Source organism: Rhineura floridana, chromosome 11 (genome assembly GCF_030035675.1).
Source record: "Rhineura floridana isolate rRhiFlo1 chromosome 11, rRhiFlo1.hap2, whole genome shotgun sequence".
NCBI classification, from domain to species: Eukaryota; Metazoa; Chordata; class Lepidosauria; order Squamata; family Rhineuridae; genus Rhineura; species Rhineura floridana.
The window spans coordinates 2,422,370-2,645,979 of NC_084490.1; the positions used below are offsets into that span (position 1 = coordinate 2,422,370).

The 223,610-nt window shown below is 47.9% G+C and overlaps 3 protein-coding genes and 2 long non-coding RNA genes across 13 annotated transcripts; 2 read left to right on the plus strand and 3 right to left on the minus strand.

The window, feature by feature from the left end:
• Positions 1–22,369: 22,369 nt before the first annotated feature.
• Positions 22,370–28,579, minus strand: KCTD11 (potassium channel tetramerization domain containing 11). The gene is made up of 3 exons (XM_061590535.1): positions 28,465–28,579; positions 25,123–26,282; positions 22,370–23,547 (listed from the first exon to the last, which is right to left on the minus strand). Exon 2 carries the CDS (start codon positions 26,259–26,261, stop codon positions 25,197–25,199), a length of 1,065 nt encoding a protein of 354 aa, XP_061446519.1. The 5' UTR covers positions 26,262–26,282; positions 28,465–28,579; the 3' UTR covers positions 22,370–23,547; positions 25,123–25,196.
• Positions 28,580–36,407: 7,828 nt separating this feature from the next.
• LOC133366704 (asialoglycoprotein receptor 1-like) lies at positions 36,408–55,552 on the minus strand. Of its 2 annotated transcripts, XM_061590103.1 has the most exons (10): positions 55,446–55,552; positions 54,692–54,766; positions 53,394–53,495; positions 51,659–51,784; positions 51,293–51,388; positions 50,768–50,839; positions 47,306–47,398; positions 43,912–44,063; positions 39,496–39,602; positions 36,408–37,611 (listed from the first exon to the last, which is right to left on the minus strand). In XM_061590103.1, exons 3-10 carry the CDS (start codon positions 53,461–53,463, stop codon positions 37,461–37,463), a joined length of 867 nt encoding a protein of 288 aa, XP_061446087.1. In that variant the 5' UTR covers positions 53,464–53,495; positions 54,692–54,766; positions 55,446–55,552; the 3' UTR covers positions 36,408–37,460. The 2 variants fall into 2 exon arrangements, with proteins under 2 accessions (XP_061446087.1, XP_061446088.1); XM_061590104.1 differs by lacking the exon at positions 54,692–54,766 and having other exon boundaries at positions 55,446–55,551.
• Positions 55,553–64,630: 9,078 nt separating this feature from the next.
• Positions 64,631–214,417, minus strand: DLG4 (discs large MAGUK scaffold protein 4). 8 transcript variants are annotated; one of them, XM_061588712.1, is made up of 22 exons: positions 214,387–214,417; positions 213,397–213,459; positions 115,215–115,379; positions 92,500–92,553; positions 92,117–92,167; positions 91,541–91,665; positions 87,308–87,477; positions 85,928–86,064; positions 83,352–83,496; positions 82,707–82,845; positions 82,198–82,354; positions 79,620–79,722; positions 77,173–77,287; positions 75,275–75,451; positions 75,118–75,154; positions 73,858–73,885; positions 73,040–73,087; positions 72,140–72,241; positions 71,650–71,822; positions 70,375–70,484; positions 68,796–68,887; positions 64,631–67,289 (listed from the first exon to the last, which is right to left on the minus strand). In XM_061588712.1, exons 3-22 carry the CDS (start codon positions 115,218–115,220, stop codon positions 67,183–67,185), a joined length of 2,076 nt encoding a protein of 691 aa, XP_061444696.1. In that variant the 5' UTR covers positions 115,221–115,379; positions 213,397–213,459; positions 214,387–214,417; the 3' UTR covers positions 64,631–67,182. The 8 variants fall into 8 exon arrangements, with proteins under 8 accessions (XP_061444696.1, XP_061444694.1, XP_061444695.1 ...); XM_061588710.1 differs by lacking the exon at positions 214,387–214,417 and adding an exon at positions 214,170–214,249; XM_061588711.1 differs by lacking the exon at positions 214,387–214,417 and adding an exon at positions 214,197–214,240.
• Positions 70,382–72,852, plus strand: LOC133366057 (uncharacterized). Its single transcript, XR_009758344.1, has 3 exons — positions 70,382–70,507; positions 71,635–71,837; positions 72,721–72,852. It is a non-coding gene; the product is annotated as an uncharacterized LOC133366057 (long non-coding RNA).
• LOC133367126 (uncharacterized) lies at positions 135,913–138,991 on the plus strand. The gene is made up of 2 exons (XR_009758515.1): positions 135,913–136,198; positions 138,735–138,991. It is a non-coding gene; the product is annotated as an uncharacterized LOC133367126 (long non-coding RNA).
• Positions 214,418–223,610: the final 9,193 nt, after the last annotated feature.

Consider the following 223,610-nt stretch of genomic DNA (forward strand, 5'->3'; position numbering starts at 1 on the left):
AATAGCAGAATACATTATGCAAAATATAAAGCAAACATTTGCTCTATTTGCATAACATATGCAGAGCCCTGAGATCAGCTTTCCCTGGCAAAGAACTTTCATTACCTTGGCAAAGGATTTTTACATTTACTTTTTCTTAGAAAATGCACAATCACCTGTCAACATCCAGATGTGCCAGTTTCATCTAAAGCTTTACATTAGACACCTCCAGGAACAGCTTGAAATCAACCCTTTCAAAAGGTGGGCAGTTGCGGAGGGGGGCGAGTGTGATCCTTGCAAAAGCATTTTCAGGGCTGGGGGCTGGGTTAGAGGATGAGATATCCCAGCATGCTGTGGACACAGATTGCCCCAGGGCAAAGGGGTGGGGGTGGGGAGATGACCAGGATGTGCCCTGGTGGTGCTCAGCGGAAGACCTCCTTCCACACCTTCAGCAGCCTTCCCCAACCTACTGCTCTCCTCCCATCAAACGATTCTGCCGGGAGTCATCATTGAAAATGTCTGGAGGGCACCAGGTTGGGGAAGCCTGTTTTTCCAGAGGGAATGCTACGTTTCAAAAGCATTTCCAAAAAAGCATGGCATGAACACACCCCGAGTGGCGTGCCGAGAACCTCAAAGCCTCCTGTTGCTTCATTAGCTTGGCTAATAAAAAGGCTTTCATTGCAGATTAAAAACAGAGCCCTTCTTAATTAAAACCAGGCACCTGTGCCTTTTCCCATCGAGCCCCTGGGAGACTTTTGAACCGGCTCCCCAGTTGATTAATAAAATGAGGAGGGCCACAAAATGGAGGAGACCCCCGTATAATTGAAAACACCAGCCCCCTCTATGGGCAGGGCTGCAGTTCAGCAGGAGAGCATCTGCCTGCATGCAGAAGGTCGCAGGCTCAGCCCACGATGGCATCTCTAGGTAGGGCTGGGAACGCACTGAGTTTGCAGCCCTGGAGAGCCGCTGCCAGTCAGTGTAGACAGTACTGAGCTAGATGGACCAACGGCCTGACTCAGTATAAGGCACATTCCTAACCCAAAATACGCACGGCCTGAGCAGATTCTTCCTTCCTGCAGCTGCAGAGGTGGGCCTCCGAGTGTTCATCTTTCAAGAGCTACGAGGCCATTTCCTGCCACACACTAACGCAGCTGTGTCCCTCTGGTGAGGGAAAGCCACTCTGCCCATGCTCAGAGGCACTCTTGCCTTTCTAATTTATTCACTCACCTCAGAGCTGAGGGCTGCCACTCAAAACAGGTTCTGGAGCTGAGTCATGGCGAACATGAGACCCCTCTTAGCGACGAAGGGGTGTGCCTTACTTCAGTCAGAAAGATTGTGGCAAAGTTTGGTTCTTAGCATTATTAGAAAAATGAAAGGAAAGGGCTCAGCATATCAAACAACGATTCATTTTATTTAGCTAGATCTGACTTTGTTCAGCCTGTCGACAAGAAGCCGAAGCTCCCAGAAATGCCAGCAAGCTATGCAAACTTGTGGCACTCTTTTCTAAGTAATTTATGCAGCCTTTGAATTTCAAGCTTTGAGTGACTTTGAAACTACATGATGCCTCAGAATGATTTTGTGGAGAAATAAAATGTAAATGACAGTTTTTACAAGACAGAATTTATATTTTTGAGTATTACCATTCCTTCTGCTTCTCTTTTTGTTTTACCAACATGTCCGTTTGATCTTGGGTCTTATTAAGATGCTGAAAGTGTTTTTTGTTTATTTATTTTTTGTTATTGGAAACTCAATAAAAATCTGATTTAAGAAAATTGGAAAGAGCACATTTGGCGGTACAGAGAGAAGTAAGAGGAGGGGATGTGGCAAGGGCAGCAGGTTATTGGGTGCGGAGGCTGAGATGTATTCTCTGAAAGGCACAGAGGAAATCAATTGGCTCATGGACTCATTTTAAAATGTGCCAAAAAAACCCCAACAATCTCAAAATACTAGAGATTTTAAAATTGGTAAATTGAGCGTTTAATTGGTTGAGGCAACACTAATTAACTGTAGCCTGTTATGTAACGCTGCACCCCGCATTGACGGCAATGCCTTTTCCCATGTGCCAACAGCACACACACAGCGCTTCTCTCTCTCTCTGTAGTCTCTCCACAAGCTGCGGCACGAGTCCACAAGTGCTTGCCGCTTCCCAACTCCCACGCAAAATGCTTCAAGGCGCCAACTGGAAACGCATAGCGGTGCTGCGGAGATGCCCAGATGGATTGGAAAAGACGAACAGGGATGGCAAATGAAAAGTGTTGCAAGGGAGCAGTTCACAAATCTAACTGTACGTGGGCATGCCGTTGCACCCATTCATAATGTGCACTTTGCACATTCATGCTAATCAGCCTTTGCTGACCTAGCGCCCTTCAGATGTTTTGGACCACAGCTCTCATCAGTCCCAGCCAGCACATCCACTGTGTCCCAAAACATCTGAAGGGCACCAGGTTGGCGGAGACTGGCTTAAATATTCCATGGCTGCTTGCACACCATACATTTAAAGCACTTTTTTTCCTCCCAAGAAGCCTGGGAACTGTAGTTTACCCTTTACAGAGGTACAATTCCCAGCATCTTAAACAAAGTATAATTACCAGGATTCTTGAGGTGCAGAGAGGGCATGCATTAACTGTGCCTTAAATGCAGAGCTCGGAAAAGTTACTTTTTTTGAACTACAACTCCCATCAGCCCCAGCCAGCATGGCCACTGGATTGGGCTGATGGGAGTTGTAGTTCAAAAAAGTAACTTCTCCAAGCTCTGCTTAAATGCATGGTGTATATGCAGCCCCTGTGAATATGTGCACTTTTTTAAAATGTGCACTTAATTCACTTACCTACACACACACTCCTGGGGGCACAGTCACACTCAGGGCCTCTTGCTCTGCACATTCCTAATGTGTGGGACATTTTACGTAGCCAGCCTCCCTCCTGCAAGCTCACACCTCACATGTTTTCACACTTATACATCCCCCCTCTTCTGTCCAAAGAAGGAAATTACGGGTGGGAGGGAAGTCTCCTATTACTGTTCGGGGACCTCCTCAGTTCCAATCCCTGGACGGAGCCAAAACCTGCAAGGAAGAAAATGAAAGGATTCACCATCAGGAGAACCGGTTTGTGTGACCTGCTTTTGCAAAATGATTAATCGCGAAACTATGTAGAGCGTGCAGTAGTAATGTGGGCCAGATACAATATTTTTGCGCTTTTGTAGTCATGAAATGGGTGTGACAGACACCCACGGCTGTGTCCGGTTTATCACGGCTTGCCGCAAACCACTGCAAAATGAGATTAGCTAGGATGAAAACATACAAATGTTCACCATAACAACATAATTATAGCTCTGCTGGATCAGGCCAGGGGTGCAGTCATCCACGTTTTTGGGAGCAGGGTCCCTGTCTCCAGCATCCTACAACCCAAGCAGCATGAAAGGGGAGCCCCTGAAAAGAGTCTTCTAAAATTCACCCTTGTCCTTTCCTACTGATTGGAGCCAACCAGAGTGAAAGAAAGTGAGTCATTCACTGAGAAGACTCTTTTCAGTAGCTAATACTGCCCCTTTCATGCTGATTGGCTCCTAGGGATGGCTTTTGTTCTGGAAGAAGGCATTAACAAGGATCTCATTCTCAACCCAGCAGCAAAAAAAGTTGGCGACCTTGGAGGTCACTCACTATCTCTCAGCCTGACGTCCCTCACAGGGTTGTTGTGAGGATCCAATAGGGGGTGGCAAGTTCCTTGGAAATGTGGGATACAAATCTAACAGTAAATAACATGAGTATGATCACTTATCATATTAACTGATGCCCAGTTCTCAATCAACAACTCCCTGCTCCCAACAATGTCCCTGTCCCCAAATCCTCCCACTTTGCCTCGTTCAGTTCCTCCTCCCTGCAATGTTGCACTTACTCAAGGGCACATGACACCAGCCCCAGGAACAGGCAGGAACCTGAGATGGAGCAGAGTAACGTGGTGGCTTTTTGTAGGCCTCCGCCTTCTGTGTGGAGAGAGGAAGGGGTGAAATGGGCAGATGAGCCCACTGGGGCGCAGAGAGGAAGGAGGTGCTTTGGACAGGGGCAGAGGGGTGGGCAGAACGATGGAAGAAGGCACCAGGCTGTGAACACACACCCCATGCCATTTCAAGCACACTTCTATAGTATGTTTTTAAATCTGTTGTAAGGTACTTAAAGACCACTGGGTATGAGGTGACCAACAAATAACAATAATATCCAATTGTTGTTGTTATGGCAGCTTCCCCCAAAGTATCCTGGGAACTGTAGTTTGTTAAAGGTGCTGGGCCTTGTAGCTCTGTGAAGGTGAAACATACAGTTCCCAGGATTCTTTGGGGGAGATCATGTGCCTTAAGTGTGCTTTACGTGTATGGTATGTCTGGAGGGGAGAGAAGCTCATAGGAAAAGCCCGATTCTGGTCACAGGGGTGGGGTGGGTGTGTAGAGGCTGGAATAGCCCAGCTGTTGATGGGTGAAGGGAGGAGGGAGGGACAGCACAACAGCCTCCAATTTGGGCAAGGCGGAGGCAGGCTAGCAGGCCTTGGGAAAAGGGCAGAGGGAGGGCAATGGGAAGTGCCAACGCTGGCCAAGTGGAGGAGGGAGGGACATGGGAACAGCCAGGCAGGCCCTGGAGGGCAGGGAGGGGAGGGGAGGAAACAGCCAAGGGCGGCAGAGGGAGGGAAGCTGGAACAGCCGGAATCAGAGCAGAAGGGGGAGGGGGCCTGGACCAGCCCAGCAGCGGGGCAAGGCAGGGGGATCGAGCCGCTCGCCTGGGTAGCAGGTCTTCATGTCCCAGCAGCGCACGTCCGCTCTTCGGCAAGTGGTGCAGTTGAACACCGAGGCTGATCCCTCTGGAAATGGCGAGGGGAGGGGAGGGGGGGTGAGGGTCCAGAGCAGACAGAGAGGCCTCAATGCCCCCCCGCTCAGATGGAAGGAAAGGGCCGTAGGACAGAGAGAGCGGCCTCGTCCCAAGTCAGGCTGCCGGTCCATCTAGCTCAGTATTGCCCACACTGGCTGGCAGCAAGGAGGCGGCTCCCCCAGACCTAGCTGGAGATGCTGCCGGAGACTGAATGTTCTGCATGCCAAGCAGGTGTTCAGCCACTGAGCTGCACAGCCCATTCCCACTTAACTGATGAAAGGCTGAAGGCCCAGTTATTATCAGACTAGTGCTAGGCTCGTTCTTGATGCCATCATTGGGCTTTCACAAATTCCCCACATATAATTGGTATGGGAGTGTGGCATAGTGGTTAGAGTGTTGGACTACAACCTGGGAGACCAATGTTCGAATCCCCACATAGCCATGAAGCTCACTGCCTGTCAGCCTCATGAAAACCCTATTCATAGGGTCGCCATAAGTCAGAATCGACTTGAAGGCAGTCCATTTACATTAACTGGTACGGGTGGTGAGTGATACAGGAGGGGGGGTCCATCTTTACTCTTCCTGCTAATATTGCTCTTTCTGAGGTCCCGACTCCAGAACTTACGGCAGGCCGGAGGGCACAAAACTGGAAAAAAATAAAAACAGCCAAAGCGTTATTGCTAGACATACAATGTGACACAAACAGTTTTACCAGCCTGCCCAGGGCCAGATTTAAACTTGTTGTGGCCCTAAGCAATAACATGAGTGAGGCCCTTCCCTCTTCAACAAATAATAAAAATTTGAAATGCAAAATATGGGTTGTACAATTAAACAGAATTTAATGGTCATGTAATATAGGTATTAAAAATGCAAGTTAAATGTGTGCACATTATTTAGGAGTTTGTCAAACACAAAACACAATTAAACAATATAATGTTATAATATATAAATTAGATAAAATGTGTATATACACGTGAGCTGTTTTCTGCAAGAATCCGAACGGCCGCATGTGTATGACGTTCGATAGAATTGTTTACTGTTGTCGGCAAGCGAGCCGCAACAATGATATTCAACACCTACCAAAAATTATCTTCATTTTGTATGATGTTTATGTTTTCCCGGTGGCAATGCTGTAAACATTTTCTTTCTTTCTTTCTCACGCGAGGCCCCTCATAATGTGAGGCCCTAAGGTGTAGCTTGTTTAGCTTGTACGTAAATCCAGCCCTGAGCCTGCCATTAAAAATTTGGACTCTCCCCTAGGTGAGGGCAGGCCTATGGTATAGCTTGGGAAGGTTCCTAGGGTAAAATTGTGCTTTTACATTTGGGGGGGGGCTGCTGTTCCTAGCCCACCTCACCCAATCTGCAGCCCAGATCAGATGATCCCTCCTTCCCCCCCCCGAATATAACACCCCCTTCCCCACAGTGGTCACATCCTAAGAACAGAAGTCCATTATTTTCTCTAATCCCAGATGAGTGACATTATTCATTTATGAGAGAAATGCACTTTGCATATGCTCAGAGGCATTCTCTGTTTCACCAGCATGTTCCAGGGCTGAGCTATGACTCTGTAGAAAGGTCCCGGGGCTGAGCCCTAGAGCATATATTGCCCTGAACATACTGGTAGCATTTTTGTTTGTTTTTACTAATACAGTACTGTATTACTATTTCATGAGTTGCTGTGAAACATCTCAAAGCAATTGAAAAATAAAAATATTAACGATAAAAACATTTTTTTAAAAAAAAGAAATCATAAATAAAACCAAAACAATTTCAAACCTTTGTCATACCTTCTCTGCTCTGTTCTGGTATCTTAACCTCATGAAGCCAGTTCCAATAGTTTGGGAAGTCAGCAAAGCTCTGGTTTATTTCTGAAAAACAAGAGGCTAATCCCACGGTTGCCACCACCACCACCAGCGGCAGCTTCTCTAGACCAACTCAAAAGCCCATTTTTTCATTCACACTTTCATTTACAACCCTCCCCCGCAAATCATCCCAAGGGAAGGGCCAATGTGTGCCCCCCCTAAAATCTGCAGAATCTAAACTATTCCTTACCAATAACCCGGAAGACTCGGTGCGTTTTTTCCAGTAATAGATCCAGGGACAACTCATCTGCAGACAGGGAGATGGAAGGGAATGAAGGAGAGAATGTGAGAGCCAAGGATATGTAGAGCAGCCTTCCCCAACCTGGCGCCCGCTGAATGTTTCAGACTACAACTCCCATCAGCCCCAGCATGGCTGGGGCTGATGGGTGTTGTAGTCTGAAAATCCAGCGGGCACCAGGTTGGGGATGGCTGTTGTAGAGAACTGTGCACTGAATCTGGACTGGGAAACCCTGAATTTAAGTCTCCACTGAGCCATGAACTTCACTGGATAACTATGAGCCAGCCACACTCCTGCCAGCCTAATCTACCTCACAGGGTTGTTGTGATAATAGAACAGGATAAAACTCAACAAGTTTTCCTGTGTTCCATGGAGGAGGGCAAGATACAAATGTGGAAAAAGAAATAATCCTTTGCCCTTACAGTATTTATCTTCCAAAGTATGGGGGCAGAGACCCAGGTTTTTGCCATGCTAATAACATCGACTTAGATAATATATGTAAAGTGTGTTGAACTAATCTATTACTCTTATTCATGACAATATGGGACCTGCAAAAGTAAAAAAAGTTGTCATCTTGAATGTTCCTATCCCAGTCTGCTTCTGCGTTGGAACTGCTTTTTCTTATGTTCTTAAACCTTTTTAAAAATGTTTTTAATGTTAGAAGATGTTTTGATTGCTTTTTTTAAGAAAAGTTTTTAAAAATGTTTTGTTTTAATGTGTTTTAAAGTTTGTTTGTACAATGTTTTAAAGTTTTTAGTGCTTTTGTTTGCTGCCCTGGGCTCCTGCCAGGAAGAAGGGCAGGATATAAATCAAATAATAAATAAAACAAATGCTTCTTAGGATTCCAGCAAGCTGTGCCCTGTTTCGTCATACTCCATTCCATCCTCCCCATTACCCAGGCACTCACTATTCAATCCTCCTTGGGCTGTTTGGGGTTTTGCTCTCTTTTAGGGATTTTCTCCCTATATTTTTATTTTTTTATTTTATTCCTTAAAACCTTGGGGATTCTCCATGCCTCCTGATACCTCCCCTCTTAAGAAGAGGGATCTGGAAGAGGGCTCATCATAGCCCAGCACATCCTATTCTCACAGTGGCTGACCAGATGCCCCAAAGGGAAGCCCACAAGCAGGACCTGAGTGCAAGAGCAACTCTCCCCACTTGGGATTCCCAGCAACTGGTATTCACAAGCACACTGCCTTCAACAGCGGAGGCAGAACATAATTACCACGGCTAGCCATCCATAGCCTTGCCCTTCATGAGTTGTGGGCTGCCATTAGGTGCCCTTCTCACTCGGAGAATGAGGCTATTATTCGTCTGTAGGATTATAGCGTAATGCAGAGGTGGTGAACCTCAGGCCCGGGGCCCAAACACGCCCTCCGGGCCTCTCTATCAGACTATACCCAGGCGCTGGCGATTAGTGACTCCATGCCAGTGGGGCAGTGGATTCCAGTCAGGGTTTAAGTCCAAACTTTCAATGAGCTGCTCAAGGTGCTTCAGCCTAAGGGAAGGTGCTTCAGCACCTGGGACAGCTCCTTGAAAGTTCACACTAAAACTCAGAGCAGATTCCACTGCCCAACTGGCATAGAGTCACTATCGTCCCAGGCCCGGTGTCCTCACCTGCTCTGCACCCTCTTCCGATATTTTTTTTCCTGGCTGCAATGTCTTCTTGAAGTGTGATATGCCTCTTCCTGGCTTGAATGGAGATAAGAATGTAAGAACAACCCTGCAGCAGCAGCAGCAGCAGCAGCAGCAGCTGGCTCAGGCCAACGGGGGCCCGTCGAGTCCAGCGTCCTCTCCTCACAGTGGCCAACCAGATGCCCCAAAGGGAAGCCCACAAGCAGGACCGAAGCGCAAGAGCACTCTCCCCTCCTGAGGTTTCCAGAAACTTTTATTCGGAAGCATACCCCCTCCGTCTATGGAGGCAGAACATGGACAGCATGGCTAGTCACTACTGATACCCTACACGTTAATGCATTTGTCTAATCCTCTTTCAAAGCCAAGTTGGTGGCCGTCACTGCCTCTTGTGGGAGAAAATTCCTTCGCCCTTAGCTCTGTGCTGTATGAAGAAGCACTTCCTTTTGTCTGTCCTGAACCTTCCAACGACAGGTGTGCGTATGCGTGCGTGCATGCAGAAATGCCCAGATGTGCGTGACTGGAATGTTGCCTATTCTATGTAGCCACATCCATGGCTCCACCCACTTTTTGCTTCTGCTCCCCCCCCATAACTGGCATGTGGCCCTCACAAGATTTCCCAGAAGAGGCAGAGGGAGTGTAACTCTGTTGATTCTCCTTGATCTCTCAGCGGCTTTTGATACCATCGACCATGGTATCCTTCTGGAGAGGCTCGCGGAGTTGGGAGTTGGAGGTACTGCTTGGCAGTGGTTCCGCTCCTACTTGGCGGGTCGTCTCCAGAAGGTAGTGCTTGGGGAACATTGCTTGACACCGCGGGCTCTCCAATATGGGGTCCCGCAGGGGTCAGTTTTGTCCCCCCTGCTTTTTAATATCTACATGAAGCCGTTGGGAGAGGTCATCAGGAGTTTTGGAGTGCGTTGTCATCAGTATGCTGATGACACGCAGCTCTACTTCTCCTTTTCATCTTCTTCAGGTGAGGCTGTCGATTTGCTGAACCGTTGCCTGGCCGCGACAATGGACTGGATGAGAGTTAACAAACTGAAGCTCAATCCAGACAAGACTGAGATGCTGTTGGTGGACGGGTTCTCTGATCGGATGGTGGATATATACCCTGTCCTGGATGGGGTTACACTCCCCCTAAAGGACCGGGTTCGTAGTCTGGGAGTCTTTTTAGACTCTTCCCTCTCACTTGAGGCTCAAGTAGCCTCGGTGGTTAGGAATGCGTTTTACCAACTTCGGTTGGTAGCCCAGCTACGTCCCTATTTGAGTAAAGAGGACCTTACATCAGTGGTACATGCTCTGGTAACCTCATGGTTGGATTACTGTAATGCGCTTTACGTAGGGCTACCTTTGAAGACAGTTCGGAAGCTACAACTAGTGCAAAATGCGGCGGCCAGATTGCTGACAAGGACCAAGCGGTCCGAGCATATAACACCTGTTCTGGCCAGCTTGCACTGGTTGCCAATATGTTTCCGGGCTAGATTCAAAGTGTTGGTATTAACCTATAAAGACTTATACGGCGCGGGACCACGATACCTTGCGGAACGCCTCTTCCGATATGAACCGGCCCGTGCACTACGTTCTGCTACGAAGGCCCTCCTCCGGGTTCCAACTCACAGGGAGGCCCGGAGGGTGATGACAAGATCTAGGGCCTTCTCAGTGGTGGCCCCCGAACTATGGAACAGTCTCCCCGAGGAAGTACGCCTGGCGCCGACTCTGCTCTCCTTCCGGCGCCAGGTCAAAACCTTCCTATTCTCTGAAGCATTTTAAGTTACACTGATTTACTTTTTAAAATGTTTATTGTATTGGATTGATGATTGTATTTTAGTATTATTTTGTTATTCATTGTATTTTTATGCTATTTTATGTTCACCGCCCAGAGAGCTATTGCTAGTCGGGCGGTATATAAATTTAATAAATAAATAAATAAATAAATAAATGCGGCCCTCTGGCTGGAAAAGCGCCCTGGTGCAACTGATGGCAATTAATGACCACATTATTATTATTAATACTACAAATAATATTGATATTAGGAACAATAATGATGTGATGGATACAGAAATAATAACAGTAATGTTCTAATAGTTATTGTCTCTATTATGAGGGGTTTTTCAAAGAAGCACGAGTACAGGGCGAAAGGGACAAATGAGCTAAGCGGAAGGCACATCAAGCAAATCCTCATCGGGACCGTCTTCCATCTGGAAACCAATGTCCTCACTGTGGGAGGCTGTGTGGATCCAGAATTGGCCTCCACAGTCACTTACAGACCCACTGTTAAGGACCTTATCTTGGAAGACAATCTTACTCGGCCGCGAGTGATCGCCAATGAATGGGGATGGTATTCATCAGTATGGGATAACAGCTCTATCCAGTATGGGAAAACAACTCTTCTTTTGCTGCCAATGGCAGGCATTTTGCGCTGTCACCCACGATACCTTACACGGCTTGGGACCACAATACCTGATTGAACGCATCTCCCGATGTAATACCGATACGAACCCACCTGTACACTACGCTCAACATCAAAGGCCCTCCTCTGGGTGCCTACTCCGAGGGAAGCTGGGAGGCTGGCAACAAGGGAGAGGGCCTTCTCAGTGGTGGCCCCCAAATTATGGAATGATCTCTGTGACGAGGCACACATGGCGTCAACACTGTTATCTTTTCAGCGCCAGGTCAAGACTTTCCTCTTCTCCCAGGCATTTTAGCATGTGTTTTTAAATTGTTTTACATTTTTTAATTGTGTTTTAAATTGTTTTTAAAAGATGTGTTTTAAATTTGTATATTTGTTTTAATGTTCTTAGTTACTGTAAACTGCCCAGAGAGCTTCGACTATGGGGCGTTATATAAATAAATAAATAAATAAATAAATAAATATCAGATTATGAGTACTGGCACCTCATATTTTTACCAAAAAAAGGCACTGACTATCATTAAACATAAGTCCTACCAGCCACACACACCCCATTACTTTCCAGACAGCCCCAAAGAGCCCTGACGTCTCTACCTAATGCCAAGCCCAGGGAGGAAGCTCTGCCCCAGGGATATTTGGTACAGTTTGCCTGATGGTAGCGTTCTCGGTATCGGGCACAGAGATGAGCAAAGCGGATCTTCAGGTTCTTGAAAGGCAGCCCGCAGTTGATGCACCCCTTTGTCTGTGGGCTCCCATTGGTCAGGATGAGGAGTAGGAGGGCAGCTGCTGCAGGCGGCCGGGAGGTGGCCCCACGGCCCCCCAGAGCGGGGAATGATGGAGGGGACATCTTTGGGCACCGACTGTTTAGTGCCAGGACGGCTGTGGGAGTGGCCCATGGAACGTTCTGGAACTCTTTCATTATTTGGATCAGGTTTCTAAGCAGCCGCCTTGGCAACCATTTCAAGAATCCCGGGGTTCTGTTCTTAAAGGGTCAAGATAACGGAGCCTAGATGGGGGTGTTATGTACAGCTCTCGGAATGAGGACACTGAACTGAACGTTCAAACATATGTGTGTGGGCGTGGCAGTATTTTATGTTTACTTTTTAATTATATTTTTAGAATGAGAATTCCTTTTAGGCTTTTCAGAAATTTGCTTCCTGGCATGTAAGAATGCCTTGCTGATCACATCCCAGCAAATACATAATAACTGATATATTTTTCTCTTTTGTCAGAAACAAGGGAATGAAAAAGAATGTGCAAATGTACCTCCTGGGGTACCTTTGATATTAAGATGCTGTTTTGTTTTGGGGATTGCTTGGTTTATTTGCTTGCTACTTTAAAAAATATCAAAACACACATTTATTTATTTTTATTTATTAAATTTCTATACCACCCCATAGCCGAAGCTGTCTGGGCGGTGCACAACAGTCAAACATAAAAATACAATAGGTCACATATAAACAAATTTAAAAACTTTTTAAAAACTTTAAAATTATAAAATACCCAGAAGAATCAAGACAGTTTTCAACACATACTAAAATGCTAAAATGCCTGGGAAAAGAGGAAAGTTTTAACCTGGCGCCGAAACGATAGTAATGTTGGCGCCAGGCGTACCTCAACGGGGAGATTGTTCCATAATTCGGGGGCCACCACTGAGAAGGCCCTTTTCCTTGTTGTCACCCTCCGAGCTTCCCTATGGGTAGGTACCCGGAGGAGGGTCTTCGATGTAGAGCGTAGTGTACGGGTGGGTTCATATTGTGGGAGGCGTTCCACCAGGTATTGTGGTCCCGCGCCATATAAGACTTTATAGGTTAAAACCAGCACTTTGAACCTGGCCCGGAAACATATAGGCAGCCAATGCAAGCGAGCCAGGATCGGTGTTATATGATTGGAACGCCTAGTCCCTGTTATCAATCTGGCCGCTGCATTTGGTACAAGCTGCAGTTTCCAGACCGTCTTCAAAGGCAGCCCCACGTAGAGCGCATTGCAGTAATCTAACTTCGAGGTTACCAGAGCATGGACAACCGAAGCAAGATTCTCTCTATCCAGATAGGGGCGTAGCTGGGCCACCAACCGAAGTTGGTAAAAAGCATTCCGTGCCACCGAGGCTACCTGAGCCTCAAGTGACAGGGATGGTTCTAAAAGAACTCCCAAGCTATGAACCTGCTGTTTCAGGGGGAGTGCAACCCCATCCAGAACAGGTTGAACATCCACCATCCGGTCAGGAGAAGCACCCACTAACAGCACCTCAGTCTTGTCTGGATTGAGCCTCAGTTTATTAGCTCTCATCCAGTCCATTGTCGCAGTCAGGCATCGGTTCAGCATATCGACAGCCTCACCTGAGAAAGATGAAAAGGAGAAGTAGAGTTGCGTGTCATCAGCATATTGATGGCAGCGCACCCCAAAACTCCTGATGACCGCACACAGCGGCTTCATATAGATATTAAAAAGCATGGGGGACACAACTGACCCCTGCGGAACCCCATATTGGAGAGCCCAGGGTGCCGAGCAATGTTCCCCAAGCACTACCTTCTGGAGACGGCCCGCCAAGTAGGAGCAGAACCACTGCCAAGCAGTACCGCCAACTCCCAAATCAGTGAGTCTCCCCAAAAGGATACCATGGTCGATGGTATCAAAAGCCGATGAGAGATCAAGGAGAATCAACAGAGTCACACTCCCCCTGTCTCTCTCCCGACAAAGGTCATCATACAGGGCGATCAAGGCTGTCTCCGTGCCAAAACCTGGCCTGAAACCCGACTGAAATGGATCTAGATAATCGGTTTCATCCAAGAGTGTCTGGAGCTGGCCAGCAACCACTCATTCCAGGACGTTGCCCAGGAATGGGACATTTGCTACCGACCTGTAATTATCAAGATTTTCTGGGTCCAGGGACGGTTTCTTCAGAAGTGGTCTTACTACCGCCTCCTTCAGGCAGCCAGGGACCACTCCCTCTCGCAATGAGGCATTAATCACTTCCCTGGCCCAGCCGGCTGTTCCAATCCTACTAGCTGTTATTAGCCGCAAGGGGCAAGGATCCAGCCTAGAAGTGGTTGCACGCACCAGTCCAAGCACCTTGTCAACGTCCTCAAGCTGTACCAACTGAAACTCATCCAAGGAATCAGGACAAGGCCGTGCTCTGGATACCTCATTCGATTCAACTGCTACAACATTGGAGTCCAAGTCCCGGCGGATGCAAAAGATTTTTTCCTGGAAATGCCTAGCAAATTCATTGCAGCGGGCCTCAGATGACTCGACCATGTCTCTAGGGCCAGAGTGTAATAGCCGCCGGACAATTTTAAAAAGCTCCACTGGACGGCAGATAGATGATTTAATAGTGGCAGCAAAATATTGTTTTTTTGCTGCCCTCACTGCCCCTAAGTACAACTTAGTGTAGGCACTTACCAGTGCATGGTTGCATCCATCAGGAGTTCGCCTCCATCTGCACTCAAGCCGTCTCCTATATTGTTTCATCGCTCTCAGCTCCGAAGTATACCATGGGGCTGCATGAGCTCTGCAAAGGAGAGGGCGCGCAGGAGCGATCATGTCAACCGCCCAGGTCATTTCTGTATTCCACAGTTCAACCAGGGTTTCGACAGGAGCGCCAGTCCTATCAGCCGGAAAACTCCCCAGAGCCCTTTGAAAATCACTAGGAACCATTAACCTCTGGGAGCGGACCATCTTAATAGATCCCCCACCCTTGCAGAGGGGAAAAGCCACTGTAAGTCTAAACTTCAGCAAGCGGTGATCTGTCCATGACAAAGGGACTGATGTAAAACTCCCTACATTCAGATCACCATCCCACTGTACAGTTGCAAAAACCAAATCTAGAGTATGTCCTGCTACATGCGTTGGGCCATCATCAAAATTGAACAAGGGTTTGCCAAGTGGAGCACCTCTCACAACCTACAACCTCTTCTGGATAGAGACAGCCTGGCAAGGATCATAGCAGACAGGGCCGGCGCCAAAGGGCAGCCAGGTTGGGCCCTGATTGAGGGCCCCTGCGGCGCAGAGGGGCCCCTCCTTAGGGTGTGGGGGCAGAGCTCCCCTTCCGTGAGCCTCAGCAGGGTTGACTCCTGACCCTGCCGCAGATTGCAGAGACGGAGCTCCCAGCCCCCCCCCAAGCGGGCCTACCCACTCCACCTACCTCTCCTCCCTTTTTGTGAATGCAGACTGTGTGCACAGCTGCCATCAACCAAGATGGCAGCAGAGGCTTCTCTAAGGGGCTGATGCCTCTACTGCCATCTTGACTGATGGCAGGCATGTGCGCACATACAGCGCAACATGCATGCCTGCCATCTACGAAGATGGTGGCGGGGGTATCAACCCCTTAGAGAAGCCTCTGCTGCCATCTTGGTTGATGGCAGCAACCTGTGCACCCAGCACACAGGACATTCACAAAAAGAAAGAAGAGGTAGGTGGAGCGGTCCTGCATAGTCTGTGGGGGGGGGCTGGGAGCAGGGCCCTCGGGACAGGCTAGCCCCCAAGGGTCTAGTCACGCCTGGCGCTGGCCCTGATAGGGGAGGGCCATAGCTCAGTGGCAAAGCTTCTGCTTTGCATGGAGAAGGTCTCAGGTTTAAATCCCAATGGTGTCTCCAAGTAGGGCTGGGAAAAGGTTTCCCATCTGGGGACCCTCCCCCAGCAGGTGTAGACGTTGTAATGATGACATTTTATCCATTGCTGAATCTTGGATTAATTTATTGTTGCTGTATATTATACTTATTTATTTTATACTGGTGCCAGCCGGCTTAGGAAGTATGTCTCTGGATTCTGGGGTTCACCAGAGGGGGAAGCACTGTTGCGTCCGTGGCTCCCCACTGGGGCATCTGTTTCGGCATGGTGACAACTGGGGGCTGGACCAGATGGGGCCCCTTTGGCCTGATCCAGCAGCCAGCCCTCTTAATGTTTTTACAGTTAACCAATAGAGTTGGCTCCCGCAAGATGGAGCAATGGTCACCAACTTGGATGGTTTTAAAAGGGTGTTAGACAAATTCATGGAGGGTAAGGCTATCAATGGCTACTAGCCGCAATGGCTATGTTCTGCCTCCAGCATCAAAGGCAACATGCTTCTGAATACCAGTTGCAGGAAACCTCAAGAGGGGAGAGTCGCTGTTGCGCTCCTGTCCTGCTTGTGGGCTTTCCATTTGGACTAGGGTTGCCAGGTCAGAAGCATCCCAAACCCTGTGATTTTGGGGGCGGGTCCAAGTGATGTCATAGGGCAGGCCCAAGTGATGTAATGGGGCGGACCTGAGTGATGTCATTAAGCATGATACATTAAGCATCAACCACAGTTGCTTGGTGCATACAATTCAACCAAAAACATTTCTCTGATTGGAAATTAAGATAGAAATCTTAGCTAAAAGATGGAGCCTGGGTAGGGAACATTTAATCTAGCCAACTCACTTCTCGCACCAGAAGGCCATTGTAGGAAGAAAGGAGCCTAGTGTTGTGGAGATGTTAGATGTGAGCCCTCAGGAGTAAAGGTGGATGCCCCTGAAGGCTGCAATTCTAAACATACTTACTAAGGGACTAAGCCCCATAGAACTCAATAGGACATTTGTCAGTAGGTATGGTTTGGATTGTGTTGTTGGTAAAGCTTGACCAAGGTTCTTCTGCAAAGTTATCCATATCCAAGTAGAGTTGGCACCCACCCGCCTGGAATGCCCTGTCCCTACTTTGATAATGGCTGCTCCAAACTTCTTTACAGATTTGACCACTTCAGAAAGAGGTCTGAGAAATTAGTAAGAGTAAGAAGATTCTCTATTCTTTTCTGTCTCCCCTGTGGGCTACTATAAAATTTATACACTCACTTTGACAGCCAACCCAATTGCAGTGAATAATAATTGACAGAGAGAAAACTCACATGGTTTGGTCTACCATCACAGGCAGCAGCTAGGGAACAACAACAATTGCAGCCATGCTGCCCAGTATGTGAATTCTCTTTTACCACTATTGGGCAAGAAACAAACAGTCATGCAACCAACAAGGTGCATCATCAGTGGCTTTAAAGGGGTTGAGTGGAGAGCATGGAGCCACTGTTGTTGCTTCTATGGATGCAGGGGAGTGAGGATAAAGGTAAATGAAATGCAAATAGAAAAAGAAAAACAGAAGGCAGTGATGTTTTCCTAAATGCAATACCATACCAACCACAACAAGATTCTTATGAGTAAGGCAGAAAACTCAGTATCCCACAACCAGTCAGAATTCCTAACCAAAAGCCAAAACTAAAAAAATCCTGGCACCCAGTCAGCCAAGGTCACAGAAATGCCCATGCAGCACAATCTGACCCGGGGGATGCAGTTAATGCAGAATGCTGTGGCATGATTGCTGACATGAGTGAAACTCTGGCAGCACATAATACCTCTGCTCTGAAATCTGCACTGGTTGCTGATTTGCTACCAGGCCAAGTCCAAAGTGGGCTTTCCATGTTACGGATGCCACATAGTACTTGTTCTGCTCTTGTAAGAAATCAGCTCTTTAGTGTGGCAGCACCTACGCTTTGGAACTCCCTGCCTGTTGACATTAGCAGATGCCTTCATTGTACCCTTTTTGGCACCTGCTAAAACATTTTTCTTTAGGCAAGCCTACCCAGGCATGCAGAAGGTGATATGTTTTTATCTATTTTATCTAATTGTTGGTTTTATTAATTTTGAATATTTTAAATACCTGTCTTTAACTGTTTTTGCCAATAATTTTATTATCTTAATTCTTTCCGTAACCTGCTTTGAGATTTTTTACAATAAAGTGGTATATAAATGTTGTAATTAAAATACATAAATAAATTTTAGAGTCACTGTGGCCCTTGCGTCTCTTTCCATTTTTAGGAACAAAGGAATCTTCCTTATACTGACTCCGGCCATTTGGTGCCATCTAGCTGAGTACTGATGACATCGACTAGCATTGGCTGTCCAGGATTCCAGGCAATAGTCTTTTAAAGAAATTTAATTTTGGACCTTTGCATACAAAGCATATGCCCTACCACTGAGCTACAACCCTTCCCCTGTTTAGAATTGTTCTTTTCATTTCACTAATGAATGCACATCATTTTAAATTGTTTTTAAATTGTTTTTAATTTTTTTAAATTGTGTTTTTAAATTGTTTTTGTGTTTTAAAATTTGTATATTTGTATTTATTGTTTTTAATTGCTGTAAACCGCCCAGAGAGCTTCGGCTATGGGGCAGTATATAAATGTAATAAATAAATAAATCATACCTAGTGCAGATCCACATCATTCACTTAAAGCACATTCAACACATATTTGAAGCACATGAATTACACCACAGAATCATGGAAACTGTTGTCTGTTAAGGGTGCCGTGCCACCAACTAAGGGACACTCACCCAAGCAAACATTTCCCCCCAAGATGCAAAAAAGTTAAAATACTGCAAATGCAGCACCATAGCCAGAGAGGGTGGTGGAGGCCACTTTGTGTGCCAAGTGCAAACACAGTATTCACACACACATCATCTTTCACCTCCACAGTTCTTTATCTCCATTCTGCTGCTGCCCCCTTCTCTTCTTTTGATTGTTTGATTGATTGATTTTTATTTACGGTCATAGACCAAACTGCTTCTCTTCCTTTATCCATGTTCTTGCTCTCCGGCTCCTTTCTCCCTCCACTCCATTCTTCACCACCACCCTAATTTTTTTAAACAATTGTTTTCTCTGTAACGAATTACTTCCAAGCTCTGACTTATTGGCTACAAACCTGAAAGGGTGGGATTAGAGCAGCCAGCTACAAGCTCATTTAACCGAAGTTGCTCTGGGGGCAGCTGACGTTTTGGTGTATATCTTGTGAACCAGACCACCTAGACACTTAATTTTGTTTAAAATGAAAGCTGAGAATCTGGGGATTAAGATGATTCACCCGGAGACCTGGAGAGCACCCCAAAAACCCAGAGTCTCCGGGCAAAAACCAGACACCTGGCAACCCTAATTTGGACATCTGGTTGACCACTAGAACAGGGTGCTGGACTAGAGGGTGCCCCTTTGGCCGGATCCAGCTTCAGGGCTCTTGCTTAAATTCTTATGCTGAAAGCAGATGAGACCTCCCAACAGCTCCTTAAAACATAGTTCCGGCATTTGGCCAACATCCACCCTTATACACGTTATGTGCATGTATGTAATAGTATGTATACACACACGGCCCTTCTGTCTCACTGGAAGGGCCTCCCTTAGTGGCAGTAGAAAGAAGGAATTACCCTCAAAGGTTAGTGTGCATTATGTGTGTGTGCTGTGAGAGAGGAAAGGAATGAGATCATGTGATTGTGATAAACAGTCTTAGCATGCATGAGCTGCTGCGTCACAGACAGAAACTGAACACTTTAGAGACAGAAGCTTCTCATGCCCAGACTAGAACTTAGCCTGTGATTCTTGTGATACTCAACACCAACCCTCAGCTTTAGGGCATGTGAATAACTAAGAAGGGAGAGCCTCAGAGCATGTACAGATAGCATTTCCCACCCATTTCCAACTTAGGAAACAGAGGCCAGCCCACATGCAGAGAAGCCCGGACTCATGTTACACATTAAACAGTAGTTAACACACACCAGTGTTATAGGTCTGCTTTCAAATGGTTCAATATTTAACCAGTATGTGTTGTGGACTCCTCTTGTATATGCTCTCGAAGACCTTGGCCGCATCAGAGAAGCACACAGTGAGAGATTCAGCTGTCCCCAGTGCACATCTCCGTGGAGGACGGGTGGAGGGAAAGAGATGCGTAGGCGTTGTGAGCAATAACAGGTTCAGCAGGTACATAGCAACGCAGGTCTCTTATACAGACCTGTAAATAATTCTAACGTAATGTCTCTTTTGTGCTGTGGCCTGTTGGAAGTAGAGAGGGTATTTCTCCCTCTGCCGGCCACTTTGCAGAGCTGCAAGCAGCTCTTAAAGAACAGAGCAAAACTGGTGAGGAGAGTCATACTGGAAATGATCTAACCCAGTATTCTGTTCCCAAGAGGGGCCAGCCGCATTCCACAAGGAGGGCTTGAAGGAAACAACATGAAATGACCTTGTAGAAGGGCTGGGCAGACCCAGGTGGAAACTCTAAATAAGCAGAACATTCCTCTGAAGAGTCTGAAATTTTCATATTGGAGACCTTTTTAAAAGATAGAGCCCATGCAATAGGAGCATTTAAAGCAAATGCATTTTTGCATGAGCAGAGTGAAGGGGAAAGAGAAAAATGTGTCCCAGGCTGGCAATCCCCAGAGGATTACAGGCATTTATGGACAAGAAGGACCATCAGTGACTACTAGCCACTCTTGGAGGCAGCATGCCTCTGAATGCCAGTTGCTGGGAATCACAGGTGGGGACCAGATGAGACCCCTTTGGCCTGATCCAGATGATGGGCTTTTATTTCCATTACCACCCCCACCCCCTTTAATCCAAAGGGGGTAGCTGCATTAGCAGTGGCAGCTGGTGGCTTCATGTCAGTGGGGCAGTGGAATCCACCCTGGGTTTTAATTCTAACTTTCAACTCAGAGTAGACCCATTGAAATTAATAGGTCTAAGTTACTCATGTCCATTAACGTAGGCAAAGTTTTAGGACCTATTTCGTGATTTTGGGTTGTTTGGATTTTGGTAGTGGATTATTATCAATAAACATTGATTATAAATATAAAGGCCATAATAGTGGGAAAACCAGAAGGGAGTAGGAAAAGAGGAAGGCCAAACAATAGATGGATTGATTCCACAAAGGAAGCCACAGACCTGATCTTACAAGATCTGACCAGGGTGGTTCATGACAGATGGTTTTGGAGGTCACTGATTCATAGGGTTGCTCTCCGTGGAAGCTCAAGTCTCAGCTGTGAGCCGGGCGGCGCTGTATCAACTCCATCTGATACGGAGGCTGCGCCCCTACCTTCCCAACCATCTGCTCCCATCTGTGGTACATGCCCTGGTCTCCTCTCGCCTAGACTACTGTAATGTGCTCTATGTGGGGTTACCCTTGAAAACAGTCCGGAAGCTGCAACTGATACAGAACGCGGGGGCTCGCCTGATTAAAGGCAGCTGCCGGCCAGATCACATCACTCCAGTGCTGAAGGAGTTGCACTGGTTACCGGTTGTTTTACGGGGCCAGTTCAAGGTGTTGGTTCTGACCTTTAAAACCCTATACGGTTTTGGCCCAGTCTATCTGAAGGAGCGCCTCCAGTATCATCAGGGACGCCGCTCAACAAGATCAGCCTCAAAAGGCCTTCTCTCTATCCCACCAGTTAAAACAGCTAGACTGGTGAGAACTAGGGAGAGGGCTTTTTCTATTGTGGCCCCCACCCTGTGGAATTCCCTCCCGAAAGATCTCCGCCATGCCCCCGCTATGATGAGCTTCCTCCAGGCCTTGAAGACCTGGCTCTTCAGGCAGGCTTTTGGGGTGGGTTAGGTTTTATTATTATTGTTGAGATTTTTAATGTTTTAATGTATTTGTATGTTTTTATTCTGTACGTCGCCCAGAGTGGCTGGACAGCCAGCCAGATGGCGACTAATAAATCTAATAAATAAATAAACAAAATAAATAAGTCATAATTGACTTGAAGGCACATAACAACAACATAATAACAACAGCAGCAACAACTTCATTGGATCTACTCTGAGCTAAACTACCATTGGCTACTGCCCTTAGGCTTCAGGTTGTCACACCAATCATTGATGATTTTAAGCAGCTCAAACCAACGTCATGCCCTTAAGATGAATGGGTTGTTGTTGGCGGGGGGGTGCTTGTGTGTGCTACAGTCCCTTGGATACCAAGACTTGCACTACTGGAGGCAGCATGCCTCCTAATACCAGCGGCTGGTCACCTCTAGCAGGGAGAGTGCTCTTGCCCTCAGGTTTCCCTTTGGGGCATCCGCTTGGCCACTGTGGGAACAGGAGGCTGGACAAGATGGAGGGCTCCCTTTGGCCTCATCTAGCTGCAGGGCTTCTCTTATGTTAGCTTCTGTGCACTCCCCACAAATGAAGGAGTGCATTTTTCTGCCATTCCATCCCACCACCACCACCACGGCAACTCATTTCTTGGGACAATACCTGATGGAACGCCTCTCCCGGCACGAACCCACCCGTACGTTATGCTCAACATCCAAGGCCCTCCTCCGGGTGCCTACTCCAAGGGAAGCTCAGAGGCTGACAACAAGGGAGAGGGCCTTCTCAGTGGTGGCCCCCAAATTATGGAATGATCTTTTTGACAAGGTGCGCCTGGCAGCAACAATGTTATCTTTTTGGCGCCAGGTTAAGACTTTCCTCTTCTCCCAGGCATTTTAGTATGTGTTTTTAAATTTGTATATTTGTTTTTAATGTTTTAATTGTTGTAAACCGCCCAGAGAGCTTCAGCTATGGGGCGGTATACAAATTTAATAAATAAATAAATAAATTTCCTTCCCTCCCATACCCCAGTATTATCAGCCAAGGCTATATATTTTTTATATATATAAAACAAGCTTTATTACATGTAAAACCAAAATTGAACTGCGAGGCTTCCACAGCTTCTCATTAAAAGTTTGCTGGGGATGCGGGCAAGGAGATGCGAGGGACAGAGAGGATAGTGCAGAATCCTCTTCCCACATGCTCTGTGCTTCAGGCCCTGAGAGTAGCACTGTAAGAGGGAAACAGCTCTGGCCAGGTCTTCTCCAGGAGAGCCAAGGACAATCATGCTATAGACAAGGCTCTTTTTCAAACAGGAGCCTCCCATTTCAGAAGGAGAAAAATGCACCACCACCAAAACACAGCTTTAAAAAGCTTCTACATCCCACTGTTCACCCATTGTTCCCATGTGACAAGGAAAGAATACTGAAGCAAAATGTGAAGCTTTCAAGTAGCTCAGGTGTAAGGAAATCTGCTAGGTGAGCCTTTGGCAACTGGGCGCCGTCCAGACATTTTGGACTACAACTCCCATCAGCCCCAGCCAGCACAGGAGTTGTAGTCCAAAACTCATCTAGGCAACCGTCACATTTCCACCCCCCCAAGATGTGTTTGTGTGCCTTTAAAATCTACAGGACAATCAGAAAAGCCCTTATACAGAACAGTGGCTTCTTTAGATTGGGAGGGGGGGAAACCAAACATGCCCCAATGCAGTGAGAGACATAACAATAGGTCTACATTTAAAAAGGCAGTGTGTAGTTTTAAAATTAAACCAGTTTGTACCCAGTTTAACCACAGTCTTCCCCCCCCCCAAGAAATCCTTGAAGTTGCAGTTTTGTGAGCGTGACGCATGTGTTTAGCATCCCCTTTTGAGATTTCCAAAAGGCGCATGGTTGTTAAGCCAGCTTTTGGGATAAAGCCCATTCACTTTAAAGTCAATGTACTGTCCTCAGTCAGGAAGATTACAAAGGCATGCTTGTGGGCCTCTCCAAACAGGTAGCCAACACCTGCAGGGATATCCCTTCACCCCATCCCAGTATATGTGGGATTCCTGCCCATTGCACTTATGTGCTTGGACACCCACCCCCTCTGCAGTCTGTTCCTTCCTTTGCAGGGTTCTTCATTGCTGTGACTCTAGGTAGAAGATTTACGAGGGCGTAAAGGAGGGGAGAATCCCATCACTCAGCCGAGTTGCCGCAGCTTGAAGCCAAAGGCGCAGGAGACTTTAAAAAACCTGGAAGAGAGAGAAGAGTTTGTTTTCAAAAAGGGAGACTGGGCCCCATTGAACCAAGCTGCCCCAGCATTGCCCACATAACAAAGGCAGGCATTCTGGCAGTCCAGGATCCAAAATATAATGGCTCGTTTGTCAGTGCAGGACAGAGACAACCTCCCTGCCGGCCATCTGGCCTCTTGAAGGACCACTCCCCCAAAGATATCCACCACAGATATCCAACAGAGATAGGGCAGCCACAGCAGCTCATGTCTTTCAAAATACTGGACACTCCACCGCTCTGTGTGTGTGTTTTATTTATCGACTGAGAGATAGAAAGAAGATATGGGCTGTGGTGCAGTGACAGAGCATCTCCAGACAGGGCAGGAGGAGACCCCATCCTGAAACGCAGGAGAATGCCTGCAAGTCCGTGAAGACAGTCCTGCACTAGATGGACTAATCGCCTGACTCAGTATAAAGCAGCGCCTTAGGTGACCCTACACACTTAAGGAGGGACTGGTGCTCAGTGGCAGAGCACCTGTTCTGCATGTAGAAGGCCCCAGGTTCAAACCCTGGCATCTAGGGCTGGGAAAAGACTCCCTGCGTGAAACCCCAGAAAGTCACTGCCAAATGCTGTAAACCGCCCAGAGAGCTTCGGCTCTGGGGCGGTATACAAATGTAAATAATAATAATAATAATTAAAAAAACAATAATAATAATTAATAATAGGAAGAAGAAGAAGAACCATGTTAAGCTTTTGGGAGTCTCTTGAAAACTGGTCTTTCCAGACCGGCCCTTTTGAACATGAATTTTCTTTTCTCCAGCCAGTGCAGTATTTATTGATGCTTTTATTGGTTTTCATCTTGTCTCTGCATGTTGTACGCAGCTTTGACGTACTTTTCTGAAAAGCACAGCTTAGAAATATTTCATTAAAAATAAATAAAACAACCACATGGAACAACAATCTGACTCAGTAGAAGGGTGCTTCCTCTTTCCCTTTCCTTAACCCCCTGATGCAAATGTTCTTTCGTGGAAAGGCACTTGGCTTCCTACTCTGACTGTTGGTAGCCAGGCTGTTATATTTGAACCGGCTAGCTTGAACAGATCCTTAAAACGTCTGGAATAAAACCCGGAGCAGATTCACTGCCCCACTGACATCAGAGCCTCCACTGGGCCCAAGTCCTACCTAAAGCTGCAGATTTGTTGTGCGGTCTTTTGGAAAAGGCTCTCTGTTCCCTCCCAAACATAGCTCTGTCCTCCACCCATTTCCAATCATGCACAGTTTGGAAATATCCACAGCATCCGATATTGTTATTATGAAATATTTTTCCCAGCCACGAGAGTACACCGCCTTGTAGAGCCTATGTCTGATTATGGAAAGAAAATATTATATACGGTGTTTCCAAGACCTCTGTAGGAATTACTAATAATTATTAAGTGATAATTGGCTATTTCAGCAGCAACAGCTGAGACACTACTTCTGAGTTCAGAACAAAATCTTAATTCATTGGTTGGGGTGGGGAGGGGAAGGCTGAATGAATGTTGACTAACACTAACAGTTCACCCTCTTCCATGTTAGGCCTCCTATGACTTCCTTACCATCTCCATTTTCCTTTAAGATGGTGTTGATCATCACATGATACCGTTCCACCCCTGGTGTTTGGACAAAAGATTCAGTGCCGGACAAACCGCAAAGAGCGGGCGTTCAGGATATCGGCTGGGTCAGGGAAGACGGAATCTACACGGAAGCCTTGAGCCAACGCCACCTTCAACACCTCTTCCAGAAATTCACTGGCAGTCCTGATCTCCCTCCCACCCACCCTCAGCGACTGCAGCTTCTGTTTGGCGTATTCTGCTGCCGGGAGCTCAGCTGGGCGTGGTGCCCACTCCAAGCAAAGATGGTGGCACATTTTGGTTTCCACAGGTGAGTAGTCCAACATCTCTTCATCTGTTTCTACATCTTCATCTGTGGAATCGCCTGAACAAATTCTCAATTCGCCATTGGTTCTTGAACCGTCCAATTGCCTCTTCTGTCCCCTGTATTGTACACTGGTGGTGATGGAATCCCAAGTTGGATCACTTCTGGTTTCTCTAACCATAGCATCGGAATCATCTGATTGGCTGAGGCAGCCTAGGGATTCTGTCCCTCTCAGGGATTGGTCCACGCTCTTCCCAGAACATCCCTCTTCAAAGCCACCAGTTGTGCAATCTGATTGGCTCAACCGTCTTCGCAGCATGGCAAGGAAATGCCTGTCTGTGCAGAAGACATTGGCGGTGAAAATATGAAGGGAGCATGTATTGAGCTCGTAGTTCTGCGGCCCATGGCGCACATTGAAGTGCATTAAGCGTTTGCGTAAATCCACATCGGCATGAAGCACCGCGTTGGTCCTCTGGCGCCATCGCTCCATCTCTACCCGCCGCAGCTCCTCTAGAAGGGGACGGATCTGATAGAAGTCTGCTTCAGCCCGCAAGAGAGACAATTCAGCGTACCCCTCTGGCAAGTCTAGCCTGCCAAAACGGAGGAAGTTGAGGATGTGGCGGAATGCTTTGCCGTCACGGTCAATGAAGTAGTTCCCACAGCTGTCGGTTAGGGCCGGCTGGGGGCCGCGGAACATGGCGCCCAACATGGAATCTGGAAAGCATGTCAAAGTCTCTAGAGTTGTGCTGTAGAGTTTACCGCCAACGTTCAAGGTCACCAGGCTGCCTGGCCGCCCCACAGTCTCACAGGTGCCTGGCATCGTGTGCAGTAGGAATGTCACCTGATGAAAGAAGCATTTGTTGATGAATTGCATCCTTTTGCAGATGTGTAAACACAATTGTTCTGGAGCATGAAACATGCTGTCAGAGCAGACACGGGGAACCCTGGGGCGTTCCAGATGTTGCTGGATTACAGCTCCCATCACCGCCAGCTGTTAACCACACTGGCTGGGACTGATGGGAACTGCAGCAAAAACTGGAAGGTTTCTTAAAGAAGTTTGGTTGTTAAGATTTTTTAAAAAAAGATGTTTTGAGTGTTTTATCACTGTTGTTTGCCACCCTGGGCTCCCTTTGGACAGGATATAAATTTAGTAAGAAATAAATATTTAAATTATACATTTAATGTCTCCTTGTAAAGTTTTGATTTTATAGGTATTTTCTTATGCATATTTTATATGGTTTTATGTAAACTGCTTAGAGTTTCTTGTTGATTAAGCACTATAGATTCAGATGATGTTTTGTTTGACAGATTAAGATGCTTTGTTTTTAATATGCTGTCAAACCTCCCTGTGGCTGCATGGGGGTGGCATTGCCATTATTTTGTTGTCTGTTTTATTTGTTTTGTTTTAACATTGTGTAAGTCGCTTGGGGATCTTTGGGTATCATGCGACTAACTTTATTAAGAGAACAGAAGGGATCTGCAGCAGAGAAACACCTGCAGGCTGAATTTCAGCAGAAGCAAAGAAATGCCAAAATACCTGCTTTCACTGCTTGGGCAACACCACTCCAGCTTGAACCCAAACCGCATCTTTACAACAGGGAGAGGTTCTCATCACCACCCACAACAAAGAAGTCATGTTTTGTTCAGCAGGTCTCCGGATGTTTTGGACTTCCATTCCCATAAGCCTCCAGGGCATCTGGAGGGTATCAGGTTGGAGAAAGGCTGGAGTAGACAATCCCTTTTTTCTGCTGTCATGTTCTTTAGACTGTAAGCCTGTGGGCAGGGAGTGTCTTCTTTGTTGTTTTTATTAATATTTGTAAGCCACTCTGGGAGCCTTTTTGGCTGAAGAGTGGGGTCGAAATGGCTTTAAATAAATAGACAAACAAATCTTGCTTAAATAACTAAATTTTAATCTTAGTTTTAATTTTAATTTTATAGTTAATTAATTGTAATCTCTATTAATTTTGTCTTAATCTGTTTTTAAAGTGTTTTTATACCTATATGTTGTAATCCACATTCGCTGGTTTTTAATGTGGTTTTATTCTGTTGTACACCGCCCTGAGAGCCTGTTGCTAAAGGGCGGTTTAAAAGTGCAATAAATAAATAAATAAATAAATACATACATAGGAGAGGCAATCCCTCTCTGTGTGGTTCCCTTCTCAGACACCTGCAGTTTAATACTAGCTTGTTCTCAAAGTAAACTGATTTTTTTTTCTTTTTAAAGAGCTGCTCGATTCATAGTTAGACTTAAAAACAATCTAACCAGTTGATTAAACATTGCAGCCGTATACATGAAGAATTTTTTCCAGTGCCCACACCTGGAAGTTTTTCGGCAGGAGGCAGAAAACATAGTGCCAATATCATATACAGGGGTGCCCCACAGCCTGGCATAATCTTTATTTTATTACTCATTTATTTATTAACTTTCTGCCCCACCCGTCCTCCCAGGGCAGCAATCATCAAAAAGTTAATACAAGTTAAATAAAATAAAGACACATGCAAAACACTCAGAACATCTAAACACATTTAAAAATATTAAATAGGAACAGAAACCCAGAATAAATTGGGATTTTTTATAAGGAATTCAGGGTTTCCCTTGAGGGTGAGGAAGGATATTCAAAAGGGTTTTTTTTAGGGAGGGGGTGGGGGAATTCATAGGTCAACTAAGCCCAGATGGAGGGCACTATGTTGGCAAAAACTGAACGAAAACAGGTTTGATGCGTTTATTATCAACACTGCTCTCTTGTCTATGAAAAAAAATCCAAGTTAGCTTAGAAACAGAAGAAAAAAATAAGGCACAACCTCTGAGCAAAGCAACAAGTATAGATAGCATCAAGGCAAACAAAATTAAAAACTGGGTTTTCTTGCAGAAAGAGGCTCGCTGTACCAGGAAGCGACTTCAGGGCTGGTTGGCTAGAGAGGTTTCACCCCCCCCAAGGGCCGGCGGGGCGTGGGCCACTGTGACGGGGGGGGGGCTACGGGAGGAAGGCAGCAGCGCGCGGGGGGGGGGGGGTCCGCTCTACCTGGGAAGCGCGCGCGGCGCCCGTCGGCGAGGTCTCTGGGCGGCTCCCGCTGCCGGCGCAGGAAGTGAAGCGCGGCTCCGCACCGTCCGGCTGATCTCGGCGGCGGGCGGGCGGGCGGCCGCCCTTTATAGGGGAGGGACCGGGCGCCGGGGGCGGGCAGGCGCGGCTCTCCGCCCCGACGCCAGCGGCTGAGCCCTGCCCGCGGAGGCAGGGAGGGACCCAGGCGTCCCGGGCTCGTTTTTCCCCTCCTCTACCCGGAGCGGGTTAGAAGGGCCCCGGAGTCCGGGAGCTAAATGCCCTCTCCCCCCGCAGAATTCTACATTTTCCTTAGGGGTCCCCGAGCCACCCCCCACTCCGTGCCTCTTGCAAAAATGGAGAGGGACCCCCTTCACCAGTCGCCTCTCGCAGCCTTGGAAACGGAATCACCCCCTAGATTTCCCGAGGGGCAATCAACCCCCTTGCCCACAAGATTAATACGTCTCCCCCCTTGCTTTAGCTCATAAGAACATAAGAAGAGCCTGCTGGATCAGGCCAGTGGCCCATCTAGTCCAGCATCCTGTTCTCACAGTGGCCAACCAGGTGCCTGGGGGAAGCCCGCAAGCAGGACCCGAGTGCAAGAACACTCTCCCCTCCTGAGGCTTCCGGCAACTGGTTTTCAGAAGCATGCTGCCTCTGACTAGGGTGGCACAGCACAGCCATCACGGCTAGTAGCCATTGATAGCCCTGTCCTCCATGAATTTGTCTAATCTTCTTTTAAAGCCGTCCAAGCTGGTGGCCATTACTGCATCTTGTGGGAGCAAATTCCATTGTTTAACTATGCGCTGAGTAAAGAAGTACTTCCTTTTGTCTGTCCTGAATCTTCCAACATTCAGCTTCTTTGAATGTCCACGAGTTCCAGTATTATGAGAGAGGGAGAAGAACTTTTCTCTATCCACTTTCTCAATGCCATGCATAATTTTATACACTTCTATCATGTCTCCTCTGACCCGCCTTTTCTCTAAACTAAAAAGCCCCAAATGCTGCAATCTTTCCTCGTAAGGGAGTCGCTCCATCCCCTTGATCGTTCTGGTTGCCCTCTTCTGAACCTTTTCCAACTCTATAATACCCATTTTGAGATGAGGTGACCAGAACTGTACACAGTATTCCAAATGCGGCCGCACCATAAATTTATACAACGTTATGATATCGGCTGTTTTATTTTCAATACCTTTCCTAATTATTCCTAGCATGGAATTTGCCTTTTTCACAGCTGCCGCATACTGGGTCGACATTTTCATCGTGCTGTCCACTACAACCCCGAGGTCTCTCTCCTGGTCGGTCACCGCCAGTTCAGACCCCATGAGCGTATATGTGAAATTAAGATTTTTTGCTCCAATATGCATAATTTTACACTTGTTTATATTGAATTGCATTTGCCATTTTTCCGCCCATTCACTCAGTTTGGAGAGGTCTTTTTGGAGTTCTTCACAATCCCTTTTTGTTTTAACAACCCTGAACAATTTAGTGTCGTCTGCAAACTTGGCCACTTCACTGAACAAGTTGAAAAGTACAGGTCCCAATACTGATCCTTGAGGGACTCCACTTTCTACAGCCCTCCATTGGGAGAACTGTCCGTTTATTCCTACTCTCTGCTTTCTGCTTCTTAACCAATTCCTTATCCACAAGAGGACCTCTCCTCTTATTCCATGACTGCTAAGCTTCCTCAGAAGTCTTTGGTGAGGTACCTTGTCAAAAGCTTTTTGAAAGTCTAAGTACACTGTGTCCACTGGATCACCTCTATCTATATGCCTGTTGACACTCTCAAAGAATTCTAATAGGTTACTGAGACAGGACTTTCCCTTGCAGAAGCCATGCTGGCTCTGCTTCAGCAAGGCTTGTTCTTCTATGTGCTTAGTTAATCTAAGTTTAATAATACTTTCTACCAGTTTTCCAGGGACAGAAGTTAAGCTAACTGGCCTATAATTTCTGGGATCCCCTCTGGATCCCTTTTTGAATATTGGCGTTACATTTGCCACTTTCCAGTCCTCAGGCACAGAGGAGGACCCGAGGGACAAGTTACATATTTTAGTTAGCAGATCAGCAATTTCACATTTGAGTTCTTTGAAAACTCTCGGGTGGATGCCATCTGGGCCTGGTGATTTGTCAGTTTTTATATTGTCCATTAAACCTAGAACTTCCTCTCTCGTTACCACTATTTGTCTCAGTTCCTCAGAATCCCTTCCTGCAAATGTTAGTTCAGGTTCAGAGATCTGCCCTATATCTTCCACTGTGAAGACAGATGCAAAGAATTCATTTAGCTTCTCTGCAATCTCCTTATCATTCTTTAGTACACCTTTGACTCCCTTATCATCCAAGGGTCCAATCACCTCCCTTAGATGGTCTCCTGCTTTGAATGTATTTATAGAATTTTTTGTTGTTGGTTTTTATGTTCTTTGCAATGTGCTCCTCAAATTCTTTTTTAGCATCCCTTATTGTCTTCTTGCATTTCTTTTGCCAGAGTTTGTGTTCTTTTTTATTTTCTTCATTCGGACAAGTCTTCCATTTTCTGAAGGAAGACTTTTTGCCTCTAAGAGCTTCCTTGACTTTGCTCGTTAACCATGCTGGCTCCCCTCACCGGCTCCCCTCCCCGCTTTCCAGCAGGGCTGAAGCCCACCCAGAGCCTTCAGCTTCAGTTATTATGGCAAGGCACTATCTCTGTGCATGTGCACTACTGACTAAGCACTACTGACTAAGCACTACTGACTAAGCGACTACTGACTAAGCATGGGTGGCACAAATGGATGGCGAGGGAAAGGCCAGATGATGTGATTTCCCAAGTAGGATTGAGGCCTAAGGTTGGAAACAAGATGGGGGGGGGAGGTGCAAATATCTCCCACAGCGCCTGCAAGCCCCACTCTTCTGCTGCTGAAGATTAGGAATGATTTTCAAAGGGGCTGAAAGTTCGTGGAGGATAAGGCTGTTGTCAGTGGCTACGAGTAGCCACCATGGCTATCTCAGAGGTAGGATGGCTCTGGAGGGCAGAATTGCTGCTGTTTGTGCTCATTGGGGCATCTGGCTGGCCCCTGTGAGAAGAGGATGCCGACTACTACCAGATGGGCCACTGGCCTGTTCCAGCTGCCAGGCTCTCCTGATATTCCTGTCTAATACAGCCGCCTCCTTTAAGGCAGAAGAGGCTCTGCAGGAGAAGATGTCATAAGATGAAGCCACACCACCCATGCCTGTCGGCTTGCAATCAAAACGATTGCAGCAAATCAGCATTACTGACTCTAATTATATCCTGTCCTACATTCTTTGGATATTTTCTTTCCATTAGTTTGGGAATATAGGGCATTCCCTATTCAGCAGCGCAGCCAGGACAAGCAGGCGTCAGAAATGAGCCAGTCTGCGATTTCTGAAGGTGGGTCCAGCCTGTGCCAGCAAACAAAATATCTGCTCACTTTTGGATACACACCAGAAGTTCCTTTTGGGGGATGGGGAGGAAGGAGGCCGTGAATCAGCTGTGACTAAGGCAGCAACTCCTATACAAACTTAGTAAGGCCCAGTAGACAGAGTGGGACTTACCCCCTGAGTAAACACTCGTCAGATTGCACTCACAGCGTTCCAAATGCAGGCACAGAACAGGTGAAACTAAATTCTTATCAGTGCTTTAGTTGATTTCACTACCAAACTGTTTAAGGCTGCGGCCCTGATTCCAGTTTGTTTATATCAATAAGCCAGAGGGGGGGAAAACCTTTTCAGTCCAAGGGCCACATTCCCTTCTGGGCTCCTGCCAGGAGGAAGGGCGGGATATAAATCAAATAAATAAATAAATAAATAAACCTTCTGGGGGCCACATGCCTGTGGTAGGCGGAGCCACAGGCAAAAGTGGGTGGAGCAATAAATTACACTTCATGCTTGTACACTAAGCTAGCTTCTACACACTCACCCACACCTCTCTATTCTCCATCCAGGCAAGCATGATCAGAGTTCGAGGACACGTCTCCATCCAGGCAGAAGCACTTGAGGATGAGAGGCAGGGCCAGTGAGGGGCGTGGCCTGGGGGAAGGGGTGTGGCTGGGGAGGTGTTGTGTGAGGAGGGTTCTAAGGGCCAGATAGAAAGGCCTGGAGGCCCGCATTTGGCCCCTGGACCACAGAATGCCATTCATCTTGACCCACTGACTTCTTTAAAGCCCTTTCCTTGTATCTGAGTAATGCTGTGTGTCTTCTGCAATCCCAGGTGAATGCAAGGATGTGGCATTGCAGGCAGAATTCAGCCCTCCTTTCCACCACAGAATCTGTTTCCATGTTTTTTAAAAAGTGCATTTCTGGCTCTTTGGGGTACCAAGGTAGACTTGAGAGGGTGTGGCTACTTGTGCTTGGTGAGGATGGGCTGGAGAAGAGGACGGGAGGGGGTGGAGTAGACTCCCCAACCGCCACGGCCTTTGAGTCCTCAGTGGCTCCTCTTGCCTTTCCCCATGTTTATCAGAGGCAGGGCGAATGGGTCAAAAGAAGCACTTTGCAGGCCGCGTTGCTCAGTGATGCAGGACGTGGAATGCAACTAGGATCGTGGGTAGAACATGCAAGTGGAAGAGCAGCTCCTTTCCGTGCAAAAGGGCTCAGGTTCAATCCCCAATGGTAGGGCTGGAAAAGATCCCCTGCCTGAAACCCAGATGGAAGTTGGGACCTTCTGCATGCCAGGCAGGAGCTCTGCCACTGAGCTGCAGCCCTCACTTACTGTGTAATCTGCCAGATATATATTTTATACTGCGGTGGCGTCTGCTGGCCCCATGTCAGTGGGGCCGTGGAATCCGCTCCGGCTTTTAGTCTGGACTTTCAAGGAGCTGTCCCGGGTGCTTGGACAGCTCCTTCAAAGTTCAGACTAAAAGCCGGAGCGGATTCCACGGCCCCACTGACATGGGCCAGCAGCTGCTGCTGTTTATACTCCAAAACAGCCTTCCTCAACTTGGTGTCCTACAGACGTTTTGGATTACAATCCCTCATGGGAAAGGGTTGTCCAAGGGCTCGTATGTGCCCTTTCTGCAAACTCCCATCGAAATCAGGATGTTGGAAAAATTGGAGAGATGCCTCATTCGGTTCCGCCTCCTCCTAAGCCATCATTCCACACTCCAAGTTGTAATTAAACGCAGGCGCTAATTAGTCACCTCGTCTGCCCAGCCTCGTTTCCCAGGAAGGAAGCAAAACAAAGTTGGGTTGGTGGTGAAAACAAATCCAGGTGTGCAGCAAAACACGAGAACGAGTTTCTCTACCAGCACAGATTCGTTTCCCGCGGCACGTACCAAAGGGCTGAAGTCACCCCTACGGTGACTCGCCATGCGCTTGCCCTCACTTGCTACCATCCGAGGTTCATTCTGGGATTCAGTCATCCCAAAGCACACATTGTCATTTTGTGGTTTGGCAACACGAATCCGCAACTGGCACAGTGTTGCTGTGTTGAGATTGTCAGCGTGACACCTGGACCCCACTCAAATTTCCTGATTTGCACACACGTGCACACAAACACGTACACCCTGGGAAGAGGCGGTCCAATGCACGGTCACGAACATACTGCTGAAATTATTGACGTGAACATCTTTCAGCCCACAGGCCCTCAAATGTTGGGGAATTGCTGTAGCTCACTGGTAGAGAAAGGGCATCTCCAGGTTGCCTGCCTGAAACCCTGGACAGCCACTCCCAGTTGGTGCAAATGCAGTCTGACACAGTATAAGGCCACTTCCTCTGTTTCTAAATCTGCCGGGCCCCATGCCTGCCTCTCATGCCACCAGGCCTCACTTTTCTGCCAAATAAGCCAGCGTGCATCAATTGTGCTTCCCTATTTGCCTTGATTTTGCGATCCCTCATTTTCCTGCTCCGGAGTAGGGATGGAAGGATCTGTCAATGTTGGTTCTTTCATTCTGTCATTTTTCCAGTTCTTAAATTCAGTTCTCCACATTTCTGCGGCAATCTGTGATTTTTTTTTTAAAGTTCACGAAAATTCTGTAGCATTTTAAATGCACATTTCTCCCACTAAACACATTTTTGTATGCAGTTTTAAGTTATGGACACATTTTTGCAAGCAATTTCTCCTAATATAATGCATTTTTGTATGTTGTTTTCATGAAAATATTCATTTTTATGCACATTTTCGCCTAAAACATACATTTTTGAAAACAATGTTTGGTTGCTGAACTGCACTGCAAAATTTGATTAAGTGTGGATTTTGAAGGATAGCTTTTTTCATATTGTTTCAGAAAGTGCGACCATGATAGATTCGGCTTTAAATGACTCAAACTTCTCTCCCATCCCTAGTCCAGAAGCAGTCTTATCTTAGGGTGCTGGTTTCCAGGGTGGCAAATTTCCTGGAGCCACCTGAGGGTTGGGCCACTGTGGGAAGCAGAGTGTTGACCTAGACTTAGGTGGGCCTTCTGGTCTGATCTGGCACAAGCCATTTTATATTCTTCTGTAGGTCAGAATTTCTAACCCCTTATTCCGGGTGTGGGTCTGAGGATGAAAGAAGGGTACTTTCCTCCTAAGGCCACCTTGTGAGTTCATGGCAAAGGTAGCGATGGCCACCAACTGAGGTGGCGTTAAAAGAGGATTGTACAAATTCATGGATGATAAGGCCATGATTGTTACGTTCTACCTCCACTGTTGGAGGCAGTATGCCTCTCAATACCAGTTGCTGGGAATTGCAGGTGGGGAGAGTGCTGCTGTTGTGCTCATGACCTGCGTGTAGCTCCCCACTGGGGCATCTGGTTGGCCCCTGTGAGAACAGGATGCTGGACAAGAGTAGCCCCCCCCCTTGGCCTGATCCAGTGGGGCTCTGCTTAGGTTCTTAAAAATGCAGTTCAAACCAGATGCAGCCTTGGTGGTGGTGCCAACACCGAGCATGGCTGATCCATGACAGGGCCTTTTAAGTGGTGGCTTGTCATTTGTGGAATGCCCTCCCTAGTGAGGTGTGTCTTTCTCCATCACTATTACCTTTCAGGAGGAATTTAAGAACAGTCCTGTTTGCCCAGGTATTTGATAGCTGAAGGGGACTGTTCTTGGCAACCTGAAGATCACTGATGATAGAATGTTTTAAAGCTATGTTGGAATATTTAACTGTGTTTTACAATATTTTAAACTGTGCTTTAGAACGTTTTAAATTGTAATTATGCTTTGGAATGTTTTAAAACTGTTTTTAGTATGTTTTTTCTCTTTGTTGAATTGTTTTTTATGTTTACTGCTCTGGGCTCCTTCGGGAAGAAGGGAGATATTTATTATTATTATTATTATTATTATTATTATTATTATTATTATTATTAATATTATTATTATTATTATTAGCAGCAGCAGCAGCAGCAGCAGCAGCAACAACAACAATAATAATGAACCCACTGAATAATCATCTTAACTCACAGCACTGAAAAATACATCCTGGGGCTGAGTGCTGGTTAAAAAAATGAGTCCCTTTCCAAGTATTCCTTGGCAGAGGTTTCTCCCAAGGTTTCCCCTCCACCCCCGCCAGGAACTCTGACATCTCAGCAAACACCCGAGGAGGGTGGGGAGGTTTCGAGAAGCCACTTCCCATCCTGCTGCTCTGGCTGGAGATATGGCAGGTCACCCACTGGGCTATGCCTGAAAGCAGGAGACAGCCAGGGTCGGGGTGAGGGGGGCTTCTTGGGTCAGACAGACCTGCCATTCACCACAGCTCTAATTAGCAACATCCACCCAAGGGCTCCAACCTCTGACCAGGCTGCCAGCTGGGGATCAACACAGCTTAGAAGGCACACACCCTGTTGTGTATTCTGCTCAGTTCTCCTGATTTATTATTGCCAAGAAGCCCTTTGCGCTCTCTGCATGCTCAGAGACACCCATTTCTCCAGCCAGCTTCCAAGCATAAAGAAAAATAGGACACCCCAGGCTGCTTTCCTTTCTTCTTCCTTGTTCCAAGTCCTTTGAAAATGGGGGTCCCAGAGGCAAAATAAATTAATTAAGCATAATTTATTCAGATTCTGAGAACGTGGTTTGAATTTGGTGGGTCACAGAAATTCATCTGTTATAAGTACACTATATATGCAGTCTCAGAGAAGCTTAATTGTAGGTAACTTAACCCCGCCGCTGCCTGTTTTCTTTTAAAGTACAGTTACCTACACAGAAATCATACATTAATTGGTAAAAACCACATAATCTGATATTTTGCCTGCTGTATCCAGAGCTTGGAAAAGTTACTTTTTTTGAACTACAACTCCCATCAGCCCCAGCCAGCATGGCCACTGGATTGGGCTGATGGGAGTTGTAGTTCAAAAAAGTAACTTTTCCAAGCTCTGATATAAACTCATCTTGTCCTGGTGAGCTAAAATATCCTGTACATTCTCAGTGCTTAGAGGAAAATGCCAGCAATAGAATGTTTGCAAACAGCACAGCTTTTGTGAGGGAAGTGAAAGGCTGGAAGAAAAAAACACAGTGCCAAGGAACAAAGACTAAGCCATTGTTAGGAAGAAGGGCTTCAAGGGTGTGAGGGGGACAGGGAGGCAAGGGGCCTAGTGGCTGAGAGGTTGTGGGGGGGGGAAAGGCCCAGAGTTAGGGTGGGTGGGAGAAGGCAAGCAGATTTGGACATCCATGGGTTTAGAGGGGCAGGAAGAGTGGAAATGAGGAGTAATAAAGATGAAAGAGAAGCCGGGAAAATCTCACATAGAGCCAAGGGGCAGCATGATTAATGGTGGATTGTGGCCAGAGTCACACAGGAGTAAGAAGGCTCCACTGTGTGGCTCAGGGTGCCTGTTGACGGTGTAGAAAGTCAGAACTCACAACTCAGTCTGAAAGAAACACCCAAGTATGGAGGACTCTGTATCTCTGGCTACATTTTAGAACAGAACAGGCAAGGAGAATTGTTCAAGGAGGAGGTGGGAAATCTCGCCAGCATACCGTCAAATTCCTCCTGTCACCCCCAACAGCAGGATGCCTGGCTCCCTAACCAAAGGCAGCCGGGGACTCAGTTTCACGAACTGGCAGTCGAAGGGCAGGCTCCCACCCCGTTAATCCCTTGTCTCCATCTCACAAATCCAGCCGTAGTGCCGAGAGCAGTGATCGTCGTTCCAGCGCCCGTCATTGTGGAGGTGGGCACAGTCCTCCCCACCACCAAGGCCGTGGCCGTACCAATTATCCGGTTGCTCCGGTTTCCAGTCCCTGGAAAGGAAAACAAAGGGAAGGCGAAACCACAGGTTGCGACCCTCAAGCACCTCAAAGGTCAGTCACTGAAATTGCGGGGGGGGCATACAGTGAAGGCTGGTCCATTAGGGCAAATGGGCACCAGCCTCTGCTGGTGAAGAAATAAGCTTGCACTTGTTGGAAGTGGGGCAAGAGCAACTCCTGTTTTGGTCTTTTGTCTATGTTCCAGAAGGGAGATAGAGTGAGGGTCCTCCAGATGGATAGCCTGGATTACCTTTATCCGTGACGCTGCGACTGACTTCCTGATAAGTCTTAAGGGAAGCTTACCTGCCCCTCCTCCTTCCACCCTTTCCTTTCTTCTCCGATTGTCCGGGAGAGAGGAGACACCTTTGTCTCTGCTCTCTCTCTCCCAGCCACGAGGGCAATTCCCACGCCTGGGTATTGCGCCTCCACCTCCGTTAGTTAGAACTAGGCATGCCTTTCTATCTACTATGCATTCCTATAAATAAAGTAGCTTTTCTTATTTCACCAACTCTCCAGTCTCAGTGATGCTGATGCAGGGTACAAGCCTGCTTTCTTAGGCAAACGCACGCACACGCTAGCATTTCAACATCCGCTGTTACTCTCTGCTTAACTAATTTAGCACCACAACAGCGCTCTTAGCAAAGGGAGGCAGGGATTGAATTGTAGGCAAGGAGAGGCAGAGGCTCAGGCTAAGATCAAACCACATGCTTTGACGAACACCTCCCCCGCCCCAATCCAGTAAGTGTGATTACTTATTAATTAAGGAAAGAAACTCTACACTGTGCTCAGAGTCACTCCTTCCCATGTTCCAGGGATGAGGACTAGCAACAATCCACAGGCTCTGAGGCTGAGTGATCCCTGATGCAAATTAAGACTTGCACGGGTAGGCATTTTGGGAAACATCCCCATGTATGCCAGGCAGTTTGTGGCCACTGCGTAGACATTGGTCTCATGTCCAAATTGTAAGAAGTGTTGCTCTCTCCAGAGTGCTCACAATTCTGTGACTGCCGCATGAACACTGCCGTTGGGTCCATTGGGTGGCATCAAATTAAGGAGAAATCCCCAAATTAGGCCTGTTAAGGCTGTTGATTAGATAAATCTAGCATCGCTTTCCCCAACCTGGTGCCCTCCAGATGTTTTGGATTACAACTCCCATCAGCCCCGGACAGCATGGCTGTGCTCCCATTGGCCCTTGCAGGATACAGCTGTGCTGGCTGCACCTGATGGGACTTGTAGTTCAAAACAACTGGACGGTGCCAGTTTGGCAAAGGCTGCTCTAGCAAAATTGGTGAATCCGCCTAGTCAAATGTGGGCTGTTCCCTGGAAGTTATTTTTGGAGGGGAGGGAAGGTCAAGACATGTCCCCATCCAGACCTTCTGTCCATCCCAAGGGTTGCCACTTCAAAAGCCAGTCTAGAAGCTTCCACTCTATGGTAAAAGCTTCATGCATGGTCAATGGAATGCAGCTGAGCGGCACTGAGGAAGTGGCCACTCTGGGACTACATACTCTTTGGTAAAACATTCATGCATGGTCACCATAGTCACATACCATCATAGTTGGCACTTCTGGTCCAAAACTGAATTGTTTTGCTACTCCAACTGCCAATGCAAAGTTTTCACTACAGAGATGCCAAGGGATATAAAGATACCATTCTGTCCCTTCCCATAGAGAATCATAGCCAACAACACATAAGTTGAGGCTGTGGGCCACTCTAGCCTTTTTTCTACCTTTATCTGTTCAAAAGAGTGCAGCTGTGCAGCACCGAGAAAACGTCCACTCTAGGACTCCCACGAAGCTCCTACTTAGTGGCAAAAGCTTCAGGCATGCCTTGTGTTGCATTATGGGGGAAGGGGTTGGCACTGCCACCAATGAACTCACTCTTGGCGAACTGTGTAGGGTGTCCCATCTACCCACTTCCAGCTCCCACTGGCGTCGGTCAAGCCAATCCACATAAATTGTGGCTGCACGCGCACCACCACAAATTGCTAGCATGACAAAGACACAAGGAAGACAAAAGACAAAAAGTGAACACAAGGGATGCAGGAATCAGTCCATTCTTCTTTCTCTCACTTTCTTATTTTTCCAATCTTAAATTCACATCTCTGTGTTGCCACATTAATTTGCAATTCAAGAAAAATTCCTCATGAAAGTTCACCATCAGTTTAGTGCAGCCTTTTCCAACCTTTGGGTCCCCAGATATTGCTGGACTACAGTTCCCATAATTCCTGACCATTGGCCATGCTGGCTGGGACTGATGGGAGTTGTAGTCCAGCAACATCTGGGGCCCCAAAGGTTGGGAAAGGCTGATTTAGTGCAACCTCCCTGGTAGACTGTGTGAATGCTGTGGGCATAATATATCTTGACTTCAGCAAAGCTTTTGACAAAGTGCCCCATGATATTGTGATTGGCAAGCTAGCTAAATGTGGGCTGGATGGAACAACTATCAGGTGGACCCACAGTTGGCTACAGAATCATACTCAAAGAGTGCTTCTCAATGGTTCCTTCTCAAACTAGGGGGAGGTAATGAGCAGGGTACTGCAGGGCTTGGTCCTGGGCCCAGTGCTCTTCAACATTTTTTTTTTTTTACAATAATTTTTATTCAAATTTTCATAAAACAAACAAAACAAAATCATAAAACACTCAAAGACAAAAAACAAAACAAAAATGATTAAACAAAAAAATAAAATGTTGACTTCCCATTTGTTGCAGATCAGTTATAGGTCTACAATATATAACAATCCTGTCTCTTAAATTATATTATAAAATCACTTTCCTCCAGTAGTTATCTTAATTAATCATCAAATCTCATAAACATTACTTTATTCTTTCCACAAAAAGTCAAAGAGAGGTTTCAATTCTTTAAGAAATATATCTATCAATTTTTTTCCAAATAAACATGTCGATTAATCCATCTCGTTAATAATAATAATAATCTTATTGTCATAACCATAGTCCAAATAAACATATCGATTAATACATCTCATCAAAATCTGTTAGGTCCAATAATTTCAATAGCCATTATTCCATTATCCATATTAATTCCATCTTCCATCTTCAATAGTCCTGTTAAGTCCAGTAATTTCAGTGTCCAATCTTCCATTATCAGTATTCCATAATAATCTTGCTGTCATAGCCATAGTCATATAATAAGAGTCTGATGGGAATTTCCTCTATCCCAAATATTTTCTTGCCATCGATTCTGAATAAGTTGCTGAAATATTGTTGTAAAGTCATATCTCTGTTCTTTTTTACAAAATGCACTGGCTCATCTCTTGAGAGTTTTTCCATTGTCACATGGCTGCAGTTAATTCCATAGATTTTCTCTATATCAAGCTCCATCACGTCATTCCAGTCCAGAAAATTATCCAAGCCATTGATAACTTTATCTCTAATATCTTCATTAATTTCTTCAGAGATAACGTTAAATTCCAAACAGTAGATTTTATTTCTAATATCCATAAACTCCAGATCTTTTTCCAATTCCACATTTGTTCCAATCTCCAGAGCTTGTATCTTCCCTTTATTTTTTCTTTTCTCATCTCTGATCTCATTCTCCTCTCTCACAGGATCCCCTATTTCTTTAAGCTCCTGCGTCATTTTGCTCAGTTCAATTTTCAGCTCCTTACTGCCCTGTCGCAGGGTTTGTTTCGTTATCTCAATCTCATCCATTATTTTCTGAAACATAATTACTTCCAGATTCTCAGCCACTTTCTTGATTGCCATTTTTAAAACCACGAAAACAAAACAAAACAAAAATAAAGAAGAACCACTTCTTATTTCAGCAACAATTGGGTTAATATTCCAGGCTTGATGACATCACAGTATAAACAGAGCAGCCTGCCTTATCTCTCTATGTTCAAGAATACAAAACAAATTTAGTTCCCAGCGTCAAAACAGTTAGTGGCGTCGTGAAGAAGCAGATTCGTCAAAATAAAATAGACCAAAAAGAGAATAGTCCCAGACAATATAATGTTCCAAAGTTCATATTTTTTATTTTTTTCTCCTCGGAATAGAAATCCCTCTTCTGTTTATATCTTTAGAATGCACTTCCAGGACAGCTTTTTGCAATAGAAACAGAGATAAGCTGTTAATTTCGTGAATAACAGAGAAGAGTTATAGCTCACCCAGAAGTTCTTTAAAGCTGATTCATTTGACAAATCTCTTTTTGCTGTAACAATTTAAACCAAGTAAAAAAAAGAATAGAAAGAAGGGTGCTTGCCTGTTAGTCCGTTTTCTCTTTGAAGAAAAGATAAACGTGTCGCATTAATCAGATAGAGCTTGTTCGGAAGTCCGTCCGGCATTGCTGGCTGGACCTTTTCTCATAAATTAATGAAATCCAGTCCTCCCAACAAAAACAGGCTTTTGAGGTTGATCTCTACGTTTCTCCCTGCCCGGGAGAAATTTCATCAGTCAAAAAAAAAAAATATTCTGACTGATTTATATCTGAATAAGCTTCTTCTGAGGCGGGAGTCCGTCTCAAAAGCAGGCACAAGCGAAGTCACCCTTCCCGGAAGTCTGCTCTTCAACATTTCTATTAATGACTTGGATGAGGAGGTGAAGGGAATGCTTATCAAAGTTGCAGATGATACAAAATTGGGAGGCATAGCTAATGCCGTGGAAGACAGAAACAAAATTCAAAGGGACCTTGATAGGCTGGAACATTGGGCTGAAAACAACAGAATGAAATTTAACAGGGATAAGTGCAAAGTTCTACTCCTAGGAAAAAGAAACCAAATGCACAGTTATAAGATGGGGGATACTTGGCTCAGCAATACATGTGAGAAGGATCTTGGGATTGTTGTTGATCCCAAGCTGAATATGAGCCGACAGTGTGATGTGGCTGCAAAAAAGACTACTTTAGGCTGCATTAACAGAAATATAATTTACAAATCGCATGAAGTATTGGTTCCCTTTTAACCTTTTTTTTAAGATGTCTTGAAAAAAATTTAAAAAAATGTTTTTAAAGATGTTTTGTTTTAATGTATTTTAAAGTCTGTTTTTATGATGTTTTAAAGTGTTTTTAGTGCTTTTGATTGCAGCCCTGGGCTCCTGCTGGGAGGAAGGGCGGGATATAAATCAACTAATAAATAAAATAAATAAATATTTGGCACTGGTTAGGCCTCATATTGAGTACTGCATCCAGTTCTGGATGCCGCACTTTGAGAAGGATGCAGGCAAACTGGAACGGGTTCAGAGAAGGGCAATGAGGATAATCAGGGGACTGGAAACAAAGCCCTGTGAGGAGAGACTGAAAGAACTGGGCATGTTTCGCCTGGGGAAGACTGAGGGGAGATAGGATAGCACTCTTCACATACATGAAAGGTGGTTACACAGAGGAGGGCTGTGATCTCTTCTCGATTGTCGCAGAGCGCAGGACAAGGAATAATGTGCTCAAGTTGCAGGAAGCCAGACTCGACTGGACATCAGCAAAAACTGAAGTGAGAGCGCAATGACAATGGAACCAATGACCTAGGGAGGTGGTGGACTCTCCAACGCTGGGGGCATTCAAGAGGCAGCTGGACAGCCACCTGTCGGGAATGCTTTAATTTGGATTCCTGCATTGAGCAGAGGGTTGGATTCAATGGCCTTGTAAGGCCCCTTCCAACTCTACGATTCTATGATTCTATGGAATTTCTCCTAATAGGCACATTTTTATATGCAATTTTGCCTAATATAATGCATTGTCGCATGGTATTATCACAAATATATTCTTTTTTCATGCACACCTGGCTTTTTCAGCAGGCCTTCGGGGTATCCGGGGAGGGTTAATCGATATAATTGTAATGCCTCCTACCCAGTTTTAATATTGTTGTTGTAGATCTATTGTTTTTATTGTATTACTGTATTTTATTAATTGTATTTTAATAATTTTGTAAGTCGCCTAGAGTGGCCATTGGCCAGATAGGCGACGAAGAAATTAAATTTATTATTATTATTATTATTATTATTATTATTATTATTTATCCTAGTATATGTATTTTTGTACATGTTACTTGGCTGAAGAACTGTGCTGCAAATTCAGAAAAGTGCAAATTTCAAAGTGCTGTTTTTGTTGTGCATATTGTTTTGGAAAGCACGGATTGGGTGGATTCGCCTTTAAATATAAACTGAATCAAATTTCTGCCCCCATCCCTAGTGAACACAAAGGCTCCGAAGGTGTGTTACCCCCACCCCCACCTACCCACAACTCTGCTGGGAGTCAGGCGTGTTCCTCACAAGCATTCCCACCCTGCCCCATCCTGCATCCCTCCCTATCACCAAAGTGGGCAGGCCTGTAACAGTAACAAGACCTACTTGTTCCTCAAGTGAGTTGATGATCACCAGGTGGGAATCTCGGTCTTCACAATCTGCCTTGGCTTCCTCCCATGGCTTCCCTATTCTGGACTCCCAGTAACAGCTTTTCCGAAAGGAGTCCCAACCCTTAGGGCAACAGGTCTCTTGGTTAGCTGGGGAGTAAGACAAGATGATCAAAAATCGATGATGCAATTGCATTTGGAATTCTGTGCACAGTTCTGGTCATCTCACCTCAGAAAGGATATTGTAGAGCTGGGAAAGGTTCAGAAAAGGGCAACCAGAATGATCAAGAGGTTGGAGCGACTCCCCTGTGAGGAAAGGCTGCAGCATTTGAGGCTTTTTAGTTCAGAGAAGAGGCGAGTCAGAGACGACATGATAGACGTGTGTATAAAATTATGCATGGCATGGAGAAAGGGGAGAGAGAAAATCTTTCTCCCTCTCTCATAACCCTAAAACTCAGGGACATCCAATGAAGCCAAATGTTGGAAGAGTCAGGAAGGACAAAAGAAAGTCCTTCTTCACTCAGTGTATAGTTAAACTATAAAATTTACTCCCACAGGAGGCAGTGATGGCCACCAACTCAGATGGCTTTAAAAGAGGATTAGACAAATCCATGGTGGATGAGGCTATGAGTGGCTACTAGTCATGGGGGCTATGCTCTGCCTCCACTGGCTGAGCTACTATGCCCCTAGATACCACTTGCTGGAAACCGCAGGAGGGGAGAGTGCTGTTGCGCTCCGGTCCTACTTGCGGGCTTCCCTGTGGGGCCTCTGGTTGGCCACTGTGAGAAGAGGAGGCTGGACTAGAGGGGCCCCTTTGGCCTGATCCAGTAGGGCTCTTTCTTATGATCTTATGTTCTTAAGGATGATATCCAATGTTAGGCATATTCAGAGTAGACCCAATTAAATAACTGCAGTCCGCTGATTTCAATGGGTCTCCTCAGAGTATGACTGATGTTCAATATCACCCAAAGATGCCCAGGGCAGTGCAAAGAACCAGGTTTGCTCTAGACCAGTGGTTCTTAACCTTTTCCACTGCCAGCACCCCTTGGATTTCCAAAATATGCTCTCACACCCCCTGAAAAAATACCGTTCATTTTTTATTTTAATGTGTGTTTTAGCCTAACTTAGCTACACTTGAACGATCAAGAAAGAAAATTCACCTAAGCCCATGCATCAGTGTTAAAATACTTGGGTACAAGGTTAAGGATTACAAGAAAAATAACGTACTTAGATTTAATGTATTAAATTACATACTATAATCACAGACTCAAAAAACAGAACAACTTCTCAATTCTCACACAATTTAAAAAATCTCTTGAACAACGCCTTGCACCCCTAGGAAAAGTGTCTTGCATCCCCGGTGGTGCGTGCACCCCAGGTTAAGAATAATAGAATCATAGAATAGTAGAGTTGGAAGGGGCCTATAAGGCCATCAAGTCCAACCCCAGAACAGAACCACTGCTCTAGAGCATGGTGGGACGTACTGGTTAACAAAAATAAGTCTTGTTGATTCCATGGGATGTTCTCACTCAGGACAGGCCCCACAGAATGCCCTAGATAGTGAGAAGCTGGAACTGCCCACAAGGAGAAGGTAGGGCGGGGTGGGGTGGGGTGATGAACATAGGAAGCTGCATCAATATGACCATTGGTCCATCTAGCTCAGTATTGTCTACACTGACTGGCAGCAGCTCTCCAGGTTTTGAGGCAGATCTACCTGGAGATGCCAGGGACTGACCCTAGGACCTTCTGCATGCAAAGCAAATGTCTTTCCACTGAGCTATCGCCTTTCCCAAAGTGCTTTGCACAAGTTTTGCTGGATGCAGAAAGATAAGCTTGCTGAGAGATGGATGGGTGTTTTCTCAGATACTAGAATGCAAGGCTCTACCCTAAGAAAATATTATTTTGACAGTTCGTTCAGGGTAGCAAAGAAAAAGAATAACCTCTCTCCACCCTGCATAATTAACTTAAAGAATTTATTCCCATATGATACAGCAGTGGCCAGGAGATTAGATGGCAACCATTGCCTATGAAGAGATTTTCCCATCATGCCACTGTCAGGGATGGTGATTCAGTTCACATGTAAAGGCTAGCTTCCCTAATTCACATCCTCTGAAACAATACTTGAATAACATTCAGACATCCTTTGGAATTTGCACCTCTCTGAATTTTGTAATTCAGTTCTCCAACTGAGTAATGCATGCAAAAATGCATATACTAGGATGGTGTGCATTAAAATGTGTATATTAGTGGAAACAACACACAAAATGCATTATATTGGGGCAATTGTTTTGGAAAAGCATGTGTATTAGGCAAAATTGCATGCAAAAATGTCTATAAGGAGAAATTTGCACCAAAATACTGATGAATTTTCATGAGGCCAAAAAGAAAAAAATAACAAATTGGTGGGGAAATGTGAAGAACTGAATTTAAGATTGGAAAAATGAGAAACTGAGATAAACTGAAATGGTCAGATCCCTCCATCCCTCACCAGGAGGAGACAGGAGACCAGCTGGCCTAACCCTGCAGGCTGTTCTTGTGTCCTCGTAGCAGGACGCTGAGACTTAGGGGGCTCATCCAATAATCTACGTTTGAACCCAAATCCAGGAAAACGTCTCACCCATAAAGCAGGGGTGCAGAAACATTGGAGGTTTTTTAGCCCAAGGGCCACACTTCCTTCTGGGTAACCTTCCAGGGGCCACATGCCCAAAAGTGGGCAGAGCAGCTGATGTAAATTTTACCTTTGCACAGTAGGCTTGTTTACACACACACACACACAACACACACACACACTCTCCTCCACTCAGGTAAGGAAGTGGCACAATCAGAGTTCAAGGGCACATTGCAGCCAGACAGGAACACTCAAGGAGGGTACAAAGCAAGGCCAGTGAGGGGTGTGGCCTGGGAAGAGGATGCGTGGCTGGGGTGTGTGTGACCTGTGCAGTTCTTAGGGCCAGACAGAAAAACCTGGAGGGCCACACTTAGCTGCAGGGCCAGGGGTTCCCCACCCCTGTTATAAAGAATTGACAAGGCAGGTTGAAGGCACAAAAAAGGTATACTCTTTCTAAAATGCTAAAAGCTTGAACCAGGAGGCCTCATCCTTTACACTCGGGTGAGATGACTCGTACAGGGCCTGGTAGTTCTTATTATCTTATCTGCTTTGCATGCAGAAGATCCCATGTTCAATCCCAAATGACAGCATCCCCAGACAGGGCTGGAAATGTCCCCTGCCTGAAACCCTGTACAGCTGCTGCCAGTCAGTGAAGGCAATGCACTGATAAATGGACTCCAATGGTCTGGCTCGGAATAAGGTGGCTTCCTCTGCCCTCCGCATGCTTGGCCATGTGCCTCGCACACTCAGGTGCTGTGTTCTGCTTTCCAGATCTACTCCCAACCTGTTCGGTTGTGTTTAAAATTCTCCAGGTCACAATTCATGGTTCTAAAGTTCCTTTGCAACTCGTGCATCTGGGCTAGGAGTCGTTCCTTGCCTGGTGAAGGTGAAAAGAGAGAGAGAAAACAGTTAGGATACAAACTCACAGTCACGATCAAGAGGGAAATGCACACAAATTGAGGACCTTTTGCAAAACCAGAAAGTCAAAAGTTCTAAGGGGGCAGTAGAAATCTTCATTAAAATTGTTTGTTAAAAACATTTATATTGTTTTAAATTTTTTAATTGTGTTTTAAATTTGTATTGTTTTTAATGTTTGTAGTTACCGTAAACCGCCCAGAGAGCTTCGGCTATGGGGCGGTATATAAATACAATAAATAAATAAATAAATTTGCATCTGACCTGCACCCTAAAAACACTTGGAAACCTACATGCTGTCAAGTTTCGTTGGCAGTCATGTACATGACATGAAGTATTATCAAGAATATGAGCACAGACGCAGCAACTGGTAAACCCACAACCACACGTACGTTCAAACAGAACACAGCTGGAGTTCTAGGGGTTCTTGCTAGCCTTGGGGTTTTGCTGAATTGGGTGTAGGGGGGCGAGGGAAGTTTCAGGACCAGGAAGGAAACAGTACAGCATTTTTTAAAAAAATCCCCCCTCATGTGTTGCTAGTTTGACGGGCTCAAGTTTGGGGTTGGCTGTGTCAGCTCCATATCTCCCCTCAGAACGAGGAAGAAAAATGTTGCCTCTATTCCTTTCCTTCCTCCTGAAACTTCCTCATATAAAAATATGAGGGTATTTTTTTTAACTCCTAGCATGCACTCCCCCCAGTGCAAATCCTCACATCCAGGATAGAAGGCAGCCTTTGCCAACCTGGTGCCCACTTGGTGCCCATTCCTCTCACCCTCAGCCATGGTTGGAGAAGGCTGCAGAAAGGTGCTAAAGGTTCAAGCAGCTCAGCTCCTTCCCCTCATTTCCCCCCTCCCCAGCTGGCTCCCTTTAAAGCTGTGGGAGCCCACACAGGACTGGTCCTGGTTGGGCTCTGGTTTGTTTTGGGGAAGGACTGTGGTCCAGTGGCAGAACACCTGTTTTGCAGGACGAAGGTCTCCCATTCAACCCTGATGGCATCTCCAGGTAAGACTGGGAATGTCCCCTGCCGGAAGCCTTAGGGAGCTGCTGCCAGTCAGTGTAGACAATACTGTGCTACCTTCCTACATTCTCTACAGACTAATATGCATAACTGGGGGCTCCCCCAGGTAGGCTAAAACCTCTGCGCATTCCGCTGCCAAACTGATCGGCACGGGCCACCCGAGTTCAGTATTAGAAGGAATATATCAGCTGTATATACCCTACTATCAATGCCCAGAACTGGAAGCTTTTTAAAGAAGATGGAAACTATTTAAAGCAGAGAAATATAATAATAATTATTATTATTTTCAGTCCAAGTCTGTGAAGGGGGAAGGTAGGTTGAAGCGAGCTGCTGTATCCTTAAACAAAACAAATACACAAACCTGCCCTGTCATGTAGACTTCGAAGTAATAAAGTTAATTATCACTACTAGATTCACTTAGAATGTTGCTTATTTATTTATGGATCATTTCCTCGAGAGTATCTCGAAACAATTTAAGAACAACAACAGTAAACACAATGACTGAAACATCATATGGAAAACCATCACTTATACAAAAGAAATTTAAACGATTTCATGTAAAAATAATTAAAACAAGTGGGTTTTTTTTTTTTTTAATAAAAAAAGAACATTTCTAATCCAGTATTGACACAGGCTGGGATTTTAAAAACCCCACCTTCACTTAAAAGGCTTGTTAAAAAAGGAAGGTCTTCCATAGACACCTAAAAGACAATAGAGACTGTGCCAGGCTGCCCTGTAATTGTGGGGTTTTGCCGAAGGAAGGACGGTGCTCTGCCCTGGATTCTGGTTTTGCTGGTTCCATCAGCTGACAAGAATGCAGGTGCTGATGAGTTGCAGTTACACTTCTGTAAGTATATTTGAGCCGGAATGAGAGAGTTCTGGAGGAGAGGCCTTTCCCCTTTCCGATCAGCCAGCTCACTCGCCAAATGTAAGAAAATATATGCTTTCTTCCAGTTGTCTCTTCTAAGTTTCAAGGCACACACATGTGCACCTCTATTTTCACTCATGCACACACACTCAGGGCTCTTCCACACAGGAGCATTATCTCCACTGATGTCCATGCATCCAGGCTAGATTACTGTTATGTGATCTATGTGGGGCTGCCCTTGCAGTTGGTCCAGAAGCTGCCAGAAGCTGCAAAATCCCAGCAAGATGGACTCGCTGTGGGTTGGTGGTTCCTGAGTTCCGGTCAGTTGCCTGCTTTGGATGGGGTCATACTCCCTCTGAAAGAGCAGGTCCATAGTCTAGGGGTGCTCCTGGATCCATCTTTGTCGCTAGAGGCCCAGGTGATCTCTGTGGCTAGGAGTGCCTTTTACCAGCTTCGGCTGGTAAGACAGCTGCGGCCGTTTCTGGACTGGGATAGCTTGACCACTGTTGTCCACACACTGGTAACCTCTAGGCTCGATTACTGTAATGCGCTGTATGTGGGGCTGCCCTTGAGGTTCGTCCAGAAGTTGCAGCTGGTGCAAAATGCGGCGGCGAGACTGCTCACTGGAGCAGGATATCACCAGCGTGTTACTCCGCTGCTGAAAGAATTGCACTGGTGTCCACTGGCTAAGTTCAAGGTGCTGGTTCTGGCATACAAAGCCCTATACACTTGGGACCAGGACACCTGAAAGACCGTCTTACCCCTTATATAGCCAGTCGATCACTGCGCTCTGCAGGTGAGGGCCTCCTGCAGATACCATCTGATCAGGAGGTTTGTTCTGCACAATGTAGGAAACGGACCTTTTGTGTGGCGGCACCTACCCTGTGGAATTCCCTTAAGTATTAGACAGGCACTGTCTCTGTTATCTTTTCGGCGCTTACTGAACACCTTCCTCTTTCAACAAGCCTTTGAAGTAGAGACCTTCTCCCAGTTTTCGTCTCTGTTGGAATTGTTTCTTAAGGTGTTTCATTGTTAGTTGCTGCCCGCCCTGGACTCCTTTAGGAGGAAAGGCAGGATACAAAATTGATAAACAAACAATATCTCAATTAGAATCCTTTTTTTCCCAGTTTGAATTTGATTATGGTAGTCCACACATATCCCCCTCATCCATCTCATATCCCACTCACTTTCCCAAGTAAATTCAGTCTTCCTGATCCAGTTCAAATCAGGAAAATCTGGATTTACTTGGGGAAATTAGTGGGACAGGAGTGGGACAAGGAGGATTTCATGCAGACTCCAGTAACTAAATGGAGACATGGGTAGATTCAAATCCACATTAGAGTCCAGTGCGGATGCGATCTCCCTCTCTCACAAATTTGGGACCACTTGGAAACTATTGGATGAGCTCTCCAGGAAGATTTTTATACGTGTTGACTGTCCCTTACCTGCTTTGGCTTCCTCAATCACCTGTTTTACCTTCCCCTCCAGTCGCGTCATTTTTGTTTCCGTGTTCACCCCTGAAATGCACAAAGTGGGTCTGGGTGACGCAGGAACTGTGCTGTTGTGCAGCGGCCCATTTTCTCTCCCCCACCCCCAGCCCTCCCCATTGACTGCCTTAGTGCTTGGAAACGGGAAGTGGGTGATTGTCTGTTGTACTGAACAGGAAGCGATAAAAGGAGCAGAAAGGGCAAGGAGGAGGAAGCTACTAATTAATATTGCAGGGGACCTTTGCCGAATGGGGCTTTATGGGGAGCAAACATTGCAGGAGGATGTTGGCGAGGGGAAAAGGTCTTGTAGGATAATGCAGCTCTATCTTCAGTGCTGTTTAGACCTCTGTTAATTCCACATCCAGCTACTTGCAGAAAAGCAGTCCCTCAACCCTACTCTAGAGCTCTGGTGTGAGGAAGCAATCTACTACGAATAGCAGAGTTTCAGTTTCAGTTCAACTCACCAAAGCCCCCTTTACTTACCCCTCTGCAGAAGGGCTTCCATCTCATTGACAACAGTTTGATTGATGCTTATAAGTGTATCCTGCATCCCTGATAGCTGAGATCTGAAGTTGCTGCCTGGGGGTGTCGGAGATGAAGAGAGAGGTGAAAGTGGGCACCCCACACCAGTCTCCCTCCCCCCACTCTCACATTGTCCCTAACTTCATCCATGTATGACCTCCAGTTATGCATTCACTTAACCACTTTCCGCTGTTCATCCTTTGTCTTGGGTCTCTTTTTTTTTAACACACTCACCTCTTTCTTGTACGCTCACCTGCCCCGTTGACTTTCAACATTCTCCTACTGCACACCCCTCTTTTCTGCACTAGCCCTCGATTAAGGACTCACTTTTGGCACCAAATACAATGACTGCGACGGTGAGGATGCTGCTCAGTCCCAGCAGGATCAGAACCAGGCGACGGCTCGGGCAGACTCGTTGCCTCCATGATAGGCCTGAGGAAGGCCCTGGGGGCACTGAGGAGAAGGCATGTCAGTCAGAAAAACCCACCCTAATCATTAGTTTGCCTTCACTCAGTGTGTCTTAGATCTTCTCTAATCATCTGTCATCTTTTATCTAGTCTCTGTCAGTTTCGTATTCCATCTTCTGACACCGCCTGGCTGCAGCGCCATGATGTTTGTGAACACTCCATGCAAACAGGCAGCAAAACTAACTGAACTGTCAGAATGTTAGCAGTTCAGCTTCCTTGAGGGAAGAGAAAATTGTCACCCAGGGAAAAAGCGATCTCATGCAGGCCCTGCAACAGGTGTGGGGAGCCTTTGGCCCTCCCAGTGTTGCTGAACTACAACTCCATCATCCCTGGCCATTGGCGTTCCTTGCTGGGGCTGATGGGAGTTGTAGTTCAGTGACATCTGGCAGGCCAAACGTTCCCCCTGCCCGTGCCCTACAGGAAAAGGGGAGTTTTGTAGGGCAGGCTGAGAACTGAGAAGAGCTCATAGGATGTAGGGAAAGTTCAGAGGCAGCATGACTGAAGGAAGGGTGAAGAGCAGGGCAGAGACTGAGAGGAAAAGTAAGGAGGAGGAGGAGAGACAAAAAAGGAGCTAATGAGAGAAGAGACAAGAAGGTGTGGAACTGCGTTTGTGATACTGATTTGCTGATTTACAATTCCTAGTGTACTCTGGTCTGAAGAAGCCCATATGGGCATAGAGCTGCTTCCACGAGCAATTTAGCTCTGCTGGGGCACAATTATCAATATCTTTGCCACAATTATCTGGAATTAAGTGGAATCAAAACATTGTACATTTTATCCAGCAATGTTTGTCCACCTAGCTAACATCCCTTTGAAATTTTTGATTTCAAATAAGTCTCATTGAGCAGAGCAATCTTAATTAGTAGCTTTCTCCTTACAACTTCTGCCCTCTTTTTACTATTGACTAATTAAACGGCAAGACTAATTCCCCAGCAGCACTGAACAGGGAGCACTCCAAGGCACAGAAGTTGCAATGGGGAGCAGGAAAGCTTTAAACTGAAGGCACAGTAGCCCTGAAAAACTTCAATAGAGCTTTATCAGTGCACACTGGACACATTGGTGCTCCAAATATTTATCGTCCTAAATCACCACAAAGCAGGTCTGGGGGGGAATGCAGTAGAGTAGTGCAGAAAAATGCTGGAATAAAAGAATTTGGCAATAACATTGCCCAGGTTCTCTGCAAGAAAGGAGTGAACCCAGGATGCCAATTCCAGAGGAAAGGGCTAGTGTGGAGTCATCCTAGGTTTTAGAATTATAGTTGCAATAGAGTTGTTATAGAATCATAGAACTGTAGAGTTGGAAGGGTCCTATAAAGCCATCGAGTCCAACCTGCTGCTCAATGCAGGACTCACATCTGACAGTACTGTATGCTTACTCCTTTGCAGTCAGTTCCGAATGAGTCATTGTTCATTTGGAGTGATGGGTGCTGGTCAATAGAGCTGGCGTACCTAACTGCCACAATCCTGGTCCACCTCATTAAGACCCCATGACTAGTCTTGGCTAGCAGTCCAGCAAGGAAGTTCTTTCTTTACCTTTGAGGACCTATTCCTCATGTATCTTCTCACCCATGTCAACATTCCATCTGGCCTACACACCTTTTCGGAGATAAATTTCACCCTCAGCCTCTACGTCCAGGGTTGCAAGATCCTGGTAATCCTGGATCATTTTGACTCAGGATTCGGAAGGTGGTCAGACACCTGGTGAGACAGAGAACACAACGCTTGTGCATGGAGAAGCAAACGAAGAGGCAGATTAAGATGTGAAAAGATTAATTAAGCCAGCCTTTGCCAACCTGGTGCTCTTCAGGTATCTTGAACGACAACTCCCATCAGTCAGCACTGACAGAAGCTGCATGGGGGGAAGCTTTTAACTGAAGGCACAGGAGCTCTGAACAATCTCAATAGCACTTTAACTCGGCCAAACTGCGCAGCTTGCCACTGCAACTCCTAAAACATCTGGAGGCACCAGGTTGGCAAAGGCTGAATAAAACACATACACAGACCAGACCACAGCCATTCCAAGAAACGTTGATCCTGCCCAGTGTGGAATATCTATGTGGCTTCCCTGCCTTTTGCCCCATCCCCATCAGCTCCTGCACAGTGTCAACAAGGCTGGCACTGGGGATCCTTCTAGCGAATTGTGCCCCATGGGTCAGGCCTCTACGCTTCCCACACCCAGCTGCTCTTTATAGGTGTGGTGGCCAGCTCACCTTTTCTCTCAAGGAAAGGGCTCCAAACACATAACCAGCCCCTCTCTTTGCCAGAATCACAATTCGAAGTGTGAAGTTACTTGACCGAACCTCCAAGGTTCCTGTCAACTCACACACAAGCTGGTTAAAACAACAACAGAAGAAGAAATAAATAGTTGTGTTTTGTTAAGTCTGTTGTCCTCTGAAAGGTCAGGAACCTTTTGTCCATGGGACACAGTTCCTTGGGGACTAGCTCTTCTGCGCCTCTTTTCACTATTGACATTCTACCTTTTAACCAGGGACATAGTATAAGCAACTTTTTCTGAATGACACTGTTGGGTCCATCTATCTCAGGACTGTCTGTAACAGGAATGGGAAACTGGACTCGGCCATCTCCTCACTTCTCTGCCCCCCAAACTCCACCCCCTGCAGGGCAACTTTGCCAGGTAAATGGGGCTGTTCACCTGCCAACACCTGGTGTCACAATGACACCAGGTCCCCATTTTCTTTTGCCTGCAAGATTTGAAATCAAACCACACAGGCAAAGGGACCACTTTGCAAGTGCTGTATCAGTGGCACCTGCAAACCCTGCTTTCAACAGGGAGCCGCACCTTTACCTGCCCCACATCAGGTACAGGACAGGTGGACACACAGACACCATCTTCAGAGACCCTGTTATCGTGGATCTGTAGGAGCTGCACCTACCCCACAAAAGAGTGCTGGTCTGTTCAGGTGCCACCGGATTCAGCTGCACCAGGCCCGCCCAACAGGGACACCTTTCTGGAGGCAAAGGGAGAGCAGATCTGATTTTGCAAGCGATTCTCCTGGCCTTTTTCATCCTCTGCCCAAGGGACTTAACGACTCGTTCCAGACTAAGAAGCAGTTTTAGCACCATGCGTGTGTGAAAATGCCCTCAGACTTTGAACTACTTCCCTTTCCCCAAAACCGCTATCAGGCTGCTGGTCAGGGGTGCAGTTGGGTTATTTCAGACTCTTGGGGCTTCAAGGGGAGAGCCTTCTCTTTTAACCTAGGGAAGGGCTATAGGTCAGTGCTAGAGCATCTGTTTTGCATGCAGAAGGCGGCTCCGGGGATTGGGCTGGGAACACCTCCTGTGTGAAACCCCGGACAGCTGCTGCCAGCCAGTTTAGACAATGCTGAGCTAGATGGACCAGTGGTTTGACTCAGTATAAGCCAGCTTCATATGACCCTATTACTTCACTGACCTCAAAATGTGGTCAGCCAGCCCTCTTGTGCTTGGGGACCCTCCTGGTCATTCTGCTGAGTGGAGGCCGTGGAAGTCTGCCTCAAAGTCCTGGCCTGATGGTGCTGTTGGCCTGCCCTTATGAGAGTGCACATCTCCCACCTGCCCCAGTTTCCAGATATGTGGCAGCCAGGCAGCACCTTCCCATCAAGGGAGAGAGAGAGGAGTGGGCGCATGCTGAGCTTGGGAGTCCTTTACCTGTTTCCTCGTCTCCCGGGGGGTCAGGGAGACACTCCACAAACGCCGTCCGTTGAGTCCCTCGTCCTCTTCCGCTCGCTGTTGATCTTTGTACTGTCAATATGCTGCTTTCTCCAGGGCACGGTCAGTTTTAGAATTTTCTAAAACTGCACAGGGAACCCACAGCCTCTAGGGCTTGCCCTCCCCTTTAGAGCTGAACTGATGCCAAATTTAGCCTCATTTGAAAAGTGAAAGTTCAGCTGCAGGCTTCTGTTATAATGGCCTTTCCCCAAAGAGGAGAAGCATAAAGTGTGAGAGGCAAATGTGAGTTGCAAAGTGGGACATGAAGGAGAGTTTGAGGCAGGGCAAACAAACCACATTTTCTCACAAAGGACATTTGGGAAAATGGCAGAGAAGCTGGAACAAATTATTTGCATTGGTCCCTAGGAAATGGGGCATCTGAAGAATCGGGTCCAAGTGAGGTGACACAAGATGCTGCTTGTTCCTGAAATCAGTTTCCTTTCTGGAAGATTGGGAAGTACAATCCAGTGTCTTTTAAATAAAGTAATTGAGTGAGGGTAGAGATAGATGGAAGGGTCAGTTTTGGTTCTCCCCGTTTCTAATTTTTCCAGTCTTAAATTTGGTTGCCTACATTTCTGCAATAATTTGCAATTTTTAACTAAATCCTCATGAAAATTCATGAGCATTTTAGTGTGAATTTCTGCTAATAAACACATTTTTTGGTTGCAGGTTTGACTGATGTTTACATTTTTGCAAGCAATTTCTCCCAATACAAGACATTTTGTTTGTTATTTTCACTAATGTATTCATTTTTATGCATGCTTTCCCCTAATATACACGTTAAAAATTGCTTGGCTAGAGAACAGCATCATAACATTAGAGTAAGTGCAAATTTCATAGAACCATAGAATGGTAGAGTTGGAAGGGGCCTATAAGGCCATCGAGTCCAACCCCCTGCGCAACGCAGAAAAGGGTGCTTTTCAAAGGGTGGGTCTGTTTTGGTCCTCATGTTGTTTCAAAAAGTGTGAATTTGACAAATTTGGCTTCAAATGCAAACTGGTCAAGTTTCTACCCCAGTCCTAGGTGAGAGGGCAGGAGAGCCAGGAAATTATAGGGAAGTTTAACTTAATGAGTTTGTTGTAGACAACATAGTGTCAAAGCAAGTGTTGTCCCCCACTTTCCAGTGCAATTTCCCCTCATTTTCCTTATTGCAAAAAGTCCAGGTTTGGTGGGAAAGAGCTTTTGTTGTGCAAGACCTCTCAATCAACTACAATACTGCAACCAGAATTTGCCTGTATGCAACTGAATCCCGCCCAAAAATAGCAACGGTCCAGAAGCACCATTTTTCATTTAATTTTAGAAACACAAAAAGCTGCTTTGGACGAGGTCAGAGTTCTTGTTTATCACCTAGCCCAGTGCTGTCCACCCTGACTGGCAGCAACAGCTTCTCCAGGGGTTCCCATTACAAGCTACTTTATCCTTTTAAGCAGAGGATGAGACAAATCCATAGAGGACAAGGCTGTCAGTGACCACTAACCCTGATGGCTTTCTTCCTCCACTGTTGGAGGCAGGATGCCTTGAATGTCTGGCTCCTGGGAATCCCAAGTGGAGAGAACACTGCTGTTGTATTCAGACCCTGCTTGGGGGCAGCACAAATAGCCGCAACACAAAATGGGAAACAGGTTGACTGTAACTGGATAGAAGACAGTAACAGATGCTCTTGGAGGTCACTGATTCATAGGGTTGCCATAAGTCATAATCAACTTGAAGGCACATAACAACAACAGACAAATTTGGACAGTTGCCTTAAAGGAGAACTTAATAACAAATAAGATGAAGAAAAGATTACCAAAAAAAAGAGAACACTTTTCATGTTAAATGGTTTTGGTTTACAGCTGATGTGGTCCATCACTGATTCCGGCCTTGTTATAGGAAGAAGTTTTGGATTTACTCTTTGCAAATTTTGCAGATTCACAGAACTCAGCAGCGTCACTAGCGGGAGTGCGAGGGGGTGCGGACCTCCGGTGCGCGCCCTCACAGGGGCATGGACGAGGTGGCTGGGTTTGCGTGTGCGCACATGTGTGCGCACTCGAGGCCAGCCACCCCATCCATCCCCTTGGGAGGGCACACGCCAGAGGGGCACCCAGCCAGAGAAGGCCTGGGAATGCCGGCGCACCTCCCTTGCCCCACCAACGCTGCTCCCGGACTCGCCTGCCTGCCCGCCTCTGAGGAGGAGTTGGAGCAGCCTTACCGGGCAACGGCGCGGGGCGGCTCTGGGTGTCACCCCCCTCATGGTGACACCCGGGTGTGGGCCGCACCCTCCTCACCCCGGTAGTGACGCCCCTGACAGAACTATATTTATCTGTGACTCATGTCCTGTGTGTGACTTAACACTTGAGAATGTAATTTTTTATTTATCATGAAAATACGCTCCTTAGCTTTTTGTATTCTGCATATTGTGTATACATATTTTCTGTATTACCAAATTACAATTACAAATGTATTTTCCAGCAAGAGAGGGCTTTTGTCTTCTTACTCTACAGCGAGCTTTCCAAAAGCATCTCGCCAATGACTAGATGGGTCTCTGGTCTGATCTAGCCGGCCTCTTTCAATGTCCTGAGTTTGCAACTACAGAAGAAATCAAGGTTACACAATTTTCACTGGCCCTGCATGTACAAGGAATGGCATGGGGCTTTCCCATGAGAGTGGGGGCAATGAGGACACACCAAAAAGGAAAAACCTTTGCTCTCAGTTCCTCTTTTTCACTATGCTGGAAGGAGGAAATTGCTCAGAGAGACACAAGCAACTGTGCCCTGTTCCTAGAATTCAGGATCGCTCACCCACAGAATTCAGTTCAGAACATATTGTATTAGCCTCACAATGCAGAATTAACATACAGAATTCATCCCTGCAAGACATGGTGGTGGCCAGTGGTGTAGTGGCACAGTTTGATGTGCAGGAGCCACAGCCCAGTGATAGCAGAGCATTGCCCTTGTATGCAGCAGGTTGCAGGTTCAACCCTGCTGGCATCTCCAGCTAGGACTAGGAAAGACCCATGGAAACCCACCGCCACTCAGCATCGACAGTGCTGAGCTAAATGGCCAGTGCCTAGGAGGAAAGGATGCAGCATTTGGGGCCTTTTAGTTTAGAGAAAAGGCAAGTAAGGGGAGCCCTGATAGAAGTTAATAAAATTGTGCAAGCTGTGGAGAAAGTGAACAGAGACAAAAAATTCCCCCATGACACTAGAACCCATGGACATCCAATAAAATGAAATGTTGGGAGCTTTAGAGCAGACAAAAGAGAGGACTTCTTCAAGCAGTGCAGAATTAAGCTGTGGAACTCACTCCCACAAGAGGCAGTGATGGCTGCCAACTTGGGTAGCTTTAAAAGAGGGTTAGACAAATTCATGGAAGATAAGGCTCTTAATGGCTGCTAGCCACGATGGCTACACTCTGCCTCCACGGGCAGAGGTGGCATTCCTTTGAATACCAGTTGCTGGAAGCCACAGAAGGGGAGACGGCTCTTGCGCTCAGGTCGGGCTTGTGGGCTTCCCTTTGGGGCATCTGGCTGGCCACTGCGAGAAGATGCTGGACTAGGTGGGCCCCCTTTGGCTGATCTTTGTTGTTGTTGTTGTGTGCCTTCAAGTCGATTATGACTTATGGCGACCCTACGAATCAGCGACCTCCAGGAGCATCTGTCATGATCCACCCTGTTCAGAGCTTGTAAGTTTTGGTCTGTGGCTTTATGGAATCAATCCATCTCTTGTTTGGCCTTCCTCTTTTTCTACTCCCTTCTGTTTTCCCCAGCATTATTGTCTTTTCTAGTGAATCATGTCTTCTCATGATATGTCCAAAATATGATAACCTCAGTTTCATCATTTTAGTTTCTAGTGACAGTTCTGGTTTGATTTGTTCTAACACTCAATTATTTGTCTATTCCACAGTCCATGGTATCCGCAAAGCTCTCCTCCAACACCACATTTCAAATGAGTAGATCTTTCTCTTATCTGCTATCCAACTTTCAGATCCATATCATAGCGACTGGGAATACCATGGTCTGAATGATCCTGACTTTAGTGTTCAGTGATACATCTTTGCATTTGAGGACCTTTTCTAGTTCTCTCACAGCTGCCCTCCCCAGTCCTAGCCTTCTTCTGATTTCTTGACTATTGCTTTCATTTTGGTTAACGACTGTGCCGAGGTATTGATAACCCTTGACAAGTTCAAAGTCCTCATTGTCAACTTTAAAGTTGCATAAATCTTCTGTTGCTCTTATATTCTTAGGGCCTTACTTGGTATAAGGGTGTGATCCTATGAGCTCACAATGACAGCTCTGTTCTCAAGAAAAAGCCAAAAATGTGTGGGGAGAGGGGGAAGAGGAGAGATGATTTGTGACTGAGCTGCATCCTGAAAACATCTGTTCTTACTTCTGGCTTCCTGACCATCCTCACTTACCAAAGAAAGTGTGAAACCTCTCCTGAACAACCCCCTATTGTGGGTCTCTCTATTTTCACCAGTGAAACTCTGAGTTGCCAGAGTTGTCATTCTTGAGTTGTGCTCCCTCCCAGGTTCCAGGTCTCTAGATCAGGCATGGGGAACCTGCGGCCTGTGAGCCAATCTTTGCCCACCAGGGAGGTCCAGTTTGGCCTGCAAGGCTATTTCCCCCAAAGCAATGCCCACTTGTCAATCAGCTGAAATCATGCACGGCATTCTCATGTTTTTATGCATGCATTGACCTAAAAGCATAGGGAGAGACCCATCCCCTGTTCAGCTGGTTCCACCTCTCCTGAAAACGGGGGCACAGGATGCTGGTCAAACCCAGCTCCTCTCGACTGTAAAACCTGCAGCAGCTGGAGTGTTTTTTTTTTAAAATTCAGCTTCAAACAGATTTCGCAGCTGATCAGCCCGTTCCCCCTCCAGGTGTGGCCAATGGAAATGCTTTGCTGTAGGCCACTAGTGTGCTCACAGCCTAAGCTCAGCACCATCTGCACTGATTGACAGCAGCTCTCCATGATTTCAGGCAGAGGACATTGCCAGCCCTGCTTGGAGATGTCCTTGGGGATTGAACGCAAGACCTTCTGCATGCAAGGCAGGGGCTCTGCCACTGAGTTACGGCCCTTTCCTCACCCTTCATCTGCCCCCACCCCCGGAGGTCAACTCTGACAGGTAACCCCTGGGGTGGGGTGGGAGAGAGAGAGAAAAACCCAGGACTAATAAGAGGCGTTCATTCTACTTTTATCTCCATTCTGCCTCCTCCCTTAGGGTGCTCCCTTGGGCTGGCTGTTTACGAAGGTAGGCAGGTGGGGGCTGCCTGAGGGCAGAGGAAGGTTGGTGGGGCAGTGCCTCCACCCCCTCAGGGAGCAGCCCCCATCCTGGGGACCATGGGATGATTGCGCTCTGCATGCCCAATGTGAAAGTGTCCAAAACCTGATCCCTTCAGACCAATCCGTTTCTAGAAAGCCTGCAAAAGAGCTGGCCTCTCCAGGCAAGATTTTGCCAGGACATTTCCAGATGTGTGGTAGCACATTGCCCCTGGGGAGGGGTGGGGTGCTACAAGCTAGGCTTTTCCATTTCTTACCTCCTTGTCTCTCTGGAGTGTGTCTGTGTGTGTGATTCCGCAGGCTCCATTTGTTGACTCCCTTCTTCCACCAACATTATGCATCACCATCTCTCTGCAGTGGTCTTTGCACTGTCAACACACCTTTTCTCTCTTCCCCAGGAAATGAACACGTTTTGAGCTACAGTAGGGCCCCACTCATACGGCGGGTTATGTTCTGGACCCCCGCTGAAAAGCAAAACTGCTGAAAAGCGGAACTCATTGAAAAGAATGGTGTGCGAAGCCCGAAAACCGCCATAAAAGTGGAACAAGCGCCGTATGAGTGGGGCTTTAGTCTAATTGCATCTATTTGAGACTGCCACATTCGCGAAGCGCCGTAAAGCGGGGCCCTACTGTACTTGAAAACACAAAGCCGCCTTGGCAGCACTTTTTCCAGTTTCCTTTAAGAAAAGTGAAAGTAATGAAATGGGGAACTGCACAAAAAGTTACTGAGTTTTTAATTCTTAAGTGACAGAAAAGTCAAAGGTGGTTATGATCAACTCATCTGACGCTCCATTTCTGACGATGTCCCTGAGGGTGAGGATCTGTCTGTTTCATCGGAATTCATCTGCGTTGGTGGAACTGGGGGCGGGGGCAGGTACAGAACCAGCTCTTGAAGCCGTCGCTTTTGTTCTGTGTTGACATCAGGAGGTGCGGAAGTGAAAGAGAGCACGGGCATTTTAAGCAACAAAGACCAGCTGTGGCCAGCGACACTACCATTCAGACGGAATACTTACACACCGAGAAGTGGTTATGGGCAGACTGCAAAACTGAAAAGCAGTTGCCAGGGACAGCAATCAAAATCCAAGACAGACGTCAGAGGAACCTAAGTACATTTGATGCGCCTTAAGATTGTGGCAGCCCCGGCAGCGTGCCGAGACTTAGCCACAGAAAACCACATCAAGGTGACTCCTGGTGGACTGTGTCTGTGGGCACCCCAGATCCATCACCTGAGGTGGCCACCTGTGGGGCTGACAGGCATTCTAGGCACACTTGGAGGCGCCCAGGTGGAGGCATGTGCTTCTATGCCCACGAACACCTTTAGGAGGCATTCCTTGGAACACAGCGAACCCCCTTATATCAGGTGGGAATAGTTCTGCAGTAAGCCCAGTATGGCTTCACTCTGTCTGTCTGAGGCTCTCTGGGGTTCCACAGGCAAGGAGAGATCTTTTCTCCATCACTTGCTCCTGGATTCTTTTAACTGGAGATGCCATTGAGGATTGAATCTGGGACTTTTTGCGTGCAAGGCCAGTGCTCTACCCACTGGGCCCTCAGAAACCTGAAAATATATCACTCTTGCATGCATGTTCTATGTGCAAATTGATGCATGGAAGTGTCACCGACATGGCGTGTCTGGCCCTGTGGCACCTGCTGCGATCTGCCTTGCAGCAGTGCTGGGCTTGTTTGGGCCATTCTAGAGAATGCAGGATTGCTTCTTTTCTGAAACTGCAGCTATTCTGAACACAACCCTCCTCGTCTGTGTTTTAACAGAAAACATGCTTTAAAAGAGCGCAGGATCAACACACAGGAGGTGACAGGTTTCCCCACCACCACCAAAAATTTCTCTGTACTTCCACAAACTTTGGGGTTCACCCAAGTAACACAATAACTCCCCCTACAGGCAATGGTTCCTCTGTGGCGCAAGATCCTCCGTGGTGCAGAGTGGTAAGCGGCGGTAACACAGCCGAAGCTCTGCTCACGGCCGGAGTTTGATTCCAACGGAAAGAGGAAGTCGAAGGGGTCGAGGTCCACTCAGCCTTCCATCCATCCGTGGTCGGTAAAATGAGTACCCGGCATATGCTGGGGGGTAAAGAAAGGCCGGGGAAGGAACTGGCAATCCCACCCCATATATACGGTCTGCCTAGTAAACGTCGCAAGACGTCACCCTAAGAGTTGGAAACGACTTGCACTACAAGTGCAGGGACACCTTTACCTTTACAGGCCATGGAGGGAGGTAGAAAATGGAGTCACCCAAGGATTGGTATTGGGACCTGAGTTTTTAAAGTTGCCAGTGTGGCGTAGTGGTTAGACTACAACCTGGGAGACCAGGGTTCGAATCCCCACACAGCCATGAAGCTCACTGGGTGACCTTGGGCCAGTCACTGCCTCTCAGCCTCAGAGGAAGGCAATGGTAAACCCCCTCTGAATTCCACTTACCATGAAAGCCCTATTTGTAGGGTCGCCACAAGTCGGAAACACCTTGAAGGCAGTCCATCATCATCACCAAGGCTATCAAAGGCTACTAGCCACGATGGCTATGCTCTGCCTCCACAGTTGGAGACAGCATGCTTCTGACTAACAGCTGCTGGAAACCGCAGGAGGGGAGAGTGCTGCTCTTGCGCTCAGGTCCTGCTGGTGGGCTTCCCTTTGGGGCATCTGGTCGGCCACTATGAGAACAGGAGGCTGAACGAGATGGGCCCCCTCTGGCCTGATCTAGCAGCCGGGCCCTTCTAATGTTGTTTTTCAGTGGCCCCATGTTGGCCATATGGTGCTGGGCACTTGAATTCGCTATGATATGTGCTTTACCACTGAACGATGCACCCTCCTTGGGACAGTGGCGGCTGGTGGCTCCATGTCAGTGGGGCAGTGGAATCTGCTCCAGGATTTAGCCCGAACTTTTAAGGAGTTGCCCTCAAAAGGTTGCCACATAGAGGAGGACCTGGATCTCTTCTGCATCGTCTCAGAGTGCAGGACACGGAATAATGGGCTCAAGTTGCAGGAAGCCAGATTTTGACTGGACATCAGGAAAAACTTCCTAACTGTTAGAGCCATACGACAATGGAACCAATGACCTAGGGAGGTAGTGGGCTCTCCGACACTGGAGGCCTTCAAGAGGCAGCTGGATGGGCATCTGTCGGGAATGCTTTGATTTGGATCCCTGCATTGAGCAGGGGGTTGGACTTGATGGCCTTATAGGCCCCTTCCAGCTCTACAGTTCTAAGCACAATGATTCTATGAAAAGCACCTTGAAAGTTCAGACTAAAACCCGGAGCGGATTTCACTGCCCCACTGAAATCAGAGCCACCGGCTGCCGTTGCCCTAGGATAAGTAATCCAGGAGAAGATGGAGCAAGGCAAACAGCCACACGTGGACCTGTGTGGCGCACTGCCACTGTGCTCCAGCCATTTTCCGAATACTGTTATTATCATTTGTTTATATAGTGCCATTGATGCACATGGAACTGGACAGAAAAAATAAACGAACAGAAACGAATCAAAAACACGTTCCTACCACCAAGGCATACAACTGAAAAATAAAAGGGAAACACAGAGGGAAGGGTTAAAATAGGGAAGGATCAAGACAAACACTTCAGGCACACATACGCTGGATATGCAGAGATTTAAACCTAAACTGAGATTTAAAAAAGCCAAATAATATTTTTTGGTATGGTAACCCAGGTAGGTGCTGAGCTGAAGCTGACCCAGAGATTCCTTTGTTCCACACGCCTGCAAGCAAATCACACAGCCACACAAGCCAAGTGGGTTTTTCATTGGTTTTTAATTATTCATTGCCGAAGGCGATAATATTTCTATGCAAAATACTCTCTTATATCTCCCCACCCCTGTCCCCGCACCCCCCCACCCCAAAGAAACATCACGCGGCCCCCAGAAAGAAACAACCTCCACATCCTGTTTTGTTTTGAAATAACGCTCCAGGGGAGGGGGGAAGACCCCTTTGTGTCCAACCACACCCTTCCATTGCCAACACACTGTTTCTTGGAGGGGAGGGGGGCGGCCGCAGGGACCCCGTCCCTTGAGAGAAAAGCCCTTAACAAATCAGTGTGACTCAAGGCACCCCTCAAGTTCAGAGTGTTACTGGGAGTTGGGGGGGGGCGCAAGGAAAAAAGATGCTAGGTGTCCGGTCCCTTCGAGCCCTCTCAAAAATCCCAGGGAACCCAGGAGTCCAGGGTCCCTGTTCACACCTTAGAAGGTCCTCAAGGGGGGTGGGGTGGAGAGAGGGTCGGATCCAGATCCACATCCGTCAGCTGCATCTCCCCCTGCCGGAGTAGAGACCCCCCTCTGCAACTTTACCATTGGCCCCTGGGGGAACAGACAAAGATAGGCTTGGGGTGAGCTGGGGTAACTCTGGGGGAGAGGGGGGCAAACACAGCCCCAGGATGATGCCTGCACCCCCACCCCCTGCAAATGTGTCGGTACCTTTGCAATCTATTTCTTCATCTTGCCTGCATCTTTCCTTCATCTCCTCCAGAGGACCTTTTCATTTTGCCTCACTGGGAGCTTTCCTCAGCTCAGAGTGTTTGTTTAAAAAAAGAATAATTTCAGCTGCTTATTTGTTTTTTTTGGGGGGGGGGATCCTTCACTAGCCAGCCTCCTGAGCTTTCTCAATCTCAGACCAAGTCCAACTTGATTATCCAGGGATAATCAAACTGTTTAGATTTAACCCCTTTCCTGTACAGTTTTTTTTTACTCCTATGAACGGTGAGGGCTAGGAACCTGGCTCGCTTTTGGAGAGGGGTGGGGGAAGAACTCCACTTCTATTGAAAGTTTAGTTCAAACATCTGGTGGAGAATCCACGTTGCTTAACTTCACAGCAGCTACAGAAACAACTTCTGCACTGATAAAGAGCAACTCTTTCCTCCTGTTCACCCATGACTTTTCTTCACTCCCACCCCCGACTGACTACATGTTGGGGAGTTTTGTGTCTTGCAGGGGTCCAGCAGTGGCCGGAGCAGAAAGGGTGGGGCAAAATTTCTCCACCCCCCCAAGTCCACTCTCTCTTTTTTTTCTTTATATACAAAAAATAATAATTAATCCATTAGATTTGGAAATTAAAATCTTCAGATGTGAAACTAAAACAGCCCTCCGAAATATATCTCCCCCCAAAACTGTTCTCCTTTGTATTTTTTTCATACATCACACACACCCGCACCAAAATACTTGATATGACCCCAAAAAATAGTCACAGGACATTGAAAAAACTCTATTTCTCTTTTTTTATCTTTCTCTTCTTTTGCCCCCTCTCTCTCCTCTCCCTCCCCCAGAAAGAAAAATATAGATTGCTGGATTAGCAAAATGGTTCCATTAATTATTCTTATCTTCATTATTTTTCTCGTTCTCTGTTAAGTTTTGAAGCCACAAAAGTAACCTTCATGCACTTAAGAGGAAAACAATGAGAGAGAAAATCAAAAAGAAAAATTCAATTGGAAAAAAATATAATATATATATATTATATATCTCAAAGTCATCATTATCGTCATCAGGCCATACTTGCAAGCAAGAATTCTCTTGGATTCATCAGTCCTAGGTCTGTGCTTGTTCAGTCGTAAAATATTCTTCAGCCAAAATGAAAGCAAGAAGGAATGAAATCTTTATCCTTGTTTCCTTCCGAGGGGAAAATAGATTAAATAATTTTTTTAAAAAAGGCAAAAAGCATGATGAATTTGTTCCCCCTTTTGATTCTTTTAACATGTTTCTTTCAAAATTAATTCCCAAATCCCATCCCTTTCCCTGCTCTAATGAGGATCAAACCACAAGTAGGAAACTTAAAACTCCGTGCCAAACTCCTGTTCTGGCCCCCTCCAGAGAAAAAGTAAACTCATCAAGAGTGGCTTCTCTTTGCAGAAAGTTTTTCTTAAAAAATATCTCCCTTTCTCTGCCTAATAAGTTTGCTTCAGTCTTTTCCCTTGAGTTCAGAGTCTCCGGGCGGCCTTCCCTCTGCCTGCAACTCGCTGCTTGTAAAATGAGAGAGATCAGACTCTAAGAAACAAACTCCTCTTTTCTCCCCCAATGCCACCACCGGCCCTCCCCAAATGACAGCATGCATGCGCTAGCGCTGTTGGGGATGGGGGTAAAAAAAACAAAAGCCCCCCATTTGCTGTAGAAATGAAAACGGGACTGTTTCAAACCAGGGTCAGGGTGGCCGGATCACGCAAGAAGAAGAAAAGGAAAAAAATTAAGAAAAAAGGGGGGGGAAATTGAGAATATTAAAGAGTAAAAGGAAGAAACGAAAGAAGCCCGTCCCAAGATGTCCCCACCCATCCTCAAAATATTAACCAAACAGCTAAGTTCACTGGCAAGAGACAGGAGTTGCCCCCTCCCCCTCGCTGGGGACGGCTCCGCTGCAGATTCGGTGGTGGTGGCTGTTTCTGCCATTCCTTCCGGGAAATATCAGTTCATAGCTCCTAAAGTCTCTCGCGAGCTGGGATCCAGATGTAGGGGCCAGAGAGCTCCTCAATGATTCTCTTGATCTTGTGGTAGATCTCTTCGAAACTTTCTCCTTCTACGATGGCTGGGGAAAGAGGCAGAGGGTGGCAAGGGGTGAGAGCGTGTGAAAGGCGGACAGGAAAGAGTTTGGGGTTGCTTTGGAAACCAGAGATCAATCGCTGGACTTCCCAGAAAGAGGGGTGGCAGTGGTATCAGCCATCACCACTGCAATTTCTTACCTGCCCTTCACCACAACGCGGTCCCAGAGTGGGTTACAACAAGTTAAAGACCAGTTGAAAACAAAGTACAGTCACAGGAACAAGGTATGTCCTGAAAACATCGGTCTCAGGTGTCAAAGGCCAGGGGAGTTGTGTGTTACATCTGTCGTAGCGCGTGACCCAAGAGTCTTGCGGCACCTTAAAGATTTATCGGGGCGTGAGCTTTTGTGGGCTATACAGTCCACGTTGCCAGATGCACCCACCCCGCCCATCCACCGAGTCCCACATGGTGTTCCTTGGTTAAGGGAGGAAGTGGGAGTCTGTGAACATCCGGGTTTTCACAGAGCTATCCAAGGTGCTTTCAGCAGATTCCACTGCCCCACTGAGATGCATTGGGCACTGCCACCATGAAAAAATCAGATGCAAAGAGCAAAATGAACACACCATTTGATCGGCTTCCATGTTCCATTCCTGCAACATTTTGTCTGTTTTGGTTCCACTGTATCGGCAACAGTAGTAACTTCTGAGCATGCAGTGAGTGCCTTCCACTCTTGCATTAAGTAAAGGAGGTAAGAGGGATGTTTACAGCCTTCTCTTCACACCAAAAAGCAAAAGTGATGTTAGCCCGCTTCCTCATCTTAGAAACCCCCTCCACGCACACACATAGAGCAGCCTCTGGACCACTGATGAGAATGTCAAATAGACCAAAACATGGAGGCCTTGCCTTAAATTTTGAAAAGGAGAGGGAAAAAACCCTCTGCTCAAAGCCCTCTCCCCACATGCTCCAAGGGCCAATCGGACAGAAACTTCAGCATGTACTACAACATGTGCTTCTGTGGGAAGGAGAATGCTGGCCTAGACTCAGCTCATCTGAGGTTTCTTGAGGCATGGTCCGTGTGCTTTTGAGCTTACCTCCACAGACATATGGACTAGAAACTTGATTTCAGAACAAGACACCAGAACAGAACATTAACAGCTTTGAGAAAGTTGCATTTGGCACACAAAAATTATCTCTCGTTTGTACTCTGCAGACATAGCAGAATGCAAAGAGAGAGTTTTGCACCTGCCTGTTCCTTAAGCCAGGGATGGGGGATGTTTTTAGCCCCGGGGCCAGATTCTGGAGGAGCCGGAGGCAAACGTGGGCAGAGCAATGAATGCAAATAGGCTAGTTTCTATGCACAGTCACATCCCCCCCTCCATCCAGGAAAGCAAGAGGCACAATCAGAGTTCAAAAGACTCAAGGAGGCTATGAAGCAAGGGCAGTGTGGGGATGGTCCCAAGGGCCACGCAGAGAGGCCAGGGGGGTCACTTTTGGCCTCGAGACCTCAGGTCCGTCAGCTCTGCTGGAAGGCAAGGGAGGGTGGGTGACTCACCCGAGAAGCACTCTGTAAATTCCTGCTCCAGCTTCGTAGCTCTTTCGAAGGCTTTCCGTGCCTGCTCCTCCGTTATCCGCTTGTTAATTTCTCTGGGGACAGAAAGGAAGGAGGGAGACAAAACAATATGAAGGCCGTGCAACCCTAAGAATGGTCTCTCCCACCCGCCTGTCTCCTGCTGAGAGGACAGGCCATTTCTGTGCTTTGGAAGCGCGTGTAGAGTGCTGGCCCTTTGCACTGGCAGGCACGGCCACTGCCACTTGGGTCCCCCAGTCAGGCACTGAGGAGCCCAAGGGCCAACCAGATGCTTCTGCAAACCTCACAAAACAAGGCATGACGGGAACAGCCTTCTCTGGTGGCTCTGATATTCAAAAGGATATACTGCCCCTGGATCTGGAGGTTCACTTTAGCCATCACAATTGTTAGCCCTTGTCTGCTTACATCGATTCATCCAACCTTCTCCAACCTGGTGCCCTCCAGCAGTTTTGAACTACAAAAATCACTGTTACTGGTGTCTCCATTTTGAATGAGTGAGAGGTGCTGCAAACACCATTCCTTTTGCTGGAAAAGCAAAATGCAAATGAAAAGCCTCAGCCTCACCAGACTGACCAAATCCACTGTTAGAGGCAGCTTGCTTCTGAATACTGGTTGCTGAAAACTGCAGGAAGGGAGAGTGACTGTTGTGCTCAAGTCCTGCTTGCAGGCTTCCCATAATGGGCATCTGGTTGGCCACTGTGAGAATGGGATGCTGGACCAGTTGGGCCACTGGCCTGATCCAGCAGGCTCTTATGTTCTCAAAGCCCCTTTCAGTGTTGTCTAGCAGAAGCCATCTTGTAGCAGTGAGTTCCACAGTTTAACTACATGCTGCGTGAAGAAAGCCTTCTCCTGTTGTGTGTCTACAACCTTCTGCCAATCATTTTCACTGGGTGACCCCTGGGTTCTTACGCTATGACAGAAAGAGAAAAAACTCCTTTCTCTTCCCCTAACTTTCTCCATGCCATGCATCATTTTGGAAACCTTGATCATGTCCCCCCCCACACACACACTCAGGACATTTCCAGACAACCTGTTCACTGAGCATTCTTCCTGATTTGTTTGCAGGGAGGTTAGACAACAATGTGTCACAGAAAGCATTAATCCCACATTTCCCCCATCACTTTCCTTATTGCAAAAAATTCTGATTTTTTTTGGGGGGGAGGGAAAGTGGGTTTGCTGCATGAGACCTCCCAATAGCTGTGCAGCCTGAACATGCCGGTATGTGATTGAATCCCACCTGAAAATAGCAACTGTTTGGAAGTGCCCTTGGATAACTTTTTTCAAAAACAAACTTAAAGCCGTCGAGATCACAGTCTTTTCACAAAAGAGAAAGCAAGTTGCCTGCTGTACTCTGGTCATCCCCCAGACCAGCTCCTATCCTCTTACACACACAGACCTTTGCCCGCTTTCTCACACCCACCTCCCACGCCTTTGCCTGCTCACACCGGTAAAAAGCCCCGGAGGCAGCCAATCACCGAAAGACTACAACGGGGGTGACTCTCTCTCCCCCCACCCACCCTGGCTGTCCCAGCGGGCCACTCACAGAACATTCTCGAGGGAGCGCGGCCGGATAAAAATGGCGATGGGGTGGAGTTGAGCTGCCTGCAGCCTCCGGACGGCATTTGCTGAAACATCCAAAATGCAGTGCTTGCCCTGGGCAAGAAGACAGAAATTAGGTCAGAAGTTCCTATATCTCTTTGTGTTTGTATTTTTCCATTGGCCACTCAAGGCCACGGCTATTCTGTGGCTTCCCTAATGCCTTTCCCCTCCCAAAAACATCCATTAGTAGGCCAATCTCCACCTCTGATATGTTCAACTGCACATATTCTTGCCCCCCAGACACACACAATTGGGGGCGCATCAGAACATACTGTGGATCAGATGCCAGCCCCACCCCCCCCGGCACTCTCAGTCACCTCCTCTCATAACAAGCAGGCCCCAGAGACCCAGTCAAAAAGAGAAGGGGGGATAATGTGCACCTCAATGGGCTCGGAACATCAGCACTGAGCAAGATCCTGATTGCATGCTGTGCGCCACTGAAGATGGGGAGCAACTAAGGCCACAGCTGCACCATACATTTAAAGAAGTATGATAACACTGTAAACAGTCGTGGCTTCCCCCAAAGGATCCTGGGAAGTGTCGTTTGGGAAGAGTTCTGAAAGGTTTTTGGAGACTGCCCATTCCCCTCACAGAGCTACAATTCCCAGAGTGGTTTAACAGTCAGACCCTTTTCCCAGGGAACTCTGGGAATTTTAGCTCTGTGAGGGGAAGAGGGGGTCTCCTAACAATTCTCAGCACCTTTCACAAACAACCGTGTCTAGGACTCAGAGGGAGCCACAGCTGTTTAAAGGGGCATTACAGTATGTACAGTACAGTATGATAACTGTACCGTTATCCTACTTTGGACACATCATGAGAAGACCTGATTCACTAGCAAAGACCATAATGCTGGGAAAAACAGAAGGGAGTAGAAAAAGAGGAAGGCCAAACAAGAGATGGATTGATTCCATAGAGGAAGCCACAGACCTGAACTTGCAAGATCTGAACAGGGTGGTTCATGACAGATGCTCTTGGAGGTCGCTCATTCATAGGGTCGCCATAAGTCGTAGTCGACTTGGAGGCACATCACAACAACAACACTACTTTAAATGTATGGTGCAGACATGCCCAAAATATCACTGGACTCTGAATTTTGGTCCCGATTACACTCGCTCAGTCCGAACTTTCCTGTTGTCAAATGGCACACTATTTCTGACTCAGCTGCTCCTGCATGTTGCCTGACCACTTGTCCTTCCGTTTTAAGTCGCCTCCAGCGTACCTGCTCAGCCACCTCGCGCACCGACTGGACGCTCGTCCCGTAAAGGTGGCTGTTGTACTGGCCGGCCTCGATGAACTTGTGGCTCTGGATGTCCTTCTCCATCTTCTCCCGAGAGGCAACAAAATGGTAGTCCCGGCCATCCACTTCGTACTCCCGTTTCGGCCGAGTGGTGTCTGTGGAGTGGAAAGGTGCGGAGCCTCCGTCACATATGGGGGCAACAGCATCTCCATGCCAAGCTGCGGTGGAATTCCTCCCCACCAACAGTGGAAACTGGTGTCTCCAATGTCAGCGGGGCAGTGAATCCGCTCCGGGTTTTAGTCCAAACTTTCAAGGAGCTGCCCAGGGCAGCTCCTTGAAAGTTTGAACTAAAACCTGGAGCGGATTCACTGTGCCATTGACATCAGAGACCTGTCTCCATTGCCCACTGCCCATAATTTTACCCCACTCCCCAGGGAGGGGGACAGAGATAGGGTCCCCCTGTTGGACTCACGTGGGACACAGGAGCCAAATTTGTCAGGAAACTCGGAGAGGAGGTCATCGTTGACTCGGTCCTTAGTGGGGCCCAAGATAATGATGGGGCGAGCATAGTGAACTAAGAAAAAACCCAAAGAATTTGGAAAGGTTTTGCGACCATTTGCTAAGGGTGGAAAATACAAGAAATGGGACGTTGAAACAATCACTTGATTACAATCAACCACAAAGCAATAAGCAAGCTTTTGAGCTACACAGATCTCATCCTCATTGCTAAACCAAAAGAGGGGGGAAAGGGGAGGGGTGGGAGAAGATAAGATGCTAATCAGGATCACAGAACTGAAGAATGGGCCGTTGGCACCAACCGGATGTCCCCCCCTAAACCTCGTAGGTGCATGGAGTTGCAGAGGGAGAGCAATTTGTTGAATGGATACGTCGTATTTCCAAGATTTTACTTCATTGATGAGAAAGCGACAAGGGCTATTCACTTCCTAAGAGAGGCCAGGGGTTCTTGTGTCTGAATATTTAAGAGCATTTCAATGGAATGGGTTTGGCTCCCCCATGGGTTAACCAGGGCTTCCCAAATTTCTCCCCCGACAGACCACTTGAAAATTGCTGAGGTTCTTGGCAAACAACATCATGATTTTTCTGCCTCTCGTAGCAATTGTCATTCCACAGAATTCAAACTGCGACACAGTAACAACCAGAAATAAAAGCAGCAGTCATTCAAAACCAACGTGAACGTTCAGTGCGATGGATGTGCCGTCTCCCATCTTCAACCAGAAATCCGCAGACATGCCGTGGACCCCCTGAATGAGGCTAGCAGACCACTGGTGATCCACAGGCCACCGTCTGGCAACCCCTGGCTTAAATCAAGCAAGGGAATTCGGGGCTAGGGAGGGAAGGGACTGCCACTCACCTTCCATTTGCACAACGGTTTCGTAGCTCAAGACAGCATCTTCTCGACCTGGAGTGGAAAGGAGAGGGCTGTGAATGGGAATCCGTCTATCCCACGCCCCAGAGGGCCTCTTGCATCCATCCCCTCTCCTTAACAGAGCAAGCAGCAGGGCAGACCAGCCTTCCCCAATCTGGCACCCCTCCAGATGCTTTGGACTACAATTCCCATCAGCCCCAGCCAGCACAGCCATATGACGATGCAGGGGCTGATGGGAATTGTAGTCCAAATCAGCCAGAGGGCACCAGGTTGGCGAAGGCTGCTCTAGAGCAACGGGGCAGTAGGGGCAACTTGAGAGCCAGTGTGGTGCAGCGGCTGAAGTGTCGGCCTGAGAGACCAGAGTTCAAATCCCCACTCGGCCATGTGGGTGGCTGTGGGGCCAGTCACCGTCTCTCAGCCCAATCTACCTCGCACGGTTGTTGTGGCAATCAAATGAGGGCCTTGAGCTCCTTGGAGGAAAGGTGGGATACACATGCAGGAATGGGTAAAACGAAGTAGGAATGCAGGAAATATTACCAGAGGGAGAAGGGGAAGGGGAAAGGAAAAAGAAACCTTCCACCCTTGTGGATTTCAAGGTGTGGAAATACTGTATATCTCAAAGGACAGTCTTGGAAAAAAAGAGCAAAGAGAAAGGCCTGGAACAGACTTTCCCTAACCTGTGTCCTCTGGCTGTTTTGGACTACAACTTCCATCAGCCCCCCAGCAGGGGCTGATGGGAATTGTAGTCCAAAACTGCTGGAGGGCACAGGTTGGGGAAGGGTGGCCTAGAGGCAAACACCCACCTTGAGAGCCCGATCCTGGCACCCGATCCTAGAGAGAGAAGATAGAAAGGATGAGGAGAAAAAGGGAGAAAGAGAGAGAGAGAGTGAGAGAAACCTTGGCATTGGCTGTGAGGGTCCGGGGGGGGCGTGGAGGCAGCTGCAAGGGCTAGGAAGAGAAGCCCACCCCCTCCCTGTGTTTAAATGCAGGAGTTACCAAATGGGGAAAGGGAGCTGTGACATCCCGGTTACACCAGGGCAGAAATCTGAGGGTCAGAGCCCCGCGTCAGGACTCTGGGGCCTGCCCACATGGTGAACCGGAGCGGGAAAAAAGCCATGCTGATCACTTAATGCAAAAGGAGCCAAATATCACCGAGGTTTGTAAGGTGCCCCGGCAGCTGTTCGTTTTTGTATTTTGGCTGAAGGGCGGGAGGAGAACGCCAGTTCCCTGGCGTAACTCGTACAGGCCAGAGAATCCCCCCATCCTGGGATGCAGATATATTGATGTTATATGGCAAAATGGACAGCAGCTTCAAGACAGACAACAAAAGAAACTGCTTCTTCACCCTACGCCTTAATTTGCCCATGGAATTCACTCCCAAAAGATGGGGTGATGGCCACCAATCTGGACAGCAAATTCATGGAGGATAAGGGTATAACGCTTGTGTACTTCCTACAGGATCACAGAGCTGAAAGGGTTATTAGAGGTCATCTACTCCAACCCCTTGCCAATGGAGGAGACCCTCTCTTCCAGCCTCTGTTTGAAAACCCCCTTAACGAAGGAGAGTCCACCATCTTCTAAGGCTGTCTGCTTTATTGGCATATTGTCAGGAAGTCCTTCCAAAAAACCCCACTTCTAAGCAGTTGAATTGGGTCCTACCTTCTGGAGGAACAGAAGACAAATGGGGAAACCGCCTTATCCTGAGTCAGACCACTGGGGTCCATCTAGCTCAGTATTGTTGACACTGACCGGCAGCAGCTCTCTAGGCTTTCACGCAGGGAATCTTTCCTGGCCCTACTTGGAGATGCTGTCAGGAACTGAACCCAGAGCCTTCTGCATGCAAGGGAAGTGCTCTACCACTGAGCTACGGCCCGTATTTAACCTGCCTACCGTTGAAATGAACAGTGCCCAGTTCATGCGCAAGGAAATGAACTCCATGTGTACCCTGGAGGTGCAAGTGGGACGCTTTTAATCAGGGCAAACCTCTCCTCTTTAAGACACATGCTCACAAGGTGCGGCTTTTGCCGGCTGCCCAAGCAAGAGGTGCAAGGAACGCCAATTACCTTTGCTTTTAGCCGCGCCCACTCCCGCCGCTCGACCCTGCAAGAAAGAGACAGACTGAGGTAGTGGGGGGGGGGGAGAGGTTCAGAGCAGGGGCAGAAGCTGCTCCCCTCTCAGCTCTTCCCCCTACCAATTACCAAGACCCCCCCAGTTCATTACCGTCTTTTGCTGGGGATAAAGCCAATCTCGTCGCTGTCACTGTCCGGATGGACTCGCCGTGCCTGCCACCATTCCTCATCGGAAGCGTCAATCACGTGCAGAACGTCTCCAAAATGGAAGCTCAGCGCTTGACTCAGGAAGCCGCAGTCCTTGGTCTTGTCATAGTCAAAGAGCGCCCTGTTTGGAGGCCGGCGGGGAGGAGGAGGCATCAGTGGGTGACCACGGGACGCAATGGCGGCTGGTGCCCCCTGGGACTGGTGGGGCAGAAGGCAGGCAGGCCCAAGAGTAGGTGGAGCCAGAACCGTTGGCAGGCGGAGCTAACTCATCCTAGTTTTGTCTCCCCCCTTCTCACATCCACACATGGCAGCCTTCTCCAACCTGGTGCCCTCCAGATGTTTTGGACGACCACTCCCGTCAGTCCCAGCCAGCGTTCTGCAAGGGCAACCCTGAGACGAAGGGGGAGGAGGAGGCTGGCAGCGGGGGCCAGCCCCTTGGACGGCTTGTAAGTAAGAAGGCGGGCCGGTGGGGGCTGGCATTCAGGAGTCCTGGCTCTGACTTATCTTCTAAAAATGCTCTTGTATTTTCATGTCATTTTATTTACTTGCAGGTTTAGAAACTGCTTCATGAGCTACCAAAGCAGCGGACAATAAACTAATACAAGCACGGTGACAGGCTGGGGAAGTTTAATGCCACAAAACCACGTCTACAACAGCAGAGTTAATATTCCATAAGGTGACTGGGAAAGCCTTCTCAAAAGTAGCATGTCTTTTAGAGCTGCCTAAATTATCAAGAGGCTGGGTGCCTGTCTAATTTCAGCTGGCATCTGAGCTTGCAAAAACACAAAACGAAATAAAGACTAGGTGCAGAGGGTTGAGCAGGGAGAACAAGACGTGAGATCCCTGGAAATTCTGAATGTCAGTCTGTTCTGCCTGAACAAAACTGCCACACCGGGATGGGGTTACTTCCTCCCTTCAGGGGGTGGCTCATCTGTAGCCCCACAGTTGCTGCTGGACTACAGCTGCCTTCAGCTCCAACAGCCAGGGCCGATCGATGGGAGTTGCAGGCCCACAACCCCTCGAGGACTCTACAGGTTTCCCACCCAGCTTGGTTACATAGAACCATAGAATAGTAGAGTTGGAAGGGGCCTGTAAGGCCATCAAGTCCACCCCCCTGCTCAATGCAGGAATCCAAATCAAAGCATTCCCAACAGATGGCTGTCCAGCTGCCTCTTGAATGCCTCCAGTGTTGGACAGCCCACTGCCTCCCTAGGAAAGTGGTTCCATTGTCATATGGCTTTAACAGTTAGGAAGTTTTTCCTGATGTCCAGTCAAAATCTGGCTCCCTCCAACTTGAGCCCATTATTCCGTGTCCTGCACTCTGGGATGATCGAGAAGAGATCCCGGCCCTCCTCTATGTGACAACCTTCCAAGTACTTGAAGAGTGCTATCCTATCTCCCCTCAGTCTTCTCTTCTGCAGGCTAAACGTGCCCAGTTCTTTCAGTCTCTCCTCATAGGGCTTTGTTTCCAGTCCCCTGATCATCCTTGTTGCCCTCCTCTGAACCTGTTCCAGTTTGTCCATGTTTCAGACTCAGAAACAACAAGCAAAGTTAAAGGAGCTAAACTGCCTCTCTGTTCCAAAGGAAAGAGGTTCTCATAATTAATAATTATCTAAGCAGAACTTCAGCTGAACAAAGTCTTTGTGGGTTCACATCTATCCCCACAACCACCCCTACGCGTTCCCATTTCAGAGACGGGAGAGTGAGTCTGAGGAAGAGAAGGGCTTTTGGACCCAGGTCCCACAGATCTAACTCAAAGGGGCCTGGGGTCATATGGCGCCTGGTGGAGCCTGGATGCTAAATCCACCAGGGATAGGGGGAGGCGGCGGCATGCGATCTCACCGGATGTAGAAGCCCCTCTTCGGGTTGCTCCGCAGTGACGCTGTCCCTGAGCCCAAGCTGTTGTTCATCAGCTGCTCCCGGAGGTCGTGGATCTTGGCCTCAAAGCGGCTGTACTCTGCGGTGGGTGGTTAGAGGAGGAGGAGGAGGCAGGTCAGTGCCACTCAGCTTCCCTCAAAGGATCTTCAGCCAGTTCCGCCACCCGCGTGCACACCCAGCTGCATGACCCCACAGCCCAACCTTCCCAAGCCCATCCTGGCCACTGCCACCACACACGCCGCCGCCATGCACTTTTCCTCTCATTCACCCTCCTGTGTAACACTCACCTGGCTGTGCAGTCTGGAGTTTAGCCATCCCAACCTCAGAGAATCCCACCTGTCTACCAAGAGGCTGCCTCCTCCCTCCCCTGGACACACTTGGTCTTGCCCGGCGTGCGCCCACTTGCCACCCAACCTCACCCAAAGAAGCCCACCTGCCGTTCTATTTGCCCATCCACAGGCCTCAATCAACTCTTCCTTATGTCTCCATCATCTTTCCTTGCGGCCTCTCTCCATCCATCTCTCCATCCTTGAGGAGAAAGGCCACAGCTCAGAGGCAGAGCACCAGACTTGGCATGCAGAAGGGCCCATCTCCTATCTGGACTGAATTTGGGGCCTTCTGCATGTAAAGCAGATGCTCTACCATTGAGCTAAGGCCTTTCCCCAATCGCAACCTTGGTCCATCTAGTTCCGTATTTAGTTTTATTTATTTGATTTATTATTTGATTTATATCCCGCCCTTCCTCCTGGTAGGAGCCCAGGGCGGCAAACAAAAGCACTAAAAAACTTTAAAACATCATAAAAACAAACTTTAAAACACATTAAAACAAAAACATCTTCAAAAATGTTTCTTAAAAAAGCTTTCAAAACATCTTCTAAGATTAAAAACATTTTAAAAAAGAAGGTTTAAGAATATATTTAAAAAAAATCCAGCACAGATGCAGATTGGCATAAGGTCTCTACTGAAAAGGCTTGTTGAAAGAGGAAGGCCTTAGTAGGTGCCAAAAACATAACAGGGATGGCCCATGTCTAATATTTAAGGGGAGGGAATTCCACAGGGTAGGTGCCGCCACACTAAATGTCTGTGTCCTATGTTGTGTGGAACAGACTTCCTGATAAGATGGTATCTGCAGAAGGCCCTCACCTGCAGAGCGCAGCGATCGGCTGGGTATATAAGGGGTAAGACGGTCTTTCAGGTATCCTGGTCCCAAGCTGTATAGGGCTTTGTACACCAAGACTAGAACCTTGAACTTGGCCCAGTAGCAAATGGGCAGCCTACACAATATTGCCTACACTGACTGGCAGCAACTGCCTATTGTTTCAGGCAGAGAACATTCCCAGCCCTACCTGAAGATGCCATCAGGGATTGAATCTGGGAGATTCTGCATTCAAAGCAGGTGCTCTGCCGCTGAGAAACACACTCGGTGCTCCAGTGACCTGCTGCGCACCTTGTTCCGCCTCTCTTTCTCAGGCACACAGCCACCCATTTGAAACATCCCGCCCTCCCCTCCGCCAGCATTTCACCCATCCACCAAGCACTCCCAGCAACACTAGAGACATAAACTCATTTGAAACTGATGTAAAATGCTCATGGATTTCCCAAAGAAAATTGGGAACTTTGACGAGATGAACATTCTGGGAATCCTCCCATACGACATCCTGAAGGGCCACAGATCAGTGGCAGAGCATCTGCCGTGAATGCAAAAGGCCTCAGGCTCAATCCCCCTGCCCAGCCGGCATCTCCAAGCAGGGCTGAGAGAAGCTCCTGCCTGAAATCCAGGAATGCTGCTGCCAGTCACTGTAGACAGTACTGAGCCAGATGGAACAATAGTCTGATTTGGATATATAAGTCAGCTTCCTTTCTAGACACACAGGGCCAGCTCCTAGGTATCCTGAGCAACCCTGTTGGATTCAGGCTCAGACTCCCTGGTGTGTTTTTCTCCATTACATGTGAAATCTCATCTTAGAGCGTTTCACAGATCAGCTTACAGACTATACAGGGCTCTGTGTTTTTACACAGCATAAACTAAGCATGGCTACTCAAGCAAAGACGTTGTTGCAGCAATTAGACACTCCCTGGAGACCCTATAAATAGATTTGGGCAGGCCTTCCATTTGTGTGGGGAAGGTTTCTCTGAACGGGGCTGGGTTTGCAAGCGGGCACTCCTGTGAACAGGTTGAAAAGCTGGCTCTATCTGCTTGTGCCTGGGCATCAGCTGGCACTTCCTTGGCGGCAGCACTTCAGTCAGATCCTCCTCTAACTCTGCCTCTGTCTCTGGAGGAGGCATGAGTGGTGGCTCGGGCAACAAGGCAGGACTAAGGGGTGAGACAGGGACTGGCTCAATGTCAGAAACACACACACATCTCCCCTTCCTCCCACCCACCCATGGGGCCTCTACAAAAAATTACGTACCGTCGGGTTTGTACTGTGCAATGATGGTGACCGTCTGCCCGGCGTTTTTAAGAGCAATGGCTGCTTGTTCGTGTGTGGCGTTCCTGAGATCCACGCCATTGACCTGGGAAGAGAAAGACGATCAAGAGGCTGGAGCAACTCCCCTGTGATGAAAAGGCCACAACATTTGAGGATTTTTAGTTTAGAAAACGAGGCGAGCAAAAGCAGGGGGGAAATGGCAGAGGTGTGTAAAATTATGCATGGTGTAGGAAAAGAGCCCCTCCAGGCTGGAAGTGGGTTTTTTTGGGAGGGTGTATTCTTTGTGCAATAGTAGTGCAGTAGTGGTGGACTTATACTGGACCATCAACACATCTCTCTACGTTATTTGTTGTTCTGTTATTGCATTATTGCTGTCTAGAGGGGCATCCTTGAACTATAGTGCAACAAAAGTGGGGCAAAAAAAATCTGTGGGTATGAAAAGTTACAGGAGTTCAGGAGGAAGCTATGGGACATGCACCATTTGGAAACGAAGTAACTTTTGCAGGCTCAAACAGGACAGAAAATGGGATCGCATGTGAATGCCCTGATGCCATCATGAGCACAAATCATCACAAATACACATTTTAAAAAAGGATGTCTGGAGGGGCCCAAAGGGGATGGAGAAACGTTTTTCTTCCTCCTAATACAAGAACCAAATGTGGTCATCCAATGAAGCTGAATGTTGGAATATTCAAGAAAGGTGGAACGGCCAAGTCACAGACCAACAGAATAATGCGTTAATAAATAAAGAGCTTATACAATTAAAGAAGAAGACTCAAACTGCAAAGTTGACATAGTGTGATCCAAATGCATATGGCAAACAGTCCCAACAGTAAGAAGCCTGTGCGTCAGTAGGGGAAAATGAACACAAAGCAATCCTAAATTGTGTCTCAACAGAGTTAAAACAACCAGTATGAAACTTGCATATAAACAGAAATAATAAACAGTCCAAATTCTGTTTGTCATTTACAACCAATATGTACTTCTGAAGAAGCACTGAGGTAATAACACATTCCAGCGATTTTGTCAACGGATATACAGAATTCTGACAGTTTATTAAATTTCATACTAGTTGTTTTCTGTTCATTTATTCCTATTGGGTAATGGGTTTCTTACTGTTGGGACTGTTTGCCATATGCATTTGTATCTTGTTATGTCATGTCTGTGGTTTGAGTCGTCTTTAATTGCATGTGAGCTTTATTCTTAACTCATTATTCTGTTGGTCCGTGACTTGGTTATTCTGCATGTTTCTTTGAGGGACCCCTTCGTTGGGTTTATTATATTGGATGATTCAGGACAGACAGGAGGAGATCCTGCCTTAACGCAGCACATAGTTAAACGTTGGATTTAATTTAATTTATTTATTTATTGCATTTGAATACTGCCCCATAGCCGAAGCTCTCTGGGCGGTTTACGACAATTAAAAACATTAAAAACAAATATACAAATTTAAAAACACATTTTTAAAAAGCAATTTAAAAACACATGCTTGGGAGAAGAGGAAAGTCTTGACCTGGTGCGGAAAAGATAACAGTGATGGCGCCAGGCTCACCTTGTCAAGGAGGTCATTCCATAAAATCTGTAAGGGGGGGGGATGTATCCACAGTGGTCATTACCACAAATATATAAAAAAGTAGCAGTACAGCAAAATTAAATACGAAATTAAGCAAAAAAATTGGGTCAAAAGATATATCAAATTAGTAGGCAAAAGAGAAAAAAGCAATTGAAATTGATAACAACTGCCAATTTGTTATATGATTATTTTATGATATTTTATTTTGCCACCACAAGCGGTGGAGATGGCATTAAAAGAGGATTAGACAAATTCATGGAAGAAGGCTATCAATGACTAACAGCCATGGTGGCAATGTGCTATCTCCAGGATCAGAGACAATGCACCCCTGAATAACCATTTGCTGGCGTTCATACGCTGGTGAGCACTCATGCCCTGCTGGTGGGGTTCCTTCTGCGGCACCTGGTTGCTCCCTCTGGGAAACTGGACAAGATGGACTTTTGATCTGACCCAGCAGGGCTCTTCCTTTGTCCTTATGAAGGGAGGCGGGGGTTACTCAGGTTCAATCGAAGCACATAGGCTGGTTGCCTTTTCCAACTGGGCACTGGCTATTACGATTATTAATTATATTTATACCCTGCCCTTCCTCCCAGAGGAGCCCAGGGCGGCAAACAAAACAATTTAACAACAGTCAAAAAGGCATTCTAAAAACAGTTGCAAATAAAAACATTCTAAAAAACAGATGGAGATTAAAAAAAATATATGTTCAATGATCTCTGGGTTGCCAGGAACAGTCTCCTTCAGCCATCAAATGCCTGGGTAGGAATGTTTTCAGGTTTCTTCTAAAAGTAATTAAAGTTAGGGGCAGATGCAACTCAATGGGGAGGGCATTTCACAAACAGGGAGCCACCACTGAAAGTCCTTATCATGGTTCAGCACCAACTGGGGAGACCCCAGTAGAGGCACCACCAAAAAGTCCTCGTCTGCCAATCGTAGGGTCCGAGATGGTTGATACTGGCTACAGCAGGAAAAGGAAAACATTCTTACCGAGAGGATCTGGTCCCCTTTCCGGAGCTCCCCGCTGAGGTCGGCTGGTCCCCCGGCCAGGATGAAAGAGATGAAAATTCCCTCACCGTCCTCACCCCCCACGATATTGAAGCCCAGCCCCGTTGAGCCACGGTGAATGACTATACGACGCGGTTCCCTGCAGAGAGGCGGGGGACGAAGGAGAAATTGGGGGGAATCGGAAGTAAGATGGCAGATTCAGGGGCAGGCAGCAAAGAGCCACTGACTCTAAACATCCAACAGGACCGCAGCCTCAATAATCCCCACAGAAGGGAGAGCTGGGGGGCTGACTGCATTGCCATCCCATGCCACAACGAGGTCCTCTTTGACGACTTGAGGAGTCAAGACACAGGATGGATGCAAGACGATATGGGAAGCGGGCAGAGCTTTAAACCGGGCAATGGAGACAAACTATTGAGGACCACCGACAGTGGCACATTGCTATGAGCACAAGAACACAAGAGGGAGGGGCCAGAAAGGGCGGAGCTTACCTGGGTATATCCTCCTCTCCCATCAGCTCCTTAGGGATGGGGGAGTACCTCCGAGGGGAGGTGGGGGTCATGGCTTGTGGATAGTCTGTGCCCAGGTAACTCTGGTGACCAATTTCATTGTCAAGGTGTTGGGAGTAGGCTGCCAAAATGCATAAAAAGGGAGCGAGAGGAAGCTTTAACAGTGCAGCACCATGGAAGGACTGACATGACATCTTGCAGGGATGCAAAGTTTTCATCCAAAATTACAGATGCAATACTGAGAAATGTGCTAGTCAGTAATTATAAAATATATTTATAAATGTATATTTATTTATAAATATAACTATGATATAAATCAAATCAACATCATCATTATGACATGTGCCAGTATGAACAACATTGTACATTTTACACTTTGCAGGCCTTCATATCCACCCCCCACGCAATCTAACAGCATTTCTAACTGTAAATATGGCAATAAAAATGTGATATGAATGGAATACAATAATTCCCAGGTTTACAAGCACTGTTCTGAAATTATCCCACTATCAAATTTATTTTGTGTGCCAGGCAGTACTTGAACTGACCCCCCCCCTTTTTTTTTAAGTGGTTCTCCACAATACAGCTGGAAATATAGACAGCAGGAGGAAGGAGGAAGTCACTCACAGGAGGTGATGTCAGGAGGGGCATAAGAATCATTCAGATAAACATTTGTGGGTTTTGCCACCTTTAAGTAGACGACGTCGTATGTGTTCTTCAGGGCGGCCACTGCATCTTCATGCATGACATCTTCTAGGCTCACATTGTTTACCTGGGGGGTGGGAAAGGATGCATAATAATAAAATACAAAAAAAAATCCCTCCACATAGAAGAGTAGCATTTTAGGGAGACGGAAAGAATGCTTTCTCATTGACAAATGCTAATTGTCTACCTGCAGAGATCTTTGGTTTATAGTTTTGTTTTTTTCTAGGAAGAAGGAGCTCTCAGTCACTTGAGTCCCTATTTGCAGAACTGGGGAAATTCTCTGCTTCCAAGTCTGTCATCAGCCAGACCTTGACCATGTCTTGGGTCAATAGACCAGCCTTTGCCAACCTGGTGCCCTCCAGATGCTCTGGACTACAACTCTCATCAGCCCCAGCCAGCACAACTGTTATAGCCTGGAACATCCAGAGGGCACTAGGTTGGCAAAGGCTGGTCTTTTTGCTGCATCTCTCCGCACCCCAAAATCAACCCACCCACCCAACATCCTGTCTCCAGTTAGTAGTGTGTGGCAGGAATCCATTTAGGCAGAAGGGAAGTAACCCCTTGATGACCCCAATGGGCAAGGGCAGAGCAGCACTGCTTACTTACGTAGATAAAAATAAATTAAAAATAGACATGGCAAGTATGGAATGAAGTAGTTCCGTGAGATGCGAAACTGAGACACTTAAGCGTTCATAGGGCAAAAGTAACCTGATGCACAAGACTGCTGGGAATAATTACAGTATGAGGTCTCTCTCTCACACACACAAGATGATCCATTCAACAGAAGGGTTTGGTCTTCAATGAATTCGGTGGCTTCCCAGAGCTAAGTGAAATCAAATTAGCCAGATTTTTTGGTGGTGGGTGTTTGTTTTGCACTTTGTAGATGTGAACTGTGATTACCATTTTCAACTGTTTACTTAATTATTTCATGTATAGCTTGATGTTTACAAAAATAACAAATACTGTATAATGAACAAAGCAAGTGAAAAACTCCAATGCAACACGACATGACAATACAAAACAATTAAATCCGCCCGGAAAGCAAAATCACACCAGCACATTTTCAAAACATTTCAAGAATCAGAGATTTGCTAGTCAGTCTCACACTTGAGGCCCTTTTGACTGTTTCAGTGCCACATGTCACGTAGGCCTCACCTGCACTGCACATTCAAAGCAGCATCATACCACTTTAAAATGCTATGGCATTTTAAAACATTACATTGTTTTTTAAAAATGTGTTTTTAAATTTGTATATTTATTTATTATTTGATTTATATCCCGCCTTTCCTCCCAGCAGGAGCCCAGGGCGGCAAACATAAACGCTAAAAACACTTTAAAACATCATAAAGACCTTAAAATACATTAAAACAAAACGACGTGGTTTTTAATGATTTTAATTATTGTAAACTGCCCAGAGAGCTTCGGCTATGGGGCGGTATACTAATGTAATAAATAATAATAATAATGGCTCCACCTCCAAGAAACCTGGGAACTGTAGTTTTGTTAAGGGTGCTGAGACTTGTTAGGAGACACACCCTATTCCCTTCCCAGAGCTACAATTCTCAAAGTTCCCTGGGAGGAGAGACTGATTGTTAAACCATTCTGGGAATTGTTTCCCATTCTGTACCCTTAACAAACAAGAGTTCCCAGGATTCTTTGGGGGAAGCCCTGGCTGTTTAAAGTGGTGTCCTGGCCTAACCCGTTGGAATCAGACTCAAACCCACTGGTGCCTTTCTCCAGGTTGTTTAATGAAAAAATCTGGTTTAGTGCGCTTCATGGATTAGCTTACAGGTCACACAAGATTCTGCAACTCTCACACGGCATAAATAGGCATGGCTACTCAAAGTGAAGACGTTCTCACAGCAATTAGACACCCTCCCCTTGCAACCCTTGAGTAGGTTCAGGCAGGGTCTTTCTGCTTGCGTGAGGAAGGTGTCACACAATGGGAGTGTGGGCACATGTGAGCGCTCCTTCGAGGTGGGGAAGTGGGGCCAGCTGCACCAGCAAGGCACTTTACTGAGATCCTCCTCCTCTAGAGGAGGTTTGTGCAGTGGCAACGCCTTAGAAGAGAGGGGGTGGAAGGGAGAAAGGATGGGCTAGGGGGAGGAGCTGTCCCAGTCAAAAGTACTGAAGCCTCCTGTCTCAGAACTTCCTGGTTGCAAGTTGCTAGGACCCTTCCGCGAGTCCCACTCTGTACCTTCGTCCTCTTCTTCTTCATCACTCCAGGACCCCTCCACAGGGCTGCTTTAAATGTATAATGCAGATGGGGCCTTAAATACTTCACTCCACTGGCCACCTCCGTGGTGCGTTTCACCTTTGGGGGGCTTCAGTTCTTTCAGTCCCCCCTTTCTCCTTTCTGGTTTGCTGTTTACAGTAGGATGCGCCCATTCAACCACCCAAACCATATGAACCCTCCCTTCCCTTCTTCACCTCCACCCCACCCACAGCCTGGGCATGGGCCAGGCCAACAGGATCAGGTCTCCTGCACCCAACTTTACCGCCAAGATCTTGTCCCCAATCTGCAGGCGTCCATCCTTGTGGGCTGCGCCACCCTCAATGATTTTGGTGACGTAGATACTGTTGTCGCCTGGGATGTGCTGGTTGCCAACACCACCTGCGATGCTGAAGCCCAGACCTGCGGGACAGGAAGGAGGGAAGTGGAATCTGTAGGGGTGAGGACTCTTTGAAGAGGGAGGAGTCTAGTCCTCAGTAGGAGTGGCCATTTTAGAGCGATGACCATTCTCCCTAGTAGTGGGGTGTGGGAGGGAATAATAGAGGCAAGGTGGAAGTTTCCATGGTAGGTTGTATCCAGTCCTCTTAGAACCGCCTTCCCCAACTGGATTTCACTCCAGACATTTTGGACCCTAATTTCCCTCAGCCCCAATTAGAATGGTCATATGATGCTGGGGCTGATGGGAGCACAGTTGTGTTGGCTAGGGCTCATGGGAGTTGTAGGCCCTGCTGGGAGGAAGGGCGGGATATCTATCAATCAATCGATCAATCAATTGGCCAAACTACCAGGTTGGGAAAGGCTTGAGTAACATGCATCTGCTCCCTTGGGGCAATTCATCTCCAAGCAGGAAAACGCTTGTAAACTGGGAGAATTCATTTCCCCCAGTAGACTTTGTGTTCCTCAAAAATAATGCAAAGAACGCCCAAGCAGTTTGCAGCTTTGCAATGTTGGGGATGCAGCTGCATTTTGAAGTCTGAGGCTTTGACTAGGTGGAAGGAAGGGCTCGCAGTTCAGCTGTGCTTCATTTTGCATGCTTCTGCTGGGTTCACAGAGTTCTTTCTGCCTCTGCACAGTCAGGACTAATCAAAGGTGTTGGATAGGTAGCTGTTTGTTTCCAAAGAAACTTAAGAAAAAAAGAATGGAAAATGGAAAGTGAAACTGGAGTGGAATTACTAAGGGTTGTACCCAACGCTAATCCTACCAAGAACAGACCCGTGGCGATTAATGGACATGACTAACGTAGGCCCATTAATTTCAGTGGGTCTGCTCTGAGTACAACAGGCATTAGATACAACCATAAGAATTAAACATGTGCTTCTGTTTCCATAGGAAATAGCTCTGTATGTGCATGTGTGTGTGAGAGAGAAAGAGACTGCATGGGTCTGGCCCCCACACACTACTGTTTTGCTGATCGCAACAGCTTTCCACAGGAATAGTGTAATATTTAGCCCGGAAAAGGTTCCCCATTCTTGATTTGGGATGATGGTGTTTCCCCCCCTGAATGGGGAGGAAGGATGCTTCTAAGGGGCAGAGCCTCTTTAGAACAGCCCTTTGCGGTCCACTTTCCCTCCCAAATAATTCTGCCTACAGGGCTGGTTTTTCTTCAAGGGGGTGTCTCGTGTGAGACAGAGCCAGCCTCCCTCACCTTTGGGGCCTTTGATCAGCTTGATCTCCATCACCTTCTCAGCGAGGGGCTTCCTGCGCATGACGTACAGCCGCACGATGGAGCCAGCCTCCTTCAGTGCCTCGACAGCCGTGCTGTGCGTAACCTCCCGCACGTCCACGTCGTTCACGAAGAGGATGCTGTCGTTGACCCTGTGCCACGGGCAGATCAGAAAGGCACACTTAATATCAGGGCAGGGCAGAACCTGGGGCGAGTTCCAGTTGATGCCTGCAGACGCAGTAGGCCAGAGATGGGAGACGCAATTCGGCATGGCCTTGCTTTGTCTTGAGCATTTCCACAGCTGTATCACCAAATAGTTCTCCAAAAGGGCCCCATCTGTGATAGCTCTCTGCACTCCTGGCTTAACTGTTAACATAACAGCCTGGCTGCTGCATCAGGCCAAAGGGGCCCATCTAGTCCAGCATCCTATTCTCACAGTGGTCAACCAGATGCTCCAAAGGGAAGCCCACAAGCAGGACCTGAGCACAAGAGCAATGGTCTCCACTTGCGATTCCTAGGAACCAGAGCTTGGAAAAGTTACTTTTTTAAACTACAACTCCCATCAGCCCCAGCCAGCATGGCCACTGGATTGGGCTGATGAGAGTTGTAGTTTTAAAAAAATAACTTTTCCAAGCTCTGCCAGGAACTGGTATTTGGAGGCATAGTTCCTCTGACAATGGGGAGGGAGCATCGCCTCATGGCTAATAGCCATCAACAGCCTTTTCCTCCATCAATTTGTCTAATCCTCTTTTAAAGCCGTCCAAGTTGGTGGCCATCACTGCGTGTTGCGGGAGCCAATTCCAGAGTTTAACTCTGTGCTGTGTGAAGAAGCACTTCCTTTTGTCTGTCCTGAATCTTCCAGCATTCAGCTTCACTGGATGTCAGCAAGTTCTAGTGTTAGGACAGAGGGAAAAAGCTTTTCTCAATCCACTTTTTCCATGCGCCATGCATAATTTTATACTCACCTTTTCTCTAAACTAAAGAGTCCCAAATGCTGCAACCTTTCCTTCCTTATAGGGGAGTCGCTCCAGCCCATTGATCATTTTGGCTGCCCCTTTCTGAACCTGTTCCAGCTCTACAATGTCCTTTTTGAGGTGAGCAGAACTGTACACAGTATTCCAAATGTGGCTGCACCATGGATTTCTAAAACGGCATTTTGATATTGGCAGCATTCCAGCATTCAGCTTCACTGGATGGTCGCTAGCATGGAATTTGCCTTTTTCACAGCCACCACATGCTGGGTCGACATCTTCATCGAGCTATCCAGTATGACCCCAAGGTCTCATTCCTGGTCAGTCACCCCCAGTTCAGTCTCCATCAGCACACATATAAAATTAAGATTTTTCATTTCAATCCTTTGGTGAGGTTTCAGAAGCTTTGGCTAATTATAGTTCCCAGGTATCTTTCTGCAGGAAAGTTGTCGTGGTGAGGCTTCTGCCTAATGAAGGGCCAAAGAACAGCCCTCCCCTTCTCCTCCACCCCCCGTCCAACCAATCATTGCTGCCAGAAATTAGGAGAGGCAGCTTGGGCTGGGGGTCTGAGTTTATTTCTGAGCTCAGCAGAATTCCAAAGAGAATCTGGTTCAGCTCATAAATAAGCTCAATATTCTCAAACTCTCTCTCTCTGTGTGCATCATTTCTGAGCCCCCAGTTCCAGAATGCAGCAACATCATTGCAGGAAGCAGATGAACCATAAGGGCAGCTTTGGGCCAATCCAGAGGCCTCACACAGCCTGCTGAAAATACCAAGACCTAAATCCGTGCTTGGAGAAAGCTCTGTCGCTTACGCAGTCCTAGATAACCCATTACAGCAGGAATGCTGAGCCAGTGACCTTCCGGATGATGTTGGGCTCCAACTCCCATCAGCCTCAGCCAGAGCAGCCAATGGTCAGCAATGATGGGAGCAGCACTCCGGAACACCTGCAAGGCCACATTCTTGCTTGAGAGCAGCCTTCCTCAAAAGTTGGCTGGAGGCTGATGGGAGCTGTAGTCCAAAACATCTCGAGGAAGACACCAGGCTGGGGAAGACTACATTAGAAGCTGGACCGGAGCCTCAAACCATGGGGCGTCACAGTATAAGTGCCAGACTTTATGCTGGGCATGGGGCAGAGCACCATGCTCAAGGACTTGATCTGCACAAGTCCACCCGCTGCCACCTCAAGTTTGAAGAAGCTTAGGAAGTGCAACCTGTGCCCTCAGATCCTTGGGAAAGCAATCTTGAACTAGGCAGGCTAAGGTCCAACTCCATATCAGGCAGTGCCTTAATGCCTCTCCTCCCCAACCAGTGACACTTTACATGGGGCTGCCTTCGAAAACGGTTCAGAAGCTTCAATTAGTGCAGAATGCAGCTGCCCGACAGTTGACAGGTTCAAGGCCAACAGAGCATCTAATCCTGTTCCAGTTGCACTGGCTGCCTGTACGCTTCCAAGCCCAATTCAGAGTGCTGGTTTTGACCTATAAAGCTCTTTACGGGTCAGGGCCCCAATATCTTCCGGAACGTCTCTCCCAATATGAACCTACTGGGACCCTTAGATCTTCTTCTGAGGCCTTTCTCCAGGTCCCACCCCTGAAGGAGGCTTGAACGGGTGTGACAAGGGAGAGGGCCTTTTCAGGGGTGGCTCCCCTTTTGTACAATATGCTCGCCAGTGAGGTCCAGCTGGCACTGAAAAGATGTCAATGAAAGCCTTCATTGACATCTTTTTGGCACCAGGTAAAGACTTACCTTTCCCTCCAGGCATTTGACAGACTCGTCTCTTATTAGCATGCTGCCATCCTGTGACTGCATGGGGGTGTTGCTGTTGTACTGCTGTGTTTATCTAGTATATTTTTATTTTTAACATTGTTGTAAGTCGTTTGGAGAACATCGGGTAGCAAGTGACTACTACTACTACTACTACTACTACTACTAATGATGCTGATGCTGATGATGATGAAGCCAGGTCTGCCATGGAGACATCATCCATATATATGTAAGATTTTTAAAAGGATCATCCTGTCCTTGGAGGACAGAGTAGGCAAGTGTGTGTGTGGAATACAGGCAGATGGTTTCATACCCGATCAGATTCTTGGGCGCCATCTGCACTATACATTTAAACCAATATCGTACCATTTTAGGCAGTCATGGCTTCTCTCCCTACCCCACCCCTGGAACGCTAGGAACTGTCATTTGTTAAGGGTGCTGAGAATTGTTCGGAGACCCTGTGACGCCCTTCCCTGGCTTTCCCTGTCAGGTTCCTACCTGCGCGTGGCTACTGCCTGTCACTAGGCACCACCAGGGACTCCACCAGTCCGGACTGTCCTTTATTTTATTTTTTCTCTCCCCGCTCTAGCACAGATCTCAACAGATCCCCCTGCTAGGCAACCACCAGTCACGTCCCAATACTAGTATTCCCAGAGACTCTGAATACTGGTATTGTTATTCTCTTCACCGCTGCCACCATTTGTTACAGTTTCCCTTCAGCCTTGGTCATTACCTTACCCTCCCTTCTGGTCTGTGAAACCCCAGCCAAGGATCAGGCCTTTGGTAAACCAAATTAAGTATTTATTAAAGATAACAAAGCTAACAAGATTAACAAGATTTCTTCTTAAGGCACATAAGCATATGGTTTTACTCAATACTAATCCAAACTCCACCCCCCTCCTTCTCCACTCTCTCCTGGCAAACCACTCTCTCAACCCCACCAAACAACCCACTCTTTCTCTTCTCCCCCCAGATTCCACTCTCCCTCTTCCTTTTATACGTTCAGCCATTTTAAACACTGAGCCAATCATCTAGCATTCTACTGCCCATTCACTCCCCCTCCTCTTTCACTCCACTTACCATGTATCTTCTAAACAACCAACACTTACCATATATACATTACTATAGGAACATCACAGACCCCCTATTCTTTTCACAGAGCCACAGTTTCCAGCGTTCCCTGGGAAGAGGGACTGATTGTTAAACCACTTGGGGAATTTGCACCTTCCATGTGCAAAGCCGCTCCTCTAACAATCAGCCTTGTATGCATAAGAACTTAACAAGAGCCTGCTGGATCAGGCCAATAACAGCCCATCTCGTCCAGCATCCTAATCAACTTGAATTGTGCAACTTGAATCCCATCCGAAAATAGCAAGAGTCTGAAAGTGCCATGAGGAAACAGAGCCAGCATTTGGCTGATAAGAAAATGACCCACATGCCCAAACCCGGCTAGCATCCCTTATCCAAAAAGCCATACCTTAGTCTGCCATCTTGTGCTGCGGCCCCCCCAGGAATGATCTTAGTAATGAAGATGCTCGGGTCGTCCCCAACATGGGGATTGTCGGTGCCACCGGCGATACTGAACCCCAAACCGGAGTTACCCTGAAGGAGAGAGTCATTCCATTCCCCCCCCCAAAAAGCCAGAGTTTAATTGGAGCATGAACGTAGACCTGAGACACATTTTTAAAAGATGCATATTCTCTTCCCGCTCTGGGGATACTTCTAGATGACCTGTTTATTTTAGCATTCATCCCAAATTTTTTGCAGGGAGATTAGATCATGTTGGCTACTTAATGAACGTTCATTCCGATTTGTTTTTGGGGAGGTCAGGCAGCATTGCATCAATGCAAGCATTAACCCACACTTTCCTTAATAGAAAAAGTCTGATCTTTTGGGGGAGAAGCAGCTTTGCTGTGCAAGACTTCCAAAGCAACTATAATTCTGCAACCTGAATTTGCTGGCATGTGATTGAATCCCACCCCAAAATAGTGGAAGCACCCCAGACTCAGTTAAAATCCCAACCCCCCAAATCAACCATGTCTATAGGAATTACCCGTTCTAGAGTTATTTCTTCATATTCCATTTCACCTTCTGTTCCATTTACCTAGAGAAAAAGAAGGAAGGGAGGGGGGATTTTGTTAATCCAGCACGAGAAACATTTGTGACATTTTGAAATTGTATGATCAGTGGGACAATTGTTTGTTCTGAATCTGAATATGTTTGTGACTTCCCTGTTATCTTACTTGCACCTAACTGTAAATGATCTTCAATGTGTAATCTATCTGCTTTTCAACACAATGAAGTTTAACAAAAATAATGCAGCACTGTGACAATGTGAGGGGAAAAACAAAAGTGGAATATTTTGGAGTATGTTAAGGTTGGGGGCTTGAGGAAGAGGATGCGGCGAGGAGAGAAAGGATTCATCTGGTAACTCACATACGCTGGTGCTTCTAGGGTATCTGTGTTGACAATTACCGGCGGGGAATTGGCCTAAGAATAGAAAGGAAGAGAAAAAAAATGGTGACCAAGGTATCCCAAGGCAATATTCTCTCCAACACTGCTCTGAGCCTGTTTCGCACAGACAGGATAGGCCCGAAGTGGCGGCAGTGAGGGAGAGTTGCTCTCAAGGCAATCAAGGCATCTTTTGCTTGTTTTGTGGACAAGGGGAGCCTTTTCACATCCCTTAATGAGACTTGGGCATCCACACCCCAAAGATCCACATCCCATCTCTGTTACCTTTTCGGCGCCTACTGAAAACCTTCCTCTTTCAACAAGCCTTTTAAGTTGAGACCTTTTCCCAGTCTGTGTTGGAGCTGCTTTTTAATACGTTTTTAAACCTTTTTCAAATATATGTTTTTAAAGCTTTTTAAAAAAATGTTTTTAAATATATTTTAAAGTCTGTTTTTATGACGTTTTAAAGTGTTTTTGTTTGCCGCCCTGAGCTCCTGCTGGGGGGAAGGGTGGGATATAAATCAAATAATAAATAAAATAAATAAAAGATGGCCATTTCTTGTGAAGTTTAAACTGAAAGAGGAACCTTCCTCTGCCCTTAAATTCACACTTCCTTCCACAACACCACCTAGGTTTGGAAAGCTCCTGAGTCATTTCCGTGGAGCTCAGGCAGGACAATGGATTTTGCTGGCAACTGTGAGGCTCTAAAGAACTTGTGCAACTGCATTCAGCTGGAACCACTTAAGAAGATAACAAGAGCCTAGTCCAGCATCCTCTTCTCAGTGTGGCCAACTCAATGTTCATCCTGGGAGCAAGACCTGAGCACAAGAGGACGCTCCCCTCCTGCAGTTTCCAGCAACTCGTATTCAGAAGCACACTGCCTCCGACTATGGACCACAGCATAGCCATCATGGCTATTAGCCATTGTTAGTCTTTTCCTCCATGAATTTGTCTGAATGTGCTGCCCTGAGCTCCTACTGGGAGGAAAGGCGGGATATTAATCTAATTAATAAATAATAAATAAAATAAATAATCCTCTTTTAAAGCTCTCCAAGTTGGCGGCCATCACTGCCTCTTGTGGGAGTAAGTTCCATAGTTTAACTCTGCACTGTGTGAAGATGTCCTTTCTTTTGTCAGCCCTGAATCTTCCAACATCCAGCTTCATTGGAAGCCCACAAGTTCTAGTGTTATGCCGTGAATAGTTTTATACCCTTCTATCAGGTCACCTCTTACTTGTCTTTTCTCTATTGGCCATTCCAAGCCCCAAATTGGGATACATTTATTTTTTTAAATCCCTTTACAAATTCTACCATTCTGTTAGCACATAAAACCTTGTGCCTACTCCCCAAATAAGCCAAGCAGCACTCCAGCATTGTCTGTTATGGATAACCAAATCCACTCGGAATTGCAGGTTGACGATTTGTGTCAACACACACACACACACACACACACACACACACACACTCTCTCTCTCTCTCTCTCTCTCTCTCTCTCTCTCTCTCTCTCTCTCTCTCTCTCTCTCTCTTTTGACCCTCACTCATGCCCATATATTTTAATACACAGATACCAGCAGAAGGAGGCAAGGCCTACAGGCAAGGCTTTCAGCTGGGGTGCAACTGAGGTCAGCAAAGATCAGGCAAAAGGAGATCAGACATTTGCAGGCTGCAGTTCCACATTGTGACATTAGGGGGCAGTGTGCTTCTAGGAGGAGGCTGGCCCAAATTCTTGCCTCTGAAAAGGATATTTTTGGCCCCCAAAATCAGGGGAGTTAAAATACAGTTTCTTGACCAACCTCTCTCTCCCTCCCCCATGGCTCTTTCATTCTCTGTTCTCCCCCCCCCCAAGAATTGTTCCTCCACCTCCACTGTCCGCCACTGACTATGGTAACCACAGCAACGCCATGGAAACAGCACCTGCTTGAGGGGGAGAAAGTTACTGTGGCAACACGGGTATCGCTGTAGTTCAGGATGCTGTGGGGCAGGACTGGCATCCACCCCGATCAACCACACCCCATCCCTACTGATGGGACGAGGGGGGGAGCTTATTAATAGGGGATATTTTAAGTAATGGGGGATCCTGGCCTTTTCACATCACAAACTCCTTGCATAAAAGATCAGGAAAGACATTTTAGATGGGAGGTGGGGGAATGAGAGGTTAATTTTCAGGGGTGGGCATGGGGTTCAGAACTGCTGGCCTGAGAGAGAGAGAAAACACCCATGGCTTTTAATAACTGCATGCCATTAATATTTTTTGTACTTCATCCCAGGAGTCCTAGGACAGGCCATCCTCCAAGGGTGTAGAAATTTGATTGCTCTGTGTGTGTATGTGTGTGCGTGTTGGAATCCCAGGGTGAAATCTTCATAGCTCAGCTGGTCAGCTGCAAACTCCAGAAATCCAGGAAGGGTGCAAGGAGATTCTTCATTTTTTCTGCAATATTTCATTTTTGCAGGTTTGTGGAGCTGGGTGGAGGGGTGCTCAGGACACGCTGAAGGTTTAAGAACTTAAGAACAGCCTGGCTGCTGGATGAGGCCAAAGGGGGCCCATCTAGTCCAGCATCCTCTCTTCCACAGTGGCCACCCAGAGGCCCCACAGGGAAGAATAGAAGCCGGGCATGAGCAAAAGAGCCCTCTCTGATCCTGGGGACAGTACAGGGCCACCATGGCTAACAGCCATTGAGAGCCAAAAAATTCCTGCAAAATCCTCACCAGTGCCTTATGAAGCTGCGATAGGAAAAGGGGAAACATATGATTAGGATTTATTAATTAATTAATTGAATAAATAATTTCCCCTAAGGGCTAGAAGCTTGTTTGAATGCAAAAACCACACACACACACACACACACCCAACTCTCTTGAGACTCGGAACTTGTAAAAGTTTCTGTCTGTGCATCTCTATGTTGTATCCAGAGAGAAATCAAAGTTAATCTTAAGAGGGTTCCTCCCCCCCAAACCAGGTCAGGCTTTAAGATGCCCCACACTGTTTGGAAACAGGGAAAAACTTCAAGGTGGCCCCACTGCGGCAATGGTTTATTCTTATCGTCTTACTCCTGAGGGGGTGGCAGCTGCTCCAAAAAGCCTGAAATATTAACTTGACTTCAGTGTCAAGAGAAGGGCAGGCGGCGGTGGGAGTGTGCGAGGAAATGAGGAAGCGAGGTGAAGGCAAAGTCACTCCCCAGGCTGAACCTGAAGCCCTTCCCCAAGGTCTGGCTCCCTTATACCAAAGCCCCTCAATCCAAAAACGACAGGCACCCTTCCCGCCCCCCACCCCCATCGGCCAAATAATCCTTCCCCTTTTGCTGGATCAGGTTTTTCATCCCGGCCGCCTGTCAGTTCTTTTCTCCATTCCCTGGCACATTTTAATCTCAGCCTCTTCAAATTTTCATGACCCCCACCCCAATCTTCAGCCACGCCAGCAAGGCATCCTGGGAAACGGGCGTGCTTGAACCCAGAGAAAGAGAGAAACCACCTCCCACCCCTCCTCTTTCTCATAAAGTGCCTGGGGAGCCCCTCCATTCACCCTCTGGGCAAGCCCGGGGGGGGGAGGCTTGTGCATGGGCATCTGCAGGAATTTGGGGGGGCAGGGAGTATATGCACATACATTCCCTCCCAGCAGAGGTGAACTGGCACCTTTGCTATAAAGCTGTCCGCACATGCTGAAGAGGCACCTCTTTGCCCTGGCATTTGGCACCCAAGAAAAGAGAGAGTTTGCCACCCTGGGCTCCTGCTGGGAGGAAGGGCGGGATGTAAAGCAAATGAATGAATGAATGAATGAAGGAAGGAAGGAAGGAAGGAAGGAAGGAAGGAAGGAAGGAAGGAGCTTTTAGGCCCAACCTGTTCTTTGGACTGGATCTCTTTGAAATTGATTTTCCTACGGTATTTTCAAAGTGCTGTAACCTCCCCGTGGGACCTTGTGGTGAAGGGGCAGGCCTGTAGGGTCACGGGAAACAGGAAGACGCCTTTCACCAAGGCAGACCTTTTGGTCCACCTAGCTCAGTGGTGCCCACACTGACAGGCAGCAGCACTCCAGGGTTTCAAGCAGGGGATCCTGTATTTGGAGCCCTACATGAAGATGCCGCCAGGGGTTGAACCTGGGACCTATGCATGCAAAGGGGGTGCTCTGCCACTGGACTGCAGCCCCTCCCCAAGAAGATATTGTAACAACAACAACACTACTAATACTAATAATAATGTCATCAGTGAACAGGTCTGCCATTTCTAGAAGGCCTACTGATCAAGGGGTGGCAAGACCTGGGCACCAGGTCTACCAAGCTGGCCTCAGAAGGTCTAGTTCTCTAGTCATTTCTATCAGCATCTGACAAAAGCCTGCATTCTTTCCCTGATGCCCTTCACCTGCTACAGCCCTTAATGAATTGCACCACTGCTATACATCAGCAGTGAACTGCAGCGGTGGTGTAATAATCTTCACAGCCTACCCTCCCCTAAACAAAAACACAATCTGTCATGATAAGGACACTAGACTACACTGCAGGGTTGTTGTACTGGGGTAACCTAGGCCACATTCACACCCAGGGCCGGCGTCAGAGGGCGGCCAGGTCGAGCCCTGGCCAAAGGCCCCTGAAGCACAAAGGGGCCCCTGAAGGGGCCCTCCATAGTGTGGGTGTGTAGTGTTCCCGTTCCATATAATCTGTGGCAGCGTTGATTCCCAACCCTACCGTGGATCACAGAGAGGGAGCTCCCAGGCAAACCCCCTACAACCATGCAGGCCCTCAACGCCTGCCTGCACACCCCACTTACCTCTCCCCCTGGGGTGAATGCTGGCCGCGCTGCGCACATACCTGCCATCAACCAAGATGGCAGCTGAGGCTTCCGTAAGGGGCTGATACCTCTGCCGCCATCTTGGTTGATGGCAGACATGCACATGTAGCGTCACCAGCATTTACTGCAGTGGGACAGGTAGGTGCAGGCGGGCACCATGGGCCAGTCACGCATGGTGCCGGCCCTGTTCACACCATACATTTATTCCACTATTATTCCACTTGAAATAGTCATGGCTTCCCCCAAACAATCATGGGAAGTGCAGTTTGTGAACAGTGTTAGGAGACCCCATTGCCCTCATAGAACTACAATTTCCAGAGTAGTTTGACAGTAAGTCCTTCTTCCCAGAGAACTCTGGGAATTTTAGTTCTGTGAGGGGAAGAGGAGTCTCCTAACAACTTTCAGCACCCTTCACAAACTACATTTCTCAGGATGCTTTGGAGGAAGCCATGACTATTTAAAGTGGAATACGAGTGGAATCCTAAAGCGCCCTAAATAGTGGAATCCTAAAGCGTCCTAAATAGTGGAATCCTAAAGCGTAGAGCATCCTAAAGCAGGTAAGAGAAAAATCAACTCATTTGATATGTGGTCTTGGAGGAGAGCTTTGCGCATACCATGGACTGCGAAAAAGACCAATAATTGGGTGTTAGAACAAATTAAACCAGAACTGTCACTATAAGCGAAAAGGATGAAACTGAGGTTATCATACTGTGGACACATTATGAGAAGACATGATTCACTAGAAAAGACAATAATGCTGGGGAAACCAGAAGGGAGTAGAAAAAGAGGAAGGCCAAACAAGAGATGGATTGATTCCACCAAGGAAGCCACAGACCTGAACTTACAAGATCTGAACAGGGTGGTTCATGACAGATGCTCTTGGAGGTCGCTCATTCATAGGGTCGCCATAAGTCGTAATCGACTTGAAGGCACATAACAACAACAACAGTGGAATATATGTATAGTGTAGAAGTGGCCCTCTGCAATATTGGTAAGATAGCAATGGGTTATTACCTAGCCTTGCAGGATGATTCTTTAAATGCTTTCAAACTTGAGGGTGGGTGACATTTTGCAGGGGATGAAATCAGACCCAACATGAACTCCTGTGCTACTGCCTGATCACAGCAATATTAAAATTCTGGATTTCTGAATTGTTTTCAATGGAACAGCAAAAAGCTCTTCTCCAGCAGGAGAAGGAAGGAAAAAGGGGGGAGGGCAAGGAAGTTCCTTGTTCAGGCAAAGACTTTGTCACTCTAACCTTCCTTTCGTCTAATTGGCTAGCTCTGCTTTCCTAAATGTCAGTCACTGCTGTGACTTCGTTATTGGTTACAAGCACTGAAAGGTGGAGTCAGGCCAGTTTCTCACGATGCGATTGGACAGAACAGTGCCCGCACATTTTGCCCTGTATCTCAGTTTCACAAGGACTAGAGACTTGGCTTTTTTTTTTTAAAGGAAGGTGGGAATCCAGTGGGTACAGTTCATGCTGGGCGGGGGCACCCTTGCCTCCCCACTGTAGACACCCAAAGGGACACATCACAAATAAGTGGACAGCTACTTTTCTCTCAAAGTTGTGTGTGTGTGTTTTTGTGTGTGTGTGATTGGGAAGGATGGAAACAGAAGCCAGGAATCCTGGTCTCAAAACACACACACACCCCACCTCCACGAAAACCAGGGTATCCCAAAGTGGTCAATATTTACCTCCCAGGGTCAACAGGGCCTAAGGGTCGAAAGGGGGTTGAAAAAGGCTTGAGGGTAGATGTTTCATAGAATAGAATAGTAGAGTTGGAAGGGGCCTGTAAGGCCATCAAGTCCAACCCCCTGCTCAATGCAGGAATCCAAATCAAAGCATTCCCCACAGATGGCTGTCCAGCTGCCTCTTGAAGGCCTCCAGTGTTGGAGAGCCCCCCACCTCCCTAGGTCATTGGTTCCATTGTCGTATGGCTCTAACAGTTAGGAAGTTTTTCCTGATGTTGTCGAAATCTGGCTTCCTGCAACTGGAGCCCATTATTCCGTGTCCTGCACTCTGGGACGATAGAAAAGAGATCCCGGCCCTCCTCTATGTGAGGAGATAAGATGTTTACAAGGTACAGTACAAAAAATTTAATTTGGAACGATGAGCCTCCGAAATAAAGGGCACAGGCATGTACAGAGGGCCCTCCCTTGCCAATGAGGAACCCCTGTGCTTAAGATACTTCCACACAGCAACAGTATTCTCAGACCAGAATGCTTTACTTCCTTTATTATTATGATTAGACTTTATGATTGCTAGTAATAGTAATCAGTGATTAATAAACATTGGTTATATATTGGTTGGGGTCAATCAAACCTGCACAACGTCGTCAAGGGGAGTCAAATGCAGTCAAGAAGTGTGGGAAACTCTGACCTAAAGCAAGTGGGCCTTATGCGCCTTCCGGGGAGCCCAAGAGCCCTGGCCGCTGGCTCAACTGCATCCCGCACTGACACCCCACCCCCTTCCCTAAAGAACCCAGGGGTGTCCCCCCCTTTCCTCCACCCTCAAAATTCATTTGACTGCTCTTGCAGAACACAGGCTTCTTGGCTCATGCCTCTTCTGAGGCCACATGGCAGAAAATAAAATCCCATTTTAAAAAGAGGAGGTGAGGAAGAGGTGATTATTGTTAGAATTATTTGCTCCAAGAGGAGAGTGGGGCCTAGTGAGCTGAAGGGGAAAGGGTGGGTGTTCAAGAGCAGAGTCCACGGGGCTTTCTCCCCACCTAGAGGAAAAGAGGGGTAGAAAATGAGGAAGACTCAGATGGCGAGATCTGAAGCCAGGGAAAGAGTCAGGGTGTAGCAGACTGGATGCAAGGAATCTGGGGGCACAGGACTCCTGAGTCCCTCTGGGAAGCCGGGCAGCTGCCCAGCAGGTGAGGGCACAAAGGGTGCCAGGGTGCCTACGTCCCTGTGGGGTCTGTGGCAATACAGGAGTGAGGTAAGGGAAGTGTGTGAGGGATCTTCCTGTACTGTGGGCTCTGCCAGGTCGGCATCTGTGTGTGGGTGGCTGGAGGGGGGGAGGGAACTGTGTGGGAGAAGGTTTGTGGAAGAGCTGGAAAAGCATGTGCACACGCACACGCACACATGGGTGGCATTTGATGATCTCTGCGTGTGTGTTTGCCTGAGAGTATTTGCTGTGCGCATGTTTCTGTAATATATCTGCAAGGCTGAGGGAGATTCTATGGCATGTGGCTGAGCGCAACGGTGCATGTTTGCAACGAGAGAATGCGTCCGTGCTGGAGAGGCAAGGGCAGCGTGTGCATCTAGCTGCGGCTTGCTCGATTTGTATGCGAGAGAGAGAGGGAGGGAGGGAGGGAGGGAGAGCGCAAGTGGCAACAGTGTGCGCATATGCATGGATTCCGCTGCGCACTTTTAGACTGAACAGTGTTACAGTCGTCTCCTCCCCAACCTTTATATGATGATGGATATTACTTCAAGCACTTTAACATATGGTACGACAGCCTCCACAAAGTTAGGTGGCCCTCCTACCCATTCTGCTGAGTGGGGCCCTAGATGACTGCCCCAAAGACCCGCCTTAACAGCAGCGCCATGCATCCTGATGTAGCAAGCAAGCTGTCTGTATTTTCTCTACATTTTAGTACATTTACACCCCATGTTTCCTAAGGGCTCAAGGTAGCATACATGGTTCTCGGCCCTTCCTCATTTTACCCTCACAGTGGTAGGGAGGGAGGTTAGGCTGAGACTGTGATTGGCCCAAGGTCACCCAGTAAGCTTCATGTGGTTGAGTGGAGATCTGAACCCTGGTTTCCCAGGTCCTAGTCCCACACTCTATCCACTACACCACCCCTGGCAGACACTGAGCTGTGTGTTACGCAGCAAGTAACTTTGATTGCCTGTGTCAAAAAGGGAGATATGTACGGCTATCTACAAAGCTGAGCAGGTTCCCCAATCAGGCTGGAAAATGACATTGGGAACAGAGTTATTTAGCTCAGGAATCTCAGCTTTATTTTACTTTTTAAAAAAGCAAGCTCCTAGCCCCTAAGGATAGGCTCGTTTGTCAAATCAGGGCTGACTGAGGAGGATTGCTGGAGAGGGACTCCAGCATCCTGGATAGCACCTTTCTCCTTCCCATGATCAGCAGTAATAGAATAAATTATGCACAAACATGCAAATAGACTTAATATGCATACATTATACAGGACGTTTAGCTTTGCTTGATGCAGAATAACACAGTTTATGGAATCTTGGATACCAGGGCGCCATTGATGGCAAACTGTCTGGAGCTGGTGGGTGGATAACAGTGTGAATGTGCATGTGAGAACGTGAACTGAGGCAAGCACACATCTACATACACACAATCCACATGCAAAACCAGCACACACACATGCTACAAACAGGAAACCCACAGAGAAACAGCGTGCATGCGCATTCTCCAACAAGGCATGGCCTCCAGGGCATTTGACATAGGCTGCACATTGCCTGCAAAATGTGAGCAGTCAGGCAACACACACACACACTTACTCCAAAGAAAAGTTGCAGTGCCACACAAGTGACCACAACTCCTGGCCCACAATGATGCACACTGCACAGACATAGCACACTGTGCCACAAGGCACACCACGCGGAGAGCCCCAAGGACGAGGCAAGAGACGCTGTGTAGCTCCCTGGCCAACAGCTGCAAACAGGGTGAGCACACAAGAGGCTAAGTATACAAACACACACACACACTCCCAAGAAACATAGGTCACTTGCCAGAGGCAAACCATACCACAAGGAGCCACAGAACACAGGCCACTTCATGCACAGAGCTGCACCAACATGGTGCCACAGCATCACTAGTCTCTCACATGCATGGAGGCCTAGACTGCAACCCTCATATCAGCCTTCGTCAACAGGGTGCCCTTTAGCCCTTTTGGACGGCGACTCCCATCACCTGTACTGGCTGGGCTAATGAGAGTCATAGCCCAAAACAGCTAGAGGGCACCTGGTTGGCAAAAGCTGGCTCACATGAAAGATCAGTTTGGTCTGGTTCCTCTTGAAGGGATAAATCTGTTTCTGGGTTGTACCACTTCAGCCTGCAAGTGGGGGATGCACACGTCTGACTCCACCACACAGAAAGATTCCTCCATGGAAAAATAATTAGTCTCTTAGGGAAAGGCTATGCCAAAATCCTGACATGCTAAGCATCTATATGCAGGGATTATTTTTTTAAAAGTGGAAGAGTTCAGCTGTGTGTGAGATGCCACAGGCAACACACATGTTCACCACCTCACTGAGAACTAGAGCTTTAGATGCAACACTTTGCAGTTTACAGACACACACAGGTGTGTGTGTGTATATATATAGATATATATACACATACATACATACATTGAGAGAGGGCATCAGCAGAACACACTGATGCTGCACACATAAGATTATATTTCCATTAGACACGGGGAACCTTTGACTCTCCAGATGTTGCTGAACTACAACTCCCATCAGCCCCAGCAAGCACGGCTAATGGCCAGGGATGATGGGAGTTGTAGTTCAGCAACATCTGGAGAAATACAGATTCCCACAGCCCGTGTTGCACCAACAGATGAGAAGTGCGCAAATTAAAAAGAAATTAAACGCCTCCATCTTAATGCCGACCCCAGGAATTAACCACGCTGAGGTGTATACTGAGATCAGCGGCGGGTGAAGGGAACCTCCTTTTGTTACACACAAACACAACAAAACAGCCACCCAAGTAACTGGAAAAAGCGACACACACTCAGTTGACCAGAGCCATCAACCATGCTATAGCCAGCCCATAGTCTGTAATCCCCACATTCAATTTCTTAACAAACAAAATTAAACACAGGCACAAGCTGGTCAGAAACTCTTTTCATCTCACTTATTATGTGCCTGAAGACAGATGGGAAGCTCTATAGCAGAAGGGAGAGTACTCTGCGCATGTTCAGGAATACCATGCAGCCACATTTTCCAGGGCTGACATTTGAAAAGCGGGGTGGTGTGTATGTGTGTGTAATGTGGAGAGGGATCACAGCAGCAGGGGTCCACCATGCAGCTGCCATGACACCCTTCCCCCATTTGGCTATGTTTTGGGGGGCCAAGCAAAAGCTCAGATTAAGGAGTTACATCACATATGCAGGTCGGGGGGGGACCTTCCTCCTCCCTGCCCTCCCCTCCACCACAGCACCCCATCACAGCCCTCTAGAGCCTCGCCTCTCTCTCTCTCCTGGAGGTGCATTTTTAAAAAGACTTCCCACCCACAACCCACTTTCCCTTGGAAGAGGAGAGGCAGTAAATCCGCTCCGCTACAAATGGAGCCTTGACATGAATTATTTACAGCTGCTAATGAGGGCTGCCTTGTTCTGCTCCTAAAACATGACAAGTTTCATTTCATTAACTTTTTTTTGTAAATGCTTGGCCTCTCTCGTTATCCCCCCTGCCACTCACCCACCCACCCACTCACCCTTCCACTCCAGAAGCATCAAAAGCTCTGCGTAAATGGCTACCTCCACTGCAGAGGTATCTTCTGCGCGGCGGCTGCAGAACTCGCTCCTTTAAACAAACAAACAGCTAGCTGCTCCTGCCCACCTCCACCAGAAGAAGCTGGATTTTGGCTCCAAACAAGCACGTTCTTGTTATAAGTAACCGCTTTCACCCCAGCACTGGCTGCAGCTTAAGGTTCTAGTTCTCAGTGAGATAGTCACTTCAATTGGGGAATGTGGTGGGTGTCACATAATTGTTCCTTCATTCAAAAAAAAAAGGGGGGGGGAATAGCATATCAAGAAGAAGGAGGAAAAAATAGGCTAGAACCCTTCCCTGCCCACCCCCCGTGGACAATTTTTCTGTAGAGGAGACAGCAGTGAGCCCCACTGAGGAACAGAGGAAGCCCTACCCCTGAGCCACTGTGCTCGTGGTCTGCAGTGGTACAGACCACACACACTGTCTCCATGGGAACTATTATTCATTCATTTATTTACTTCTGTTGCTCTCCATCCCCCCTTTCCTCCAAGGGGCTCAGGGTGGAATACAGCTCTGCTCTACCTTTAACTTCAAACCAACCTTGTGAGGTAGGCCAGGGTGAGAGAGAGTGCCTGTCCCAAGGTCACTGAGTCAGCTTCATGGCTGAGCAGGGATCCAAACCTTACAACTCTCAGCACCCTTAACAAGGGACAGTTCCCAGTTTTCTTTGGCGGGGGGGGGGGAAGCCATGACCATTCAAGGTAGTATGGACACTGCTTTCAATATATAGTGCAGACAGGGCCTAATGAAGCTTTCCCCCCCTATTCACAGATGTAGCAGGGCAATGTCAGGGCAAGCTACAAAGCAGGAATAACTCCGTTCCATCTTCTCTGACTGGCAGTCCCTCTGGGTGCTTCTCCCTGATCCTTATTATTATTTAACTGAAGATCCTGGGGATTTTTAAATTATTTATTTATTTAGAAAACCTATATACGCCACTTGCTCAAAAAGCTCCCCAAGCTGTATACAAATAAAGTGACATATAAAAAGCACAGCTAAGATCCATAAACCAATTAAAAAGAAATATGCCGTGGCAGACTATTGCTCCATTGAGCTCACTGCTGTCTACCCTGACCGGCAGCAGCTCTCCAGGGTTTCAGACAAGGGACATTCCCAGCCCTACCTGAAGATGCTGCGGGGGATTGAACCCAGAAAAGGGAATGCAGAATAAGCCACATAGACCGGGGTGGGTGGGTATTTGCATCCAGACAAGGACTCCTGTGTCAAAACTGCTGCCTTTTCAAGTGCCACGCAGAAGGTACCTATATATATATATATATTTAAAAAACCAAACCAACTGTCCCTGCACCCCAGAGGCAAGCAAGTCAACCTTTCTTCTCCGGGGTTGCGCTCAAGTCACTTGCGACAGCTACACCAAGGACCAAATGTTCACCAGCTCCAGCAGGCAAGAGGACTCACACCCACCGATCCACAGCGCACGGCGGCTGCAGCTGTGTCCACCCTGCTGCCTCGATCCCCTGCCAGGTGATGCAGCAATCCCAGGAAAGGTCTGCCAGTGCAAATCTGGGGCCTTTAATCTTCAAAATGGCAGCTTCCTCAGGGATCCAGAGTTGGCCACGCTGTGGAGGGCAGGAGAGATCTAGAAGAGACCTCAACGGGAGGGGAGGTCCCACTCCCACAAGGAACGAGGCAGCCGCTGCAGCCTTGCTGGGGGGGGGGCTGAATAAGGAGGGCCTACATTAATTAAATGTGGTGGTGGTGGTGGGATGCTGGGCTATGAGACTGGCAATAGTCCAGGCAGGGGGCTGGGGATCACTGTTTTTTTTTGGGGGGGGTGCAGTGGCAAATGTCACAGCAGAGATCCAGTGCTAGAATTCCTGCACATTTTTTACAACTGCAATGCTCCAGCAAAAAGGAAAAAAAGAAGGGGGAGGGGTGCTCTTTTCCTCCTCCCCCCCTTTAAAAACACACACACACCCCAAACTGTTCAGGAACACAAGTCACGGCTGCCTTCCTTTGCTCTCCCCATTCATAACTCAGGAAAATATACAGTATAAACACTGACGCCATCTATCTTTAAAGGTGACGCACAACCTCACACACACGCACACCCCGAACACACACACCCCAACGCTGCTGCTTCCTTCACACACGTCCCAAAGAAATCCGGAGCGGCTGAGAGCCAAATGACTGCACCCCCAGCCCCAAATTGTTCAGCCCGAGAGAATTATCTGAATTCCTGGGACGTGACCTGGGCGCTCCTGGGGGATCTCTTGAACCCCATCTGCAGCCGGCCAACTTCCCCCCCCCCCAATATTCACTGTCCTGATCTCAATCCTATTCTAGGCCCTTCCCCCCCCCCAAATACCAGTCTTGGTCAATCTCTCCAGATATACTCTCCAACCCACCCCCCTCAGGCTGCCTCAAGTTCCAGACCAAGATGTTGAACCCCTCCTAACCCCCCAGCCCTGTGGCAATCCCCTCAATGCCCTGGCTGTAGTTCAGCCCCCTGACCCTGAAATCTCCATCCCTCGTAATCTCCTTGTACCCCAGCTCAACCACAATGAGATCCCTCTGAGTCAGACTTGCCCAGAGCTCCACTTAAGACCCCCAAATCCTGCCCCGGATGTGGCTTTTACCCCCTTCCCAGTTGTCTTGTCCTGCAACCCTGGGGGGGTCCTTGCATCATTTATTGGGAGGGGGAGGCCAAAATGTTAAGGTGAGGTTCGTCTATGGGTCAGCACCCAGAGTGGGGGTCACATGGGCAGAGGGAAGAGGGTGTTCTGCCTCATTGGCTGGGCTCCCACCCACCCACGCAGACAGAAAATGCCACAATCGCAACCTTTTTGTTTCCCCCCAGAGCACCAAAGCCCCTCCCCCACCCTTGAGTGGACCTCAACAACCCCCCAGAGGACCCAGGAGTCCTGGCTGTCCCCCAAACACTTCCCACCCAATCACCCCCAGGAGCCAATCCCAAATTGCCCCCCTCATCAGCCTGGTGCCCCTGGCTCCCTTCCCACAGGCATGCCTCTCCCACCCCGGTCCCCCATCTTACCCCGAGGGAACCCAGGAGTCCTGCCCCCCATCACCCCTTTGCACCCACCTGGGAAATCCCCCTCTTGTCACACCTCATCTCTCTCCCTTGTTCCCAGTTCTCTCCTCCTCCCAAAAAGTGTCCTGGTCCTCTGCCCCCCACCCCACTCCAAACTACTCAGATTGTACACATGCACCCCTGGGGAAATGTGCCTCACTTTTCAACCCCAAACTTCACAGGGGCCCCTAATTCCATCCCTTCCACGACCCCCTTTCCCCTCCTCCTTGGCACCCCCAGCCAAGGTAGTCTCCACCCCCCCCCCGCTGATATGACTCTTCCAAGTAAAACTCAGCTTTTCTCTCTCTTTTTAAAAAGGTGATTCTACCTCTTTATCCAGCCCCCCCCCCGCAACCCCCGATCCCATCCCCCCATCAAGACCCCCGTACCGTCAGTAGATGCCTCTGCCTCTTGGCCTTCCGGACGTTGCTAATAAACCTTCGCCCCATTCTCTTGGCATACCACACGGATACAAACATGGTGCCCCCCCCCGGCGACGCTCAGTCCAGAGGGTGGCAGGAGGGGGCCAAAACTGGAGACACCCCCCAAATTAAAACCAAAAGGCCAACACCGCAGGCTTTGCTCTACTGAACTGGAAGAGCAACCCCCAAAAGGGTGTGGGGCCCCCTCTTAAATCCCCCCCGCAGTTGCCCCGAGATCTTCGGGAGAAGGGGCCACCCGATGGACCGCGTCGGCGCGCAGGATGCGGAAGGGGCGCGCTCGCTCGCTCGCTCGGTGCCCGATGAGGGAAGGGGGGCAAAATCCCTCCCCCCCCGCGGCAGGAGGAGGCAAAAGGCGCCCTAAGGCCCTTCTTCCGCCACCCCCATCCTGCCCCCCCTTCAGGTGAAGGAGGGGAAGCCAAACAGTGGGGGCCCCAGAAAGAATTTAAGGGGGGAGGGAGGAAAGAGAAAGCAGAAAGAGGGAGGGGAAAGCAGGTGGAATGGGAAATTTCCACCCAGGGAGGGGGGGAGCGCCGTCGAGACCGGCAGATGGACCAGATTGCCGGGGGGGGGGGGGAGGATTCTCTTTCTCCTCTCAGCCTCTGAGGGATGCGGCCGATGGGTGAGGGGGGGGGCTATCCACCACCGCCAGGGAGGGGGGCTTCTACCCCCACCCCTCCCTCCCTCCCTCCCTCCCTTTGGGACTCAAGGGTGCTGCTGGCGACTCCCACCTCCGCTGAGATCCTCTCCCCCAGCCAACGGATGCCCAGATGGAGCCCGGGCCGAGGGCCAAGGCTTCAGGGCCACGGGGGGGGGGAGGGAGGGATGATTTCCTATGGAAAGGTACCCCCCCAAATTCTGTGTCTATATTATCTAGTAGGCAAGGCTCCCCCCCCTCCTCTGCACTGCCTTTCTCCCCCCCCCGTCTTGCTGGCCCGGGATTGCGGGGGGGGGGCGACGACTAACCACATGATGTGGGCGGCTGCTCCCCCACCCCGCACCATTGGCTTTTTGAGCGGGGAAATGAGGAAGAGCTGGGGGGGCTCCATTCCTCTACAGCATGGTCCACTGGCAGGCAGGGAGGTCCCCAGAGGAACGGGAACCTGGGGGTGGGGAGGTGGGAAGCACCCAGGCTTCCAGTTCGGGGAGGAAGGTGGCCCGGGGGGGGGGAGTGCAAAAAGGATGCCGGGGTAGATCTGAGAGGAGGGGGGGAGGGCTGGGAGCTCGGACGCCTGGGTTCTCTGGGAAGGGAGGGGGACGTAGCAAGATAGAACAGAGGATTCTGGGAACTCGGATTCCTGGGTTCTTTGGGAAGGGGGAGCAAAGAGGCTAAAGGGTGGGGCGGGGGGAGAATCTGGGAATCAGCTTTGGGGGAACAAGGGAAGCAAAGGGGTTAACAAAAGAAGTATGGGGGTCTCAGAACCCCAGAACTTCCTTGGCGAAGGAAGTGCGATGCCCTGCGTGAGAGGTGGGCAGACCCCTCGCTCCCCTGGGGCAGAGGCAGAGCCTGGGGTTCAGGTCGGAGAGAACCCCAGCCCTGGGCCTTCTGTCTGGGAGGAGGGCTCCAGTTAGGTCAGGGAAAAGGGTGGGATGTGGGCAGCGGGGGAGGGCAGAACTCCTGGGTTCTGGAACTGAGACATCTAGTTGCGGAGCTGCAGCTGTCACGAGCAGCCACCAGGTGGCGTCCTTACCCTGCCAGCAAAGCATTTGGGGGTGTTCAGTGACAAGAGAGGGGTTTCCGTCACTCCCCCCCCCCCCGAGGTGGGGAGGGAGGAAGAGGAAGCACTTGGGGGAAAGAAGAGAGGCTCCCCAGCTGTCAGCAAGAGAGTGTGTGCAGGTGCCAGGCACCTGCTTGAACGAGAAGGGATGGTGGAAATCTCGCTGCAGTGAGCTTTGCAAAACCCTGGCAGGCTCTCCCCGAGCTTTGACAATGCAATCTGACAGCAAAGACACGGCTAAGTCTCCCGGGTGCTCAGGTTAATTGGATTGCAAGCAGTAAACTTCTGCTGGGACAGGCTTCTGAGGTCACCTCCCTGATGGGATTAGAAGCCCCACAGCCACCACGCCACACGGTGCCAGGCTCAGTCCGGTCCCCATGCCCAAAGGAAGAGACGTCAGGAACCTAAAACGTCATTATCCTGCAGAGTGGGACTGGCCTTACGTTCCAGTGAATAACCTGATGAGCGCCAGGTAGCTCCAGTGGTCTTGGAAAAAGCAGGCAGCTCTGGGGGAACCCAGGAGTTCGGGACCCTGTATCTCTATTTTCTCTTCTAAAGGCTCAAACTAGACGAGGGTTTTCTTAAGGCTTAAAACCAGCTGTGGGAACTGAATCAGGTCAGGGCTACAACTGGGGGTGGGGATTTCACAGACACATACACACACCCCTCCCCAAAGCTGCTATTAGGCCTACTGGGGAGGGGGGGAGAGAGGGACAAGACAGGTAGCAGAGAAGTGGTACACGGGAGAAATGCCATGGGGAAAGAGTTTGGCCCCAGCCTCCAACCCATTTAGAGGCTCCCTCCAGTCAGCTTTCAAAAAAGACCAATAACATAGGAGATCTGATCACGGGTCTGCGGCCAACTCATCCAGCTTGGCCCCTTCCTCCACACTCTTGCTTGGCTCCCACAACTAGACCTGCCATTACGGCCTAGATACCAGTTTTGCATCCACCCCCATTGGCGGCTGGTGGCTCCATGTCAGTGGGGCAGTAGAATCCGCTCCAGGTTTTAGTCCAAACTGTCAAGAAGCTGTCCAACGTGCTTCAGCTCCTTGAAAGTGTGAACTAAAACCTGGAGCGAATTCCAATGCCCCACTGACATGGAGCCACCACTGCCCCCCATCTTCAGCATCTTCCCTCCTTTAAGTTTTTTAAAAATTGCTCAGCACGCTGCAAAGGGCAGAGCTTGAGGGAGACCAGCCCCATGTCACCACCTTCATTAGAAGAGGGCTCAGTGCCCAGAAATAGTCCTGTTGGCACCATTTAGCTCAGACAGACCAGACTGCAAGGACCAGAATTTGTTGTTCCTCTCCTGAAAGTGTGCTCAAACATTAACAATTTATTAAATGTTAACAATATTAACAATTGACCTCTGTTCCTAATTTCCCTGCTTCCTTTTTTTCTGCTCCTTCTTCCACCTCCTCTTTCTTCCCTTCCCTCTCCTCCGTCTTTGCCTGCTACAGATCCACCCTCTCCTCACACTCTCCTTCTTCCATGTGCCTATGCGCTGCACATGTGGGGAACTGCCTGCTGCTGCCGCTGCTAGCATCTACCCAGTTAAAAGGCCGTTGCACAACCACAGGGCAGGCTGCAGTGCTGAGGGGCCTACTGGTGGTGGCCCCTGGCCCATAGTTTGAGAAGTGCTGGTTTTGGGGGATCTGCAGGTGTATGTAAGCTTTTGGGTTACACAGAACTGTTGCATCAAGCAGAAAGGAATACGTCTGGTATTAGAACTGTTTTCTATAAAATGTGCATCTCCCTGCTTCAACCTACACAGGTCATGAGATCATCAGAAGAGCCACAGGTCCATCAGGGCAGGAAGGCAACAGCCCTCCACTCCCAGCAAATTGTATTTAGAGGTGCACTGCCTCTGAACACAGAGGCTCTAATTAACTAGCATGGGTGTTGATATATCCATCCTGCATGACCAAGTGAAGATATTGTTTCCAGTGCCATTTTAAAATGCAAACACAGACATTTTAGACTAATGAAAACAAAACAACCACAAAGTGACCTAGACAGGAAATTCAGTCTGACCCTGCTCCCCCCCAAAAAAGATAGAGAGAGGGGGGGGATTCTGCCAGATCCAAAGCAGGCAGTTGTCAAGGGGTCCTTATTCATCCTTTGTTGAAAATTATTATTCCAATAGTTTGCAGGAAGCAGCCATTTGTTGGAAAAATGGTCCTCTCCTGGCCTGCCTGCCTTCTCTCCTCACAAGGAAGATAATTCACTGAATCATACGCTGGTCCAGGCTCTAAATCAGCCAATGCACCAATGCTTGTGGAGGTACCCTTACCCACTGAGTTAAGAAGGGGTCTGATTCACCAGGAAGCTCTTCTAGAGAAGTTTCAATTAATATGAATGGAAGATGCACAAGAATTCGCTTCTGATTCGGGAGTCTGCATTTTCCATCCATCCTCCTCTCAAGCCTAGAGTTGCATCTCACAGCCTTCCCCAGTACACTGTTCCTCTCCTCAATACTTCTCTGGGCCTCGCACAAAGTTCTTCTCCCATCCAGAATAACCATTCTTTCTTTCTTTCCCTCACAGATACGGCACTGCTCATAAACATTCTATAGCCTACACTTCCATTCGAGAGATTGTGGTGGGCGGGACACAGGTCGGGCAGGCAGGCAACAGGCAGGATTTGCCTCTTATATCCTCACAGCATTGGATTAAAAAAGGAAGTCCCTCAGGGCAATGACCTGACCTCTTGTAAACTGTCAAACAATGTAAATAATACATAGCAACAGGATTGTCAACAGTTTTAGAAACTGGTTAACTCTCTGGCAACAAATGAAATTTAAATACATTTGCATACCGTCAAGCCCCAATGACAGAGCCTTGCTGATGCTTTTAGGAGGCACACCCAATATATAAGCGGAGATTGAACTTACAATTTCTGCCAACTTTAGACAAGCCACCCCAACGTTTTCTAATGCAACCTTTGCCAACCTAGTGCCCTCCGGTTGTTTTGGACTACAGCTCCCATCACCCCCTGCACCATACACCTGTGCTGGCTTGGGCTGATGGGATTTGTAGTCCAAAGCGTTTCTATTGCAACACAGTGAGGATGGAGACAAAGGTCAATGTTTGGGGCCACCCTAGGCTCCTTTGGGGGGGAAGGAAAGGATGCAGATTAAACAAGCAAACATGTAAGTCCCTGGTGGCAGATCCTTCAACAGCCGAGATAATGGAATTTTTATTCTTTCCCACATCCACTGATTAAGGAAGGGAAAAAATATTGGTTAGTTAATCAGCTGGTGATTAAACACATCAGACTCAAACTTGTACCTCCCCCCACCAAAAAAACCCACATGAGTTGATCCATTACACACACCCTCCATCATGGGGGGTTACTCCCACATACCATTCCCATACAAAAAATATTCTGTCCAAACCACAACTCCGTGCCCCCCAGACCCCTCCACCCCACTTCTCACAATGATAAATACCTCTGAGTAGGGCAGAGCGGAGGCTACGCGTGATGAGGGGCTCTGATGTGCTTGTGTGAGGGTCGGCGTCAGATGTGGGGGGCACAGAACGCAAGAAGCCATGCGCAAGCGCAACAGGCACATGCACAGTGTGTGCACAAAGCAGACAGAGTCACAACAGGTACACACTCAGTCTGAGTCCAGACAACATTTAGAGTTCCAGCTGCCACAAACCACAGAATTCAGTTTTGGGGATTGTATCCAGCACCACTGTAAGGGAAAGCCTAATTAATTTTAAAAATATTATCTTTCATCTGGTCCTCATTTTTGATGTTATTCATTTTGCTTGCAGATTTGAAATGCGTATGCTTCCCAAAATTTTGTATAATTACATATGAAATCACAAGATTCTGTGTGTGTGTGTCTGTGAGTATTCAAACAAGCAGCTAAGACAATGTTGTCACGTGGCAATGGTGCTGAGCAACAGACGGCCTGGGCAAATGTTTCAACCTAGTCAGAGGAAGGCAAAAGGCCACTGGAAGAGCCCTACAGCAGCTGGATGAGGCCAAAGGGAGCCCATCTAGACTAGCCTCTGGTTCTCACAGCGGCCCTCCAGATTCTCCAATGGGAAGCCCAGAAACAGGACCCAACAGCAACAGCAACTCTCTCTGCCCGACATTCCCAAGAGGACCAACTTAAATGGTCTTCAGCTTGAGAACCAGAGTGGTGTATGTTGGAAGTGGGGGCAAGAGCAACTCCTGTTTGGGTTCTTTTGTGTGTATTCCAAAAGGAAGACAGAGTTAAGGTCCTCCAGCTGGCTAGACTGGCCTACCTTTACTTGTGCTCTTCTCTGCCTAACTGCCTTTCGTTGTAAACTGATATGCTCAGGGAAGCTGACCTGCCACTCCTTCCTTTGTCTTCTTCTTCCACTGTCCAAGGAGAGAGGAAACATCTCTGTCTTTGTTCTCTCCTGAGCCATGAGGGCAATACCCAAATCTGGGCATTGCACCTCCAACTTAGCTAGTTAGAACTAGGTATGCCTTTCCTATCTACTACATATTTCTACAAATAAAGTAGCTTTTCTTATTTTACTCTTAGGGGAGAGGCAGTGTGGTGTAGTGGTTAAAGTGCTGGACTACGACCTGGGAGAGCAGGGTTCGAATCCCCACACAGCCATGAAGCTCACTGGGTGACCTTGGGCCAGTCGCTGCCTTTCAGCCTCAGAGGAAGGCAATGGCAAACCCCCTCTGAATACCACTTACCATGAAAACTCTATTCATAGGGTCGCCCATAAGTCGGGATCGACTTGAAGGCACTCCATTTCCATAAGTCTTAGTGATCTAAATGCAGGGTAAAAGCCAGCTACTTAGGTAAGTACACATACTGGCATACTCCAAGCTCAGACTGCTAAATTGCTCTGCCTATTTCCATAACAGTGCAGTGGTTAGAGTGTGTGTGTTTGATTTTTTATCCCACCCGTCCCCCCAGCAGGAGCCCAGGGTGGCATGGAGTGTTGGACTAGGACATAGGAGACCCGGGTTCCAATCTCTACTCAGCCATGCAGCTCACTGGGTGAATTTGGGCCAGTAACAGGCTCTTAGCCTAACCCACTTTACAGGTTGTTGTGAAGATAAAATGGAGAAGGGGAGAAGCATGTTCACCACCTTGAGCTCTTTGGGAGAAAGGTGAGATATGAATGTAATAAAAAAACCACAACAAGTGAGTCTTGAACAAGCACTCCTTTGAAGGAGACTCCCCCCCCCCCGTTTCAGGGGAAGAACTCCAGTCGAGGTGTGTGGGGAGAGTGTGCTCCTTTCACATCTACGAAAGACACCGGCACACCAATAAGCCATCAACACTCACAGTAACTAACAGACACATTAAAGACCCACGGATTCCAAAACCACCAGACTCGCACGGAAGATGTGTGCAACTGGAGCATGTCCAGAAAGGTATACGGAGATGCCCAAATAACACCCTGCACCCTAAAACCATCACACTCACCAGCACTTGTGGAATACCACAAGGGCTTCGTTGAGCACATGCAGATGTTTCAAGATGGTCACTGTTGGTCACTTGTGATCACAATATTCCTTTTGCCAAAGCCAAAGTTTGCCTACATTTTACAGGCACATGTAGGTGTGTTTTGAAAAGTGATGTGAGGTGATGGCACATAGAGAAGGAAGGGTTTGGGTCTGTTTCGGGCTTCTCCAACCTGGTGCCCTCCAGACGTTTTGGACTACAACTCCCATCAGCCCCCAGCCAGCACGCTGGCTGGGGGCTGATGGCAGTTGTAGTCCAGGTTAGCAAAGGCTACCCTAGTTCTTAAGGAACTGGCGCCCACTTCCCTAGAGACATACAACTGGTGGCAGACGCTAATTAGCCACTACATACTATGTGAAGCAATGCACACTCACACACACACACGTGCACAAACAATAATCCCACACACAGAAGCGGCGACAGCGTCACATATCCTTCCGAAAGATATTATGCGCCTCTCGAAACATCGAAGTCTGCCACTCGCAACCAAAGACAGCAAAATCACACTCCACCTACAGTACGTATGGTGGGCAAACTGCCCCTTCTGCTCTCCAGCACGAGACACACATGCTGCCAACGTGGACAGTGGCGCCCACGGGCTCCGGTACAGGTCACAGGGTGGGTGTGAGCATGGTGGAGGGCGTGTGCGTGTGGCAGGGGTGGGCGGGGGGGCAGGTGCACCCGCAGCAGCAGTAGCCGCAGCAGGATGGTGTCCCCTCCTCCTGGCCGGGGCACCCGCGCCCCCCGTTCCTACCTTCATGGGGGAGATGTGCGAGTGAGACACGTAGCCGTGGACGCTCTCGATCTGGGATAGGTTCTTCTCCGCCACGTGGACCAGCTCGGGGGCCTTTACCTGGTTGGGGAGGTGGGCGGGGCTGTGCTCCAGCGGGGGGCTGTCTTCATCTTGGTAACGATATTTCTGAAAGGGAAGAGGGCAGAGCGTCAGCACTATGGCACGCCCCAGCACCCTGGCAGATGCGACCAGGGGGGTAGTCGTCCGGGGTCTCAGGGGGGCTTAAACCCTTTACTTTTTTGGGGAGCAGGGTCCCTCTGTCTCCAGCATCCTATGAGCCAATCAGCATGAAAGGGGAGTGTGTTAGCCACTGAGAAGAGTCTTCTAACATGCTCCCTTGTCCTTTCCTGCGGATTGGAACCAATGAGGGTGAAAGGAGGTGAGTCAAACACTGAGAAGACTCTTCTCAGTAGCCAACACTCTCCTCTTTTATGCTTATTGGTTCCTAGTCATTATCAAGGATCTCATTCTCAACCCCACAGCAAAAAACAAACAAACCCAGGGAGGGGGCATGGCTATAATTAACATGAAGGGACTTCTGAATTTGCCACTATGTTACTGGATGCTACGGGAGCAGGAACACGCTGTGTCAGGTTCGGCCCCCAAGCCTCACCTCCTGAACCCAGAGCAGGGTGACAGCTGAGACCCATCTTGCTGGCTTGGCCTTGAGCCTCCCCTCCCAGAAGCCTTTGCAAAAGGAAGCAGCTGCTGGCAGGCCATTTTGTTGGCCCCGTGCCCCTAAACAGCTACACGACAGCTGCTGAAATCCAACAGGGATTGCGTTCCTTGAGATGTGGCAATGGCGGGACTTTTGCCTATTGAATTTCTGTCTACTGTGCAGTTCAGGATCTGGCAGAGGAGGCAAAAAGAAGGCACCTGCCTATTTGTTCCACCTGCCTTGATTTGTACCTTTGCTGTTGCCACCTTCTCCTCGATAAATATGGGGGCTAGAAAGAGCCTCAGGTTGGTCAGGCTACTAAGACTCTGACATGGCCATCTAGGAAATTTGGATTACATCTTTTTTGCCCTGCTGCTGAATTCCTCCTGAGCCTTATCCACTTCCTTGACACTCCCCTCCCAACCCTGCCACTAAAAGCGAGCCTTACGACCCACATCCTGACCTGGCTCCGATCCTGCTAGCTCCCTCGCTGGACCCAATTCCTTCCTTGCTTTACCTGTGCCAAAGTCTGCATGTATTCCAGCAAATCCCCTGACCCAGAAGAACCAAATCTTTGGCAAAGAAGCAGGAGACCCTCTTATGTACAGCTCCTGCCCCTGAGCCGCCCCCCCCACCCTACTGTATAGAAACCCCAAAGCCATAGCTATTTGCAAGGGGGAGCCTGCCTCCTCTAACCGGAACTGAGGACTGAAAATAGAGTAGCCTCTCCCACCCGGGTGCTCTGCAGTGGTTTTGGATTACAAATAATAATCCCATCAGCAGGGGCTGATGCCCAGTGCCCAGGGAACTCTGGGAAATGTAGGCCTCTGGAAGGGAAACAGGGCTCTCTATACCAGATAAATCTCTGCACCTCGCCGGAATACAACTCCCAGGATTCCTTGAGAGGAAGCCATGAAAGCTGAAACAGGCATGAAATGGAACGATGTTAATAAATGTTGGTGTACCTCCAGTGCAGGGATGGGAAGAGCACGGTGCCCTCTAGGGTGTCAGTAGGGATGTAGTGGTTTGAGTGTTGGACTAGGACCTCGGAGACCCGGATTCAAAACCACATGAAGCTCACTGGGTGACCTTGGACAAGGCTAGCAACTGCTTCTTGCCCTAAGCTACCTCTCAGGGCTTTTGCGAAGACACAGTGGGGAGGGGGAGGATCACATATGTCACCTTAAACTCCTTGGGGAAATGGGGGGTGGGATATAAACAGAACGAATAAATAAAATGTGGGGGGCTCCAGCTACCATCATTCCTGACTACCTGGGGCTGATAGGGGCCCGGCAACATCAAGAGGGCCACAGCAGATTCCCCCTCTCCCCCCCCCCAAGATTGAGGGTTATGATTTTTTTTTAAAAAAAAAAACTTTCAACACACAAAAAGTATCTCGCTTGAAAATTCACCCCCTTTGTGGGCAGCACAGAGGACAAATCCATGCCAGTTTTTAGCCTCTGAGCCTGTTTGGTATGCTAGGGCTCAGCTTATAGAACTTGTTGTTTAATGCCCTGGGCTCCTTTTGAGAGGAAAGGCAGATAATAATAATAATAATAATAATAATAATAATAATAATAATAGTAATAGTAATAGTAATAATAATACCAACAACTGTGGAAGTCAAGAGTGCCTCTGGGCAAGTGCAAAGTGTCTTTCCCTCACCAGAAGGCAGCCATTCCCATCAGGACTGAGATTAGCATTAAAGGGAGTTTGTGGGGTGCCGGCTACAATACTGAGACAGGCCGCAGAGGCAAGACCCCTTCTTTGAAAAAACTTCAGCCCATGCCCCAGCAGTTTTGCACGCAAGCAAGCAGGATGAAAAGCCATAGATGTCACCACATGAAACCGCCAGGAAGCGTGTGTGTGTGTCAATCTCCTGCCTCCACCTTTTCCTTCTGTCCTTCTCAGGCACACTCACACATAAATCACACTCAGGGAGGAATTTAATCCAAATCGACCCTCTCTCCCGCTCGGCTGATTCTGGCTTTTCTTTTCTTGATAGACGTTGCATAGTTTGGGCTCTACGGTTCACTGTTTTTGATTGCAAATTGCCATGTTTTAATTTTTCTGCTGCTTTGGGAATCTGCTCAGAGGCGGTGCATCCATAATAGATGCTAACAGCAACCAACAGAATAAGAATCACATGGTAGCACATAGTTACATGATGGAATTTGCTTCTCTAAGAGGCATGATGGCCACCAACTAGGATGGTTTTAGAAGAGGATTAGACAAATTCATGGAGGAGAAGGCTATCAATGGCTGCTAGCCACGATGGCTATGCTCTGACCCTCCTGACGGAGGAGGCATGCTTCTGAATGCCAGTTGCTAGAACCCGCAGGAGGGGGGAGTGCTCAGGTGGTGCTTGCCGGCTTCCCTTTGGGGCATCTGGCTGGCCACTGTGAGGACAGGAGGCTGGACTAGATGGCCCCCCTTGGGCCGGGTCCAGCAGCCAGGCTCTTCTGATGTTCTTAATAACAAAGGTAAAATAATCGTCTCTTGCCTCTGCTCTCCCCTTTCATTCACTATTGTCTTTCCTACAGTCACACTTTGGACTGGGAGCCCCAGTGGGCAGGAAACTGTTCTAGCCCTGAAGCCAAAGATCAATGGCAGAGTGCCACCACCTCTGCCCCCGAAAGGTCTGATTCAATCCCCAACATCCCCAGCTTTGATTAAAAAAAAAAAAAAATCTCCGCAGCTGCCTAAGAAAAAATCTTCACAATGTTGGGGAAGTGCTGGTGGTTGGGAGCAGACCCTGATGAGCAAGGTAGACTAATGGGAAGGTTTTTTTTAAAAAAATAGCATGGGTATGTTTCGCATGTGTCACTTTTATAGGACCATCAGAAGCTGCACTGGCCACTATGAGAACAGGGTGCTGGACTACATGGGCCAGTGGCCTGATCCAGCTGGCTCTTCTTATGTTCTTATGCATTACTAGGGGCTCCACCCATTTGCTTCACTTGCCAACCCCACCCACCATCGTCAAAGCCCCCCTCCCCCACATGGTTTGCCATAGCTCTTCCCTGTTGTATCCCCCCAAGGGTCACAGAACCTTTCCCTGTTCCACCCCCCCACGGGTCATCAGAGCTCCCCTCCCTCCCCTCCCCACGGATCTTCAAGACCAGCCTCTCAACCACCTGGTGACACCAAGACCTAGACTGTGCCCACCATGCTCCAGGCCTCCTGCCACTGAGCTCTGCCCCCCCCCGCTGCCAATTTTGTTGGATTTTTTTTGTAAGATGCTTGGCCACTGCACCTGCAAGTAACAGCATGATGGTGTAACATTTTACAATAATGTAGTTTAGAGATATACAGAGTCAGACCACTGGCCCATCTGGCTCAGTTCTGGCTACACTGACTGGCAGTGGCTCCCGAGGATTTCAGGCAGGAATCTTTCCTGACCCTACCTGGAGATGCCATTGGGACTGAAGGATGCAAGCAGATGCCCAGGCACAGAGCTATAGCCCTTCATTGCCAAAGGTTGGAAGTTATTTTACTGACATTCTCCAGTTTACAAGAGAGAATCATATTGGGCTTACTTTAAAACAAAAAAAGAGGAACATGAATTGCCCAGTTCTGAGTTTTGTATAATGTAGTCTTCGCCAAGCTGGTACCTGCCAGATGTTTTGGACTACAGCTCCCATCAGCCCCAGTCAGCACATCCATTGTAGTCCAAAACATCTGGCAGCAGTGGAGGCTGGTGGCTCCAATGTCAGTGGGGCAATGAATCCACCCCAGGTTTTAGTTCAAACCTTAATGGAGCTGTCCACACTGCTGAACTGGGTTGTTGTTTTTTTTGGGGGGGTGGGGATAGGATTCAGCACCTTAGACAGTTCCTTGAAAGTCCAGACGAAAACCCAGAGCAGGTTCACTTGAAAGTTCCCAGTACTTGAAAGTTCAGACTAAAATCCAGAGTGGGTTCACTGCTCCACTGGTGTCAGAGCCACCAGTCTCCACTATTGGGCACCAGGCTGGTGTAGGCTGGTATAATGGAACTGGGATGGGCATTGGGGAAAAGTGTGAGTGGCAGAACACCACCTTTGCACACACAAAGCCTCATGTTCGATCCCTGACAGCACCTCCACTTAAAAGGGCCAGGGCACCGTTCATGGGAAGGTACAAGGCTACAAGGAGCTGCTGCCTGTCAGAGCAGATCAAAGGTGCCCAACCCAAGGCCCTTCAGATGCTACAACTTCCATCCACCCCAGCTGACATGGCCAGGGACGATGGGAGCTGCAAGTCCACAATGTTTGGAGGGCACCAGGTTGGGGAAGGTTGGTGCAGGCAAGACAGAGCAGTGGTCAAAGTCTTCCCCCCCCAAAACCCCACATTTAAAAAAACAACAACTTGGTATTTTGTTGTAATTAAAATTGTGAACACTTTTTGGAAACCTCTGAGATCAATGGAACTGCTGTGTGTGACAGGCATGAACTTCAGAGCTTGAATGGAGAGGTGGGGAAGAAGCCCCCAAGAGGCCAAAAGTGAACCGGACTGCCTTCAAGTCGATCCCGACTTATGGCAACCCTATGAATAGGGATTTCATGGTAAGCGGTATTCAGAGGGGGTTTCCCATTGCCTCCCTCTGCGGCTAGTCCTCCACACCTGGCTAGGGCCTGCTCAGCTTGCCACAGCTGCACAAGCCAGACCCTTCCTTGTCCGCAACTGCCAGCTGAGGGGCAACTGGGCTCCTTGGGACTCTGCAGCTTGCCCACGGCTGCACAGGTGACAGAGAACGTAACCCCTGAGCCACTCACTGTGGGGTGATCTTTAGCTGGCCTTTTACACCCAGGAGACACGAGCGGGGATTTGAACTCACAGACTCTGGACTCCCAGCCAGGCTCTCCTCCCCACTGGGCTATACCAGCTGTTCAAAAGGGAACCAACATAGTGCCCAGATGTTAGCATTCTAGGCTGCAGGTCACCACTCCAACACACACAATTGCAGATGTTATCAAGACTCATAGCAAGCCTTTCTCCCCCCCACACACACTTTTATGTCTGCACAACAACCTATAAGGCTTCACTGTGGCACCATCTATTCATATATTTCATTTAACAAGGTTTAAAGACTGCTTAACCATCAAAACCTCTAAGTGGTTTATATAAACTATAAAATGTATATTAAAATTGCTGATTAAAAAAAACAGATGTTAAGTTAGTCTTAAAAGTTTCCAAAATAAAATCAGAAGTTCATAAAATAACATGTTAAAACACACCTCAGATTTACACGTATGGGTAGGCTTGCTTGAACAAAAAGGTTTGAGCAGGTACCGAAAACAGTGCAGCAAAGGTGCCTGCCTAATATCAGTGGGCAGGGGAGGGACGTGTCTGTGGCAGAGCACCGGCTTTGCATGTCGAAGGTCACAAGTTCAGTCCCTTTCTCCAGGCAGAGCTGGACAAAGCTCTGTCTCTGAAATCCTGGAGAGCTGCTGCCAGTCAGTGTAGACAATACTGAGCTAGGTGGACCAATGGTCTGACTCAGGAGGGCAGCTTCCCATGATTTCCAAAAGGCAAGTGCTGCCACATTGAAGGCCATTTTTGCTGGCCTTAACTTGCTCCTGAATCTCTACACATTGCCAGCTCCCAAGCTGACGTTTCCTCCCTGGGCTGGGTTCAACAAACCTCAGAATTGGGCTTAATGTGGGCTTAGTTCGACCAGGTACTCCACAGGGCTCAGCCCCCAGGTGTTTCCCCAACACCTGGAGCACCTGCAAGTGTCCAGTAAAGAAGAGTTCCTCTGAGCACATGCAAAGCACTTTCCCTTTCACTAAGTAACATCAACCATCTCCACCCCATGCTCTCGCACAGTTCCTGGTATTCACTTTTGTGGGGCTTGCGCAGGAGAACTTCAAGCTGGGTTCTACCCCAGTGGGTCAGATCTGTCCGTCCCACCTCACCTCTCAAGGTTTAAAATCTGCCACTTGTGGGGTGCCTGCTTCAACTCACCTTGTTGGGGCTAGGGCCTTGCTTTTGGGCATGGCTGTTCCCCCAAATGGCCACCGTCACCATGACTTAACACACAACTGTCACTGGCTAGCAGCCTTCCCAGGAGGCTGCCTCAGGGGGAGAGATGGGAAGCAGAAGGCTCATTCCATCAAGCTCTGCTGAAATACATGCTCCATCAGGTTCTGCTTGCCCCTGAACATGTTTCCGTTCTACCTTGTCATTCTAAGAACTGCTACTTAACAAGTGGCACCTGAGTTTGCTTTTCTTTCTCTTCTCTCCTGTCCCCTTTTCCCTGTGTGTTGTGTTTTTTATTTTATTTAAATACTTGAAAAAACACTTTCATATAAAATATCATATAATATATCAATAAAATATCAATAAGGCTGTAATTTTAGATTCTAAGCCTGTTTTGTTCTAATTGATTGTGCGTAAGCTGCTCTGGGAACCTCTTTTGGCTAAAGAGTGGGGTACAAATGCTCTAAATAAATGCAAACAATGATAAACTGGCCTTTCCAGTTGGAAAGTGGATTGCCAGCTAACTCCCTTCTGGATTCCCCAAGATGCCACCAGCGGCAAAGGAGCAATCTGTGTGCAACCCAGAATTGGAGGGATGGAATGGGTGTGTTTGAAAAGTGACTCTCCTTGCTCATCCGCATTTTCAATTTTTGTTCCTTCTCTCTCTCTCTCTCCCCATCAAGATGCCCCAAAGCAGAAGAAAATAATTAAGGCTGAGATGCCTCACCGCTCAATCCTCTAGAGCAAAGCAGCCACTGAAGCCTTTAAGAACACAGGACAACTGGGAGTTTTAAAAATGCACATTTTGCCTGGAAACACGGATGAACAGAGAAGCAGATTGCTGAGGAAGGAGGATTTAATCCAGAGAAAACAAGTTGCATGGGGCTGAATCTCCAGCAAGAGTGTCTCCCTCTGGGGCCGATTCACACCCGCGTGTGGCACCAACGTGATTATCAACAATCCGGCAACTTTCAACTGCCTCTGCAAGAAAAGTATTCCTGCTTGGGATGACGCAAGGGGGACAGAAATGTAGTATTTGACTGGTATTATGTGCATGATCATGGCCTGATATTCTGCATAAAACATCCAGGACCAGTCAAATATCACGTCATCCAAACAGAACCCTTTTCTTGCAGTAGTTGTTGTTATGTGATTTGTTAATGCATTTTTATTGGATGTTGTAACTGCTGCTTTTTGTAAATTGTATTTTTTTTATTATGTATTTTTATATTTGTGTTTATTTTTTTGTAAGCTGCCTTGAGGGCCTTTTGGCCAAAAGGCGGGGTAGAAATAAACAATGATGATGATGATGATGATGATAATAACAATAATAATAAAATGTGCCTCCAAGTCGATTACGACTTATGGCGACCCTATGAATGAGCGACCTCCAAGAGCATCTGTCATGAACCACCCTGCTCAGATCTTGTAAGTTCAGGTCTGTGGCTTCCTTTATGGAATCAATCCATCTCTTCTTTGGCCTTCCTCTTTTTCTACTCCCTGCTGTTTTTCCCAGCATTATGGTCTTTTCTAGCGAATCATTTGATATCATGTTGGTGTATAATCAGCCCCAACTTTTGGGTGGGGAACGTTTTATGGCCCGAGGGCCACTCCCTCATCTGGGAAGGGCCAGATGCAAACATGCCAGGGGCAACAAATGTAAATTTCACCTTTGAACTCAGTCACACACCCCTCTCTGTCTTCCCTCCAGACAAGAGGCATCATCAGAGTTCAAGGGTGCATTCCAGCCATGCAAAAACACTCACGGAGGGTGTGAAGCAAGATCAGTGAGGGGTGTGGCCTGCAGAGAACCCCAAGGGCCACACAGAGAGGCCTGGGGGGGCCACATTTAGCTCCTGGTCCAGAAGTTCCACACCCCTGAGAGAAAGTAAACGCAACAACTGATAAAGGATGGTACGTTTATTACATAAAGCACCACGACCTCCCAGGAAAAGAGGGAAGAGCTATGTGAAACCCAAAAGCTTGCCCCACTCTTCAGCTTCTGGATCCATCATACTTTGGACTGGCTAGGCAGAACCACCCCAGAGTTATGTCCTGTAAAGTACTTAGTGGGCACACACCAGTGGCCCCAGATGACTGTCAAATCGCAGCAGTGACATGTTGTATAAATGGAGGGAGAAAGCAAAAATGAAGGCATCATCTGTTCCTTCTGCTCAGTACCCTTCAAAGTCTCATTTTTCCTCTTTCAAGTCCCAGCAGTTTCACAGGAAGCCAAATTTCTTGCCTGTTAACAGGAATAGAACATCCTCGCTGGAGTTGATTAACAAAAACAAAAACAACACAAACTCCACTGAGCAAAGGGCATTAATTAGCTCTGTTCCTGACATGCGGTGGGCATGCTGCGTACAGGAACAAAGCCTCTGTGAAACAAATCCCAAATGGAGAGGAAGATGGAAAGAGAGAGAGAAAATTGATCTGAGTTGCTTTTCAGACTCCGACAGCTTACAAAAAAAATATTGCAGGATGTCAAAACGGTCTAGAGGAGCAGAGTGCAAAGGCTGGATGAGAACAGCGGACCTTAAGAGTTGGGATAGTCTTAGTGCTTGGTTGCCAAACCAGAGGACTCCGCCCACTTCCTCGGCCATGTTGCAGGATTTTCCAGGGTCTGATTGGCTCCCTCTCAGCTTGCTTTTCTGATTGGCTGGAAGCAGTTATATAATAACCCCTTCTGGTTCAGGAGGCGACCATTCACTCTCAACCTGATTCGAAGGCTTCAGCTGAATACAGATGACACGTCTGGCTCCGCTGGCTGAGGCTGATGGGAGTTGTCGTACAAAACATCTGGTGGGTGCCAGGTTGGTGAAAGACGAGATCTACTTTTGTTCTGATTCGGCAGTGTTCTGCTTATGTTCTTTCGAAGAGCTCTGCTGGATCAGACCAAAAGGTGGGCCCAACTAGTCAACCACCCTGTTTACCACAACATCCAACCTGTTGCTGCTCCCCAGTAAACGGTTTTCATGGCTAGACTGCCACTGAAAATGGAGGCTCCATTAGCCATATCCTGGCTAGAACAATGAATAGATTTCTCCTCCTCCGAAAATTTGTCTAATCCCTATTTGAAGCCATCTACGCTAGTGGTCGCCTCCATACTTTGAGGAAGCAAATTTCCTAAATGAATTCTGCGTTGTAGAAAGAACGGCTTCCTGCTCCCCATCCTGAGCATAGAAGAGGGAGAAGGGCAAGAACGCTTCTTCTGTTTTTTCCCCACCCTGGAGACCCACGAAAGGAGGGAAGCCCCCTAGCTCAGCAGCAGAGCGCCTGCTCTGCACCCAGAAGCTCTCAGGTTCAGCCCTTGGCATCTCCAGAGAAAAGGATCCGGTGGCAGGGGACAGGGAAGCAGGAGACACTTCAGGGAGGCATGACGAGACAGGACAGCAGTCCCCAACCCGAGGAAAGGCTGCAGCATTTGGGGCTGCTTAGTTTAGAGAAAAGGCGGGGAGTAAGAGGGGTCCTGATAGAGAAGTATAAAATCAAGCATGGCGTGGAGAAAGTGGATAGAGAAAAGTTCTTCTCCCTCTCTCATAATACTAGAACTTGTGGACATTCAAAGAAGCTGAATGTTGGAAGATTCAGGCCAGAAAAGGAAGTACTTCTTTACTCGGCGCATAGTTAAACTATGGAATTCGCTCCCACAAGAGGCAGTGACGGCCACCAACTTGGATGCTTTAAAAAAAGGATTAGACAAATTCATGGAGGATAAGGCTATTAGTGGCTACTAGCCATGATAGCCATGCCCTCCCTCCATTGTTGGAGGCAGTGTACTTGCTGGAAACCGCAGGAGGGGAGAGTTGCTCTTGCACTCAGGTCTCAGTTGAGAGCTTCCCACTGGGGCATCTGGTGGGCCACTGTGTGAACAGGATGCTGGACTAGATGGGCCACTGGCCTGAGCCAGCAGGCTCATGTTCTTATGGTGCCCTCCAGATATTTTTGACTACATCTCCCATCAGTCTGAACATCATAAGGCCATGCTAGTTGGGGCTGATGGGGGTTAAATTAGATAGACAGACAGACAGACAGACAGACAGACAGACAGACAGATAGATAGATAGATAGATATGGAGGGCACCAGGTTGGGGAAGATGGACCGATGATCTGATTCAGTTTAACGCAGCTTCCTGTGTTCAATCTCTATAATCCCCCCCTATCTTTTGGTCACCCTTTCAGGAACATAGGATGCTGTCAGACCAACAGTCCAACTACCTAAATATTATCTGCACTGATTGGCAGCAACTCTCCAGGCTTCAGGCAGGCGACATTCCCAGTGGCACCTGGAGATGCTAGCGGGAATTGAACTTGGGGCCTTCTGCACGCAGGACAGATGCTCTACCGCTGGGCTTCGACTCTTCCTTCTTTCTGTGCCCATTGTGGAAACTCTTCCCCTGGATGTTCAAACAAACACAGACCCTGGCTAGTTTTTGTGCCAGGTGAAAAAAACAAAATCCCTGTATGCCAGTGTGTGTGTGCTATTTGGAGAGTGGCATCTAATGCTTTTTGTATTGTGGCTCCTTTGTTATGTAATTTAATATGATTTTAGGTTTTGACTTACTCTGAGATTCTTTTATTTTAAAATGAAATAAATACCACCCCTATGAATAATTTGCAATAGTGGGCACATGTCCGTTGCTAAGGGTATATTGTCCAGTCAAGCTAGGAGCTGGGAGTCCTGGGTTCAAATCCCCACTCAGCCATGAAGCTCACGGTGTACTTTGGGTCAGTCACAGTCTCTCAGCCTAACTTACCTCACAAGGCTATTGTGAGGATAAAATGGAACAGGAATGCCACATTGAGCTCCTTGTAAGAAAGGTGGGATATGAATGTAATGAAAGGTGGGATATGAACAAAATAAATTGTATCCTATGTCCTTCAATTTCTGCAGTAAAGTTCCCCTGATCATTTGGAATAAATTTCAGGTATCAAAACTCCATCTCTCATTATTATTTATATTTATTAGTCACTTTTTCAAACTGAAAATTCAAAGCGATTTACAACATTAAAAACATATCAAAGCAAGAATAAAAACATCCTAAAATATATAGGACTACATAAAAAACAAATCCAACTCCTCCCTACCTGACTAAAAACAGACAGACAATTAACCTCCAAGGCCTGGGTGAAAAAGAATATTTTTCCCTGGCACCTAAAGACAACAGCGATGGTGCCAGGTGTGCCTCCCTGGGGAGATCATTCCACAAATGGCAGCCACCACTGAGAAGGCCTGTTCTCATGTTGCCACCTTCCAGATTTCCCTCAAAGGGGGCACATGAAGAAGGGCTCAGGTGATGAATGCAGGGTCTGGGTTGGTTCATGTGGCGAGAGCCGTCCTGGAGGTACTGGGGTCCTGATCCGCATAAGGCTTTATAGGTCAAAACTTTGAATTTGGCCTGGAAACTAACTGGTAGCCAATGCAGCTTTTCAAAATCATCTTACTGAAGGCAGGCTGCAGGACAGAAATGTTGGATGTGGCATCGCACTCTAGCACCAGGTGGTTCATTTCTTGATGAACAGAGCAGACAGTTCACTTTCCCCCTTCTACCCCGCCTACCCCATCACAAAAATGCACAATTTTTGGCCTGGAATGGGTCAAAACTGAAAAACTCGTGGGGGCTTGAAATTTAATTAGGATTTTCCAGCAAAACAATCCTGTTTTATTCACAACACGAGAGCTTCCTTCTATGTTGATTTTGCATTAACATAGCAGCTTGGGAAAAGAACAGCTAAGATTTCCAGATACGTCCTTGGTATCTCCATGAATTTTAAAGGCATATCTGACACAGAGATATCAGATGGACAGTATTTTTTTTTTTTAAAAAGGGAGGATGAATTGCAAGAGACCTCCCTCTCTTCAACATGGCTAGGACCCACCCTATTTTTTGTGATGTTGTGATTTTAAGTTGTTTTAATGATGTATTTTAAACTGATGTAACCTGCCCTGGGACCTCAGGGTGAAGATTTATTACAGGCTGCATCTAACAGAGCCCTTTCCCCCGTTGGCTGAACTGCTGTGATGTCATCAGAGCATCAACCAAACAATGCCAACAAATATGGCTTCCAGGAAAGAAAGGAAAAGGGGAAATCTCACATGGGGCAAGCATGGAAAGCTTTGGAGTTCAGGGGACTAAAAGGAGCCAAGAAGGCACCCAACAAAAGCAAGGGGCACACGTCCAATAGCCACATGGTGACCGAATCACATCCAGCTTGTTACTAGCCTTTAGCCTTGTTGTTTGTTGCCAATAAAAATTGGCTCCAGGTAGCCAGACAGAGGAGCATTCGTAAACTGGGGGATTCAGTATTTCAGGATGTCAGTATATCTCTGTGAATAAAATATGTTCGGGTGGGTGAGTTAGTAACTTTTGCAGATTTTTCTGCAAGGCTGAACTAACCGTACTACTAATTAAAACAAGACTCAGTTACAGCAGAAAGCCTTAATACAGCTAAAAGCTAGCAACAATTTCCAGATATATATTAGTCATGTTAGTCTGTGTCGTGGACCAGAGGAAGCTAATACATATTTTAGTCTCTAAGATGCTGAAACAGTCTTCGTTGTTTTTGTTTTAAAAACGCATGCACACAACACAAGTCAAGTAGCACATGGAACAGATTACAATTTTACCTCTGCTCTAAACCGACATTTTGCTTTAGACTATGAAAAACCACCAGTTCTCCAAAATATGGGGAGAAAACAAGTCAAAAGAAGTCACCTCTGTGAGAGAATCTCAGATTTGCGAGCAGTTTGTTGTTCAAAAGGTGATGGACACATCATGCCAAGTTCAGGATGGCAAAAAACCAGATTATTCCATAAAACCAAAAGTGGCACTTGTTCAGATGTTATAGAACAGGTTCTCTGATGGAACACTAATGTTCTTTATGGGGGAGGGGGAACAGCATGAGAGTTAGCAGGTAGAATTGATCACCAGATCCGACAAAGCACATGAAACTCGGTACTTTAAAACTGCTTAGCACAGAAGTTTCTTTCTCTCTCTCTACCCCCCCCCAACCTGCACCAGAGCTGCAGGAAGCTAACGCAAGCGGAAATGTTTGCAATCAGGCCAGGATGCAGAAAGACACCTCTCTTTGGTACAAAATGCATGCTGAGATCCACAAAAAAACCCCTATTTCCACAACCAAAGAATAAGCATTTGCTGGATATGGTAGCCATGTTTACACTAAAAAGATAATGGGTAGCATTACAGACTCCTGAAGGGGTTTATTCAGGGGATGCGGGCTTCCTTTATCCTTCACGGTTCATATGAACTTTAAGTATCTTAAACTACCAGGCCAAGTTTGAATTCTGGTTTTGGTTTACAAAGCCCTATGTAGTTTGGGATCAGGATATATACCCAGTCGATCACTGCGTTCTGCAGGTGAGGGCCTCCTGCAGATACCATCTTATCAGGAGGTCCGTTCCGCACAACATAGGAAGCAGATGTTTAATGTAGTGGCACCTACTCTTTGGAATTCCATCCCCTTAAATATTAGACAGGCACCATCTCTGTTAACTTTTCTGCCCTACTGAATACCTTCCTCTTTTCAACAAGCCTCTTAAATAGAGACCTTATCCCAGTCTGCGCCTGTGTTGGAATTACTTTTTGAGATTTTTTTAAAGGGGTTTTTTAAAAGGGTTTTTTTAATATGTTTTGTTTTAATACGTTTTTGCAGATGTTTTGTTTTAATATGTTTTCAAGTCTATTAGACGTTTTAGAGTACTTTTAGTGTTTTTGCTTGCTGCCCTGGGCTCCTTCTGGGAGGAAGGGTAAGATATAAATTTAGTAAATTAAATAAATAAATAAAAGTATGAGAGCACGTTATACTGTGTATGAGAGTACAGTGTACTGTTTTGCATTCTCGCTTCCCAAAATGGTAGCATGTTTTGGGGAGCAGCTCTCTGTTCTCTCAGTGGTCAAACAGATGTCCCAATGGGAAGCTCACAAACAGGGCCTGAGTTCAATTCCAGCAAGTAGTCTTCAGAGGCACCCTGACTCCGACCCTGGTGGTGCCCTATGGTTATCACAGTAGTAGCCATTTAGAGCCTTATCCTCCCTGAATTTGGCTAGCCTCCATAGTTGGCAGCCACCTCCCCGTTTTGCGGCAGGGATTCTATCCACGAGCTGCATGGAGAAGCCTTTCCTTTTGTCTGTCCTGAATCCTGCCCATCTTTTTCAACTAGATCACCTCAATTAACTTCTCTCTGTCCGCTTTCTCCATCCACACTGCGCGTAGTCTTACAAGCCTCTGTCACAGCAACCCCCAACCTGGTGACTTTCATGTTTTGGACAACGTCTATGCTAGCTGGGGCTGATGGGAGCTGTAGTGCAAAACATCTGGAGGTTGCCCTGTTGGGGATGGCTGCTTTATCATCCCACCCACCCCCTGTTCCCTCCAGTTAATTGCCTTACTCCCTAAACTAATGTGAGGATTTTAAACAATGTATTTGTGCCCCATCCTTCACTGGGGATCGACTCTGGGAACTGCAGCTCTGTGAGGGGAAAAGGGGTCTCCTAACAACTATAGCACAGTGGGGAGGACAGCCTGGCTGGGAGTCTAGAGTCTGTGAGTTCAAATCTCCACTCGTGTCTCCTGGGTGTCAAGGGCCAGCTAAAGATCCCCCCACAGGGAGTGGCTCAAGGGTTACGTGCCCTGCCACCTGAGCAGCCCTGGACAAGCTGCAGAGTCCCAAGGAGCCCAGGTGCCCCCCAGCTGGCAGTTGCGGACAAGGAAGGGGCTGGCTTGTGCAGCTGTGGCAAGCTGAGCAGGCCCTGGCCAGCTGGGGAGGACTAGCCTCAGAGGGAGGCAATGGGAAACCACCTCAGAATACCGCTTACCATGAAATCCCTATTCAGAGGGTAGCCATAAGTCGGGATCGACTTGAAGGCAGGCCATTTCCATTTTTTGAACAACTCTTAGTACCCTTCACAAACTACATGTCCCAGGTTTCTCTGGGGGAAGCCATGCCTGTTTAAAGTGATATGATACTGCTTTAATTGTATAGTGCAGATGGGGCCTATCTTGCATATGTCGTGACACAAGCCAGCCTTATGAACATAAGAACATAAGAACGTAAGAAGAGTCTGCTGGATCAGGCCAGTGGCCCATCTAGTCCAGCATCCTGTTCTCACAGTGGCCAACCAGGTGCCTGGGGAAGCCCGCAAGCAGGACCCGAGTGCAAGAACACTCTCCCCTCCTGAGGCTTCCGGCAACTGGTTTTCAGAAGCATGCTGCCTCTGACTAGGGTGGCAGAGCACAGCCATCATGGCTAGTAGCCATTGATAGCCCTGTCCTCCATGAATTTGTCTAATCTTCTTTTAAAGCCATCCAAGCTGGTGGCCATTACTGCATCTTGTGGGAGCAAATTCCATAGTTTGACTATGCGCTGAGTAAAGAAGTACTTCCTTTTGTCTGTCCTGAATCTTCCAACATTCAGCTTCTTTGAATGTCCACCAGTTCTAGTATTATGAGAGAGGGAGAAGAACTTTTCTCTATCCACTTTCTCAATGCCATGCATAATTTTATACACTTCTATCATGTCTCCTCTGACCCGCCTTTTCTCTAAACCAAAAATCCCCAAATGCTGTAACCTTTCCTCGTAAGGGAGTCGCTCCATGGAGTGGTTAGAGTGTTGGATTAGGACCTGGGAGACCAGGGAGACCTGGGAGACCAGGGTTCAAATCCTCACTCAACAATGAAGCTTACTGCGTGACCTTGGGCTAGTCACTGCCTCTCAGCCTCACAGGGTTGTTGTGAAGATAAACTGTCAAGCGGAAGAGCCATGTCTGCCACCTTGAGCTGCTTGGAGGAAGGGAAAGGGATATAAACCTAACAGGGGGAAAAGTCAATTTCAAGTATCTTCTTATGTGCTATTCCTGTAATAAACTGATTGCCTCTTATACTATTTACGGGTCCTGCTGACTTTGTTTGTGGTTTTTGTTCTATTGGGGGGGGGAGCGGCTTCCTTGGTGCCTGTGCTTACATTATAAACCACATCCTTCAAATCTCACTTCATTCAGAAAGACTTCATTCCCTCCACGCCAGCCTAGGAAGTTCAGCAGACCAAAGGGATGAACCTTCTCCACTTGTGGGTTGAGAAACGGTAAGCAAACTGGCATTCTTCACCTGCGGTAGCCTCTTCGGATGCCCTCTTCTCTGCAAAGTTTGCCATCGGAAGAGAAGGGAAAGCCACCACAGCTTCACCTATCATCCTTCTTCTGTGCTGGCTGCGGATGATGGGAGTTGTAGGCCAAAACAGCTGGAGGACTCCAGGTTGGCAAAGGCTCTCCTAAGGTTTCTTTTAGACCAGGTGTGGCAGAAACCTTTGGCCTTCCAGATGTTGCTGAACTACAACTCCTATCAGCCCCAGCAAGCATGGCCCAATGGCAAAGGGTGATGGGAGTTGTAGTTCAGCAACATCTGGAGGGGCTGTACAGGGCTCCCACACCTGTTTTAGACTCTTTCCCCCCCTTTTGGTTCTTATTTGTTAACAGCTCTTCTGCTTCTTTATCAGGTCAGAGGCAGTAAACCCTGGAATAGCTGTGGCTGAACACTCAGGGGAGGAGACTGCTCTTGTACTCTGGTCCAGCTTGCAGGCTTCCCATAATGGGCATCTGGTTGGCCACTGTGAGAACAGGATGCTGGACTAGATTATGTTATCATTCTATTGGTTCTTATTGTTCTAAACATTTTTTACAAGGTGCTCTCTTACATCTTTTCCGACTACGAGGAAGATATTAAATATCCTAAGGCTGCAATCCTAACTCCACTTATTAAGAAAGAAGCCGCATCGAATTCAACAGGCCTTCTTCTGAGTAAGCATGGTTAGGATTGAAGCCTAAATACAGATTAAATAAACAAAAAGACACACAGACAAGCCACAGAGGAGACTATATAATCAGCTCTAGTGAGCTGACCCCAAGGCAACCATGTATTCCCAAGACACTGACTAGCAACTGCAGGGAACCATAAGGGAAAAAAACAAACTCTCTAACTTGGCCTGTTCCAAATACAAATTGGGATGACAATAAATCAAACTACAGGGCCAATCTGGCACATTTTCCCAAAACAATTTGCACACATTCACCACCTCACCACCCTACAACTACAAAATCCTACCCAACTCTCACAACCTGGTGGGAGACTCTAATATGCTGGCATAAGCCACAGCACTGATTTCTGATTGGCTGGTGACACAGCCTCGATAGCTATTGGCTGCTCTCTACCTATAAAAAGCAACAGCAGAGACTCACCTCTACAGAAAGAAAAAATAGTAATTTCAGGTGACTTGGAGCATAGTCAAACTAAAATCCCTAAACCTTCTTGGGTGACGAGGTACCCGGGTTTATTGTTGTTGCTGTTTTTATTTAAATTAACTTTCTAAATGGTAGCTCAATTTGACACCTGGAATAGAAATGAAGTTCAGAAGCAGGAAGTTTTGACTTCTGTTTACATGCAATGTTTATGTAAACCTGCATCTGAATTATTGGAGAGCTTAAAGAAGGGGCAGCTCCATTCAAGCTCTATGGAAGGAATGAGGAAGGTAGAAGCTGAGAATCCTGAATCTTCTGAAAAAGGAGGGGGAGCAGAGGGAGGGATGCTCTGGACTCTTGGGGCAACACTGCTGCTTAAGGAAACCAAAGCACCTCCAAGACCTCCAGGTATCAGAGGGGAGGAGCAACTCTGGCCTGGAAAACAACTCACCAATTTTTTTCTCCCTGGCCACATGGCGCATTGTTAAAACTGTGGAATTCGCTCCCACGAGAGGCAGTGGTGGCCACCAACTGTGGATGGCTTTAAAAGAGGATTAGACACACTCATGGCAGAAAAGGTATTGATGGCTACTAGCCGCAATGACTAGGTTCTACCCTCACTGTTGAAGGCAGAATACTTCTGGATACCAGTTGCTGGGAATCACAAGAGGGGAGAGTTGCCCTTGCGCTCCGGTCCCGCTTGTGGGCTGCCCATTGGGGCACCTGGCTGGCCATTGTGAGAACAGGGTGCTGGCCTAGAGGGGGCCCCTTTGGCCGGATCCAGCAGCCGGACTCCTCTTACGCTCCCACTGCTGGCTGTTTACACCTGGAGGAAGCTCTGTTCCGTTTTCCTGACTCTGACATCACCATCTAGGGAGGAATAAGAGCTCCCATCTCTCTCCTCGGAGCTCCTACTTTTTGCAGGTACGCAGCCTTCCTACTAACCGTATAGTGATAAGCAATGGGCGGAGGGGGGAGACTCAAATGATTCTTGGTGTGTGTGTGTGATTTTTTGCACGTGTAAAATGTTTCTCCTCCCCTCCCATCCCCCAAATTCTCAACAGGCCTCCCCTGCTTGCACCTGTGCTCTTCCATGCGCTACCTGCCAGAGGGCACCTGGGGCAGTGCCCAACCCTGCCTTGCCACCCCCCACCCTTCGGGGGAGCCCCCACTTCACTTCCTTCACTCTCTGCTTTGATCTCCCTGTTCCAGATTTGATGAGGAAACTTAAACAGGAACCAAAGTCAAGCCCGAGGAGGACAAAAGCAATTTGCTGGAGGGGGGGGGGAAGAGGAAGAGAAATGGAGGGTGGGGATGCACTGGACAGCCTTTGCCAGCCTGGTGCCCTCCAGATGTTTGGGACTACAGTGCCCAACAGCCCCAGGCTGGCAAAGGCTGTCTTCAGTGGTGAGAGTCGGGTCTTGTCTAGGAGCGAAGTTTAGGGTTGGCAATGCTGAGATATAGGGGGGTGATGCAAGGCTTTTCTCCCTCCTTCCTCCCCCCTCGGCTTGTCACTGCTTTATTACAACCTTCCTTCGCTCAGTGTCAGAAGATTAAAGAGCTTAATCCCAGGTTCACAAGCCAGGACTTTGCCAGGGGACAAGCCTCCGGCTGGCAAAGATTAAAGTCAGCTCCGAGCAATCTCCCCTCCCTTCCCAGCCCGGCCACAGCGCCTCCATTCAGGCTGAATAGCTAGGGAGAAGACAGTGTCGTCCCTCCGCCGCCCAATACCTTACAATGTGGCACTGTTCACGCAGCCCACAGGGTCGCCCAAAGCCATGGGTCTGAGAGTTCCTGACTGCGGGGGGGGAGGGCTGAAGGACCTTCGGGGTCACCTGGTTCTGGGAAGGCTGATCAGAGCTGGACGGGCCATCCCTGCGAGGCTGGAGGCCAGGACCTTTCAGCCCACTGGCTGGCACAGATTTTTTTTTAAAGAAGGCCCCATTGGGGGTCTCAGCGATGAAGGTCTGGGGAGGTCCAGAGCGGTCGGCATCAGGACCAGGGCCAGAGCAGCATCCTGCCCGGGAGAAGAGCCGCCTGGCGCCTGGCCGCAAAGTGGAAGCGGCACGCGCGTATGTGCACACCGGGACCCAGAGGCCGGCGCTCGCCAGTCCTTTGCACGGCGCGGGTGTCCTGGCGCAAGCGGGGAGAAAGCCCCCCCCCGTGGCGGAGAGGGCAGGAGGCGCCTCCCCCCTGTCAGACACGCCGAGCGTGGCGTGCAGGGCCCCCGCGGCTCGCCCCCCTCCACCCGGGAGCAGGCCCCCCCAACCTTGCACCATGCGCTACCCACTGGGCAGGTTTCCCCAACCCCCCGCTCTCCCTCTCTTATGGGCTGCACTACTGAAAAACTCCAAAAAAAAACACCGCGTCTATTTGCACAGCGGGGGGGGCCTCCTCGTCCTCCCGCCCCCGCCCCTTTGCACAGACCATTCCCTCCTCTTCCTCGGCTGCCCCTCCCGCGAGACGCAGCCTTCCCCCTCCGCAATTTTGCCCCCCCGCGCCCCCTTACCTTGCACCCGAAGACCAGCGAGAGGGTCCGGTTGCTGCAGGTGACCTTGCACTGGCACATGAGGGGCGAGAGGCAGCCCAGCTTGCGGAACGGGGTGTTGACGCCGTTCAGGCCCATCCCCCTCGCACCCCCATCGGCTACGCGCCGCCGCCTCGACCCAGGGGCGCCCCCATCCTCGCCCGCAGCCGCCCGCCCGCCAGCCAGCCACTGCCCCGGCTGCCCGCCAGGCCGGCCGGCCCTAATCCCCTCCCTCCCCCTGCAAGGCCAGCCTCCTCCTCCTCCTCCTCTGCCCTCCCACCCCGCCTGGCAGAGGCGAAGCGGAGCGACGCCCACCGGGCCCCTGCAAGGGGGAGGGGGCCGCTGGAAGACAGGCGCGGGGGGGGCAGCCCACCATCCCGTTTCTAAGAGCGGGCGACCCCCCCCCCAAAAAAACACTAGTAAGCCGACAGGGCGGGCAGGCAGGCGACAGGCCTTCTTCCCCGTTGCGTCTCTCTAGCCGCTGGCATTCAAAGGTACACTGCTCCTGACCATGGGGGCTCTGCTGTTAGCTTTTTCCCAGCTGGTAAGTCACTGGTGGGCCTCCATGAGTTTGCCTTTCTGGCATGGGGAGGGTGCCCTTCTCCAGGTCTTGATGCTCAGCTCCCATCAGCCCCAGCAACCAGCTGGACCAATGGTTAGGGATGATGGAGGCCAGCACTCTGGAGAAGGGAGACAGGTTGCTCATCCTTCCGGGTTTATAGATACAGGAACACAGGGAGCGGCCTTAATACCAGTGCGGCCTGCACTGCCTGGCAGTGCGTCAGAGTTTCATGTCTCTTGCAGCCCTATCTGGAGATGCTGCTGGCCGGGGATTGAACCTGGGACCTTCTGCATGCAAAGCAGGTGCTCTAACCACTGAGCCATCCTCCCCAGCCTACCTCTTCTTGGTTATCCAATTTGTACAGTCCACGGTCACTCAGCTGAAGTCTCTCATTCCCTCCCTCCCCCAGTTTCTAAGAGAGGTGATGGGCTTTAACTTAAGCCAGTCTGAGAGATAACACATCCTGTGAACTGGAAGCACTGCTGGGTAGGATAGGTTGCTCAGTGGAGCAGAAATGCAACCCGTGCATGCTCAGTGGAGGTCTCTCCTTTGCATCAGTTCACACAGACCATCCACACACAGCCCAGCAGAGCTGACCTTCTGAGCCAGCTGCCCCACTCTGCCTCATGGCTGGGCCAGCTCTGCTGAAGTAGTACATATGCCATCCTACATGGACCTCCTTTGCCAGCCCCACACATCCATGGGCACAACACACAATATTATGGACAGGATTTCCTTTACCTTACTGAGTAACACCACCAAACGGACAGATCCCAAGGAGCTTCAACTCTGCATTTACTCAGTGTGCAAGCCCATGCCCTAAATCAGCCCTCCCCAAGGGGGTGCCCTCTAGACGTTTTGGACTGCAGCTCCCATCAGCCCAGCCAGCACAGCCATGATGGGAGTTGTAGTCCAAAACGTCTGGAGGGCGTAAAGTTGGCAAAGCAAAGCCTGCCCTAAAGTTAGTCTGCAACTAAGCCTATGAACATGCAACTCAAGGCTCCCAGCCCCCCCCATTTATTGAGCATTCATCTTGATTTGCTTCCATGACGTTTGTGCGGAGGTTAGATTAGACAATGTCTGGCCTTTATTGCTCTGGTCTTTATCTGCCTTGACTGAGCATTTGCTGTGATTTGTTTGTTGGCAATGAGCACTCACCCGGCCTTCATCCTGATGGGCGTTTACGCAGCTTCCCATTCCTCAAGCCCACTTCCATGCATTTCCCCGTCACTTTCCAAACCGCAAACAGTCCAGTTCTTTTCTTTAAACAGATTTGTAATGAATCCACTTTAACTGCACAAACCGAACGTTGCTTCATGCACTTGATGCTCCTGCGAAAGGCTGACCATCCGAAGTCACCTTAAAACAACTGCGCATGGTTCCCCTACCCAGCGGAAGACAGGAGCAGGGCTTGGCACAGCCCACCATCCTGTTTCTAAGAGCAGGCGACGCCTCCCAAACAAACCCACACAACTTTTAGTTGTCACCTGCTGTTTCCCCTTTGGTGGATTGTTGATTGTAAGGGGCCAGGAGCCTGTCATCTTGAGTACACTGTTTTCTGTGTCCCATTGCAACCACCTTCAAGGCCAACTGATAGGACCACAGAGGTGGAAAAATACAAAGCATACATCACATCTGGATCCCAGTTCAACCCCACACCTGTGAAGCTACCATCACAGAATTACAGAACAGTAGAGCTGGAAGGGGCCTACAAGGCCATCAAGTCCAGCCCCTTGCCCCCTTCCCCGCAGATGAGCCAGGGACACAAACTTGATGCCCTACCCCCACCCCAAACTTAGGCTATGCTGTGAGAACAGCATGAAGGTGGTGGGTAGCTGGTTTTCAAATGCTGTGAAATGAGAGTTGCAGCCTGGCCAGCTTTTTACTAGCCTAGCTGGTGTGTATGCCTGCGTGCATGTTCAAAACATTAGCTTTGTTAGCACTGCTGATCTTACATTGTTGAATGTTTAGGTTTATTGATATTTATAAATTAGAAGTAAGTATTATATCAACTGAATTTATTGCTGGTATTATCTTAAGAATGTAAGATGAGCCTGCCAGATCAGGCCAAAGGTTCTTCCAGTGGCCAACCAGGTGCCCCAAAGGGATGCCGGCAAGCAGGACCGGAGCGCAAGAGCTCAGCGTGCCTCTGAATAGCAGTCACCAGGCAACATGAGTGGCTAAGGGCAGATCCACAACCATATATTTAAAGCGCATTTAATTACATTTAAAGGACATGACTTCCCCCAAAGATTTGTGGAAACTCTGGTTTCCCCCTCACAGAGCCACAAATTCCGAGCACTCTTAAAATTCACAGCACCCTTAACAAACTATAGTTCCCATGATTCTTTAGGGCGAGTCATGTGCTTTAAATGTGCTTAAATGTATGTTGTGGACGTACCCTAGATGGGCCTTTGGATCTGATCCAACTACAGGGCTCCTCTTATTGTTATATAATTATTTTTGGGATGTATTGCTATGCTTACAAAACAACTATTTATTTCTATGTTCTATGCAGCCCAACAACATCCAGAAGGCCACAAGCTCCTCAGCCCTGCTTTAAGTTCTTTGGATAAGGGCCTGCTCAGTCTCCCTGCCACCTAAAGAGAAGCAGATGGTTACTAGGAAGGAAATCTGTCAGGAGGGGGCAGCCACTGAGAAGGCCCTGCACCAAAAGCAACTTGCTGTCAGCTTGCAAGAAGCTAATGAAATGCTGTTTTTATTTTGGGTGTTCCCATCTTCCATGGCATGTTTTAAAATTATTTATACAGAGAATTGATATCTTTGTGTATTTTATGATCTTGTTCTTAATGCGTTGGAGCTCATGGATGGGCAAAGAGGTGAGTCAGAAATCGTAGAATAAATCATAACCAAACCCAAACAAGAAGCAAAGCATTTTCACCCCCTACCCGCCCTTTCCTCCTTCCCATCATGCAGCCCCCTCATTTCCAAGGAGGGGTCCTCCAATTGACATAGCTCAGTGGAACGGCATCTGGTCTGCATGCCAAAAATCGCAGGTCCTTAGCATCTCCAGGTTGGCAAAGACCCTCTGCCTGAATCCTTGGAGAGCTACTGCCAGTCCGTATAGCAGCTGGACAGCCGCCTGTCAGATATGCTTTATGTTGAATTCCTGCCTTGAGCAGGGGGTTGGACCTGATGGCCTTACAGGCCCCTTCCAACTCTACAGTTCTGTGATTCTAGATGGACCAATGGTCTGACCCAGTATAGAAGCAGGTTCCTATGTACCCTATAAATTTGGGAATAACATAAGCCTCTGACCCCACAAAGATGACAGAAAACCCCAAATTCTCCCTCCAATTCACATTTACTGCAAGCTGACTACACACACACACACACACACACACACACCCCTTAGCGTACAATTGTGTGAGGGAAAAGAGAGCCTTTTTGGCTTAGGGCGGTATATAAATTAAATTAAATAAATAAATAAATAAATAAAATGAGGGAACGTACTGTTTTGTTTTGCAGTTTGAAACTAATGAACGATAGATTTTTTTAAAAAACGGGGAGGGGGGACTTCCCATTCAGAACCACCCATTTCAGCCTCCCATGTGTCAAATGGTGTCTTCCTCATTTGTCTGTTAGATTGTAAAATATGCAGCTGCCCCATATAAATATGAAGGAGATCTTTATGTTTGTGGTGGAAGGATGTGTATATATAATTGGACCCCCCGGGACCGGGTGCCTTGGGAGAGGTCTTGGTGAGGGTCATCTCACAAAGAGGTGCAAGGAAGAGGGTGGGCTGATCTGTCTGGCAAAGGGGAGGAGGCATCCTAGCGACAGCCCTGCAGAGGGCACCAGCTGCCCAACTTCAACAAGCTTCTGCCGTGTGATGACAGACCAGAGAGTCATAGCTGGTCTTGAGGCCTGGAAAAAAAAGTAAAGATTTGCTCCTAGGCCTGCCTTCTGGTTGGCTTGGAGCCCGAGATAAACTTTGCCATTCTCTGCCCAAACCAGTGTGACCTTCCTTTCTTACACTGAGTCTCAGACCCTGTAGCTCAGGATTATCCACACTGACTGACAGCAACTCTCAGGGATATTCCTGGCTGCACCTGGAGATGCTATCGGGGACTGACCGTGGGCCTTCCACATGCAAAGCGGGTTCTGGCACTGAACCATGGCTCTTCCCTTTTGGCTCTGTCTTTCTAAGACTTCGGAGTTAGCATATCGATTCAGAAGTCCAGGAAGTCTTATCTCTGCCATGACCTCGAGGCAAGGCAAGGCACACTGAGGTTCAGCAACATGGGAGAACATGATCTAGTGGCTTGCTTCAGTGGTTCCCAAACTTTTTATTCTCCCACAGAGCCCCTGAAAGTTGCTGAGAGTCATGGAGGGCCACTTCATGAGTTTTCTGCCTGTTCTAGCACTTGTAATGCACTGTGCTAGATGCTGCACGATGGCATTTTTTAATTTCTCATGTTGTATTTTCATGTATTACTATTTGCATTCTATAGAATCCAAATTCTAACACTGTGAAACATCATGTAAGAAATAAAGGAAGCAATACAAATACAATGAACATCATTATGCATTATTATGCATTGTGCACGGGGTTGGACTTGATGGCCTTACAGGCCCCTTCCAACTCTCCTATTCTATGATTCTATGAACATTTAGTGTGGACATGCCATGGACCACTTGAATGAAGGTCACAAACCACTAGTGGTCTGCAGAGCACACTTTGGGAACCCCTGGCTTATTATACCAGGGGGTTAGACTTGATGGTCTTATAGGCCCCTTCCAACTCTATGATTCTATGATTTACAAGGTGGTGGTTAAGGATTTCTACCCTTACGTACTTTTAACCCAAGGGTGGGGAACCTTTTTCAGCCTCATTCCCTTCTGGGCCACCTTGGGCAGGAGGTGGGGAGGATGCCAGTGGTGGGTGTGGCCAGAGGGAAAAGTGGGCGGAGCAACAAATGTAAAATCAGTGGCGGCTCCATGTCAGTGGGGCAGTGGAGTCCACTCTGGGTTTTAGCACCTTCTGCACCTCGGACAGCTCCATCAAAAGTTTGGACTAAAACCTGGAGCAGATTCCACTGCCCCACTGACATGGAGCCACCAGTCGCCACTGATGCAAATAAATATTACCGTTTTACTGCAGGCTAATTTTTCCACACTCTCCTCTCTGTCTTCCAGCTAGGGAGACAAAAGGCATTCTCAGAGCTGAAGGACACAATCCGGCCAGGCAAAACTACTTACGGAGGGTGCAAAGCAAGGGCGATAAGGGGTGCGTCCTGGGGTGTGGTGAGAGTTCTGAGGGCCGGGTAAAGCGACTTAGAGGGCCACCCCTGTTTTAACCCTTTTAAGTGGTGGTGGTGGGAGCAAAGTGTGAACGTGTGTAGAAGCCCTCCCCATCTCAGCTTTTAACACCACTAGTGGTGAATTCGGATCCCTGCCACCCCAGCCAAAGTGGGCCACATTCCCTGCCCACACTGACAACAGCCCACTAACAACATGAGTCCCCTCATGAGGAGCCCTTGCAGCTATCCTTGCGGTCACAGCCTGGACGGTGTGCCGGCTCAACAACCAAAGCAACAAGCTGGGCTTTAAAGAAGTGCAGAACCTGAGATGCTAAAAGAGAGCAGAGCTCCTTGCAAGACATCAGCTGTTTCGGCAAATTAATTCAGAGAAAAGTTTGTTATGTTTTAGCAGGCAGGCTCAGATCTAAGGTTTTGCAAGCAGAAGTCAGAGACAAAAGGAGAAGCCTTAAATTTAGTGTCAAGCCTTGAAGCAGGGCAACACAGAACACTTTATTGATTCTGTCCAGAATCCAAAGAACTGCACAGCGAGCTCCACGCATATGCAATGGAGATTTGGACTTTAGTCTTGCTCCCTCCTACCAGCCCCATGGGAAATAGGTCTTTCATACTGAAAGGAGTTTGGAATATGGCACCAAGGGGCGTGTGGGTGTATGCTAGATCCGAATATTTGCTTGTAGCACAGACTGTGATTCTGAAAATTCATTGGATACAAAAATTAATATGCACCATTCCTAAGTATCCATTAACCCCCTCCCTCCCAAAGCACGTAAATGGTGATTTCAGTATGACACATGATGCATGTTGTCTGCACTGCCGAGCCACTCCCATTCTAAGCAGATGTTCACAAGCCACGCCCCTCAAGCCACAAAACAACCCGTACACCAGGGGGCGATATATAATGCAAATTGATGGGGTGTCAGTGGTGGTGAGGGGGAGAGAGGGTTATTCTGGCATAACCTGCGCCCTCTAGTGGACATCCCATACCTTTTAAGAGTGTGTCTCAGAGCTGCTGCTGTTTCTAAGATGTTTTTTCATGTTTCAGTTAATATCTGTAGTGGGGAATCAAGAAGGATCATAGCAGCTACTGCCCCAATATTTTTTTTGGGGGGGCCTTAGTCACATATTCCAGAACTGAGGACAGACTCTATAACCAGTCTGTTTTCAGGAGAGGTGGGGAGTGAGTCCCTGGCCTTCAAAGTAAGGCCTGGCTTTTATATTCCAGAAATTCTGAGCTCCCAAATCATGCTGGTGCTATTTTTTTGTATTTGATTCACTTTGTTCCCTGTGGGACAGCTGGAGAGAACAGTAACTCTGAGCATGCACAAACAGCCTCTGGCTCATCAATGAATAGGCCCTATGTCAGTGCCAGACCGTCTCAGCCTCCCCACAACATGCTGATCTCCAGATGTTTTGGACTACAATTCCCATTGGCCCAAACCTGGGGCTGATGGAAGTTGCAGTCCAAAGTATCTGGAGAGCAACAGGTGTGTGTGTGGAGGTTGCCCCATACCTATGAAATCTGGGAGGACAGGCTCTTCAACTGAAACGTGAGGGTTGGTGGGGAATTGACAACCTCCTCCCTCCTCCCAATGCCCTTCCTCCCCGCAGCTGTGATGGCCGGCTGCGGTCTGCGTGGGCTATGCCAAGAGCATTACTCCTTGTTGTTAATCAGAGATTCTCCCCATAGAGACGAGAGAGGGCTACACCCCCCTCCTCCGGCTGAGCAGGCCACAGACACACAGCTGTGTCTCCTGCAACCTTGCACAACTACCGACCCACCAGACCCAAAGCACATCATCCGCTCCTCGCGCCCTGGTACAGCCACACTTTACATGTACCACAATGCGATTTAAGGGATCATTTCCTCTACGCATTTATTTATTTAGTTATTTCATTTATATCCCACCTTTACTCCAAGGAGCTCAAGGTGGTGTACATGGATCTTCCACTCCTCATTTAATGCCCACAACAACCCTATGAGGCAGGTTAGGCTGAGAGGCAGTGATGGGATCAAGGTCACCCAGTAAGCTTCATGGCGGAGTGGGGATTCGAACCCTGGTCTCCCAGGTCCTAGTCCAACACCCTACCCTCTATGCAACACTGGCTCTCAAGCACACACCCATGTGACCACACACAGAGAATGGCACACAATAAGAACATCAGGAGATCACAAAATGCCCCAAAGGGAAGCACACAAGCAGCCCCTGCGCGCAACCCTCTTGCGACCCCCCAGCAACTGCTATTCAGAAGCACATTACAACAAGCTTTGATTTGGATTCCTGCATTGTGTAGGGGTTGGACTTGATGACTTTATAGGCCCCTTCCAACTCTACTATTCTATGATTCTAAGCTCAAAACCCTTGACTGCAGTGGCGGTCCACATTTTGCACATCTGAACGGGCATCCCCAAACTTTCATCTAAGGATTACATGAAGGCTGACTCGTAAGGGGTCAAGGACCTGCCCATCTCGTTCAGTAGCCTCTGCTCTGACCGGTAGCGGCTTTTTAGGGTCTCAAGAGAAAGATGGTATTTCCTACGGTTTGCTACCTGATCCTTTTAACTGAGGGTGCTGGAAACAGAACCTGGGACCTTCTCCTGCATGCAAAGCACATGCTCTGCCCCTGAGCTAGGGCCCCTTCCCATAATAACTCCCAAGACACATCCCTACAGATTATAAAATTAGGGCCAAGGGAGTCCACACATCCCAGGCCCCAAGCGTTGTCGAGTAACAGAGTAGGGGAAAGAGCGAGACCCAGGCAGGGGCTGATGGGAGTTGTAGTCCAAAACATCTGGAGGCCGCAGGTTGAGGTGGGCAGTTCATAAAGTGCATCATTTGGGATCAGCGTCCCTTGACTTGGGGTGAGGGAAGATCTCCCCCAAAGATGACTGGGACAAACGAATGGTGGAAGGGGATAAGCAATCTCTGCGCCCCTTCCCCACGCTGCAAATGGTTCAGGCCAGCCTCGTCATCCGTGCCAGTCAGGTTATGCTCAATTGTCCTTGTTACTGGGTTTGGGATTAAAGTGAGAAAACAAAAAGAAGGAAAACAGGAGAGGCAGTGTGGTGTAGTGGTTCAGGTGTTGGACTGCGACCTGGGAGAACAGGGTTCGAATCCCCACACAGCCATGAAGCTCACCTGGTGACCTTGGGCCAGTCACTGCCTCTCAGCCTCATGAAAACCCGATTCAGAGGGTCGCCGTAAGTCAGAATCGACTAGAAGGCAGGACATTTACATTTTTAGAAGGAAAGCGCAATGGAATGGGAAGCAGAAAAGGGGTGGACATTTGAAAGCAGATGCGACTTGGGCAGGGGGGACCATGTGGGAGCGCTTTGCAATGCATAGGGCCCAGAGCACGTCCACGTCAGTATGGCCTACACTGAAAGCCACTCATTCTCCAGGGGTTCAGGCAGGGGGTTTGCACAGTTCTGCCTGGAGATGCTGGCTGCATACATACCATGCATTTAAAGCCCCACACCCAAGAATCCCCCTGTAACAAACTACAGTTCCCAGGATTCTTGGGGGGGATGCCAGGGGAGAAATGTGCTTGAAATGTATGTGGCGTGTACACGGCTACTGCCAGGGACTGGACCTTTTGCACACAAAGTAGGTGCTCAGCCACTGAGCCACAGCCTTTCCCTGTCTGGCCTTCCACCCTGCAGCCCTTAATGCAGGTGCTGGGAACCTGTGCCCCCCCCGATGTTCCTGGATTGCAACACCCTTAACCCCAACAAGTGCCCATGCTGACCAGGGCTGATGGGAGTTGGCTTCCAACAACATTCAACAGGGCCACAGGTTCCCCGGCTCTGAAATAAGGGACTATTCCTGGTAAATGGGCAGGAGAACACGAGGAAGCACACAAACGTAAACACTGAACGCTCATGTCTACACTGGCCCTCACAGCAGTGGTGGTTGGTGGCTCCATGTCAGTGGGGCTGTGGAATCTGCTCCAGGTTTAGTCTTAACAAGTTCAGACTAAAACCCGGAGCAGGTACCACTGCCCCACTGACATGGAGTCACCAACCACCACTGCCTCAGAGAAAGAGAGAATCTCTCCCTCTCTCTCTCTCTCTCTCACACACACACTATACACAACAGGTTGAAAGACCTGGTACTTTCCAGATGTTTTTGATTACAACTTCCATCAGTTGTGCTGGCTGGGGCTGATGGGAGTTGTAGTCCAACAACATCTGGAGGGCACCAGGCCCCAAGGCAGGCCTGATCATAAGGCAGGCCTTCTCAAGCGATGAAATCAGGAAACAAATGGCCATGCATCCTCCATTATAGTACTTTAAATGAGGGGAGGGAACCTGCGGCCCTCTAGAAGTCACTGGACTACAACTCCCATAATCCCTGACAACTGGTCATGCTGGCTGGGGCTGATGGGAGTTGTAGTCCAATATCTGGAGGGCGCCAGATTCTTCCCCTCTGCTTAAAGGGACAGAAAACGGATGAAATTTTACTTGGACAGAGGCGTCAGATTGGACAAGCCGCAGATGGGATGCCCTTCAAACCCAAGTTTTAAGAAAAGAATGATTAAAAAATAAATAAGTAAAAGGGAAGCTGATTATTTCATTTAACACTGGAGCATTTCTGAACATTTTATAGAAGTCAAACAAAATCTACCATCTGACGAAAACATAGACTTTTCTATTTTTTAAAAAAGTCTCTATCAGGAGGGTTAAAATGATTGCAGTTATTTCAAACTATTATAGTTCTAACTGAATTCAGAAAAATGTAGTTGCCAATAGTTGTAAGAAGTCTGACAAAAAAAATCTTCATGCACGCACTGCAACAGTATAGATGCCTTTTTATGATGATAGTATATTATGCACTTGGGCATGCAAAACATTTACCACTTATCTGAAAAAAAAGCCCTTTGAACATGCTCTGAAATGAATATGGAACTAAAGGACAATAAGAAACAAACTGGCATTTCTTTGTGATTATTCTATCCTCACCAGTGGCTATTCAGAAGATTTTCTCAAAGTTTCAACATTTTCCACACCTGGGGAAAAAGGTCGCACTCATTAGCTTTGGCGCAAGCAGTTAGGTGTGTTTGGGCAGTAGAGACATCACAGCATCTATGCAGCAGCACCCACCATGATTTTAGTATTTGTACCATTCATGAGGACTAGAAACTTGAATGACATTGACCAAGCAGTTCCCTTTGGGCAGAGAGGCAGTAAAAACATGCAAACAAGAAAAAGGTGAGCCAACCCCCCCCCCACAAACACAAATTAAGAACAGCCCAAAGCAACCAATGTTCACAGCCAATATTCATAACTAACAAGGGCTGTGAATAACTACGGATACACTGTGAATGAATGCGGGTGAGTAATGAATTGCTTCTTATTAATGTAACAGAATTAGACAGACAGTAATCATTTAAAGGGTTTGAATTATAGCACAGCATTTGAACCAATTTCCAAGAGTCTCTTGCAGAGGACTCCCCTTGGCCTAGCCCAGAAAAGGGTGCATGTGTGAGCTGATGGGGAAACTGAGGCATCCCATATCCCCAGTGACTTGGTTTTGAAGAAATGCAGTTGGCGAAGGGGGGCTGCTTCGGTGACAATATTTGGGTGCAGGGGGGAGGGGCCTGGAGGCAAGACTTGGGGTTCCCAAGCTATCCTGTGTACTATAAAGAGTTGTGTACTATTTGTGGAGTGGAGGTGGGGACCATGGTAAAAGAAAACAGGTGATTTTAGAGGAAGGAGTGACATGCAGTGTAGACCCTGGTCTTTTTCTTCGAGGGGGGGCAGGAAGAGAGTTCATTGTGTTGTTAATGAGCAGAAGGTGTCAGGATGGCTTGAACTGGGGGGCAGAGCTGTACTGTACCTCTGTGTTGGGGGCTGGCAATGGTGGTGGGGGTCTAGACAATTGGGCAACAGCCTTGGATAGGGGAGAACCAACTATATTGGTGTGGGAGGAACATGAAGACCAAGAATTTAGTATATACGGAGAGAAGACCAGAATTTGTTATTTTGGGGGGGGGGATCCAACAGCAGAGTTTTTGTCTGGAAAAGGTCATTGGGGAGGGGGGTTTATCAGGTGGCGGTGCGTGCCCTAAACACAGAACGATACTCTGGGATTTTGGGGAGGCCATGCCATGAATGATGTCAGAGTCTGCTCTTTTGGGGGGTGAGAGAAGGAGGGAGGCACCGCAGAAGGATACTTGTGGAGCTGCAGGGAAGATTTTAGGGGTCAGCACAGACAGAGTCAGACTCTGTGTGTGTGTGGGTGGGTGTTAAGATGAAGCCTGAATGGCCAGACCATCCTAAGATAGACAGACAGACAGACAGACAGATAGAAAGTCTGGCAGGTGCTAGATATCCTTGGATATTTGGGGTGGGGTTAATATTTGGCTTTGTGCCCAGCAGCACCCCCCATCACTACACACAGAGACAGACACCTCTTAAGGTTAAGGACCAGAGATAATATATTTGGGGGAAGCACCTCTCTCTCTCTCTCTCTCTCTCTCTCTTGGCAGCCCCCTGGATATTGATCCAGAGACATTTGTGTGTCACCCCCCACCCCTCAACACACAACCCCTTCCCTCTCTTTTCTGGGCCTGTTGCTGTGGGGCTAGGGGAAAGAAGGGGTTACAGGCAGGGGTGCCTCTGACTGGCTTAGGGGGCTGGTGGAAGTGGGGTGGGTGGGGTTCCATAAAGATAGAAGATGCGACACCTACCACACAGAGGCACATGGAAGAGAGCCTGTTCTTCGTCTTCATGGGGGTGTGGGGGTGTGGAGATGGGGGGGTGTTGAGTGGGGACCACCAGGGGAAGGAGGTGGGGGTTGGATCGTCACGAGTAGACGGAGGGAACGTGAAAGGGCGAAGGAGGGAGCAGAGGATGTGCAGAGAGAGAGAGAGGTGCAGAATGGCAAAACCTGCGATTAAAGGATTGATGCAGTGAGAGAGAGAGAGAGAGTGAGTGAGTGAGAGAGAGAGAGAGAGAGAGAGAGAGAGAGAGAGAGGAGTGTGCAAGGAAAGGAGGGGGAAGTGTGAGTAGGGGATGCAGTGTGGGTGTGAGACAGTCGCAGGATGTCTGTGTCTGTGTCTGTGTCTGTGTGTAAGCGGGAGAGTGTGTCCAGGATGCTGCGCTAGTGCGGGGGTGGGGGGTGTTGAAAGAAAAGGATGTTCCAGTTGTGAGTGTCCAATTGATGCAGAAGGAGATGGGGAGGGCTGCAACAAGGATGCTCTGGTGTGCAGTGCAAACGTGTGTGTGTGTGTGTGTGTGTGTGTGTGTGAGTGAGTGAGAGAGAGAGAGAGAGAGAGAGAGAGATCCATTGGAGCGCTTTGGGAAGGGGAATGCAGGGGTGGTGATGTGGGGGGTGAGGCATGTGTGCCTGCCAGGACTTTGCATGGGGATGTGGGAAGCAAAGTGAGTGTTACGAGTGTGTCACCAAAAAGTCAATGCAGTGGTTCAGAGCATGCAGATGAAACAGTGTGTGTGTGTGTGTATTAGAGGGAGAAAGGAAAAGAGAAAGATCATTGCAGTGTTCCAAATGCTCAAGGATAGTACAAGAAACCCACACAAATCAAATCATTAAAGCCTCTATGAGTGTGTAGCTGGAACATCATGAGGAATGGTGTGTGTGTGAGTGTGTGAGAGTGTGAGTGCCAGGGAGGGACAGAGAAGTGCAGAGTTGACATGCAACAGGGCTGGGCATGAGGAATACATATCTGTGCAATGTGTGAATTTTGCACATCGCTCAGTGGTGACCTGCAGCTGAATGTGTGAAAGGCCAGAAAATGATCTGTGGCATTTGATCTGCAACAGCTTCTTCGCACATGCCAGTCATCTCTTGATGTGGCAGTCACATAGTTGATTAATATGCATGTGTCCTCATGAAGAGAAAGACAGTAAGAGAACATGTGAATGAACAGAGGAGGCACGGGTGCGTGCATGCATGCACACACACACAGAGTGAAATGGTGAAGTATGTGTAGCAAGAACAGTTTTGAAAATCTCATCTGTGTGAGTGCACATGTGTGTGAAAGAGGGACAACTGATTGCATGTGCAATGATGCCGTGTAAAGGAACTCATAACAATCCCACGTACAAGTAGCACATTTGCACCAGTTCCAGGTTTTACTGCCTCCAAAGAGCACAAAACTGTGAGCTAGTGTGGCATAGTGGTTAGAGTGTTGGACTAGGACCTGGGAGACCAGGGTTTGAATTCCCACTCAGCCGTGAAGCTCCCTGGGTGACCTTGGGCCAATAACTGTCTCTCAGCCTAACCTTCCTCACAGGGTTGTTGTGAGGATAAAATAGAGAGGGGGAAGCCACGTACACCACCTTGAGCTCCTTGGAGGAGAGGGGGGATAGAAATGGAGCAAACAAACAAGCAAAACATAAACAAATCTGCCCATCCCCATGGGTCAAAACCACGATACTAGCATTGTGCAACCTGTCAATACAGACCAGTGGCTTCATGCTGTGGCCCAACCATGCGAAGAGAGCCCCCCCCTTTTTTGTGGCTCAAACATACAAGCAAAACCAGGCAGTTTATGGCACTGCTGGTGGTCTACTATGCATGGCTGGCCGTGGACAGGATTTGGCCCACACTGCACAAAAGGGAAGAGACCTGTTTTACACCAACACGCTACACAGCAATACGCCAGTTGCTAGAAAGACGGATATTCACTCTGTCTCTCACACACAGAGCATGGCAAGAAAGGCTCCTCCTCTGAGATTCAATTCATATCTGCCCGTTGGGATCATCTGTGAATTAAGCCAGCATGCGGGTTTAAGTCCCACAAGTCTTTCCAGCCCCAAAACCTCCATTCACCAGCTGATTTCAAAAGCAAGTCACTGTTCTCCCAGGCTCAGTCTCTCCCCCCACCCCCCAATTTCCAAAATGGAGATAACAACACCAGACTTACTCACAGGGTGGCGCTTAGGGATTAGCAAGAGTATGTATGAGAAAGCGTTTTCAAAGAATGCTGTGTAAATGCCAAGTAATGGCATAATCTCCTGTGAACGGCCCTGCTTTATTTATTTATTTAACCAATTTTATATACCACGTGATTGTAGAAAACCTCTAAGCTATTTACAAAAAAAAATTAAAATGATCAATAAAAACAAGTAATTAAAACATTTTGAAACCAAACAGCAATAGACTAAAAAGATTAAAAAGACATCAACATCTATGGTTCTGGATAGGCTTGTAAACAAAGAAGTTTTAAGCAGGCATCAAAGTGAAGCAGTGAGGGCAGAGAAAGAACAAAGAAACCTGTAACTGACTGTGATCAATTAATTATAAGTACCACTGCAATCGGACCATGCTGGTCACTGACCGTAACAATAAAGATTATTATTATTATTATTAAGCAGGCATAAAAAACAATACAGGGAAGGTGCCTGCCTGAGGTCAATAGGCAGGGAGTTCCAAAGGGTTGCTGCTGTCACACTGAAAGAACCATTTCTCATGGGTTGAGCTGCTCAAAGAAGTATTCTATCAAAGGTGTGCATGTGATGGAGACAGCGAGAGAGCACATCTGCTTATGTGCACAAGAGGCCGTGCAAAGTGCTTGTTGAGGATGTGGTTGTGTGTTAATATGTAGCTTCCCTCCACCTGGTGGCCTTCTCCAGACAGTTTGGTCTACAACTCCCATCAGCCCCCAGACAGCACGGTCATACAATGTCAGGACTGATGTGAGCACAATCCTGCCGAGGGGACGGGGGTGGCGAATGGGAGTTGTAGTCCAAACCATCTGGAGGAGGACACCAAGTTGGCAATGGCTGATTGTAGATGACTTTTCCAAGCTCTGGTATATACACACACACACACACATCTACCGAAAAACCACAAGATCTTATGGGAGATTACTATCATTACTTCTGCTACAAATAACGTATGAGAACAAACTCTGCACTAGTGTCCTGCAACATGTAGATGGTGCCCCATATAAAATAATTCTTAATTGTGGAAGAAGGACACACAAGCACGGTTCATAGTATGCACAATGTCCAGCAGTCACATCAACCACTACCCAGCACCCAGTAATGGGGAAAACAGAGCATGCGCTGCCTCACATAGGTATAGAGCATGTCACAATGAGATGGCCACAAACACAGAAGAAAGTCAGTAGTTTTTACTGTAAAATGGGCCTTCACACACACTCACACATATGCACATCCTGTTAGCGTGGGGTGTTATGTGCATCTCTAGGGAAAATGATGGTTTGGGGTATAGTGGTGGTAAGGGTAATAAAGTAAGGGGAGGGAATAGCAGTGGGGGGGTAGTTTGCCTAGAGAATAGTGCTTGCTTTTTATGCCTAACCCCTGCCCCCCATCATGCCCCCCACCTCTAATATGTTCTAGCTTGGAGGCATTAAGGCTGCATACCCACCATACTTTAAAAGCACATATAAATAACATCCCCCCCTAAAGAATCCTGGGAACCATCGTTTACCCTTCACAGAGCAACAGTTCCCACCACTGTTACCAAACTACAGTTCCCAGGATTCTTGGGGGGGGGATGCGCTTTTAATGGGCTTTAAATATATGGTGTGTAGTTCGCAGCCTATATCCCTGGAGATCCGTTGCTGGAAATCAAGCGTGGGGCGAGTGCTGTTGTGCTGGCACCCTGTTTATGGACTTCCCTGTGGGGCGTCTGTCTGGCCACTGAGAGAACAGGTTGCTGGGCTAGATGGGGGGGGCCCTTCTGGCCTGATGCAGCTGCAAAGCTCTTTTGTCATTATTCTCTGGTGGTCTTTTTGTTTAATGCAGGAGGCGTCAGAGACCCCTCCCAGCCATTTCCTGGGCCCTGCTTTCTCCTGCCCTATCCATGCCAACCTTTCCCACTTGCCAGCCCCAAAGAACCACAGCCCACCCCCATGAGCGGTGGCAAGAACAATCCCCAACTCCAGCCCCGAACAAGCAGACATCCTTACCCTCCACAGCACCCCTAGAAGGGCCTGGAGAAGCAGCCTCCACACCCCTGACCCCCTATCGCCCAGTGCTCCTGCCCTAGGAATAAGGGGAGCTGCCTTGTACGAGCCAGACCACCGGTCCATCTAGCTCAGTATTGTCTACACTGACTGGCAGCAGCTCTCTAAGATTTTCAGGGACGGCTGGCAGAGACCCCTGTCTGAAAGTCCCGGAGGTGCCAGGGATTTGACCTGTGCCCTTCTGCATGCAAAGCAGATGCTCTGGGAGAGGCCTTAAAAGACAGGGGGGAGATTGGGGGATGGATGCCTGTGGCTCCTTCCCCTCTTGCCCTCCAACTCCCCCCCCCAAGGGCGGAAACCCCATTCGCCTTTCCCATCCGCATTGATGTATTTCCTACATCCACACCGGCCTCCCTGACTCTTAGTTGCTTAGCAACCAAGCCACTGGGGTTGCCATGGCGACAGGCTCCGGCTCCTGCTGGGTTTTTTTGTAGGATGCAGTTTTTTAAAAAGGAAGAAAAAGATAGTGGCCTGCCATTATTATTATTTTTATAAAAAAGAACATTTGGGGCCAAAAGTTTTGGGGAGGGAGTTAAAAAAGAGAGGGAAATTGTTGTTGTTGATATTATTATTGGTATTTTAAATTGATATCCCGCCCATCCTCCCCAAAAGGAGCCCTGGTCAAAGGGTTCTGTGTGGAGACAGACAAGGCCTCGGCCTTCCTGCTTTACTCAGATCTAGACGTAGAAGGAAAACTCTCCTTCCTCCTCTGCCCTCCTCACACCTCGGTTGCAGGCAGCGGCAGAGCAACTGTACTCCCCCTCAGAACCAGCTGCATTTTAAGAAGGTGGCGAATGAGGGACCCCTCACAGAAGCAACTTCCACGCAGGTTTGGCTGCTGCCAGTCAGGGCAAGACAAGGGAGCCTGCTGGGAACACAGCACCCTTCACTTGATATGACACAGTTATCTTCTCCATTGCAATAGGGAACGCAGTACAAAGACACACACATACTCTCTCAACATGCATGCTAAGATAACCAGTGCTCCCCTCGGCCTGCTTCTGAGTTCCCTTAGTTATTGCAAGAAAGTTTGTGGCAAAGTGATTCCAAATTATACTGTTTCCTTGATCTAGAATATTGGTTAAAAATTGTGTGTTTGTGTGTGTTTTCTGAGCTACACAGAACGCTTCTTCAACACCACAGGTAACAGAGCCAAAGACATGTCCTGTGCACAACAAAAATATATAGGGCAGTCTTTGCCAGCCTGGTGCCTTCCAGATGTTTGGAACTACAACTCAGGCTGGAGCAGATGGGGGCCGTAGTCCCACACATCTGGAGGGCACCAGGTTGGTGAAGGCTGCTGTAGGGGCTGACCCAATTCCCTTCCTTTCTGTTCCTCCCCATGCAATCTGTAACATGTCCATGAGAACCTTTCCAAGCTTCCCGCCTCCCCATTATGGTATTTTACATTTTACTTTAGTTATATAAATGCGGATCATACTGTTTCCATACAGTTTTGTTAAAAAGGAATCCCCCCCCCCGAGAAATGTACAAATCTGAGCGTTGGCAGGTCATTTCCCAGCCTAGTTCAAGGTGCTTACTGTTTAAAGCCCGAAATGGATATGGACTGCCTTCAAGTCGATCCCGACTTATGGCAACCCTATGAATAGAGTTTTCATGGTAAGCAGAATTCAGAGGGGGTTTCCCATTGCCTTCCTCTGAGGCTGAGAGGCAGCGACTGGCCCAAGGTCACCCAGTGAGCTTCATGGCTGTGTGGGGATTCGAACCCTGGTCTCCCAGGTCGTAGTCCAACACTCTAACCACTACGCCACACTGGCTTTCACACCTTAAGTCCCAAATATCTGAGAGACCACCTCCTTCCTACAGACCCTACTGGGTGTTGAGATCAGCAGAGGGGGCCCTTTTGGTATTTTGCCACCCTCAGAAGCTCAGAGTGGTGGTGGCCCAGGAGAGGGCATTCTCTGTGCTGGCCCCTAAGCTATGGAACTCCCTCCCCACCAAGGTGCGTCTGGTAACTTCATTGTAAAACTTTTGGAGAATGCTGAAAACGCACCTCTTTACGCTGGGTTTTGACACCTGAGACGTATATTTTTAGGATCCACCCTATTTTTTGTGACGTTGTTTAGGTTGTTTTTAACTGTTTCAATTATTTATTTATTTATTATTTTATTTATATCCCGCCCTTCCTCCCAGCAGGAGCCCAGGGTAGCAAACAGAAGTGCTAAAAACACATCAAAACATCATAAAAATAGACCCTAAAATACACCAAAACAAAACAACTTTAAAAACATTTTTTTAAAAAAAAGCTTTTAAAACATCTTTAAAAAAGGGTTAAAAAACATATTGTTTTAAAAAAACATATTAAAAAGCAATTCCAACACAGACGCAGACTGTGTTTTAAACTAATTACGTGTTTTAAAATTGTTGTAACCTGCCCTGGGACCTCTGGTATTATTATTATTATTATTATTATTATTATTATTATTATTATTATTATTATTATTTAGCTATATATCCCGCCCTTTCTCCCAGTAGGAGCCCAGGACAGCAAACAAAAGCACTAGAAACACTCTATAACATCATAAAAACAAACTTTTATATTAAAAGAAAACATCCTTACAAAGGTATTAAAACAATACATCTTTAAAAACATCTTTAAAAAAAACCTTTAAAAACATCTTGAAAAGCCATTCCAGCACAGACGCAGACTGGGATAAGGTCTCTACTTATAAGGCTTGTTGAAAGAGGAAGGACTTCAGTAGGGGCTGAAAAGATAACAGAGATGGCGCCTGTCTAATATTTAAGGGGAGGGAATTTCAAAGGGTTGGTGGGACCACACTTAAGGTCTGCTTCCTATGTTGTGCAGAATGGACCTCCTGATAAGATGGTATCTGCAGCAGGTCAGAGCACAGTGATCAACTGGGTATATAACAGGAAAGACAGTCTTTCAGGTATCCTAGTCCAAAGCTGTATAGGGCTTTGTACACCAAAACTAGAGCCTGGTAGCTAATATGCAGCTAGTGCAATTCATTCAGTGACATGTTAGCGATACCCTGCTGGAGTGAGCAGTCTTGCTGCCGCATTATGCACCAGCTGCAGCTTCCAGACCAGCCTCAAGGGCAGCCCCACAGAGAGCGCATTACAGTAATCCAGCCTGGAGGTTACCAGGACATGGACAACAATGGTCAGGCTATCCTGGTCCAGAAACAGCCACCAAAGCTGGTAAAAGGCACTCCTAGCCACTGAGGTCACCTGGGCCTCTAGCGACAAAGATGGATCCAGGAGCACCCCCAGACTACGGACCTGCTCTTTCAGAGGGAGTACGACCCCATCCAAAGCAGGCAACTGAGCAATCATCCAAACTCAGAAACCACCAACCCACAGCACCTCCATCTTGCTAGGATTCAGAGTCAGTTTATTGGCCCTCATACAGTCCACCACCGAGTCCAGGCAGTGGTCCAGGGCTTGAACGGCCTCTCCTGATTCAGATGTTACAGAGAAATAGAGCTGGGTATCATCAGCGTACTGCTGACACCTCACCCCAAGTCTTCTGATGACTGCTTCCCAGGGCTTCATGTAGATGTTAAACAGCATGGGGGACAAGATGGTACCCTGTGGCACCCCACAGCACAACTGCCAGGGGGCTGAAAAACAATCACCCAATGCTATTCTCTGAAAACGACCTTGGAGATAGGATCAGAACTACTGTAAAACAGTGCCTCCAATACCCATCTTGCCAAGTCGGCCCAGAAGGATACCATGATCAATGGTATCAAAAGCCATCGAAAGATCAAGTAAGAATAACAGGGTCACACTCCTCCTGCTCTTCTCCCAATAGAAGTCATCCATCAGGGTGACCAAGGTCAATTAATAATAAATAAATAAAAAATACAGAGTACTTCAGCAAGCACCTGGCAGTGGAGGCTGGTGGCTCCATGTCAGTGGGGCGGTGGAATATGCTCTGAGTTTTAGTCTGAACTTTCAAGGAGCTGTCCAAGGTGCTTCAGACTAATACCCAGAGCACTGACACACTGACATCAGGGCTAGCAGCTGCAACTGCACTTCTCCCCTGGTGAACTATGGCCACTAGCATTTCCTTTGAGCTGAGCTTGAATCGCCACCTTGTGTGAACATGTTATACATCTATATATCAGAGCTTGGAAAAGTTACTTTTTTTGAACTACAGCTCCCATCAGCCCAATCCAGTGGCCATGCTGGCTGGGGCTGATGGGAGTTGTAGTTTTAAAAAGTAACTTTTCCAGGCTCTGGTATATATACACACACACACATCTACCGAAAAACCACAAGATCTTATGGGAGATTACTATCATTACTTCTGCTACAAATAACGTATGAGAACAAACTCTGCACTAGTGTCCTGCAACATGTAGATGGTGCCCCATATAAAATAATTCTTAATTGTGGAAGAAGGACACACAAGCACGGTTCATAGTATGCACAATGTCCAGCAGTCACATCAACGACTATCCCGCACCCAGTAATGGGGACAACACAGCATGCGCTGCCTCACATAGCCACAAACACAGAAAGAACAACGAAATCACACAATTAGACCTCCCACTGCATCCTTCTCCAGAAATGAGAAAACAAGCATTATATAAAAGAAATAGGAAAAACCCTGATGTGCCAGTGTGGCCTAGTGGTTAGAGTGTTGGACTACGACCTGGGAGACCAGGGTTCGAATCCCCACACAGCCATGAAGCTCACTGGGTGACCTTGGGCCAGTCACTGCCTCTCAGCCTCAGAGGGAGGCAATGGGAAACCCCCTCTGAATACCGCTTACCATTCACATGGTCGCCATAAGTTGGGATCGACTTGAAGGCAGTCCATTTCCATTTATCCTTTTTTCAGTCAAATGCTTTTTCCTATAACATTCCCCAAAGTATACAATTAACTTGTTGAATAAGAATGTGTGTGTGTGTGAGTGAGTGAGTGAGTGAGTGAGTGAGTGAGTGAGAGAGAGAGAGAGAGAGAGAGAGAGAGAGAGAAATTGGTGGCTAATTTTGCCACAGAGGCTGATGAAATTCATGAACATATATAAGTGATAATGGAATTGTGAATTTTGGTTTATATCAAACAAATTAATCCATCTGCATCCCCCACTTTTCAAAGGCATGTAGCATTTATGCATAGAGTCCCTGTACATATTTCTAAAAGCCCGAAAACAGCGCCTATAATTTAAATCCTCAATTTTAATTCAGAACCCAAATTCTCATCCCCCTTCCACAGAGTCAGAGGCTAATTGAGCCACAAACCCAACCTTAACCCCCCCCCCCAACATCTACTTGTTGGCATCAGAACTTGATCTGACTTGTGAGGGGGGGAGGGGTTGTCAAAGCAAGTGCTGGTGTAATTGACCTGATGCAAAATTCAAAAAGACAGCAAATTTAAAATCAAAGCCAGCTCCAGTCAGAAGCCTTGTATCAACTTACAAATGGAACCCAAATTAGTCCCTAAAACACATATTGGGCCAGTATCAGAGTGAACCCAGAGATGTGCATAAGAAATACCAGCATCTGCAAGCAAAATGCCAAATAAAAATTGATTGGGTGGGCAGGGGAGGACAAAACCTGAAACAGAGGACAGGAAATTGGGGAAGGTCCGTAGCTACGTGGCAAAGCCTTTGCTTCACATGTGAAAGGTCCCAGGTTCAGTGCCCAGTGGCAGCTCCAGGCAGGGCTGGGAACTCTTCCCATCTGAAACCTGGAGTGCTGCTGCCTGTCAGTGTAGATCAAGGGCTCCCAAACTGTGGTCCACTGATGAGCTTCGTTCAAGTGGTCTGCGGCATACCCGCATTAAATAATCATATTGCCACCCTGGGCTCCTACTGGGGGGAAGGGCGGGATTATTATTGATTATTATTATTGATTATTATTATTGATTATTATTATTGATTATGATGATTTTTAATTGTATTTGCATTGCTGCTTTTATTTCTTAAATGGTATTTTATTGCATTACAGTTTGAATGGAATGGAATTCAAATAGTAATTTGAATAATCTGTAATTCAATAAAACACCATTTAAGAAATAAAAGCAGCAATTAAAAATACAGTTAAAAATCATACGCAGCACAATTACAACGGCTACAACAGGAAGGAAAATCATTAAGTGGCCCACAAAGACCATCAGCAGTTTTCAAGTGGTCCGTGGGAGGCAACGTTCGGGGAACCCCCTGGTGTTGACGACACTGAGCTGGGTAGACCATTGCCCTGACTGGGTGGAAGGGTGCTTCCCCTGAAACAGGCTGAACCAGTACATGAGCCGATGGTAACAGGCCAGGGTGAATTCCCCAAGTGTCTGATTTCTGCTGGTACTCATGCACGCTTGCAAATCACGCCCTCCTGGATGGCTGGTCCATGAGGGCGCAGGGGCTCCCGCCCCACCAACCTCATTGTGCCCTTAACCAGCCCCCACCGGCCCGCCTTCTTACTTACAAGCAGTCCAAGGGGCTGCCAGCCTCCTCCTCCCCCTTCGTCTCAGGGTTGCCCTTGCAGAACTCAGCAGCGAGGAGGAGGGGGGGCAAAGCTAGGATCAGCCGTCTCCACCTCTCATCGGTTCTGGCTCTGCCTGTCATTACCTTTGGCTCCTCCTACTGTGGGGCTCCCTGCCTTCCGCCCTCCCAGTCCCAATGGGCACCAGCCCCCATTGCCTGAAAGGGAGTCAGGGTTACCCGATAGACGAGGGCACCCCCTTGCTCACCCCTTCAAATAGCTCTAAATCGAAGCACATTCTGGGGACTCAGCCTGGATGGACTCCAGATCCTACGAAGCCCAACAGACGGCACAATTAAGGCTAAAGGATGAAAACGGCCACGCTGGCTGGGACTGACGGGAGGGGTAGTCCAAAACATCTGGAGGGCACCAGGTTGGGGAAGGCTGCCACGTGTGGACAGGAGAGCTGCTGGTGATTCATCCCTCAAAAGACATTCTCCTACCCCTTGTTTTGTCAAATGAGGCAAAGAGAGGAAGTTTAACATTTAAATTGGGGGTGGGGAGGGGAATGGGAAGATCCACTTGGGAGAACTTTTGCCCTGTAAAGTAAGAGAATGCATCTGCAGCCCACTGAGGGAATTTCACTTAAGATGGAGTGCTGCATTTCCCAGGGAAGATCCATCTTCCTAGCAGAATGTTGACTCGTTCTGTTTGCACTGACAATAGTGAGCTCGATTTTATTTATTTACTTATTTTACTTGTATGTTTAAATGCCACCTTTCCTCTGAGGCACTCGAAGTGGTATACTGTACAAAGACGGTCCTCCCCCTCCTGATTTTATCCTCACAACAACCCTCTGAGGTAGGTCAGGCTGACAGTGACTAGCCCCCAAGGTCACCCAATGAGATTCATGTGGCCGAGTGGGGTTTAAACCCTGGTCTCCCAGGTCTCAGTCCAACCACTACACCACATGGGCTCTGTTAGACTCCAGGTGAAAGCTGGAGCATTAAGGGTGGGCAAAAGGAAAGACTTCTTCACACCATGCACAGGTAAACTATGCATTCACTGCCAAAAGATGTGGCGATGGCCGCCAACTCAGACAGCTTTAAAAGAGGAATGAAACAAATTCGCAGAGGAGAAGGTTATCAGTAGCCACTAGTCATTATGGCTAGGTATATTTCCTCCAAGACCAGATCTGTTTGCCAGCCTAACAGTCACTGGAAAAACAACGGGAGGCCCTGTGGACGACTGGCCTCTTGTTCTGCTTGCAAAGTTCCTGGAGCGTCCTGAGCGGCCACTGTGAGAACAGGATGTTCGTCAGAATGGGCCTTTGGTGATTCAGCAAGGCTCTTATCTTCTGTGATTACTGGGCCTTTCTTTTTTTGATTTATATCCCGCCCTTTCTCCCAGCAGGAGCCCACACTTTAATAATAATAATAATAATAATAATAATAAATTTAATTTCTTCGTCGCCTATCTGGCCGATGGCCACTCTAGGCGACTTACAAATTTGTTAGAATACAATTGATAAAATATAATAATACAATATAAAAACAATACATCTGCAGCAACAATATTAAAACTGGGCAGGAGGCATTACAGTTATAACAATTAACCCTCCCCGGATACCCCGAAGGCCTGCTGAAAGAGCCAGGTCTTTAAGGCTTTCCGAAACACATTTAGGGAAGAGGCGTGCCGGAGATCTTGTGGGAGGGAGTTCCAGAGAGTGGGGGCCGCCACTGAGAATGCCCTCTCTCTAGTACCCGCCAATCTGGCTGTTTTTGTTGGCGGGATTGAGAGAAGGTCCTGTGTGGCCGATCTTGTCGGGCGGCATAATTGGTGGCGTTGAAGGCGCTCCGTGAGATAAACTGGGCCGAAACCGTGTAGGGATTTAAAGGTCAATACCAACACCTTGAATTGGGCTCGGAAAACAACTGGTAGCCAGTGTAGGTCGAACAACACTGGTGTGATGTGATCTCGGCGGCGACTATTCATAAGTAGTCGAGCCGCCGCATTTTGTATCAGTTGTAATTTCCGGACCGTTTTCAAGGGTAACCCCACGTAGAGCGCATTACAGTAGTCCAAACGAGAGGTGACCAGGGCGTGTACCACTAGTGGGAGCTGGTGAACAGGAAGGTAGGGTTGCAGCCTTCGTATGAGGTGTAGTTGGTACCAGGCTGCCCGGCTCACTGCCGAAATCTGAGCCTCCATGGACAGCCTGGAATCAAGTACAACCCCAAGGCTGCGGACCTGGTCCTTTAGGGGTAGACTCACCCCGTTGAACTTCAGGTCAATGTCGCCCAACCTTCTCTTGTCCCCCACAAGTAGTACCTCGGTCTTATCAGGGTTCAACTTCAGCTTGTTCCTTCCCATCCATCCACTCACGGATTCCAGGCACTTGGACAAGGTCTCCACAGCCAACTCTGGTGAAGATATAAACGAGAGATAGAGCTGAGTGTCATCCGCATATTGATGTCACTGCAGCCCAAATCTCCTGATGATTGCCCCCAGCGGCTTCATATAGATGTTAAATAGCATGGGAGAGAGGATAGAGCCCTGTGGCACACCACAATTGAGAGGCCAAGGGTCTGATACCTCCTCCCCCAACGCTACCTGTTGGTACCTGTCGGAGAGAAAGGAATGGAACCACTGTAATACAGTGCCTCCAATTCCCAATGCCTCCAGGCGAAGCAGAAGGATACTGTGGTCGACAGTATCAAAAGCCGCTGAGAGATCGAGGAGGACAAGAAAGGTGGATTCTCCCCTATCTAATGCCCTCCTCAAATCATCTACCAGAGCGACCAAGGCTGTTTCAGTTCCGTGACCAGTCCTGAAACCCGATTGGTATGGATCCAAATAATCCGTTTCATCCAAGTGTGCTGACAACTGGTTGGCCACCACTCGCTCAATGACCTTGCCCAGAAATGGTAAATTCGAAATTGGGCGGAAGTTATCGAATACTTGGGGATCCAAGGAGGGCTTCTTTAAGATGGGCTTTACAATTGCCTCCTTGAAGGCTGATGGCATCACACCCTCTTTCAAGGATGCGTTTACCACCGCTTTGATCCCCTCGCCCAATTTCTCTTTGCAGCTCACAAGGAGCCACGAAGGGCAAGGATCAGTAAGACAAGTGGTTGGCTTCACAGATGAAAGCACCTTGTCCACTTCCTCAGAAGGGAGAAGCCGAAACCGATCCCAATTTACCGGCATGCAACTGGCCAATTCTGGTTCATCCACTGTGTCCACGGCGCACAGGATCGAGCTCCGTAAGTGTTCGATTTTATCGGCGAAGTGTTTTGCTAATAAGTCATAGGAGGCCTTTGACTGTTCCAAGGGTTCCTGAGCAACTGGACCGACCAGGCTTCGGACCACCTGGAACAGCCTCCTGGGACAGCACTCCGCAGACGCAATAGAGGCAGCAAAGAAAGCCTTCTTTCCTACCTTTATTGCCACTTGGTAGGCAGCTACTGCTGCTCTAACCTGTGTCCGGACATCTTCGGAGCGGGATTTCCGCCACCGGCGCTCTAGTCGTCTCACCTCCTGTCTCAGACTACGCAACCGCGGTGTATACCATGGTGCTAGCTGAGTTCTATTCAGGGGGAGAGGACGTTTCGGAGCCACCCGGTCTAATGCCCTGGTGATCCCCACGTTCCACTCCTTCACCAGGGTTTCGACCGGGCGACCTTCAGCAGGTTCCAATTCCCCAAGCGCAGTCAGGAATCCATCCGGATCCATCAGGCGTCTGGGGCAGACCATTTTAATAGGTCCTTCACCCCTGCGGAGGGGGCATGGCAACAAGAAGTCTATATTTACCAGGTAGTGGTCTGACCATGACACAGGAGTGGCAAGAATCACTCCCAACTTCAGGCCACTTCTCTCCTCTCCCAGGACAAATACTAGGTCGAGAGCATGACCGGCTACATGGGTGGGCCCAGTATTACTTAGGTACAGTTCCCAGGAAGCCATGGTTTCCAGGAAATCCCGAGGGGCTCCTATGAGAGCGGCCTCGGCATGCACGTTAAAGTCACCCAGAACTAACAGCTCTGGGGACAATGCCCGTACAGCCGAGACCACCTCCAGCACCTCGGCCAGGGAATCTGCCGTGCAGCGGGGTGGGCGGTACACCAGCAAGATCCCTAAACTGTCCTTCGGGCCCAACCTCCAGTACATACAATCAACAAATTGAGTCCTATGGAGGGGAGGTCTGGCAAAAACCAAAGACTCTCGATAGATGACTGCCACACCCCCTCCCCGCCTTCCCACCCTCGGCTGCTGTGCGTAACGGAAACCTGGCGGACACATGGCCTCAAGAATTGGAGCAGAGGCTTCGTCCAGCCAAGTCTCCGTAATACATGCCAGGTCTGCGCGCCCATCCAAGATCATATCATGGATGAGCGAGGTTTTCTGAGCCACAGACCTGGCATTACATAACAGCAGTCGAAGGTCGGTAGGAACCTTGCGTCCCCCAGTTTCCGTCTGGTTCTGAGCAGACCCGGAACATGGGATGGATATAATGCATCTGTCCCGTGTTCCCCTATTCCGGCGTGGTCTGCTAGCAGCACCCTTCCAGCGCCTGCCGCCCAAACTTCCTATAACTTGGCCCCCCACCTCCCTCTCCGGCTTGCACATGCCTCAATCCCACTTTAGTGTGGCGGCACCAACCCTTTGAAATTCCCCTCCCTGAAACATTAGACCGTCTCTCTGATCTGTTTGGCTCCTGCTGAAGATTTCCTCTTTCCACAAGCTTTTTAAGTAGAGACCTTATCCCAGTCCACATCTGTGTTGGAATTGGTTTTAAACATTTTATTAATTTATTTATTGCACTTGTATACCGCCCCATAGCTGAAGCTCTCTGGGCAGTTTACAGCAATCAAAAACATTAAAACAAATATACAATTTAAAACACATATGTGTTTAAAGGGGGTTTTTAGGAGATTTTTTTTAAAGGATGTTTTGTTTTTAGTATGTTTTTTAAGTGTTTTGTTTTTATGATGTTTTATGGTTGTTTTTATAGATGTTTTTAGTCTTTTGTTGTTTGTTTGCTGCCCTGGGCTCCTTCTGGGAGGAAGGGTGGGATTTTTATTATCATCATCATCATCAACAACAACAATTTCAATAACAATAATAATAATAATAATTTTCTCATTAACAGTTAGTCTAGTAAACAAACACATTCTGCAGGTTTCAACATGCTGGACTAGATTGATCTTTGGCTCCAACAGGGCTGTTTTCTTGTGTTCTGAGCTACAGACCCTTCCTTAGTTTGGCTCTCACACATTTTGCTCACAAGAGTAATGGCCATTTGGTGCAAAAAAAAAAAAAAAAGGTTCCAGAATGTCAGCATGCCAACAATCTGGCACAAAAAATATTGAAGTACTGCAAAAAAAAAAATGGAGATGTCACAAGAATATATAATGTCTGTTGACATAAGCATGAGTGGGTTTGGCACGAGCACGGCAGATTCAACAATAATAATAACAACAACAATATTTTTGATTTATTACCCACCTTCACCCTAAGAGCTCAGGACAGGTCACAACAGTTTAAAATGCAACCTTAAAAACAGTTTAAAATAAATTACAATCACAAGTACAGGGTGGATCGTACAAATGTACGCCTCCGGTGTCAAAGGCCAGGGTGAAGAGCTGCATCTTCAGCATTCAACGAAAACTGTACAATGAAGTTGCCAGAAGCACCTTGGTGGAGAGGGAGTTCCACAACTTAGGGGCCACCACAAAGAATGCCCTCTCCTGGGTCACCCTCCCCCCTCAAACTTCCAAGGGTGGAGGAACTACCAAGAGGGCACTATTCACAGTTCTTAACACCTGAGGGTCTGCAAGGAAGGAGGCGGTCTTTCAGATATTTGGGGTCTATGTTGTTCAGGGCTTTTAACGTGAGCACCTTGAATTGGGCCCAGAAACGAACTGACAACCAATGCAGCTGTTTTAAAGCACAGATTATATGAGCTCTAAACAGAACCCCACTCAGCAATCTGACCACTACATATTGGACCAACTGAGGTTTCCAGGTCATCTTCAAGGGGAGCCCCATATAGAAAGCATTGCAATAATCCAGAATGCATGATTAGCCATGAGACTAAGAATGGAATCTCCATAATCCGAGGCAGGTTACCTCTGATTACCATGCAGTAGGGAAAACAAGGGAGGGCTGTGGCTTTCAGGCCCTAGTCATGAGCTTCCCAAGAAGGACATGCGGCTCAGCTACTGTTGGAAACTGAATGTCTTCATGGTCATCACTGTGAAAAAAATGTTCATAAGAACGTAAGAAGAGCCCTGCTGGATCCGGACAGTGGAACATCTAGTCTAGCATCCTGTTCTCACAGTGGCCAACCAGATGCCCCAAAGGGAAGCCCACAAGCAGGACCCGGGTGCAAGGAGCACTCTCCCCTCCTTTGATTTACAGCAGCTGGTATTCAGAAGCATCCTGCCTCTGACTGTGGAAGCAGAACACAGCCATTGTGGCTAGTGGCCACTCATAGCCTTCTCCTCCTCCAGGAATATGTCTAATACCCTTGTAAGGCCATCCAAATTTGTAGCCATCTTTAATTTTTGTGGGAGTGAATTCTATAGTTTTAACTATGCACTGTGTGAAGAAATCCTTCTTTTGTCTGTCCTGAATTTTCCAACGTCCAGCTTCACTGGATGTCCGCAGGTTCTAGTAATGAGAGGGCAAAACAAATTCTGTGTCCACTTTCTCCATGCCGTGCATAATTTTCAGAGCTTGGAAAAATTACTTTTTTAAACTACAACTCCCACAGCCCCAGCCAGCATGGCCACTGGATTGGGCTGATGGGAGTTGTAGTTCAAAAAAGTAACTTTTCCAAGCTCTAATTAATTTTACACACTTGTATCATGTTGCCTCTGACTCGCCTTTTCTCCAAACTAAAAAGTCCCAAATGCTGCAACCTTTTTTATTATTATGTATTAAATTTATTAGTCGCCCATCTGGCTGGCTGTCCAGCCACTCTGGGCGACGTACAGAATAAAAACATACAAATACATTAAAACATTAAAAATCTCAACAACAATAATAAAACCTAACCCACCCCAAAAGCTTGTCTGAAGAGCCAGGTCTTCAAGGCCTGGAGGAAGCTCATCATAGCGGGGGCATGGCGGAGATCATTTGGGAGGGAATTCCACAGGGTGGGAGCCACAATAGAAAAAGCCCTCTCCCTAGTTCTCACCAGTCTAGCTGTTTTAACTGGTGGGATAGAGAGAAGGCCTTTTGAGGCTGATCTTGTTGAGCGGCGTCCCTGATGATGCTGGAGGCGCTCCTTCAGATAGACTGGGCCGAAACCGTATAGGGTTTTAAAGGTCAGAACCAACACCTTGAATTGGGCCCGGAAAACAACCCGTAACCAGTGCAACTCCTTCAGCACTGGAGTGATGTGATCTCGCCGGTGGCTGCCTTTAATCAGGCGAGCCCCCGCGTTCTGTACCAGTTGCAGCTTCCGGACCGTTTTCAAGGGTAACCCCACGTAGAGCGCATTGCAGTAGTCTAGGCGAGAGGAGACCAGGGCATGTACCACAGATGGGAGCAGATGGTTGGGAAGGTAGGGGTGCAGCCTCCGTATCAGATGGAGTTGATGCAGCGCCGCCCGGCTCACAGCCGAGACCTGAGCCTCCATGGACAGCTGGGAGTCAAGAATGACCCCCAGGCTGCGGACCTGGTCTTTCAGGGGCAATTGTACCCCATTGAGCAACCTTGCCTCACAGAGGAGTCGCTCCATCCCTTTGATCATTCTGGTTGCCCTTTAATGAACCTTTTCCAGCTCTACAATATCCTTTTTGAGGTGAAGCGACCAAGCTGTACACAGTATTTTAAATGTGGTCGCACCATGGATAATTCATGACCAATGCGCTGAAACCAGCCATATAGCCAGAGAGAGGCAAATGGGTGCACTGCCCCCCCCCGTGCTGTGCTTCACACACACACACACACACACATCCAGATTTTGGGGGGGAATTGTATTTTTAATTTGTGTTTTAAGAACAGGAACAATTTAATAATAAGACCTATTATTGTTGTTGTTGTTATTGTTATTAGCTTTGATCCTGCCCTTCCTCCCAGAAGGAGCCCAGGGTGGCAAACAAAGGACAAAACACTAAAAACATCTTAAAACATCTCAAAAACAAAATTTGCCCAAAAGCGGCATTTTGTTGTTTTTTGTTCCTTTGGTGGATTCAAACCCAAGAGGAACCTGGTGTTTGTCTCTGTTTTGTCAATTTCCCCCAACTCTTAGATTTGCATTGCCTACTAGTTTGCAAGGAAGTAATTTCAGGCAGGTTGTCAGTGCAGAAACCGGGCGGGGGGGGGTAAGGAGGGGAGGACAGGAAAAGCCTGGGCTTATTTTCAAAGGTGTCTCTGTGAACAAAAGGAATTAAAAAGGGTTGGATTCCAAATATACATGTATTTTTTATAAGGCAGTAAATCTTGAAATATAACAGTTGCATCAACACAGGCACACAAACACTATTTATCTGTGAGTTTCTAATGTTCTTTTCAGAGAACGCTTTTCACAGTCTCGGCTGCATGCATAGGCACCAGGCATCACAGAAGGTTCTGGGGCATGGTGTAGGGGCATGCACAACTCACACGAACAAGAATGGCCTGGCCTGCAGCCCTCACTGTTCCCCTCTGGCAAAGGAGTATGCCCAAAATTTACCTGGAGGTCCACATTATTAGGGAAAATGGCAATTGATTCTATTATTTAACTATTATTATTAAAAATTCCATTGATATCCCTCCCTTCCTCCCAAAGGAACACACAGCAGCAAACACATTAATAATAAAAAAAAATAAAAATTCTAAAACAGTTTAAAACATTCAAAAAACAGTGATCTCAGGGTTGCCAGCAACAGTGTCTTTCAGCCATCAAATGCCTGGATTACAGAATGTTTAAATTTCTCCTGAAAGTCAATAATAAGGGAGGCAGGCGTACCTCACCAGGGAAGGGATTCCACACACTGGGAGCTGCCACTGAAAAGGTCCTGTCACAAGTCAGTAACAACCAGGCAGCCCCCAGTGGCACCACCACCAACAAGGACTCCCTGCTGATCACAGGCCTGAGCAGAGCTTGGAAAAGTTATTTTGAACTACAACTTCCATCAGCCCAATCCAGTGGCCATGCTGGCTGGGGCTGATGGGAGTTGTAGTTCAAAAAAGTAACTTTTCCAAGTTCTGGGCCTGAGATTGTTGATAGTGGAGAAGGTGCTCATGTAGGAACTTGGCATCGTGACCACTGTTACCAATCCTCTCTCTGAAGGGCCCCCGGCAATAGGTTTCCCTAGAGTTCCTTCCCACAACATTTAAAACCACCAGTCTACACATCTTAGAAGTTACAAGCGAGCAATTGCCAGGACATTTTCCACTGCAAGATGTGGTGATGGCCACTGGATTCAAGACAGGTTTGAAAAAGGACCAAACAAACTGATGGAGGAGGAGGAGAGATCTCTCTATGGCTACATCCGTGTTCAGAGGCAATCTACCTCTGAATACCAGTTGTTGACTGAGGTACAACAGTGAGAGAGTGCAGTTGCCTTCACACCCTGCTTGTCGACTTCCTAGAAGCATCCAGTTGCTCGTTATTATTTATTAAAATTATTAATTAAATTTATATCCTATCTTTCCTCCTTTAAAACATATTAAAAACAGACTTTAAAATATATCAAAACAAAACATCTTTAAAAATATATTAAAACAAAACATCTTTAAAAATACCTTTTAAAAATAAAAAAATTAAAAAAAAATTTTTTATTTGTGAGTCGCCTATCTGGCCGAATTAACAGCCACTCTAGGCGACGTACAATAACACGATAAAATACAATATAAAACCATAACAACAACGTTCAATAATTAAGCTAACCACCATTTTTATATGTAATCAGCAGCATTAAAAAAACTAACCCACCCCAGAAACCCCATAGCCTGAACAGCCAGGTCTTCAAGGATCGGTGGAAAGCCATCAAGGAGGGGGCATGGCGAAGGTCGAAAGGAAGGGAATTCCAGAGGGTGGGGGCCACAATCGAAAATGACCTCTCTCTGGTCCGCACCAGCCTAGCTGTTTTAACTGGTGGGACCGAGAGAAGGTCTTGTGTGGCTGATCTTGTTAGGCGGCATAATTGGTGATGCTGGAGGCGCTCCTTCAGATAAACTGGGCCAAAATCGTATAGGGCTTTAAAGGTTAACACCAGCACCTTGAATTGGGCCCGGTAAACATCCTGAAAAGCAGTTCCAATACTGACACAGACTGGGATAGGTCTTAACTTAAAAGGCTTGTTGAAAGAGGAAAGTCTTCAATAGGCGCTGAAAAAATAGCAGAGATGGCGCCTGTCTAATATTCAAAGGAAGGGAGTTCCACAGGGTAGGTGCCGCCCCACTAAAGGTTTGCTTCCATTGTTGTGCAGAACAGACCTCCTGATAAGGTGGTATCTGCAGGAGGCCCTCACCTGCAGAGGGCAGTGATCGCCTGAGGAGATTAGGGGTAAGATGGTCTTTCCGGTATCCTGGTCCTAAGCTGTCCAGGGCTTTGTACACCAAAACCAGAACCTTGAACTTGGCCCGGCAGCTAATAGCTAGCCAGTGCTAGCAGTGGGATGCTGGACTATGAGTGACATTTTGCCTGATCCAGCAGGACTCTTCTTGAGCTCAATACACTAGTAATATTCTCATGAACCGTTGGGTAGCTGTTCATCATCTCTCCCCAGGAGAAGTGCACTAGGAGACACCTTGCTGTCATGAGATGTGCAGAGCTCAGACAGCTCCTCACTGAACCTGGAAGTGGCATGACCACAACACCCTATCGCAAACCATACTCTGCCATCAACCAGGAGGCCAAGGGCACCTGAGCAAGAGGTTGCTGTGGTCCAGAACATCTGGAGGGCATCAGGTCGGTGAATGCTGAGCCAAGAGATAGCTTTGCACTGGGGCAGAGGAAGAGATTTCCTTGTGTGAGGGGCTGAACGGTGGGAGCAGTTATTCAGGGCTGGGGCCACTATGCCGCTTCCCCCTCCGACTTTTAATTGGTGGGGGAAATATTAATTTCAAAGCAAATATGATTGTGTTCAGGGTCAATCTAAAAGCTCTGATGTTTCAAACGCCGTTGCTATCACATGAGTCGTTGGGAAGAGCCCACGAGATGCAGGTCTCCTGAGCAGCTACCACACACCAGTGGCGCCTGGTGGCTCCAAGTCAGCGGGGCAGGAATCTGCTCTGGAGTTTAGTCTGAACTCCCAAGGAGCTGTCCAAGGTGCTTCAGCACTGGACACCTTGAAAGTTCAGGCCAAAACCCAGAGTGGGTCCCACTGCCCACAGACATGGAGCCACCAGCCCCCATTGCACGCATCATCCAAGGGGTGAGGGCCACATCGCAAGTCAAGCAACAACCTAGTACATGCAGAGTGCAGATCTGGGGACCTGACCCCCACCAGCCTCCTTGGTGTCCCTGAAAGGAATACTGCCTGCCCCACACAAACCTACTCAGCACAATTCCCTCCTGTTAAATTAGCGCTGGGGAACTTTGTCACACAGCACACAGTTCAGCTCTGGAATTCACTGCCACAAGAGGTAGTGACGGCCATCAACTTGTAGGTCTAAACACATCCACAGGGGAGAAAGCTATGAATGGCTACTCGCCACAGTGACTACGTTCTACCTCTTGCTTGTGGACTTTCCATAAGCCTCTAGTTAGCCAATATGAAAACAGGGTGCTGGGCTATGTTGGGCCTTTGGCTTGATCCATCAGGGCTTATGTTCTTGTAATGGCTAGCAATTATGTGGCTGGACTCCAACTCCCATCATCCCTGTCCACTGGCCATTCTGGATGCTGCGGCTGCTGGGAGCCCAACAACATCTGGAAGGCCACTGGTTCCCCACCAGTGTTTTAGACAATAGAGTGGAGCACATCATCCAAGGGACTTGAGGCACAATCCTTTAACAGAGTTAAGCTGGGCTTTAGGATTTGGTGGAAGTTCTGCTTTGCTGGTGGAATGCCAGATATACCAATGAAATAGCTGGAACAGGGCAAGTGATGGGTGGCACAGGAGAGGGATGTGCTTGCACTTTGCCCTATCCACCATCTATCCACAGCCACCTCCATGCCAATGGTGCAAATTTAGATTAGCCCAGGACCTGGTGAAGGATGGAATGAAGGGGACAAAAGGGAAGAGGGGAAAAAGTCAAAATTGTTGTCCATATCAACAACCACACCACAACACCTGAATATGCCAAATTGGTGCCCTGAAGATGTTTTGGATTACAACTCCCATCAGAACCAGAAAGCACAGCTGTTTGGAATTGTAGCCCCAAACATCTGGAGGGCACCAGGTTGGGTAAAGTTTGGCTATGGTGCATCTCAGCCCCTCATCACGGCGCACAACCACTAGGATCTAAAGTTATGAACCTGATACAGAGAGACCATAACTCAGATGACAGGGTTGATCATGGGATTATATTTCTCTCTGGCCCCACAATGTACACAATTAGGGCACTTCCAGATGACCAGTTTATTGAGCATTCATCCTGATTTGTTTACAGGGAGATTAGACAACGTTGGCCATTTAATAAGCATTCATTCTGATTTGTTCGCAGAGAGGTTAGATGACGCTGCATCAAAGCCAAGCATCATCCCACACTTTCCAATGCATTTTGCTGTCACTTTCCTTATCGCAAAAAGTCTGATCATTTTGGGAAGTGGCTTTGTTGTGTAAGAGCTCCCAATCACAATACCTGTCGGACCGCCTCTCCCGACATGAACTCACCCGTACACTACGCTCAACATCTAAGGCCCTCCTCCGGCAACAAGGGAGAGGGCCTTCTCAGTGGTGGCCCCCAAATTATGGAATGATCTGTGTGATGAGGTGCGCCTGGCACCAACACTGTTATCTTTCCGGCGCCAGGTCAAGACTTTCCTCTTCTCCCAGACATTTTAGCATGTGTTTTTAAATTGTTTTTAATATTTTTTTAATTGTGTTTTTAAATTGTTTTTTGTGTTTTAAAATTTGTATATTTGTTTTTATTGTTTTTAATTGCTGTGAACTGCCCAGAGAGCTTCTGCTATGGGGCAGTATAAAAATGTAATAAATAAATAAATCTACTATAATTGCCCAACCTGAATTTGTTGGTGTGTGATTGAATCTCACCTGAAAACAGTGACAGTCTGTTAGCGCCTTTGCAGTGCACAAGGGGGAATGACAGAGTAAAGGCACTTTTGTACAGAATAGTCTGACCTCCCAACAGAAGGGAATTGTGCAACTGTTTACCTTTCTCTGCCTTGAACCCTTACAGGAGGTGCCACACCTTGAGACTTCAGACCCAAACATCCAGCAGCAACCCACGTTCTGCCCTGACAACTGGGGATGCCAGCACAGAGCACCCCACTCAGAGAAACAAGGGAAGTGGAGCACATTCTGTAATGTGACCTTTCCCCAGCCTGTGGCCCGTCCAGAAGTTTTGGACTATAACTCTGTACTGGCTGGGGCTGATGGGGGCTGTAGTCCAGAACAAATTCAGGGCCCCAGATTGGGGAAGGCTGCCGTAACGTGCAACTGCTGCAACTCTCTCTTTCATGACCGCCAGTTTGTTACTAGGCCAAATTCCAGGTGTTACAATTAGTATACAAAGCCCTCAACAGCTTGAGACCAGTTTACTTGAAGAACCCACCTGACCTCTCCAATCTGTGGAACTGGCACTTTTACAAGCACTCCACTGCATAATGTTCATTCTACACTTACGAGAAATCAATCTTTTAGTTGAGGTAGCACCTGTCCTCTAAAATTCCCTGCCTATTACTATTAGGGAAGCATCTTCACTGTACAGTTTTTGTTCTGAAACCAACTCAAAACTGGTTTAAGGCAAACCTACCCAGACGTGTTATTTGATAATATATGCTTGCTCTTAACCTCTGTTGATTTTATCTATATTTTGACAATTTTATTGCCTGCTGTTTTTATCTTCTTTTTGTAGTGGATATTTTATTCTGTTATGTGAACCACTTACAAGATTTTTTTTTAAAAAAAATCCAGTGGTATATAAATCTGGCTAAATAAAAATAAATAAAATGACTTCCACTCACCCAGCCCCCTTTACCATATTATTATTATTGTTTAATAACAACAACAATAATAACAATAATAACAATAACAATAATACTTTTATTGCCTACCCTTCACCAGTAGGTCCCAGGGTGGGATGCTCTTAGCTAAAAAGGTCTCTAAGCAACTTATGCTTAAAAACATAAATACATTATACCATAGGAAGAAATTCATATAAAATATTTTCATGAAACACCTACAATACCCACATAAAACACATTAAAAACCCCTCCCTCCCCTGTAAAAGCCACAGGAAACTTTCGCAGCACTAAGACGCCCTCTGCACTATACATTGAAAGCGCTATCATATCACTTTGGAGAGTCATGGCTTCCCCCAAAGAATCCTGGGAACTATAGTTTGTGAAGCGTGCTGAGAGTTGATAGGAGACCCCCCCTCCCCATTCCTCTCTCAGAGCTACAATTCTCAGAGTTGTTTAACAGTCAAATCCCTCTTCCTCCAGGGAACTCTGAGAATTGTAGCTCTGTGAGGATAATAAGGGTTAGCATCCTTCACACCCACACCCACCCGCCACAGGTAAGCTCACTGTCAGCCAAGATTAGGCCACTCCACTCTATCCATTGCCACTGCTGGGCAAACACTCCCTTTTGCCTTGTGCCTTGCAGGATCATAGCAGCCAAGATACAGAGTGCAGGAGAAGGTGTCATCATGCCCACCACAGTGTTTCACTGCAGCCCCCGAGGGAGAAGCACCCACAATCATGGCAGTCTCCCCCTCCCCTCTGGAGACAGGTGTGGTAGGGCTGAGGCATGAGCATGCAAGCGGCAGCCCCGCTGTTTCCTCACAAACACTATGCCTTTAAAACACATTCAGCACACATTTAAAGCACATGGCTTCCCCCCAAGGAATCCTGGGAACTGTAGTTTCCCATGCATAGAGCTACAAGTGCCCAGCACCTTTAACAAACCACAGTTCCCAGGGTTATTTTTTTGTGCCGACAGGCATATGCAGCAGTTTAAAATTGGGTGTTTTTGGAGCAGCCAGTCATTTTAATGATTATTTTGTATAGTTTTTAAATGTTTTTATGTTACTGTGCACCGCATGAATGTTTTGCAAGAGGGCAGTATAAAAATACTTTTATAAATAAGTAAGTCGTGTGCTTTAATTGTGCGTTGAATGTGCTTTAAATGTATAGTGTGGAGCCTGGTCCAGGGACCTTTTTCCTTCCAGCTGCCGCCTCTTTGTTCCACGTCCCTCCTTGATCTCCACAGGCTGCTCTCCCACAGGTGCAGTATCCACCCCACACCCTGTTCTGTGCAGGCCAGAAGGGAGGCCCACCTGCCCCAACCAGCAACAATGTCCAGGATGCTTGCTGCATGGGGTTGTCCACCTACTTGCTCCAGGCAGGCTCCCCTTGCAAGCACCATGGCAGACAGTTATGCAACAGGTGAGGGTTTCCCTTCCTTGGAGATGGTCCCATGGATGGGCACAGCCCCTGCCATCCTGCAGCCACTGGGCCAAGGTGGAGTGGCTGACAACTCTACCGGCACGTCTTTTCCTTCTCTGTTTCCCATTCTGTCCCAGATGCTGTTCAATAAAGGCTTTTATGGGGCAGGGCTGTGGCACAGAACATTTGATTTGTGTGGACACCCAATGCAGTTGACTGTTGGAAGATTCTGGACAGACAAAAGGAAGTACTCCTTCACACAGCGCAGAGTTAAACTATGGAATTTGCTGCTGGGTGATGACCACCAGCGTGGGTCAGGGTATCTCCCTCTCAGGAGAGGAAATTTTATTTGAACGGTACCATTCCACTCTAAGATGTCGAACTGTGTTTTATTGTAATATGATCTGTTTTTTAATATGTATTTTGTATCTTCCTTTTGAAAATGAAAAATGGACTGCCTTCAAGTCGATCCTGACGTAAGCTGACCCTATGAATAGGGTTTTAATGGTAAGCGGAATTCAGAGGGGGTTTACCATTGTCTTCCTCTGAGGCTGAGAGGCAGTGACTGGCCCAAGGTCACCCAGTGAGCTTCATAGCTGTGTGGGGATTCGAACCCTGGTCTATAGCTCTGAACAATAAAGACTTCATTCATTCACCAACTTGGGTGGCTTTAAAAGAGGACTAGACAAATGCATGGAGGAGAGTCAGGCGGTCAATGGCTACTAGCCACAATGGCTATGTTCTCCTTCCATTGTTGGAAGCAGCATGCTTCTGAAAACCAGTTGCCGGAAGCCTCAGGAGGGGAGAGTGTTCTTGCGCTCAGGTCCTGCTTGTGAGCTTCCCATAAAGGGCATCTGGCTGGCCACTGCGAGAACAGGATGCTGGACTAGATGGGCCACTGTCCGGACCCAGCAGGCTCTTCTGTTCTTATGATTTGGTATAAGGCAACTTCTTATCTTCACTGGCTGAACTTATATGCAATGATCTCCAAAGGGCTGTCGCGCAGGGGTAGAGCAACTCCTCTAAATGCAGAAGGTCCCAGGTTCAGTTCCCAGCAGCATCTCTAGGTAAGGCTGGGAATTTCCCTCCTATGAAGCCCTGGAGAGTTGCTGCCAGTCAGTGCTGGCAGTACTAAGCTAGAGGACCTCAATGATCCAACTTAGTATAAGGCACCTTTGTACGTCCCTATGACATTGACACTGCCATAGTGACGACAACAGAAGATCTATGTAACTTTAAAGTTGACAACCAGGACATTGAACTTGTCAAGGGTTATCAATACCTTGGCGCAGTCATTAACCAAAATGGAGACAATAGTCAAGAAATCAGAACAAGGCTAGGACTGGGGAGGGCAGCTGTGAGAGAACTAGAAAAGGTCCCCAAATGCAAAGATGTATCACTGAACACTAAAGTTACGATCATTCACACCATGGTATTCCCGATCTCTATGTATGGATGTGAAAGTTGGACAGTGAAAAAAGCAGATAAGAGAAAAATCAACTCATTTGAAATGTGGTGTTGGAGGAGAGCTTTGCTCATTCCATGGACTGCGAAAAAGACAAATAATTGGGTGTTAGAACAAATTAAACCAGAACAATCACTAGAAGCGAAAATGATGAAACTGAGGTTATCATACTTTGGACACATCATGAGAAGACATGATTCACTAGAAAAGACAATAATGCTGGGAAAAACAGAAGGGAGTAGAAAAAGAGGAAGGCCAAACAAGAGATGGATTGATTCCATAAAGGAAGCCACAGACCTGAACTTACAAGATGTGAACAGGGTGGTTCATGATAGATGCTGTTGAAAGTCGCTGACTCATAGGGTCGCCATAAGTCATAATAGACTTGGAGGCACATAACAACAACAACAGACATTGCCACATGTGTGCTATGGTATGGCTTTATTACTAGGGGGTTAGATAGGGAACCCTCTTCCCCCACCTGGTATGACTTGGCTTTAGGACAGGATTATAAATGGTGCCGGGGGGAGGGATCAGGACATTTGATGGGCTCAGGGATAATGGCCTGTCCTCTTCCTGCTCATTCTGGTTCCTGGAGAGCAAGCTCTCATGATAGAGAAGTGGGGGGTGCTCTTGCCAGAAAAGGGCAGCCAAAATGATCAAGGGGATGGAGCGACTCCCCTATGAGGACAGGCTAAAGCATTTGGGGCTTTTTAGTTTAGAGAAAAGGCAAACGAGGAGTCACGATAGAGGTGCATAAAATTACGCATGGTGTGGGTTGAGAAAAGCTTTTCTCCCTCTCTCATAACACGAGAACTGGTGGGCATCCAGTGAAGCCGAATGCTGGAAGATTCAGGACAGACAAAAGGAAGTCCTTCTTCATGCAGCGCAGAGTTAAACTCTGGAATCTGCTCCCACAAGAGGCAGTGATGGCCACCAACTTGGATGGCTTCAAAAGAGGTTCAGACAAATCCATGGAGGACAAGGCTATCAGTGGCTACTAGCCACAATGGCCACACTCAGACCTCCATGGTCAGAGGCAGGATGCTTCTGAAAACCACTTGCTGGAAACCGCAGGAGGGGAGTGCTGCTGTTGCACTCAGGCCCACACAGAGCCCAGGCCGTGTCATGTTCCTCCCAATTGCTACAGTAGTCTCCGGGTGAGGCCCTCCCTCTCCCTGCTTTCCTAGGGTGGGCTTGTCCCTTTGGATTAAATCCAGGAACCTCTAGCACAGAAGTAGCCACCACATCCCCAGCCACTGGCCATGCTGGGACGGGAATTGGAGCCCAAGAACATCTGGAGGGCACCTGGGGGGGCTTCCCCGCTCTAAAAACACGAAGCTGTCCCATCAGGCTAGGCTCACCCCCAGCCCCTGTGCTCCTGGTGTCTATGATGAGACCTTCTGGCTGGAAGCAGGAAGCGGAGGGGGGGGGAGACGCAGAACATCAGGAGCTGCCTTAAGCTGAGTCAGACCATTCAGCTCAGTGTTGCCTACACTGACGGGCAGCTGCTCTCAGGGGTCTTTCCCAGCCCTACCTGGTGCTGCCAGTGAATGAACCCTGGGCCGTTTGCAAGCAAGGTTGTGCTCCATCTCTGAGCGATGGTCCTCCCCTATGAAGACTGCAGGGTCGGACCTCAGGGGAAGATCACCTGCTTTGCATGCAGAAGGTCCCAGGATCAACCCCCAACAACAACTCCGGATAGGGCAAGGAAAGACCCCCAGCCAGTCGGTGTAGATAATACTGAGCTAGATGGACCCAGCGGTCCGACTCCGTAGAAAACAGCTTCCTGTCTTCCTGAGACAAATGCCCTGTGATGTGTCTGCCTGCTCTAGGCTCAGCGGTTAGGGAGCCCCTTTGCTGTATATGCCGTGCCGGCTCAAGCCAAGAGCTGCCTCTCCTCCCCACACTCCCAGCATGACTCCCCCACCCCCAAGTGGTCAGCCGTTGGCCTAGTGGGGCTGCATGTCCCATCTCCTGATTCGCAGCCTCAGGCGGTGAGCCATTGGAGGCTGTCAGGGCAGGTCTGCAGCTTCCCCTGCTGCAGGTCCTCCCCTTGGCTACCTGGCCAAAGGCAATAGTGGCCAGAAGCCACTGGAGCTGGTGCAGCAGCGGGCAGGGCAGCTAATGGGAGGCAAAGCAGGGGGCATGCCTCACTGCAGGCAAAGTCAAGCCTTCTCAGTGGTGGCCCCCAAATTATGGAATGTCATCTTTTCGACGCCAGGTCAAGACTTTCCTCTTCTCCCAGGAATTTTAGCATGTGTTTTTAATTTTTTTTAAATGTGTTTTTAAATTTGTATATTTGTATATTTGTTTTTAATGTTTTTAATTGTTGTAAACCGCCCAGAGAGCTTTGGCTATGGGGCGGTATACAAATGTAATGAATAATAATGATAATAATAACTTATCTTACGAAAACAGAGTGGAGGCTTGAGCAATTCTCAGGCAAAAGCATTTAAAAAAAAGTCACGTTCTGGAGTCAACATCAAATACCTATATACACCTGTAATTTTTCAAGTCTGTTTACACCAAGAGAGGTAGACAGAAAAGACTCCAGAAAGTCTCTGAATGATAAGAAGTTTATGACTATGTCTCTATGGCAGGGGAACAGCACAGGATTTCTGGGCTATAGCTCTGGATTTTGGGGTGCAGCAAAAGTAATGGCAAGGCTGCACCCTACCTTGCCCCAGTGACCAGCATCCCTTCAGTCATCCTCTCCCTGGGAGGGTCTTGAACTCTTGTCCCAGGGGGGCTGTGTGTGCTCGTGGCAGTTGCCTGTCCTGCCATGTGAGCAAGGTGGGCGCTGTGTTGCAAGGACTCCCCCCTTCCTCTGTGAAGCACATTGTGCTTAAAACTGTAGAGTTGGAAGGGGCCTATAAGGCCATCAAGTCCAATCCCCTGCTCAATGCAGGAATCCAAATTAAAGCACACCTGATAGGTGGCTGTCCAGCTGCCTCTTGAAGGCCTACAGTGTTGGGCATCCCACCACCTCCGCAGGTCATTGGTTCTATTGTAGTACCACTCTAACAGTTAAGACGTTTTTCCTTACGTTCAGTCGAAATCTGGCTTCCCGCAACTTGAGCCCATTATTCCGTGTCTTGCACTCTGAGAAGATCGAGAAGAGATCCCGGCCTCTGTGTGACAGCCTTTCTTGTACTTCAAGAGTGCTATCATATCTCCCCTCAGTCTTCTCTTCTCCAGGCTAAACATGCCCAGTTCTTTCAGTCTCTCCTCATAGGGTTTTGTTTCTAGTCCCCTGATCATCCTTGTTGCCCTCCTCTGAACCTGTTCCAGTTTGTCTGCATCCTTCTTAAAGTCTGATGTCCAGAACTGGACATAATACTCAAGATAAGGCCTAACTAGTGCTGAATAGAGGGGAACCAATACTTCACATGATTTGGCACTATACTTCTGCTAAGCAGACTAAAATAGTAATTGCCTTTTTTGCAGCCACATCACACTGTTGGCTCATATTCAGTTTGTGAGCATAAAGAAATGCTTGAAGGGAAGTTGGGGAGGGGGGCCAGTGGTGGCGGGGGACTCCATGTTAGTGGGACAGTGGAATCCACTCTGGCACCTTGCACAGCTCCTTGAAAGTTCAGACTAAAACCCAGAAAGGATTCCGCTGCCCCACTGACATGGACCCACCAGCCACCACTGGGGTGGCTGCTGGTGGTGTGCATGGGGACGATGGAGTGGATGCAAGAGTGTGCGCAAGGTGTGTGCCCCTGTTGCCATGAGTTCACTGGCTCCCTCCGTCTGCAGGCGGCCTGTGGGCGTGAGCCCCAGCAGTCCCTGATTGGTGGGCATGGGAGGAGTTTCCAGTGATGATGTGGGCTGGTCTGTTCTTTCTCCATTTTTTGCATTTTCTACCTGTTTGCTCCCCTCGCCCCAGGTGCCCATCATGCATCTCCAACCCAGACGCAATGCGAGTATAGGGAGAGGGTGCTGATTGTGGGCTTCCCTTGGGGGCATCCAGCTGGCCACTGTGAGAACAGAATGCAGGGCTAGATGGGCCCCCATTAGCCTGATCCACCAGCCAGGCTCTCCTTATGGGCTTAAGAAGCTTGAATCTTCCAAATCTTGCCTCTGCCCTGTAGGCCGGCCACACTCTTTTGGCCTCAGTCCAGCGGCGTCACTAGCGGGAGTGCGGGGGGGTGCGGACCTCCGGTGCGCACCCTCCCAGAGGCATGGACGAGGTGGCTGGGCTTGCGTGCGCGCGCACATGCACGCACACTAGAGGCCAGCCACCCTGTCCATGCCCCTGGGAGGGAGCGCTGGAGGGGCACCCAGCCGGAGAAGGCCTGGAAACGCCGGCGCGCCTCCCTCGCCCTGCCGATGCTGCTCCCGGTCTCGCCCGCCCACCCGCCTCTGAGGAGGAGTTGGAGCAGCCTTGCCGGGCAATGGGGCCGGGCGGGGCAGCTCTGGGTGTCACCCCCCTCATGGTGACACCCGGGTGCGGGCTACACCCTCCGCACCCCGGTAGTAACACCCCTGCCTCAGTCCTCCCATCTGCAATATGGGGGAAGCCAATATCCCGCCCTTCCTCCCAGCAGGAGCCCAGGGCAGCAAACAGAAACGCTAAAAACACTCTAAAACATCATAAAAAGACCTTAAAATGCATTAAAACAAAACATTAAAAACATCTTTTTTAAAACAAAACAACATTAAAAACATTTTTTTAAAAGCTTAAAAAACTTCTTTTTTAAAAAAGGGTTAAAAACATATTATTAGAGAAAACATATTAAAAGCAATTCTAACACAGACACAGACTGGGATAGGTCTCAACTTAAAAGGCTTGTTGAAAGAGGAAAGCATGCTTTTAAACCTTTTTTTAAAACAATATGTTTTTTAACCTTTTTTTATAAAAAAAGTCTTCAAAGCATTTTAAAAAAAGTTTTTAAAGTTGTTTTGTTTTAACATATTTTAAGTCTGTTCTTATGATGTTTTAAAGTGTTTTTAGTGCTTTTGTTTGCCACCCTGGGCTCCTGCTGGGGGGAAGGGCAGGAAATAAATTAAATAATAAATAAATAAATAAATAAAAATGCTTTAGAAACCCTATGAAACCGAAGCATCTGAGGGCCAGTCTGCTGTAAGGCTCATTAGGACTGATGAGCTATGGCCAGGGAAAGTTAGCAGTGAATCCTGACACAACTCTGAAGTGCTCTAGGTGACCTTAGGGACCAGTGACACGCTCACAGCCTAAACCAGAGTGTGCCAACCCGGTGCCCTCCAGCTGTTTTGGACTACAACTCCCAACAGCCCCAGCATCAAACATCTGTGTTGGCTGGGGCTGATGGCAGTTGTAGTCCAAAACAGCTGGACAGCACCAGGGAGATGAACACTGGCCTAAACCTACCTCAGAGGGTTGTTGTGAGAATAATACAATGGGGTGGTGGAAGAACCTTGTATGTCAGCCCCCACCCCGAGCTCCTCTGAGGAATGGCAGGATGAAAATAAACTATAAATGCTAAGTATTAATAATCTGGTACATTTATTCGGATTTCTAGTCCGGGGGGGGGGGTCTGAAGTGCTGCCCCCTTCTGGCCAGTCTTGAGAAGACTGCACTTGTCTCTCCCCCTATTCGTTGCTGTAGGGAAGAGTCACAAAGGGATCTAAAGGTACATTTTCCCTCCCCCTTCGCTCCAAAAATAAGATTCACAGTTTAAGGCTGCAGCCTGCGGGCCATGCATGATCTTTGACAACCTGCTTTCTTCTCCTTGCCTTCAGGATCCCTGAGTTAGCAATTCTGCAAGCAGGGGGGTGGCGAGGGGGGAGTGGCGAGAAGGAGAGAGAGAGAGAGAGTAGCAGCAGGAGGAAGCCATATGGTGTGGAAGAGCTCTAGACGGAAGGAGGCCACGGGGGGGGGGAACTGGGTTAGCCCAGCTGAACAGTGCCAGGGCCTGAAACAGGCATTGGCCCAATCCTCTTCGCTCCTGCCCACGACTCTTTGACTGGGACTTGCATTCCCATTCCGCAAAGCCAGCCTGCTTACGCGCTAGGTGGCCCAACATGCAGGAAGCCTTGGACCCTAGAATCACAGAATAGTAGAGTTGAAAGGGGCCTATAAGGCCATCAAGTCCAACCCCCTGCTCAATGCAGGAATCCAAATCAGAGCATTCCCCACAGATGGCTGCCCAGCTGCCTCTTGAAGGCCTCCAGTGTCGCCCACTACCTCTCTAGGTCATTGGTTCCATTGTTGTATGGCTCTAACAGTTAGGAAGTTTTTCCTGATGTCCAGTCGAAATCTGGCTTCCTGCAACTGGAGCCCATTCTTCCATGTCAATAAGAAGATCCAGCAGCAGCAGTGGCTGGATCAGGCCCAAGGGGCCCCCTCTAGCCCAGCATCCTGTTCTCACAGTGGCCACCCAGATGCCCTTCAAGCCTGCAAGAGCCCCCTGAGTGCCAAGAGCCCTCTCTGCTCTGTGGTTTCCAGCAACTGGGATTCAGAGGTACATTGCTCTGACAGGGGAGGGAGACCACAGCATGGCTAGTGGCCATCGATAGCCTCTCTCCTCCACCATGAATTTGTCTTGCCCTCTTTTAAAGCCTTCCAAGTTGGTGGCCATCACTGCCTCCTCTGGGAGAGACCTCCATAGCGTAATTCTGCGTGAATAAGTCCTTTCTTTTGTGCGCCCTGACCCTTCCAACATTCAGCTTCCTTGGAAGTCCACAAGTTCTAGTGTTAGGACAGAAGGAGAAAATCTTTTCTCCATCCACATCATTCATAATTTTATGCACCTCTTATCAGGTCACCTCTGACTCACCTTTCCCCTAAACTACAAAGCCTCAAATGCTGCAACCTTCCCTCATAGGGGAGTCACTCCATGCCCTTGATCATCTTGGTTGCCCTTTTCTGAACCTTTCCCAACTCTACAATATCCCTTTTATTCGTTTGTTTGTTTATTACATTTATATCCCACCTCTTCTCCCAGTGAGGCAACCAGAAGGGTACCAGCTGCTGCTGAACTACAACTCCCATCAACCCTTGCTGTTGGCCATGCTTGCTGGGGCTGATGGGAGTTGCGGTTCAGCAGCATCCAGAGGGCCAAAAGTTCCCCACGCCTGGCCTAACATACCAATCAGTACTGTCTACACTGACTGGCAGCAGCTCTCCAGGGTTTCAGGTAGGAAGTCTCTCCCAGCCCTGCCTGGAGATGCAACTGGAGATTGAAGCTGGGACCTTCTACATGCAAAACAGGCGTTTTACCTCCTCAGCTGCAGTTGCATCTGCACCATACATTTAAAACACATGGCTTCCCCCAAAGAATCCTGGGAACTGTAGTTTGCCCCTCATGGAGCTGCAATTCCTGGCACCCTTAATAAACTACAATTCCCAGGATCTTTGGGGGAGGAAGCAACATGGTTTAAACGTATGGGGTAGCTCATGTGACCTATAACCCTTCCTATAGGTATAGCAGGCCTCCCCGTTGCTGAGTTTCATGGTGGCCTCCTCAGAAGCATTTGCAAGATCTTAATAAGATTCTATAATTTTCCAACTGGTGCATCTTTGTTTAGTTTCTTCTCTGTCCTGGCTGGTGTAACATAACACAGCACCCTTCCACAGTTTTAGGGAAAGAGAGGCCAGGACTCAAGTTAATATGGAAATAAAAATCCTTCCAATCTAATGTACTCTACACACGCTCAAGGACTAGGAATGGGGGAGAAATTCAATTTGATTGCATTTTAATGAGAAACTACCTAATTTGCATTTCTCAAACCAATACACAAACCGACATATAACAGTCCTTTGAAATCTGCACTTCTCTGAATTTTGTGATGCACTTCGCCAACTAAACTGTAAGTACAAAAATGCATAAATGGAGGGAAAGTGTGTGTAAAAAATGCATACATTAATGAAAGTACATTCTGTTGAGGAACATTCCTTGCAAAACAGTGTATATTAGTCAAAAGTGCATACAAAAATATATGAAGAGAAATTTGCACTCTTATGCTGACAAAATTCCATGAGGATTTCCCCCCCCCAATTGCAAGTTGCTGTGGAAAAGTGGGGAACAGAATTTAAGACTGGAAAAATGACATTTCTACTTTTATGTCACCTATTCCAGGGTTAACCTTGGCACTGGAAACAGATACTGGATATTATATTATTATTAGATTTATATCCTGCCCTTCCTCCCAGTAGGAGCCCAGGGTAGCAAACAAAAGCACTAAAAAATACTCTAAAACATCATAAAAACAGACTTTAAAACATATTACAACAAAACATCCTTAAAAACATATTAAAACAAAACATCTTTAAAACATTTTTTTATTTTACAAAAAATGCTTTAAAATATCTTATATTAAAAAAAACTTTAAAAACATATTAAGAAGCAATTCCAGCACAGATGTAGACTGGGATAAGGTCTCTACTTAAAAGGCTTTTTGAAAGAGGAAGGTCTTCATATGAAGGCTGGAAGCAAGTAAACCCTTAACCTTCCCCCCCCCAAGCCCCTAATTAATGACACGTGTGTCATCGTTGTCGTCCCCCCCGAGGTCCCTTTGGGTCTTCTTGGGAGGAGAAAAGGAGAATTGGATAGAAGTGGGCACAATAGGCCTAGAAAAAATGGATCAGGGGGCGTTGTTGTAAGTTGCCTGAAATAATCCCCCCCTACGCATTCATGATCCAGTTATCCCTGGTTGCCATGGCATCCAAGAGGCAGCTGAGGCTGAAGGGAGGGTGCTGAGATGAGGCGGCCAAGGACTGAAATGAGAGATAAAAGAGGAGGAGAAGGATGGAAGAAATTGGACGGAGCTGCATTTCCCCAACCTGGTGCTCCCCAGATGTTTGGGGCAACAACTGCCATCAGCCCCAGCATCGTATGGCTGTGCTCGTGGGAGTTGTAGCTCAAAACAGCTGGAGGGCTACAGCTTGGGAAAAGGCTGCTTTAAAAATTAGGAGCATATCAATAACTGGTTTTAGAAGTCGCAGTTGATCTCCCCCATTGACCTGAACTGTTTTAGGTGCCTCTCTTACTTATCTCAAACAATTGTCTGGCCCTCCTTTGCCCCCAAACCAAAATTTTGGCGGCTTCAAAGACACATATCTCGATTGCTGTGGGTACCACCACCTCTGCCTTAAAACAATGAGCAGCCATGATGCTGGACATTCCACACACCCCAGCCTCTGCTGGCAGCATGGGAGAGTGAGAGCAGCCTGTATTGACCCGGCTTGTTCTGTAGGCTATCCTTGATGTTCACATCTGACACTGCCTTGAGACTTCATCCTATAAAAGGGCAAATGTGGGCACTGAGAGGAGGCATAGGAGAGTGGATGCCTGGGGGTCATGGTTCTGGGGACCATTAAAAGGTGTCAGTGGGGGACAGGCAGCTCTGATGCACAGGGCACAATTCACGTGCCATGCTCTTCTGAGGGAGGCCCTCGGAATAAACAGGCACCGCTCCCATTCATTTCAATGGGGCTGTTTCAGAAAAAAGTCCTCCCAGGAGGAAGGGCACAAATTTATTTTATTTATTACATTTATATCCCGCCCTTCCTTCCAGTAGGAGCCCAGGGTGGCAACAAATGGTGGGCATGGTCTCCAGCGCCAGCAGGATATCCTTTTGGACATCTTAAAGGCTCCTTCCCCCAAAGTCGGACCTGCGGGTAGTGTTAGGTCAGAGTTCCCATGATCCCTGACCACTAGCCATGTTGGCTGCTGAAACACCTTGGACAGCTCCTCAAATGTTCAAACTAAAACCTGGAGGGTGGTGGATTCCACTGCCCCATTGACACGGAGCCACCAGCCATTGCTGCTGCTGGAAGCTGGGAGTCCAGCAAGATCCCCACCAGATTGGGGAAGGTGCTCTTCACCCACACCTCTCTGCTTAGGGTCATGAATGAAATGGAAATGGACTGCCTTCAAATCGATCCCGACTTATGGAGACCCTATGAATAGGGATTTCATGATAGGCGGTATCCAGAAGGGATTTACCATTGCCTTCCTCTGAGGCTGGGAGGCAGTGACTGGCCCAAGGTCACCCAGCGAGCTTCATGGCTGTGTGGGGATTTGAACCCTGGTCTCCCAGGTTGCAGTACAACACTCTAACCACTACACAACACTGGCTCTCAAATGGAAATGGACTGCGTTCAAGTCGATCCTGACTTATGGCAACCCTATGAATAGGGATTTCATGGTAAGCGGTATTCAGAGGGGGTTTACCATTGCCTCCCTCTGAGGCTAGTCCTCCCCAGCTGGCTGGGCCTGCTCAGTTTGCCACAGCTGCACAAGCCAGCCCCTTCCTTGTTGCAACTGCCAGCTGGGGAGCAACTGGGCTTCTTGGGACTCTGCAGCTTGCCCACGGCTGCACAGGTGGCAGGGCACATCACCCCTGAGCCACTCACTGGGGGGGGGGTGATCTTTATCTGGCCCTTGACCCCCAGGAGGCACGAGTGGGGATTTGAACTCACAGACTCTGGACTCCCAGCCAGGCTCTCCTCCCCACTGTGCTAGACCAGCTGTTTGGCTCATGAATACAGCTTCACAAATATTTGCAAAACACAGTGTTGGCTCCTGGGAACAACCTTCATTTCTTTCAGGCCCAGGGAAGAAGGAATTCATAATGCTCCCTGCGTCTTCGAAGTGTGCGAAGGGGGACACAGCACTGCCGGGACCAGTCCCAAACACACACCAGAGCTGCTGGTGGGCGAGGGGACCCACTGAATGTTCCGTCACTTCTCTGTGAAGAGTGATTTCCTCCCATAACTTCCCCAGAAATGGCCTTTGTGGGTTGGGGAAGGGGACAAGGAATGCACTCCCGTGAACAGAGTGCATATATGTGGCATAGAGATAAGGCACACACTTTCCTGAATAACCCCAAATACCATTCGCCTTTGTTCACTTGAATGCAGCATAAGTGTCTGGTCCTCATTAAGGCTGCTGCCATTTTCAGCACGCAAAATCTCAGGGTCCTTAGCAGCTGGATAGTAAGCAGAAACCAACAGGTGACGCAAGGCTCCACCTGTTGATGTCTGACTATTGTGGTGGATGTAAAAGGCACAGAGCTCCTGTCCGGAGGGCAGCCTTCAAGCAATAGTCTTCCTGCCTGTAAGGAAATATTTGAAAACAAAGCAAGGGCCCAGGGAGACTGCAGTTGCATCCTGCGGCCTCCATCCCTTTCCACCATGCAGAACTTCTGGTGAAGATCTAATGACTGCAACAGAAAAAAATTATTCAAGACCCCTCAATGTATACCCGTTTGCGTTGTTTGCACATTTTCATTCCAAGTATATATTTTGGGGTTGTTTTCATGCCAAATCTGCATTGTTGTTGTTAATAATAATAATAATAATAATAATAATAATAATAATAATAGTTATTATTATTGTTGTTATTATTATTAACAAACAGAAGCCCAAACAATATAAGAAATCTCGCTTTTTATTGGGCAGACTCAGGAACATCACAGAGTGTCCACTACTTGTGCAGAAATCTCTTCAAGCTTTGCCACTCAAACCAACCTTGTTGGCAAAAACAGCCCCTTTCAGTTCAAAACCCAGTCATTATCTTATACCAAACGCAGCTGGTTGAAGAGCCGCCCTGGGAATCTCAAAAGCTTGAAATCCTAACCAGGAGAGTTAACTGGAGAGAGGTCCAAAGAGCTAGCCAAAGCATTCTGTGCACCTTTAAAACTTGCTACCTTTCCTAGAGGAAACTCAGTGCTCTGCGTGCAGAAGGTGCCGGATTCGACCCCCAATGGCACCTCCATGTAGGAGTGAGAAAAGACCCTGCATGAAACTCAGGAGAGTGGCTGCCAGTCAGTGTAGACAATTCTGAGGTAGATGGACACCAATGGTATGACTCAGTAAAGGGCTCTAGCTCTGTGCAGAGTACCTGCTTTGCATAGAGACGGTGCCGGATTCGATCCCTAACGGCATCTCCAGGTAAGTCTGGGAGAGACTTCCTGCTTGGAGCCTTGCAGAGCTGTTGCCAGTCAGGAATGAGAGCCCTGAACTGGACGCGATAAGACTCAGTACATCTGTTCAGATATCCACCCTCCGTACAGGAGCCACTAATATGGCGCTTGCAGAATGCAACACACTCACTGGATTGGCAAACCCTGAATAGACTGTTGCCCGCATTCCGTTGCTTTTCCCTAAGAGGAGAACCTGCCTTACCCCAAGCCAGACCATCTCTCCCCTGAGCCCTCTCTGACTTGCAGTGGCTTTCCAGGGATTCAGGTAGAAAAGGGCCATTCTCATTGCCTGCTACCTGCAATCCTCTTAACTGGAGATGCCATTGGGACCTCCCGCATGCAAATCAGGTGCTCCACCACTGAGCTATGGACCCTCCTGCCTCAAGGATGGGGGAACCTCAGCCTGGTGACTTGGCCTTCACGAAGGGGCACCCTTCTCCCACAGACGCATGGCATTTTCAGATACGATGCTGAACGTTTCATATCTCCAGCCGCTGACCAGTCCTTTGTACCATCCACACATGCAAACGCAGGACAAAAAGTGGGAGGAGTCATTACAACAACAACAAAAGGCCCAGCAAATTTAGGCTCCACATTTATATTTCCTTTTCTATTGCCTGTTCTATTTTTAAAGTTTTTTAAAGTGTTCGAATGCTATTTCTAATATTTGATGTTTGAAAAGGCACCAGTGGACTATATGTTGTACTGGGGCAGGATGGGGTGGGGGAGAGAGAGATGGGACCTGGGTTCAAATCCCCACTCATCTATGGAACGCAGTCGATGAAACTGGCGGGCTCAACTTTCTCAGAGTTTTTGTGATGGGGGGGGCAGATTATCCATGCAAACTGCCCTGAGTTCCTTGCAGAGAGGGGGAAATTGGGCAGCATTCAGGGGAAAAAAGATTTTGCATGATCTATACAGGTTGCAGAATTCATTTGGTCTAAACCAGTGGTTCCCAAACTTTTTCCCCCACGGACCACTGGAAAATTGCTGATGGTCTTGGTGGACCACAGAATGATTTTTCTACCTGTTGTTATGCACTGTGCTAGGTGCTGTGTGATTTTCAACTGCATTTTAATGCTGCCTTTATTTCTTATATATTTCATTTCATTGGATTTCAATTTGCGTTCTATAGAACTCAACCTGTAATACATTAAATCCAGTATAAGAAACAAAATAAGCCATAAAATATCATTAAAAATCAATATGGACATTCAGCGCAGACATGCCATGGACTTCCTGAATGAAGCTTGTGGACCACAGTTTGGGAACTTCTGGTCTAAGTTATTCATACACCACCTTTCGTAATATAGCTTTGCGGCAGCTTACAAGAATATTAAAATACAATATAATACACTTTAAAAAAAATACATAAATACAGTCAGCCTTTCTTGACACTAAAGACAGCTCTCTGTGTGTTTGTGTGTACATGTGAGCAGGCTCATTTGCAAAACAAATTGCTTATGTGATTATTAACATATGAGGAAGGACTGTAGTCCTTAATCTCAGAGGCAGGCCACCTGCCTTTCACGCAGAAGGTCCCAACTTCAATCCCCGATAGCATCTCCAGGTAGGGCTGGGAGGGATTCCTGCCTGAAACCCTGAAGAGCTGCTGCCAGTCAGCGCAGACAATACTGAGCTAGATGGATCAATGGTCTGACGCGGCTTCCTACATTTCTGTGAAGGGTGTCTGTGCTGGACCAGATCTGTCCATCTCACTTATTGACACCAAAGATCTACTTGCTGGAGGAAACACGTATGTGTGTCTATACAAGCCTGTGTATAAAGTCTGAGAGTGGGCACAACCCAACCTTTCCTAAATGCTCTGAGGCAGGGCTTCAGCTGCAATATCAGGTGCTCATCATCATTTTCCTGGGCTTGAAAACAGGCCCTGGGGCCGAACCCTCGCTGAGATCCAGCCTTTCCAAATCCCCAAAGCTTCCGCCCTCCCTCCCTCCCGCCCACAGTCTGCCAACGCAGGGCCTTTTTCTACATTCTAGCAAAGCCTCTTTCAGCTGTTCTTGAGCTGAACCAATTATATAGCTGCCCACCTTTTGTGTGGGGGTGGTCAAAGGTCAGCCCCAGTTCACTCACCTGTTCTCAGAAGCATTTTCCCCCTTTCCTCAATGTCTCTCCTAAATTTAGCTTCACACACACCCCAATGGATGACTCATTCCCCACCCAGATTATCAATGGTAAGAACCACGCATGGATGTAACACAGACATGCACACTCAGAAGTGTCACCAACCAACTGGATCTCTCTTCCCTCCCCCCTCCCCATTTCTCTACTGCTGGTAAAGAACACCCTGCTCTTACATCGTGTCCGTGTGTAGGGAAACAGAGAAAGGGGCGGAGAAGGGAAGAGGTTCACACACACACACACACACGCACACACACATTTTTAAAAATTCTAGGCAATCTTGCAGTTTTCCAAATTCTTTGATAAGGGCTGATCTGTAAGACTCCAGAATCTCCCCCAGAGACTTTTAACAGTTGTATAGGAAGAGAGTTCAGCGCAGGAATGCAGACCTTCCTGGACACTGTTGAGAGAGATGAGTCCTGCTTGCAGGCTCAGGTCTTGCTTGTGAGGTTCCCATGATGGGCATCTGGTTGGCTACAGTGTGAACAGGATGCCGGACTAGATGGGCCCCCTTTGGCCTCACCCAGCGGCAGCTGCAGCGTTCTTCTCACGTTCTTATGACCAACAGACCAGGCCCATAAACAGGCATGATCTGCTGGGACACTGCAGGCCCCAGTGCAATGAACGGGGACTGCACCTTGTGCAGGACAGGATCACGCCCCACGTTGGCTGAAGAAAAGTACCCAGGAGGCTCCCTGATACTGACCACTGGTCTATCTCAGTATTGCAACAACAGAAAGTGGCTAGCATGTAAAACCAGGGGGATACGAGGAAGGAAAACCAAAATGCTAGAAAAATAAGTGTTTACTTGTAATCCAAGCCCAACACATTTCAGCCTTTGTATATTTAGTCCTTCATCAGGGGAATAAAGGCTGGCAAGAAGTATCTTCCTATAAGCAAACTGCTTTCACCGATGCTAACGCATTTTAGGCTTTCCACTTCACAAAACGTGTTGGGTCCTTCACAGCCCCTCTAGAAACCTCCTCGTGTCCGCGGCCACCTGGTCCTCCAGGGGATGCTAAGTGGCAAACCCTGATCATTCCTGGCCACTGGGGTGATGTTGGCTGGCAGTGTTGGGCACTGGAGTCCAACAATATCTGAAAGGCCACAGGTCCCCCCCCCCATCTAGAGGCTACCCTCCTAAATCTGGGGGAGGGCCCCCCTCCTCGTAGCAACAGCCTTTTTTATTCCCTAGTTGAAAATATTTAGCCACAACTACTGAGGGTTTATTTTTTTAATTTTCTTTTTAAAGGCAGTCTATGCTGAGAACATTCAGAATGGCCTGACAATGATTTCCCCCGACAGTCCTCTAGAAAAACGCACTTTCTGTGCAAAAAAGCAAACAACAATGGATCTATAAGCCACCAACGAGTGGTATTGTCAGATCGTTCATGTGATTTTTGAAGATAGGTGGACTAATGTTAGGGTATTGGAAGAAGCAAAGACCACCAGTGTTGAAACAATGGTCCTCCAACATCAACTTCGCTGGACGGGCCATGTTGTTCAAATGCCTGATCACCGTCTTCCAAAGCGGCTACTTTACTCCTAACTTAAGGATGGAAAACAGAATATCGGTGGACAGCAAAAGAGGTTTAAAGATGTTCTTAAAGCGAATCTAAAAAAATGTAACATGAACATCGAGAACTGGGAAGTCTTGGCCCATGAACGTCCCAAATGGAGGTTGGCTATTATCAAAGGCGCTGTGGACTTTGAAGAAGAACAAGTACAGGGCGAAAGGGACAAACAAGCTAAGCGGAAGGCACGTCAAGCACATCCTCATCGGGACCGTCTTCCATCTGGAAACCAATGTCCTCACTGTGGGAGGCTGTGTGGATCCAGAATTGGCCTCCACAGTCACTTACGGACCCACCGTTAAAGACCTTATCTTGGGAGACAATGTTACTCGGCCACGAGTAATCACCAATGAATGAATGAATGAATGAATCATTCATATACCCCCTCCGCTCCCCAAAAACCCAATCCTCACACTTTCTGGCATTTCAGCACAAATGGGAGACCTGCAACTGTCCATTTATTGTTGGACTCCAGCTTCCAACAGCCCCAGCCAAGCACAGACAGGAATGATGGGAGCCGTAGTCCGTCAACATCTGGAGGGGTCCAGCTCCTCATCCTTGCATTAAATCCCAAGGCCTTCTATAGAAAGCAAAGCTTCTAGAAAGTTCACACTTCTACCCACTCCAAAATGCTGCACCTGGCCCCAAAAGTCCATCTCCTTCCATAAGTGTTCAAGACAGAGATGTAAATATCCAGGCACAGAGTGGCTACTGGCATCTAAGTCGTTAGGCCTGGAGAGCAGCTCCTGGGCAAAGGCGATAATTCAGTGGCAGAGTATCTGCAGGCAGAAGTTCCCAGGCTCAGTTCCCAATGGCATCTCTAGTTAGGGCTGGGAATGTCCCCGGCCTGAACCCCTGCCAGCCAGTGTAGACAGTATTGAGCTAGATGGGCTGAGCTAGATCATTTGACTCCGTGTAAGACAGCTTTCTATGTTGCTGGAATTGGGAAGGGGGAACTTCAGGCCCGGGGCCCAAATGCGGCCCTCAGTCCACCCCGCTCCTAGAATGAAGTTCAGACTGTCCGCAGGAAATGCCTCTCAAATTTCTCCATTAAAAAGGGGGAGGGGAACTGCCTGACTTTAAATCTCCTGACGTCACCTGCTCTTGACACTTTGGGAACGCGTTATGGATCAAAACTATGAATGAATGGGGGGGGAACAACTCCCACACAGCTCACTGTGGGTGGCTTCACTCAACCCAACTCTTTCCCTAGATCCCTATTTTTAGTACTCCATGATCAACTCTGAAGGGAGGTTTTTTAGCCAAGCCCCCTGTGGACATCAAATGAGAAATGAATACCAGGAGCCCATCAAATCGTGGTCACTTGCCTTGATGTAAGGAAGCAATCCGGTAGATCTCAGGAGATCTTCCTCTCCTCCTTCCCACTCCCCAACACGCACACACTGAGCCTCCCCCCCATTTAAGCAGCAAGGACTCCTTCGAAGATCTGATAAGAGCCAAGATGGATTGGGCCTCAGGAAGAAAAACTGGAATCAATCACTTCCTGCCCACATCCATTATTAATGGGCCATTGGCAATTTATGAAAGGGGGGGGGAAGAGGCTCTTTGCAGTGAAAGTCAAACTCCCCCCCTTCCCACAAAACCTATTGTTGCAAATGACTTCCTCTCATGACAGACCCCCGCTGCTAGGCTGAAAGCCCTCCCTTCGCATCATCCCTGAATTAATTCACGCGCTCACACACCCTGCCGCTCTCCACAGCATTTAAAAGGGCAGACCATGCAGTCTTCCCCCTTGCCAACTCAAATATATATATATATATATATATATATATATATATATATATATATATATATATATATATATATATATATATATATATATATATATATATATATATATATATATATATATATAAAGCCACAGGGTGTTCAGACGCACATGCAGACAGGTTGTGTGTCCCCCAGATGAATGCAGGCTTGCCCGAACATTTGAAGCACACACCATGTTAGGAAAATTCAGGGCTAAGGCACAATGTGCAGTCTCCACAGAGTAACCATCCACAACCTGGTGCCCTCCAGATGTTGAGGCTGATGGGAGTCATAGTCCCAACAACATCTGGAGCGCAGCAGGTTGGGGGAGACTGCCACAGACTGTGTCTCCTGCACCCCAGTCCTCTACCATTACAGCAGAATTATTCCACTTTACTATGCCCCCTCCCCCACGATTTCCCCCAAAGCAATTCAGCCCCTCAGCCTAGAGGCACTTCTCAAACAGACCCTATCTCTGTCACTACCCCCACCTCCACCAAGGAAAAAAAACTGTATATGAGGGGCTGGGGGAAGAACTCCAGGCACTCTTTCAGCCTGCCACTTGCACTTAAGACCTTTTAAACTACACTGCCACTTGGAAGCGGATGGCCACTGCAGTCTCTATCAGACACACAAGACGCTAGTCCTCTCTTGCCCCACCCGAAGTCTCCCCGCTCAGACCCCAAAAATCAGCATTCACGTACAGTTTGAGTGTGGTGTTTAGCGAACATATTGCGTGTGTGTGTGACGGGCGGAACGAAATGGCTCCTTTTGGTGCTATTTCCGTCTCCTTCCCTCCCCCCCAACATATATACCCTGGTGATGTGCTCTCAACACCCCCTCTTCTTCCTAACCCCCCCCCAAAGCAGGGTACTATTTAACCAGCTTCAGCCATAAGCAGCGCTTGTTCATTGGGCACCCCTAAAGTCTCGCCCCCCCCACACTCATTCACTTTCCCCTCCCCAACGCCTTCTTTTATAATTAAATGTTCACCCCGCCCTGATTAATCAGGGTTGAATCACTCCATAACTAAAGGCCTGATGGGATCTTGGATTGCTTTGTGTTTCCATGGAAGGAGAAAAACCCAATGCAATTTTTCAAAATTATTATTATTATTATTATAAAAGAAGTGTTTATTGATCTTGCTTTGTCAAGACAGTGCATTCCACGCCTTCCTACCAACAGCACCACTTTACATGGAGCATTCTTATGCCCCCTCCATCTGCTGTTCTCGGAAGTAACGCGAGTTTGCTAAGAGACAGAATACCTACGCGGCTCTCAGTAGATGCTGCTCGGTTGGTGTCTGTCTCACATCTTAAGGCCATCGCTTCCACCGCCACCCTTCCTCCTGCTTCCTTCTTCTGTCCTCCACCCCCACCCTCACCCCAAATCCTCTTCAACCTGTCCTACTTGCAGCCTCCATCTTCACACACCTGTGGGAAACCCTTTTATCCAACACCCTCAACAAAGGACAGCGCCTGATCCAAGTTCCCTGGGAAAAGGAACAGTCCAGCTACGGACATAGAACCAGGCCCTGAACGAGGCCTGGAAGGTCTCCACGACCCTACCCCTCGGCACCATGAAAGGGTCTGGGGAGGTGGCAGTGAGTGGGGAAGGACAGAGTAAGACAAAGACTGGGAAAGCAAGGCCAGAACCTGTTAGGCACCAAGGACCATCAAGAGCTACAGGGAAATCGACGAGTCCTTTGCTACCTCGCAGGGTTCAAGTGCCCTCGACTTGGACAGAAGGGAGAAGCCCCCCCACTCCAAAAAACTCTCAAGAACGTATCTGACAAGTTTTCCAGACCAGTAGCTCACATCCAGAGTCTAGAATTCCCAACAGTCACACGCACATACACACACACTCCTTTTCAACAATCACAAGTTCCCTAATTATTAACACAAGCCCCACCCAACCCTCCTGTGCACACACAGATATATAACACAGTGCTATGAGGAGTCATTTGGGGGGGGGACTTAACACTCCCAGAACTGCATAGCAAAAGCATCTCTCTCCCCCACCCCCCATCCACCCACTTATATGGCACAGCCCTGCAGCCACCATTAGGAAGATGGCTGAAACAGAGGGGGGGCTCAGCCCCTTCTCCCTGCTTCAGTGCTAACCCTAATCCCAGGACCACTCTAGTGGAATTTGGGGAGGGTCCATTCCAGCACCCCACACACACTTTCCAGCAACCTCTGGAGCTGTGTAACGTGCGCGCGCACACGCACACACACACCTGCACCCAGCGCCAGCCTTGTGGTGTGGTGTGTTCCCAGAGCTCTACCACCACAGACATGTTCATAGCTGCAAGCTCTCCAAGACACAAGCCTTGTGGCATCCACTTTCAGCACCACGGACAGAGCTGGGAATTCAGCACCATGGAGAGCGCCGGGGATTCAGAGCACGGGGGGGGGGGGCAACCTTCCGCATTCCACCAGTGGAGACCACTCCAATCTCTCCCACCCCACTCCTGCCTCTATAGGGGCCATTCTGCCTCCCCACTATAACCACCACTACCCCATATCACCCTACAGAGCCTTATCCCACGCAGCCTTCAGCTCCATGGAAACTGCTCCTGGGTGAGCACAGGCTTCAGGAGCCCTCCTCCCACCGTTCTGCCATTGCTCACCAGCAACAGATCCCCAGTGACCACCCTGGCACTCATGGCAGTGCCAAGCCATCCCATGCCACCCATCAGCAATTGCCCCTTCCCTGTTCCCTGCCCCTTGGCCACACACACACACACACACACACACACACACACACGGTGTCCTGGAGCTCTCTTCCTTTGCCCCCCTCCACCCTTTGCGGAGGTGAGCCAACTACCCACAGTTTCCAACAGGCACAAAAGATACCAGACACATGTCGTCGCGCCCCCCCCCCCCCCAGCCCCTCCGGTAGCAATCTTACCTTGGTAGTGACGATGCACAAGCAATCCATCCCTCTCTTGACAGAAGCACCTAGCTGGGAAAGGTCTGTAGAACATCAGATATTCTGGGGCTCAGGGTTACCACTTGCCCCCCTTAACAATGGTTTTCGGTAGCTCACCCCACTTAACGAGGGGTGCCCGGGTGTTTCGTCCAACCCCCCCCCCCGAACTACCCCTTTGTGTCTCTTAAGGGAGCCAATACTGGCATCTGTGTGGTCTATAAGTGTCTGTGTGTGTGTGTGTGTGTGTGTGTGTGTGTGGTGGGGGGGTGCCGTTGCAGGATGTGAGTGCGAGTATGCCAGAGAGGAAAGGCAGCGTGTGTGAAAAGGAGAGAGCAAAGATCCAAAAGGAAGGGGGGGTGAGAGAGAGCTTGCAGTGTGTGGCACTGGGGGGGGAGTGACAGAATGTAGGAAAGGAAGGGGAGGGAGGGAGGGAGGGAGGGTGCTCTGCTGAGTCTTTTGCTCCCTTCTCTCAAGATGGGCAGCTGGAGAGAGGTGCAGAGGTGGAGAAGGTGGGGTGGGGTGCAAAGAGGGAAGGAAGAGAGAGGGGGAAAATTGGGGGGAAGGCCAGGAACGGGGGCCCTGTTAAGATGTAGGGGCTGAACCGGGGAGAGGCACAGCCCGCTTGCTGCTCCCCATCAGAGGGAGGGCAGGAGGAGACAACCAGGAATATGGAGCAGTGAGAGAGATGGGGGGGGCACAAAGGAAAGGGGGCAGGGGGAGGAGGTTAACCTCTTGTGTGCCGGAAAGGATTCAGCCAAGCAAGGGAGGTGGGCGGTGTGTGGAGGCAGCACGCAGCAGCGTCACCCACAGTTAACTCTCCAAGTGCCAGGAGGGATCGAAGTGAGGGAATGAGGAGGTGCGGAGAGGAAGGTTGGCTTTCAATTGTGTGGGGAAGGAAGGGGAAGGGGAATGCACAGATATTGTCTCTCCACCACCAAAAGCCAAGGAGGATTGAAGAGGGAAGGTGTGTGTGTGTTTAAGACTGCAGGCGTACATTTCTGCCATATTAGCTCACCCAGAACGGGCCACACATGTTTGCTGGGAGGAATTGGTAGTAGTGACATGCCATTTGAAAGGTGTCTGAGATCCTGGGACCTCAAATGCTTCTCCACTGTACAATCTCTGCGTGTGATATTTCGGGGGGGGGCAGGGTGTTGCTCTCCACTGAATTTTTGCACATTCCTCCTCCTTTGTATAATTGGTGGGTATACTCACAAGTATACATGTGTGGTAAGAGTTAGTGGCACACAATCACACACACACACTTGAGACAAATTTCACTTTACACATAACAGGAAATAGCTCATTATCAAAAAGAAGGTGGATTTGCCTGGGAGCCAAGAGAGGGGGTTCAAAAAAAGGGGGAGGAAATAATGGAGAGACACCTCCACAAATTTGACCTTCACACACAAGATCTCCAGGGATTAATTAATATTCTCTCTCCTACCCCTCAAAAAGAGAGAGAGAAAAAACCCCAACCCAGGCTGAATCAGGGTTAAATTTGGAGCGGAGGACAGGGTGGTAAAAAAGAAAAGAACAGATCCGACTGCCAGGAAAATCTATGGGTGTGAAAAGGCAGACAGAGAGAGAGAAATATATGGTCAAACGGATGTTGGGGTGGGAGGGAGAAGAGTTTTTAAAACTGCAGTTAAAATGCCTTGATCACAGGAGTGAGGGGGAGGCAAAGAAACAGGATCTGCTGGAAATTGGGGTGGAGAAATCAGAGAGTGCGCTAGTGGGGATAGGCATATGTATAGATGCAGGAGCCAGACACAGAGAAAATGGCAGAAGTTGTGTGATTTTACGTGTGTGAGTCTGTGTAATAATAATAATAATAATAAAAATAATATGTATAATATTATTAATTGGATTTCTTTTCCGACCTTCACCTTAAGGTCCTAAGGCAGATCACAGCAATTTATAACATTAAAATAAGTTTTAAAAAAATTACAAGGCGGCATTCCATGCTAGTCCTACTCAGAGTAGACTCACTGAAAACAGACATTCACTTCAATGGGTCTACTCTGAGTAGGATTTAGTTGACTACAACCCCCAGTCACAAGAATAGGGTGGGTCCTAAAAATATACATATCTCAGGGATCAAAGGCCAGGAAAAAGGGGTGCATCTTCAGCACAGGATGGAAATGACATAATTCGGAGCTCAGACACAACTCTGTGGCAAGGGAATCCCACAACTTAAGGGTTAGGGTTACCTCCCTAAACTTCTGAAGGTGGAGGAACTATTGAGAGGGTCTGCAAGGATGTTCTTTCAGACCTTTGGGGCCCATGCTTTTTATTTTTTTGCTCTTAAAGGTGAGCTGCCAGTGCTGTGCTGCCTAGGTCAACACCCTGTGCCACTCCAGCCCTCCTTGCCCCCCACCCCAAAAGCTCCTCAGCTCCTCTCACGCTCTTCACCAGGCCCCCAAAGCACCTTCCAGAATGTCAAAGCTCCATTTACATTTCTCAGGCTAACCCTTCCATCCGGAGCCCAAAGGCAGCCAGGGGTTTGAGTTCAGTCCTTCCCCCTCAGGGTGAGGAGATGCAAGCAACAGGGACCAGGCTCACCAGGTGAGACACAACCCAGGCAGCAGACCAGGGGGGCAGAAGTTCAAGACATCTTGGCAGACAAGAGGATTTGGCCAGTGCTTTTGAGGAGGCAGTTCATCCCTGCTAGATGGGGAAGGGCGCAGCTCAGTGCCAGAGCGTCTGCCTTGCACGCAGAGGGTCCCAAGGTCAATCCCCGATGGCATCTCCATGTAGGGCTGAGAGAAAACCCTGCCTGGAACCCCGGACACACTGCCAGTCAGTGTAGGCCACTGTTCTTCAACCTTGGGTCCCCAGACGTTGTTGGACTACAATTCCCATCATCCCCTGACAGCATGGTCAATGGTCAGGGATGATGGGAGTTGTAGTCCATCAACATCTGGGGACTCAAGGTTGAAGAACACTGGTGCAGACAGTATTAAGCTGATGGTCTGGCTCAGTACAAGTGAGCTTTCCTATGCCCCTACATCCTGCACACCGAACCTGTGGTGGCCCTCCAGATATGGCTGGACTACAGCTCCCATCATCCCTGACCATTGGCCATGCGGGCTGACAGAAATGATGGGAGCTGGGACAACATCTGGAGGGCCAGAGAGGTTCCTCATTCTGGATATAAACACAAAGTAGCCCTACTGGATTGCCTGCCCCAGTATTCTGGCTCCCAAGATGGGACTGCCCAGCTGCTTGAAGAACAGCCTTTCCCCCCCTCACCCCGGTGCCCTCCAGCACACTGTCTGGGGGCTGATGGGAGTTGTAGTCCAAAACACCTGGAGGGCAAAGGCCATCCTAGGACTTCACAACCAGTGCTTGAAGGGCATAAGAACATAAGAAGAGCCTGCTGGATCAGGCCAGTGGCCCATCTAGTCCAGCATCCTGTTCTCACAGTGGCCTACCAGGTGCCTGGGGGAAGCCCGCAAGCAGGACCCGAGTGCAAGAACACTCTCCCCTCCTGAGGCTTCCGGCAACTGGTTTTCAGAAGCATGCTGCCTCTGACTAGGGTGGCACAGCACAGCCATCATGGCTAGTAGCCACTGATAGCCCTGTCCTCCAAGAATTTGTCTAATCTTCTTTTAAAGCCGTCCAAGCTGGTGGCCATTACTGCATCTTGTGGGAGCAAATTCCATAGTTTAACTATGCGCTGAGTAAAGAAGTACTTCCTTTTGTCTGTCCTGAATCTTCCAACATTCAGCTTCTTTGAATGTCCACGAGTTCTAGTATTATGAGAGAGAGAGAAGAACTTTTCTCTATCCACTTTCTCAATGCCATGCATAATTTTATACACTTCTATCATGTCTCCTCTGACCCGTCTTTTCTCTAAACTAAAAAGCCCCAAATGCTGCAACCTTTCCTCGTAAGGGAGTCGCTCCATCCCCTTGATCATTCTGGTTGCCCTCTTCTGAACCTTTTCCAACTCTATAATATCCTTTCTGAGATGAGGCGACCAGAACTGTACACAGTATTCCAAATGCGGCCGCACCATAGATTTATACAACGGCATTATATCGGCTGTTTTATTTTCAATACCTTTCCTAATTATCGCTAGCATGGAAATTGCCTTTTTCACAGCTGCCGCACACTGGGTCGACATTTTCATCGTGCTGTCCACTACAACCCCGAGGTCTCTCCTGGTCGGTCACCGCCACTTCAGACCCCATGAGCGTATATGTGAAATTCAGATTTTTTGCTCCAATATGCATAATTTTACACTTGTTTATATTGAATTGCATTTGCCATTTTTCCGCCCATTCACTCAGTTTGGAGAGGTCTTTTTGGAGCTCTTCGCAATCCCTTTTTGTTTTAACAACCCTGAACAATTTAGTGTCGTCAGCAAACTTGGCCACTTCACTGCTCACTCCTAATTCTAGGTCATTAATGAACAAGTTGAAAAGTACAGGTCCCAATACCGATCCTTGAGGGACTCCACTTTCTACAGCCCTCCATTGGGAGAACTGTCCGTTTATTCCTACTCTCTGCTTTCTGATTCTTAACCAATTCCTTATCCACAAGAGGACCTCTCCTCTTATTCCATGACTGCTAAGCTTCCTCAGAAGCCTTTGGTGAGGTACCTTGTCAAACGCTTTTTGAAAGTCTAAGTACACTATGTCCACTGGATCACCTCTATCTATATGCTTGTTGACACTCTCAAAGAATTCTAATAGGTTACTGAGACAGGACTTTCCCTTGCAGAAGCCATGCTGGCTCTGCTTCAGCAAGGCTTGTTCTTCTATGTGCTTAGTTAATCTAGCTTTAATAATACTTTCTACCAGTTTTCCAGGGACAGAAGTTAAGCTAACTGGCCTGTAATTTCCGGGATCCCCTCTGGATCCCTTTTTGAAGATTGGCGTTACATTTGCCACTTTCCAGTCCTCAGGCACGGAGGAGGACCCGAGGGACAAGTTACATATTTTAGTTAGCAGATCAGCAATTTCACCTTTGAGTTCTTTGAGAACTCTCGGGTGGATGCCATCCAGGCCCGGTGATTTGTCAGTTTTTATATTGTCCATTAAGCCTAGAACTTCCTCTCTCGTTACCACTATTTGTCTTAGTTCCTCAGAATCCCTTCCTGCAAATGTTAGTTCAGGTTCAGGGATCTGCCCTATATCTTCCACTGTGAAGACAGATGCAAAGAATTCATTTAGCTTCTCTGCAATCTCCTTATCGTTCTTTAGTACACCTTTGACTCCCTTATCATCCAAGGGTCCAATTGTCTCCCTAGATGGTCTCCTGCTTTGAATGTATTTATAGAATTTTTTGTTGTTGGTTTTTATGTTCTTAGCAATGTGCTCCTCAAATTCTTTTTTAGCATCCCTTATTGTCTTCTTGCATTTCTTTTGCCAGAGTTTGTGTTCTTTTTTATTTTCTTCATTTGGACAAGACTTCCATTTTCTGAAGGAAGACTTTTTGCCTCTAAGAGCTTCTTTGACTTTGTTCGTTAACCATGCTGGCATCTTCTTGGCCCTGGCGGTACCTTTTCTGATCTGCGGTATGCACTCCAGTTGAGCTTCTAATATAGTGTTTTTAAACAACTTCCAAGCATTTTCGAGTGATGTGACCCTCTGGACTTTGTTTTTCAGCTTTCTTTTTACCAGTCCCCTCATTTTTGTGAAGTTTCCTCTTTTGAAGTCAAATGTGACCGTGTTGGATTTTTGTGGCAATTGGCCAGTTACATGTATGTTTAATTTAATAGCACTGTGGTCACTGCTCCCAATCGGTTCAACAACACTTACATCTCGCACCAGGTCCCGGTCCCCACTGAGGATTAAGTCCAGGGTTGCCGTCCCTCTGGTCGGTTCCATGACCAGCTGATCTAGGGAATAGTCATTTAGAATATCTAGAAACTTTGCTTCTTTGTCATGACTGGAACACATATGCAGCCAGTCTATGTCTGGGTAGTTGAAGTCACCCATTACTACCACATTTCCTAGTTTGGATGCTTCCTCAGTTTCATATCTCATCTCAAGGTCTCCCTGAGCATTTTGATCAGGGGGACGGTAGATCGTTCCCAGTATTAAGTCCCTCCTGGGGCATGGTATCACCACCCACAATGATTCTGTGGAGGAGTCTGCCTCTTTTGGGGTTTCGAGCTTGCTGGATTCAATGCCTTCTTTCACGTATAGAGCGACTCCGCCACCAATACGTCCTTCCCTGTCCTTCCGATATAGTTTATATCCAGGAATAACCATATCCCACTGGTTTTCTCCATTCCACCAGGTCTCGGTTATGCTCACTATATCAATGCTCTTCTCTAAGACCAAGCACTCCAGTTCTCCCATCTTGGTTCGCAGGCTCCTAGCATTAGCGTACAGGCACTTGTAAGCAGTGTCTCTCTTCAAGTGTCTTTGGCACTTGTGGTTAGGCCTGTGGTAATTTTGCTCTTCTGAATTTATATCCTGTGCCCCTGCTCTCACAATGCCTACTTCTAGGCCTACCCCTTTTAAAATTTCATCATTTCTTTGGTTTTTATCCCAGGGGGGAGGTTTATTCCAAACCGGACCTTTCTCAGCTCCTGTCGGGTTTCCCCCCTCAGTCAGTTTAAAAGCTGCTCTGCCACCTTTTTAATTTTAAGTGCCAGCAGTCTGGTTCCATTCTGGTTCAAGTGGAACCCGTCCCTTTTGTACAGGCCCGGCTTGTCCCAAAAAGTTCCCCAGTGCCTAACAAATCCAAACCCTTCCACCCGACACCATCGTCTCATCCACGCATTGAGACTGCGAAGCTGGGCCTGTCTGGCTGGTCCTGCGCGTGGAACTGGTAGCATTTCAGAGAAAGCCACCTTGGAGGTCCTGGCTTTCAGCATCCTACCTAGCAACCTAAATTTTGCTTCCAGGACCTCACGGCTGCATTTCCCCATGTCGTTAGTGCCAACGTGCACCATGACCACTGACTCCTTCCCAGCACTGTCTACCAAACTATCTAAACGACGGGCGATATCCGCAACCTTCGCACCAGGCAGGCAAAACACCTTGCGGTCTACACGCCCGTCACACACCCCACTGTCTATGTTCCTAATGATCGAATCACCCACTACAAGGATCCCTCCACCCCCTGGAGATATATCCTCGGCACGAGAGGATAGCTGCTCATCCCCCAAGGAATGGGTCCCTTCTAAGGGATCGTTTCCCTCTTCCTCAGCTGGATGCTCTCCTTCCCCGAGACCATCGTTCTCCATGATAGCAGGAGAGCTATCATCGTTGGAGTGGGACACAGCTATAACGTCCCTGAAGGCCTCCTCCACACACCTCTCTGCCTCTCTCAGCTTTTCCAGGTCCGCCACCTTGGCCTCAAGGAAATGAAGTCGTTCCTGGAGAGCCAGGAGCTCATTGCACCGAGAGCACACCCACGACTTCTGTCCAACAGGCAGATAGTCGTACATGCTGCAGGTGGTGCAAAACACTGGAAAGCCCCCACACCCCTGCTGGCTTCTTACCTGCATAGTTTTGTTTAAGGTTTATTACGTCAATGGGTTGGAGACTGCGGTTTAGTTGAGGTCAGGGAACAGACGGGCAGAGTGGGGGGCCCTGGCCTCCTCGCCCTGCTGCCGAACTCGCCTTGACGCTTTGTCAGCTGGGACAGCTGGGGGCCGGGATCTCTTCTCAATTGTCCCAGAGTGCAGGACAGGGAATAATGGGCTCAAGTTGCAGGAAGCCAGATTTTGACTGAACATCAGGAAAAACTTCCTATCTGGTGCAGCCATTCCCAACCTTGGGTCCCCAGATGTTGTTGAACTACAACTTCTATCAGCCCCAGCCAGCATGGACAATGGTCAGGAATGATGGGAATTGTAGTTCAGCAACATCTGGGGACTTAAAGGTTGGGAAAGGCTGTGTTAGAGCCATACGACAGTGGAACCAATGACCTAGAGAGGTAGTGGGCTGTCCAACACTGGAGGCATTCAAGAGGCAGCTGGACAGCCATCTGTCGGGAATGCTTTGATCTGGATTCCTGCATTGAGCAGGGGGTTGGACTTGATGGCCTACTATTCTATTCTATTCTATTCTATTGTTGCATATGGAAAGGTAGACTGCTTCAGCACGCTGAGGATCCCCTTGAAACACTCAAAGAATTTCCCGGCACTTTGCCCTATATAGTCAGCTTCTGCCCACACTAAACTGCTCTGGCTTTTGGGAGGGAGAGAATCTGTTCCTAGAAAACGAACCTCCTTCCTGTCACGTTTAAGCCCACAGCGGCGGCAGCAGCTTCTTCCTCGTGTCCTCTCTAGTTTCAGCAGACAGGATAAACAAACTCTGTGAAGTCACTCTCACAGTCATTTATACTGGCAACTAAAATTATGATGTTGTAGGGTGGGGGGGAATAATCTCCTCCTTTGCGGAGTGAGGCTTAGCACATCACTTGGGGAAGGACATGAGAAGGCTTATGAGGTCATGAGCACTGTGAAGAAATCGACAAAGGGGGGGGGAGGGAAATAAAAATTGCAGCCCACAAAAAAACCACGTCATCCTCAGGAACCAACAGACAGAACGTAAGAAGAGCCTTGCTGGATCAGATAAAAAAAACACACCCATCTGGTCCAGTGTCCTGTTCACAACAGTGAGCAGCAAGATGCCCTGTGCAACCTTTCCCAGCCTTTGGGTCCCCAGATGTTGCTGGACTATAGCAGCCATCAGCCCCTGCACCCAGCATGGCCAACAGCCAGGAATTATGGGAATTGTAGTCCAGCAATTTCTGGGGACCCAAAGGCTGGGAAACGCTGCGGCATAATGGGAAGCCCAGAAGCAGGCCACAAGGGCAAACGGTATTCAGTGGCAGACTGCCCCTGGCCATGGAGGCTCCACACAAAGCTGCCTCGTGCCATCAGAGCATCTCATCTAGTGCACTAACGCAAGAACATAAGAAGATCCCTTCAGCTGGATCAGGCCAAAGGGGGCCCATCTAGTCCAGCATCCTGTTCTTGCAGAGGCCCACCAGAGGCCCCAAAGGGACACCCAAAAGCAGGACCCATAAGAGCACTCTCCCCTCCTACCCTTTCCAGCAACTGGTGTTCAGAAGCATGCCGTCTCTGACAGGAGACTACTGTCTACTTTCCAAGATCCTTTTTTTAAAGTAACTGAACTAAGAGGGGAACTGCATTCCTGCATGCAAACAATGTATTCTATCACCAAGCAAAGCCCCACACAACACCCAGTGATAAGAGTTCTCTGCCTCAGTAAATTTGCCTTCACTCCAAAGTCAGTGGCCATCACCACTTCCTGTGGCAGACAGTTCCTCATGTTAATTCTGCACTGTATGAAAAAGTCCTCCATTTACTGCTGGTCAGCTGCAGGAGACAAACCAGAGTAGTATTTGGGTGCGTGTAAAGAACTACCTTCTTTCTCTCTTTCTCTCCGTATACCATTAATAATGGCATTAATTTTGGTCATCTCTTCTCTTGCCTTCCCACCCCCCAAACTAAGAGGTGCAAATTTATACTTGAGTTTTGCCAGCTAAGGGGCCATACAGGATTTGGTGGGCCCTCTGCTATGCTCGCAGAACTAGAGATAAGTTGGGGGAACTCTCTGCTGACAGAGATGTTCTGCTGGTGAAGGTACACCAATGGGACAAATGGAACAGGGCAGGACTGCTGCATAGAGGAGGTGCAGACCCACGCCGTAACTTGCAGCCCTTCCGTTCACAGCCACGCCCCCTTGATGGCACAGCTTTACACCAGCCCCAAACCTGGTGCAAGAAATAGTTCTCTCTTCTACTTCATCGTCCGGGCCTGTCCAGATGCCACCTGGCAGGGCTGGCCTAAGCACGCATAGCAGAGGGGCCCTCTGTCCCAGTGTAACTAGAGCGTAAGATTGCTCTGCCCAAAGTCTCAAACACTTCAGCTTGCTCCAACCCGCTGATCATTTTGGTTGCTCTTTTCAGCAGGCCCAGCACCAGCAGTTGGCCAGGTCAGGCACCTGCCAAGGGCCCCAGGGTATTGGAAGGGCCCCTCACCTGGCCATGCTGCCATTCACCACCATCCCTGCTGATGCCACAGATCATTACTATCATTCTTTATTAAATTTGTATCCCCCTCAAAAGGAGCACAGGGTGGGAGATGCTTTTCAGCAACAGGTGTCAGTGCCATTTTTGAACAGCAGCTTATTTATTTATTCGATTTATTAGTCGCCCACCTGGCTGGCTGCCCATCTGGCTGGCTGTCCAGCCACTCTGGGTGACGTACAGAATAAAAACATACAAATACATTAAAACATTAAAAATCTCAACAACAATAATAAAACCTAACCCACCCCAAAAGCCTGCCTGAAGGGCCAGGTCTTCAACGCCTGGCGGAAGTTCATCATAGAGGGGGCATGACGGAGATCGTTTGGGAGGGAATTCCACAGGGTGGGAGCCACAATAGAAAAAGCCCTCTCCCTAGTTCTCACCAGTCTAGCTGTTTTAACTGGTGGGATAGAGAGAAGGCCTTTTGAGGCTGATCTTGTTGAGCGGCGTCCCTGACGATGCTGGAGGCGCTCCTTCAGATAGACTGGGCCGAAACCGTATAGGGTTTTAAAGGTCAGAACCAACACCTTGAACTGGGCCCGGAAAACAACCCGTAACCAGTGCAACTCCTTCAGCACTGGAGTGATGTGATCTGGCCGGTGGCTGCCTTTAATCAGGCGAGCCCCCGCGTTCTGTACCAGTTGCAGCTTCCGGACCGTTTTCAAGGGTAACCCCACATAGAGCGCATTGCAGTAGTCTAGGCGAGAGGAGACCAGGGCATGTACCACAGATGGGAGCAGATGGTTGGGAAGGTAGGGGCGCAGCCTCCGTATCAGATGGAGTTGATGCAGCGCCGCCCGGCTCACAGCCGAGACCTGAGCCTCCATGGATAGCTGGGAGTCAAGAATGACCCCCAGGCTGCGGACCTGGTCTTTCAGAGGCAATTGTACCCCATTGAGCACCAGGTCAATATCCCCCAACCCTCCCTTGTCTCCCACAAACAGTACCTCGGTTTTGTCAAAGTTCAGCCTCAGCTTATTCCTTCCCATCCAGCCACTCACCATCTCCAGGCACTTGGACAGGGTTTCTACAGCCAACCTCGGAGAAGATTTGAATGAGAGATAGAGATGCGTGTCATCCGCATACTGGTGACACTGCAGCCCAAATCTTCTGATGATAGCCCCCAGTGGCTTTATATAGATGTTGAACAGCATTGGGGAGAGGATGGAGCCCTGTGGCACCCCACAAGTGAGAGGCCAAGGATCCGAAACCTCATCCCCCAATGCCACTCTCTGGTGCCTACCAGGGAGGAAGGAACGGAACCACTGCAATACAGTGCCCCCCATGCCTAACCTCTTCAGGCGGTCCAGGAGGATACCGTGGTCAACGGTATCAAAAGCCTCTGAGAGATCAAGGAGGACAAGGAAGGTGCATTCACTCCTATCCAGCGCCTTCCTCATATCATCCACCAAGGCGATCATGGCCATTTCAGTCCCATGTCCAGGCCTGAAGCCTGACTGAAATAGATCCCATTCGCTTGCCTCCCATTCACACTGACCACCTGCTAGTGTAACTTTCCCAAAACATTATTAACAATACATTTATGGATAGCATCCAATATTAATCCTATTCAGAGTAGACCTATTAAAATTGATGAGCATACCTAATTTAGGCATATTCATTTCAGTGGATCTACTCCGAGTAGGATTTAGTTGGATCCAGCCCCAGGGAATGCCCTAGCCCACAGATCTATGAAATGTATTGATTTAACATATTGCTTGGGTAGGACTATATCTATGAAACATTTAGATTTCACAGATCTATAGGCTGCATGTTGGGTGACTTAAGATGGCATGCAACCAGCACGTATGGGAGCCAGACTGAGCTGCCACTCAATAGTGGTGGCATCCACCCACCGTTGTAGCATCTCTGGGACCCAGTGGGAGGTGCAGAGGGGCACCACCACAGCGGCCACCAAAGCAGCAGCAGAGAAAGTATGGGGTGGCTATGGCAGAGCTGAGCCGGTCCCTGGTTGCGACAGTGTTGGAAATGGGAATGGACTGCCTTCAAGTTGATCCCGACTTATGGCTACCCTATGAATAGGGTTTTCATGGTAGGCGGTATTCTGAGGGGGTTTCCCATTGCCTCCCTCTGAGGCTAGTCCTCTCCACCTGGCTAGGGCCTGCTCAGCTTGCCACAGCTGCACAAGCCAGCCCCTTCCTTGTCCGCAACTGCCAGCTGGGGGGCAACTGGGCTCCTTGGGACTCTGCAGCTTGCCCATGCCTGCACAGGTGGCAGGGCACGTAACCCCCGAGCCACTCACTGTGTGGGTGATCTTTAGCTGGCCCTTGACACCCAGGAGACACGAGCGGGGATTTGAACTCACAGACTCTGGACTCCCAGCTAGGCTGTCCTCCCCACTGTGCTAGACCAGCTGTATGACAGTGTTGGGGACGGCAATAAAACTGGCTGTTTTATTTTCAGTCCCCTTTCCTAGGACACGTCTGCACCATACGTTTAAAGTGCTATTATACCACTTTAAAACAGTTGCAGCTTCCCCCAAAGGATCCTGGGAATCTTGGGGATGGGCCATAGCTCAGTGGCAGAGCAGCTCCTTTGCACGCAGAAGGCCCCCAGTTCAATACCGCCCCCCCCCTGCATCTCCAGAGAGGGCTGAGAATGTCCCCGCCTGAAACCTTGGAGAGCCGCGGCTGCCAGTCAGTGCAGACAATATTAAGCTAGATGGACCAACAGTCTGATTCAGTATAATGCAGTGTAGATTGTGAAGGGTGCCGAGAGTTGTTAGGAGACCCCTATTCCCCTCACAGAGGTACCATTCCCAGAGTTCCCTGGGAAGAGGGGCTGATAGTTAAACCACTCTGGGAACAGGGTCCTCCAATCAACTCCACGCACCCTTAGCAAACTACAGTTCCCAGGATCCTTTGGGGGCAGTCATGGCTGATTAAAGTGGCATAAGAATGCTTCAAATGCATGGTGCAGATGTGCCCCTAATCATTCCCAAGACAAGAAGGTCACAGGTGAGAGAGAGACCCAAGTCAGGAGCTACCTTCCCCTTGCCAGAGCCACTGTATCTGTGTGGAAAAGCACCCTTATGCACACTTACACTCAAGAGCTATGCTCTATCGTGCCCCACCATGACTGCTTGCTTCCTATCCTTTCTCAGTCCCTATACAGACTTCCCCTTCTTGTTAGCAAGGACTGCCCTTGTGACATCACAAATAATCAGAGAGTTTGAGCCTTCACACTGCTTTACATATTGTTGTTGTTGTTGTTGTTATGTGCCTTCAAGTCGACTATGACTTATGGCGACCCTATGAATCAGTGACCTCCAAGAGCATCTGTCATGAACCACCCTGTTCAGATCTTGTAAGTTCAGGTCTGTGGCTTCCTTTATGGAATCAATCCATCTCTTGTTTGGCCTTCCTCTTTTTCTACTCCCTTCTGTTTTTCCCAGCATTATTGTCTTTTCTAGTGAATCATGTCTTCTCATGATGTGTCCAAAGTATGATAACCTCAGTTTCATCATTTTAGCTTCTAGTGATAGTTCTGGTTTAATTTGTTCTAACACCCAATTATTTGTCTTTTTCGTACTCCATGGTATACACAAAGCTCTCCTCCAACACCACATTACAAATGAGTTGATTTTTCTCTTATCCGCCTTTTTCACTGTCCAACTTTCACATCCATACATAGAGATCGGGAATACCATGGTCTGAATGATCCTGACTTTAGTGTTCAGTGATACTTTACATATATTGATTCACAGATCCTTATAACTGTGTAAGAGGGGTCACTATTCTTTTCAAATCCATCTAGGCAATCAAGAGGCATTATCACACTTCACAGGCATGTTGCAACCAGGCAAAAGCACTTGGGGCATTGTCTGGGGAGAGTCACAGGGCCGCACACAGAGTCCTGCAGGGCCGCATGCAGACCCAGTCAGCAGCTTTGCTCTGCAGCATTCGGAACTAGCTAAAGTTTATGGACAGTCTTCAAAGGCAGCCCCACATAGAGCCCACTGGAGTAATCTAAATGAGATATAACTCAGACATGGTCAGATCTGACCAGGGATGGAAGGATCTGTCAATTTCAGTTTTTGCCATTTCTCATTTTCCCAAATTCAACTTTGCAGCAATCTGCAATATATATATTTTATAAATCCTCATGAAAATTCTTTAGCATTTTAGTGCAAATTTCTCACAATAGCACATTTTTGTATGCAGTTTTGACTAATGTGCACATCATGCATCTTTGTATGTTATTTTCACCAATGCATTTGTTTTTATATGCATCTTTGCAAGCTGTTTGGCTGCCGAACTGCATTGCAAATTCAAATAAGTGCAAATTTTGAAGGATGGTTGTTTTCTGTTCTCATATTATTTCGGAAAGTGCAAATTTGATAGTTGCAGCTTTAAGGGAGAACTGAATTCAATTTCTTCTCCACTGCTAGGTCTGGCATGTCTAGAAATGGATGTTTTTGGTGCACCAGCCTCGACTGAGCAAAGAGACTCCTGGCCACTACCAAAACTAGGGCACCCAGGAGTGAATCCCAGTTCATAGATTCAGCTCCTTTACTGTGTTCCCACTTTGCTTCCTTGTCCTAACTAAAACCTACTCAAAGAAGGCAAATTTAAATTAATAGACCTAAGTCAGTCGCATACATTTGCTTCAATGGGCCCAACCTGAGCATGACTAGTCGGATGTAACTCTGTGACTGAAGAGGCCCCAATCCTCCTCCTCTCTTCATGAGCGGCCTCAGCTCTGCAGCAGAGTGCAGGGGGGAGGGAGAAAAGGAAGGGAACATCAGAAACAGCTGGATCAGGCCACAGGGGGCCCTTCTGATCCAGCATCGGCCAACCAGATGCCCCAAAGGGAAGCCCCAAAGCAGGACATCTCCAGTGTGTGTGACAAACAGGAAACCAGAGATGTTGGTGAAGCCACAAGGAAGTAGTACTTCTACCGAAGAGTAACCTGTGGAACTCATTGTCACAGGATGCTGTAACAGGCACCAGCAAGAGAATTAGATAACGACACAGATCAGAGGAGTAGCGGACGTTACTACTGGCTGATATATATAGAAGGACAAACTTTATGTGAGGAGGATGCCAGTGAACACTAAATATTGAAGATCAAGGCCAAGGCACGCGTGTCTCCATCATTTGGGGGCACGGGAATGCTCCTGTGGACTCCAGTTGGCTGCTTTTCAAGGAAGGAGAACCAGAATGGGCCACCAGAATGGGGGGGGGAGGAGAGGGAGGGAGATGTTCTGTTACTCTCCTGTCTCCACATCTATCTACCCTCTTCAATTTTTCCAGCTGAGAAGCTTCGAGGTTAATTAACCAGAAATTCACTCAGAGAGAACATCCCCCAGTGGTCCCTCAGAGCTCCCCCTCCAACCCATCCCCCCTGAGCAGACCGTATCACCCTTCCGATAGTCCCTCTTAAAATGTTTTAATCTTTCATTTCCTGTTGCCATCTTTTTTGCTCAACACATATGAGAAGCCGCCTTGTATTGTTGGATTGCCGGTCCATTCAGCTCTGTAGCCTCATGACTCTATAATGGCCACATCTATGCAGAATGGCTCTATTTCCCAGTAGTAATAAACCTTCTTTATTCATTCAACCACCAGTCTTACCAGACTACTCATTTTTGCACTCTGCTAAAATATATACCAAACTCCAATACCTTCCAGATTATTTAGAATACAGCTCAGTAACAGATAACACAGCCAATGAGTTGCTGTTGTTGTTAAAGTTACTATTATCTTGCTACATAAGGAGTCCCTAAACAACTTAGAAAATTTTAACAGCATCAAACATAACATAAAATCAGAGCTTGGAAAAGTTACTTTTTAAAACTACAACTCCCATCAGCCCCAGCCAGCATGGCCAGTGGATGGGGCTGATGGGACTTGTAGTTCAAAAGGGTAACTTTTCCAAGATCTGCATAAAATCAGAATAAAAGAACAATATATCACAGTAAAAGCATTACAATGACCCATAGAACAGACTCAATGTATCAGCAGCAAGAACTGTGTAACTGTGGAATTACAATTGCTACAAAAGGCAGAAAAGCCATAAGTGGTCCGCCAAGACCATCAGCAATTTTCAAGTGGTCTTGGGGGGGGGGAAGGTTTGGGAGCTGCGGGCTGAGAGAGTGCCTTAAGTATAAAGCAATAACTACATATATTAAAGAAATAAAATATTGGTGGTTGTGAGCTAGTCACAATCCTGAGGTTGTAAGCAAGGAAGACAACGCAACCGACAAGCAGAATGGGGGAAAGGAGAGGCACATACCTGGAAAAAGGGAATTCAGACAGGTCTGGGAAAAGGGAGGATCTACATAGCAATGGGAGGCACAGACAGAAGAGGAGATGGAAGAGTAGAAAGTCAAGGCTGGCCCAAGGTATCCTCACCGCAAATTGTTCCACAGTGCAGTTAGAGGGACTGTGTACCTTTAAAGCACATGGCTTTCCCCAAATAATCCTGGGAACGGTAGTTTACCCTTCACACAGCGACACTTGGCAGCACCCTGAATGAACTACAGATCCTAGGATTCTTTGGGCGAAGTCATGGGCTTTAAATGCATGGCAGGCCAAGCTATGTTTTAGAATGTTTCTAATTGTAATTGTGTTTTGGAAATGTTTTTAACTCTTTTTAGTATGCTTTTTCTTTTCTTGTTGAAATGTTTTGTGTATGTTGGCAGCCCTGGGCTGCTTTGGGAGGAAAGGCGGGATATAAATTCAATAAATAAATTCAACAAATAACAGGGTGCACATGCAGCCAGAGCCCTGAAACGCTTGTGCTGTTGGGCCAGTCTTGACAAAAATGTATTGGGGGGGGGGGAGAGAGAGAGGAAGTTGGTGCAGTAACTGCTATGGCCTCCATTGTTTCTACAGAAATTAGTTTCTAATAAAAGGGTGGGAAGGACCCAGAGAACTTCTGGCTTTTGACTTAAGGATCTCAACCCCTAATCTCAGATATGGCAATGACAGAGGACAGTTGTTTGCTGCTTAGAGAAATGTACTTTGTACAAGCTCAGAGGCACTCTTCTATTCCAAGGAGGAGTTGAGTCACGGAGCATAGCATCCAAGGTCAGAAGAGCATAGCTCAAGTTAAACCTGGAGTACTTGGCATGGGGTGGAACAAAGCAAAAAGACATAAAGAAAGCCTGGGGTGGGGAGTTACTGATAAAAAGGCACCTACCTTAGGCCGAGGCGTCAGTGCAGTTGCAGGATGACTGTCTGAAACTGCCACTTCATAAAACTCCTGGACCAAGAGCAATGGACAGAGTCACATAATTATCATGTTAGATAACTGGCAAATTTCTCCCAATATTTATTTTCTTTTTTATGGTCTGAAAAAGAAAACCCACCATCCAGGATGCCTCTTATTATAGAACCGGTCTTGGAGGAGCCCCTGTCCACCACTGGGCTACCCCAAGAACTCTCCTGCAAGGTAGGCCAAGCTGGCCCCATTTCCTTAAGTCAGGTTGACCATGTGGCAGAAGGGGGGGAGAGAGTGGAGGGCTTCGGGCTCCCCAGGTGCACGTCAAGGGCCTTACAGCTGAGCCCTTGGCTGCTTCCAGGCACGCCATCCCCACCGCCACCGGGGCCTGGCTCAGAAGTAATTATGAAACTCAGATTAAACCCTATGTTTAGAACCACGAGCAGAGCCAAGCCCTCCCTGCCGGGCAGATCCTCTGCAGGTGCAGCACAGGGGGAGGAGGCAGGTAAGGAGGCCTGTGCCAGCTTGAGGGAGGCTGAACAAGTGAATGGGAGGACCAGGCTCTCTCGGACCTTGCAGCAAAGGAGGCTGTGGCAGGGGAGGGGAGGGCAGGGGAGGGAGGCAGCCCCCCTCTCCAAACCGGAGCCGGATCCAAAACTGCAGCACTCAGCAACAGCAGGAGAAAGCAGGGGAACACCCCCCCCAATTTACCATGATTTCTCCTGCGGCTGCCCCAGCACAACATCACACACCTGGAGCCAAAGATCCAGGAACCTCACCCTGCTGTGGCACCAGAGTCCCTCGACTCTGAAAAGGTAACAAGGCCCACCACAAACTCCAGAAGCCCCCCTCCCCTTCCTCAGAGGCCCAGTTCAGAGGTCAGCCCTGGCCTTCCTAATTCCACCCCCTCCCCAGCCTTTAGTCCCACCCCCATGATACCCTATTAGAAGGAGGAGGGGGGGGTCCTACCTGTGAGGTCAAGCCCCATCCCCCACAATTCCCCAGGCTGCCTCTCTAGCCCACAGGCTCCTCCTACTTTGCCCTTCCCCCTTTTAAGCCCCCACCCACCTCTCTCCTCCCCCCTCCCATGATTCCGTGTTTGGGACCCTTCCCATTTTTATTCTGTTCTGGTCGCTCCTACTGCCCTCGCCAAATTGTCCTTCGTTTCTTTTTCCAGGGCGGCCCTCTCAGCGTGCCCCAGCCAAACCTGGTGCCCTCCAGATGTTTTGGACTACAACTCCCCATCAGCCCCACCTGTGCTGGCTGAGGCATAATGGGAGTTGTAGTCCAAGCCATCTGGAGGGCTCCAGGTTAGTGAATGCTTTGATTTGGATTCCTGCATTGCGCAGGGGGTTGGACTCGATGGCCTTGTAGGCCCCTTCCAACTCTACTATTCTATGATTCTATGACCCCTTCCAAAAAAAGTATTTGCCCCCTTGTCTCATCCCACTTTCTTGGCTATTTGAACCCGTGTACAACCTACTTCATCATCACCCCCCCCCAAATAAATGTTACATCCAATTGCTTCCCCCTCCAGCAAAATGTGGCCTTCAGCATTTTTGCTTCTATAAGCAGAGTTTTTAAATTACAGAAAATTACAGGATTTGAGAGCCCCGCTTAAAAATAACTAAGATCTTTTAATCTAAAAATACACTCGAGAACTGTTTTTTTTTAAGTTCTCCTGGGAAATGCCACTCGCTGGAAATCTTAGTGGAAACTCTCCCTTCGGCCCCCTCCCATGCACAATACCTCTTTGCTTCCTTCACCCTTTGTGAGGAGCTGAAACCCCCACCCCCAGGAGAAATGGGTGTGTGTGCCCATTTCGTTGACCTGACTGTTTCTGCCTCTCCTGAATCAACCGTTCCAAATTCTCTTCACTTTCCCCACAGAGTCTTCCTAGCCCTCCCAGCAAAGCTGTGTTTCCCTTTCTTTCCTCCTGAAACACATTCTGCACCCAGGTCTGTATATATACGGAAGGGGGGGGGCTGCAGGACTTTAATTACTGCAAGGGTTAAATCTCTAACCCTACTGCTAATGTCAGGAATGCAACTCCTAATAAAGCCGAGAGTGCCTCTGAGCACATTCAGATTGCATTTCCTGCACCTCACCCTCCACATTTGGGAATAGGGCTGTTCCAAGTCAGGAGGATCTGATGACACGCACATTGACTTTACTCCCCATTATTTTACCTTTTGGAAACTAATTCAGTTTCTCTGAAGCTGGTGCCCTCAAGATTCCCTCCCTGGGGCTGATGGGAGTTGTAGTCCAAGACATCTGGAGGGCACCAGCTTGAGGAAAACTGGACTAATTGCTGCATGTATGCCCTGCCTCTCGGTTGTTAGGTTCCTCCTCAATTTCTTCAGCCCCCCACAGGTTTCGTCCCCCTTGCTGCTGGTGCCAGCCACCCATACCCACCCAGGAGCACCTGGAACAATTCACTTTGGAAGATCTCAAGGAGTTGCTCTGCTTTGTGTCGGAAATTCTGGTCCAACAACAGTGACTCCTCCATGAGTTGCAGGGCAGCTGTTGTGTCTGGGATGGAGAGAAAAAGAGAAAGAGGGAAGGGGGAGATCAATACCAGGTTCTGCCCCCCCCTGGACAGAGGTCTGGGTTTAAATCCCCACCTTGGAGAACAGGATGGCATTTTGTTTTTAATCCTCCAGCCTCAGTTTCCACAACTGTAAAATGGACCCCTGTGTAATGGCCTGCCTCAATTGCAGGCACTTAGGCAGATTTTTTTAAAATTGTTTATCACTGTTGGGTGTAATTTTATTTGTTTCTCTGAGTTATTTAACAGAATACCACTTCATTGTAAAAAACCCTAAGCAGGTTATATAAAATATACATTAAAACTATCAAGAAGAGTCAAAGCTAAGAACAAGTTGACTTTAAAGACACCAAAACATAAATAAAATCAGCTGTTAAAAATATAGATTACAAAATAAAATTACATATTAAAATGCGTGCCATATGTACATGCCTGGGTAGGCTTGCCTAAACGAAAATGTTTTAAATAGGAGCTGGAAAGAGTACAGCAAAGCCTATCGTGCCAAGGGGTTAGGAGTTCCGGAGGGTAGGTGCTGCCTGCCACACTGAAAGAGCAGTTAATAATAATAATAATAATAATACACTTTATTTCTACCCCGCCCTTTTTCCAATAGGACTCAGAGCGGCTTACAACTCAAAACAACACCATTAAAACATACAGAGTATATTATTAAAAAAGAATTAAACTATGAGAAAAATTAAAACCATAAAATATAAGTTAAAAACAGCGGACAATTTAAAATAATAAAATCATATAATGTAGTCACCAAACCTATGACACTTAATCCTGGTCGTTCTCTATCCCAAATGCCCGTTGAAATAAAACAGTCTTTACTTGTCGCCGGAAAGATGGCAAGGAGGGAGCTGATCGCACCTCACTCGGAAGGGAGTTCCACAGCCTAGGGGCGGCCACCGAAAAGCCCCTATCTCGTGTCCGCGTCATATGTGCTTGCGAAGGTGTGGGGAACACAAGAAGGGCCTCACCTGAAGATCTTAAATCCCGGACAGGTTCATGTAGGGAGATACGATCTGTCAAATAGTCTGGACCTGAGCCGTATAGGGCTTTGTAGGTCAAAGCCAGCACTTTGAATTGTGACCGGAAACAAATTGGCAGCCAGTGGAGCTGTTGTAACAGGGGAGTTGTATGGTCCCTGTAATCAGCCCGGGTTAGCACTCTGGCTGCAGCTCTTTGTACCAATTTAAGTTTCCGAACAGTCTTCAAAGGCAGCCCCACGTAGAGCGCGTTACAGTAGTCTAAGCGGGATGTAACCAAGGCATGAATCACCCTAGTCAGATCAGGTAGCTCCAGGAACGGGCGCAGCTGGCGCACCAGTTTTAATTGGGCAAATGCGCTCCTGGATACAGCAGCAATCTGGGCCTCCAAATTCAAAGCTGAGTCCAGGAGTACACCCAAACTGCGAACCTGAGACTTCAGGGGGAGTGCGACCCCATCCAGCACCGGTTGAATCCCTATTCCCTGATCTGGCCTCCGACTGACCAGGAGTACCTCTGTTTTGTCAGGATTTAATCTCAACTTGTTTGCGCTCATCCAGTCCATCACTGATGCCAGACACTGGTTTAGGGCCTGTACGGCTTCCTTGGCTTCAGGTGGAAAAGAGAAATAGAGTTGAGTGTCATCAGCATACTGAATGGCACCGAACACCAAAACCCCGGACAACCTCTCCCACCGGTTTCATGTAGATGTTGAATAACATGGGAGACAAAACGGAACCCTGAGGGACCCCATAGGACAATGGCCAAGGAGTCGAACAGGAGTTCCCCAATACCACCTTCTGGGTTCACCCCTCCAGGAATGACCAGAGCCACTGCAAAACAGTGCCCCCAAGTCCCATCCCAGCTAGGCGGTCCAGAAGGATACCATGGTCGATGGTATCGAAAGCCGCTGAGAGGTCCAGCAGAACCAACAGGGACACACTCCCCCTGTCCAGTTCTCTGCGTAGGTCGTCCACCAAGGCGACCAAAGCCGTCTCTGTCCCATAGCCAGGCCTGAAACCAGATTGAAATGGATCCAGATAATCCGTATCATCCAGGAATCTCTGGAGTTGGGCGACCACCACACGCTCTATTATCTTGCTTAAAAATGGAATATTGGAGACTGGCCGGTAGTTGCCTAGGAAAGAGGGATCCAGGGAGGGCTTTTTCAGCAGTGGTCTTATAACTGCCTCCTTTAAGCATGATGGAATTCTGCCTTGTTGTAGAGAGGCATTAACTACTCCCCTGACCCAATCGACCAGTCCCCCTCTGGTACTTCTAATGAGCCAGGAAGGGCAAGGGTCCAGTACACACGCGGTGGCACGCACCGCTCCAAGTTCCTTTTATTATCTATTTTTATTGTAAACTACCCTGAACATTTTATAGAAAGGTGGAGATATAAAATGTTGAAAAGTGAATAATTTAAAATCAAATATTAAAGTTCGGCTGAGCCTTTAGCGTGGCTGGCCCTGCCCTGGGGAACTCCTTGCCAACAGAGGTTGCTTTTAGGCATAATCTAAAAACTTCATTATTTACACTTTCAAATCAGAGGTGCTTTGCCAATCAGCTCCTATTGATGTTTGGCACTTTTATTGTACTACTGTGCAGAGCTTGGAAAAGTTACTTTTTTGAACTACAACTCTCATCAGCCCCAGCCAGCATGGCCACTGGATTGGGCTGATGGGAGTTGTAGTTCAAAAAAGTAAATTTTCCAAGCTCTGCTGCTCCTGCGATTCAGTGGCAACTGGAGGCTCCATGTCAGTGGGGCAGCGGAATGAGCTCCGGGTTTTAGTCCGAGCTTTCAAGGAGCTGCCCAAGGTGTGTCAAGCCCTCTGTTGTTTCAACCATCCAAGCACCTAAAAGAGCACCTTCCACAATATCAACCATCCCAGGTCCTACCAGCGGCAGGGAAGGCCCAGCTGTGGCTGACGTGTGACGGGGAATTCTCAGTGGTGCTTCCCTGTTTGTGCCATGCCCTCCTTGGTGAAGTGCATCTCCCTCCCTCGTTCCTAACTTTCAGGATAAGTTTAAAAACTTTCCTGTTCACTCAGGCATTTGATGGCTAAAATACAGTGTTCCTGGAAACTATTACGATTAGGATATTTTATTATTTTAAATGCTTTTGGACAGGAACGCAGGAAGCTGCTGTATACTGAGTCAGACAATTGCTTCATCTATCAGTATTATTTATCATTTATTTATTCAAAATATTTCTATCCAGCCCTTCTACCCTACAATAGGGCACTCAGGGTGGCTACAATAAAATAGCACACATATATAATAAAATACACAATAAAAACACAAACATTACAGTAAATTAAAATGCATAAAATACTATTAAAATACATAAAATGCATTATGCCTATACAAACATACAAACGTACATACGTGTATATATGTGCATACACGTATAAAAGAGATTCTATGATTAAGATAAAAGATTAAAAAAAACTTTAAAACAGTGTCAGGCTGACCCGTCAGTCCCAACCAAAGGCTCTCTGGACCAAAACAGTTTTTACAAGTTTCCAGAAGACCATCAGGGAGGGAGCAAAGCAGGCTTCTTGGGGCAGGGAATTCCAAAGCCTGGGAGCCACAACTGGAAAGGCCCTCCTACTCTCTCTAAAGGCTGTCTATTATCCACACTGACTAGCAGGAACTCCTCAGGTTCTCTCCCAAACCTACCAGAAGACGCCATCAGGAACTGAGCCTTGGAGCTTCTGTAGGCAAAGAAGATCCTCTAGCACTGAGCTATAGTCCTTGCCCAAATATTATTGTTTCCTTAGTTTCTTTACAATTTTTTTTTTGCTATTTTGTTGCTTGCTACCCAGGCCTCCATACATTTTTGACTAAACTATCAGCCCCAGACAGCTTCTAGATATCTTTAATATAGCTGTTTTTATGCATGCAATTGTTTTGTATATGGATTTTATTTTATTGTGAAATCACTTAGAGGTGCTTCATAGAGGTGCACCTGACAACTGCAGCGTAGAGTTTTCAGTGAATGCTGAAGATGTACCTCTTCACCCTGGCCTTTGACACCGGAGATGTATATTTTTAGGACCCACACTATGTTTTGGGATGTGATTTAAGGTTGTTTTTAACTGATTTTGGTGATGTATTTTAAAACTGTTGTGACCCTGCCTTGGAACCTTTGGGTGAAGGGCAGGCAAAAATTCTAATAATAATAATAATAACAGAAAGTGATTCATAAATGAAATTAATAATAATAAACTATCATTGGGTTGGAAATAGCTGAATATATTAAATTTGCACTTTCTGAAACAATATAAGCGAAACACAGCTGCCATTCAAAATCAGCACTTGTCCGGGTTTTGCATTGCAGATCTCCTACCAAAGTTTACAAAAATGCGTGTATTAGGGGAAAGTGTGTCTAAAAATGAATGTTTGTGAAAATAACATACAAAAATGCATTATGTTGGGAGAAAGTGCTTGCAAAAATGTGTACATTAGTAAAAACTGCACACAAATATATGTTTATTATGAGAAATTCACACTAAAATGCTGGAGAATTTTCATAAGTATATTTTTTTAATCGCAAATTGCTACAGAAATGTGGAGAACTGAATTTAAGAGTGGAACAATTTGAAACAGAGAGAAACAAAAACCGACTTATCCTTCCACCTCTGCTCCTAAGTTCCCCTTCTGTCCAAATCGAGATTGGTGGGTACCCAAAAGAGGACCCTCTTAGCATGGCGATGGCAATATACTTTTGCCTTTTAGGCTTGATTGCATTTCTTTTTCTTTCCTTTTTTGTAAGCCGCTTTCAAGGCCGCTTGTAGAGCCCTATATAACCCCCTCCCCCAAGGCCCCTGGTATTTCCAGATAGGGCTGGGAAATATCCCCAGCCCAAAACCCTGGAGAGCTGCTGCCAGCCAGTGTTGGCACACAGAGCTAGATGGACCCCAATGATCCGACTCAGGATAAGGCAACATCTTACATTCTTGTGTCATGACATGTCAACATGTGACTTGTCTTGCTCATGAAGGCAGCCTAAAAAGGCATTTCCTTTATTCAGGCCAGGGATGCCGTTCCTCTTCGCTCTTCCCCTCTGATCATGGGGCATCAAAAACTGGACTTTATGGAGGCCTTCAAGGGGCAGCTGGACAGCCATCTGTCAGGAATGCTTTGATTTGGATTCCTGCATTGCTCAATGGCCTTGTAGGCCCCTTCCAACTCTACTATTCTATGATTGTGAATGAAGCAATGCCTGAGCTATGCCTCCCCAAACCAGCACCACTGGCGTGGCAGACTTACATCGCCATGGTAAGATGAGGAGGTAGCTCAGTGGTGGAGCACCTGTTTTGCATGCAGATGGTCCTGGGTTCAATCCCCAATGGCATCTCCCAGTAGGGCTGGGAAAGGCCACTCTTTGCCTGAAAACCTGGAGAGCTTCCTTCATCAACATAGACCAGACTTCCCCCATCTGTGCTGGCTGGGGTGATGGGAGTTATAGCCCAGAACATCTGCAGGGCACCTGATTGAGGGAAGACTACAGGAGATGATACTCCCTGGACAAGTAAGTCTGACCTGGAATAAGCCAGTTTCCTATGTTCCTATCGTGCGATGCCCCTAAAGACCAGGAACTCCACACCCAGTCAGCCAGTCCACAAACGAACAACGTCCCAGCACAGAAAGACCAAAGAGCGCCAACAAAATGACAGACGAGCTTCTTCACCCATAAACTCCAACCATTAGGAATTCTGGGACAGGCCCCAAGAGGTTTGTGGCCAATGTTGCACAGAAAGAAAAAATGGCTATGTGGCCTTGGCAAGCGTGCCTCCATTCCCCAAGTAGTCATGCACCCATGCGTAACAGCCTCTCAAAACTATCTGAATACTTGCAGTGCGAACCCCATACTCCCAAGGGCTGATCGATACAAGCATTGACACCCCAGTGTGCTCGCACGCACAGAGGAACAACATCAGACCACTGGTCCATCTGCACTGACTCTCCCGGGTTTCAGGCAGGCCGCCTCTCCCAGCCGTACCTGGAGACACCACTGGGGATTGAATCTGGGCCCTTCTGCATGCAAACCTGGTGCCCTTCCCCAAAAATGATACATAACATACACACCCAGTTTTCAGAAATATGAGTAACTTTCCCCCACAAGCATCCCAGCACATGTAGACACAACCCTCACGAATTGTAGCTCAGTGAATTATGTATAAAACTGCCTTATTCGGAGTCCTTAGTCCATCTAGCTCAGTCTTGTCTGCACTGACCGGCAGCCCCTCTGCAGGGTTTCCGGCAGTTTTCCCAAGCCCTGCCTGGGAGTTGAACCTGGGTCTTCCTGTGTGTAAAGCAAATGCTCTATCAATGAGCCACAGCCCTGTATATTTATATCAGGCTTTTTGACTTTCCAAGGCAAATGAAACCTGGTATTGACAATTCATCTTGAATACCACATCAGGCCTGTTGGTTCATCTTGCTCAGCATTGTCAACACTGACTGGCAGTGGCTCTCCTGCATGTCACACAGGGACATTCCCAGTCCTACCGGGAGATGCCTGGAATTGGATGTGAGACTTTCTGCATGCAAAGCAGGTGTTCTGCCACTGAGCAACTATGCCACCCACCAGCTGTGTACTCCTTGCAAGAGAGGTGGATTAGAACTGCCAGTGTGAACCAACCAACTTGCAATGCCAAAAGGGCAGGGAAAGGGCCACCCCTCTCCCCCCACAGTAAAGCAGTGGCATGGTGCTACTAGTCCAGGTTAACTGACCACCCTTTTGCTCAAGAGATAGCGTGTGCATTTGCTCAAGAGATAGCGTGTGCAACTATAGACAAGCCAGCAGTTCCAAAAGGATTAAGAGCATAGCCCTAGAAGGGAGAAAGCACCCTCCCCTCAAACCAGCACCCCATATATATCTTCCATGGAGAGGGGTGTATTTGCTAAAAACAGGAGCAGGGTCACCCCCTTACCTTGTCTTTTCACTGGCATCTCGCAAGCAGTTTGTACATGTACAACCTTAATCCCCTAATCTCTCTCCCGAACAGCTGCCTGTTTAAAAGATTTGCTGAACAGATTTGCAAACTCTACCCTCCTCCACCAAGGCATTCTGGGAGATGTAGTATTCTTGGATCCCTTTGACGCTACAACCTAACTGCACATGCCGGTTTATGAAAGCCAGGACAAAGTTTCCTAGAAGATGTGAAATACAGCAAAATGCTCAGGCTTTTAATTGTTTTCAGACTGAGAGGTTTGGGGTTTTTTTAGAAATCTTTTAATGTGATTGATGAATTACGATAAACTGGCCCAATTTCACATTTAATAATGCTGTTACTAAAGCACTTGCAGTCAGACAGCATCCGTAACTAGGAACGTTGACAATCATCATTTGTCAAATGAACAGAGGTCTGCAAGCAGATCCAAAGGGGGTGGAATCACTCGAGACGGACGTCCCACTCTCCCAACACTATTTTAACCAACTTAAAATGTCCCCCTTCCCAATGTGGGCTGGGCTACACAGAAGTTGCATCCCAAGATTCTTACTTCCAAAAACTAAACTTTTATCCTGGTTTTTGTACATGGGCTGAGAAAGCCAGGTAAGGACTTAGTGAGTCGGGAGACAACCAAAGTTGGAAGAAGAGATTGGGACTTCTGCTACTCATTTTACATCCTCCTAGGGCAAG

Excerpts from the sequence above, each read along its gene's own strand:
- KCTD11 (XM_061590535.1), bottom strand. The coding sequence starts at position 26,261 with ATGCCAGGCACCTGTGAGACTGTGGGGCGGCCAGGCAGCCTGGTGACC.
- LOC133366704 (XM_061590103.1), bottom strand. The coding sequence starts at position 53,463 with ATGATCCAGGATTACCAGGATCTTGCAACCCTGGACGTAGAGGCTGAG. Across the intron at positions 51,785-53,393 it reads TGAAATTTATCTCCGAAAAG|TGCCCCCAGGGCCTTCCTCA; the intron begins GTGTGTAGGCCA and ends CCTTCTCCTCAG. Across the intron at positions 44,064-47,305 it reads TTTTAAACACAACCGAACAG|CTAACCAAGAGACCTGTTGC; the intron begins GTTGGGAGTAGA and ends CTTACTCCCCAG.
- DLG4 (XM_061588708.1), bottom strand. The coding sequence starts at position 135,753 with ATGGGCCTGAACGGCGTCAACACCCCGTTCCGCAAGCTGGGCTGCCTC. Across the intron at positions 86,065-87,307 it reads GCTGATCAAAGGCCCCAAAG|GTCTGGGCTTCAGCATCGCA; the intron begins GTGAGGGAGGCT and ends CCTGTCCCGCAG. Across the intron at positions 73,088-73,857 it reads GCCAGGATCGGGCTCTCAAG|GTCGAGAAGATGCTGTCTTG; the intron begins GTGGGTGTTTGC and ends TTTCCACTCCAG.